Below are 288,358 nucleotides of genomic sequence, written 5' to 3'. Positions count from 1 at the left end.
ATGCCCAGGTCTCCACGGACATAGTGTGTTATAGACATTCCCAGGTCCCCACAGAGATAGTGTGTGATTATAGAGATGTTGAGGTCCCCACAGAGATGGTGTGTGACTATAATATTACTACAGTTGCCAAAGAGAATGTGTGTGATTACAGACATGCCCAGATCCCCACAGAGATAGTGAGTGATTATAGACCTGTCCAGGTTCCCACAGAGATAGTGTGTGAATAATAGGATCCATAGAGATATTATGCGATTATAGTGATGTTTAAGTGCCCACAGTGTAAATGTGTGATTACAGTCATATTCAAGTCTCCATCATGATGTTTGCAAGGATAGGTGTGCTGAAGAGCCCATAAAGAATGTATTAGTCTGATGGCTTATTAAATGAAGTAATCCACTTGAGGAAAATGTGTTTGACCACTCTCTCACATATCTGAATCCTGGTGCGACCACTCAGCCTTTATTCCTTCCAAGGTCTATACAATAAGTATTATTTACTTAGATAACTAAAAACATATGGTATTCAGCAACAAGTACTCTCAGGTGTGAATGTGCATTTTATATATGCTCATGAGATGAGATGATGTGATAATAGTGGGGCTCAAGCCACCACTAGAGATAGACTGTAAGTATCCCATATCTAAGAATCCCACTTCAAATGCAGCATTAACTGATTTAAACTGTATTCATCCAGGAAGGTTTACACTTCCTTAAAAATCCAAGTATCAGAGTTCTCATTTTCTTTTCTAACACCCATTTTATCAACTCTAGTAAACTTGTAAACTTGGGGATTTATAGAGCGCAGTTGTTGCCCGAAGGCGTCCAAGCGCTAGGATAATAGTGGCCTACAGAGAGCAGGGAAGGGGAAAGAAGACAACGGTTTAGCAAGCAGATGTGAAAAGGTGGGTCTTCAGTTGCTTGCGCAACATAGTAAGGTTCTGGGTGGCTCTAAGATGAAGTGGTAGAGCATTCCAGGCCTTAGCTGCGTTGTACATGAATGTCCTTCCGCCGGTTCTAGATCTTTTTATTCTTGGGACTACTGCTAAGAGAGTCTGGCTGGAACGAAGACTACGATTTGGGATGTAATGAGTGATCAGATCACGGGTAATGATAGGTCCCATGTCCCAGAAAGCTTGATGGGCTATACATAGCGCTTTGAACAGAACCCTCTGCCGGATCGGTAACCAATGGAGGCTAGTCAGTCCGGTCCTTACTGAGTGTCTGTGCAGGATTTTAAGTAGAAGGCGAGCTGCACTGTTCTGTACAGTTTGCAGCCTCCGAAGGGTGTATTCTGGTGCACCCAGATAAAGAGCGTTGTTAAAATCAAGACGGGAGTGAATGAGACCTTGAATGGCAGCCTGTTTGGCTTCCAGGGGGAGGAGAGGGAATATTTTATTTAGCACTCTCAGAATGCCAAAACATGTGGCTGACAGTTTTGTGGCTTGGACATTGAAGGATAGTGAGCTGTCCAGCCATACCCCAAGACTTTTGATGGTATCCATTAAGAAGATACAACTCTATTTCTGATTGCAATAAACTCCCCATACTGATTTGTTCTGATACTTTAGGATGATTACAATAGAAGAACTGTCACATTTATATAATGTTTGTCATTATAATTCAAGAATGAAATGGTCCTCTCCTCACAAAGCTCTTCTTTCTCTCAAAGTATTCCTTACACCTGCTCTTGGGGCACTTTCTAGGCTCCCTCTCGATAAAAATCTGTATAAACATATGTCCTCCCGAATGCTGCCTTTGAATTAAATTGGATAATTCCAGAGATTTGAGTGCTGGTCCATTCTACATGTGAGAAGTGAAATTTTTCGATTGTTAGAGGTGTAATGTGGCATCGCCTCAAACACGTACCACTGGCGATCAGGAAGTACTCAGGAAAAAAAAAAAATATATATACCAAACAATTCCCACCACTTCCGTTTCCCGGCGAAGAAGGAACTCAGACCACCACAGCGATTCAGGCAAGATGTTCGTTTATTTGCGTTTCCCACGCAGCCTGCAACGACGCGTTTCGGCCTTCAAGAGCCCTTGATCACATTCAGCATGAATTACGTCACTGTTACTTTTTATAAATTTTTTACCTCAATGTGCACACCCCCTTGTTTGCGTGGACTACAAGTCATGTGATGAATGAACAGGAACAAAAGACTACCGTGTATCTTGTGATCTCCCGGATTCATACAACGAAAATAACTGCTTAAATGCATATATAAATTCTATGATAAATCAACTGCTTGATTTAACAAAAGGCAAAATTGTACACATTAAATAAGCTGAATAACACATAACAGGATCAATCCTCATTTGATATATTTACACTAATATCCTTTCAGGATATATGCTATAATTCAGCCGTGAACAAATTTGCCAAAAACTATTTGTTATTTAAATGATGTCTATTATACATTTAAAAACCCCTTCATTAAGACATTCACCTGAAGCTCGCTTAAGTCCTACTTGACTGTGAATAGTGCAAAGTTATGAAAAAGTGCTAAATAATGTGCAAAGGTGCAAAGATAATAAATATAAAGTGTCCATTGTGCATCTTATATCAACATACTCAACAATATCAAAATTCATAGCAGATAAATAATATGTATAAAAAATGGTTTTGTCCAGTCGGATATCAAAACCTATATTACAAATGTCCATAAGACGTTTAAAATATGCCATGAAAGATATATCTTGTTAACATAGTCAATATAAAATGGTGTTAAAAACAATGAAGAGTCAAAAAAGTAAAAATGGCAGAACTACTTTGTAAATCCATGGGCAAAAGGTAAAGTGCAGATGCAGCATATCTATAATACACAACGGTACATATATGTATTAAATATCCAACAGAAACTAATACTGTTATGTGCTATTTACAAGTATGTATACATATCCTCCGAGTTCTTCAGACCCCTTGGCCATTTGCTATCTAGTTCTAAGATGAATTTAGTCTCCAGCTGACTGAGTTTCCTTTCTCTGTTGCCGCCTCTTTTACATTTTGGAACGGCAGCAATGACAAAATAAGAAAGGCAATTGATGTCTTTGTTGTGGCATTTAGAGAAGTACCTTGCCACGGGGTAGGCAGCATCATTATGGAGGATGGCCCTCAAGTGTTGTAATATCCTGACGTGTACCTGTAGCTTTGTGCTTCCCACATAATTTAAACCACAGGTACACGTCAGGATATAGACAGCAAAATCCGTTTTACAATTGAAGCTCCCCTTGATAGAAATCGGCGAAGTATCGAATGGGGTCTGATAGGTCGACTTATTGCAATCGAATTTACAAGCCCGACACACAGTGCATTTTTTGAAACCCCTTGCAGGTTGTAACCAAGGTGTCGGTTTTATCGTCTCGGGGGAATTTTTGTCCAAATCATTGCCCATGGATCTACCTTTTCTGAAAGTAACAACAGGGGGAGTGGTAAGCCGTTCACCCAGGACATTATCTGTGAGGACAATAGGCCAGTGTTTTTGAACTATAGCTCTAATTTTCCTTTCTTGTCGTGAATAGGTCAAGATTAATCTGGGGTTATCTGAATTAATATTAATATCTTCAGATGTAGATTGAATAGGCCCCTCTTTGAATAAACTGGTTCTTGGACGTTTGTCGGCTTTGTTGATAGCCTCATTAATGAGTTTATTGCTGTAGCCTCTTGATCTTAACCTAATACGCATGTCTTCAACACACTTACGAAAATCATCCTCATCACTACAAATGCGTTTGAGTCTAAGGACCTCACCATAAGGTATACTGGCGATGAGGTGCCTAGGATGTGAGCTGTTGGCGTGTAATGTAATATTACCAGCCGTGATTTTTCTATGTAAGGTGCTTTGTAGTCTGTTGTTGACAACTTTAAGTTTGACATCCAAGAACTCTATTGGAGTAGTGTGTATGTGGGAAGTAAAAGTTAGATTCAGGTCGTTGTTGTTAATGTTATCGACGAATTTCTGTGCGGATACCATGTCACCGCGCCAAATGATGAAAACATCGTCGATGTATCGGAGATACAACGCCATTTGTTGGTCATATACAGACCTGTATTGGCGCCTAAGGACCTGTTCCTCCCACCAGCCCACGTGTAAACACGCGTAGCTGGGGGAGAAACAGGCCCCCATAGCGACTCCCCTCAGTTGTTTGTACAGTGTGTTGTTGAAAAGGAAAAAATTATTGTGTAAACACCAGTAAATCAATTCAACAATCATTTTGATGTGTGCGTAGAGTTCAATGGGTCTAGTGGCTAAGAAATGTTTAATCGGCTCTAGTCCTTGTGTATGGTTGATACTTGTATACAAGGATTCTATGTCTGAAGTTATTAGACACAGATCATTAGACCACTCTACATCTTTTATTTTCGTCAAAAAGTCCCCTGTATATATATATATATATATATATTCACTGAAAAAAAATATAGGTTTCATACCAGTTATAGTTAGCTAAACATTTTACTCGTACAAAACCATTGAAATTCCCACGTTATAGTTAGTTGGACTCACTATAACTTGCGCGCCCGCAATCCACTGCTGATGATGTCACATATTACATCATTCATGACATGGTCAGTGACATCACTTATGACATCACTGATGATATCTCAAATGACATCACTGATGACATCACTGATGACATTATCCAGTGAATGTGTGTTTCTGTAAAGTTAAAATATGTTTTACATATTGAGGAATGAGTGTATGGATGAAGGATTTAGTAGATGTGTGACTGACTGTATGAGTGAGTGATTAAATGTGTCTTACTGAATGCATGGATTAGTGACTAAACTGTCTGAATGTGTGCATCATTATGTTTGTTGTTGTGTAAGCTGCTGCATGTGTTGATCAGTAGCTATATGAGTGACTATATGGATAATTGATTAGTTGCCCAAGTATTTGTATGTGAGGGTGAGTGTGTGTGGGGGTGGCTGGGAGGAGTGTGACTCTGTGCATAGATGTGTGAGCAGTTGATTCACTTGGTGTATGGGTTCAAGAGTGCAAGTGAAAACAGCTGCATGGGCAGTTGACTGTGTGCATGGATGTGTTGGTGAGTGAATGGATATCTCAGTGCTACATGTCCAAGTAAGTACATATGTAAAACACAGTGCATATGAGAGTTGGCATATATAAATAATTATACATAAGAGCCAGTGATTGTGCGAGTGGCTGTATGGATCAATGTGTACTTGTATCAGTGATTGTATAAGAGAGTATGTGTTAGTATATGTTTGAATAAGTAAGGTGTTGTGTGTATAACTGTATAGATGAGGAAATAGGAGTGTGATTGATTGTTTGCATGACTGACTAGGTGTGTGAGTAACTCCATGGAAGAGTGGCAACGTGTGAGTCTCTGTATAGGTGTATGAGTGCATATGATAGTGTTGTTTTGATGAATGACTGTATGTATGAGTAATTGTATGGGTGAAAGAGTGGATGTGTGTGTAGATCTAGGAATCAGTGAGTGCGTATGTAGTAACTGGTATTGGTGTGTCAATGGTTTCAAGAATGGTAGTCTGTATTTAACACTGGGTGTATCAAAGGTTATATTAGAGTGTGAGGATGTGTATCGTATTATCACGTGAATGATGTCATCAGTGATGAGATCAGTGATGTCAATTGAGAAGCCATCAGTGATGTAATCAGTGATGTCATTTGAGATATCATCAGTGATGTCATCAGTGATGTCACTGACCATGTCATGAATGATGTAATATGTGACATCATCAGCAGTGGATTGCGGGCGTGCAAGTTATAGTGAGTCCAACTAACTATAACGTGGGAATTTCAATGGTTTTGTATGAGTAAAATGTTTAGCTAACTATAACTGGTATGAAACCTATGGTTTTTTCAGTGAATTTCAAAGGTTTTTTAAATGCTAATTCCTAACTATAACGATTGTGAAACCTATGGTTTTTTCAGTGAATTTCAAAGGTTTTTTAAATGCTAATTCCTAACTATAACGATTGTGAAACCTATGGTTTTTTCAGTGAATTTCAAAGGTTTTTTAAATGCTAATTCCTAACTATAACGATTGTGAAACCTATGGTTTTTTCAGTGAATTTCAAAGGTTTTTTAAAAGTTAATTCCTTTGTATATCGAGTTTGTAACATACGATTCTTAAACTGATTTTTTTTTAATTACCTGTTTTTTATAACTATTAAATTTTTTTTTCACACAAATAATTTTTTCAATGTATTTTTCATGTAGGTTTTTTTTTAAATTATATTGTCTTGGGGCGCTCAGGGTGCGCGCACCGGTAAGCTCACCCGAGAGCGCAGCGAGAGCGCTATTACCGCGTGCTGAAAAAAAGGATGTATTTAACTAAATAATAATGCAAGACATTCAGTAGCATACTTATTAAAGTAGTATTTTTTATTGTAAATACCCTTATTATAACTTTAAGCGCCCCCGTAAGTGCCTACGTACGTGCCGCGTAAGCGCCCCCGGAAGCACCAACGTTCGCGCCGCGTAAGCGCCCCCGGTGCGCGCAGCGTGAGCGCGTCAAGTCATGTGACCTTAAAATAACTCTTTTCATTGGTTGTTAACAGTTTTTTTTACAACTAATGAAAACCCCACCCATTTCCTTCACTTCTTCTTTCACTTTGGAGACAGCAAGACCTGTTCTTTTCTGTTCTTCATTTTTGTGAAAACAATGGCTGCTAGACCACCCAGCAGCAGTGAGGACTCCAATGATTTCATTGAGGAGGTGCCTCCTGAGCCCAAGGTGAAGGAGCACTTTATTTGGAAGTTTTTCACCATACCGCCAGGTGAAAAAAAGGTGAATTCTCCAAAAGTGGAGTGCAAAATTTGCAAAACTGTGCTTTCACGGGGTGATCCTACAAGGAAGTACAGTTTTGGAAACTCGTCAATGATTCGGCACGTTCAGAGGAGGCACCCCCAGAACTATGCCCGGGAGAGTGTCAGGGTCCTGGCACGAAATCCCCCAAGGGATGGTGCTTCAACATCTACTGTAGGACCAACTACATCAAACGTGAGAGGGAGAACTGAGCTGTTGATTCCTAACATTCAGCCTGTTTTTCATGGCATCACTATAAAATGTAAAGACTGTGATGAAATGCTTTGTTACGGAGAGCAAAGTATCATGAACATAGTAAATACAAGGGAAAACCACCGTTGCCGTCCCCAGCCCTAATTTTTACTTTTTTTTTGCTCCTGTTGAGCAGTTTGACATTCCCTGTTTTTGTTTACAAAGAAAACCTAAAAAGAAGTAAAAACAGTTCTTTTTAGAACTGCCTCCAATTGTCCAAAAAGAGCTGTATTCTTTACAAATTCTTTACTCTATTTTTTTTCACTGTTTTTGTGCGCTCAGGGTGCACGTACCGGAGAGCGCACCTGGGAACGCACCCAGCGCTCACCCCGCGAAAATTTTAAAAAAATAATTATAGTTTTTTTGCCCCTCAGGGTCCTTCTAGGCCCCCTCAGAAAACCTATGGGGTCAGGGGGTGTCTACCGTGCCCCCTTTTAATCATTTCCCCCTTTTTATTTTCACCTCAGGTGTATCGATTTTACCGAGACACAAGATGGCGGACTCTCGGACTGTTTAGAACAGGGGTCTCCAAACCGGTCCTGGAGGGCCGGATCCATGCCAGATTTTTTAAATTACTGCATGTATCTCAATTGGGATATCCCAACAATCTGGCATGGATCCGGCCCTCCAGGACCGGTTTGGAGACCCCTGGTTTAGAATGTTGACAGACATCCGACAGCCAATCAGCTTTCCGCTCGCGCACTCCTGTAGCGCACCGAGTGCGCTCCCCGGTACGCGTACCAGTGAGCGCTCGGAGCACGCCTATAGATATATGTGTTTTAGAAGTTAATTTTCATAAAAACCACTGGAGCAATTTTCACCAAACATAGCAAAGGCACATCTGCGTACCAGTCCCTACAATTTTGCCAAGTTTGGTGTAATTCCGTTCAGCGGTTCGGGCTGTAGACTTGTCAGACCGTCCTATGGAAAGTAATATGGGGAAAACACGTTTTGGGACCCCCCTTTTTTCTCATCCCCCACTACACGAATCCCCCCGAAACTTTCAGGGAAAGAGCGGAGCGGAGCTGGCCAAAAGTTTCCTCAACCGGCGCCAGAGTTATTCCCAATAGAATGTTACGGATTTCCTATGGTAGCTAGGTCCTAACTATAACTACCTACTGGCGACCGCCAGTAGGATATATATATATATTTACTGAAAAAACCATAGGTTTTAGGCCTTATATAGTTAGGAATTAGCATTTAAAAAACCTTTAAAATTCACTCAAAAAACCATACTCATTTTAGGAATTGTGGTGTGTTCTAAGGTGATTTTACCATGTGAAAAAGCCTTCTGCTGGGATATCATGAATCATGTTTGAAAGAAAACTATTATCTCATGCTTTTCCCACAGTGGTTTGGAAGGGGATCTATAAGCTAAACTGAAAGCATATTTTCTGTAAATTCACATTATCTTTCTCAGTCATGTGAGAATGAAGTCTGACATTCTCAGTAAAACATGTACATCCAACAAGGACAGAGACTGTCAGTTGATTCTTTTGTGTTCTACTGCAGCCTCCTAGAGTGTTCTAAAGAACAACTAGAGCGCTAACAGTCCTACTTATTACAAAGGTATGGCTCACCTGAAGCCATCTTGATTGGAATAAAGTGGTAACTCTTAAACCATTTAATTTAAAAAGGAACAAAATGAGGGGGGTATATTTTGCCATAGAAAGTATGATTAGTGCTGCAAAAAGAAAAATTAGGGCACATTTTGAGTGACTTCTCAAATCCTCTTCTATTTCATTAAAAAATTCCGACATGCAGTCTCCCAAGATGGCCACCAGAGACAAAAGAGCCCAAATGTAGCACAAATATCACCCAGATGTAGCCCAAGTATAGCCCAATGACAGAATGGTTGAATGCTTGAAACCTATGTTTCTTTCAGTGAATTTGCAAGGTTTTTTAAATGCTAATTCCTAACTATATCAGGCGTGACACCTATATTTTTTTCAATAAATTTCAAAGGTTTTGTAAATGCTAATTCTATTAGCGAATAACGTTTATATATGTCATAATCCTTCTGGGACCACCTGAGGAGCCACCTTGTTTCTCAGGAGAAGTGAGGCCAAAGAGAGCACAAAACAAGAGTGGAAAACGCGAAAAGGGGGCAGGGTTGAGACCCCCCTGACCCCCTAGCCCTTCTCAGGGGGTCCCAGAAGGACCACCAAGTGAAAAAAAATAATTTTTTTTTAAATTGCGGGGTACGCGCACGGTACGCGTACCGTACACGTACAGTGTGCGTACCCCACGATTTTTTGAATTTTTTTTTTGTTGCCCTTGGGGGTCCTTTTGGGACCCCCTGAGAAGGGCCAGGCCTTCACACCTACTCGTTTCGAACTGCCCTAGTTCTTGATCACGGTAGTAACATTTACAGCAGAAAAACAAACATGTATACACAAGTATAAAAACATCAACTTTATGACTTAGATAAAATTGAAGTAAGAGCATTGATCCCTAAACACACTCTTTTTTTGGGAGAACAAACACTCCCCAGGAGTGTACATACTGAAATACAAAAACACATATGACCAGTGTGGAACATGATCCGCCATGTGGATAGCATGACACAGGGCAATTTGTGAATACACAAGAGTAAAAATGTAAACATTGCACTACCAAACCCACAATGCATCATAATTGCAAAAGTGGTGTTTATGGTATAAATTGGTGAAAGTAAGGAAGGACAAATGTAACTACCGTGATCAAGAACTAGGGCAGTTCGAAACGCGTGGGTGGAGATTTGGTGGAGGTCATTAAAAAGGGAGTGAAACTATCCAAGAAGAGTGCGGCGTCCGTTTTTTAAAAAAATTGCTTGGAATTAATTTACGAAGTTGTCCTTACTTCGCCGCCGGCACCAGCATATTAGCGATCCTCTCGCAAGGACAGTTGCTTGAATCATATTGTGGCACGGGAGGGAGCCCAGCACGAACAATCAGTTATATGAAAAGGCAGGACGCCATAAACATTGTGAAAACACTTTCCCGCTTGCCGTAATTGAAAGTGAACTTTAAACTGATTGAAGTCGGAGGCGTGCATTAACAAAGGAGAGAGTGTTTCCTGATAACAGTTTGTTATTCAACAAATGACAGCAAGGAAAGACGGACGGATCCCGGGTGAGTGTCATCGTGAGGCATTAGAGAACACCGCAACGTTAGAAACCTCCCCGGTGAGTGAACAAACGTTCTGTGTATTTCATTTCTGCATTCTGCATTCTGCATTCTGCATTCTGCATTCTGCATTCTGAAGTGCACTTCGCGTAGCTACGCGTAGCGCTACTTTGCGAACTACGCCCAGGGTTACTTCTGGCCACAGAGTCACTACTCAAGGTGGCTGACGCAGGGAAATCTGGGGCACTCATTATGCTAAATCTCAACGCAGCTTTCGATACAGTCTTGTATACTGTGTTACTGGATCAATTGTGGACACAGGGTATTAGGGGTCGAGTCTTTGATAGGATTGCAGACTTCCTTCATAAACGCTGGTTTCAGGTCATCCAGAAGCCATATACCTTGCACGTTATCCCGTTGCAGAGGGAGTGCCTCTTTTAAATCTTTACCTGCGCCCATTGGCCGATGTTATCCAGAGCAATATGGTGAAGATGGTATCTTACGCTGATAACACTCAACTTATGATTACATTACCTAATGACAATGAGAAAGAGTATGAATATATAGAGATCTTATTGTCCCCATAGAAATAGTGTATGATTATTGGATGTTCAAGTCCCTAGAAAGATGGTGGATGAAGATAATCTTATTCAAGTCCCGAGTGAAAAAGTGAGAAAAGACAGTGTTCAAGTCTCCACATAGATAGTGTGTGAAGATAATGAAGTTCAAGTTCCCACAGAGTGTGTGAAGATAATTATGATCATGGCCTACTGAAATAGTGTGTAAATATATTGTTCCCACATGAAGTGTGTGTGAAAATGTTGACTTTCAAGTTCAGGTGGAGATAGTATGTGATAATATGCATGTTCAAGTCTCTACCTAAATGGTGTGTGGCTGTAGGAATCTCATGCCCTTTGCTCGGATGCTATGTGTAGGTAATCATGTTAAAGTCCTGTAACGACCGGACTTCAGACCAGATATCACCAGCTCACCAAGACACCACCAATCCAGCCGAAACGTAACCATCTCCCTCCCCAGAGCCTACTTACCAAAGTACCTAGGTACCTTCCTGGGGATGGGGAATTAGCAATATACAAGCTCATATCATCAAAAACACCACTAAATCTATAGGGATTACTAGAAACAATCACTAATTGCTACGGAATTCCATATTCTACACCACACTCATACCTTATAGTCTCGCGGCAACTTAGGCCCAGACTATACTACCCTCCTACTCATAGTGAAGGGGGCAGTTCTGATTACTTACCATTACACACTGACCACAATCAGTGCTCACACAAGCCACAATCATGTGGGTATACACATTGATCACAATCAATGCTCTCACTAATGCCTCTCTCTCTAGCGGCAATCTCTGTCCTATGAATACCTTCAGCTCTCTCTCTCTCTCTCTCTGTTGGGAAGTTTCTCTATATATCTAATATCTACTGGGAATGTAATATTATATTTTATGTGGTAGATAGACAGTTCAATCCTCTCACACAAGAATGGCCAAATCACAATATGCAAAGGTTATTCTCTGATATAAGTGCTCCCTGCTCCCTTGCTCAGTTACCACTTACCCGGACGGGAAACGCATCCGTCCACATAACAGCATCTGACTAGAAGAAAGGTTAACTTTACCAAATAAATAACAGTTACACAATGGTTCACTAAGAACTGGGGTCCCTTTATTACACAATAGAAAATTATAACATCACAATAACTAGCAATCTAGGCATAGCCTGAAAAGTAAAGGAGAATAGACACATCTAAGGAATACATCAAGCTTTATTACTAACACATCCACATATAGCTGACAGGAACTGTAAGTAGCTAAAAAGGGAAATGGATTATAACAGGACTGCACACCGCTGAAAAAAAGGGATTAATCAGTGCAACAATACAGTAGGGAATATAGCCTAGGGAATACAAGAAAGTGAATGATTAAGTGTAAAGCAAACTAGTTTAGAATACCTCACCCTATAAGAAAGGAATGTTTCTCTCTCTCTGGTGGAACCAGGGCTCTCTCCCTCTGTCACCACGGCTTCACTCCACTGGCTCCAACTGCTCCAAAAGCTCTTCCATCTGACTGGCAACTGCTTCAATACATTCTGACAAACTGGCAGCTCCAGCTGACAGTTCAAGCTCCAAGGATCATCTCTGACTGCTCTCTTCAGCTCCAAAGACCAACTGCCTTCTACCATTCCAAGATTCATCTGACTGCTCCAAGATCCATCTGAACGCTCCAAGATCCATCTGAACACAACTGCTTCTGACAACTCCACCTCTCTGCACTTCGCTAATATGGAATGCTCTCCCCTAGTGGAAAGTTCCAGCCAGTAGCCTCCTCCCACCAAATCCATGTACCAGGCTCCCTGCTCCAGACGCTCTCACAGTGATCAGCTGCTTGTTTCGTCTAGAGACTTGAGCCCCAGGGACACTTCTTGATAAGATTCAGCTCCGGCCGGTTCTCTCTAGTTTGCAAAGAGCGAACAACACCTCATAGCTAAAACATCACACTTGACCTACAAACATCTGTCTGCAGAGGCAGAAAGCAAAATGGAGTCTCTCTGGTTCTGGGCCTTGTTGGCCCGAAAAGGATGAAATAGACACATAGCTCTATCAAAATACATTCACAAACCCTACCAATAGGTAATATAAAGTCAGAACTACAGGATCCACCCTCTACTACAGGTCTTCAGGCCTGAAAATGATGAAAGGAGACATAATTATGTCAAAGCCAATAGGCAATAGATGGATTAGAGTCAGGAATAAGGGATCTATCATCATATAAAGCGGCTATCCTCTAGTTTATGCTTCTAGGTCTGAAAAGAGGCCTCAAAAGGATCGAAACAAGCTAAGAATAGGGATCTAGGATGGTAGCAAGCTAAAGTCACCATCACTCAGAAATAGAACCAAAAACCCGGTCACTACAAGTCCCAACAAAGAGTGTGTGTTACTAAAGTGATTATCAAGTTCCGACAAAGATAGTGATTGATTACTGCAATGTTTAAGTTCACACAGAGACACAGCGCAAATATAATCTTGTTCATGTCCCCACTGAAAGAGTGTGTAAAGCCAATGTTCAGGTCTCCACATACATAGGTTGTAAAGATAAGGATGTTCACGTTCAAACAGAGATTTGTGTGTGAATATAGGAATGTTAAAGTGCCCACAGTGGTGGTGAGTGAAGGAAATCATATTCAAATCCCCACAATGATACTCAGTGACAAAGGTGATATCAAGTCCCCACCAAGCCGGTGTGTGGTTATAGGGATGTTTAAGACCCCAGAGCTAGAGTATAGATCTCCACTGATATCTGGTTTAAAGACAATGTTCAAGTCCCCATTCAACTAGTATGGGAAGATAATGATTTTCAAGTCACAACAGAGATAATGTGTGGTTATAGGGATGCTCAAGTCCCATTGTGTGTTATAAAGATGTTCAAGTGCCCACAGAGATAGTGTGTAAAGATAATCGTAAGCATGTCCCCACTGAAATAGTGTGTAAAGACAATGTTCAAGTTTCCACACAAACAGGTTGTGAAGATAATGATGTTTAACTCCAAAGAGATTGTGTGTTACAATCGGAAGATAATGCAGCAGTTATATAAATATGTAAAAAATGTTGCAGCCACATAATATCATAATCCTAGTGGCCCTGACAATACAGCATACATATACTTTCCCCGACATTAATTGGATCACAGATTTATGCAACCTTAAGTGTAGCAGTCCTATTTTAGTACAAAAGGGATACAAATATTTTTTACTATTTAGCCTTTCCAATCATAAAGCATGAGGAGGCATCGCCATCGCTCACAAGACCATTCTGCGGCTGAGCGCCTATTCTGATGGCCCACAGACCTAATGGAACACCTCCATTTCATGATCCAGACCAACCAGTCCTACACCCTCCAAGGCACCCTCATCTACCGATCCCATGGACACTGCGCTCCTTTCTCTGACTCCATCACAGACATCATCACGCCGCATGCCATCACCTCCAACAACTTCACTAGGATACCTCAACTTCCACCTCAATAACCGCTTGGACCCCAACTCCACAGCTGTCCTGGACAACCTCTACACCGTCGGACTCAAGCAGATCGTACCCGAACCAAAGCACTCAGCTGGGCACATCCTCAATCCCATTTTCACAGCCGGGAACTCCATCACCTTCAGCCACATCTCTGACCTCCCATGGACTTACCACCGCTGTGTTCACTTCACCCCCAAATCCAACATCTCCCGCAAACGCCCTCATCAGCTCCAACGCCGGAACAGGAACAAGATCTCCAATGACCAGCTTGCCGCCACCCTCAGCAGCTCTGCTCCCACCACCACAGACGATGACCCCATAACCGCCGACCACATGCTACACAACTGGACCACCAACTGTGCCAACACCATTGCGCCCCTCAAAACAACTATCCAGCCCCACGCCAAGAAAACCAGCTGTTTTTGCTCTGAACGACAAAGACTCTAGACGCACCTGCAGATGACTCAAAAAAACTGTGGAGGAACTCCAAAGCCATGACTGACCATGACAAATTCAAAATAGCTCCTGCGGCCCACCACAAGCTCATCAGACTCTCCAGGAAGGAAGCACTTCAGAACAGAATCACCACCAACGTTCACAATAGCATGGAACTCTTTGGCATCATCAAAGAGTTTGCTCAACCCAACAGCGAGTCCACAGTCATCACTCTCTCCCAGGACCTCAGCGACAGACTCATCACTTTCTTCCATCACAAAATCAAGATCATCTATGACAACTTCGATGTCAACAACCCCCATGAGGAACCCCCTCCCACTGCTCCCAGCAGCACGCAACCAACATTTAACAGCTGGACAGCCCTCAGCATCGAAAACACACTGAGGATAATGAAGACCACCCACTCCGGGGCCCCCACGGAACCCTACCCCCACATCATCTACTACAAAGTCGCAGACATCATCGCTTCCAAATTTCAACGCATCTCCAACCGCTCCTTTAAGACTGCCTCGTTCCCGATGACTGGAAACATGCCGAGATCAAACCTCTCCTGAAAAAATCTTCCACAGACCCCACCGACCTCGAGAATTTCAGGCCAATCTCCCTACTCCCTTACCTGGCCAAAGTCATGGAAAAAGCAGTCTCAACCACCTGCGGAGTCCCACGGGGATCCTCCATTAGCCCTACCCTGTTCAACATCCGCATGGCCATGCTTGCAGCCATCGTCAGAGCACACGGACTCAACATCACATCATATGCAGATGACACCCAACTCATTCTCTCCCTATCCAACGAACCCAACACCGCTAAACTCAACTTTCAAGATGTAATGGAAGCCGTCGCTAGATGGATGAAGAACAGCTGCCTTCAATTCAACACGAACATCACAGATACTCATCATGGGCCCACACCCTGACGCCTGGAACAACACATGGTGGCCCCCTGCGAGTGCCTAATTTGTGCCGGTGCTTGCCGGTGCTTAGCACCGGCACTTAATTATCAGGGCCAGGTCTACACGCATTTAGTGAACATCAGTAATTGACTTATAATTAGTGGCACAGAGTGTGTGCTGTGCTGCTGTACCATAAGTGCAGCTGTCAGTGATGGGTTACTAGTTAAGAGGTCCTGATTGTGTGATGACTGGTGATGTTGAAGAACTTGTTTCACTTTGTGACTCCGATTCTGTCTTCACGACGTTCAAGTTCTCAATCAGGCGCTGGCGGCCCAGGGGCAGCGGATCAGTGTTGCCGGCCCAGTGTGCGGGACACTGAGTTGGGCAGAGCTTTGCCTGGTCTTCTGCGAGGGTTGGGGCTGTACGCACATTCTCTCCTTTTTGCCACGCCCCCCAGCATATATCCGCATGGCCGCACCTAACCGCATCGAGTATTGTGGTTCAACGGCCGCCGCTGTTTAAAGTAGCGCGACCTGGATGATGTTGGCCGCGTTGAGTTGGAATCGGTGGAGTAGACTGGTCTAGACAGTACCTAGAGTTAAGCACCAGGTGAGGCAGGGCCTGGTAGGCCTAATCATCGATTCATGAGTTAAAAAAATAAAGCTGCGCAACAGCCTAAGCAGCACCAGGTGAGGCAGGGCCTGGCAGGTGCTGGGGCCTAATGAGTTAATGTCATGAAGCTGCGCGGGCCTCGGCAGCCTAATAGTGACAGAGGACCAAGTGGAGTGAGTCATGTTAAGCACAGCCACGTCTGACCTCGACGGCCATTGGAAAACTATAAAGTTGCAGCCAAAAAATGCCAGAACACGGATCAGCCTTAATCACTTTTACTAAGATCTTCAGTTCTGGTCATGACTAAATCAAAAATGCTGTGCAAACAAGCGTGTCAAACACACACAAAAATTCTGAGGGTTTTATGCATTCATTTGAAACGGATTGATTGCGGAGTGTACTGGCACCCGTATGTAGTTCTAGTGTGTTGGTGGAGACAACATTAGTGTGTTCACTGGTTAATGTAGGCAGACGTGCATTTCCTGCTGTATGCGGTAAGGATGCCACTGTGAGGGTGTTTGTGAAGGGGGTATGCCCATCAGGGGGTTGCCTGCATGGACCATTTCATTTTGCCATTCAGTGCAGAGCAGGATGCAGAAGGGGTCTTTGTGTTTTTCTTTAAATTGCCTTGTCTACAGTGCAAACATTAACTCTGAAAATCTGAGTTAATGTGTAAGCTGTAGACAGCACAGTGCTGCAACAAAAACGGGCAATTCCTGCTCTATCTTAAGCTGTGCAGTCGGAAGCAAATTCACTTACTAAGCGACGGGCAATTTTGGGAAAAAAAAGACACAGACCCCATATGTGCATGACCTACGTGCTGAACAGCATCTTGATATGTCGTGTGCTCAGGAGTGCAGCGGTGCCCAAAGTGTACACAGCTGTGTGGACCACTAGTATGTGCAGAGCTGTTCAACTGTTAGCATGTGCACAAGTGTGCGCTAGCAAATGAAGTATGGAGCGTGCACAAGGTACAGGCAGGCAGATTTGTTCTGTGGCGGGTAAATCCTGAGATGAACTAAAAGGTGTGTGGAGATGTGTGCCCCCGCTGTGCAAGGCAAGCAGCGTGCAACGATTTTTTCACATTCCAATGCATGCGCATTTGCTGCTTTCAGTGCTTTGCCAATTGCCACACCCCAGCATACCCGCGCACTGCCAGGCTCACTACCACCACCGTCCAACAGTCCGAGTCATCGTGGGGTGGAAGTGGGCGGAGCCAATGGAGGATGTGGGTGGAGACAGGAAAGTGGGTGGTGGACTCCTATGAAAACATTTGAGCACCGGCACTTCTATTTTACAAATTAAGCACTGCCCCCTGCCCTCGGGGACCAACCATGCACGCAAACTCAGAACCATCCTGGACTCGAACTCAAAATTGACCACCAGGTCATTGCCATCACCTCCTCCTGCTACCACACCATCTGCCTACTACACAAGACTTTCACGTGGATCCCCCCGAACACAGGAAAAAGATGACGCACGCCCTCATCAGCAGCAGACTGGACTATGGCAACGCACTCGATGTCGGGATCAACAAGAACCTCACCCGTAAACTCTAGAAGATCCAGAACACCGGCGCCAGACTAGTCCTCAACCTACCACACAGTTGCCATGGTAAACATCGGTCACCCGCGCATATGTCACTATGCGGTTGTTACAACGTCCGCGTTATAACAATGCAATACCATTACCCCGCAAGTCGTTACAACGACTTGTGGAGAGGGAGAAGGTGTTGGATTTAAAATCCAAAACCTTCCCTACTGTCTGCACAGACTAGAGTTGGAATAGAAAATTATACTATTCCAACATCCAGCGCCCCCCTCCGCAAGTCGTTGTAACAACTTGCGGGGTATTGGTATTGCATTGTTTCAATGCAGTTGTTGTAATGACTGCGTTGTAACAACATTCGGGTGAGGGAAAGTGGGAAAAGGAGGCATATTCCACTGCCACATCAGCCAATATCTACGGACCCTGTATTAGCTCCCCGTCGAGAAGAGAATGACGTTCAAGCTTCTCAGTCATGCACACAAGGCCCTACTCAACACCGCAACCGCCAACCTGAACCACTGCCTCATGTTCCACGCACCCCTGTGCTCTCTACACTCGGTCCAGCTCTCCCTCGCAACTGTACCTCGGATCAAGAAAAGCAGAACAGCAGGGGTGCTTCTTTTCCCTCCTCGTGGCCAAGGCATGGAACTCCCTCCCTCTCCACCTCCAACAGGCTACATCGCTCCCCAAGTTCCTAAAGGACCTCAAGACCTGGCTCTTCGATGATATGTAGTGAACTTGTAGGATCAGCGGAACTCCGCCCTGCCCTCCTCTCCCTTGGTGCCTCGAGACCCGTTCCGGGTGAGTAGCCTGCACTATACCAACCCCCAAATTGATTGATTAAGTGACATGACTGTCCACTAAAAGCCATTACTGGACTAGGGCAAAGAAATCGACCCGGCCACCAAAATAAAGTGGACCCCATTAGCAAATCAGGTAGCTAAAATGTGCAAATTTGGGCCATTTTGGAGATGTAAAGACACACTGCAAAAGTGTTTTGCAAGGTATGAGATTGCATGTATTTGTGCTTTCTGCATGCAAAGATTGTGGTAAAACCAGGGAAATTAACAGAAACAGGCCCACCAGACCATACCCTGGTGCACAAACAGCAAATAAACTGCCCGAACACTCACTTGTAACAGCAGCCCTTCTGGCACTACCAGATTGCCGTATCAGCCAGTGCGACCCTGTTCTTAGCAGAGACCATCATACTGCGCTCTGTGTGACATTCTCCTTCTGCTACTATTCTTGATATGTTAAGCAAATTATTGGCAGTGATTTCTTCCCTTAAAGTTGTCTAATTTAGGCCGGGCGCAATATACTTGTGAGACCTTCGCCCCCAAATAACATGGACGTTCAGCCTCAGCCTAAAATATAATTGGAGGTCAGTTTATGTGGATTTATGAGCGGTGTATTCCTTTCACTGAGTGCAAAATCGTGGTACAGCTTCAGCCAGAAATGGAGGAACACTCGTTTAGTTACAATGTTACCTCTGGATAGAAATGTTATATATGTGATATTTTAATATGAGATTCTAACGTCATACTTTTATTGTGCAACTGTAAAACTTCTATGCGAAGACAGACAGCGTTTCTGTTTGAAAGCAAAGCCTTAGTTAGCCCTTTCCGGACTGCTAATCCCAACCACAACCCATGCAGTTTCTCTCTAGAAAGGTGTGTGCATAGGAACAAGGGCCATCCCCAGTCTGCGACTAACCCACTTCAAGAGCTTCCAGAGCACTGGTCTCTGGGGAGGCTAATGGGCCTCTTGTTATGCATGAAAGTGGAATTTGCACATCGTTGATGGTCCATCCAGTAGCAATGTCTTGAGTTTCTTTCCAATGCAGATCATAGCAACATCCCCAATGAGTGAATTCAGGGAACAACTTTTATCTACGTAATGCAAGAAAAATCTTAAATACTTAAATGTGATTTAAGCCTGGTGGATTCAGTGAGGATCCTTTTTTATTATGTATTTATTTCGTTTTTATGTTTACAGCCATGCACTATTCTCAAAGTAATTCAAATAGCACTAACTTTGAGACCAGTGTTAATAATTTCCCAGAGCCTGGTCAAGGCATTCAGAATAAAAAAAAATCCAACACATGACCTCTTTTAAGGTCCATTGTATTGATTTGAAGGTATTCGTTCCATTAGTTATTCACACACATATTATAACATTTACAACATTCTTCAGGGGGGCTAATTTGTATACGATAGGCTGGCTTTCAGAGTACAAGTATTGTGAGAACTTGGTAAACCCGATTATGAAGACAAGTTTTAAAGCAACTAAAATTAACTGAATAAAAGCAGCACAAAGTGTACTACAGGTGTGTAAATGTATTTATTTATTCATTCACACTTTTTGTTTTCTGCCGTATGCAACAAAGCACTTGTATTGGGTAACCCATTTTAATTCGGAGGTATAAAGCAGCACATTTTTAAAGCAGTGTTCTTGATGCTTAAATCTTATGGTATTAAATGGATACTAAATTACCAGAAAGTTGTCAATAGTTCAGCAAATATGATATAATTAATGCATTTTCTTGCAGTTTAGCCAATCTCACCTTCAGGCACAGGGTCTTAACTGTTCACATAGTGCAGGAATAATTAAAAGGCTGGAGGTTAACTTAACTCTGCACCTCTTATAAATACGATATTAATTCTAAACAGTGTAAAGGCATCTTGGTGGTTATGTCCCTGTGAATGAATACACTTGCGAGACCCCTCTGTTTTCACCATTCACTTCCCAGGATTGAAAATTCTGAGTGATCACTGCGCCTTGAAGCCTTTCATTTGGGGAGAATGCCAGGAAACAGTGCTGCCGTGGGGGATGGGACGTCTGCCCGATCACTTTAGATATGCTAATGCCAGCCTTTGTCCAGGTGTGTGTGCGCGCGCCCTTGCAGGAGAAGGGCTTTCCAAAGCAGGGGCTGCCTGGTTACCAGCTCTGACTTTGGCTTTGTTATGGATAAGTGTTTCCTCCCGTGATAGAAGCACAGCCACACCTCGGCTACATGCTCTCAAACTCACTAACTAACATGAAGAGAAACAGAAGATTTCAAACAGAGCCTTGTGTGCGCTCACAAGACACCAGCAAAGAGTTCAGTTGTACTTTTTTTCACCCGTAAATCCGTCAATCTTATTAAATACATTTGCGCACTCTAGACACTTACAGAATGGCAATACACACATGTTTACTTATGCAATATATTTAAAAAATGTAATCTGAAGATTTGGTAAAAAGGCTTTCAACTCATGCAGTTTTACTCTGTTGCATATTATACCTCTACGACTTTAATAGTTTGCATCCTATCATTAAAAAATTGTATTTAAACTGGAATAGGGGTGAACGTCTGCTGTTTTTCGTAAAGTTCAGCAGATTCTCAAGTGCGCTTAAAATTGTTTCAACGAGGGTCAGCTGGTATCAATTTCGTATTTTTTAATTTTTCACCTTCAGTGTTTAATACTCGCTTACTGTTACAAACCGACTTTCATCTAAATAACTAATTCATAGAACTAAAACAAACGAAAAATGGTTTGTATTATATTCCGATTGCGTATAGTCAGGGAAATTTCAGATCTGGCAAACGAATATATTCTTAACAAGTGAGATACCCTGAATTATTAATGTGTTGAACAATATTAATTACAATTGAGTAATTTGCCACTTTCAGCTCTGTGTCGATGGTATTAAATCGTAAGTGGATTTATATCACGTTTACTACTTGAAAGAGGTGTTGAGGAACACATCTAGTAGATTCAATATCACTGTACAGGGGCATAACACAAGTACCAGCAACCACCATGGCACAGAGGAAACCATGCTCTTTTAGGGTCCCCATCAACGCTTCGGGGGTGGGTGCCCTTATTCTTAACAAGGTCAACAATATCAACAAGATTTGGGAGGCTTATGGGCCTCTCCTTACATTCTGCGGGGAGGGGGACATCATTGTGCTTTGCACAACTGTCAGCCTAGACTTTATTTTCAAGTACCCATTATCTGAAATAGTAATGAAAACCTTTCACACCCCTAACCAGCCCAAAATGAACTCGTGGTATGAAATATCAATGTATGTTGATTAGAACAAGGATCTGGTTCAGTTGGTATACAAAATATGATTCATATAAATTTAGCAAATATAAAAATATGTTAATAGGAGGTTTTCCAACAACAACCCCCTAGGCCTAGCTTTAATACAGGGTTGTGCTGGTGCTAGCGGTGTGCAAAGCAGCGGAAACTGTAGCAACAATCTAGCACTGTAACCTATTTTGCTCCAGAAGTTCAAACTCTCACAACACAATAATCCTTTTATGTCAACCCATAGGTAATATAGTCTAAGGGATATTAGAATATCAATATTAGATTATAGAATATTGCACAAATCATAGGTGTTGGTGCAGAGCCTAATCTGACTTTGCCCCCAAGAGACTCCAGACAACGGCAAAGGGTCAAAAAGTATATCATCTAATATACTTACGTGTAGTGTGTGTTTTATACTAAAGCACTAATATTACACAATTGGCCCTAATGCAGTTGTCTACACATTGGAAATTCCACTGAAGTCTTACCTTTGCACATTGCACAAGGCTGAGCGCCATCGTAATGTCCAATTTTAGCATTAGCACCTTCAAAGACATCGGTGGGCGACTGTTTCTAAATCTGGGATACGCTATTTTCTGTCATTTGGGCAGCACAGCACTCTGTTACATGAAGGGTAGGAAATGTGGATCTTATTGTGCCCAGTTTATATGTGTACTAATTAATGTCTGAAATTAAGGTAAATGTGCTGTAGTAGGGTTTCTGTGGGCTGGGACCTAGTCACAGACATGCTAAACACAAGGCACATTAAACTTTCGGTATAATGTGTTCAAATTCAGCCCCAATGGTATTAGACTTACTATTTGAGGCGTCCAAGATGGTGCAAGCATTACAATGTAACAATAGGCATTAATAACTATAGGTTATTTGCAAAAAAAAATCGATTTGTTTATATTGCATTGCAGTGCGATGTACCTCAGGGCAGATTTACAAGCCCCGTACACCACTTTTACGCCGTCATTGCGTCACTTCTGTGACGCAGCAGCGGCGTAAAGCCAGTGCCATGCTGCAGGGTATTTACAATGTGACACATCTAGGGAGATGCGTCACGTTGTAAAGCCCTGTGCCACATTAAACCTGCGTCAGGTTTCATGTGGGCGTTCTGGTGCGGGGGGCATTCCGGCACAGGAACGCCTCGGAAAAGTGGCTGAGTGAAATCTACAAGATTTCACTCAGTCACTTTTCCGACCCTGCTGTGTCAAAACCTTGCACCTGCTTGAAGTAGGTGTAAGGCTTGACGCGCCATGTTAGATAAGGGCAGGGTTGGCACAGTGCTGGAGTTGTTGTGCCCACGACACAACTCCTGCACTGTGCCAAAGTTACAGCAGCAGATGCAACATGCGCCGCAATGTAAATGCGGTGCATCCATGGTGGCGCAAGGATTGAGATGCGTGTCGCAAGTTTCCTGGCGCATCCCTGCGGATTTGCAGGGATGTGCCAGGAAACATAAATCTGCCCCCTTATTCTTAAACTGCAGATCAGGTCAAACAGAAATAGTGAAATATTCTGGGATTAGAAAGTGACCTAAATTGCTTTTAGAAATGTTTATAAAGCCACCAACAATTGCAGATACAAAAAGCCTTAATTCATTAGTTTCATGTAAATAAAAATTTTGTTTAATAAATAGAGTAAAACATTATTTGCATAAAAAATATTTGGATAAAGAGAAATTTATGCAGCTTTTCCTTCAAAATGTAGGTCTTTTCTGCTGCTAGTGTGTTTTCTGGTGAGCAAAGTGTGTTTAAATGCAAAGTGTGTTTAAGGCTGCAGTACCACCTCCTGTCTCTGGGGACAGAGGGAGCAAAAATATAAACACACTTGATGAAACACAGGTCCCCACAAGGCAATTTTTTAGAAAGTTGTAAAAATTGGCACAGATGTTCCTAAAGTCATTTTATATCATTTAGAAGACAGTGCCTTGTGGGGACCTGGGTTCAGGTCCCCACAGTGCAATCAAGTCCCCACAGCGTGAGTGTGTTATCACACCCAAGTCCCCACAAGGATAGTAACACAAACCCAGGGCCCCCCACACACACAGCCACACACACAGAACCCCCCCCCCCACGCACACAGAGGCACACACAGAGCCCCACACACAGAGCCCCCCACACACAGAGCTCCACACACAGAGCCACACACACACAGAGCCACACACATACATGAGCCACTCGCACACAGAGCCACACACACACACACACACACACAGCCACAGACACACACACACACACATACAGAGCCACACACACACACACAGAGCCACACACACACACCTGTAAGTGATATCTGCTCCATCTTAGGTACGATTTTAATCACACAAAATTAAAGCCAGTGTGGGCCTGATTACAGGAACTACAGACAACAAACACTCTGCATCCATGCCTGCAGAGATGAGCAAAGGCTACAGTTGCAGGAGACTGGATGACAATTTAAAACAGGAGAGCAGCCTATTAGTCCTGCTTCTGAGCAGATGAGAGGTAAAAAAAAAGACATCCTTGCTATGCTGACTAAAATCAGTATCTCTGCCACCACTGTCTATTCCTTGTAGCGTATTCAAAATAAGTGTGCCCTTCTGACCTCTGGCTTAACTCTGTGTCTCACTCAATGTTACAAAAGGCTGCTGTGCACATTCATGATTGTCGTCTGTGCTGAGGTAGGGGTCAGAAATACTACAGCTTGCTAGGGTTAACTTGACGCAGGGGTGCACGCTCTCCTGAGTCATGCAGTTGTCTTTTTGCTGAAGCATTGCCCCTGTTGGAGCCACAAGGGGCTCTAAACACAATATGCCATAACGGTGGAGCCACACAGGCTCTGGAATCAGATATGCCCTCCCTATAACAAATTAGTGTAGACACCACTGGCCGTTGGAGCCCCCACTCGGGCCCTTGAACAAAATGTGCCCCAACGTTGGCGCCATGGGAGCTCTAAAATGAAATATGCCCCCCAAAATGTGGCCCAAAACGAAGTTAGCACCAGCAGGAGGGGGTGGGGGGACGGGCACCGGCAATGTGCCCCGACACCCCCCCTAACAGTAATGAACTCCGGAGCCCCACTCACCGGACTCTCTTGGCTGCTCCTCCGGTGGGGGTCCACTCGCTATCGGGGGTCTTTGGCAGCTGCACCCGGGGCTCTCTTCTCCACACGGGAGCCCCGCCAGCCCCTGCAGCACTCCTCTGTGACTCCCTCTGCACCACGGGGCTCTCCCTCGCTCTCGGGGGCCCCAGGTGCAAACGCCGCTCCTCTTTACTTTTCAGGAGCGCGGGTAAGGCTCCCGTCCGCTTCCTGGTGCCGGAGCAGCGCGGGGCTCTCTCCAAGCATGGGTGCCCCGCCAGTCTCTTCAGAGGAGCGGCGTTTGCATCTACGCACGTAGCTGCGCCCCCAGGCACAAACACTTCCGGGTCGCCGTGGGCAGCGTGGCGGCACCTCTCCCTTGTACTCGGCATCAATGCAGCGTGGGCTCCTGCTTCCTTCTCGGCACACAGGGGGAACCCCACGCCGGGGGGTCTCCTCAAAGGCCACAACAGCGAGGTGGGCACCCGAGATTTAGATAATAAAAGCGGCAAGGTCCCTGGCAGGGTGGGCACCTGCTAGGGATATAAAATATGGCAAATATGCGGGGTAGGCACACACTACTTACGTATGATTAAGAACCGGCAAAGATGCGGGTGGGCACCCGCGGAGGGTGCGACAATAATTGTTTTTCTCAGACGATTTCCCTGGGCAAAGAATGAGAACTGGATTTAGACAGGGGACATACACATGCATACTTTTCTTTACTCCTATAGTCTGACGGCGCGTTTGAGAGATTTGTCTGTAAGCCTCGTCATTTTCAGACTGGGGGGCGTGTTTTTAACTTTTGTTTACATTCTTTGATGTTTTTAGGGCTTCTCCAGCTCGACTGCGCATGTGCGCAGTCTTTCGTAGGCGAAGACCTAAAAACATCAAAGAATGTAAAGTCAAAAACATGCCCCCCAGTCTGAAAAAGACGGGGCTTAGATAGAAAGAAGAACGTCACTAGGACCTCTTCTCCAATGGCTTGCCACCGTTTAAGAGGCCAGCCAATGGAGAAGAGGGGCGGGGCTTAATCTCGCAAGTGGTTATCCTCTATCTCATTAAATCTCACTAGCGAGACTGCGCAAGCACAGCCATCGCAGGCTGAGGCCTAAAAAGATTAACTTCTTTGTGCAAGTAATTTTTACAACTAAAACACTACCAACCCGTTGCCACTATTTCAATCTTTCCACTCATTCCATAAATGTGGATTGCAAACAAAAAAGGATTCCAACATCTAAACTTGAAAAATTTTCTATTTTAAATAATTCCCACCCTTTGCTCAAATCACTTTAAAATCTCATTCTAAAATAGAATGTAATCTCAAAAGAGATGACGTTCTATTTTTACGTACTTTTTAGAAACTAATGGGTAGATGCATCAACGTTGTCATTTGCGCTTCCTTATTTGCGAAAAATAAGGAATCGCAAATAAGGAATCGCAAATGGCAATGCATCATTTATTTCACAAGTTTATTGAGATTCGGTAAAAATCGAAATTTTTACCGAATCGCAATAAAATTGCGAGTTTCAAATAGCGAATTCGCAATTCCCATTCATTCCTATGGGCTAAAATGCCCATAGGAATGACTGGGAATTGCGAATTCGCAATTTGAAAATCGGAATTCAACAAAGCATTTCAAGGGTGGAGAGGGGGGTCCAAAGGACCCCCCCCTGCACCCATGAAATGCACTTTTACATGTAAGTTACATACACACATGTCCTAAGGACATGTGTGTCTGTAACTTAACAGTTTAAAAAATGCATTTTTGTGCTTTTTTAAACAATTGTGCAAATTACCACGAGGATCAAACTCGTGGTAATTTGCACGTGCAATTTTAAAATGCGCTAATTTTTATACAATGATGCATTCCATTTAAGGAATCGCACAATTGCGATTCCTTAAATGCAATCGCATTTAAGAAATTCGCAAAAATAGCGAATTTTAACAAAAAGTAATGATGCATACCAAAAAGCATTTTTGGAGTCGCAAACGGCCGATTTTAAGGAATCGCACCGTTTGCGACTCCAAAAATGCTTGATGCATCTGGGCATAAATTACATCCCACCCATTGCCCTTATATTACTTTTCTAAACGGGTTACTAAAATGAGGAACAGAAACCTGAAAGAATTTCAAATCTGGATTTTAAAATGCAGTTTATTTTAAATACTTCTCAAACTTTTGGCCAAAACTTTAGAGACCTGTTCGAAAAAAGAATAAATTTTGAAAGTAGATGAACTTCTATTTTAAATCAATTTTTACAAATTAAATTACTAAAAACCCTTTGCCCCATTTTACTCTTCAAACTCATTTAAAAAATGTGGATCGCAAACATGAAAGAATTCCAAATTTAAAGTTGAAAAATATTTTCTTTAAATCATTTCCAACCTTTACTCCTACAGCATGTTAAAACCTGTACTAAAATCAATGTAATCTGAATAAAGATGAAGTTATAGTTTTTGTACTTTCGACATGCTAAATTGCTTACCAGTCTTTGCCCTTATATTACATTCCTAACTCGTTCCTAAAATGAGAAACTCAAAAATGTCACTACATAGACTAAGAATTACAACACATTGCTAAAAATGCTATGTAATTGTAAGTCTGTGTAAATGACATGCAATAAAAAATGCATAACAGATGTAAGTCCATATAAATGATTCATTGTAAAGATAACATACTGAGTGATGTGGTAAAAGTTGTTTCTAAATATAACCAGTTGAAGCGGACAAGTTAGAGCTGGAGGTTGTGTGATTTGAAGGATACATTTATTCATGATAAGATGAATTTGTGCAAGTTACAACAAACTTTTATTTGTACAGCTCGGAGTGCCACTTCATACTATGCAAACAATTTTTAAAAAGCCCTATTGGGATGTATATCAGACCTTGCCTTGATTCCAAGCTGAGCAGTTTCTATGTCATATGGTTATTTGATTCCATATTTTGACTTTTCTGACACTCCTATCAAGCATGTCTCTATGACAGTTTGGACTCTGTATTTTTGGAGGTTGACTTTTGTTATCCTACTGCTGAGTTGAATTGCCTAAATTAATCTTTTTTTGCCTTCTGTAATGATTCTTAATTTCTAAATATTCCTTCTTGTTTTGGAATTTAGAATCTTGCCCTTTGAGGGTTTTCCTGTGTGGATTTCTGTGTATTTGCCTAGGCCCAGCTTCTCCTTTGGGACTCACTCATCCTGTTTAATCAGCTCTTTAATAAGTTGAACACACCACACCGAACTACAAAATAAAACCAATATCAAAATTCTTAAAAGTTGTACACCAACAATGATGAGCAAAATTCAAGAACACTAGTTTCAAAGAGTAACTTTTACCATTTCCCCAATAAAGACATGTCTGGTATTTTAATATTGGCGCCGGACGAGTATGGCAGCTTTAGGGTGAGCGCTCTGACGACGCCAGCGGGACCCGCGGTACGAGACACTATTTCACCTCAAGGACACCAGAACTTGTTGTCGGAAGGTGGCGGGCATGATTTGAGCACCATTCCGATGCTCGCTGAGGCGGCTCGACCCTCTATTTTGGCGGAGTAAGTTCTGTCGCAGCTCTTTGCCGGCCGCAACCGCCATTTTGTTTTTATCTTCTCCCTGTCGCCGCGATGCGCTCCACTTAACCCCTCGCCTCCTGGCTACTACGTTTCTAGTTTGCTGCTCATTATGGCCAAACAGTGACTCTTTTTTCTTTACTGGCCCATAAATTGCATTTTGTTTCCTTTCAACAATTGTTGTTTTCACATGACGTTTCCAGAGGACTACCTCCTTTCATATGTGGCGGGCATTTTTAGGTGCTTCACAGCCTTCTGTTCCTCACATCGATGCTCTGTCTCTGCATACTGAATATGTCATTCTCTCTCTTTTGGCTACTATAGGAGACCACATCTGTTATTTTTGGATTTACACTTACCTGCTTCTGCACTTAGATACTCTCCTCAACGTTTATATTCTATGGGCAGGAACAAGCAGCACTCAGATTCCATCACTCCAAAACGTACCCTGATTAAAAACTCCAAGTTATTTGCAGAATTTGCCAAGTTCAAAGCATCTCATATATCTTCCACTCAGAACACACATTCCACGATGGAGCAGCCTGTATCGGTCACAGGGAAAGTTACCTCCAAGAGACTGAAAAAAGACCCTCCCTCTCCACCCAAGCCTTTGTCATCGGTGTCTATGGAGATTTTATTGGAAGAAATTAGGGCCCTCCGTCCATTTATGGAGGAAACCAACGCTAAACTTCAAATACTAACGGATAACTGGTCGCAAATGGACGAAAGAGTCATCTCAGTGGAGCAAAATGTTTCTTCTTTTGAAGAATCCTCTGCCAAAGTTTCTCACTTAACCTTGCAGGTCTCCTCCCTTCAGCGTCAGGTGGAGGAACTTGAAAATCGCAATTGGCGCAACAATGTGCGCATTTATGGCCTGGTGGAAGGTTGCGAGGGGAATAATCCCATTGCATTTTTCAAGTCATTTATCCCAAAGCTCTTACACCTGCCAGAAGGTACACTGCTTAATATTCAACGCGCCCATAGACTTGGTCGACCTTCCTCTTCAACCTCAACTACTTCAAGACCAAGAGGAGTTATCATTTACTTCCTAGAATACACAGATCTTTTGAAGGTCTTAACAGCAGCTAGAACTTCTCCTCGGCTCACCTGGTCAGGATCATCTTTATTCTTCGCAAAGGATTACGCCAAGGCTTCTGCAAGTCGTCCCATAGCTTTCCTGGACATGCAAGCTGATCTTCCTTCCATCAGGGCCAGATATGGGCTCTTTCACCCGTGTCTTTTTAAAGTCACATATAACAACAAAACGACGACGTACGAAGATCCTGTACGCCTCAGAAGCTTCTTGAACTCTTGCAGAACGACTGACATGGATCTCTCTGGACCTTCCTCCTCCCTCCCTGCTTGAACATTTTGGTCCTCTTGCTCTATTATTGTGATCGGTTAAGTAAAGGGGGGTTCACCCAAGTAAGTCACTGGGACCTGGGTACATATGTTGCTGAGAGAGAGGGGTCCCAGTAAACAACCACAAAATTAAATGTAATTAACAAGAATCAATTAACAACAGTTTGCTAACATTGTTTTTATTTTCAATGTAGCTCAGCCATATTATTCAGGCAATAGACATAACACTTATAATTGCTATAAAGTGCCCTGGTAAAGGGGGGGAGGGGAAGTAGTGCAGTGAGTGTAGGAAGGGTAAGTGACATAAAAACACCGAGCCAAAGGCTACGAACAGTCAAAAAATTAAAGCTAGTTCACATTAGTAATGACTATTATTGTGATCATCCAATTTTCCATTCCCCTTTTCTGGTTGTTTCTTGATTCTCATGGTTATTGTTCATTTTATGTGCGTTTATGAGTATTCATGTGTTAACAATGTTGTAGTTGTGGTTTTTTCATACTTCCTCCCTCTTCTTTTTTTTTTTAACCAACTTTAACATTGTTGGTCTTACTTCCTCCTTCCCTGATATTTTCACTCTCCTTTTTTTCTCCTCATGTTCTCAGTAGATTTTACTTCCTGTTCAGTGGCGTTCTCCTCGTCGTGCGTTTTGCTGGCCCTGGAAGCTTAGCCTGCTCGATGTGGCTCCACCCCTCCCTCCTTCTCATCCTAGTTTTGTTCCTGGTTGTGCTCCCTAGCCTCCCTTTGTCTATAAGTATGTTTTCTCCTCCAATGTTTTGCCTCTCCTTTTTTTTGGTTCTTGCCCTTCTCCTCTTCCCCTATTCTGTCTCTTTTTTTCATCAGGTGTCATTGGAGAAGGAGTGGAGAAGTGTGGCTTACTGGTTAGAGCAGGCAGACCCTGAAGCAGAGGTCAGACCCGGGACCAGGGTTTAATTCCCGACGCGGCAGGGTGTTGAGCTCAAATGTCCACGGACTCGATAATTCTCGCTTCGGTGCCTGACCTAATCATGGGTTCACACTCTGCAACTCTGGGCATTAAGCTTGCTTAATCTTCACAACGCCCCCCCCACCCGCGGCGGGATGCCTGGCTTTCACCTTGGGGATGCCCTGTAGGGGCTATCTCACAGGAAAAAGCAGGACGGGTTCCCAAGGCAAGCGCGGAGATACCCCTTCGGGGGTCGATTCTGGCGCTATATAAGAAATATAATAATAATAATATTTCTCGTTTCATCTTCTTCTCTTCTTTATTGCTCTCTTTAATCTATCATTCTATCTTCACAATCTTGGTACGGCTCTCAACTCTTGCACTTTCTTCTCAGTCAAGTCATTTTTTTCCTTTTTCTCTATGCCTCTCGCACTCCTTCTCACTCCGTGATGCTCTCTATTGAATATTTTACTTTTTCTATACTATTTCTCTCTTGTTTTTCTTCACTAGCTTTGGATCTAATTTTTCTAGAGGTTCTTTTTTATGACTCTACTATCCTTAATTATCATATTAATTATCATATTTTTATTAACTTTAATGTCAGTAAAGATTGTTTCATGGAACGTTAAAGGTCTTAATTCTCCCATTAAGAGATAAAGAATTATAACTCATCTAGCCAAATTGTATGTAGACTTTGCCTTTTTTACAAGTAACCCATTTATCGGAGGCTGAATCTGTTAAACTTAGAAGAGGTTAGGTGGGTGAATTACGCTCCTGGTGATGGTAAGCGCAATGGTGTTGTGATTTTATGTCGCAAATCTATTTCTTACTCTTTATTGGTTACAGAGTCAGATACTGATGGTAGATGGTTATATGTCAAGCTCTCTTTAAGGGGTGTTCCACTCTCTCTTCTAAATGCTTATGCCCCTACAGGAGGTGATCCTACCTTTTGGCACACAATGGCTACTCTTATTACCAAATTCATAGATGACAATTTCATCATGGCAGGAGATTGTAATTAACCTCTTGATCCCTTTTTGGACAGGCAATCCAAAGCCTCTTTCATCCCTAACAAACCCCATAAACTCTTTGCTCAAGCAATTTCACAACATAAACTTACTGATGCTTGGTGTTTGTGCAATCCGACAACTAAAGAGTTTACTTTTTATTCTCTTTCTCATCACTCTCAATCACAGATTGATTATATTTTTGTTTCTCATCTCATTTCCCAGACTCTCACCCATGCTGAAATTGGCCCCGTTTTGTTATCTGATCACGCTCCCTTCTCGATTAATATCGATATCTTGCCTAAACTTACAGGACCTAAGAGGTGGCGTTTTAATAATACTCTACTTTTAGACACCAAATTTAACGCCTCTTTTACTGATTTTTCTAACAATTTTTTTCAAATAAATGATACCCCCTCTATTCCCAAACACACTATTTGGAATGCCTTTAAGGCTGCAGCGAGGGATTTCATAATTGGTTACGTCGCCAAGAAACAGAAGATTGCTCGTAAGTTTACTAGTGATCTTTTCCGAAAAAATTAAGAGATTGGAACACTCCTATTATACCTCACATTCACAGGATAGCTTGACAGCTCTCATTGATGCCAAGATGCAATTCAACAAGCAGTCCACAGAAGATGCTTCTTTATATTTGTTGAAATCCAGTTCGAAATTTTATGGAGGCAAGAACAAAGCGGGGAAAATTTTGGCTAATTATTTGAAAGTCAAACATAATAAGTTGAATATTAAATCTGTTTTTGATGATAATTCTGATCTTATACATAAGGACGTTGACATTTTAACAGGGTTTTCCCGTTTCTACACCACCCTTTACTCCTCTGAAACTCAAGCTACTCAACCTACTGCCCAATCTCTATCCAATTTTTTCTCTGGTATACAACAGCCTTGTCACTTTCCTCTTGATTTAATCTCTCCTACCTAAATTACACTCCCTTATAGATTCATTTGTTACCTTAGGTAGCTCTTCAGGTATCTTTTCTGATGCTCATATTTGTATTATACCTAAAGATGGGAAAGACACGAGATATTGTAAAAACTATAGGCCCATTTCATTAGTTAACATCGATTATAAAATATATGCTAAATCACTTGGTGTGAGGTTAGACCCCTTCTTGCCTGACTTACTGGGACCGGAACAATCTGGATTCATCAAAGGGCGCTTTATCACTGATAATACTAGACTTTTGTTTAATGTTATATCTAAATTTCCACGTTTTCAACACTCTCTGGCAGCGATTGCATTAGATGCAGAGAAAGCGTTCGACAAAGTTGAATGGACTTATCTTTTCTCCACCCTCAAATGGTTTGGTTTTGGCCCTAAATTCATCTCTCTAATTTCCTTTCTTTATTCCAATCCAAGAGCGGCGGTTTGTGCTAATAGTTTAGTCTCCTCCTTTTTTGATTTAGGAAGAGGAGGTCGACAGGGATGCCCCCTTTCCCCATTTCTATTTAACCTGGCTTTAGAACCCTTCCTTTCCGAACTCCGCCAAAATCCCAATATTCACGGTTTTCAGACACCGCATTCCCATATCAAACTTGCTGCATACGCAGATGACATTTTACTTTTTATGTCCAATCCTATTGATTCTATCCCCGCTTTCCTAGATGAGGTACGTGAATACTCACTGATTTCTGGATACAAATTGAATAATGATAAATGCGAAATTTTACCCTTAACAAAATTTACTTTTAAACCTGATTTTAGTGCTTCCAATTTCACTTGGAGCCCTTCCCATATTAAATGCCTAGGACTACACGTTACTCCCTCAATCTCAGATACAGTTTCGCTCTGTCTCAATAAATGCATTCAGAAACTCTCAGACCTCACAACTATGTGGCAACCTCTTTATCTATCATGGTGGGGACGCCTTGATACCATTAAGATGATGTTATCTCCCATCGTTCTTTATACAATTTCCAATATCCCAGTTCCTATCTCCACTAAATTTTTTAGGAAAATTAACACTATTCTCTCTACCTTTCTTTGGTATGGCAAGAAACCTCAAATGTCCATTTTAAGACTAACACACCCCAAATCGGAAGGCGGAGTCAATTTTCCGGACTTTCCAGCATATCACAAGGCTTTCCTTCTGCGGCAAGCTTCTTTTTGGCTACAATACCCTGTTGATACATGTCCTTTATGGGTAATGATTGAACGTCTCTCACTTTCCCCTTTTACCTTTACTGAATATCTTTCTTTTTCTCGCAAGCCACAAATGTTATCCACTCCCATAAACAGATTTACTGCTAAGTTTCTCTTATCTTCTGCCCCTGTTCCTCCCACCACAGCCGCTGACTTTCTAAATACCACCATTTGGCACAACAAAAGTCTACTTATTAACAATAAACCCTTCTATTGGAAATCTTGAAGGCAGAGAGTATTAATTTTGTTATCTCAACTTTTCTCCAAATCCACCTTCCTACCCTTTCCAACACTTAGTCACTCTTTTAATCTACCAACTTCTTTCGCCCGCAAATACCTTTTGCTTAAAGAGCCGGTATTATCCACTTACACTCACCTTTTATAATCACATGCTCACCCTACGTTTCCCAACCCTGCTTCACGGCTTCACTCTTTTTTACGTACCACATCTAAAGCCTCCACTATTTACAAATTTCTCCACACAATAGCTTCGCCCCGACCCAAATCTAAGGTTGAGGAACAATGGGAATGCGATTTTGCCACTTCCTGGCCCATACCCTTGTGGGATAAGTTATGGATCAAACTTCGTAAATCATCTAGAGCAGCGATTACAACGCAGACACTTTTCTTTATTTATAACAGACTTCTCTTTACACCACACGCTTTGAGTAAGAAGTTCTCCACAATTTCTGATCTTTGTCTTGCTCTTCCCCGCATGCAACTTTATTTCACATGTTATTTTCATGCAATGTCATTCATGCATTTTGGAAACAAATCTGGTCCCAAATTAATGTAATTTTCCACACTCAAATCCCCTTTTCTTTCACTCATATTTTTTGGGGAAGTTTATCTCCCTGTTGGGAAGACACTCTACTAAATGTTCAGATTATTGATTTATTGATAGCTGTTGCTTTTCAACAGATTACTGTTAACTGGATTTTTTTTTTCGAATTTCTTTTTTAGAGCATGGTGGTACAATGTTTGTCATAATCAGACTGGATACTGCTTTTGTTTTTTCTCTTCATATGGCAACGAAGCATAAGAATTTATGGCGTCCTATAACGTTATACCTTGATGAATGCTCTAAACATTCCTTTCATTTATGCCCTACTCAGCAAGAAGTCTCAAAACCCCCTTAACTGACCTTAACGCTCCTCCATATTTCATTTTTTATCATGCTTTTTTATTATTTACATTGTTTTATTTCTGATGTTATGCCTCATTTGTCTTTCTAGAGCCCATTCCAACTATTCATATTAATGCAATGCTTTATTTGACTATCATTACTTCTATTTTGTATTACTATTATTTATTGTACTGACACCTATTCTTGATCAATAAAATTCTTTTTTGAACTTAAAAAAGAATTAAAAAGAACATTTATCAAATTTAAAAAAACACTTCACTGTTTTTACCTTCTTTTAGAGAAAGAGTTAATCATGGCTATCTAATCATGACTAGCTGTGCAGTAGCCCTATTAATGAGAAATTATCCATTATAATGTAGCAGTCTGCTCCATTATCACAAAAGAAGGCTTATTGACAATTGGCCTCAGTTCATTTTTTTTTCACCATGTACTGAAGATCCCAAAAACATCCCTTGTGGCCTTTTTCACGTAGGTTTACTTTACAATTTTATGTGATTATTGATCTAGATAAAAGTATAACACTGCAGTCATCCGGAACCATGACTGCAGACTATCATAACCCTGGGCCCTATTCCTGACTAGTGGTATACCGCCCTATTGGTCATAATTTTTAAAAAGGGAGATAGGTCTCAACTGTCATGCTATCGCCCAATTTCACTGATCGACTCTAGCATAAAGATTTTGGAACAATTTCTTCCGGCCCGTCTAGAAGAATGGGCCTCAGCAAATAACATTCCGAGGCTTAATTTGGCTTTCGACCTTGTTTAGGGACAACTGAGCAACGCATAAATCTTTATCTAATCCTGGGAAAATATATAAAGGCCATAAACAAATCTGTGTATTTGGCCTTCATTGATTTACCAAGTGCGTTTGACCTTGTGAACCATGATAAGTTGTGGGACCTAATGGGCGGGATGGGTGTGGAACCAGAACTCCTAACACTCATACGCCAGATTCATCAAGATCTTACAGTATGGATGACCTTTGGTTCCTCAGACAAATGCTGCCCCCATATTTTGCGGTGTCAAGCAGGGATGCATCTTGGCCCCCTTTCTCTTCTTGATATAAATAAATGAGATACATTCCTTTTGATGGAGAACGGGAAGGGTGTGCACAGATGGGGAACAATTCAGTTCCCATTTTGAGGTACACGCACGATGCAGTACTGATCTCCGGTACAGCAAATGGGGTCCACATTCTATTAGATCTCCAAGTTAACTTTTCAAAGTCCTTCGTCATGACATGCGGTCAATCGAGCACCAAGTCAAAATCTTTTAGAATGGGTGACCTTTAGCGAAAGTAAAGAATTTTAACTATTTAGCAATTCAATTTAATCAAACACTTATGGCCTGATTCCGATCGGAAGGGCTCCAAATTGGATTCGGAATTGCCTAAACCAATCCGGAGCCCTCGTTTCCTACCAAATCGTTCAGCCTTTCTGCTGACCGAATCAGTTCTGAAAGACATTTGTAGAGGTAGAGCCTTCCGGAGCCGATTCATGCAGCTCTATGGACTAGGTTTTACGAGCAAGAACGTACGATGAACGATTCGGACAGCCTTTCCGATTCGGTTAGCCCAGATTGAAAAGACTTCCGGAATCGGTCTTTGGGGGCCTGTAGCAGGCCTCCCTTCACCGAGGCCCTCGGGATCGGGCCAGTGTGGGTACCCATGGGTCCCCTCTTCCCAACCATGCACAGTGTGGCGGGCACCATAGCGTGTCCGCCACAGGGTGCACGATTATCCCCAACCACCCTTTTTGTCAATGCGAGCCTGTGTACCCATTCGGTACACAGGCTCCCCTTGAAGTCAATGGGAGTCTGCCCGAATCGTATCCGGATGCATTCAAATGCATCATACTCGTTCGGTCAGACTCCTCTGATACGTGTCGTATGGAAAGCATTCCGGACTAGAGTTGTTCGGTATGCTTTCTGAACGAGATCGGAATTGGGCCCTTAGTTGGGTAGATCTTTTAACAGCAAGACTCCAGTTCTTCTATAGGAACTTGTAAGCTATTTTTAGATTTGCTCAAAACTGCAACATATGCTGATAAATGAAATGTTGAGCCTCTACAAAAGTAAATGCATCTCGGCTGGAACCTACGGCACCTAGCTGTCTGCTACAACAGAGCTGGGACCCTCCAAAGAGCAGAAAATAGTTTTACCCGTAGATTGCGGTCAGCCACGGTTAGCATAGCCACTTTCGTATGCCATGACATGGAGTTGACATACTTGGGAGACCTGATTGGCTTGACCCCACTATTGCTCAGGGTAAAAATCTGGGGCACACCAGAGACTGCAGTAACTTAAACCGGTATTGCCGACTGCTTGTTATTAGATAAGGCAAACCAGATTCCATGGTTGATCTACATAAATATAACTTTTAACACATTAGGTCTCATGGATCTGTATGATAATCCCTCTATTATTAGTCATGGACACAAATAGTGTGTTAGACTGCGCTACTTGGACGGTATTGCACATACTCATGCTTAGGATCTGCCCAGGCTAAAGTTTTTTGTCAGATATGCCTCTGTTTCTACAACATCTAGCACAGAGCAATATCTAGGGTAATTAGAGAATCCAACCCGATTGGTACTGGTATACAATCTTCAGACTGGAAACATTGCATTTTAAACTAATTTTTCCCACAGCAGGGGTTTGGGGTAGGGATCTACCACCTTGCAGGTGCGACAACACTTCAGAACAGAGTACCATTTTACCTTATTCTGCACTTTATACATGGAGCCGAGATGCTCCTTTTTGGCCCAAATTCTTTCGCAAATCGAACCGGAGATCCCAAAAAGAAGGGCCAATATATCTGCAGTCTCTAGGCTTGTGGGAATTGTTCTATCTTGTATAACCTTTTATAAAAAACGCTTTTTATATTCAGACTAGATATGAAAGCTAATGTATTGTTTACCAAGGTCGAACCTCGATTTTTCATGTATCTTTCTGACCTGTAGCCAGACGTTTCAAAAAATGGATTGTATGTAATTATCACTGTATTATGGTTTTATGGCCTCTGGCCGTATAAAGTTTTATTTGATTGACTGAAGCATGGGGAAGACATGCTTCAAAGCCCTTTAAAAAAAAGTATCACATACGTGATTTAAATAATGACTGTTGGGAAAATGAAGAAGGGCTGAAGTGGCCTAACGGAAGCCTTAAGCATGCCCCCAGCAAAGGCTTGCAAAGACATTATAATACAAATAATAAAAAGTCATCAGACAGGTTTGCCTCTTGTGAGGCAACTCGCTTCTCCTCAAGCCAGGTGATAAATTTAGCCCAGCAGCTTCAATATTCAGATTTGGTGAAAGGACAGAAGGTAGCATGATATATACAACTTCAGACTGAGACAGAACCAACAGAAAGATTTTGGCCTCTCTCTCCACACACTGAGGTTAAGACTGTGGAGGTGTGAGTGCAGAACTCTGCAATGCTCTGGGAAAGCATATCCTCCCGTAGAGGAAGCTGCAGTGGACGACATTTTCTTAGTCAGGAGTTGAGAGTACCAGACCAGGTAGCCAAGTCCTAGGCTATCAGAATGAGCTGTGATCGATCCCACTTGACTTTTTTCTTTTTAATCGCCCACGGGATCAAAGGCAATGGTAGGAAGTTGTATAGGAGGCCAACATTCCACTGAAGGTTGAACGCAACCTGTAGAGACCCTCAAGAGGGAAACTGACGAGCACACAATGTTGGGTACTGAGTGTTTTCAGAGGTGGAAAAAGGGGTCCACAGAGGACATGCTGCACTGTGCGAAGATGTCCTGCACCACCTTTCGGTGCAGATCCATTCGGGATTGCCAGGATGATGCCGTCTAAGTTAGTCTGCTCTGACATCAATAGATCCAGCTAGATCATTGACCATCAATGAGATTCAATGCCGGGGTCCTGAGCTGGCTCGACGGGTCTTGTCCAAAAGTCTTACCACATTTTGGGCCCAGTACAGGAATAGGTTCCGCCAAAGGGCCCAAATGTGCAAGCAGAGGACCAGGATCATGCAAGACACTAAAAACACTGGGAGCTTAAGAACCATCAAGGCTGGAACAGTAACTTTCACTCGAAACATCAGGATCATAGCCTGTATGTCACAGACCTACTGCAGAAATTGAAAGGTTCTCAAGGAGACCACATCCAAAATGATCCCGATAAAGGGCAGCCTCTGTGAAGTTTAAAGATGAAACTTGGAATCTTTGATTGAAAATCCCAGGTGGACAACAATGACATCGCTTGACTACAAAACTAGGTGCAGTGAGCCCGCCTTCAAAAGACAGTTATCGAGGTATGGGAATACATGCATCCCTACAAAGTAGATGGACTGTGACCTCTTATATGACTTTAGTAAAATTAGGAGTCTGAGCACACGTCATGCAGATCCTGGACATCCAATCCTTGTGGTCCATGGCCAGCAAAACTTCTGCTAGGGTGATTACCTTGAATTTCTCCTTCTTGAAGAACAAGTTCAGAACTCTGATGTCTAATATCAGTATCAAGCTACAAGCCTTCGCGCGGACCAGGAAGTAACATGAGCACCAGTCTACTTCCTGCTCTGCCTTCGGGATAGAGATCAAAATACCACTTAAAGAGCAACATCAACACACAGGAGCAGGTGTCTGTTACGGGCCCGCATTATGTCTGCCTGTGGTGCCTTGCCACTAAGCACGACTCCCAAGTCCTGTCACAAATGATTCACTGTATTTTGATGTACTGCTTCCCGATTGCTAATCTTGCACACCATATTAATAATTCTGTGTATATGTGATATGCTGTATATCTGCTACTGCAGAGTAATTGAATGCACTTTCCCCAAAATACAGACTGATCTCTTGAATGTATTTTTCAACTCTAATAGCCATTTACTACTTTATAAAATGCATTTCTTACATTATATACAGATCTCCTGGTTAGGCTTTTTGATCTTGTAAGTTCATTCACGTCGCCATCCAATTTCATTGACAATTCCTGTTCAAATACTTTAGCAGGTTATCTTTCAATGTATTACAGCCACTGTTGCTGGTTGGAAACCAATCCTTAAACTTCTGAAAGGTTCTTGAAGATGGGATTAATAACACATCTCCTAAAAAAGGAAGACTTGATCCGTTGGCATTTAATAACTGTAGACCCATTTTTTGATGACCTTTTCTGGAGAAGGACACTGAAAGGTTTGTCGTGCTGAGCAATAGGCAAATTCTTACTGCCACAACTAGCGGCAACTTCATTGGTCAGGGAACCACACCAAATATAGTACTGAAATTCATAAAGAGGTGGAGAGAAACTCTGGCCCCAGGCTGTGGGGCGCCTGTTTTCTGCTTATCAGGTTCTGATACTGCAAATCATGGTGTACAGTTGTCAATTCTTGCTAGCTGCATGGGTTGGAGTTGGAGGCACCTTGTCTGCTTTTCATCTTTTCTATATTGAGGGAAACAAATGTCAGAAGTGTTCTTCGAGATGCCCTCCATCCCCCATGCCTGTTTTGTACAGAGTGCCCAAGGTTTCAATATTCTCACCAAAAATCTGTTACATGTCTGTGGCCTTATTAGAGGTCTAGTTTCTGGCTTTGTTGTCTGCTTTCACCACCATGCTGAAGACCTAGGTATACTTGGAAAAAATCTTCAGAGCCTGATGTTCATAGTCTCATGATATGCCTGCCATAAATTGTGGGTTGGATGAAATGTGTATTCATTTAACGTGCTGGGGAAGCCCAATTCAAGGTACGCATCATGCGCATCCAGTCTAGAAAATGAAGACACAGAACCTATGACTGATGACTCAAAGAATTCCATCTCAAAGACTCAAACAAGTACATTAAGTCCATTCTTCAACCTCCTTTCTACTAGGAAGACTCTTTCTTAGGTGGCAGTAATGTGTTTCAGATTAATAAAAACACTACTAGATTCCAAAACTGTCTTCATTCCACAGCCTTACGTATAGCAGGTACAATGCTGTTACAAAGAATTACTCAATTATTCAATCCCAGCTTTATTATCTTTTAAGTTGAATTTGCAATAAAAATGATGCTGCTTTGGTTGTAACGATGCTGGCTAGCTAACGTGGGTAAAAAAAATAACTGCTTTCTGTAAGAGGGCCGTATATGATGCAAGTATTGGCACAGGCTAGAAAGAAAGCTTGAACATTTAGCACTTCTTTTCTTCTTAGGCTCCCTCAGTTGCTGTACCATAGTTTTGAAAATCCCCAGCCCTACCCCATGTCGCTTCACTACTGATCTTTGCTTTTTAGGTTTCGCACCTGCGACGCATCGCGAAGCGATGTCGCAGCGAGACATATTGTCGGTGAGTCTGCTTTCAAGGAGACAGGAGATGGGCACGCGCAGCATCTGGAATCGGATCAGGTCGCGCGTGCGTTCACTATCTTCTGTCTCCCTTGAAAGCCTCCAACACACACAGCCACACCCCCCTGCTTTCACGCACACACACACACACACACGCACACACACACACACGAGCGCACACAAAGACACACACGAGCACACATACACGCACGCACGCACACGAGCGCACACCCCCCCGCACACACACACTCACACACGAGCGCACACACACACGAGCGCACACATACAGAGACACCCCCCCCTACTCTGCCACCCCCTGTACAACTAAGCCCACTCACCGCATCAGCGCCACTCCGGACTTCTGCAATCTCCGCGGGACTCTCCCTCGGGCATGGGAGCCCTGCGTCACCACTGCTCCTCTGGGCCAGCCACTCCGTGGGCGCGGGCTTCAGAAGACAGAAGTCCCACCCCACTACAGGCGTGACGTTCCCCTAGACGTGATGTTGTGCGTATGTGCTGTTCCCCTTTCTTTAGAGGCGGCGAACATCCCTGGGGCTCAGGTAAGAAAGTCATTCCCCAGTATAATAGCTGTAGATAGGGGTAAAACGTGTGTGTGTTTAATTAGCACAATTGTTTTCAGCTGATCCTCGTTAATTGGTTCAACTTACGTGGATCGCCTGAAAACACAAGCACTTGTTTTCATTTGTCATTAAGTATTCTCGCGCCACTGCATCCACTTGTTTTTTTTAAATCAGCAATTGCTGTCCCCTTATACCTCACACTCGTCCCAGTGTCCCTTATCCCACTCTCCCACCTTCTTCCCTTGTGTTTCTTTTCTCTTGCCTGAATGCTGATTGGCACTTTGAGTGTATGTGTCAATTCATTGACCGTGATACGACGCATTCCAGAATTGGTGCTGGTCTGTACAGCACGTCCAGTGAGCTTCTTTTATCAACATCAGGTGGTCGATGAAAGGCATACCAATAATTTAGGGAAAGAAACACTCTGATGAATGCTTGCTCCCATGACCCTCTGGCCTCCTCTTAATTCACCTGTGTAATTAAAGTGCAGTATCGGGGAATCGCGAATTATATTTAAATGTGTACCACTGTAATTTCACTTTGTAGGATTCACAATAATCGGAGTAAACTGACTCATCCTTTCAGCATTCCGAGGCTGATTAAAGGAGCGCTACTGAGCAGGATAATAGTTTGTTAGCCACAAAAAGCCAAGAGAATTGGGTTCTACGCAAAACAAAACTTTACCTCGGTGTGGACTTACATTTGTTTCACATACCTTGGAATTGCCTGGTAGTGCAATAACACTTCAAGGTGAGCCCTGAAAAGTGTCTTAAAACAATAAAGACAATAATTTTTCTTAATGTTTTGTACACATAGTTTGTATTTTTTTGCACATTTTCAAATATTTTTTAGAGTTATAGTTTAATGGCTAAACACTAACCTGCAATTAAAAACACAAGTCACACGGAAATGTTTCTAAGTATTATTCAAGTAAAGATAGGAGTCGAAGGGCTTGGTGTTCTCTTTAGAATGATGTTATTGCTTGTACATAGGTTACAGGAAGAACTAGCCATGTCATTTCAGTCCTTTAAACTTAGACCGCCATGCTTATATATTGTATGTGTAGCCTGTGATTATTTTGTGTACAGATGACATGGAACACAGACATGCTGTAATCAGCTACAGCCCATTAGCATACAACTATGTGCTACCTGGAATTCACATGACTTAATTCGCTAATCATTTCTAAATCCTTTTTACTTGGGGGCATTGAAATACTCACAAGATAATGCAGGGTTAAAGTGATTGAAAGCGGGCGCCCGTGTTAAGGGGGAAGGCGTGCTGCTTCAAAAATACACAAGCGGTTTCAGCTGAAGCAGCGCATGTTCGGCCTGCAGTAAGAGAAATTCAATAAAGTAAATAGTGCTTACAGGTCCCGTTTGAAAACGGAAATAAAGGGCCAGTCACCATGGGAGGGTACAAATGAAGACAAGGCTGTACTAAGGAGGGACTAACAAGCCTATTAACGAATGTGAAAGCAGCATTTACGAAAGACAATGACACCAGCCAATGAAAAATATGGGAGGAGAGTGGGCGCTGCTTCTCTCCCATACTCTACTACAGCAGTCTTGCAGAGCGAGCAGCGCATGCGCAGTAGGCTCGACCTATTGTGTTTGTGGAGGGTATCTAAAGATTTATGAGCCACAGGGATAACATTTATTCTTTCCCTTACATACTACATGGTTTAGGGTATTTTTTTATCCATGAAGTAAGGTTTTGTTTATTAATTGACTTCACTATTAGTTTATATTTTTATGAATTGCCTTATAAATATTATTATAACATTGATATGTGAAGGGGAGGTGTGCATGAACTTAGAATTTGGAATCTTATAATTCTTATACTGTGAGGTAATCATAGGATATCAGACATGTCAAGGTAAACACATACAAAAAAATCAAGTACATCAAGTTATTTATTTATTTATTTTTTACAACGCTCACATTTACATCGACTTTTAATACATTTCAATGTATTTAACACTTATTATTTGTCAATGCTGGTAACATTCTATGTAATTTATTTTTTCCTTGCTTTCACATTCAGAAAGTTGACCAGTGCACAGATGTATTCAAGATTCAACGCTGCCATCTACTGGATTTTTAGGTAACTGCACAATTCTTTTTTAATTTATCTTTCTCCTACAGTTTAGAAATTTGAGTAAATTTAAAAATAGAAAGTATTTTGAAACAAGCATTTACAATGCAACGGTCTTCGCCTTTGCAAAAGTTAGAGCTATTGGCATTGTAAATGACAACATTTTTATTTAGGTGTTGCTTTTGAAAACAGATAAATAAATGGCATTGTCATTTACAATGACAATAGCTTAATCTCTCGCAAATGCCACACACAAACACACAGACCCACACACACAGAGGCCCACACACACACAGAGCCCCACACACAGACACAGAGACCCACACACAGACACAGCCCCCCACACACACACACACAGGGCCCCCCACACACACAGCCACACACACAGAACCCCCCCCCCCCACACACAGAGGCACACACAGAGCCCCACACACAGAGCCCCCCACACATAGAGCTCCACACACAGAGCCACACACACACAGAGCCACACACATACATGAGCCACTCGCACACAGAGCCACACACACACACACACACACACAGCCACAGACACACACACACACACATACAGAGCCACACACACACACACACAGAGCCACACACACACACCTGTAAGTGATATCTGCTCCATCTTAGGTACGATTTTAATCACACAAAATTAAAGCCAGTGTGGGCCTGATTACAGGAACTACAGACAACAAACACTCTGCATCCATGCCTGCAGAGATGAGCAAAGGCTACAGTTGCAGGAGACTGGATGACAATTTAAAACAGGAGAGCAGCCTATTAGTCCTGCTTCTGAGCAGATGAGAGGTAAAAAAAAAGACATCCTTGCTATGCTGACTAAAATCAGTATCTCTGCCACCACTGTCTATTCCTTGTAGCGTATTCAAAATAAGTGTGCCCTTCTGACCTCTGGCTTAACTCTGTGTCTCACTCAATGTTACAAAAGGCTGCTGTGCACATTCATGATTGTCGTCTGTGCTGAGGTAGGGGTCAGAAATACTACAGCTTGCTAGGGTTAACTTGACGCAGGGGTGCACGCTCTCCTGAGTCATGCAGTTGTCTTTTTGCTGAAGCATTGCCCCTGTTGGAGCCACAAGGGGCTCTAAACACAATATGCCATAACGGTGGAGCCACACAGGCTCTGGAATCAGATATGCCCTCCCTATAACAAATTAGTGTAGACACCACTGGCCGTTGGAGCCCCCACTCGGGCCCTTGAACAAAATGTGCCCCAACGTTGGCGCCATGGGAGCTCTAAAATGAAATATGCCCCCCAAAATGTGGCCCAAAACGAAGTTAGCACCAGCAGGAGGGGGTGGGGGGACGGGCACCGGCAATGTGCCCCGACACCCCCCCTAACAGTAATGAACTCCGGAGCCCCACTCACCGGACTCTCTTGGCTGCTCCTCCGGTGGGGGTCCACTCGCTATCGGGGGTCTTTGGCAGCTGCACCCGGGGCTCTCTTCTCCACACGGGAGCCCCGCCAGCCCCTGCAGCACTCCTCTGTGACTCCCTCTGCACCACGGGGCTCTCCCTCGCTCTCGGGGGCCCCAGGTGCAAACGCCGCTCCTCTTTACTTTTCAGGAGCGCGGGTAAGGCTCCCGTCCGCTTCCTGGTGCCGGAGCAGCGCGGGGCTCTCTCCAAGCATGGGTGCCCCGCCAGTCTCTTCAGAGGAGCGGCGTTTGCATCTACGCACGTAGCTGCGCCCCCAGGCACAAACACTTCCGGGTCGCCGTGGGCAGCGTGGCGGCACCTCTCCCTTGTACTCGGCATCAATGCAGCGTGGGCTCCTGCTTCCTTCTCGGCACACAGGGGGAACCCCACGCCGGGGGGTCTCCTCAAAGGCCACAACAGCGAGGTGGGCACCCGAGATTTAGATAATAAAAGCGGCAAGGTCCCTGGCAGGGTGGGCACCTGCTAGGGATATAAAATATGGCAAATATGCGGGGTAGGCACACACTACTTACGTATGATTAAGAACCGGCAAAGATGCGGGTGGGCACCCGCGGAGGGTGCGACAATAATTGTTTTTCTCAGACGATTTCCCTGGGCAAAGAATGAGAACTGGATTTAGACAGGGGACATACACATGCATACTTTTCTTTACTCCTATAGTCTGACGGCGCGTTTGAGAGATTTGTCTGTAAGCCTCGTCATTTTCAGACTGGGGGGCGTGTTTTTAACTTTTGTTTACATTCTTTGATGTTTTTAGGGCTTCTCCAGCTCGACTGCGCATGTGCGCAGTCTTTCGTAGGCGAAGACCTAAAAACATCAAAGAATGTAAAGTCAAAAACATGCCCCCCAGTCTGAAAAAGACGGGGCTTAGATAGAAAGAAGAACGTCACTAGGACCTCTTCTCCAATGGCTTGCCACCGTTTAAGAGGCCAGCCAATGGAGAAGAGGGGCGGGGCTTAATCTCGCAAGTGGTTATCCTCTATCTCATTAAATCTCACTAGCGAGACTGCGCAAGCACAGCCATCGCAGGCTGAGGCCTAAAAAGATTAACTTCTTTGTGCAAGTAATTTTTACAACTAAAACACTACCAACCCGTTGCCACTATTTCAATCTTTCCACTCATTCCATAAATGTGGATTGCAAACAAAAAAGGATTCCAACATCTAAACTTGAAAAATTTTCTATTTTAAATAATTCCCACCCTTTGCTCAAATCACTTTAAAATCTCATTCTAAAATAGAATGTAATCTCAAAAGAGATGACGTTCTATTTTTACGTACTTTTTAGAAACTAATGGGTAGATGCATCAACGTTGTCATTTGCGCTTCCTTATTTGCGAAAAATAAGGAATCGCAAATAAGGAATCGCAAATGGCAATGCATCATTTATTTCACAAGTTTATTGAGATTCGGTAAAAATCGAAATTTTTACCGAATCGCAATAAAATTGCGAGTTTCAAATAGCGAATTCGCAATTCCCATTCATTCCTATGGGCTAAAATGCCCATAGGAATGACTGGGAATTGCGAATTCGCAATATGAAAATCGGAATTCAACAAAGCATTTCAAGGGTGGAGAGGGGGGTCCAAAGGACCCCCCCCTGCACCCATGAAATGCACTTTTACATGTAAGTTACATACACACATGTCCTAAGGACATGTGTGTCTGTAACTTAACAGTTTAAAAAATGCATTTTTGTGCTTTTTTAAACAATTGTGCAAATTACCACGAGGATCAAACTCGTGGTAATTTGCACGTGCAATTTTAAAATGCGCTAATTTTTATACAATGATGCATTCCATTTAAGGAATCGCACAATTGCGATTCCTTAAATGCAATCGCATTTAAGAAATTCGCAAAAATAGCGAATTTTAACAAAAAGTAATGATGCATACCAAAAAGCATTTTTGGAGTCGCAAACGGCCGATTTTAAGGAATCGCACCGTTTGCGACTCCAAAAATGCTTGATGCATCTGGGCATAAATTACATCCCACCCATTGCCCTTATATTACTTTTCTAAACGGGTTACTAAAATGAGGAACAGAAACCTGAAAGAATTTCAAATCTGGATTTTAAAATGCAGTTTATTTTAAATACTTCTCAAACTTTTGGCCAAAACTTTAGAGACCTGTTCGAAAAAAGAATAAATTTTGAAAGTAGATGAACTTCTATTTTAAATCAATTTTTACAAATTAAATTAATAAAAACCCTTTGCCCCATTTTACTCTTCAAACTCATTTAAAAAATGTGGATCGCAAACATGAAAGAATTCCAAATTTAAAGTTGAAAAATATTTTCTTTAAATCATTTCCAACCTTTACTCCTACAGCATGTTAAAACCTGTACTAAAATCAATGTAATCTGAATAAAGATGAAGTTATAGTTTTTGTACTTTCGACATGCTAAATTGCTTACCAGTCTTTGCCCTTATATTACATTCCTAACTCGTTCCTAAAATGAGAAACTCAAACATGTCACTACATAGACTAAGAATTACAACACATTGCTAAAAATGCTATGTAATTGTAAGTCTGTGTAAATGACATGCAATAAAAAATGCATAACAGATGTAAGTCCATATAAATGATTCATTGTAAAGATAACATACTGAGTGATGTGGTAAAAGTTGTTTCTAAATATAACCAGTTGAAGCGGACAAGTTAGAGCTGGAGGTTGTGTGATTTGAAGGATACATTTATTCATGATAAGATGAATTTGTGCAAGTTACAACAAACTTTTATTTGTACAGCTCGGAGTGCCACTTCATACTATGCAAACAATTTTTAAAAAGCCCTATTGGGATGTATATCAGACCTTGCCTTGATTCCAAGCTGAGCAGTTTCTATGTCATATGGTTATTTGATTCCATATTTTGACTTTTCTGACACTCCTATCAAGCATGTCTCTATGACAGTTTGGACTCTGTATTTTTGGAGGTTGACTTTTGTTATCCTACTGCTGAGTTGAATTGCCTAAATTAATCTTTTTTTGCCTTCTGTAATGATTCTTAATTTCTAAATATTCCTTCTTGTTTTGGAATTTAGAATCTTGCCCTTTGAGGGTTTTCCTGTGTGGATTTCTGTGTATTTGCCTAGGCCCAGCTTCTCCTTTGGGACTCACTCATCCTGTTTAATCAGCTCTTTAATAAGTTGAACACACCACACCGAACTACAAAATAAAACCAATATCAAAATTCTTAAAAGTTGTACACCAACAATGATGAGCAAAATTCAAGAACACTAGTTTCAAAGAGTAACTTTTACCATTTCCCCAATAAAGACATGTCTGGTATTTTAATATTGGCGCCGGACGAGTATGGCAGCTTTAGGGTGAGCGCTCTGACGACGCCAGCGGGACCCGCGGTACGAGACACTATTTCACCTCAAGGACACCAGAACTTGTTGTCGGAAGGTGGCGGGCATGATTTGAGCACCATTCCGATGCTCGCTGAGGCGGCTCGACCCTCTATTTTGGCGGAGTAAGTTCTGTCGCAGCTCTTTGCCGGCCGCAACCGCCATTTTGTTTTTATCTTCTCCCTGTCGCCGCGATGCGCTCCACTTAACCCCTCGCCTCCTGGCTACTACGTTTCTAGTTTGCTGCTCATTATGGCCAAACAGTGACTCTTTTTTCTTTACTGGCCCATAAATTGCATTTTGTTTCCTTTCAACAATTGTTGTTTTCACATGACGTTTCCAGAGGACTACCTCCTTTCATATGTGTCGGACATTTTTAGGTGCTTCACAGCCTTCTGTTCCTCACATCGATGCCCTGTCTCTGCATACTGAATATGTCATTCTCTCTCTTTTGGCTACTATAGGAGACCACATCTGTTATTTTTGGATTTACACTTACCTGCTTCTGCACTTAGATACTCTCCTCAACGTTTATATTCTATGGGCAGGAACAAGCAGCACTCAGATTCCATCACTCCAAAACGTACCCTGATTAAAAACTCCAAGTTATTTGCAGAATTTGCCAAGTTCAAAGCATCTCATATATCTTCCACTCAGAACACACATTCCACGATGGAGCAGCCTGTATCGGTCACAGGGAAAGTTACCTCCAAGAGACTGAAAAAAGACCCTCCCTCTCCACCCAAGCCTTTGTCATCGGTGTCTATGGAGATTTTATTGGAAGAAATTAGGGCCCTCCGTCCATTTATGGAGGAAACCAACGCTAAACTTCAAATACTAACGGATAACTGGTCGCAAATGGACGAAAGAGTCATCTCAGTGGAGCAAAATGTTTCTTCTTTTGAAGAATCCTCTGCCAAAGTTTCTCACTTAACCTTGCAGGTCTCCTCCCTTCAGCGTCAGGTGGAGGAACTTGAAAATCGCAATTGGCGCAACAATGTGCGCATTTATGGCCTGGTGGAAGGTTGCGAGGGGAATAATCCCATTGCATTTTTCAAGTCATTTATCCCAAAGCTCTTACACCTGCCAGAAGGTACACTGCTTAATATTCAACGCGCCCATAGACTTGGTCGACCTTCCTCTTCAACCTCAACTACTTCAAGACCAAGAGGAGTTATCATTTACTTCCTAGAATACACAGATCTTTTGAAGGTCTTAACAGCAGCTAGAACTTCTCCTCGGCTCACCTGGTCAGGATCATCTTTATTCTTCGCAAAGGATTACGCCAAGGCTGCTGCAAGTCGTCCCATAGCTTTCCTGGACATGCAAGCTGATCTTCCTTCCATCAGGGCCAGATATGGGCTCTTTCACCCGTGTCTTTTTAAAGTCACATATAACAACAAAACGGCGACGTACGAAGATCCTGTACGCCTCAGAAGCTTCTTGAACTCTTGCAGAACGACTGACATGGATCTCTCTGGACCTTCCTCCTCCCTCCCTGCTTGAACATTTTGGTCCTCTTGCTCTATTATTGTGATCGGTTAAGTAAAGGGGGGTTCACCCAAGTAAGTCACTGGGACCTGGGTACATATGTTGCTGAGAGAGAGGGGTCCCAGTAAACAACCACAAAATTAAATGTAATTAACAAGAATCAATTAACAACAGTTTGCTAACATTGTTTTTATTTTCAATGTAGCTCAGCCATATTATTCAGGCAATAGACATAACACTTATAATTGCTATAAAGTGCCCTGGTAAAGGGGGGGAGGGGAAGTAGTGCAGTGAGTGTAGGAAGGGTAAGTGACATAAAAACACCGAGCCAAAGGCTACGAACAGTCAAAAAATTAAAGCTAGTTCACATTAGTAATGACTATTATTGTGATCATCCAATTTTCCATTCCCCTTTTCTGGTTGTTTCTTGATTCTCATGGTTATTGTTCATTTTATGTGCGTTTATGAGTATTCATGTGTTAACAATGTTGTAGTTGTGGTTTTTTCATACTTCCTCCCTCTTCTTTTTTTTTTTAACCAACTTTAACATTGTTGGTCTTACTTCCTCCTTCCCTGATATTTTCACTCTCCTTTTTTTCTCCTCATGTTCTCAGTAGATTTTACTTCCTGTTCAGTGGCGTTCTCCTCGTCGTGCGTTTTGCTGGCCCTGGAAGCTTAGCCTGCTCGATGTGGCTCCACCCCTCCCTCCTTCTCATCCTAGTTTTGTTCCTGGTTGTGCTCCCTAGCCTCCCTTTGTCTATAAGTATGTTTTCTCCTCCAATGTTTTGCCTCTCCTTTTTTTTGGTTCTTGCCCTTCTCCTCTTCCCCTATTCTGTCTCTTTTTTTCATCAGGTGTCATTGGAGAAGGAGTGGAGAAGTGTGGCTTACTGGTTAGAGCAGGCAGACCCTGAAGCAGAGGTCAGACCCGGGACCAGGGTTTAATTCCCGACGCGGCAGGGTGTTGAGCTCAAATGTCCACGGACTCGATAATTCTCGCTTCGGTGCCTGACCTAATCATGGGTTCACACTCTGCAACTCTGGGCATTAAGCTTGCTTAATCTTCACAACGCCCCCCCCACCCGCGGCGGGATGCCTGGCTTTCACCTTGGGGATGCCCTGTAGGGGCTATCTCACAGGAAAAAGCAGGACGGGTTCCCAAGGCAAGCGCGGAGATACCCCTTCGGGGGTCGATTCTGGCGCTATATAAGAAATATAATAATAATAATAATATTTCTCGTTTCATCTTCTTCTCTTCTTTATTGCTCTCTTTAATCTATCATTCTATCTTCACAATCTTGGTACGGCTCTCAACTCTTGCACTTTCTTCTCAGTCAAGTCATTTTTTTCCTTTTTCTCTATGCCTCTCGCACTCCTTCTCACTCCGTGATGCTCTCTATTGAATATTTTACTTTTTCTATACTATTTCTCTCTTGTTTTTCTTCACTAGCTTTGGATCTAATTTTTCTAGAGGTTCTTTTTTATGACTCTACTATCCTTAATTATCATATTAATTATCATATTTTTATTAACTTTAATGTCAGTAAAGATTGTTTCATGGAACGTTAAAGGTCTTAATTCTCCCATTAAGAGATAAAGAATTATAACTCATCTAGCCAAATTGTATGTAGACTTTGCCTTTTTTACAAGTAACCCATTTATCGGAGGCTGAATCTGTTAAACTTAGAAGAGGTTGGGTGGGTGAATTTTTTTACGCTCCTGGTGATGGTAAGCGCAATGGTGTTGTGATTTTATGTCGCAAATCTATTTCTTACTCTTTATTGGTTACAGAGTCAGATACTGATGGTAGATGGTTATATGTCAAGCTCTCTTTAAGGGGTGTTCCACTCTCTCTTCTAAATGCTTATGCCCCTACAGGAGGTGATCCTACCTTTTGGCACACAATGGCTACTCTTATTACCAAATTCATAGATGACAATTTCATCATGGCAGGAGATTGTAATTAACCTCTTGATCCCTTTTTGGACAGGCAATCCAAAGCCTCTTTCATCCCTAACAAACCCCATAAACTCTTTGCTCAAGCAATTTCACAACATAAACTTACTGATGCTTGGTATTTGTGCAATCCGACAACTAAAGAGTTTACTTTTTATTCTCTTTCTCATCACTCTCAATCACAGATTGATTATATTTTTGTTTCTCATCTCATTTCCCAGACTCTCACCCATGCTGAAATTGGCCCCGTTTTGTTATCTGATCACGCTCCCTTCTCGATTAATATCGATATCTTGCCTAAACTTACAGGACCTAAGAGGTGGCGTTTTAATAATACTCTACTTTTAGACACCAAATTTAACGCCTCTTTTACTGATTTTTCTAACAATTTTTTTCAAATAAATGATACCCCCTCTATTCCCAAACACACTATTTGGAATGCCTTTAAGGCTGCAGCGAGGGATTTCATAATTGGTTACGTGGCCAAGAAACAGAAGATTGCTCGTAAGTTTACTAGTGATCTTTTCCGAAAAAATTAAGAGATTGGAACACTCCTATTATACCTCACATTCACAGGATAGCTTGACAGCTCTCATTGATGCCAAGATGCAATTCAACAAGCAGTCCACAGAAGATGCTTCTTTATATTTGTTGAAATCCAGTTCGAAATTTTATGGAGGCAAGAACAAAGCGGGGAAAATTTTGGCTAATTATTTGAAAGTCAAACATAATAAGTTGAATATTAAATCTGTTTTTGATGATAATTCTGATCTTATACATAAGGACGTTGACATTTTAACAGGGTTTTCCCGTTTCTACACCACCCTTTACTCCTCTGAAACTCAAGCTACTCAACCTACTGCCCAATCTCTATCCAATTTTTTCTCTGGTATACAACAGCCTTGTCACTTTCCTCTTGATTTAACCTCTCCTACCTAAATTACACTCCCTTATAGATTCATTTGTTACCTTAGGTAGCTCTTCAGGTATCTTTTCTGATGCTCATATTTGTATTATACCTAAAGATGGGAAAGACACGAGATATTGTAAAAACTATAGGCCCATTTCATTAGTTAACATCGATTATAAAATATATGCTAAATCACTTGGTGTGAGGTTAGACCCCTTCTTGCCTGACTTACTGGGACCGGAACAATCTGGATTCATCAAAGGGCGCTTTATCACTGATAATACTAGACTTTTGTTTAATGTTATATCTAAATTTCCACGTTTTCAACACTCTCTGGCAGCGATTGCATTAGATGCAGAGAAAGCGTTCGACAAAGTTGAATGGACTTATCTTTTCTCCACCCTCAAATGGTTTGGTTTTGGCCCTAAGTTCATCTCTCTAATTTCCTTTCTTTATTCCAATCCAAGAGCGGCGGTTTGTGCTAATAGTTTAGTCTCCTCCTTTTTTGATTTAGGAAGAGGAGGTCGACAGGGATGCCCCCATTTCTATTTAACCTGGCTTTAGAACCCTTCCTTTCCGAACTCCGCCAAAATCCCAATATTCACGGTTTTCAGACACCGCATTCCCATATCAAACTTGCTGCATACGCAGATGACATTTTACTTTTTATGTCCAATCCTATTGATTCTATCCCCGCTTTCCTAGATGAGGTACGTGAATACTCACTGATTTCTGGATACAAATTGAATAATGATAAATGCGAAATTTTACCCTTAACAAAATTTACTTTTAAACCTGATTTTAGTGCTTCCAATTTCACTTGGAGCCCTTCCCATATTAAATGCCTAGGACTACACGTTACTCCCTCAATCTCAGATACAGTTTCGCTCTGTCTCAATAAATGCATTCAGAAACTCTCAGACCTCACAACTATGTGGCAACCTCTTTATCTATCATGGTGGGGACGCCTTGATACCATTAAGATGATGTTATCTCCCATCGTTCTTTATACAATTTCCAATATCCCAGTTCCTATCTCCACTAAATTTTTTAGGAAAATTAACACTATTCTCTCTACCTTTCTTTGGTATGGCAAGAAACCTCAAATGTCCATTTTAAGACTAACACACCCCAAATCGGAAGGCGGAGTCAATTTTCCGGACTTTCCAGCATATCACAAGGCTTTCCTTCTGCGGCAAGCTTCTTTTTGGCTACAATACCCTGTTGATACATGTCCTTTATGGGTAATGATTGAACGTCTCTCACTTTCCCCTTTTACCTTTACTGAATATCTTTCTTTTTCTCGCAAGCCACAAATGTTATCCACTCCCATAAACAGATTTACTGCTAAGTTTCTCTTATCTTCTGCCCCTGTTCCTCCCACCACAGCCGCTGACTTTCTAAATACCACCATTTGGCACAACAAAAGTCTACTTATTAACAATAAACCCTTCTATTGGAAATCTTGAAGGCAGAGAGTATTAATTTTGTTATCTCAACTTTTCTCCAAATCCACCTTCCTACCCTTTCCAACACTTAGTCACTCTTTTAATCTACCAACTTCTTTCGCCCGCAAATACCTTTTGCTTAAAGAGCCGGTATTATCCACTTACACTCACCTTTTATAATCACATGCTCACCCTACGTTTCCCAACCCTGCTTCACGGCTTCACTCTTTTTTACGTACCACATCTAAAGCCTCCACTATTTACAAATTTCTCCACACAATAGCTTCGCCCCGACCCAAATCTAAGGTTGAGGAACAATGGGAATGCGATTTTGCCACTTCCTGGCCCATACCCTTGTGGGATAAGTTATGGATCAAACTTCGTAAATCATCTAGAGCAGCGATTACAACGCAGACACTTTTCTTTATTTATAACAGACTTCTCTTTACACCACACGCTTTGAGTAAGAAGTTCTCCACAATTTCTGATCTTTGTCTTGCTCTTCCCCGCATGCAACTTTATTTCACATGTTATTTTCATGCAATGTCATTCATGCATTTTGGAAACAAATCTGGTCCCAAATTAATGTAATTTTCCACACTCAAATCCCCTTTTCTTTCACTCATATTTTTTGGGGAAGTTTATCTCCCTGTTGGGAAGACACTCTACTAAATGTTCAGATTATTGATTTATTGATAGCTGTTGCTTTTCAACAGATTACTGTTAACTGGAATTTTTTTTCGAATTTCTTTTTTAGAGCATGGTGGTACAATGTTTGTCATAATCAGACTGGATACTGCTTTTGTTTTTTCTCTTCATATGGCAACGAAGCATAAGAATTTATGGCGTCCTATAACGTTATACCTTGATGAATGCTCTAAACATTCCTTTCATTTATGCCCTACTCAGCAAGAAGTCTCAAAACCCCCTTAACTGACCTTAACGCTCCTCCATATTTCATTTTTTATCATGCTTTTTTATTATTTACATTGTTTTATTTCTGATGTTATGCCTCATTTGTCTTTCTAGAGCCCATTCCAACTATTCATATTAATGCAATGCTTTATTTGACTATCATTACTTCTATTTTGTATTACTATTATTTAATGTACTGACACCTATTCTTGATCAATAAAATTCTTTTTTGAACTTAAAAAAGAATTAAAAAGAACATTTATCAAATTTAAAAAAACACTTCACTGTTTTTACCTTCTTTTAGAGAAAGAGTTAATCATGGCTATCTAATCATGACTAGCTGTGCAGTAGCCCTATTAATGAGAAATTATCCATTATAATGTAGCAGTCTGCTCCATTATCACAAAAGAAGGCTTATTGACAATTGGCCTCAGTTCATTTTTTTTTCACCATGTACTGAAGATCCCAAAAACATCCCTTGTGGCCTTTTTCACTTAGGTTTACTTTACAATTTTATGTGATTATTGATCTAGATAAAAGTATAACACTGCAGTCATCCGGAACCATGACTGCAGACTATCATAACCCTGGGCCCTATTCCTGACTAGTGGTATACCGCCCTATTGGTCATAATTTTTAAAAAGGGAGATAGGTCTCAACTGTCATGCTATCGCCCAATTTCACTGATCGACTCTAGCATAAAGATTTTGGAACAATTTCTTCCGGCCCGTCTAGAAGAATGGGCCTCAGCAAATAACATTCTGAGGCTTAATTTGGCTTTCGACCTTGTTTAGGGACAACTGAGCAACGCTTAAATCTTTATCTAATCCTGGGAAAATATATAAAGGCCATAAACAAATCTGTGTATTTGGCCTTCATTGATTTACCAAGTGCGTTTGACCTTGTGAACCATGATAAGTTGTGGGACCTAATGGGCGGGATGGGTGTGGAACCAGAACTCCTAACACTCATACGCCAGATTCATCAAGATCTTACAGTATGGATGACCTTTGGTTCCTCAGACAAATGCTGCCCCCATATTTTGCGGTGTCAAGCAGGGATGCATCTTGGCCCCCTTTCTCTTCTTGATATAAATAAATGAGATACATTCCTTTTGATGGAGAACGGGAAGGGTGTGCACAGATGGGGAACAATTCAGTTCCCATTTTGAGGTACACGCACGATGCAGTACTGATCTCCGGTACAGCAAATGGGGTCCACATTCTATTAGATCTCCAAGTTAACTTTTCAAAGTCCTTCGTCATGACATGCGGTCAATCGAGCACCAAGTCAAAATCTTTTAGAATGGGTGACCTTTAGCGAAAGTAAAGAATTTTAACTATTTAGCAATTCAATTTAATCAAACACTTATGGCCTGATTCCGATCGGAAGGGCTCCAAATTGGATTCGGAATTGCCTAAACCAATCCGGAGCCCTCGTTTCCTACCAAATCGTTCAGCCTTTCTGCTGACCGAATCAGTTCTGAAAGACATTTGTAGAGGTAGAGCCTTCCGGAGCCGATTCATGCAGCTCTATGGACTAGGTTTTACGAGCAAGAACGTACGATGAACGATTCGGACAGCCTTTCCGATTCGGTTAGCCCAGATTGAAAAGACTTCCGGAATCGGTCTTTGGGGGCCTGTAGCAAGCCTCCCTTCACCGAGGCCCTCGGGATCGGGCCAGTGTGGGTACCCATGGGTCCCCTCTTCCCAACCATGCACAGTGTGGCGGGCACCATAGCGTGTCCGCCACAGGGTGCACGATTATCCCCAACCACCCTTTTTGTCAATGCGAGCCTGTGTACCCATTCGGTACACAGGCTCCCCTTGAAGTCAATGGGAGTCTGCCCGAATCGTATCCGGATGCATTCAAATGCATTATACTCGTTCGGTCAGACTCCTCTGATACGTGTCGTATGGAAAGCATTCCGGACTAGAGTTGTTCGGTATGCTTTCTGAACGAGATCGGAATTGGGCCCTTAGTTGGGTAGATCTTTTAACAGCAAGACTCCAGTTCTTCTATAGGAACTTGGAAGCTATTTTTAGATTTGCTCAAAACTGCAACATATGCTGATAAATGAAATGTTGAGCCTCTACAAAAGTAAATGCATCTCGGCTGGAACCTACGGCACCTAGCTGTCTGCTACAACAGAGCTGGGACCCTCCAAAGAGCAGAAAATAGTTTTACCCGTAGATTGCGGTCAGCCACGGTTAGCATAGCCACTTTCGTATGCCATGACATGGAGTTGACATACTTGGGAGACCTGATTGGCTTGACCCCACTATTGCTCAGGGTAAAAATCTGGGGCACACCAGCGACTGCAGTAACTTAAACCGGTATTGCCGACTGCTTGTTATTAGATAAGGCAAACCAGATTCCATGGTTGATCTACATAAATATAACTTTTAACACATTAGGTCTCATGGATCTGTATGATAATCCCTCTATTATTAGTCATGGACACAAATAGTGTGTTAGACTGCGCTACTTGGACGGTATTGCACATACTCATGCTTAGGATCTGCCCAGGCTAAAGTTTTTTGTCAGATATGCCTCTGTTTCTACAACATCTAGCACAGAGCAATATCTAGGGTAATTAGAGAATCCAACCCGATTGGTACTGGTATACAATCTTCAGACTGGAAACATTGCATTTTAAACTAATTTTTCCCACAGCAGGGGTTTGGGGTAGGGATCTACCACCTTGCAGGTGCGACAACACTTCAGAACAGAGTACCATTTTACCTTATTCTGCACTTTATACATGGAGCCGAGATGCTCCTTTTTGGCCCAAATTCTTTCGCAAATCGAACCGGAGATCCCAAAAAGAAGGGCCAATATATCTGCAGTCTCTAGGCTTGTGGGAATTGTTCTATCTTGTATAACCTTTTATAAAAAACGCTTTTTATATTCAGACTAGATATGAAAGCTAATGTATTGTTTACCAAGGTCGAACCTCGATTTTTCATGTATCTTTCTGACCTGCAGCCAGACGTTTCAAAAAATGGATTGTATGTAATTATCACTGTATTATGGTTTTATGGCCTCTGGCCGTATAAAGTTTTATTTGATTGACTGCAGCATGGGGAAGACATGCTTCAAAGCCCTTTAAAAAAAAGTATCACATACGTGATTTAAATAATGACTGTTGGGAAAATGAAGAAGGGCTGAAGTGGCCTAACGGAAGCCTTAAGCATGCCCCCAGCAAAGGCTTGCAAAGACATTATAATACAAATAATAAAAAGTCATCAGACAGGTTTGCCTCTTGTGAGGCAACTCGCTTCTCCTCAAGCCAGGTGATAAATTTAGCCCAGCAGCTTCAATATTCAGATTTGGTGAAAGGACAGAAGGTAGCATGATATATACAACTTCAGACTGAGACAGAACCAACAGAAAGATTTTGGCCTCTCTCTCCACACACTGAGGTTAAGACTGTGGAGGTGTGAGTGCAGAACTCTGCAATGCTCTGGGAAAGCATATCCTCCCGTAGAGGAAGCTGCAGTGGACGACATTTTCTTAGTCAGGAGTTGAGAGTACCAGACCAGGTAGCCAAGTCCTAGGCTATCAGAATGAGCTGTGATCGATCCCACTTGACTTTTTTCTTTTTAATCGCCCACGGGATCAAAGGCAATGGTAGGAAGTTGTATAGGAGGCCAACATTCCACTGAAGGTTGAACGCAACCTGTAGAGACCCTCAAGAGGGAAACTGACGAGCACACAATGTTGGGTACTGAGTGTTTTCAGAGGTGGAAAAAGGGGTCCACAGAGGACATGCTGCACTGTGCGAAGATGTCCTGCACCACCTTTCGGTGCAGATCCATTCGGGATTGCCAGGATGATGCCGTCTAAGTTAGTCTGCTCTGACATCAATAGATCCAGCTAGATCATTGACCATCAATGAGATTCAATGCCGGGGTCCTGAGCTGGCTCGACGGGTCTTGTCCAAAAGGCTTACCACATTTTGGGCCCAGTACAGGAATAGGTTCCGCCAAAGGGCCCAAATGTGCAAGCAGAGGACCAGGATCATGCAAGACACTAAAAACACTGGGAGCTTAAGAACCATCAAGGCTGGAACAGTAACTTTCACTCGAAACATCAGGATCATAGCCTGTATGTCACAGACCTACTGCAGAAATTGAAAGGTTCTCAAGGAGACCACATCCAAAATGATCCCGATAAAGGGCAGCCTCTGTGAAGTTTAAAGATGAAACTTGGAATCTTTGATTGAAAATCCCAGGTGGACAACAATGACATCGCTTGACTACAAAACTAGGTGCAGTGAGCCCACCTTCAAAAGACAGTTATCGAGGTATGGGAATACATGCATCCCTACAAAGTAGATGGACTGTGACCTCTTATATGACTTTAGTAAAATTAGGAGTCTGAGCACACGTCATGCAGATCCTGGACATCCAATCCTTGTGGTCCATGGCCAGCAAAACTTCTGCTAGGGTGATTACCTTGAATTTCTCCTTCTTGAAGAACAAGTTCAGAACTCTGATGTCTAATATCAGTATCAAGCTACAAGCCTTCGCGCGGACCAGGAAGTAACATGAGCACCAGTCTACTTCCTGCTCTGCCTTCGGGATAGAGATCAAAATACCACTTAAAGAGCAACATCAACAAACAGGAGCAGGTGTCTGTTACGGGCCCGCATTATGTCTGCCTGTGGTGCCTTGCCACTAAGCACGACTCCCAAGTCCTGTCACAAATGATTCACTGTATTTTGATGTACTGCTTCCCGATTGCTAATCTTGCACACCATATTAATAATTCTGTGTATATGTGATATGCTGTATATCTGCTACTGCAGAGTAATTGAATGCACTTTCCCCAAAATACAGACTGATCTCTTGAATGTATTTTTCAACTCTAATAGCCATTTACTACTTTATAAAATGCATTTCTTACATTATATACAGATCTCCTGGTTAGGCTTTTTGATCTTGTAAGTTCATTCACGTCGCCATCCAATTTCATTGACAATTCCTGTTCAAATACTTTAGCAGGTTATCTTTCAATGTATTACAGCCACTGTTGCTGGTTGGAAACCAATCCTTAAACTTCTGAAAGGTTCTTGAAGATGGGATTAATAACACATCTCCTAAAAAAGGAAGACTTGATCCGTTGGCATTTAATAACTGTAGACCCATTTTTTGATGACCTTTTCTGGAGAAGGACACTGAAAGGTTTGTCGTGCTGAGCAATAGGCAAATTCTTACTGCCACAACTAGCGGCAACTTCATTGGTCAGGGAACCACACCAAATATAGTACTGAAATTCATAAAGAGGTGGAGAGAAACTCTGGCCCCAGGCTGTGGGGCGCCTGTTTTCTGCTTATCAGGTTCTGATACTGCAAATCATGGTGTACAGTTGTCAATTCTTGCTAGCTGCATGGGTTGGAGTTGGAGGCACCTTGTCTGCTTTTCATCTTTTCTATATTGAGGGAAACAAATGTCAGAAGTGTTCTTCGAGATGCCCTCCATCCCCCATGCCTGTTTTGTACAGAGTGCCCAAGGTTTCAATATTCTCACCAAAAATCTGTTACATGTCTGTGGCCTTATTAGAGGTCTAGTTTCTGGCTTTGTTGTCTGCTTTCACCACCATGCTGAAGACCTAGGTATACTTGGAAAAAATCTTCAGAGCCTGATGTTCATAGTCTCATGATATGCCTGCCATAAATTGTGGGTTGGATGAAATGTGTATTCATTTAACGTGCTGGGGAAGCCCAATTCAAGGTACGCATCATGCGCATCCAGTCTAGAAAATGAAGACACAGAACCTATGACTGATGACTCAAAGAATTCCATCTCAAAGACTCAAACAAGTACATTAAGTCCATTCTTCAACCTCCTTTCTACTAGGAAGACTCTTTCTTAGGTGGCAGTAATGTGTTTCAGATTAATAAAAACACTACTAGATTCCAAAACTGTCTTCATTCCACAGCCTTACGTATAGCAGGTACAATGATGTTACAAAGAATTACTCAATTATTCAATCCCAGCTTTATTATCTTTTAAGTTGAATTTGCAATAAAAATGATGCTGCTTTGGTTGTAACGATGCTGGCTAGCTAACGTGGGTAAAAAAAATAACTGCTTTCTGTAAGAGGGCCGTATATGATGCAAGTATTGGCACAGGCTAGAAAGAAAGCTTGAACATCTAGCACTTCTTTTCTTCTTAGGCTCCCTCAGTTGCTGTACCATAGTTTTGAAAATCCCCAGCCCTACCCCATGTCGCTTCACTACTGATCTTTGCTTTTTAGGTTTCGCACCTGCGACGCATCGCGAAGCGATGTCGCAGCGAGACATATTGTCGGTGAGTCTGCTTTCAAGGAGACAGGAGATGGGCACGCGCAGCATCTGGAATCGGATCAGGTCGCGCGTGCGTTCACTATCTTCTGTCTCCCTTGAAAGCCTCCAACACACACAGCCACACCCCCCTGCTTTCACGCACACACACACACACACACGCACACACACACACACACGAGCGCACACAAAGACACACACGAGCACACATACACGCACGCACGCACACGAGCGCACACACCCCCGCACACACACACTCACACACGAGCGCACACACACACGACCGCACACATACAGAGACACCCCCCCCTACTCTGCCACCCCCTGTACAACTAAGCCCACTCACCGCATCAGCGCCACTCCGGACTTCTGCAATCTCCGCGGGACTCTCCCTCGGGCATGGGAGCCCTGCGTCACCACTGCTCCTCTGGGCCAGCCACTCCGTGGGCGCGGGCTTCAGAAGACAGAAGTCCCACCCCACTACAGGCGTGACGTTCCCCTAGACGTGATGTTGTGCTTATGTGCTGTTCCCCTTTCTTTAGAGGCGGCGAACATCCCTGGGGCTCAGGTAAGAAAGTCATTCCCCAGTATAATAGCTGTAGATAGGGGTAAAACGTGTGTGTGTTTAATTAGCACAATTGTTTTCAGCTGATCCTCGTTAATTGGTTCAACTTACGTGGATCGCCTGAAAACACAAGCACTTGTTTTCGTTTGTCATTAAGTATTCTCGCGCCACTGCATCCACTTGTTTTTTTTAAATCAGCAATTGCTGTCCCCTTATACCTCACACTCGTCCCAGTGTCCCTTATCCCACTCTCCCACCTTCTTCCCTTGTGTTTCTTTTCTCTTGCCTGAATGCTGATTGGCACTTTGAGTGTATGTGTCAATTCATTGACCGTGATACGACGCATTCCAGAATTGGTGCTGGTCTGTACAGCACGTCCAGTGAGCTTCTTTTATCAACATCAGGTGGTCGATGAAAGGCATACCAATAATTTAGGGAAAGAAACACTCTGATGAATGCTTGCTCCCATGACCCTCTGGCCTCCTCTTAATTCACCTGTGTAATTAAAGTGCAGTATCGGGGAATCGCGAATTATATTTAAATGTGTACCACTGTAATTTCACTTTGTAGGATTCACAATAATCGGAGTAAACTGACTCATCCTTTCAGCATTCCGAGGCTGATTAAAGGAGCGCTACTGAGCAGGATAATAGTTTGTTAGCCACAAAAAGCCAAGAGAATTGGGTTCTACGCAAAACAAAACTTTACCTCGGTGTGGACTTACATTTGTTTCACATACCTTGGAATTGCCTGGTAGTGCAATAACACTTCAAGGTGAGCCCTGAAAAGTGTCTTAAAACAATAAAGACAATAATTTTTCTTAATGTTTTGTACACATAGTTTGTATTTTTTGCACATTTTCAAATATTTTTTAGAGTTATAGTTTAATGGCTAAACACTAACCTGCAATTAAAAACACAAGTCACACGGAAATGTTTCTAAGTATTATTCAAGTAAAGATAGGAGTCGAAGGGCTTGGTGTTCTCTTTAGAATGATGTTATTGCTTGTACATAGGTTACAGGAAGAACAAGCCATGTCATTTCAGTCCTTTAAACTTAGACCGCCATGCTTATATATTGTATGTGTAGCCTGTGATTATTTTGTAAACCAACTCGTGAAAATTGCCCTTAAATAATTAACATTAATTTAATGTAAAAAAATTACACACACAGAAGTGTTGTATAAAACCTAGTCTGCATGTTATAAATATCTACGTAAGCTGTGTCAGACCGGACGTTGAAGCAGCGCATTAAGATTCCGTGTAAGCGCCTCTTGCCATTTCCCGCCCCTCCCCCTGTCGTTCTCTTTCAATTTAGCACCTAATGGCACCTGTCCTGACGTCTGACCCTATTCTTGTCACACGATCTAGCATTGGTTTAATCTAAACTTTTCTCTTCCTCTGAGGATTGAGCACACCTCGGACTGTGTACTGACTGAATGCATTTACCACCTACAATATGATGGATTTTGCATTTGGACTACTGACGTGGAGAAAAAGATTGTACTTTCCTTCTAAAGTCGACCATATGGCTTCTTTAGGCAGACTTAATTCGGTAAATGTACAGAGCGATGCAGAAACAGTAACAAATCTGCTTCTGCTTGACACCCCTCCCTTCCAAGGAGTTGGGCAGCTCTCAGAGGCAACATGCTGATTTTTGCTGATAAAATGGGACCTACAACATATACATGTCAATATTAGAACTTTGATAAGAGGGAGGTACGTATATTGCTGCAAATTCAGGAACATAGTGAGGGGGTAACTGGGAGAGATTGTCTTTACCATCCTCAAGATATAAATAGTGCTTTATAGAAAAAGGTCCGATGCACACCTGAAAGTAAAATGTAGCACACTCAATTCCAGGAACTGGGCAATTAGTTTTAATGTCACAGATGTATGACAAGTGAATCTGAAGGGCCGCCCTCTCTGCCCTCTCGGTCATGTCTTTCTCTTAGTCCTTCTCTCTGTCCCCTCTATCTCTGCCCCTTCTCTCTGGCCCCCAATCCTTCTCTCTGCCCTCTCTCTGACCCTAGTCCTCTCTGCCCCAATCCTTCTCTCTGCCCCCAGTCCTTCTCTCTGCCCCCAATCCTTCTCTGCCCCCAATCCTTCACTCTGCCCTCTCTCTGCCCCAGTCCGTTTCCCTGCCCCCAATCCTTCTCTCTGCCCCAGTCCTTTTCTCTGCCTCCAGTCCTTCTTTCTGCCCACTCTCTGCCTCACAGTACTTCACACTTCCCTCTCTCTGCCCCCCAGTCCTTCTCTCTGCCCTCTCTATGCCTCACTGTACTTCGCACTGCCCTCTTTGCCCCCATTCCTTCTCTCCGCCCTCTCTCTGCCCCATCCATCTCTGCCCATTCTCTCTGTCCCAAGTCCTTCTCTCTGCCCCTCTATCTCTGCCCATTCTCTCTGTCCCAATCCTTCTCTTTGCCCTCTCTCTGCCCCCAGTCCTTCTCTCTGCCCTCTCTCTGCCCCCAGTCCATCTTGGGAGGCGCTCTAGTCACTGTACTAAGGCACTGTCTGCCCCTAAATGTATGGACAATAAAGTGGCAGCATCTCAAAAACTCTGCGATGAAATCTCCACACATTTTCAGGATAAGATCGCTAAGATCGTGGATAGCCTCACTGTTAACACCAAGGCCGAACAACTTAATCCTGGACTGCTGGGAACGGAAGATCAACAACAACTGGCATCTCTGAGTAACTTCCAAACCCTTACTAAAGGCGCATTTGACAGTCTGATGGAGAGTGTCTCCTCAGGCTCCCCAAATGATCCCTTTCCTTCCAGAATTTGGAAGTCATCTAGCCGAGACACTCTTCCTTGGTTAAGGCAGATATGTTATCAGTCCCTGGAGGAAGGAGTGGTCCCAGAGGAATGGAAACTGGTGGTGGTGACTCCATTGATCAAAAAGCCTTCCCTGGATCTGTCAGTACCGGCTAATTTTAGGCCTATTTCCATACTACCCTACCCAGTGAAAATCTTAGAAAAAGCAGTCAGCAGGGATCTGTCGTGCTTTTTGGAGGTGAACTCTTTGCTTGACAAGGATCAGTTTGGCTTCCGTCCTGGCCATGGGACGGAGACGGCCCTGGTCACAATGTTGGATAGCCTGCGGATGCGTGCCGACAACGGAAATGCGACTGTGCTAGTGCTTCTCGATATGTCGGCCGCATTCGACACGGTGAACCATCTCATCCTACTGGGGAGACTACAGAAGCTAGGAGTGAACGGGGGGGCACTGCAATGGTTACAATCTTACCTAGCAGGATGGTACCAGGTGGTAACACTAGCTCCTTTCACTGCCAATAAATCACCAGTCATCCATGGGGTGCCGCAGGGCTCCGCGATCAGCCCCTGCTCCCCATCATAAAGTCTGCCGGAGTCTGCTTAGTCAACTATGCGGACGACACACAACTGGCATTCTTTCTGGAGGGTGATAACGCAGTATCTCTGGACTTGTTCCAGGAATGCATGCGGTAGACAGCCGATTGGCTTAGAAGGAATTCCCTACAATTCAACGCTGGAAAGACCTTGGTGCTGTACTGTTCCTCTGGTAGGCTACCTAGACAATTCCCTAGTAAGGTATGTAATCTGGGGGTGCTGGTTGACAATGATCTCCAGATGGAGTCACAGGCAAATAAGACCGCCAGTGTCTGTTTTGCTTTAATACGCATGCTGCGTAAAATACTCTCCTTGTTACCTAAAGAGGCGCGACCACTGGTCGTAAGTAGTATAGTAGGCAGCAGGCTGGATTACTGTAACTCCTTGTATCTGGGGGCCCCAGTATACACTCTACAGAGGCTCCAAAGAATTCAGTCTGCAGCTGCTAAACTAGCCCTTGGCTGGTAACGCTGCTCCTCGACTACATTTGCTCTGAGAGAACTGCACTGGTTGCCAGTGATGGAAAGTATTTGTTTCAAATTCCTATGCTTGGTCTTTAAAGCGATACATGAACTAGGCCCTGTTCCTATGCAGGAAAGGTTCTCCTGGTATCAACCTACAAGGCAGCTCCGCTCCTCCATTGCAGGGCTACTCACGGTGCCTAGATTCAAACGGTCCAGGCTAGGAGGAGGGGCATTCAGTGTGGCCGGCGTCCGACTGTGGAATGGACTTCCCCAGAGTCTTAGACAGATCAGCGCCTTGTTAGAGTTGCGCAGGAACCTGAAGACCTGGCTTTTTCATAAGGCTAAGTCTGAGTCCTCTCTCCCTGTTCTGCCAGTTGCGACCTATTTCATCGTGGTTCGGTTGTTAGTCTGAAGCACCAGGATACCCGTGGGATGACAGTACGTGCTATAGAAGTTTAAAATCAATCAATCAATCTTTGCCCTCTCTCTGCCCCAGTCCTCCTCTCTGCTCAATCCTGCTCTCTGCCCTATATCTGCCCCAGTTCTTCTCTCTGCCCCCATCCCTCTCTCTGCCCTCTGTCTGCCCGCTCTATCTCTGCCCATTCTCTCTGTCCCCAATCCTTCTCTCTGCCCTCTCTTTGCCCCATAGTACTTCGCACTGCCCTCTCTCTGCCCCCAAGTCCTTCTCTCTACCCCCTCTCTCTGCAGTCTTTTCTCAGATTTTTCGACAGCCTCTTTCTGAGTAAAGTTCCCATCAGTGTTTAACTTGTAAAAAAACATAAGTGCCAGGCCCTCGTGAGGAGGCCACCACAGCTCGCACCACACACTGCCACTGTACTTGCACAACTACTAACCCTCACACTGCTACACGTGTGACAATTCAAACAGTTCGAGGCCTCCAAAGTTTTAAGAATGGCTTGGGTGGCAGATATTAGTTGTTTTTAATGTATATTTTTCTGTTCTCTTTAAATTGCACAAACAGCGCCATCATGTGGCAGCTGTCATAAGTGCAGGTCCTGGCAATTAGGCACCGGTGCAGAGCACCGGAAACCACCAGCTCAAATTAAGCACAGCTTCTCATCTTTCAATGCTTTCTATTCTAGAGTACGGCCATTTGCAGCTTCAAATGGAATGGAAGGATAGTGGGCGTCTGGTGAAGAGGATATTGCAATGTAATTCATTTATTCAACAATCTGTTCTTTTGCACTTTTTGGCACGGTCAAGGCCAGTTGTCTGCCACCTTCCTATAAAATGTGCAGACACCTAGGCTGGTTTGTTATACAGTGCTGATATCCATGTTTGAGGTTTTGCCTCGAGTATCTCCCATTTGAGGCCAACCTAGGTAGATTTTGCATTCCACTTTTTAGGTCTCGACCTACAGCATTGCTTTAGCAATGCTTATTTTTTAACTGTCGCCTGCCCAAGATCAGGAAGCAGGCATACCGAACCTGCACCTCCTCACCACTTCTTGTCAGCCAATAGCAACCCCCATGCCCAGCATACACAGAGAACTACACTGCTATGGCACAGCACTACCAACTGCCTGCCTTCTTGCCCCTACACTGTTACCCCCCGGTGCAGCCACAGTACAGTGGCTACATTGCCCGTGTCTGCCCCGCAACAAGTTGTTCCTGCCACGGAGGTTTCCCACAGCCGGGTGCAGTTAATAAATACAGGGACCCGAAGATATGTGGCATCGCAGAATAAGAAAGGACGTGGTACAGGTAGACTTTTGTTTATTTATTTATTAGTTTTCACTTTTATATAGCGCAAACTTTACCCGAAGGTATCGGAGCGCTTTAAATCAGCATGCTTATAACAAGCAAGACTAGCACTTTATATTACTGCCAACTTTGCTTTGAATAAGCAACAGCTAACCATTCACAAACAATGTTTATATACCAATTGCAAATTATAATTTTTTTTTAATGCAAAGCATTGTCATTTACAATGCCAGTAACTCAAACTTTAATGCTGCGAGACCTATTGCATTGTAAATGCTTGTTATATATGCTTTTGATGTGTGTTCTTTATACATATGTGAGCTGCAGGTAAATATATTTAGTATAATTTTCTGAAGAATATCTTTGTTTTCATTTCGCATTGACTTTATTGTAATTAGGCTTTTATTTTTATTGTAATATTTTATTGCACTGAGTTTCTTGTTTCGTTCACCAAGACCCCTTATGATGCTGTTCACACAGAATAAAGATTACCATAAAGATTAATGAGGGGAGTTTGTAGGGCCCACTTACACCTCCCCTTTCTCTTCCATGATCTCTCTCGTAGTAACCACTGCCCTTCATGGTGGATTAGTGTTTCCAATTGAAGACACAAAATCATGTCTTTGTCCAAGCACATGGGACACAACTGAATGTGACTTGGATGTGCGTGCATCTCTGGAGCGCAAACTATTTATTAGGTGTGGCTACAGAATTTCGTTAATCCTTGAAAGCTGGATAAGTTTCCACAGTTTGTGTGTGATACGATATAAAAGAGAACTGTAGCTTTTATTAATAAAGCTGGGATTTTCCTCAATATAATGGGAGATACCAAACTTACTCAGTAGATTAAAGAACATCCCAGCTTCCGATCACAAATATAAAGAACACTAAAGAAAAGGGTCTCAGAATTGCAAAAACTTGTTTCTACACCCTTGTGTTATTTTTGTCAGATTCAGGTCCAGGATCTTAACCTCTGCCGTGCGGGGTCCGTCCGAACCGCGCACACGTGGAATTCTCCAGCACCGCAGGGGAATTCCGGCCGCAGCGAAGAGGTTAAAAATCCTAGCAGTTGTTCCTCCTTCAACTATTACTGTTTATTGCTCCATAGGCACTATGCCTTGTCCCTTAGGTTTTCAACTGTAACACTTTCTTCAGCTGGATGGCTGCTTGCAAATCCGGAGGTCAAAGGAACATCTTGAAAATGTTTCATTAGGACCAAAGAAGTTGCAAAGTCTAATTTGTTTCTGATTTTCTACAGTGCTAAATGCAAGCTCTAGTCGACAGTAAACAATTTACTGAGGATCAGTTAGGTTTCTCTTTATCATCTTGATATGGAAGAACAGGCCAAGAGCCATATACTACAGAAATAAAACACCTGCTACTGTGTTCACTCAGTTGAGTTCTAATGATTCATTTTTCACCGAGCGAACTGGCACAGACTTGGCCCCCATTTTTATCCCAATTGACAATCAAATCCAGCCACATCACAGAACTCATCTGGACGGACCACACCATTGTATACTTCACCATCACCGACACCCAGCACAACATCACCAGGCAGCTGATCTCCTCCCACCACATCTGGAGAAGACCCTCACCACCTCCCAAACAGAGGCCTCAACAAACATCAACCAGGCCGCTTCGAACTAAGCTGCCTGGATTACAGACCGCTCTGACAGAGCAGCCCCACTGAAACCTACAAAACCAACAAAAGCCCCAAACATGCAAGCTTCTTGACTGTGGAGAAATAATGGCCTCATCCTCCTCGACCTCTCTGCGGTGTTCAACACAGTCTCCCACAACACCCTCATCAACAGACTCTACAGTATAGGCATACCGCAAGACACCCTCAAGTGGATCGCGTCCTTCCTTCCAGGACACATGGAGCATTCGACTGCCTCCCTTCACCGCCGCACCCAAAAACATCATATGCGGCGTACCACAAGGATCATCCCTCAGCCCCATCCTATTCAACATCTACATGACCCCCCCTCACAGACGTTGTCAGATCCTACGGACTCAACATAATCTTCTACGCAGACGACACTCAACTGATCCTTGCACTCACTGAAGACCCCCACCAACACCAACTTCTGCAATGCCAAGACCAACATAGCCAAATGGATGAAAGGCAACTGCCTCCAACTCAACTCCCCCAAAACTAAAGTACTGATATTCGGGAAGAACACTTCTGCATGGGACCACAGCGGGTGGCCAGCTGAACTCAGACCCGCACTCAGACTGACTGACCAAGCATGCATCCTCTGTATCATCCTCGCCAGCCAACTTGCCATGAAACGACAAATTAACGTATACGCCTCTTCCTGCTTCCACACACTTTGCATGCTCCACTGAATCTTCAGATGGAACCCAACCAACACCAGAAAGAGTTACTCAGACCTTCATCACCAGCTGCCTTGACTACAGCAACACCCTCTATGCCGTAATCTCCATTCAGCTCCTCAGTCGACTCCAGACCATCCAGATTTCTACAGCCAGACTCATCCGGGACCTGGATTTTTCACTTTCGTCTAATCATTGTTGGTTTACTTCTGTCAATTCTATTCAGTGTTTATCTGAGACATATTTAAATCTTAACTGGGAACATTCAGGGTACCAACGCCTAAATCAGTCTATAGGCACTTAAGCTACTAATAACTGCCCTGCCAGTGTAGCACTTCTCTCTTTTATAATAGCCATGATAATAGCTGCACCCCGGGACACAGTCTGCTGAAGCTGCTGTTCAATCTTTGTAAAATTGATCACAAGCCCATAGACCCAAATATTTTTCTTCATTGCTTCATGGGAGAGATCTCCGATACCTGCAAGCTCTTGAGGTTTATTACACAAAGAAGAGCTTCCCGGTCCAACCAAGTGAACTGAAAACAGAAGCACAGGATATAAAATGGGAAGGCTGCTACTTCCAAGAAGATCAACTATCTTTTGTGAGTCTTCCAAACTGGACTCTTTTGTGTTTATATAAATAAAATTGTAGCAGGGTTTGTCCTTGAAGAGGGACTGCAGTTGAGAAACATTCTTACACATGGAGGGTGAGATGCCCTTCATCTGCTTTCCAAGAGTTTTCAGAGTTTCGTGAAGAAGAAAGCCAACTTGAACAACATCTTCCTTCATGTCTGTGATCAGGCAGACATTCTGTGAGAGCCCATCCTTGATCATAGACTCGGCTGCATACATGTCTCGGCTGTATGTTACTTTCCAGAGATCAGGAGGACCTTCCACCAACTTAGCGGGCTTGCTAGAGTACTTCAATGCTAAGTGCAGGCACTCTGTACCATAGTCCAAATCATAGTCACTACACTGAAGGTAGGCTTGGAAGATGACATCAAACTGGAAAGCTTGTGGCATCTCACTAGCCCTGTGTTTGGCACGTTCGAGTGAATAATCTAAAAAGCCATTCTCTGAAGACCCAATGACTGTGGAGATCAAAGGGCGAACTACTCCAGCGGCTCCATGCTCATCTGCTGCTGCAGTCACCTTGAGAAGAATATCTTCTTCCACAAAAGGCCGCACAGCATCATGAATAATGACCACATCTGGCTGCCAGAGTCGAGAAACAGGAGAATCACTCTGCACCAGCATCTTCAGTCCACTAAGTATTGACCGGTGTCGTGCTGTGCCACCTTCTGCCAGTGTGACCCGTTTGTGTCCATACTTGTGAATGATGGACTGCATCAAGTCAATTTTCTCTGCAGCCACGACCACCACAATCTCCTTTATCCATCGGACTCTCTCAAATGCCTGTATTGTATAACTGATGAGAGGCCTCCCCAGAATTGTACAGAACTGCTTTGGGGTGGAGACGCCCATCCTCTCGCCGCACCCTCCCGCTGGAAGGACAACTGCCACTTGTGGCTTCACCATTCCTGCCAGTTTTCCACTGCCAACGTGTTTGGGAGAGGACATTGGATGAGTGGAGAACGTGGCACTGTTTTGACACCTGCACGACAAAAACAACAGCAGAAATTCAGTTTATACAAAGGTACAATTAAACCCTCATTTCCAGACATTTCTCACATTGACAAGTATACAGTTGAAATGCAAGTACATAATAATAATAATAATAATAATAATAATAATAATAATAATGGAGGGACTTCTTTTAATGGACAGATAAATAGGGTTTCCAGGTCACCATCCGACTTTTCATTAATTAAGAATGGAGCAAATGAAGACATTATCTTACTCATGTTAAAGTACTGAGGTGATGGCTTTCCAGGGTCCATCACACACTTCTAATTGATCATGACATTTAAACAGTGGCAAAGATTTGGACTAGGAGCTTGGTGGAAAAAAAAGACATATATACGCATTATATATATTTTTGATTTATTTTTTCACTGAAAAAACTGAAGGTTTCAGGCACGTTATAGTTAGAAATTAGCATTTAAAAAACCTTAGAAATTCACTGAAAAAACCATAGGTTTCAGGGGCGTTATAGTTAGCTGGACATTTCTCTCGTACAAAACCATTAAAATTCCCCCGTGATAGTTAGTTCAGCTAACTAGAACTTGCGCACCCGCAATGCACTGCTGATGACGTCACATATTATTACATCACTCATGATATGGTTTTTTCAGTGAATTTCAAAGGTTTTTAAAAGCTAGTTTCTAACTATGCCTACAGAGGTAGGACATGTGAAGAAAGAAGAAAAAACGCCCAGAAAGAAGCAAAAGAAATGCAGAAAGAAGCAACAGAATTCCTCAAAGACGAAGAAAAGTGCATGAAGAAGCAAGACTTGCAGAAAGAACAAACAGAGGAGCAGAAAGAAGCCTTGTTGCATAATCATCCTGTACCCTCAACTTTTTCAGACAGGTACTGGTGGTAACTAACTCAGACTAACCAGTCCTAGAGCCAGTGCTATGTTAAAAGTTCTGTGGTGCTTACTGGAAGTACATAGCGGACTAGTTGGACCCAGGGACTCACAGGATTAAACAGGACTTAATTCCCCAACTTAAAATGCCCGCAGGGCGTGTTTAAACATGTCACCTCAGGCCCTTCCCCTCCCTTCACCACTGTGTAAACACGTTCTGTGGCCGTTTTCATTTGAGAGATTAAGTCCCCTTGAATCCTGAAGGTCCCTAGGATCAAACTAGTCCACTAGGTACCTCTAGTAAGCGCCACAGAGCTGCGTTGCAGAGAGGTTTAAAAAGGGGCACGACCTAGTCCACCTCTCTGCAACGCAGCGCAGTGTCGCTTACTGGAAGCACCTGGTGGGCTAGTTGGCCCCCAGGGGCCCTCATGATTGAAGGGGAATTATTTCTACAACTTAAAATGCGCCACAGGGCGTGTTTGCACACGTCACCTCAGGCCCCGTCCCCTCCCTTCACCACTGTGTAAACACGCCCTGTGGCAGTTTTAAGTTAGGAAATTAAGTCCTGTTGAATCCTGAGGGTCCCTAGGGTCAAACTAGCCCATTGGGTACCTCCAGTAAGCGCCACAGAGCTGCTTTCCATAGAGGTGTAAAAAGGGGCATGGCCTACTGGAGGTACCTGGTGGGCTAGTTGGCCCCCAGGGACCCTCAGAATTCAAGAGGCATTAATTCCCCAACTTACAACTTGCCAGGATGCGCATTTGCACAATGGCGAAGGAAGGGTGCGGGGCCTGAGGTGACATGTTTGTAAACACGCCCTGTGGCGCGTTTTAGTTGGGGAATTAATTCCTCTTCAATCCTGATGGTCTCTGGGGGGCCAAATAGCGCACCATGTACCTCCAGTATGCGCCAGAGATCTACATTGCAGAGAGGTGTTCAGAGGCCACAACACTCTGCAACGCAACTCCGTTGCGCTTATAGGAGGTACCTGTGGGCTAGGTGGCCCCCAGGGACCCTCAGGATTGAAGATGAATTAATTCACCAACTTAAAATGCACCACAGGGTGTGTTTGCACACGTGTCAACTCAGGCCCAGGCCCAGACCCCTCACATCACCACTGTGCAAACCCGCCCCGTGGCGCATTTTAAGTTGGGGGATTAGCTCCTCTTGAATCCTGAGGGTCCCTGGGGTGCAACTATCCCACCAGGTACCTCCATTATGCGCCACAGAGCTGCGTTGCAGAAAGGTGTAAAAAGGGGCGTGGCCTCAGAACACCTCTCTTCAACACAGCTCCCTGGCACATACTGGAGGTTCCTGGTGGGCTAGTTGGCCCCCAAGGACCCCCAGTATTCAAGCGGGCGCATTTGTATCGTGCTGCAAGTAGGGGACGTGGCCTCTGGCACGATGCTGGTCTTTTTATATTTATTTTTTAAGAAGAGGGGATGTGTAGCCCCCCTTCTTTTCCTAATATTATTGCCCATGGGGACCCCATCCCACAGGACCTGCCCCCTATCTAATAAAAAAAAATTGGAAGGTGGCCGTGTGACCCCCTCCAGAGGCCATAATCGGCCCCCGGGACCCCATCCCCTGGGACATGCCCATTTTTTTATTTTAACATTTATTTGGAGGGGGCTGCCTTGCCCCCCTCCTCAGGCCCGGCCTTTGCTTTTCTTTTTTGAAATTTTTGTGGAGGGGGCCACATTGCCCCCCCCCCCTCCTGGTCCACTAATAGCCCCGGGGACCCCATCCCCTGGGGCTGGCCCTCTCATTGGAGACCGTGGGGGGGGGGGGGGGGGGTCAGTCATTGCTTTTCCACATGGGGAGCTGCAAAGATGCAGCTCCCCGTGTGGAAATGCAAATGTCTTTGATTTTTGGAAGAGATAGCAGGTTTCCCTGCTCTCTCTTCCAAAAACCAAAGTAGTTTGCTATGGCAGGGCGGGAGCCGTGAGGCTCCTGCCTGGTCATAGCAAACATCAGTGTCCCGGGGGTAGGCACCCCCGGACACTACAGGAGCCGTGCCTGGGGGGTGGCGGTCCCCAGGGCCCTCGAGGGCTCCCCGGGGGTGGTGGTACCCCCCATTTCTAACAATTAGCCCCGGGACTTGGGGGGTGGGGGGGGGGGTGAGAGCCCCCGCACATATTTTTCTGTTTTCTTGTACCTTGGTTCTATTGAGGCACAAGATGGCTGCCAACACTTCCTGGTTTGGAGTGTTGACAGCCAATTAGCATACAGCTCATGATCAGGAGGGTCCGCGGATATATATGCGTTTTTACTTTTTATTTTCTCAGCAACTACCAAACGGATTTACACCATTTAACAAAAAGGCCTCTTTCTGAACCAAGGGCTACCTTTTTGCCAATTTTTTTTAAATTCCGTGCAGCAGTTCGGGCTGTAGCCGTGTCTAAAGTTTCCTATGGGAAATTGCATGGGGAAAACACGTTTTGGGACCCCTTTTTTCCTCGAGCCCTGCTTGACGAATCACCCCGAAACTTTCAGGATAGGAGAGGACCAGAACGCCCCACGAGTTTTAAAAATTTCACAATGACTCGTCAACCGGCGCCAAAATTATTGGAAATAGAATATTACGGATTTCATATATATATATATATATATATATATATATATATATATATATATATATATATATATATATATATTACCTACTGGCGGTTGCCAGTAGGTAGTTATAGTTAGGATTGGCTACCATAGGAAATTCCGAACATTCTATTGGGAATAACTTTGGCGCCGATTGAGGGATCTGCCTGTAATTTTCCTTAAAACGGTCTCGCTGCGCTCTGCTCCTTCCCTGAAAGTTTCGCGGGGATTCGTGAAGTGGGGGCTGAGAAAAAATGGGGGTCCCAAAAACGTGTTTTCTCCATGTTAATTTCCATAGGACGGTCTGACAAGTCTACAGCCCGAAAGGCTGAACGGAATTACGCCAAACTTGGCAAAATTGTAGGGACTGGTACGCGGATGTGCCTTTGCTATGTTTGGTGAAAATTGCTCCAGTGGTTTTTATGAAAATTAACTTCAAAAACACATTTATATCTATAGGCGCTCTCAGAGCGTTCACAGGTGCGCGTATCTGGGAGCGCACCCGGCGCTCTACGGGAGTGCGCGTGCGGAAAGCTGATTGGTTGTCGGGTGTCTGTCAACATTCTAAACAGTCCGGAGAGTCCGCCATTTTGTGTCTCAGTAGAATCGAGACACAAGAGGTGAAAAAAGATAGGGGGATATAATTAAAAGAGTAGACACCCCTTGACCCCCTAGGTTTTCTGAGGGGGGCCTAGAAGGACCTTGAAGGGCTAAAAAACATTACTATATATATTTATTTATTTTTCGCGGGCTAAGCGCTGGCGGCGCTCCCCGGTACGCGCACCCTGAGTGTACCACTGGGAAAAACAGTGTAAAAAAATAGAGTAAAAAAAATAATGTTGAGTGTTTAAGGAAAGTGATGCATTGCTGGAGTGTGTCACAAAAGTGACGCAACTCCAGCAATGCATCCTTTCACATGGGGGAAAGTCCCATGTGAAAAGGCCTGCGTCAGTCTTACAGCTGCTGTTAAGCAGGCGCAAGATTTGGACGCAACAGCGTCATAAAAGTGACGCTGTGATATCTTTTAGATTTCACTGCGTCACCTCTACAACCCTTTCTTGCGTCAATACACCCCTATTGCATACATTACAGCTGACGTAGGTATAATGTGGTGCAGGGGTTTACAACGTGATGCATCTATCTAGATGCGTCACTTTGTAAATATGACTCAAGAAGGTGCATTTCTTACACTACTGGTGCGTCACATAAAGTGACGCACTGGTGGCGTAAAAGTGACGCATGGCCTCATAAATGAGGCCTTCAGTCTTCTACTCATGCGTCATATTAAATATATGACGCATTATGTCGCAAGTACTTACAGATACGTCAGTATTTCAGACGTATCTGTAAGCGAAAAAGTGATGCATTGCTGGAGTGTGTCACAAAAATGATGCAACTCCAGCAATGCATCGTTTCTTACCCTTCCACACCTCTGTTCCTTTTCTAAATTTTCTTTGAATATTCACATTCCCCATGTTCACTCTCCTTCTCCTCACTCTCCTTCCCCACACTCACCTTCTTTCAGTCCCCCTACTTCACTTCCTTTCTCCTCTCATACCTTTATGTGCTTTCTTACTCATTTTCCTCTCCTTTATCAATGCACTCCACTTCACTTACTCTTTTTCATTTTTTTAAGAACAAAGCTCTTTGATGAGAATTGGAGGTAGCTCTGAAAAGAACTTTTTTTTCCTTTTTTTAGAACAAAAACAAAAACAGTTAGTTGGACTCACTATAACTCGCGCACCCGCAATCCACTGCTGATGATGTCACATATTACATCATTCATGACATGGTCAGTGACATCACTGATGACATCTCAAATTACATCACTGACGGCACTAGTTTGGGGGCGTGGAGTGGGGGTAAACTCTCGCCAACACTACTGTAAGCTTGCAGCTTGTCTTTCACTTTAGTATCATATCGTCGTCATTTTGTTTATTTAGCTCTCTTGCCTGTGCCCGTCGTTATACAAACTTGCTGCTCCTGCTTGCTAATGGAGCCTATCTGGGGTGGGGTGAAGCTGCTGACATAGGCCCAGCAGGAGCAGGGTTAGCCTGCCCATGGAGAACCAGATCCACGATGCCTGCCTTCTGCTGTCTGTCTGCATTGTGCTCTGATCCTGCCTGACCTTTGAGGCCGGAGTGGCAGCCTTGAAAGCACAATTGGCTCTGCAATGCATACCACAGCGTAGGAGATGCAGCACTTGCCACGCAGACTGGCATCAGGTTTGTAGCTAAGTGTAGTATGCTTGTATTTAGTAAATTGTACCTTTCCTAGTTATCTCCTTTGCTGCTCAGCCAGTGTGAGTGAGCTTGGAATGTTGGTATGTGTAGTGTGTGAATGGAATGCTGGTATGCCTGTGTGTGGAGTGGATGGGCTGAGCGGCAAGGAAGCTGTTCCTGGTGGGGCTCTCCCTTTGGGCTTACTTACCTATGATACTTATGCTTGTTACTTACATCCATCTAAGATAGTAACAATAAAGCACTCATCTTTAAAGTATACCTGTGGCTCATTGGACTTATTACACCAAGTAAGAGGACGTAATTATTAAAAAAAAAAAAATCCCAGTAAAATGCTTTTTTTGGGGCATCTGAAACCCGAGCAGTTTGCAATGCTCTTTAATCCTCAATGCCTGAAAAAATACGAGAGGTGTGATTGTATGATGTTCCGGTTCATATGGGTAGATTATGTACATGGAATTTAATCAATGACGACACTGATTACACTCGGTCAACTTATAGATGTGTGGCTCACTGGTTAGAGCAGGCAGACCCTGAAGCAGAGGTCAGACCCGGGACCAGGGTTCAATTCCCGACGCGGCAGGGTCTTGAGCTCAAATGTCCATGGACTCGATAATTCTCGCTTCGGTGCCTGACCTAATCATGGGTTCACACTCTGCAACTCTGGGCATTAAGCTTGCTTAATCTCCACAACGGCCCCCCGCGGCGGGATGCCTGGCTTTCACCTTGGGGATGCCCTGTAGGGGCTATCTCACAGGGAAAAGCCAGGACGGGTTCCCAAGGCAAGCGCAGAGATACCCCTTCGGGGGTCGATTCAGGCGCTATATAAGAAACATAATAATAATAATAATAATAATAATAGATGTGTTTGGAGACAAACCTGTCAATACCTGCAATTGCATCTGCTACAGTCTGTTTTAGATAAAGCCCTCTATGCTCGACATTCTTCCAAACGTGGCTATGACTAGGGGTAAGAAGACATAATTATGTTGAGTAATTGGGGAGTTTCTTTTTTGTTAGCCATAAGTGCTCGTGTGAAGTACACCTTGGATCATGGCTATGCATTGTGTGGTTTACAATGTGATTTGTGCTGTAATGTACTTGAGGGTGTTTAATGCAATGGTAACAATGCATTAATACAGTATTGAATTAAAACAGCATTTCTTACGCATCTTATTTTTAAAGAAATAATATGGCTAAAACACATTATTCCTAGCCACAAAACCAAACCAGAACATAATTGTATGTCTATTCACCACATTTTAATTAAATAATGAGAGTTATGTAAAATTAAGTTCCTGGCTCCAGTTTGTGCACAGGGAGAATTTCCAAGAGGTGCTTTATAAAAAAACAAAAAATACCTGTAAAACTGTGCTTTAATTTAATGACATAATAGGAGAAATTATTTAAAATGAAGTGTTAATTTCATTACACTATGAATATAAGGCTTAACTTTTCACTTTAAATGTATCCCATTAAAAAAGCACCCCACCACTGCAGTGGCCATATATTTCTGTTGTAAATAGGGCCAATAAAGAACGGAGAACTGAGCATAGGGCCAATAAAGAACGGAGAACTGAGCATAGGCCAAGTGTAGGTCTGTGGTCCATTCTTTCCATGAGCAAAGACTTGAAAATAATGCAAATAGTGAGACAAAATTCTTACAAAATATGATTGAGTCTTTTTAAAAAATCATTATGTTCATTTCTCCTACATGCAGAAGCATTTCATGTGAACATCAGATTACATCACTACATTGAGAGGCATTTTTAGAAGTAATAGCTTTGGAACATGAAAGGATGGACTTTCACCATCCATGAGAACAATGCTATATTAACCAACTAAGTGGCAAGTTGTACATCATACATGTGGCATAAATTATTATCACATGGAGCAAATGTATAGTCTGGCAGGAGAGATTTTTGTACAGGGTTTTGTACTGTGCGCACCTTGAACTCGGGTATTTCAGGGTCCCGGCATGTGATAATGTGGAAAAAGGAGACGATGTAATAAAATAATTGTATTGCTGCATTTTTATGGTGCTTACTACCCTTATGTGGGGCACTGAAACACTACATGGTCAGCAAGTTGATCCATGTAGGCTGCATGGTTCGAAAGGGGTTGTCTTTATTTTGTGATTCTATGTTGTTAGTGTTTCCATGTTGTGCGAGATGACCACTGAGGTGTGGTTACAGAGTTATGGAACATAGTAGTATGGTGGATGCGCAGGTGTGAGAGGCAAATGTGTAGCTTATGGTTTTTAGTATGCTGGCAGCCGTAAATAGCACTGCAGCACTGCAGCACTGCAGGTCTGTTTGATTTCTTATGATTGTAGTCTTCTGAGCTGGTTACTGCAGAGGTCAGGAGTACACAATGTGTTGAAGAGGGAAGCCGGGACTAATACCAAGCTCTCTGGTTTCATTTTGTGCATTGCAGGCATTAAATGGATATTTCCTTATCCCTAGTCAGTAAAGCTGGGTGTGGGTGGGAAATAATGCATACATTACTCCCCTTGACAGGAGCCCTTTGTTGCTTGCCCCACACCTCATTCAGTGAATCAGTGAGCATCAGTAGCCTGGCAACTCGTACCTTTTTAACCCCTAGACACAAGACAGAGGCTGATTATGAAACATGAAGGGTTTTACCAGATATCAAATGCCAAGGTTTGCTGCCTAACCGTGGAGCAGCTCCCTCCCCTGCTAGGGAATTGCTGCTATGAAAGCCTGGATTTTAGTGCGGGGATCCAAACAGCTGATTCAGCTAGGAGTAAGTGGTGGAAAAGAGTATCTGTCCAACTATATTTTTTAAAAGATAAATGAGTTTCTTGTTCCCATATCCTTAAAAACCCAAGAACATGGTCATGCGAGGAGCTCTTCTAGGGTAACATTCTTTGTCCAGGTCATTACTTTAAACCTACAAATGTCTGGTGTCAGGTGTCCTTGTCCAAGTAGTTCAGTGGAAGCATAAAATCACTAAAAATCCCAGACTGCATTAGGATGTTACAGAAAAATCCAGGCCTGGAAGCGGAGCCTGTAGTGGCCTGGAGTGAGCCAAACCATGGCAGGGACATGTTTTCAGCCCCTTAGTACAGGTAATTCAGAAGGTTAGGCCTCGATTATGAGCTTTGACCAAAATCTATGCAAACAGAAGTTCCTGACAGGACTGGGATTCTGATCTGTGAGATACATATTGCATCTCTGCTGTTTTCCCTTGACAGTTTTTGGCAGGTCAAACTTGTGGAAATGTATTTGGCGGAAAAATAGAAAACATGTTAAATTGGGCGAGTTAAATACTGATTCTGGACGTTATGCCTCCTTTCCAAGTGAAACGCTTTGAGTGTGTTCAATTTCTCACAACCACTATACACCTAATTTGGGGTAAGTAAGTGTGTCTACTGGATGCAGTAAATACAGCATTCTAATCTAAGTTAATCGGGATCATGCACTTAGTGGAACTAGAAGTAGAAAAATATGCAGCAGGATACAGGCATAGACAAACTCTCAGTGTACATCTCTCAACTCAAGATTGGATTTCTGTGGCCCCCAGCCTGACACCACACTTCTGAAGCCCAAGGGTGTGTCCGCACAATCATTTTCTCGTATGAACTGACCATACCTGACCAACAGGAATACCTTAGGTGCCTTCATTGGTCAATTTCATCTCTGGTACAATGCAACAGTAAATGCAATTGTTAGCTACCTCATGCAAGTGTCTGTGTTCTCTGTGTATCCTCTCTCATGACATATTACATTGACGAGGATATGTGCAGACCCTTGTGCCAAGTCCACTCTACAAATATTTATCTTGGTGTCTTAAACAAGTTAAGTCCATCCAACAAGAGGCACCTGGATAGAAAAGAGGAAGAGAGCTTGAGGTGCTTGAAAGGAAGAGATAAGAGTGAGGGGTCTGGGCATAATGTGCCTGTGAGTGCCAACTGCATCCCCTGCTTTCTTTGAAAAGTGAAAAACGCAGAGGGAGTTAGTAAAAGGTATAAAAGATGTGCCTTCCTACCTACTGTGTAGCCTTGGATCATGTCCTGTATGTGCATGTAACTTGCATGATCGAGGTAACTATTAGCGGCGATACTACGTGTCTCTCGGACCTTTGCTCGCCGTCCTTTTAACCCAGCCCCCCCACCCCCCACGCTACCTGCCATGAGCGGCACTCTGAGGGATAGCCCCGGGCACCAGAAGGTCTAGCTACGCCCCAGAGTAGTGAGGCTTAACTTAGAGGCAATGTGTAAAGTATTTATGCAGCACTTAAACAGCAATAAAGTGACAATATTACAGAAGAAAAATACCACAGCTATTTAGTAAAATAGAGCACATTTTTATAAATTATTTTTTAAATCATCGTTATTAGCATTTTCATGAATAGCATAAAACAGATTGCTAGCTGACATCAGCCGAATATGTGATACAACAAAGATACAATACCACTGCTCATTTACTGCTATTATATCACTTACTGTCTGCATTTATAGGAGTTATGGGCTTTTAGGTGGTAAAGAACAAAACCAGTAAAACAGAAAAGAAGAGAATAATTAGCCAAGCATGAGTCGCTATGTTCAGGGCTCCCCACTGTAATGGGAGCTGTTCAGTTAACATGAAGTAATAAAGCCCCCTTCCCACATTTCCCAACAACCCTACCCTTTAATACTTTGACAATATATTACACACTGCTGAATGTATCGGCACACACCAACACTGAATGTTCATCTATCTGAATAAAAAGTTCTACACCCTCGGTAAGTACTAGAGAGTCCGATCTTCTAAGACGTCTCTCTGCAGTTGCAAGCCTTTTAGCAATTCTTGCCAGTCTGCTGCTATAGGTTTTTTCGCAGGCTACAGGCTTCTTTTCTTCTCAGTGCTGTCACTTCTGCTTTACCCCTATGTGAACATAGCCGCAGTCCATCATTCTATCCTGGGTAACACTCTGGCTTTCCAGTGTTTAGAGATCATTCTACGAGTTATGAGCCACGCTAAGTTAATGGAACTTTGGTAGATTTTCTCACTTGAATAAATTATTTGACACCAAAATTACAAAAAACAAATCAATAGACAGGAGTTATAAATTTTAAAGCTTAAAGTGAAAAATAGCGCCTAAAAGATCAAAGTGCCAATGTGGACATCAAGTTACGCGAGACTGGGGCAAAGTCAAAAGTTTGGGCAACCGCGATGAAGCGCGTTTCGCATATATGATGTGGTCTCTGCTTAACTTGGATTTAGACGAAATTTTAAAGAATAATGTCTAAGAAGGCAAATTTCAGCAGACCAAGACAGCCAGCGAAATCTAAGGAGAAGGCGTTGTTAGGGAGCCGCTGGACGAAGTTGGGGTGAAGATTTCTTCATTAGGACTTTGTCTCTTTTATGGAAGTTGAAAATCTCCAGCAGACTGAAGTTGCGGGCTATAGCCATTTAGGGCTCCATGCCGCCAGATATCCCTTCTGCGAAGATTTGCTGCTCCAGAGAAGAATGTTTTGGGAGCTACCACAAAGGCAGGCTGACTGGTGATGGAATTGGCTGGATTGGCAAGCAGGTAGGTCTAGGTCTCCTCTTTTGAACCCAGAGCACTTTTTGGATAAAGTTTTCTGTGCCAGATGTTTTGAATTTGGGCTGTCTGGGCACCTTTAGCACCACTTTCAAGGGTCCAGGACTGGAGGGGCACCACTTGGAGGGTCAAGACTCACTCAGGCTGTCCTGGCATAGGTTTCAGATGGTTGCAGCCTTTTCTGACTCGAGGCTCTGATCAGGAGGCCAGCCAACTAGCCCTTGAGCCACTCAGGAAATCCTGGGTTCAAGCTGAAAAGCAGTTCTCAAGCAGCAAGGCAGTCCTCTGAGGGCACAGGGCAGGCTTCAGACAGTAGGGCAGTCCTCTTGGTGCCGCAGGGCAGTCCTCTGAAGCACACAGCAGGCCCCAGGCAGCAGGGCAGTCCTTTGAGAATCCTTCTGCAGGTCCAGAAGTAAACTGAAGAGTGGGTCTGAGGGTCCTAGTGTAATACATGGTGCCAATTTTGAAGGTAAAGAAACTTAGGGTGAAGTTCTTTTGAGTGGGTGCTGAGGCAGTGTCTTTGAAGTGAAAGTGGGGCTGTGCACAGCTTGCCCTCCCCCATTCTGCTAGGATGATCCATTCTGCCAATACCCAGTCACTCATTGTGTGGCTTTGTGGGAGGAATACACAAAGATTAACTGCCAACTACACCTAGTCATGTGACCCAGGAACAAGCTTCGGCCCGAACTGATTTTGCCTTAGCTACCTTAAGTATGGCTCTGGCTGTCGCATATTTGGCCAGTTGGAGCTTCCTAATTAGGTACTCGGGGGTACCCAAATAAAGTGAGTTTGCATAATTCAATTTAGAGATCACCACAGCCAATACAATTGGTTTTAGAGTCTGGAGTGGTAGAAGATTCAAGATTTTTATCAACAATTTCTACGTGCAAAATCAGGTCCCTATCATAGCACTAGTTTGGGTTTGAAGGAGAGTTCCTGATCACATTTTACTTAAAAAATTTTTAAACCCTTGACCAAAGCGGATGGCTCACCAAAGGAGGTCGGCCACCATCACAGCAGGTCAAAGGGGTGGCATTTCCCAAAACAATAATCTCAGATTTGCTGAAATCAAATTTCAGGCAGTTGTTTTGCATACATTTTGCCACCTTAGAGAGGCCAACCAGAAATTGCTGTGTCTGGGCAGTATAAATTAGCTCAAAGGAGAGCATAAATTGAGTGTTGTTCGCCTAGGACACCAAGTGCCTGATTTGGATGTCGGTCGGTAAGCCTCTGACCGCTGATTGGAGTCTTACCGACCGACATCCTTGGTTTGAACTCCAACCGCCGTATTTTAATGACGGCATTCAGAGTCCAAACCGGCCGGTCAAGCCAACTGGCTTCAAACGGGCTCAAGGAGCCAGTCGGCCAGTCAGAAACTGCAAATAATCCCTTTAGGATGGCGTTTCCGCAGTCGGGATTAATATGTTGGTTTCCGACAGCCTTCCCATGCCGGCCATTCCAACATGGAAAGCCTGACGGAAAGAGATTATGGCGCCCCTAGCAGCCTCCAGTTGTGGACCTGAGGGCCACCTGTGGTGCCTCCCCCCTGTAAGTTCCAGCACTGTGTTGCATGCACTGTGAGGTGCCTGCCACAAAGTGCAGGGATTTACAAAAACTCCCATTTCTCTATGGGAGCTTGTGCTGCGGACGGTTTCGGACCGCCAAACAAGCCCCAATAGAGAATAGGGAGTTTGCGACTGCACAATGCGCTGTCGCATCGTAATTGCATGTGTGGAACCTACGACTGGAGGTCGGTGGGACCGCAACTGCAAAGATGTTGGTCAGAAGCAACTTCAACCGACAGCATAATGTGACCCTAAGTTGATACTCCAATGCTCAGCGATGTTGGCCAGAGGAGCTTCTGCTTCTGTTCTTGCTGGTCAATTCAGCTTCCTATTCTTATGGTCAGGAAGCAAGAATTTCTCCACGGTTCCGGGCTTGTCCTGAAGAAGGACAGTCGTCAACAGTCATGCACCTAGAACACTTCTGCTCTACAGTGGCGGCCATAGTTAATTCAAAGTCTAGATTAATTAAGTCCTTGGGCTAGGAGGAAGTGTTTATTCAACCTAGAGGGCGCTTGAGGGAATCAAAAGCCAACCAAAATGTCAGTTTTCCCTACAATGTAAAACTGTCTTCTAATCCGTCATACGAGCTTGGCTGTTTGATCCACATCCTCCAGCTACCAGGTGGCGGGTGCCTTACCCCTCTCACCAGGCGGGCTGGCAAAGCCTTCAGTGGATTGCAGTCAAGAGTGGGTGATTACTTGCACCCCTTGTGGGAAAGATGCCCACAAGACTGAGGCAAGGTGTAACGGAAAGAGTCTTTGGAGAAAGTCATCATATTTGTCTGGGATAGAGAAGTGTATTTGAGGGCGGACGGTGAAGGAGTCAGTTTTCAGAAGCACCGCTGTGGTGTGAAAGGAAGGATCTGCAGGAGGAGCAAAGGAGGGAGTCTATAGCAAGTGCCAAGGTGGGATGGTGGGACACTAAGAGAGTTGTGGCAGGGAGGAGTCAGGACCCACTTGTACTCTACGGAGGGTTCAGCAGTTATCCTAAATTCTTGGGAGCAGAGGATGGAGCTTTTGACCTTTCCAGAGAAGGCAAGGTATGCGTGCCACATTTGGAAGTACTCAAAATGGAGGCTTTTTCTCAAACACAGAGTAATTTTTTGCCCATTAATAACACTGGAGAGTTGGTAATTACAGGGGATACAGGCCAATAATGCAACATCCACCACCTCGACCTGACAAATACTCCGACATGGCAGATTTACTCTTCCAACTTAAGTTCCAACTAATTTAGTCACAGCAGCTGATACTAGCCCGAGCATGCGCGTTAGTCACGGACACAGTCAAGTTCCCTTAGAGAGGGACTGAAGGGGCCGGGGGTGCTGCGTTAGCCGGGCCCCTGGGTTTGAAAGGCGCAAGGGCGAGTAGTCAGTGTGCCCCCCTATCCAATCCTGGTGCTGCATGCAGCGCCAGGATTGGCTGGGCCACCACGCAAAATCCATTATTGGATGCCGCGCGTGGGTGGTGGCACACTGCCTCAGCACTGCATCATGGCCAATCACTGTGTGACTTAAGCATGTGAAGCCATGCAGTGATTGGCCATTCGGGACGTGCGCACCATGACGTTTTCTAGTTAGTTTCTACATCTTTTAGTCTGTGTAGGCTCGTCGTCCCCACGTGAGCGTAGGCAGCAGCTGACATCCAACACGGAGGCGACACTTCGATACACACATAAGAGAAGCAAGCAGAACAATTGAAGATTATTAGGTAACTTCTCCGATTAACAAACATGTCATAGAGTACAAGGGTGATTCCTCTCGTACTTTCTGTTTAACATGTACATGCGGACCTTGGTTAATTCCTTTGCCAAACAAGGGTACGCTTTTTTTAAACGTATGCTGACTTTACTTTACTGAGTTTATATTTAATGTATCTAGACTGCAAGAGTCTGTCAATCAACAAATAAGACCTTTAACTAAGGCATGCGCCATCATCCTGGGATGGACTGGACTGATCCGAACCAAAACCGAGTTCTTAACAATCACTGCTTCACCTGTAGTGGACTGGATTGGGACGTGCTAAATTAAGTCTTACTTTCAGATCACAGCAGTGCATTACTTAAGTTAGGAGTTCTTCTGGACGGCACCATGTCCCCTCGTAGTAGCCCAATCTATAAATGTAGGCCGCACCTTTTTTACGCACCTTCGCCTTCTAAAAAAGATTCTCTTCTTTATTAGAATAATAATGAGGCTTCCTACCAGTGCCGCAACATAAAATGCTGCATACGAAAAATGAAACTGAAAGGTATTGCCACGTTTCGTTTGGCCTTTATTTCCTTTTTAGGTCGTGGCGTTAACTGCGGGAAAGCGCGGTCTCGCCAGATACTTATTGTTATTGATGCAGCTTTACAGGAGACAGGACATGGCCACGCGCATGGCAATTGGAGCGGGCCACGCGCGCGAACGCGCTCGCTGTGGCCGTTTCCTGGGAAGCTCCAACACACACGCATGCGCACACACAGAGACACACACATGAACTCCCATGCACGCACGTACGCACACATACATACATACAGAGACACACCTCCCCCGTCGCACGCGCGCGCACACACACACACACACACACACACACACACACACACACACACACACACACACACACCAGTGCACCGAGCCCCCCCCCACCGTCACACACATACACACACACACGCGCACACATACACACTCGAGTGCACCGACACCCCACCCCCTACAAGTAAGGGCCACTTACCGCCATCCCGGACATCTGCAGCCTCCGCGGGGCTCTTCCTCGCATGGGAGCCCCGCGTCACCACTGCTCCTCGGGCCAGGCACTCCGTGGGCGCGGGCTTCGCACACAAGACGAAAGTCCCGCCCCCACAATAGGTTTTGTTTTTAGGAGTGGGGGCGCCTCGTGGAATGCAGGGGGAGTTTGCAGAGGGGGGCGCGGCGCTGAGAAACAGGTTGGCGGAGACTGCCGGCCTTCGCTAGACTTCCTGTGCTCGAGTGAAAGTAAGCCTGTGCTCTTCCTGATATAAATCTTCATATCTGCCTTCTTCAGGCCTCCTGTCCCTTCCTGCCAGGGTTCGACTCCTGCTCCTGCATGCGAGTTTTTTAAATTTCTGCAGATTTCTGCCGAGAGGTCCTAGCGTATCGTCTCACTGCCACATTGCCATGCTTCCCTGAGCAATTAATTCCCTGACACTTATCGAGACGCTTACCGTAGCGTCCTCCTCCGTGTCAGCAACTCGGGGCTTCTCCCGTCTCGTTCCGCCATCCTCTCTGTCCAGATAGCAGCTCAGATACAAACTCAGAACAGCTTGTGGCCCCCTCGGAGCTCGGTGCCTTGCTGTGACACAATGGCGCTCATTACCGGCATCCACAGACACATCCTGCTCCACTCACAGATAAAAAACGGAATCGGGCGAAAATGACCATGGGCGGCTTGATTCCTCACAGCGAAAACTCTGTGACCGCAGTAAGAGCTCAGGGGCAGGCAGCTAATTACAGCAAGTTACTGGATGAAATCAGAGCCGAGAGAAGCGGCCATCACACAGCAGCGGCTTGGGGGCGTGGCTTGGACGCCGAGGGGAATGGCGGCGTGAGTTTGGAGCTCCGCGCCCGATCCCCCTAATTATCCTGATAAACGGCGAGGGGACACCCGCGACCACCCTCATCAGCACCCTGGAGACAAGGGGAAACATAGAGGCGCCCCTGAGAGAAAACACGAGGCCATCTAAGAGGGAATTAGTCGCGAACGGAGAATAAGTGCTGTCGCACGCAGGAGCCCAAGATGGCAGACACCGCCGGTACCAGGGAGAGCTGACGAGCGACCTCAGCAGTGAGACGCGCCCCTGAGGGGGCACGCCCTGGAGAACGCGGCGGACCAACTGAGGTGCACAGGCGCTGGTGCGGCGGGCCCTGGGGCCACAGCTCGCGGCATTGATCGGTACATGCGGCGAGCTGGGCTGGAGAAAGTCCCGCAAGATGGCGGCATGCACTGATGCATGGGATCGGGACGCCTCTGCCGCGGTCGATGCCGTGAGGAGACTTTAATCAGCCGAGAGACGGCCGGGCAACAAGGGCACTATTTGACATAGCAGTGCGCAGGCAGGCCTGTTGCAGCAATCGAGAGGCTGGCAGGAGCTGGGAAATCGACCCGGCATAACAGAGGAGGGGGGCGAGCCCCTTGCCCCTGCGGAGGGGGCTGCGGCTGCCGTGCAGAGGCCTGGAGAGAGGAGAGGGGGGCCGCCGGCAGGGGCCGACTCGAAGACGACCGAAGAAGCCCTGAGAGACTGAGGCGGACAGCGAGCTCCCAGGTGACGAAAGCGGAGAGGCGCTGCGCGGCGGGGACGGCGCAGTGGCAAGGCTGAGTAGAACGATGGCAAGGGGAGAAATAACGGAGTCGGGGCATGTGTGGCCGAACTGAGTGGCTGCAGAGGGACCGGCAGTGGGCGAGAAGAAACAGAGCGCTGGTGTGTAACGAGGAGCCCACCTGCGGCGAGAGCCCCAGTCCGCCCGCGGGGCGACGATAGACCCGCGAGTTCGAGAAAGGGGGGGGGACAGCTCGGCGGGGCCCCCGCTGATATTGGAGAAGCGCGCGACACTGATGCGGCTTCCCCCCCTGCGGACGTGAGATCCCAGAGTTGAAGCGGTCTGGGTGAAGGTGGCCGGTCGACGAGTGGAGGGGCACAACATCAGAGAAGCGGCCAGGCCCTCGTGAGACGCCTGGATTCGGGAGCGCCCGCGGATCACACCGGGAAAAGCGGAAATACACTGAGGCAGTGGTGGATAGGGCTGACGAGCGAAAACACTGACAAGACTGCCCGGAGGACGGAGTACAACAAGAGGAAGAATCCTGGCTTCGCAAAGGGCCTGAGAGGAGTGAGAGGCCCGCGACCCCTCATCACAGGCGAGCGCTGCGGGAGTGTCCCGAGCTCATGAACAACGGACCTGTGCCAAGCGGAGGCTGCCCGGGGGCTGAGGAGGCCGGGGATATACCCCGTGGCTGAGGTGGCGCGAAGGTGTGTGGGGGAGGCGGACAGGCTGATGGCGGATGGCACAAGATAGCCACTTGGTGGAGAGATCGAGCACGAGTGAAGTTGAGCCCTGCAAGTAGCTCAGCTTGGTGTATCGACAAGAGAACACGATTAGGACGTGGAGCACCCAAGGAGGACCGATCCGTCTGACACAGCACGGACCCGACCCTAGGGAACCCCAAGAAGCGCGAAATCTGAAGGCGCTGGGGATCCGCCAGCAGCAAAGCACCACGTAGACCCGGTTGTACTTGGCAGCAGAACCCGGGAGAGTGAAGGAAAACAATACAAACTGGGAATAGGGGGCCGAGCTTGACTGGGGCGGTTCCGTGCACTTGGAAATCAACTGATACTGCTACTGTCCATTGAGCACACAGTCGGGCAGCCGTGAAACCGACGGGGGCAGCCGCTGAGGGCCCACACACGGAAATAAACCGCGGAGGCGTCCTTAAGACTGCAAAGTACGTTGAGAGCACCAGGGCAACTTGAAATCATGGTGAAGAACAAGGGGAAGAGGGAGGGGGCTACAGCCTCCGAAATGCCGGAAAGGGGTCCTGCGGGGACCACGGACCTGCAACAACTACAAGACCGTATACTGGAGGCAATTGCGGCAACGAGATACACTCTGCAACAGGACATTGCGCAAGTAGCAACAGGCTTGGGCCTCCTCCGTGCTGATCACGATAAACTTAAAGACAGAGTAAAGGTCACGGAGGATACCTTGCATGAGCTGGCCCCTGCCCACAAATCTATGGAGGGGAAGCTAGCGGACGCCCTAGACCGCATACAAACACTGGAGAGGAGGGCTGAGGACGCCGAAAACAGGAGTAGACGCAGTAACGTCCGAATAGTGGGCATTCCGGAAAAAACAAAAGGGGACAATATGGTCGAATAACTGGACAACTGGCTTAAGACAACAGTGGCACCGGAAGGCCTCTCCCCTTTCTTCACACTTGAACGTGCCCATCTCGTCTCGACTAGACCGCTTAGACCAGGACAGCCACCAAGACCGATTATAGCTAAACTGCTGCACTATAAGGACAGAGACTTGCTGCTCCAGAGAGCCCGAGACGCGGGGCCATTCCAGGTAGCGAATAGCAAGGTGACACTATTCCCTGACTATACCTTTGAGACGCAGCGGATGCGAGCCTCCTTCTTGACCATTAAACGAGAACTATGAACTGAAGGCATTCCGTACTCTCTGCTCTTCCCGGCGAAACTCCGGGTGGTGATAGACGACAAGGCACTTTTCTTCCTTACATCAGCGGATGCATGGGCATGGTGGGACATGTACAAGGCGGGCACGGACGGAGCCAAATTCCGAGAGGAAAAAGAACGTGCGACAACGCAGGGACGGAAATCACAGAGGCTATGCAGAAGGCGACAAGGCTCTCGGAAACCTACTGCGTCTCAAACAGATAAGGAGAGAAATGCTGCGTTGAAGGCGGTAGAAACACTGTTAAGATCTGACGCTTCCCCTTCCAAGCAGGGTACGGAATCGGAGGACCACGTCTTGGGCTCGGAGACGGACCAGTCGGAAATACACAGCGCCAAAGGCCCTCTGGTAACGCCGCAGACGTCTGAAGAGATCCTGAGCCTTTGACACGGAGGAGTCAGGCGGCGGACACTATTTGCGTTGGGGGTATCTAAGAACTGAAAGGTAATGCAGATGGGGTTAACACCGGGATGTCATACAGCTGCTAACCACGGGGGATCAGAGGGTGCCGGGGCGGGGGGCTTACGTAGCTGTCTTTTGGCCTGAGCCACATTCCACTAGCCCTTAAGGCAACTCACAGTTACGACTGTGATATAGTTGGGGGGTTGAGAAGAGCAACTGAGTTTGGATGGGAACGGATAGCTTGATATTGGGGCCTATTCTGGGGAGGGTGGTTGGGGGTACTGTTGGGGTTTTTCTTCATTGGCAAATGTTTATTTCTGAGCAAAGAGGGAATGAGACACGTGAAGATTGGGAGAACTGTTGGGGGAACACCACCACTCACGTAGGGACAAGACTATGTATGATGCTGCAGAGGCTACTATGGGACAATGGCTAATGCGGGTATGTTAAGATGTATAACCTGGAATGTGCGGGGATTGCACACAATGACAAGAAGACGCAAGGTACACGCCTATCTGGTTCGCAGGGGGGTACATATTGCACTGCTGCAAGAGACACATCTCACAAAACAGGAAGGTATCGCTCTGCAGAGGAGGTGGAGGGGACAGGTATTTAACACTACCTACTCGGCATTTGCTAGGGGCGTGTTAATTTGGATAAGGGCGGGCACCCCTTTTCAAGCGACAAGACACATTATAGACCCTGAGGGCAGGTTTGTAGCAGTGGAGGGTAGACTCAGGGGCAGGGACATAGTGTTGTGTAGCATATATGCGCCAAATACAGCTGCCCTTCATGACGGGTCTTTCTGGGACACTTGCACATTATCTGGCGGGCCCTATTTTACTTGGAGGAGACTTTAACTCGGTAACAGACGCAACTTTAGATAGATCACACCCACCCCTTAGGGACTCCCCTGTGCACTGCCTCACGAAGGGTAGATTGGATTGGCAAAGGGGGTGGCGCCTGGCGCACACAGCACCCGATTGAGCGGGACTACTCATACTTCTCTAGCTTGCATGACCTACACGTTCGGATTGATGCAATATTGTGCTCTCCGCTCGTGATGTCAGCTGTAGCAAGAACTGAGTACCTTACAAGGACAATCTCGGATCATAACCAGATGCTGGCCGTTCTAGATTGGGTGACTGAGATCTCGCGCGTCCCTACTTGGAAGCTACGTCCTGAGACACTGGACGACCCGTTGTTTCACGCGACACTGGAGGAGGGGATAACTCAATACTTTGTTGAAAATGAGGGGTCCACTGCTTCTAGAGCGATGGAATGGAACGCGTTTAAGGTGGCAATAAGGGGGCAGTGCATAGGAAAACACGTAGGCATGCGCAGGGTGTTACAGGATGATCTGAACAAGGCAGATGCCAAATTGCGAGAGGCAGAAATCGCGCGACCAGGTCACCCTGAGCTCCAAGAAGAGATTAACCTAGCTAGAGAGGCAGTGGCGGTAGAGGTGGAGCGCCTACGTAGTTTCGATCACAGAGCCTACATGTTGAGAGCTCACGTAGAAGGGGATAAAGCTGGGACGCTGCTGGCATGGTTGGCTAACCCCACTAAACTGAGCTCCCCGATATTAGCCATGGAGGGAGAAGGGGGCCGCATAAGTTATTCCCAGACGGAGATACTGGACATCTTTCAGAGCTACTATGAGGTCCTTTATAGGAGCGCATTGGTGGGACAAGGGAATGACATTGACACGTTTCTTGAGGGCCTGCAACTACCGCAGCTGGGTCAGGAACAGGCAGATGACTTGAGTAGAGACATAGAATTAGGAGAGATCAGGGGGGCTATAAAGCGGATGGCCTGCAACAAAACGCCGGGGTTAGACGGGTTGCCTGTAGAATTCTATGGCAAATACTTGGCCCTGCTGGCACCGCGTCTCCAAACGGTATATAACGAGGCCAAAACTGCTGGCTGCCTGCCCCAATCCATGAGTGAGGCGCTTGTGATCCCTTTGTTGAAGCCGGGGAGGGAGAGCAACAGCCTGACTTCTTACAGGCCGCTTTCCATGCTGACCACGGACTACAAAATCTTGAGTGCCATACTGGCGACCAGACTTTTGCAGCACATGCCTGACTTGGTCCACACAGGCCAGTCCGGATTTATTCCTGCGCACAACACGACCATTAACATTAGGAGACTCACGCGACTGCTGGAGGACACATGTTCAGGAGCCCAGCGCCCCTAGTCCTATCGATAGATATTGAGAAAGTGTTCGACAGTTTGGAATGGGAGTAGCTGTACAAAGTCATGGAACGATTTGGCCTGGGGGAAGGTTATATGAGATGGACGCGAGTTTTATACACAGCGGCTGTGGCTAGAGTGCGAGTAGGTTCCCTTCTTTCACACCAATACCCGGTGGAGCGAGGTACCCGACAGGGGTGCTCCCTATCCCCTTTGTTATTCGCCCTAGCGATTGAGCCCCTTGTGGCTGAGGCAAGGACGGGGAAACATTTCAAGGGCATAGACAGTAGAGGGGGCCAACAGTTCATCTCCTTGTACGCGGATGACTTATTCTTATTCCTAGAGAACGCGACAGAAGCGTTGGACGGTGCGGAGAGGCTGCTCACCCGATTTGGAGAGCTTTCGGGCTTGAAAGTTAATTGGTCTAAGACATGCCCGTTTCCTCTGCGTCAGGACACAGCACGGCCCGCCCGCCGCCCCCTACTCAACTGAGAGCCCACCTGCCTGAAATACCTAGGAGTATACGTGTACCACACGGCAGCAGATATGCTGGAGGGCAACGTGGGCAGATGTCTGCGGGCATCGAAGGGAAACATGGCCTTTTGGGCCACACTTCCGCTCTCAGTAACTGGCCGCATTTCTCTACTGAAAATGATTGCCATGCCGCAACTTCTTTATTACTTTCGCGCCCTACCTGTATGGGTACCCAGCTCCGTATTTCGCAGATTGAGATCGCAACTGACCTCGTTTCTCTGGGGCTCGGGAAGATGTAGAGTAGCACTAACTACGCTCACCCGCCCGAAGGACGAAGGTGGCCTAGCGGTCCCGGACTTCGAGCTTTATTATCTTGCAGCTCAATTGCAACTCTTCACGCAGGAGGTGGCGAGGGTATTCCGAGGTCCGGAACACGAGAGAGACGGGGGTACACCGCGGCATGTCCTAGCTTATATAACCTTGCAACAGAGGATCGCCCTTAGAGATTTAACACTCGAAGAGCAAACATTCAGGCTATGTTGGACCCGATCCCAACGTCGCGCGGGCACACGACACCCATATGCTCCAGAGATCTAACTTGGGATGGTGACTGCACTCCCCCACTGGGGGATTGGTCGCAATTGCAGGTCTTGGAGGCAACGGGGATACAGGTGATTGGCGACCTCTATGAGGATGGAGCGCTCATCCCGTATCAGGACCTGCGGGAGCGATTTGACCTCCCGCGGGAAGGTTACCTTCTGCATGCTGTGGTGACGGGGGCCATGCAAGAGCATTGGAGAGGGGAACTCGCGGAACCAACGACGACCATGGCCTGCCAATACACTATGATGGCGGCCGAACTTACAAGGCGGAAAAATGCTTATACTCCAGAATGCTGCGGGAGAATCTGCCGCCACTCACGGCGCTAAAAGCCAAATGGGAGGTAGATCTAAACCGGGAGATCCCGGAAACGACTTGGGCTCGAATAGTGCGGCGAGCACGGAAGAGCACGAGAAATGCGCGTTTCCAACAAATTCACTTTTACGTCCTTCATAGAGCTTACATGACTCCGGGTAACATCAAGAAATATTTCAGAGAGACCGAGGCGGCGTGCCCGCGATGCACCTCGGAGGGAGCGGAGTTGGCCCATATGCTATGGTCCTGCCCTGACCTACAGGAGTACTGGCGAGCGATTGGTGATACGCTCAACGAGGTAACAGAAAGAACTCTACAATTTGATATGGCGGTCTGTATATTGCACTGGTTCCCGCACACGCCCAAAAACAAGACCACAAGTAAATTTATAGACATGGGTCTGATTCTGGCCAAAAGAGAAATTACAAGACTCAAAACCGAAAGTGGGCCCCATGCCCAGGCGATGGCTCAATGAGCTACTGAAGTGGGCTGCTTGTGAAAGCACACTTCGATACCAAACGGCTCGTAGGAAACCAGATGTTAGGGCACTAGATACGGCAGCGGCATGGGAAGCGTTGGTACAGGCCCTGAGAGATAGCACACTGCAGGAAGACGAGGAGCCCCGAACCCGGACAGAGACAACTCCCAAGACACACCGGGCACATCACACAACTAGATACACATTAACTCCTGAAAACACCCATAGATCCAGACTTAAAGAGTCCTCCTCTGGGTGGGATATGGCGGGGAGGAGGGGTTGGGGCATTGGGGATAGTTCAAGGGAATGAAGGAGGAGGACGTGGAAGAAAATAAAAAGCAGACATACACACTCCTAAGTGAAAAGGTGGTGAATGCTAATATATTCAAGCTTGTGACATTCTCCTAATTGATGCCGCCCGACCTCCGGGTTGTGGGCCAAAAGGCTGTGTACGGAACTGAAGAGCAATGTGGAACCAGGAATACAATGTATGTATGGAAATATTTGATGTTCTGCAAGTCTGCAATAAAAATTATTTTAAAAAAAAAACACACACACAGCAGCGGCTCCTCTCATGGCCATGGGCGGGGCTGATATGCATTATTTGCAGCTTATGAATGTACTTTTAGCGATGCCACGTTACATGACATTGCCTTTGCTTAGGCTGCAAGTAATATGGACTCATATAATGACTGTTCCATCACCAAAGTAATAATCAGTTAAAAAAAAAATTGTCGAAACAGATGAAACAACAAATTCCACTTGCGATACAATGGGCAATGTTTCTTCAAAAAAGTATTCTGTCTTTCAACCTTCTTGGTAGAAACAATGATTTGGAATAAACCATCCAGTAGCTCTCTTTCGTATCCTCCTTAGTGGCGTTTATTTCATGAATCCTGAAGAGCGCAGTGCCTTCTGTGTTATTCATCTGCAATCATCTGTCCCTTGGTCCATGTCTCTATGGTGATCGATCTGGCAAGCACCCCTCTTTGTTATTGCGTTGTTGACAGATCCTTCCTGATCACAATCTGAGACTTGCCTGCATTTAGCGGATACACTGATTGTGATGATTAATAAAGCCCTGAAGAGGCTAAATTTGGGACTGCACACAAAAGGGATTTATTAGAGCTGCAGACGAGAGAGCGCCGCTTGTGTAGCTGTTGGGTGTGACCCGGGCTGACCCTCCGAGAGCAGCCACGCCCACTGTGTAAACACCTTAATGTGTTTCACAAGATCCGCGCAGTCGCAAGAGGGCTTTTCTACCTAATGATCAAGAAACTCGGTCATGGTGATTGCCACAGGCCTCGTTTCAAAATACCGTGTTTTTCAAACGTAGTTTTAGGTAATGTGGGCAGCTGTAGGGAAGTGGCTCCTGTGAGGATAGGTCAAAGGTCATGAAAGAGGAGGCGTCGCCAAGGAATTCTCGACTGACAGACATTTCACTGGCACTTTAAGAAGGCTATTTCGAGCGCTTCCTTTGCAGAGAATGTTAGTTCCCTATTCGTTCCTGCTATTGATATTGCATTTGTAACAAATAGAATGGCTTCAGTTCCCCCAACTTGAACATTGCGTGGCACTTCAATGTTTAGGGCCTTTGCCTAATCTATTGTGAAAGGGAGTGGATTTAACTGCATGTATATAGTATATACTGGGGACTGAACCACTTACTGTAGTACGGGGACCGCTTTAAATTGGCAGGACATTTACTTCTTTAAATTGAAAGGTATTGTAATTGCATTTAGTGCCCCCCGCCGAGCACCTTCTGTGGAGAGGATGTTTTCCGCATCCTGCTTCAGTGCACCCTGTATCGTGTGTCTGACGGGAAAACTGCTTCGAAATGGGCTGATTTTGGAAAAGGCGTGCCATCTGATAGGTAGGTAGGGCTGGTGCACATTGATTCGTGGCAATATAAATCTGCAACTCCACATAAGTTTCATCAGATTCGACTAGCCTTGGAGGCACCGGCCTGTCGATTACTTTGTTAATTTCTCTATTTCCTGAATATGTTGTCACTGTGTGTGCTAATGTCTATTTCTGTCACGATGTCTTCAGGTCTGTGTCTCTGTTCTGCTATAGTCTGTCCTCTGCTGCTCCTGTGATTGTATTCCGTGTCCGACCCCTGGTGTGTCTCTATTCTGAGTGTCTACTCTCTGCCAGTCTGTATCCCAAGATGTCCCTGTCTCTTCTTCGTCACTTTTACCATGTGTGTCCCATGTCGCATTGTGTTCTCTTCTGCACCACGGTATGATCTCCCTCTCTCTGACCCCTTCTGTCTCTGTGCGTCTATTGTAGGTCTCCTGGTGTCGCTGTACTTTTGGACGCCCCACACACACACAGCCACACACACACACACACAACTACACACACCCACACAACTACACACACACACAACTACAACAACACACACAACCACAACAACACACATAACCACACACACAACCACACACACACACAACAACACATACAGCCACACACAGAACCACATCGTCAGTGCACACTTTCACCAACCACAGGCACCATCAGTGCACGCTTTCACCGGGCACAAACACCACCAGCGCACAATTTCACCAAGCACACACACATACCACCAGCCGTCAATGCACGCATTCATCAGACACACACCACCAGCCGCAAGTGCACGCTTTTACCACGCACACACACCACCAGCCGTCAGTGCACGCTTCCACCAGGCACACAGAACTTTACCAAGACTCAAGTTTAAACAGCTGACAAATTAATGAGGCCTTAGGCGATGTTCACAAATAATCCTCGCAACATACTTAACTAGGGGTATATTTGAAAAGAGTTCATGCAACGCAGCGCAGCAAGCGAAGATGCTGCACTGCCTTGGCACTGCGTCAGCCCCGTGCGTGAGGTGCATCATCAGAGCTGTGTGAGTAATAACAGCTGTGAGCCCATGCCTGAGGTGCATCATCCGAGCTGTGTGAATAATAACAGCAGTCAGCCCGTGCCTGAGGTGCATCATCAGAGCTGTATGAATAATAACTGCGTCAGCCCCGTGCGTGAGGTGCATCATCAGAGCTGTGTGAATAATAACTACCGGCAGCCCCGTGCTGTGGTGCATCATCAGAGCTGTGTGAATAATAACTGCGTCAGCCCCGTGCTGAGGTGCATCATCAGAGCTGTGTGAATAATAACTGCGTCAGCCCCGTGCGTAAGGTGCATCATCAGAGCTGTGTGAATAATAACTGCGTCAGCCCCGTGCCGGAGGTGCATCATCAGAGCTGTGTGAATAATAACTGTGTCTGCCCCGTGCGTGAGGTGCTTCATCAGAGCTGTGTGAATAATAACAGCTATGAGCCTGTGCGTGAGGTGCATCAGAGCTGTGTGAATAATAACAGTGCCAATACCTCAAACTTTAATGCTGCGAGACCTATTGCGAGACCTATTGCATTGTAAATACTTGTTCTTGTATGGTGGGATTTTGAGGCAAGGTGCCAATATCGAGCGGAGGTTTCTTTGTTGAATGCATTTGGTGATTTTATTCCTGATGAAGAGAGGCCCTGTGGGTGATTTATAGCAGCTTGAATGTAGATCTTCTAACAATTGGTAACCAATGTAGGCCCTTCAAGGTAGGGGTGATGTGAGCTTGTGGCTTTACATGTAGGAGCAGTCTGGAAGCAGAGTTCTGAATCAGCTGTTTTCTTTTCATAGTTGTTAAAGAGGATCCATGGTAGAGGCTATTGGTGTAGTCTAGTTTAGACAGTGCAAGAGAAATAGCAGCCTGGACCTTGAGTTAAAATCCCAGGTGGGGAAGATGAGTCGCAGAGATTTTACAGTGATGAAGTTTGAGCTTGCTAGTTTGTCCACCTGAGCATTCATGGATAGCTTGGAGGCCATGGCAATTCTGAAGTTTCTTACTTCCTTAAATACTTTATGCAGTGTTCCCAGGACGTCAGGGTAGGTGGCGAGTAGGTCATAATTTTTCCAATCACACATGTGAGTGTTCCTGCTTTGGAAGCATTCAATTTGATGTGGCTCCATGTCATCCACTGATCCACGGTTCTGAGGCAACTGAAAATTTGTGAGTTTCCAATGTCTTTGGGGCTTTCCAGTTAAAGGAGTATTTGTATGTAGATGGTAAAAGCATGGGTGAGATGACGGAGCCTTAAGCAACCCTTGCCTTTGTGAAGTATGGTTTGGATGAGAAAGGGGGGTACGGATGACATTTGTTCTGTTTTGAAGGTAGGATATGATCCAGGCGAGAGCAGTGCCCTCAATGCCGGCTTCGTAGATTCTTCGCATTAAACTGTCATGTTCAACTGTGTGAAAGGCAGCTGAGAGGTCCAAGAGAAGTAGTGCAGCAACCCCATTCGGGTCAACTGTCTTCCTATAATGGTGGGTGTGTTGGTGTATGATGTTGGTTGTGTAGATAAATGAGGATAGGTGTTTAACCCACCTTCCTGCAGTCTTGCTGTATGCTGCCTTCCCCTGCAGCTCCTGTGTAACTGCCTCTCCCAAGTCGGCCCGCTATGTGCCCCATTCCCAATGATCCCTTCTGACAGTTGCCTACCTCTCCTGAATGCACTTTTTAACCACCACTGCCTGCAATCTATATGTGTTCTGTATATCTTGCATCTCATTTGAGTTGATATGCTCCCCTATGAATTATGTACTTTCCAAAAGTACTTTGTGATGAATTACCATATTCTCTATTATGTTTGCTCCTAAATGTCTACTCTAATTATAGCAATTAGCCTAACCTGGGTAGAGAAAAAGAAAACCTTGTATGGGGCACAAGAGACCCCAGGGAGACACCATGGTTACAAGTTTGTCATTGTAACACTAACACATACTGCTAAAGTAGTATTTTGATTGTGCAATGCTTTTAGAATGGTAACCTATTGTACACAGAGTTAGGCTGCTAATGACACAGCCAGACATCAGCAGAATAAGGCTTCAAAAGCGTTTTGCTGCCAAACTTCACAAGTGTGAGGAGGCTGGACACAGCGATGTACTGCCTACACAAGGGGATTCAGTTCTACTGCCTTTGCATAAGCACCAATGCAAAGAAGAAAAAAACACAAACACAGGGCATACTTAAAAGCAAATTCTACGCCGGTCTAACTATGGACTCTGTGAAACTGATATAGAGGCGTTTGTTTTAAGTGGCAGAGGTATGTCTTTGGTTACACATAAGATATGATCAGGCTTCACATAACTGAGCTATCTCTTAGTCTACACATAGGTCAGGTGTCAGACTCCTGAGCTATTCTATCAACAAAGAGCCACAACCCATCATTTCTTCTAAAATTGCCACCGGCCCTGGGTTCAGTGCCTGAGCGCACCCAATGAATGCAATGAAAACATATGTGTGCAAGATAAGAGTTCAATTGAATTTCATTGTTACTGATTAATAAACACTCTAAGCCATCTACGGGCTGAACTGACTAACAGTGAATTTCAAGTCGAGTAATTAAAAAGAGAAGGAATACCACGCTCTGTCACTCATTCCTCCCTACCAACGAGCCTTTCTATATAGGGGAACTGATGGCAGGAGGGAGGAGCCAAAATGAAGGGATCAACTAGAATTAAAACAAACATATAGGCGACATGGGTCCCGTTTGTGGGCAAAGCAGAACACCTTATAATGAACCCTTCAAGAAAATGACAGCCCGTGCAGCTTAAAGCAAGCTTCTGCCCTCGGACTTCTGTAGAAGGGGGTGGATGACCCTTTCTTCCATCCACCAAGGACAGTGTCCGATGAAAAGAGGTGTTAGAGAGGAGGTAAAAGTTGGAGTAAAAAACACATATAAATATTTGAGAGTCTGGCTGGAAATACATGATCTTGTGAGCCCAACTTTATGGAGGTAAACAAAGAGGACATCTCTTGCTCTTCCTTAATCATAGGGTGAGCCCTCTAAAGATGACAAAAAAGGTCAAAGGATTGTAATAATGCTGGATGAGGCAGGAAGAAACTGAGTTTTTTTTTGTTTTTGTTTTTTTGTTCCTCATCTCAACCATGGCTGGCCCGTCAGTACCATGGATTGGGAGAAATGAGATAAGAAATAGACATGCTGTCACAGTGCAAGACTGGTTGGGGTGCAATCGTATTTCGGATCCGCCAAGACCCTACAGCCTTGTCAATCTCCCAGCTGATCTCTGACCCTTGTGTACAATTCGGACGGTAATTGCCATTAACCAGATTCCACCATTGCTGTTACCACAAATTCGCCTTAAAGAAAGGGCGACTATGATAGAGCGAAGAGAGTGCGTCATGGCTTCATAATCATTGGAACTGGGGGGGGGGGGAAACCCAGCTCAAGTTATTGAGACCAATCGAGTTTCAACCAAAAAGCACTTTTATCAGGTTTTCCAGCCCTGGAAAGATCCATTTTAGATACATGTAGCATGGAGGAACACCAGTCATGCAACGTCGGAGGAGAGGCCTCTTTCCACCACCTGCAGATCTCACGTCGAGCCACCAGCATGGAGTAGAACAAAAGGTTATTAGCACTTTGCTTTTTGTCCACTACTCCAAAAATTACTAGGCGGAGATCTATACTCACAATAGAGCCTATCGAATTTGTTAATTTATTGCCTATTGATTGCCAGTAAGATGTTAAATGTGGGCAATCATAAAACATATGCGCGTCCGAGGCTGCCACTTGACAGCAACGGGGACAAGCCACTGGTACACCTGTTGAAAATTTGGACAACCTCTGAGGAGAATAGTAAGCCCTATGAAGGTTAAAAAGATGGTTTCTGCAAAGCCAGGCAGGTTTGACAAATTCCAGAGAACGTTGCAGGATGTTAACCATAGTTCATTCACATCTATTGCAGGCAATAGGGAGCCCCACAGCTGGTCTGGAAGATGAAATTTCCCGTCAATCTCCTCTAAGATTAGATTGTAAAAGTAGGAGACCTCCTTAGACGTTGGAGCCTTGTCAACTAGAGAAGATTCCAGTTGACTACTTCATCCTAAAGGTGGTTGTTGGCGACGAGGGGGCCCTGTTCTTTGTGCTTGTGCCCAGCTTGAGATTTGTAAGAGAGCATTTCCCCTTCAAAGAACAGGTCTCCCCATGTTAAAATTCCAGCGTCTTTTAATGGGCTTATCAATGCATCTTTAGTCCAGCAAGGAAGAGCAGGAAGATCCCATATAGGAGATCCATTAGAATGGTAACCTATTTTGGTAGTGGTTCTAAGGTTATACCAGGTTCTTGCTAGGCCCTGCAGTACCTTCAGTTTGATTTTCTTAAAAAATGAGGGGTCTCCGAACTTAAATAGAAAACCCATCTGACTCAGACCTTCACACTGTAGTAATGTTGAAAACATTAACCCGGTGCCCTGATCTATTGGAGTTTTGAGTAGCATTCAGGCGTGTGTCAACTAAAAGGCCCAAGCGTAAATCTGAAGGTCAGGACCGGCCAAACCACCCTTCTCCCTACGACGCCTCAATTTGCTCCAAGCAATTCTTGCACTCTTGTTCCTCCAAACAAATGAGGTGATATCACTCTGCATCTTCGCTATCAGTGTTTTATCGAAATAAAGTGGTAAGCTGTTGAAAATAAAGGTCAACCTAGGTAAGATAGACATCTTAACTAAGTTTGACCGACCTAGGAGCGTTAATGGAAGATGTCCCCAAGAACTCATTAGTTTCCTACATTCTTTAGCCACCATAGTGAAGTTTGTAGGGGCGATCAGATTGATATCCTTTACAATTTTTATGCCAAGGTATCTCATGCTGTCAAAGGGTTGCACAGGAAGTCCCGCTGTTGTGCTATTCCACGCCATAACCTCGGTCTTTGTGGCATTTAATTCATAGCCAGAGAAGTTACAGAATTGTTGTGCTAGGTTTATGACTGACGGAAACGCAGTGCTGATATCTGAAGTTATGATCATAAGATCATCAGCATACAGGGATACTTTTTTTCCCAATCTCTATATCTGAATGGTATGATAATATCTTCCCGGATTATTTGAGCAAATGGCTCGATATAGAGATCGAAGAGCAGGGGCGAAAGCGGGTAACAGAAACAGGGAGCTTTACAATAAAATCATGACTGATTCAATGGTTTTGATCTTCTCATAGAAAAATAGACCCAACTGTCACAAACAACTTGGGAGAGGAGATAGTCATTTTCACACAGGGCAGATTGGAGACTGCCTGGAAAACAGCCCTTGAGGAGAAATATAATTTGAAATAAAAGAGGTCTTTGTAGCAGTAAGAGACAATTTGTAAAGCACGCGTTGTTGGCATTTGTGTGGTGCTTTCATATTCTGATGGTATACATACAAGTTTTCATTTTGCTAAAGGCAAAATTATATATTTTGTACAATCAAAGTTGAAGGGCTTGTGGCCTTATTTTACTTCCTATGACCATGACCCGATATCCCTAAACTACCTCTAGCCTGGCCTTCTCTCTAAAAATAAAAATGATGTTTTGCTGTTTATAAAGATCGTTTTGGGGCTTTCTTTAGCCCTATATAGTGCATGGTGGCAGCTTAAAGACATCAGAGCAAAGACAGAGGTGAAACTGAGGGCCTCATTTAGAGTTTGGTGGAGCGAGAGAACAACAACTCTGCAGTGCTACATTCACCATTCCCTCACTCCAAAGAGAGCTGACAGAAGGCCTGTGTTTACACTAATGGATCCACCATTGACCCTACTGAGGTAAACCTCTGACATGTGAGCCATCTGCCGAGGGGGCGCCAAGTTACATTGGTGGTCATTCCACCCTACTGAGGCAGAGCATGGTGGATAAAAGCAGGGGAAATTTAGAATGCTCCCCACAAACGGGTGAAAGCTCCCAGTCAGTCAGGCTATCTGTGTTTTGTATTGAGAAAACAAACTCCCAGTTTGAGTGGGTACTTTAAAAGTATGTCTACTCAACAGCAGGAGACTTGCTGGGATTGTGCTGTGAAGTGGGTGCCGCCACGGCCCTCACAGCACAATCCCAGCAAGGCAGTTGGGGGATCTCTAAATAGGGCAGATGGTCCTCTGCATTAGTGCGGAGGTAATGGGCTTATGCTGCCTGACAGATCTGCTAATTGTCCATCAGGTTCTAAATGACACCCTAAGCATGGTCCATAAGGGTACAGTAGGTGGGGCATTTGACATAACAGGAGATTCTGGTGGTATTTGTGCATCATCAATACTAGGCATGATTTTGATTATTTAGCTAGCCTCTGTATATGATGAAATCATAGTACAAAAGCCAAGACAGCTGGTGGCTGCGGGGAAATGTACACAATGAATGGATCCTCTCACTCCTCTGCACCCTCCCACACACCCCACATAAATCCCCCACCCGTCAATAATATTTATTTGTATTGTCAGGGCAAATACAGAGGTAGAAATTTATTACAGGCTATGAAGTTATAACAGGTAGAGAAATGGGCAAACTAGGTTGGGTGGGGAGACTAATATAATATAAAATGTACACACCTGTATGGAGATCATCATGATAGAAGCACCAAGACAGATTTGGAAACTAAGGCATAGTTCTAGGTTATGTAATATTTGGGTGTCAATTAGTGTTCATGGTAATGGTGTGGTGTAATAAATGGATGATATAATTAACTTCTTCTGAGTCCCCACCTCAGAAGGAAGCCTAACATGTGGAATAGGTTACAACACTAACTGTCGCATATATGTCTTAGCATTCTATCCAGATTCATTTGCTCAGGCTTTTTCTGGTGAAATCTCAGGAGAAAGTTGTAAAATCTGATAATCGATGCACAACTCAATTCCAATATGTGTGTACACCTCCATTAGCACACAGATATGAATGTAAAACACAAATTTGATTCAGTAAAGTCTGTACGTTTATAGATGGCAGGGATAGGCTATGTCAATAGAGATTTGTCTAGCTCTGTATTGCCATTGTTAAGGCCTTGCAGTTCTGTAGGGTTCACGTATGTTGTATTGAATTGTATTTCTACAGAGCTTCCTACTTCTAACGAGGTACCTTAGTGTGTTTGTTAATGGGTAGCACTTTACTACATAGAATGTCATAGATGTGCGTTTGTCCTATGTGGAGTATTTTATTGTCACACGTCAGAAAGAGAGTTATGCTCTTAATAAGTTTTGTTGCTAGGCCTCTTTGAATTTGAAGAGTATCATCAGTAAGAGATAATTTGCTCAAGCATTCAGTTCTACTTAATGTACAGAAGTGATCGAGTACAGTCTGGCCTATGGTTGTAGTGTTTTGGTGTGTGGGTACGGCTGAAACTATGTCATAGCCAAGAATGTAGCTGTGCCTACTCATATGTGTAGGAGAGAATTGTGATGATCGATGTGGACACACAAGCGAATACCTGCCATCTATGGAGCAGTCTTTGTGGATACAGATCTAACTGCAGAGAATACAGGGCTAAGGAAGTGCACAGAGATGATGGGATCTACCCTTAGAAGGTGCAAACTCGGAGATTCAGACAGTAACGTGGCCACAGAGTGCATCAAATGAACCTTGAAACAGCCTCTGTGGAAGGAAAAAGCCATACAATCTCAGTACAACAGGGCCTACAGCACCCACAATACACTTTGCTTAAGGCAACAAGTAACTGGGATTGTGAAAGCAGACATGCTTTTGTGAGATGGGCATTACTTAGAGTCATTGATAAAATATGTTGAAAATAGGGCCTGGTGTTATGAATGGGCTCAAAGCATAAAGAAAATCAAACAAGGCAAGGTTTTTGTCACATCTGCACAGTGGGCCTTTTAGGGTTAGGAAAGTGCTATACAAATGACAATACAATAACTGCAAGCTTCATGCTAGCCATGTAAAACACACAGATCATTTTAGCTATCTAGGGATAATCTTTAACCGTAGAGGTCCCTGGATTCCACAGTTAGAAGTTAGAAAGAACCAACTAGCAAGAAGTAATAATGCCCTTTTCCCCTTTACTACCAAACTGGGTAAAAGATAGTTTGCTCACATGCCGGCCATTTACAATGCAAAATATGTCAGTACGGCAATTTACATGGCAGGGGTTTGGGGAATACTGTGGCACCATCCTTACAGGTTACAGAAAATAAATGTACTCGGCGCTTACTGGCCCTCCCAACATCTACTGCCACCTTTGTTTGTCATAGGGAGCTAGGCTTTTGGATCTTGAAGATATGTTAAGGACACTCCCAATAAGGCTGCGGCATAGGGTCTGGACTAATGAGCCCTATCTTTAAATAGAATGACAATTAGGACTGTTTGTCCCTGTCCCAGGTCTTAGATATTTCCTGGCTTAGGGATATGGCCGTGCCTTGGGCAGGCAGGACTTGTTCGAAGATCAGTCGCAAACTCTTTCTAAGGTGGATTTTAAAAAATGTCATCGCTCACGGCCATGTGCTATACTTACTGGGAGGACAAGAGGTGCTCAAATGTAACTGAGTTCCCCTCTGTTGGCTCATATATGCAGCTCAAACCACTGAGGAACATTGAACCATTCTTGTTATATGATGCACAGCAAGCACCATCAGTACTTTATGATACACAGGTTTCGACTTAGCTTATTTCATAGAATGGTCACCTGGTGTAATAATTGGTCACAAGGTAAGGCTGTGTGCTGGCCCCCTTCCTTTTTAATCTATATATTAATGGACTGGGTGAAGCACTTCTTAAGTAGGGTCAAGACTATCTCCCAGTTCATGGGCGACCGATACCGGCTCTGCTTTACGCGGATGATGCCGTCCTGATGGCGCGTACACAGATTGGCTGGCAGCGAGTCCTAGACAGTTTTAATGACTTTATGAAGGACCTTGGTCTAAGTATAAACATCTCTAAGACATTTATCATGAGATGCGGCCATGGGACCCAGAGGATGAGAGATATGTTTGTGGATGACAGGAAATTATCCTTAACTAAGAGTTTTTCTTACCTTGGCATCCTATTCAGCCAAAACGATTCATGGCCCCAAACAATCACCATCAAAAAATAGGTGTATTCTAGGACAACTTCTGTCCTTGCCTCTTTTGCAAAGAAGTTAGGCAAGAAGCCACCAGGTGAGCTCCTGGAAATATATATGGCCAAGTGCATTTCCACCGCTATGTTTGGGGCTGGGGTGTCGTGTTTTGTTAATTCTACTGCACTCCAAAACAGTGGAAAACTTCTTTCTGAGGTAACCTAGTACTTCCTCTTACGTTTGTCATGAGGAGCTGGGTCTCCCTTTTATTTCTGACCTCATTAAATTGGAACCAATACATCTATGGTATAGGTTATGGTCCATGGATCAGACCAAGTTAAATAGGGAGATCCTGCAATATACTCTTAGAGCCCTGAAGATTCCTTGGGTTAGGTTTGTCCTGGATTTTATGAATGATCTGGGTCATCCAGACTATTTCACCAACCCGAGCTCCATGCTGGCGATTACTAGAAAGGCCTTAAAGAAAGAGGGTCTCCAATTATTGGGCTCTATAAGAATGGCAGAGGAACTTCTAAAGCCTAGCGTCATGCAACATCAACTAACGGTCACTACCTTGGGAATGGAGCAGTATTTATCATTTGTACCCCGTGGGTTTGACAGGCTGCTTTTAACAAGATTTAGACTGGGCAATGTTCACAGACTAGGGACATTCTCAACAAGCATTGGCATAGCCAATAGGTCTCACCTTTGGGACCTTATAAGTGTTTAGCCATTCAACATTTAATGTTGTTGCACCAAGGATATTGTGCTGGATAACTAAACACTTATAAGGTCCCAAATGCGAGACCTATTGGCTATGCCCATGCTTGTTCTGCATTGGTCCTGGGAAGGGTTTCCTTTGCACTCACCTGCGAGAGGAATGCTGGGAGAGCTTACCACAGACCAGACAGAGGGTTTACAGAAACATAAATCTCCCCCTTTCCATCCCTATGATGCACAAGTGAGTGATGGCCTTGTGCATCACAGATGTCCTCGAGGCAACTTAGCATTTTACTAATATTCACACGTATTTTCCTCTTTAGATTGGGTTACAAAACAGTTTACAGTATTTATTTGCAAGAACATGAATAGGTTGAAGCACGGACCACCACCCACAGCAGCAGGGGCAGTGCAGAAACGCTGGAAGCGTTGTTGCCTTGTAATACAGAGAAGCATGGGTTATCATCAAGCCCTCCTCGCCTGTTCTGCGTGAGGCTTTGTGGCTGCATTTCAATCCAGGAACACCAGCCAAGCATTGATCTCATATGGAACGCTCCCCGGTAGCAGGTTATTTTTCCAGGAACCATGATACTGCGCCTGGCGCTGCCAGCCTGATCTCGAGGTGTGAAAGCACGCGGGAGCCCAGTTGCCAGGAGAGACTCGCTCTTGTGCCCCCAGAAGCCACTGCGAGTTATACAACGTGCTCTGCCTGGCTTCATATGAATTATTGGCCATTGACGGCAGCAAGAACGAAAGGAGCAGATGACGACTTAAGATTCCCTCGTGGCTCTCTCCTTAAGAAGATTATGGGGTCAATAGGAGGGCAAAGGATTTCTTAGGAAATCCCATCCAAATGCCTGAGTGCTTTTCACCTTTTATCCGTTAAGCGCATAAAATAAATAGTAACATTTATCGTTTCTACGTGTTGCACCCGTTTAAAAATAATCGTATTTTAATGATTATTGGAGAAACACAATGCAAGTCTCCTGCTTTATTATAAAATTATATTGAAGATGTATTTATGAATGAATAGCCAGAGATTTACACAGCATCACGTTTATGCTTGACTTCAGCCATTTTGAGATTGTGTCAGAAGAACTAGCAAAACCGTTGGAAAAGTCAAAGATCAACAAGCATTGGCTACGCGGCCATGAAAGTTATGCGGCCATGAACGTGAAAGAGAGGAAAGCCAGATGACGCCGGTACGCATAACAGCGTTCGTAACCGCAAGCTTTAGGCCAAAAGAGTGTGGTGAGCTTTTTAAAGCCCCCTTACTAAAATGTCTCACCAAAGCAACGCATGCGCTGGCTCAGGCAAGACCTAAATATGAACGATTGGTCATGAAAACTGTTACTCTGCCCATGTGATAAACGATCTGAGCAATCTACCCTGCATTTAGTCCTTTTTTGTAAATTTTATGTAGAGTTGAGGAAAGTGTCTATAATAACACTTTTAAAATAAACAGGGGTTGAGGCAATGTTGCCCAGCTTTAATTCGACTGTAGTTACTGGAGCACGAACATGTAGCATGGAGGTTAGCTATGTTTCTGAAGAAGGTGCTTCAATTCAGGAAAAGTATGTTAACTGGTGAATTATAATTGCTGGGAGTTCCCCCTGTTTTTGGACGTGGTTTTTAACAGAATCGAGTTAATCTTATTTCTATTTTGTAAATATTGTTATTTGACCGTTGTATTAACTTGTGCAGTATTAAATGTAATTGTATCTGTATGTTTTATGTGCTTTTATAATTGCTAAATACAACCGTCGAATAAAGCTTTCCTTGACCACACTATCTTGTACCTTGTTAATGTGATTAGAAAGCAGCACAGAGCACTTTACATATAGCGTTATTTTGCACCTTTGATTCCAATTGTAAGTCCCATGTTCGAAATCCTTTAGTAATTAAGTACTCCGAGCGTCATTGCACAGAAGCATTTCACTTTTTGCAATCCCTGGCCTCAGAGGAAGTTGCGTTTACCATATATACTTTCCTGAGGCTGGCGATTAAGGCAAGAAATTTGCTAGGGTGGCTTTTCGTGAAGATGTTAGCTTTTTCTGCAGATCTCTCGGATTTTATTTTTGTCAGACAAATATCTTTTGTTTTACTGCTGTGATGTACTGTACTAATCGAATTGTAGCTTTAGGATGAAATATGTTTTCTATGTATCGATTGCAATGTTACCCCATCATAAAACATGTTGTTTATGGTAATTTCTCTGTGGCTTCTGACCCAGAATGTGGGGCAAAAAAGAAATAATTAAAAACACCTCTGGTCCAGAAGGAGCAACAATTACAAATTAATACACATGTTATAAGGACATCATGACAATACTGCGTTATGACATATATGGGTTATAAAAAAAGCCAAGAGGTAAATGTTGCTAGGGGAGTCAAGCGGTTAAATCGTTGCCCTTTAAAGACCCCGTCCATCAGTACTTGAGATTGGATGGTTGAGTAATATTCATGGATTGGCCTCAGTGGGGTCAGATACGGCCACGGTGAAGTGCTGCGAAGACAATCAAATCCAACTATATAGAGGAAGTAAAAGTTCTGAAAAGATTTGCTAAAGTGAATCAGAAAAGGTTTGTTAATGGAGGAGCCGCTGAAGCAGCAGTGCATGTCTATCCTTAGTTGCCTCCCAGTTACGACATGGAATTGGGCCTGGCTCTCCTTTTCTTTGTGGGTAACCGGCTGGTGGATTGGTCACGACTAGCAGGTTCTTGGCATTGGCACACAGGAATCTCCTGTCCAGGAAACCCAATCTGCACCAAACCCAAGAGTCAATAAAGGCCATAGCGAAGCTTGGCAAAGTGGTCCACCTACAGAGGTCCTCTGTAGGGATCCTGGGTGTGGAGTTTGGTTGAGGCATAGAGGGGCTAGTCACCTTTGTGGGAAAAAAGATCTTCCAAAATGCAGGCCATTTCTGAGAGAAATCCCAAAAGCCCTGGCACGTGGACCCTCTGCACCTGCTCCTAGTTCCCATCTAGGCAGTGATCTAGGGCTTATAAGAAACCACAGGTGGCAGGTCATTGCATATGGAAAGCTACAGGGCAACAAAGAACCTAGAGACACTGTGTGGCTCGAATCCCTCAGGTAATAAACCCATCAGTGGCTTTGAGGGATACCTCACTGCTTGAGCTTGCCCGGGAAAACCACAGCAATCATATCATGAATTCATTCAACAGGAGTACCTTTAATCTTGTGTGTCTATATTATTCATTTCTCATTTACCTTTTCTTGTTACACATAGTCACCTATATTTTCATATACATGACTGAATAAAAGAACTTATTAATACACATAATCAACAAATCACTGTTCCCTATGTCCACAAACAAGACAAGTGTGTTACATTTGCAAATCATTCACAGTGCAAACAATTCACATATCACCTAAAGTGTTACACAACAAAATCATCTTTTGCAAGTCCTTCTCCTTATTCAAAAAGAATATGAAAGAACTGTGAACTTAACCACTGGATTAACTGAGAAAGTTCATCACACGCCCAGTTCTTCCCTGAGGCCTAAAACAGATGTGTTATTTATGTCCGCATAATTAATACTATCGATCTAATTGTCCTTGAGTGCTGTTAGTCAATCCTTTTGACCAAACAAGCTGGGGCAGACATTGGTCCTCGTGTTATCCTTGCCAACGAGTTTCGACCTCCATGTTCTGGGCAAAACGTTAAATTATGAGGGCTATAAAAAGGCATCCGGCTTTAAAATGAATGTCACCAAGTTGGAGATTTTTAACATTTCTACCCCTAGAGCCATTGTGTGCCAGCTGCAGCAGATAATCCCAAAACGATGGGCGCAGACACATACTGAAAACCTGGGACTGCACCAGCTCCCTCCCGGACAAAATCCAAAGTCATTAACCTCCAACAGCTGGAAACAGAAAACAGTATCTCTTTTAGGCCGAATAGCAGAATATAAAAGATGACCAATCTTCCCCAAATATTATAGCTCTGTTAAAATGTTGTGCTCGAAATTCCAAAAGACTACATTACAGACCTCCAGTGGCTTTGCTACTCACATACTTTGCAAGGCAGAGAGAATAGCCAGATGCCAGTATTCCCTTAAGCCTGTAGTGAAGGGCTGGGTATCCCTGACTTGACCGACTACTATGCGGTCGGCACACTCGCACTTTCTAATTCAAAGGCGTGAGTCTGAGAAAGGGTGGTGTATGATAGATCATACCATGGCAGCGGGCCCTCTCTGGGAGACACCAAGGCTGCTTAAAGTGCAGAGAACACTTTATTTAAGTCCCCAGTGACGAAGGCTACCCTTTAGCGACGTGAAAGGGGCTTATGACTATCCCTTTGCCTTTCACACCACTATGGGGGAACGCAGACTTCACACCTGGACTTCAGTGAGTTCTTTGCTAGAAGAAGGATGCAAGATGCTAAGGGATGTATATTTGAGGAGTGTACTAATGAATCATTTGAGTAATTAATTATGGAATATGCTCTCCCGGAAAGAGTGTTTTTGCTACTTACAATTGCGCCATTGGGTTCTCCATACGGAGATCAATAGAGGGGCAACTAGATTTCTAACGCCCTTTGAACATGCACTGGATGTAGACATGCTACCTTCGAACTATACAACATTCTCACCTTTGTGCAAAAAGATGAAAACTTGGCTTTTCAGAATGCCTGTGAGAGAGAGCTGCAACTCAGTCTCGACACAGACCAGCGGGGTGGTATCTTACTCTGTGCAAAAAATGGTTGCCTCACACACAAGGGAGAGGGAAAAAAATAATTAAAAGACTATATGTCGAACTACACCCCAGGTCAGATGATCCAGATGGTAAGAGAAGACAGCTCACATTGCTGGGGTGGTGTGGGAACGATGGTTCACTAACGTATATCCTATGGTGCTGTCCCAAGGTACAATCCTTTTGGAACTCTGTCTTGACGACATTAGAACAAATGTCAAAGGTAGACCTGGCCAGATGCCAAGAGGTGATACTGCTAGGTAGCCCAGCATAGGATATCTACTTCTTGTTGGAGTGAGAGGAAAGGGATGCCATTGTCTCCCACCTTCTGTTGGCCACCAAACGAACAATTCTCTCACTTTGGGGTCAACACTTGGTCCCTATGGAACTCAAGTGGATTGAGAGGTGGTGACTTCTAGGGTAGTAAAATGTTTCCAAAAGGGCCAAAGTGGAAATAAACACCTTCATAAAACAATGGGGCTAATGTCTTGATTTCTTCAACAAGGACTACAAAGAGTAATCATGTTCAAAGAAACTTAGTATACTACTACTGTCACATACCTATTTTCAACACTATAGCAATACTCGCTTATATTACCACAGACATCGATGTAATATTGCTATTACTTTGTGGCAGATAATCCAAAACCGAGGCCTACTTCAAGACTAAATCGCCATATAATCCCACAAGCCTTGAAAAACCCCCAGGCCTGAAAGCCCTCTTGGGGCGAAACATGTTGGCTGAACCCATAATCAACCCACTATGGAGGATTTTTAATACAACGTGAACAAACCATCATAACTAAATGACATTTAAAGAACAGAAGTCATCTAATTGTTTGTTTGTCTGTATTCTTGGTTTTGGGTGTATCAACGTATATTTATATAATTATCAAAAAACTTGATGAATACATAACTTAGTTACTTGGCCTTATTTGGGTTCTATGGGTCTGAGGCATTAAAGATGCTCCCATTCATAAAGTAGCCGGTTATTTATTCTGACATCACTGCATAGGAAGGCACTGAAGTAAGAGTCACCTATTTGGCACCAAAAGTTGCTTGGCTCAGACAACAGGTGCTCCATTTAATAACATCAATATAAATATTTGTTAATCAAGTTCATTTTAATGAGAGAAAGGAGGGTTATTTATTGTATATAATTCCATAGGAATGCATTGGTTGGTGGGAGGCAGAGTCAGCACATGTTTTAGTGGAAAGTTGCTTCGCTCAGGCTAAATATAGATGAATCCTGTAGGGGGATGTGGCATGTTAAAAATATAAATATTTGTGATCCAATGTGATTTTCCTATAGGACAAGCAAGATTAGTTATTCAGACATAGTTGCATAGGAATGTCTTGAACTGAGTGACCCCTTTTGCTGCCAATGATTCCTACAAACTTTGCTCAGCTCAGATAATTTACGTACAGGTTGTGTTGAGAAGTGCTGCATTTATTAAGACATTAAGAGTAGCACAGTTGGCCCATGTTTTGGTGGAAAAGTATGCTTCACTCAGGTTAAATCCTGGTGAACCTTATAGGAGGATGTCATGTATTTGACCACCAACATACATACATAGTGTGAAAATGCTAAATCTGATGCAACGCAGCACTATGTAATATTTCATATTTAGTAAATGGGATGTGGTTCATCTATCTAAATGCTGACAGAGTAACATGCCGAGCCAATAAGATGCTAACATCAGCCTGTAAATAAGATGCTGTCTGAATAAGATGCCAGTTTCCGCCTGTGAAAAAGGTGCCAACCTCAGTATCATCTTTGCCACGCTGTCACTGCGTTGCCTTCTAGCAATCTAAGCTGCAACTGGACCCATGATGGAATGCTGTCCCTGATGGACCTTACAATTTACTGAGGAGCCTTCTCGTAGTCCAGAAGCTGCTGTAAAGAGGCATATTTTGCCCATGCCCTGTGCCAACAATGCATGGTACGCATCCAATACCTCAAGGAATCCCTTAGGCTGCTGCAGGGCTTTAAGTTCGCCGGGTCCTGCCGGTGTCCGGCCCAGCGGTTCTAAAAGGCAGGTGCTGAGACGGGTCCCTGTAGGGCTCTCCATTTTTGCCCTCAGCCCCAGGATGAAAAAACAAGCATTTACAATGCAATGGTTTCGCCTTTGGAAAAGTTAGAGCTATTGGCATTGTAAATGACAAAATTTGTATTTATGTGTTGGTTTTGAAAACAGATAAATAAATGGCATTGTCATTTACATTGCCATTAGCTTAATATCTAGCAGTCACTTTGCAGTCACTCTGCACTCCCTAGTCACTCTGCACTCCCTAGCACTCCCTAGTCACTCTGCACTCCCTAGCACTCCCTAGTCACTCTGCAGTCCCTAGCACTCCCTAGTCACTCTGCAGTCCCTAGCACTCCCTAGTCACTCTGCACTCTCTCTACTCTGCACTCCCTCTACTCTGCACTCCCTCTACTCTGCACTCCCTCTACTCTGCACTCCCTCTACTCTGCACTCCCTCTACTCTGCACTCCCTCTACTCTGCACTCCCTCTACTCTGCACTCCCTCTACTCTGCACTCCCTCTACTCTGCACTCCCTCTACTCTGCACTCCCTCTACTCTGCACTCTCTCTACTCTACCAATAGCACTTTCCCACCTCTCACAGACCAGCAACCCTACTCTACTAAAAGTCTAACAGAGTAGCAGTCACAATATCACAAGCACTCACAGACAAGCACGACACACTACCAGCAGCGCTAACAACCCTCCGAGAGTAGCAGTCACACCCCTCACAGACTAGCACCACACACTACCAGCAGTGCTAATAACCCTCCGAGAGTAGCAGTCACACTATCACAAGCACTCACACCCCTCACAGACTAGCACCACACAGTACCAGCAGCGCTAACCCTCCGAGAGTAGCAGTCACACTATCACAAGCACTCACACCCCTCACAGACTAGCACCACACACTACCAGAAGCGCAAACCACCCTTCGAGAGTAGCAGTCACACTATCACAAGCACTCACACCCCTCACAGACTAGCACCACACACTACCAGCAGCGCTAACAGCCCTCCGAGAGTAGCAGTCACACTATCACAAGCACTCACACCCCTCACAGACTAGCACCACACACTACCAGCAGCGCTAACAGCCCTCCGAGAGTAGCAGTCACACCCCTCACAGACTAGCACAACACACTACCCCACAAGCACCCAAACCCCTCTCCGCTATACCACCCTCAATTAAACCACAAAACCATCTCTCCTGTAGACCCCCTTCAGTTAAACCATAACCATCTCCTTTAAATCGCTCTCAATGAAAACATTCTCAGCCACACTCTAATACCTAAACTTTAATAATGTAAACAACTCTCAGCTAAACAAAAATCACCTAAAGCCCTCTCTTGTAAACCACCCTTGGTCAAACCACAGCCACCTCTCCTGTAAACCACTCCCAGCTGAACCTCAATAATCTCGTTTAAAGCACTCTCATTGAACCCGCTCTCAGCCATACCTCTGTCATGTAAACCACCCTTAGTTACTCGCCATTAACTAAACAGCACTCATGTAAACAACTCTCAGTCACACCTCAATCCCGTTCCTCCAAACCACTGCTCATCTAACCCAAACCGCACTCATCGAAGCCACTCTCGGCCATTCTCGGCCAAGTCACACTCATGTAAAGCACTCTCAGCTAAACCACAATCGCATTTATCCTTCTCCTGTAACCAGCACTTAATTAAATTACAAACATCTCCTTTGAATCGCTGCTACATTCTCAGCCATACCCCTGTCATCCATACCCCTCTCATTTGAGATACTTTTAATTCAGCCGCAGACCAGGCACTCGTCTAATCCAAACTGCACCAATCTAAATTACTGCCCATAAGGCCCCCTTGGATAGTCCTCAGCCAAGCCCCCTGAGTTGACCTGTGCTCAAGCAAATCACGTTTAGCTAACCCATACAAATCTAACCCGCTTTCAGGTAAATCATAGTAACCTAAACCTCCTTCAACCAAACCATTCTCATCTAAACCGTTCTCAGGTAATCCAAGGGCTGCTAAACCTTGCTAGTGAAACAGCACTTACCAAACGAGTTTCGGATAAGCCAATGTCAGCTCAGCCAAGCTCAGCTGAACCACACTCACACAAATTATTTAGCCAACCTGTACTCAGCTAAACGACTTTCAGGCTACATGTCGAGGCACACTAAACAGACCGCTATCCCATAAACCCAGCTCAGTTGAACCACTCAGCCAAAGCCCTCTCAGCTAACCCAGAACTAACTGGAGCACTCTCACACACACAACCCCACAGTCGGCGAAACCATGTCATAACAAGTCACTCTCAGCTCTCCAGTACTCAGTCGGACCACTTTCTTTTAAACCACATTCAGGTTAAATACGCCCCACCCCCTGACAAGCGCCTCTGGTTAAACCACCGTCAACTAAACTAACCTCTGCCATACGACTCCCAGCCGAACCGCATTTATGTGGCCCGCTCGTCTAAAGCACGTTCGGCTAGTCGACTCTGGTTAGCCACACCTTCCAAAATACACCAACGCGCACCCATGTAAGCTACACTGAGCAGTTTAGCAGAGCTTGTGCCCGTTTAAAGAGGTCTACAACCCTCGGCAGGTCCGTGCCAGGCTGAACCACTAGCAGCTGAAGCACGCCCAGCTAGAGGTAATCAACTAAATCAATCAATCAATCAATCAACCGATGACACTTGTAGAGCGCGCTACATACCCGTAGGGTCTCAAGGCGTTGGGGGGGGGGGGGGTACCGCTACTGCTCGAACAGCCAGGTCTTCAGCTTCTTCCTGAAGGAGAGGTGGTCTTGGGTCAGGCGCAGGTCGGGAGGGAGGGAGGGAGTTCCAGGTCTTGGCGGCCAGGTAGGAGAAGGACCTTCCTCCTGTGGTCGCTCTTCGGATGCGGGGGACGGCGGCGAGGGCGTGGTTGGCTGATCGGAGGTGGCGTTTGGGAGCGTAGAAGTTGATCCGGCTGTTGAGGTAGCTCGGGCCTTGGTCGTGTAGGGCTTTGTGTGCGTGGGTGAGGAGGCGGAAGGTGATTCTTTTGTTGACGGGGAGCCAGTGAAGGTCTCTCAGATGTCCGGAGATGTGGCTGGTTCGTGGGATGTCGAGGATGAGTCTGGCTGAGGCGTTCTGGATCCGCTGGAGTCTCTTCTGGAGCTTGGCGGTGGTACCGGCGTAGAGGGCGTTGCCGTAGTCCAGTCGGCTGGTGACGAGGGCCTGGGTGACGGTCTTCCTGGTCTCGGTGGGGATCCACCAGAAGATCTTCCGTAGCATGCGTAGGATGTTGAAGCACGCCGAGGAAACTACGATCTGCTGATGTGCAGCCGCTAAACTACACCCTGTCTAAGGCAAACTCAGCTAACCCACGCAGCAAAACCACACTCAACTGAACCACACTCCGATAAAGCACTCTCAACCATAACACATAACTCACACTGCCCTAAACGCCCCTGAGCCAAATATTTCCAAATGAATCACAATCAGCTAAGCCAAGCATTGATAAGTCCGTATTAACTCTCCGAAGAACAGCATGCGAGCACGAAGGAAAGTACAACAAAAGTGTATTTACATTGCTGGAATCAAAGTGCGACCACTGAGATATATATATATATATATATACACACATGCATACATCATGCCAGCACGAAGGTGAGCTCTAACTAAATACGCTGCTAGGATCAACATGTGATCAGAGGTAGATACACACTGCCAGGAAGGGCGTTTAGGCAGAACGGTGAGCACAAACATGGGTATGCACGGCAGATCAACATTTAAGCGCAAACATGTCAACACACTTTGAAGAACAGTGTGTGTGTACGAAGGTGTGATCAGCTAGTAACCAAGAGTGTGAGCACAGGATACTTTTATTAGTTGCTGGGATCATGTTAGTGTAGGGCGAGCACAAGCACACGTGGAGAGGTGTGGCTCACTGGTTAGAGGCGGCAGACCCGAGTGCAGAGAACGGCCCGGGACCAGGGTTCGATTCCCGACGCGGCAGGGTCTTGGACCAGGATCAGCGGACTGATAATTCTCGCATCGGTGCCTACTCCGACCAGGGAGCACACTCGGCAACTCTGGGCATTAGCTTGCCTCATCTCCACAACGGCCCCACACAAACGCCGGGGATGCCTGGTTTCACCTTGGAGACCCCCAGGAGGGACTATCTCACAGGGAAAGCCAGGACGGGTTCCCCAGCGGTCTATAGCGCTACGAGGCCTCCGGGTAGCAGTGCGCTTTACAAGACACAACAATTTACAACAATTTAACAATGTATGTGCTCCTGAGATCATCATGTGAGCGTGGGCTGAACACAAGCACATGTATATGCTGCTGAGATCATCATGGGAGCGTGGGGCGAGCAAAAGCATGTATAAGCTGTTGAGTTTATAGTGTGAGTGTGGGGCAAGCACAAGCATGTATATGCTGCTGAGGTCATTGTACACTGCCCAGGAGCAAGATAAAACCGTGAAAATAGACTGCCCTATACACTGCCCAAGAGAATGATGCAACCATGAATAAACACTGCCCAAGAGCAAGATGCAACCGTGAATATAGACTGCGAGGAAAGGAAGTGGGCAGGAAACGACACTACGCCGTGCTCCGAGGGACGCGCCAAAAGAAAAATACAGATTCAAAAAAGATTCCAAAGACAGGGCTGGGAACCGAGCAGGGAGCAGATGCTCACTGCGGGGATCGACATGTGAACACATGTCTAGAAATATACTGCTGGGGCGACGTATAGGAAATAACCGCGCACGTTTACATTGAGTGTTGACAAGGGCGACGCGGGACCAAAGAAATGGAAGTAATGGAGGGACTGCGTGTACATACCCGCAATAAGGGCCATAGGAAGGGAAGTACACACACGTGATACTATACACGGCTGGATAGATCATTACAGTGTGGTACGGGCGAAGGAATGTAGGCATATATATTATTAATATGCTTTACACGAGTTACGAGGAGGAATGGCACTAAGGATACAGTATGGGAAAAATGACATTTGCGGAAATACTGTTGAATGTATGGTGTGGATAAAACCTATACGGAGCTATAAGGATAAATGTTATAGGCACTTATAATAATAAACATCTCAGGGAATATGGCATTGAGAAATAACACAAGGACGTACAAATAATGAGCAGTGGGAAGGATGTGGATTAAGAAATAATAATATAGATATACATTTACAAATACTGTAAGCTACGAGAATGAAGAGAGATTAGTGTGCACTGGCTGAATTTAGTATGGGGGGGATACGGACACAGGTTGACATACACTGGAGAGTAAGGCATGGTGTATACACTACATGAGAATGGTATGGCGACGAGGACAATCATATATTAATACACACTGCAGGGATACTGTATGGCGACCAGATACGAACATATATTCATATATACTCCGCAGGGGGCTGATATATGAAGGCGGGCTATACCAGCACATATCCGTGTACACAGGATGTGACGTGCTGTGACGAAGGGGATTGGTGTACACTGAATAGGATATGGTGTGGAAAGGGGAAAATGCACATAAATTAATTTACACTGTGAGATATGGTATGGGCAGGAGCAATCCAGACATTTACAACGTGCAGCACATATCTGGATAGTGCAAAAGAGCAATTTAGCAATTTACACCACGTGTAGTAAGGAACAGAAAGGGCGAGGAAAAACAAATATGAACATGAAATTGACAGACAAAAAAAATCACATCGGTAAAAGGAAGGGAAGTTAATACAAATATCACTTAGGTGATCAAGTTATAAAATACAGGGGGTATGGCAGGAAGTGAATAGGACTTATGTTAGACGGACCGGGAGGGTCGGCCGAGTATAAGGGGAGAGGTCTCCAGGGAGAGCCGTCTCCAGCGATCGTACAGACAAGTAACTTCCCCCCCACAGACGGACACCACACAAGGATAAGGTTAAACGATATTTTATCAGCAAATCTTCAAGTACGGTCAAATGATACAAGGAGGTCTGGACTCAGGGGTCCCCTCGGTTCTGGTCTCTGGTTTGGGAAAGGGGTAGCGGGACAGTCTTGTTACCAGATGGGTGGATGAAATAGCTCTCAATCCTCGAGCTCGGCGTTCTCGGTGATCGGGCCGCGGCGGAGCCAGCAGGTCCCGAGATGGTTGACGGTAGCGACGGTCCGCGGCGGAGCCAGCAGGTCCCGATGAAGATGGAGGTACAAACGGTCCGCGGCCACGCCAGCAGGTCCCGACGACGATGAAGGTTTACGGAGGTTGCGGCAGAGCCAGCAGGCAGGACGATAGTTCACAAGGCAGGGCTACGGCAGCGCCAGTAGTCCGTCAAGGATGAGTTCTTCTCTGCGTCTCTCGACTCCAGGATACAACTGCCTTCCTGCTCTGGAGCGGCCCCAGTTATAGGGCTGGTGCCCTTTGATGTCCGGACCCTCGCACTTGGAGGTCGGTGGGTCCAGGATGAGGGAGTCCAGACACCCAGCAGGGGGGTGGAGCCAGCGCCCGGGGAGGCTGGGGGCGAGCGGTACCTGGCGGGGGAGAGCCATCGACACCTCTTTCTCCCATTGACCTGCCAAGTAGTCCGCTCACCTCCTGGGTGGATGGTGGTGCCGGGATGTCTGAGGCCTGGCCAGGCCCAGGGTTAGGGTCGATCGGAGGCCACGCGGCCTCGTGGTGCAGTGTCCAAGATGGCGCCCAGGTCGGACGCGAGGGCCAGTAGGGGATCGGGCCCAAGGGGTCGAGAGGTTCAGAGGCAGGGGTCCCGGAGGGGACGGAAACCGTGGAGTGGTGGTGTGTAACACTTGAGGGACCGGGCTCGGGCCTGGTCGGGCAGAGGGGGAGCGGGCCCTTCATGTGGCCTGTCCAACATGCGTCCCCCCCAGCTGAAGGCGGGGAGAGTCACCCATCCTCTTGGGGACTCTCCTCGTCGAGGCGGAAAAAGCGTGACAGGCCATCCGCGTTGGCGTGGTCTTGTCCAGGTCGATGTTCCACAGTGAAGTCCATCCCCTGTAGGGAGATGGACCAACGTAGTAGTTTTGGGTTCTCCCCCCGCATTTGCATCAGCCACTGCAGGGGTCGATGATCGGTCTGTACCCGAAAGTGTGTGCCAAAGAGATAGGGCCGGAGCTTTTTGAGGGCCCATACCACGGCGAAGGCCTCCCTCTCGATGGTGCTCCAGCGTTGTTCTCGGGGCAGGAGTCGCCTGCTGATGAAGGCCACTGGCTGATCAAGGCCTTCAGGGTTCAATTGAGACAGGACCGCCCCAATGCCATGGTCGGAGGCATCCGTCTGGACGACGAATTCCCGGCTGTAGTCGGGGGCCTGGAGCACAGGGGCGGAGCACATGGCGGCCTTCAGTTGTTCGAAGGCTGCTTGACAATCTGGGGTCCAGTTGACCTTCTTTGGTTGATTTTTGGATGTGAGTTCTGTGAGGGGCCCCACTATGCTACCATAGTCCTTCACGAACCGTCGGTAATAGCCCGTGAGTCCCAGAAAGGCGCGTACCTCGGTCTGGGTGATGGGGGGCTGCCAGGACTGGATGGCGGCGATCTTGAGCTGCAGAGGGGCCACCAGGCCGCTTCCCACCTGGTGTCCAAGGTAGGTCACGGATCCCTGACCAATCTGGCATTTGCTGGCCTTGATCGTGAGGCCAGCTCGCTGAAGGGCCTGTAGCACCTCTCGGAGGTGGTGGAGGTGGTCGGACCAGTGGTGGCTGTATACAGCGATGTCGTCTAGGTAGGCGGCACTGAATCCTTCGAGTCCTGCCAAGACCTGGTTAACGAGTCGCTGGAACGTTGCTGGGGCATTCTTCATGCCGAAGGGCATGACCTTGAAATGATAATGGCCGTCAGGAGTGGAAAACGCAGATCGTTCTTGGGCCCGGGGTGTGAGGCCGATCTGCCAGTAGCCCGCCGTCAGGTCGAAAATGCTGAGGTAGCGGGCAGCTCCCATGCGGTCGATTAGTTCATCTGCCCGGGGGATGGGATGTGCGTCTGTTCTGGTGACCGCATTCAAGCCCCGGTAGTCGACGCAGAACCGGAGTTCCGGTGTGGTGCGGGGGCGGCTGCTTTGGGGACCAGTACTACTGGGCTGGCCCAGGGGCTGTCTGAGGGCTCAATGACCCCGAGCGTGAGCATCTTGGTCACCTCTTCCTGGATGCAGGCCCGTACCCGATCTGGTACGCGGTAGGCTCGGTGGCGGATAGGGGGGCTGTCCCCCGTGTCCACGTCGTGCACACACCAGGAGGTGACACCTGGGGTGAGGGAGAACAGGCTGGCGAACTGCAGCAGAAGGTCTCGACATTCTTGGCGTTGTTCCAGGGTGAGGGCCTCCGAGAGTCGGACCCCGTCCACGGAGCCGTCTTTCTCCCGAGTCCGTAGGAGGTCAGGGAGGGGTTCGGAGTCTTCTTCGGCCCCATTGTCTGTGGCCATCAGGAGGCTGAGTTCTGAACGCACGAAATGGGGTTTCAGTCTATTAGCGTGGAGGACCCGGAGGGGGTTCCGTGAAGATTCCATATCGATGAGATAGGTGACAGGGCCCTTGCGCTCGACTACTTTGAAGGGCCCCGTCCACTTGTCTTGCAGGGCGCATGGTTCGGTGGGGGACATTACCCATACTTGTTGGCCGGGTTCAAACTCGATGGAGGAGGCATTTTGTAAATACCACTTTTTCATGTCCTCTTGACTGGCCTCCAAGTTTGCTTTCGCTATCTCCCTGAATCGTCGGGTCTGGTTGCGGAGGGTTAGGAGGTATTTGAAGACATCTGGAGGGTTCTTTAGAGGGGGCATTTCCCAGCCTTCTTTGACTAGGCTGAGCAGCCCCCGTACCGGGTGTCCATACAACAATTCAAACGGGCTGAAGCCGAGGGACTTCTGGGGGACTTCTCGATATACGAAGAGGAGGCATGGCAGTAGCACATCCCACTGGCGACGGAGGGGCTCTTCCAACCCCCCAATCATCCCTTTGAGCGTGCGGTTGAACCGCTCAACGAGTCCGTTTCCTTGAGGGTGATAGGGGGTCGTGAATCGGTAGGTGACCCCACACTGTTGCCAGAGGGACTTCATATATTTTGAAATAAAGTTCGTGCCTCTGTCGCTGACGACTTCTCGGGGGAAGCCCACACGGGAGAAGATCCCCATCAGGGCCCGGCCGACTACCGGGGCTGTCACAGTTCGCAGGGGAACAGCCTCGGGGTAGCGAGTGGCGTGGTCCACCAGTACCAGGATGAATCGATGTCCTTGTGCTGTACGGGGGTCCAGGGGCCCCACAATGTCTATCCCGACCCTCTCGAACGGGGTGGTGACCACTGGAAATGGTTGCAGGGGGGCTTTTAGTTTGCGGCCGCTCTTCCCACTGGCTTGGCACGTGGGGCAAGATCGGCAATGCTGGAGTACATCATTCCTCATTTTAGGCCAGAAGAAGTGGGTCACTAGGCGGCTGTAGGTTTTATCCTGACCCAGGTGTCCAGCCAGGGGGACATCGTGGGCCAGATTTAGCAAGAAGTCTCTAAAACGGAGGGGCACTACTAGCACTCGACTGGCCCCCAACTCCGCGATCCTTTGTTCACTGTATAGCAGATCATTGTCCCAATAGACCCAATGTGTTCCGGAGGTATCCCCTGCGCTCTGGGCGAGGGCTTGTTGGCGGAGTCCCTCGAGGGAGGGACAGGTCTTCTGCTCTTGGCGAAACTGCTCCTGGGTGGGCCCCCCCTCTTGATGCCACTGATCTAGGCCAGAGAGGTCCGGAGGTTGAGCTGGTTCTGGGGGGACGGCACGGTCGGCGTCTTCTGCTGGAGCGACCGGGGGAGGAGGTGCCGGCCATTCAGGTTCCTCGGGTCGGAGATTGGCACGGGCGGCCATGGACCGGGTGGTGACGCACGCCCAGTCCGGGATGCCTAACATCCCCAGGTGTTCTCTTCGTTCTACGGCTGCCCACGGAGAGCTTTCAAGGTCATTCCCCAGGAGGCAGTCTACGGGAGCATCATCTCGGACCGTCACCTTCAGCATGCCGGAGACTCCTCCCCATTCGAAAGGGACGCAGGCCATCCAACACAGACTTTCCGAGTTATCGGCTGAACGGACAGGGCAGAGAATATTTGGTAGGAACTGTTCTGGGGTCACCAGGTGACAGCGGACGGCTGTTACACTGGCCCCGGTGTCACGGAGGGCTTCGGCCCGGCGTCCATTGATGCTCACCCATTGACTGTACTTCCGGGTGTTAGCGGGTAGGGGGACCCGCGGGACCATGTCTTTCCCCCCTAAGCAGGCTAGAGCCATGGCGGCTGGCTCCCATTCTTGATGTTCTTGCTCATATTCTTCCTGTTCCTCGGAGATCTGTTCTTCCCCCAGGGCAGCAGCAGCCACCTGGCGGGGTCTCGGGCTCTGGTTCTGTGGGCAATTTGGGTCGTTTGCGTAGTGGCCGACTCGCTGGCATCGGTGACATGTGACATTGGCTCTATATCCCGGTCGTGCCGGGGTGCTGCCCCGGTTGGCCGGGGGGGTGGTGCTGGCAGCGGGGGCGGCCGGAGCATTGTCTCGTCCTTGGCCCCCTCCTCCTCCTCCTCGGGGACGGTGCTGACCGTGGTGGTTCCGGTTCTGTTCATAGGACCCATTTCGGCCCACTCTAGTGATTTCCCACCGGTCAGCCTCGGCTGCGAGCTGCCGTGGATCAGTCAATTTGCTGTCGAGGAGGTGCTGGCGGAGCTCGATGAAGCAATTGTTTGACAGATGCTCCCACACCATGAGATTGAAGAGCTGTTCGTAAGTTGTGACATTGCTTCCTTTGATCCAACCCTCGAAGGCTCGGCTGAAATAGTTCACGTACTCCACCCAAGTTGTACCCGGGATGCGGGTGCAGTCTCTAAACCTCTGGCGGTACATCTCGGGTGTGAGCCCATAGCGGGTGAGGAGGGCCGCTTTCATGTGGTCATAGGAGGTCATCAGATGGTCCGGGAGCTGTAGCAGGGCATCGCGGCCCTCATTGAGGAATCTCCCCCATAGACCGGCTCCCCAGTCGCTTCGATCGATCCGGTGGGAGGTCATAGCTATTTCGTAGGCCTTGAACCATTGTTGGATGTCGTCCTCTCGGAAGTATTCTCGAACGACATCCTTGGGGATGTGTACCTTCTTATCTGTTGCTCCCGGGGTGCGGGGTTGCTCGGTCACCCCTGATTCCTTGTTCTGCTTGCGTAAGTCTATCTCAGCTAATTTGCGCTCATGTTCATATGCCAGTCTTTTTTCCTCGAGCTCTCTTTGTCTCTGTTTTTCCTCTCTTTCTTCTCGGAGCCTCAGATGTTCTAAGTTCAGTTTCTGTTCGGCCAATTTGAGTTCACCATCCATTTTGAGCCGGGCCATTTCTAGTTCATGTAGTCTTGTTCTTTCTCGTTCCTGGATCTCGTCTTGTGAGAGACCCGTTCTTCGCTCCTCGGGAGCCGTGGTGTCTTTTTCTACTGCTGCGATATTTTGGTCCGGGGGTCTGACGGCCCCGGTTTCTGCCCAGGACTCCAGGGCATGCTTGAAATCGTCTTTGGTACTTAGTCCGGTGGTAGCGATACCTAGTTCGATGCAGAATTGTTTTAATTCACGATGGCTGTATTCTTCCAATTTCTCCATCTGAAATTTCTCGGTGGATCCGCTTTCTTTGGTTGTCATCGTGATTTCGTTGTGGGGTGAGCTACTCTCTGTACGATTATGCGGTGATTCGGATCGCGCCGCTGGCCACCAATGTTAGACGGACCGGGAGGGTCGGCCGAGTATAAGGGGAGAGGTCTCCAGGGAGAGCCGTCTCCAGCGATCGTACAGACAAGTAACTTCCCCCCCACAGACGGACACCACACAAGGATAAGGTTAAACGATATTTTATCAGCAAATCTTCAAGTACGGTCAAATGATACAAGGAGGTCTGGACTCAGGGGTCCCCTCGGTTCTGGTCTCTGGTTTGGGAAAGGGGTAGCGGGACAGTCCTGTTACCAGATGGGTGGATGAAATAGCTCTCAATCCTCGAGCTCGGCGTTCTCGGTGATCGGGCCGCGGCGGAGCCAGCAGGTCCCGAGATGGTTGACGGTAGCGACGGTCCGCGGCGGAGCCAGCAGGTCCCGATGAAGATGGAGGTACAAACGGTCCGCGGCCACGCCAGCAGGTCCCGACGACGATGAAGGTTTACGGAGGTTGCGGCAGAGCCAGCAGGCAGGACGATAGTTCACAAGGCAGGGCTACGGCAGCGCCAGTAGTCCGTCAAGGATGAGTTCTTCTCTGCGTCTCTCGACTCCAGGATACAACTGCCTTCCTGCTCTGGAGCGGCCCCAGTTATAGGGCTGGTGCCCTTTGATGTCCGGACCCTCGCACTTGGAGGTCGGGGGGTCCAGGATGAGGGAGTCCAGACAGCCAGCAGGGGGGTGGAGCCAGCGCCCGGGGAGGCTGGGGGCGAGCGGTACCTGGCGGGGGAGAGCCATCGACACCTCTTTCTCCCATTGACCTGCCAAGTAGTCCGCTCACCTCCTGGGTGGATGGTGGTGCCGGGATGTCTGAGGCCTGGCCAGGCCCAGGGTTAGGGTCGATCGGAGGCCACGCGGCCTCGTGGTGCAGTGTCCAAGATGGCGCCCAGGTCGGACGCGAGGGCCAGTAGGGGATCGGGCCCAAGGGGTCGAGAGGTTCAGAGGCAGGGGTCCCGGAGGGGACGGAAACCGTGGAGTGGTGGTGTGTAACACTTGAGGGACCGGGCTCGGGCCTGGTCGGGCAGAGGGGGAGCGGGCCCTTCATGTGGCCTGTCCAACAACTTACAAGACAAAGACATATACCAGAAAAAAGGTAGAATGTTGTAACCGCTATTTGGGTGAATTCATGGGCCTCATTTCACAACTTCGTAGGCTTTCATTACCAGGCTCCGGGAGGAAGGCAGGACCACACGGAGAGCGGGAGGGGGGAGAGCGGGAGGGGGGACGGCGGGAGGAGGGACACGGAGAACTTCAAAACTCACCGGACCGCTTAGGCTTTCATTACCAGGCTCCGGGAGGAAGGCAGGACCACACAGAGAGCGGGAGGGGGGAGAGCGGGAGGGGGGACGGCGGGAGGAGGGACACGGAGAACTTCAAAACTCACCGGACTGCTCCCAGGAGGCGGCGGGGGCGCTTGCGGTGTCCTTCCTCTGCCGGGGCCTGGGCTCTCTTCTCGGGTGCCGCGGGCGGGGCTCTCCTGCACCGGGGCCTCGCTGGCGGCCGCACTCCTTTCTCCCGGGCACTTTTCCCCTGGCATAGAAAGAGCGGACCCTGAGATTTACTAGGGGTCCGAAACGCCGTCGACTTTGTATGCACTGAAACCGAATTTTGATTACTATTGGATGCCAAGTGCATGGTTGAAATACTCTGTACATTTGTATTGTTAATAGAGTAACCTGATTTCGCCTTACAAAGCCCTTCTTTGCTGTCTATATCAACCCTTTGTACCTGCTCTGTTGGTACTGGACACAGGCTTGTGGTCCACACTGGTTGATTGTTGGAAGGTATTGTTATGTGATTTGAATACATGAATTCTGAGTAAAAACTCTGAAAGACCACTGTCCGGCTGGACATGCCTTTCTAAAAATATAGATTGACTCCGTCTATATTTTATTTTTTGCTGAAATTTCTCAATGTTGGGGACCAATGTTGTTTGATAAAAAGTATGCTCCCCGAGGTCCCTGCTGACTAATTTTGGGGTCCCTTGTTGTTGTTGAAATAGAAAGAGCGGCGGCGGGACTTCCGGCTTGCTTGCGGCCCGGCCGGACCAGATTCGGGGGCGTTCCCGGCTTTTGGCTGACGTAGCATGACGTAGCCAAAAGCCAAAAATTCTCGGGAACGCCCCCGAATCTGGTCCGGCCCTGACGGACGCCTCTCTGTTCCAATGGCTAGCCTCCATTTATGGAGCTAGCCAATGGAACAGAGGGCGTATTCTAGAGCAACATACTGTAACTCATTAGATTTCTCCTGCGCAAAAGCTGCTTGCGCAGCTTTTTTGCAGCCGAAACCTAAAAATGCTTACATCTGCAGCAGGAACACCCTTCACTGCCCTTAAGGTAACTTCAAAGAGACACCTTATAGTTCTTTCCCTCACTCATCATTTCAGAACGGAACCATTTTCAATATTCTATACAACAAAGCCGTGGTTGTTGCTTATTTTATGCAACTAACAACCATTGACAAAGTCATTAGTCCTGGCTTGCTGTAGGTGTAATGTTACTTGTTGCATTATATATTTTAATACAATGACAGAAGCAACAAAGTACAGGTGGGGCGGCACACTAAGCACAGGTTTTTAGCTTACGTGCTTTTCATTACATCGGCTACGCTCCTACCTCACTTAAAGCCCTGGGCTGTTTGGCCCATGCTGTGGCCTGTATTTCCGCCCCTAAGTCCGAGGCGAAGAGGCTGACATGCTACCACTCTTAATGACCTACACGCGTGGTGCGTCCATTGGGGCGTAGGGGCGTAGCACCACTAAGCCCCATGGACCTACTGTGTCGTCACTTAAAGCCCAATACAAATATTTTAAAAAATCGCGCTATCTGCCGGCCGGGAGACACCCGACTTTCCCGGAGTGCGCATTGGTGTCGAATAAATACATGTTTTAAAAACAATTAATATTAATTATGTATCATTGGTGCTGGAGTACAAGGTTCGAGACTGGTATTGAACACCGACAAGCTGTGTGCAAGTTATATGGTCATAAAAATACATGAATGATGGATGGATGCAGGATGGATGATGGGTGGGTGGATGGGTGGATGCATGAATGGATGCAGGATGAATGATGGGTGGATGGGTGGATGCATGAATGAATGATGGATGCAGGATGGATGGCTGGGTGGATGCATGAATGAATGATGGATGCAGGATGGATGGGTGGGTGGATGGATGGGTGGATGCATGAATGAATGATGGATGGATGAATGGATGCAGGATGGATGATGTATGGGTGGGTGGATGGGTGGATGGATGCATGGATGCATGATGGGTGCAGGATGGATGGATGGATGGGTGCCTTGAATGAATGATGGATGCAGGATGGATGGGTGGGTGGATGGATGGATGGGTGGATGCATGAATGAATGATGGATGCAGGATGGATGAATGGATGCAGGATGGATGAATGCATGAATGCATGATGGGTGCAGGATGGATGGATGGATAGGTGGGTGCATGAATGAATGATGGATGCAGGATGGATGGATGGGTGGATGAATGAATGAATGAATGAATGATGGATGCAGGATGGATGGGTGGATGCTTGAATGAATGATGGATGCAGGATGGATGTGTAGATGCATGAATGAATGATGGATGCAGGATGGATGCAGAATTGGTGGATGGATGGGTGGATGCATGAATGAATGAATGATGGATGCAGGATGGGTGGGTGGATGCATGAATGAATGATGGATGCAGGATGGATGGGTGGGTGGATGCATGAATGAATGATGGATGCAGGATGGATGGGTGGATGCATGAATGAATGATGGATGGATGCAGGATGGATGGGTGGATGCATGAATGAAGTATGGATGGATGCAAGGTGGCTCGGGCTCCCTCGCTCGCTGCGGTGCAATATGCAAATTAGTTTACGCCTCACCACTTTCAAATGTCACCAGCCGCCCCTGCCTACAACTACCACTATGGGCTGCTTGAAGGATGCTGCTGGAGATCCTGCTGTGCCCATGCCCTACCGCTGACACGGGTCAGACACCATAACAGTCTGTATCCCGGCCTCTTACTGTTTCCTTCACTAGATCACCCTCGGCTCCACGCATGGTCTCCGACGCCTCCTGGCAGCTCACACAGTCTGCACCCCCATTCGCAACCCACTCTCAGCCTTCCCCCACTCACCCGCACCTCCTTTTAGCGACCCAGACCGCTATGACACTGCAGATCTCGCTTCCTTCCAGCAGGTGGGCTTTCCCCGTCAGTAGTGGGGTCTAGACATCGCCGGGATCAGTGGGTCTAGGTTCCCCCTTCACACAGTCAGCTGCGTCTATCGTACGGTGCAACCAGACACACAGAGCATAAATCGCCCGGCACACGTGCGGCTGGCTGATCACTTCCGGGGCAGTCTTGCCCAGCGCCTCAGCAGAGGCACTTTCTTCTGGACAGGCGGGGCTGCTTTTCCGGGGAGGGGCATTTTTTTCTAACCAGTCGCGTGATCTATAGGGAAGTACTGGTATTAGGAACCTCCCAGCAATGCACATCAGCCTGTCAGCCGCTATATCACTGGCTTTCCGGTTACCTGCATTAGTGCTCACTTATTTTAAGTTGGATAAAGTCGAAAACAGAGGAGAGGCAGTCTCGGTTATTTAACATCTTCTGTCGGGAGGAGGAGGTAAGACTCACATTCGGAAAGCTCTGGTGGATTTTGGAGACTTCACTTGCAGAAGAGTGCGCGCAGGGGAATGGAGCCCCCAGATTGGGGGCAGAGTGGGAGATTACGGGGTCAGGCCGGGGTGCTGTCAGACGAGGCTGCTGGAGGGGGTGCGAGAGTGAGTGTGTTGGGCTGGGGGCAGTGGAGGGGGTCTGCAGCTTGATGGGGAGTGGAGGGGGTTAGCAGGCTGGGGACAGCAGCGGCAAATGATGGAGTTAGAGCTGAAAGTCTGCAGGCTTGGACAATCTACAGGGCGATTTGTTTTAGAGGATGAAGCCTACAGGCTGAGCGGTAGCGGATGGAGACGAGGTGGCGCAGAGAGACTACAAGCGTAGACGAGGCGGTGTGCAGTGCAGGCTGAAGGGCTAGAATCTAGAAAAGAAAGTCTGCAGGAGGAAGTACTAAGATGAGGCTTAGTAGGGAGACTATAGTCATGGGGGCCGAGGATGCAGACTGCAGGCCGTGGGTGGAGGGGCTTGGAGGGCAGCAGAGGGAGCTGCAGAGAGAGAGGCACGCGCGTGCTCGTGGTTAGAGGAAGGTGTGGACAAGCTTGGGGTGAGCAGAAGGTTGAGTTTGTACGCTGCAGATGTAGACGAGGGATGTGCATGTTTATTTATGTCCTACATTTTTTATTTGTTGTCCTGTAAAGTGTGAACTTTCCACAGTCGGGTTTCAGAATGCGATACAGAAGAAGGTGTAAGAGGGCATCAAACAGAAAGTCATCAGTCAACCGTGAAATGATCGGTAGTCTCAGTGTATTACAGTACAACCATGGTCATGATTCACGACAGTCTTGATATATGATGGCAGGCCTCAATAGTAATGCGTGGATAGGTAACAACGGGCAATAGTTAATGTACATCACGTTACTCACACAAACGGGAACCTAAAAAAACAATACAAGCGCTGAGTTACGAGAGCATCAAAAAGCCAAGTTTTACAATTATTGGACTAGTGACTGGTCCAGGGAATGTGTGAATCTCAGGAGATATGGAACTTTTGAGCAAAGGTAGCAGAGTTGAACTATTGCCATGAACAGAGCAGATTTCTTATAGGACAACAATGGTAATAAATTGCAATTGTACAAATTAGTGTGAAATACAACGTTTTCACCAAGGCAGTGGAGTATAGTTTCGGCACCCTCAATAAATATAGAAGTAGCAAAGTTGCAGTTAAAAATTGTTTTTATTTAATATTGTATATAGTACAGAAATAGCTAAAAGATGCCCTAGCACTAAACCCAACTGAATCCTACAGAGAGGCTAAAGACTAGAGGAAAGGTGGCCACTGGCTTGTGAGGAGCAGCGTCTTAGGGAGTTTTCTTAATGTCAATAACTGTCCAGAAGCTCTCAGACTAATGTTGGGTCGCGAAAACTGAGAAAGCTTACCTCCCAGCTGAACGCAACAATACAAGAACAGGCTGCTGTTACTGAATCTCCGCTACCGAGGAGAAGAATAAGGAATATAGTTGTGCTGTAAATAGACAGGTCTTACAAAAATGGTTAGCTTTGAATTTAGTACACATAGTCTTAAAAAGAATGATTTTGGAGATGGGCAACCAGTGTAGCATTTTCAAAGAGGGTGAAGTAGCGGCAAAACGTTCCTATATAGTAGTAACTTTAAGGAGTACCAGACCACAACAAAATACCACATACTAGGAGCTGAAGGATAAGAGGCTGGCATATGGAGGGTGAAGAGGGCAGGAGTTAAATTGTTTTTTGGGAGTTTATTTATTACTAGGAAGAAACTGTAGGGAAATAGATTAAACTGTCGGGTGTAGATGGTCCCAAAGGAGAAAGTTCTTAAGGAGGGATTTAAAATAGTGAAAGCAAAAGTTATTTTTGATGTGAGAAGGGAGGACATTCGAAGCTTTGCCATAAAAATATCAATGAGGAATGGACTTTTTCCCTGAAATGCGAATGTGGAGAGATTACTGTTCTTGCAATAGAGAGAGCAAAAGTCTCCAGAATTTTTTTTTTCAGGTGAGGTATTTTAGACCGTAGGTTTGAATGGTAGGCAGTTAAGATTTCTGTGACAGAGTAGATATCTACTTTCAGGACAAGGTTCTCAGGATCTTACAGGAGTTTAGGACTCCAGAAGGTGAGGAACCGGAACCTGATGTTGTGGAACCTGATGTTGAGGAGCTCACCCTGGACCCCAGTAAAGAGGCCTTGAGCTCCTTCCTGCTAATTACAGTCGAGCAAACTAAAGAACTCCTGCTGGGCCTTAAATCCAGCGCTCCGTCGGATCCCTGTGTGCCCTCCTTACTCAAACTGGCTCCTGACCCGGTAGCTAACTTCCTCTGTAAGGTGTTTAATAACATACTTTCCTCCGGTGGCTACTCGACCATCTGTAAGGAAGCCATAGTTTCACCACTCCTTAAAAACCTAACACTGACTCTTCAGAGTTTAAAATTTTTGGACTCATCTCCCTTCTTCCTGCCCCTACTAAGATCCTGGAAAAATTCATCAACATTGAAAATGCTTCTTTCTTCTACTTCGTCTGCCCAGCACCATGACACCTCCAGGTATTAGCGGGCTCTATAAACTATATCCTATCCTGTCCTATCATAGTACAGCCTGCCTCCGTTGGAAAACATTTAAGGGGAGCTTGTGCGAACATGCTGTGTTTTAGTTTTTGTGAGAAACCTGCCAGGTGGCTGTAGCACTGGTCTTAGTGGTGTGTGCCAGTGATGAGCCCTATTGAGATAGGAGAGTACCCTGGTCTTGACTGCCACATTCAAATCATGGATAGAGACATGTTTGAGCTCCTTAACGATTTGGAGGTGGAACCAGGTTGATTTAGTCATGGCTTGGATGTGATTTTTAAGATTAAGGTTACAGTCAAGCAGGAAGCACAGAGATTTGGCAGAGGTAACCAATTTAGTGGTTTAAGGAATGCAACCTATGATATGGTTGTTATCTGAGGCAGACTTGAAGGCGAGTAGAAAAATGTAGTCTTCCGTGCATTTAGGGGAGTCCAGTTTGACAAAGACATGGGACTCATTTGTGTATTGGTGGAAGGAGGTGCCGAGATCCTTAAGGAAGCCACCCAGGAAGACACCATAGATATTGAAGATGATGGGTGTGGTTAGGTGGAGACATGAGGCATGCTGCACCTGATGGGTGAAGGATCAAAGAAGGCGTTTGTCCAATTTTGACCGGTTCAGAGGCCACTCTGAGAGATATGAGGGAAACTACTGCAGGACAGTTCCATCAAGACCCTTGCTGTTAAGGAGAATTTGGCAGTCAACTGTATCAAAGGCGACAGTTTAATCCAGTAATATGAGGGGGTCGGGTTGGCCATTTGGAAAGTGCAGATTAGATAACTGGTCACAACATGTGTTGCAGGTGTAGTAGAGTGACCTGGCCTGAAGAATTCCCAACAAGTCTTTTTCTAAGATGTATTTAATCAGTTGTGAGTAACCCTATTTCTCAATAGTTTTGGCCAGATAGGGGAGACTTGAGAATGAATGGCAGTTTTGGACATTAAAGGGGGTCGGGGTTGAGTTTCTTAAGAAGGGTTTTTACATGCACAGCTTTAAAGCAGTTCAGTATCACACATGCAGAACACATGAGTTGGTGAGGGCACGCCATAGAGGAAGAAGGACCTGAATAAGGTATTTTACAATGAGGGTTGTGTTCGAGAGATTGACTCAACAGATTATAAGGAAGGTTTGCTGTCAGAGACAGCAGAGTGAAGGGGTCTTGTAGGAGGCGGGAGACACAAAGGGTAAGAAGAAACAGACTTTCACATCTATATAATCCAGCTTTTATTTCCAACAGCATCCACTTCCTATGTATATATATATATATATATATATATATATATATATATATATATATATATATATATATATATATATATATCCACCATAAAGTTAAGCCCAAAATGAGAGGCCAGCAGCTGCGTGATTTCTCGATGTTTTAATGATAACAGCTTACATGCAGAAAGGGCAATCACAATGCATCAAGTGTTAAAACCAGCCAGACGGGTTTCGGAAACAAAGTTCACTTCAATGGCAGAGTTCAAAAGCAACAAAACGCTTTCATTGCACAATTTTATTCCCAGGGTACCTCAGTGGGCGGGGCCAATTCCTTAGCCTTCTGGTCCTGGTAGTGCCTAAATAATATGACTGCCGCGAAACAAGGTCACGGTCCTTTCTGGCGCCAACCGACGCCAGCAACAAGGTGCAGGAGGTGCGTGCTGTAAGTCATAAGGTGCAATCTCTTTGCTTTGAAACCTACATCAACCCACTGGGGACTTAGTGTGTTATTGTTGACAGTGTACGGGCAATCCACAGAGATTTGATGCCGCAGGACTTCATTGACCAGAAGGCAGTGCGAGCTGCCTCCGCCTATTCTGGTGAGATTCACGTGTAGTTCAGGTGCTGCGGCCTGCTGACACTTTCACATCAGTCTGCCCATGAAGAAGTGCGCGCAGCGCACGAAACGTGTCGGCGAAAGGACTTTCATTGGTGATGTTTGATTTAACCAGGATGTTGCAGCTTCCTCCATTAAAATGCTGAATTTATACCTAACTGCTGTGCGGCTCATTCTAGATGAGATAGATACGAGCAACAACATAAGTGTCACGCTTGTGCCTGTCTCATAACAATAAAATAACACTAAATATAAACACAGGAACGTGGACACCAGGAAAGTGTGCGTGCACATATACCACACACCTCCCCACTTTTATATGGAATTAAATGTTTTTTATAACCAACGACATAGTCCTGGAACCTCTTTGGTGGATGACATGACCTCACTGTGAGAAGTTAGCCTGGCATATGATGTCCACTAGTTCTAGTGGGCACCTTGCACCAGTCTAATCGACCCTTATTGATGGTGGTTGTAAAGTCAACCTTATAGAATGCTATGCTAGGGGTAGCAATTGCCAGCAGTCATCCGGCTAAGACTTCAGTAGGCGAGTTAAGCAAGTTGTTTTACCAATTATAATCCCTTGAGTACCAAATGAAAGGACACCATACAAGGTATATATCAAATATATATGTATTTAATCTAAACACAACCCCTCTGCACTCTTTATAAGGTCAGAGGTAAAAATACAATACAAGTCACACGATTAATATACGATAAGTTGCACAGTATACATTATGCCCTAGGGGCCTCACAAACCATATACTAAGGAAGTGGTATAAGAACCACGAGAGAATTAGAAAGCAGGCCTGGGGCCTGTGAAATTGCTGGGGCTACTCTAATCGACCAAAGGTTAGGAAGTAGGAGGCCCACGGGAGCCACGTGCAGTGTCTAAACACAGGCACGGGTTACTATTGACTTTCGATGGAGATCGTAAAAGTTACAAATATACAATTTAAGGACACTTCCGGATGGACTAGGATGGAACCCTTTTAAACTAGGACACTTCGAGAGTCAAGACCCACGGGAGCACCAAAGTACTCGTGTTACCTCACCCAGGGAAGCTGGGTGCATAGGTGTCTTTTCGTCGTCGTTTTCTATGGAGAGCTGCAAAGAAGTGCTGCAGGCGACCACAGGAAAAGTGTCTGGGTGGATCCCAGGGTGGATTGAAGACCTGAAGAGCCTGAAAGCAGAAGGGACAGAGTCAAGGGTCACCAGCCAGTGGCCAGGAAGGAACCAGGAAAGAACCAGGCGATGTTTGAGTGATTTCAGGTGAAGTAGTCAAACTTGTCTCTTCAGCCACGAGTTCCAAGAGGCATCGACGATGACCAGGCACTGGATTTGAGCTGTCCCACGATGGATCTAGTTGACTGCGGTGTCGGTATCCGGATTGGACTCAACAAGCCTTGGCAACCGCAACCCACGCAGGATGTCAAGATTGGCTCTGTTGCAGACCAGCAAGGTCTGTGGCGCTTCTCCTTTGCAGGGAAGCTGGAGCAACCAGGAAAGCGAGGTAGTTTCAAAATGGAGTCTTAAGGGGGCTCACTAGCCAACGGTCTAGGAACCGGGAAGACGCGTCGAGCTCAAATGCAAAAGCGGGGCCCACAGAACACTCACGGAGTGTGGGGGCCTGGGTTTCGGTGCAAATGGTGCTCGAGGCTGGGGCTTCAAGTACCCCAAAGCACAACTTCGAGGTACCTCGTTGAAGGAGTGCAGTTTGCGAAATGCAGGATGTCCAGGAGTTCGGGTCCCATGTCTCTCGTGTCTGCCACGTGTCTCAGCTTTGCTGTGGATGTGGGTCGGAGTCCGAGATGTCTGGAAGTCCAGGTCCTGTGTCGCAGATTCTTCGGGATCAGGAGGGAGCCTCGAAAATACAGACCAAAGTTGCTGTTGGTGCCTGTTTGAACAGGGTAGTCACTCCTTGACCACAGGGGAGATATCTTCCGTCTTCCAGTCAGAATGGAACGTCGAAGGTCCAGGATATGTCTTTCAAACATTCGTCCATGGTAATCCAAAGTCCCAGGAACACAGCTCCTATACTTATACTAAGGATGGGGGCTGGACTACCTGGCTAGGTCCCTCCTATGCGTGGACCTGAGAAGGAGGTGGTTACACCCCTTTCCCTTTGACCAGTTTCGCGCCAGAACTGGGGCTGTGTGCCCCAGCTACCAGTTTGAACTGGGCTATGCATGGAGAACCTTGTGTGCCCCAGGCAGTGTCTGTAAAGCATTCACTGAATGCAGCCCTCCCTGCTCCAATACACAAAACCCTGTCTGAGGAGGTGCCAGCACCTCCCTGGACAGGAAACCTATTGTCCAGGCTCCCTCTGCCGGAGTTTCGTCCAGCAACAGGAGGTCAGACTCGTGTCTGTGGAAGCAGCATCGATTTTGTGATGCTGAGGCTTTGTTTAACTTTAAACGGGTAAAGCTACAACTACATGTCTTCTCCCTCTAGAAGGGTGGAATGCTACCCCCGCTGCCAGGACTGGCGCGGGAGGTAGTATTCCAAAGTGTTTGACACCTTACACGACATGTTTTGATAAAGCCAAACCAAAGTTGGCATTAACCGTGAGGATTATAATGCACTTAAGAGTATATGGTATTGCTATAGCATACAACAGCTATAAGGACATGGTTCTGAAAGCTGCAAAGGGGCTAAGCTCATGCCAGGGCACCCTCTCACATAAAACCAAGCATTTGCAATGCAATCGGTCTTGCAGCATTAAAGTTTGAGTTATTGACATTGTGTATGACAATGCATTGCATAAAATTTTTAGCAAACTTTGAATTGGTGAGCAGTGAGAGTGTGTGCAAGAGTATGCTGTTGCTCACAGCTGTTATTATTCACACAGCTCTAATGATGCACCTCACGCACGGGGCTGACGCAGTTATTATTCACAAAGCTCTGATGATGCACCTCAGGCACGGGCTCACAGCTGTTATTATTCACACAGCTCTAATGATGCACCTCACACACGGGGCTGATGCAGTTATTATTCACAAAGCTCTGATGATGCACCTCATGCACGGGCACACAGCTGTTATTATTCACACAGCTCTAATGATGCACCTTAGGCACGGGCTCACAGCTGTTATTATTCACACCGCTCTGATGATGCACCTCCGGCACGGGCTCACAGCTGTTATTATTCACACAGCTCTGATGATGCACTTTAGGCACGGGCTCACAGCTGTTATTATTTACACAGCTCTAAAGATGCACCTCACGCACAGGGCTGACCCAGTTATTATTCACACAGCTCTGATGATACACCTCCGCACGGGGCAGACGCGGTTATTATTCACACAGCTCTGATGATGCACCTCACGCATGGGGCTGACGCAGTTATTATTCATACAGCTCTGATGATACACCTCAGCCACGGGCTCACAGCTGTTATTATTCACACAGCTCTGATGATGCACCTCACGCATGGGGCTGACGCAGTTATTATTCATACAGCTCTGATGATACACCTCAGCCACGGGCTCACAGCTGTTATTATTCACACAGCTCTGATAATGCACCTCACGCACGGGGCTGACGCAGTCATTATTCACACAGCTCTGATGATGCATTCAGGCACAGGCTGACAGCTGTTATTATTCACACAGCTCTGATAATGCACCTCACGCACGGGGCTGACGCAGTTATTATTCACACTGCTCTGATGATGCACCTCCGGCACTGGCTCACAGCTGTTATTATTCACACAGCTCTGATGATGCACCTTAGGCACGGGCTCACTTTTATTATTCACACCGCTCTGATGATGCACCTCACGCACGGGGCTGACGCAGTTATTAGTCATACAGCTCTGATGATACACCTCAGCCACGGGCTCACAGCTGTTATTATTCACACAGCTCTGATGATGCACCTCCGGCACGGGCTCACAGCTGTTATTATTCACACAGCTCTGATGATGCACCTTAGGCACGGGCTCACAGCTGTTATTATTCACTCCGCTCTGATGATGCACCTCCGGCACGGGCTCACAGCTGTTATTATTCACACAGCTCTGATGATGCACCTTAGGCACGGGCTCACAGCTGTTATTATTCACACAGCTCTAATGATGCACCTCATGCACAGGGCTGACCCAGTTATTATTCACACAGCTCTGATGATGCACCTCACGCACAGGCTCATAGCTGTTATTATTCACACAGCTCTAATGATGCACTTTAGGCACGGGCTCACAGCTGTTATTATTCACACAGCTCTGATAATGCACCTCACGCACGGGGCTGACGCTGTTATTATTCACACAGCTTGATGATGCACCTCAGGCACAGGCTGACAGCTGTTATTATTCACACAGCTCTGATAATGCACCTCACGCACGGGGCTGACGCAGTTATTATTCACACAGCTTTGATGAGGCACCTCAGCAGGGGGCTGACTCAGTTATTATTCACACAGCTCTGATGATGCACCTCACGCACGGGGCTGACTCAGTTATTATTCACACAGCTCTGATGATGCACCTCCGCCACGGGCTCACAGCTGTTATTATTCACACAGCTCTGATGATGCACCTCAGCACAGGGCTGAGGCAGGTATTATTCACACAGTTCTGATGATGCACTTCAGCAAGGGGCTGCCGGCAGTTATTATTCACACAGCTCTGATGATGCACCTCAGGCACGGGTCTCACAGCTGTTATTATTCACACAGATCTGATAATGCCCCTCACGCACGGGCCTGACGCAGTTATTATTCACACAGCTGTGATGATGCATCGCACGCACGGGGCTGACGCAGTGCCAAGGCAGTGCAGCATCTTCGCTTGCTGCGCTGCATAAATTCTTTGCAAATATACCCCTAGTTAAGTATGTTGCGAGGATTATTTGCGAACATCGCCTAAGGCACCATTAATTTGTCAGCTGTTTAAACTTGAGTCTTGGTAATGTTCTGTGTGCCTGGTGGAAGCGTGCACTGACGGCTGGTGGTATGTGTGCGTGGTAAAAGCGTGCACTTGCGGCTGGTGGTGTGTGTCTGATGAATGCGTGCATTGACGGCTGGTGGGATGTGTGTGTGCTTGGTGAAATTGTGCGCCAGTGGTGTTTGTGCCTGGTGAAAGCGTGCACTGATGACTGATGGTGTCTGTGGTTGGTGAAAGTGTGCACTGACGATGTGGTTCTGTGTGTGGCTGTATGTGTTGTTGTGGTTGTGTGTGTGTAGTTGTGTGTGTGTGGCTGTGTGTGTCGTCCAAAAGTACAGCTACACTAGGAGACCTACAATAGACGCACAGAGGAAGAAAGGGGTCAGAGAGAGGGAGATCATACCGTGGTGCAGAAGAGAACACAATGCGACATGGGACACACATGGTAAAAGTGACGAAGAAGAGACGGGGACATCTTGGGATACAGACTGGCAGAGAGTAGACACTCAGAATAGAGACACACCAGGGGTCGGACACAGGGAATACAATCAGAGGACCAGCAGAGGACAGACTATAGCAGAACAGAGACACAAACCTGAAGACATCTTGAAATAGAGATTAGCACACACAGTGACAAAATATTCAGGAAATAGAGAAATTAACAAAGTAATCGACAGGCCGGTGCCTCCAAGGCTAGTCGAATCTGATGAAACTTATGTGGAGTTGCAGATTTATATTGCCACGAATCAATGTGCACCAGCCCTACCTACCTATCAGATGGCACGCCTTTTCCAAAATCAGCCCATTTCGAAGCAGTTTTCCCGTCAGACACACGATACAGGGTGCACTGAAGCAGGATGCGGAAAACATCCTCTCCACAGAAGGTGCTCGGCGGGGGGCACTAAATGCAATTACAATACCTTTCAATTTAAAGAAGTAAATGTCCTGCCAATTTAAAGCGGTGCCCGTACTACAGTAAGTGGTTCAGTCCCCAGTATATACTACATACATGCCGTTAGATCCACTCCCTTTCGCAATAGATTAGGCAAAGGCCCTAAACATTGAAGTGCCACGCAATGTTCAAGTTGGGGGAACTGAAACCATTCTATTTGTTACAAATGCAATATCAATAGCAGGAACGAATAGGGAACTAACATTCTCTGCAAAGGAAGCGCTCGAAATAGCCTTCTTAAAGTGCCAGTGAAATGTCTGTCAGTTCAGAATTCCTTGGCGACGCCTCCTCTTTCATGGCCTTTGACCTATCCTCACAGGAGCCACTTCCCTACAGCTGCCCACATTACCTAAAACTACGTTTGAAAAACACGGTATTTTGAAACGAGGCCTGTGGCAATCACCATGACCGAGTTTCCTGATCATTAGGTAGGAAAGCCCTCTTGCGACTCCGCGGATCTTGTGAAACACATTAAGGTGTTTACACAGTGGGCGTGGCTGCTCTCCTATGGGCAGCCCGGGTCACACCCAACAACCCAACAGCTACACTAGCGGCGCTCTCTCGTCTGCAGCTCTAATAAATCCCTTTTGTGCGCAGTCCCATATTTAGCCTCTTCAGGGCTTTATTAATCATCACAATCAGTGTATCCGCTAAATGCAGGCAAGTCTCAGATTGTGATCAGGAAGGATCTGTCAACAACGCAATAACAAAGAGGGGTGCTTGCCAGATCGATCACCATAGAGACATGGACCAAGGGACAGATGATTGCAGATGAATAACACAGAAGGCACTGCGCTCTTCAGGATTCATGAAATAAACGCCACTAAGGAGGGTACGAAAGAGAGCTACTGAATGGTTGTTCCAAATCATTGTTTCTGCCAATTTACATTCACAGGGATCGGTAGTCTGGACATGCAATCGACATGCACATTAATCTTCCCATGCACAAATTGTAATTGGTACTAGACATTTTGTAGCCTAATTGCTAATCTAGCCAACCACTCGTTCAGAAAACTCCCTCCACCAGGTGCCATCATGTAAAACAAAGGCCTGTGGTCCGTTTTAATGATGAATGAATTTAGTTCCCCATAAGAAGGTCCTGAAATGCTCAGTACCCAACACACTTGCCAGGAATTCTCTCTCTATTATAGAGTAATTCTTTTCTGCATCCGGCAAAGCCCTAGAGGCATAAGCAACTATCCATTCTTTGCCTCTATCTCTTTGCATAAGCACACCAACAAAACCGCAATTTCTGGCATCCAACATCACAACACACTGCTTTCCATTTTCAAATTGTTTCAAACAATAAACTCTTTCAAGGTTTTACATGCAGTGAACATGTACTCAGTCCTGACAAACTTTGCATTTTTTAAAATAAACATCCGGGATCTACTTTGGCCGCATAGTTTGGGGATACAATTTGAGTTGAGTTCAGTTAATCCAAGGAATGCCACTAATTGTTCCTTGGAAGTAGGTATGGGAGCATTGGTGATAAAATTTTCAACATGGTTCTGCCTGGGTTTAATACGAATGGCACTAATGCATGGGCTAAATACTCATCTTCCTTCTGCTTAAACCTTCGTTTGTCAGATCGTAATGTGAGGCCTTTCGCTTATAAAGGTGCCAAAACCATCTTGAAATTGTGATCTGCTCTTCCGCATCCTAACCATAAACCAATATGCCGTCTTGGAAAGCAACTGCTCCTTCCAGGCCATCAAGAGTTTCCTTTATTAACCTCTCAAAGACGGTATACAACGTTTAGCACGCATTTCTTACAACGCACTACCATTACAACGCAGGCATTACCACGCATACCATTACAACGCATTGCGCTGGGGGGCGCTCTAGGATAGGGAATAAGTTTAATTTTATATCCAACACCTTCCCTAGTGTCCACGGGGACTGGAGTTGGAATATAAAATTATACTTACCACTATCCAGCACCTCAAAGCGCTACGCGTTGTAAAGGTATTCGTTGTAAATACCGCGTTGTAAAGGTATGCGTGGTAATAGTATGCGTGCTAACGTCATACATCCCTCAAAGACAGATGCCACACTGGCGATGCCAAACGGCATACGACCAAACCTCAATAGCCCTTCTTGAGTTGTAAATGCCGCATGGTTCTTCGATTCCTCGTCCAAGACGACTTGGTGATATACACTTGCGACATCAAGGCATTGAGAACACTTGCGCTCCTGCTAAAGTGGTGACCATTGCGTGTAAATTAGGCAAAGAATGAGCATCCACCCCTTTAGCATTGTTAACACTGCGCAAATTAATGCAAAGCCTCACCTGAAGATTTGACAGAAATAACAATCAGAAAAACCCATGTTGAAGATTCAGCAGGTTCAATAATGTTCCTTTGACAGAGATCATGTAGGATATCCTTAAGTTTGCTTGTAAAGAACAATGGTATATTGCGCACTCTAGGGCAAATGGGAACAGAACCCTCATGTAGCCTAATGCGATGCTTGAATCCTCTGTACTCTCCTACCTGCTATTGAATACATTGGGGAACTGTGATTTAAGATCCTGAATTAGATCAGATATGTTCCCACCCCCAGTAACATTTGCTGCTACAGTGTCAAGAGGAGGAGAAGCTGTAGGATGTCATTTAATCCCCATTTCTTCTTGGTGTGGCCACCCCAACAAGGTTTGCTGTCCAGAAAATTCTATTTTGGCCCAGAAGAAACCCACCAAATCAATTTTATGAGCAGTGACCCTCTTGGTGTTACATCAGGAGGCAGAAGTTTTTTTATAAGGCCAATTTCCCTTAACAATAGCTTGTGAAATATTAGTGTACAATGCACAAAAGTCCACAAGTACACATAGTGCAACCCCATCAATATTACTACACACCAGTGGCTACGCACCTAGCTAGGGGCATATCGGATCATTCGCCACTCTGGGTCAGGTTCGATATGACTTCTGGATCGGGAGGTAGAATAGCCCCCATTAATCCCTGGTACATGCGCAATCCTAAAATTCGTAAGGACCTGCTAAAGGCGTTAGAACATTATTTTCAGAAGAATGAGGGATCGGTGTTGTCCCCGCTTTCGCTGTGGGAGGCTTTTAAGGCAGTCATAAGGGGCCAGGCTTTGTCGCTGATCGCAGAAGCAAAGAAGGATCGGAACAAAGAAATTGTAAAAATAGAATCTAATATTACTCGTATTGAGGTGGAATTGGAGCAGGAGGTGACCCGTGCTAGACTGCATGTTCTGAATCTCAAGCAGCTTGAGTATAGAGCGTTAGTCACTGACCGTGCCAGAGCCCTAAGTAGAGAGCAGCAGGGTCGATTATATGATGTCGGAGATAAGGCTGGAAAGCTTATTGCCTGGTTGGATAAGAAAGACCGGGCTGATCGGGTTGTTCCGGAACTTGAGACGGCAGAAGGATCGCGAATAACAGACCCCCAGGGGATAGTGGATAGTTTTGCAGAATAATTTCGTATAGTGTACACCTCGGTCGCGGGGCGGCCAGAGGAGGACTCTCACTTGTTATTGCGAGATATCCAACTCCCATGCTTGACTAAGGAAGACCGTGATTTTATGGACAGTGCCCTCACTGCCGATGAAATGGCCCTGGCAGTGCGCTCTTTGAACTCTGGTAAGGCACTAGGCCCTAACGGACTCCCGGTTGAGTTGTATAAGCTTAGGCCCGATAAGATCGCCCCTTATCTTAAAGGTATGTTTGTGGCAGCACGAGAACAGGGAATATTACTGTATGATCAGAGAGTGGCGTCTATTGTAGTTATCCATAAGGAAGGGAAAACGAAAACCAAATGTGCCTCTTATAGGCCCATTTCCTTATTGAATGCTGAACCTAAGATTCTTACTAAACTATTGTCCAATAGGCTTGTTAAGGTTATTAGCGGTCTCATGCATGCTGATCAGTCGGGTTTTATTCCCCATAGAAATACGGCTTTGAATCTTCGCAGGTTGCACGGAGTGTTGGCCAGAGCACATACCCTGAAGGAACAGGCTATAATGGCGTCGCTTGACGCAACGATGGCCTTTGACACGGTAGAAAGGCCGTATTTGTGGACAGTCTTGGCTAAGTTTGGATTTGGACCGGAGTTTATCAGTTGGGTGCGTCTGTTATATACTGAACCTCTTGCGCAGGTTGTAGTGACTAACCGAGTTTCGGCAACATTTTGTCTGGGGCGAGGCACTCGACAGGGGTGTCCACTCTCTCCCCTTTTATTCTCACTGGCTCTTGAACCTTTGGCGGCCTGGATCCGCTGGGAGCCTTGTATTCGATGGTCCCCTCAGGTAGAGGACCGGATCTCTTTATACGCAGACGACATTCTGCTCTATTTAACCTCACCCAGAAAGTCCTTAATTGTCGTCTGTGATGTTTTGGCCTCCTACGGTAGGAATTCGGGGCTCACTATAAATTGGGGGAAATCCTATTTGTATGTTCTGAGCGGTGACACCCCGACTCCCCCACGAAACTGCCCGATTCAAATCGCTACTGACGGGTTTAAGTATCTGGGGATCTTTATTTCAATGGATCCCACAGTTCGTTACGAGAGAAACATCCTTCCCCCTTTAGTTAGATTAAAAAGCGACGCAAGCAGTTGGAGGAAGCTGCCTCTCTCCCTGTTGGGAAGGGCGGCCCTCTTTAAGATGATGTCCCTACCTCGTTTTTTTTACGCCCTCCAGAATTCATTAGATTTAGTTCCGGCTAGTTATTTCCGAGAGGTGGAGGGGGTGCAGCGCAGTCTATTATGGGAGGGTAGACCTCGTATTGCTTTGGCTAAACTGACGTTACTGTGGTATGACGGTGGTATCACCCTCCCTGACATCAGAAGATACTATTGGGCTTCTCAATTCACAGCCATCAACCAGGGTACTTATGGACGTGGTTCGGATCCTGGTTATGCAATGGATAGGTGGCTTATAGTAGAGCTTTATATGCCAAGTCGGCGGGGAACAATTGACGGGACCGACGAAGGTAGTGGTCCGGATATGGCGCGACGCCACTAGCTCTATAGGGTGGAGAGGCCGCCTTACATTGGCCACTCCACTATTCAACTCGGACAGTCTGGGCAAGCTTTGGAACACTAAGGGCTTTGATAAATGGGACTTGATAGGGATTGCTAAGATTGGCGATATTTGGGTCAAGGGTAGGATTAAGACGTTTGCTGAATTGCAAACCGAATTTGAGTTGAATGGAGCGGAGTATTTCCGCTATGTGCAAGTTCGACATGCGCTACAAGCGGCGCTACCGGTGGAAGAGGAGATACCAGAGGCCTCGCCATTGGAGGATAGAATATTGGATGGGCGTTTGCCGGATAGAACTATTTCCCTTACTTATAGGAAGTTGATCAACCACAGAGCAGACCTCCTGGTAGAGTTGAGGGATAAATGGATGAGAGACGGTATTGAACTAGACGATGAAGACTGGCAATCGGCAGTGTCTTCCCCGAAAGAGGTTGCGATTCCAGCGAGATTGAGGCTAGTCCAGTTGAAAATACTACATAGGGTGTATGTTACAGGTCCACGCTTGGTCCGGATGGGGCTATCTGAAGAAGGTTTGTGCAGGCGAGGATGTGGGCAGGTGGGCACGTTCCTCCATATCCTCTGGGAATGTCACCATATGGTGGATTATTGGAGTTCGATACATGAAGTTATGCGAGAGGTATTGGGGTGACGGTGTTACCAGAGGCGAGAAGATGTCTCCTTAATATTTGGGAACCAACAGATTTAAACACAGCACAGACCAGGTGGGCCATTCTAGGGGCAATGATAGCGAAACGAAATATAGCACAGCAGTGGGGATCTAAGAGAGCGCCCACGCTTGAGGAATGAAAAGAGAGCATGGACTTGTGTATGTTTCGGGAGAAGACCGTCTATCTGGCCAGAAGCCGACCTCGTAAATGGGTGACTGTTTGGGGGTTGTGGAACCGATACAGGGGGGAGATTTGTGTACCACCGGCTGACTCTATATTGGATATACCTGCATCCCCTTGACCTTTGTATGTAAAAGTATTTCGGCCCCCTCTCCTTTCTTTTTACGTTCCCCCCAAGTATTATTGATATGTTGTAATGATGTATGGGAATTTTTAACCTCTGTTCTATGCACTCATTTGAATGCCTTGTATTAATAAAAAGAAATGTAAAAATAAAATATATTACTACACATGATGGAAATTTGGTCGAGTAAGAACCTACAACTATGCTTAACACTGCATTGAATTTGGGTTCACTACTGTCATTAGAACTGTCATATTCCTCATATCCCTGTACCATGTTTACTGACCTGCATACTCTGCCAAAATGCCCTTTAGTACCACGCCTTGAACACATTTATTCCACGGCAGGACATATTTTTACATTGCCGAGGTGCGCACTACTGCCACATCTATAACAAAGGGGAATGTTTCTCCTCCCATCATGTTTTTGCCAATTAGGTTTGAAATCGTTTTCCCTTTAGATTTATCCTTAGATACAATGTGGATGTCACTTTTCACAACACCCACACAAACTTTTTTAGAGTGCTCAATGGCTTTGGCGATGTCGAATGCAGCGTTGAGCAACATCTCAGTACTGGTCCATAATCATTACTGTATTTGTTTTAATTATTGGTTCTCATCAAAATGTGGTCTCTTAGCACTTGCTCATAAGAGATGTGCTTAAAATCGTACATGGCAGCTAGAGATGTAAGTACAGAAATCTAGTCTTAAATCGATTCTTCGGGATGCTGCTTTCTAGAATAGAAAATGAATCTGTCCATTATCACATTGGTTTTCTTCCCGTACCGTAAGCAGAACTGTTTGGAAGTAAAATGATAAACATTGAGATTTCCTGGATTAACCAAAACTGGTACATTCTTAAATTCCTTCAAACCAATACCCTTAAGACAAGGCTTCAATAACGCCAACTTTCCCCAGGTTCACATCCTTCACCTTCAAAAAATTCCACATACGCTTGAAAAACAGCCTCCCATGCTTCCCAGTCCCTGGGTGGCTCCCCAGTGGGACAACGCTCCTCCGCCCTAGCAGAGGATCCGCCTCTAAGCGCATCACCGTAGAGTTAATCAGCTCCTGGATTAAATGTGCATCATACACAACATGTTAAAATAATTAAAGGTAGTGACCGCTGTCCAGTAGGGCTGTGTGCATTACCGTAGGATTAAACATAGCTTGCATTAATTGTACGCCATACACATCCTGTTAAAATGATAAAGGTAGTCACTGCTGTCCGGAGTAGATTTGTACGATGTGGCATGGAGTACGATGGCAGCTCAATGGAGGCGAATGCAGCAGGAGAGGGTTAAACCGAATGTGGGGTTGTTCACGAAATGCAGGCCGTAAACTCTCACTGCCTTGAAATATTGCTGCAGAAGCACGGTACACCAAAATGACACTTGCAATTGGCTTCCGTGTGTGGGAGTGCACCAACATGAGCTGCGATGATACACTACGATCGGCTACCGTATGTGGGCATGGTGGCCAAAAGCAATCACCTCTCAAAATACGGGCCAATCGTGTTTTAGGGACATCCAGGCTCCTAGACCAATGGCAGATGGAGCAGAAATAATGCTCCAATGAAATCAAAGGGATGCCCAATGGCATTGGTGACATGCCGGTGAGATACAGGAAACTCTAATATCCAATAAAAACCCAAAGCAGTTGTAAATCCAGTGCATGATTTCGTGCCCACCTGTCTCCATTGTAGGAAGTTGGAGGCACACCGGTAAAAAGAAACCGATTTACAGATAATCTGTATAATCCAGCGTTTATTTCCAACAGCATCCAAATCATAAATATGTACAACTGTCCCTGCTCTAACCACTAACCCCCTTTCTATATGTCAATCCCCCCCCATTCAAAGACATACACAATGCCTTCACTAGCGAAAGCGCTCATTCACCACCGAAAGCAATAGATGAGATAGACACAGCGACAACATAAGTGTCATACTCATGCTTATCTCATGTCAATACAATAACATAAAAAATAAACACAGGAATGCGGACACCAAGAAAGTGAGCGTGTACCTATACCACTGAGCCTTTCAGTAGAACAGTGATGTGTGGGACAGAACAGGGAAATAGTAAGGAATCTGCAGTCTTGGGGACTCAGAAAGTATTTGAGGTCTGGGCCACTGAAGGGAGATTATAGTCTTCAATTCACGAGTGTGTATGCATACTAAGTACAGAGTGGGGGGTCTGCAGTGTGGTAACTATTAGAATGGGAGGTCTGCAGCCTGTGTGAGGTCTGCTTGCCAGAGGTCTAGAAGATGAAGTCTTATGCAGTAGAGGGATCCTGTGGGTGATGTAGTCTGCAGGCAGAAGAGGCAGTATACATGCGGGGACTAAGAAGATTTGGGGGTCTGCATAATTGCGCCAGAGTTTTGAGGTGAAATGGGACCAGATAAGGGAATCTACAGACTAAACATTGTGTGGACTACGTGATGGCAGATCCTCAGTTACATTAAAATACTCTTAATATGCTTCTCTATAAATCTCGTGCTCAGTTTAACTAGTATAATTAAGACTTCTCACATAGGTGCTAGGTATTTCTGGGGATGTGGAGTTCAAAGTGTCCATGGGGGGGGGGGGGAGACAAAAAAGGCAGGTAACATTGTTGGAATGGCTGCTGGCACCTTCTTCACTTCTAACACACTGCATGTTTGTTTTCCTCACAGCTGGAACTGAAACTGGAAAATGGCCGGAGGACCCTAAGCCTCCTTCCTGAGCCTTGCCATGCGCCAGCATGGAGTGGCTTGTGAACAAGGTGGAGAGTGACCTAAATATTGACCCACGCCAACTAGCCATTGCTGCTGAAGGAACTCATGTTGCCGCCTTTGTTCCTCTGAAATGGGTACTAAACCTAAAAGAGCGCAAAATCCTGCCCAGCGTCTGCCCAAGGCCAGAGGGGTTGAGCGATATAGAACTACAGACATTTTTAAATCGAACTGTGGCCAAGTTACCAGCAGGTTGGACAAGAGTGGACATTTATGGTTTACGAAAAGAACAGCTGACTTATCCTCTCACTGGCCATGAAGGCTGGCAAGACGAATCGACAGTTGGCTCAGGGACTTTTGTCGGATTCATGCAGAATGTGGCATCTCAGAACTACAAAAACCTGTGGGACAAAGCTCACAGGATATACGTTCAGCCATACCAGGGCACAGGTGTGAGATCAAAGGTCCAAGCCCTTGATGTACTCAGAAGGGCCCTTCAGAATGTTTACGGCCTCAATTTCATTCTGATAGACAAAGAAGCTCCCTGTCTCTCACCTGCCAAAGACACTATCCCTGTAGCACGGGGAGCTCCATCCTGTCCCAACATCCTCCGGGCGGATGCCTTGCTGGAGTCTACCCACGTGCTTTATATCATTCAGCCATACGTGCAATACTCCTTGTATGATATTGTTAGCTTCAGTCCTGCAAAGCTTGCCAACAGTTATGCCAAAATCCTTTTTATCATCTTTCACGTTCTACAAGCAATGAAAACCTTCCATGCAGCTGGGCTAGCCTGTGGCTCGTTGTCCCTGCGCAATGTGGCAGTTGATGAGAAGCTTTGTAGTCAGCTGCGGGTGAATCTAAATGAATTTGAGAGGCCATCAGTAGTTGAGGACATGACGCTAGAGAGAGAAGCTGCAAAAAACCATCTTCCAAGAAAGAAAAGGATGTGCACCACTTGTCAGGAAGAGTTGTGCCGCTTGGTGGTTGGCTGGGTGCATGGACAAGTCAGCAACTTTGACTATCTTATGGAACTGAATCGGTTGGCAGGACGCAGAATGGGTGATCCCAATTATCATCCAGTTTTGCCTTGGGTGGTGGACTTTACTACTAAACACGGCAGGTTCCGGGACCTACGCAAGTCTAAATTTCGACTCAACAAAGGAGACAAACAGCTAGAGTTTACCTATGAGATGACCGAACAAGCATTTGTTGCTGGTGGAACAGGTGGGGAGCAGCCCCATGTCCCCCATCACATCTCAGATGTCTTATCTGACATCACATATTATGTGTACAAGGCACGGAGGACCCCTAAGAGTGTTCTGTGCTGTCATGTGCGATCCCAGTGGGAACCTCATGAGTATCCTGCCAGCATGGAGCGCATGCAGAGCTGGACACCTGATGAGTGCATCCCTGAGTTCTACACCGATCCCACCATCTTTCGATCCATTCACCCTGACATGCCTGACCTTGACATCCCTGCCTGGTGTAGTTCTTATGAAGAATTTATCAATGTTCATCGGGCACTGCTGGAGAGCAAGGAGGTGTCTCGGGATCTTCACCACTGGATTGACCTCACCTTTGGGTACAAGTTGGCAGGAAAAGAAGCAATCAAGGAGAAAAATGTTTGCCTCCATCTAGTGGACAACCACACACATTTAGCCAGCTGTGGGGTAGTGCAGGTTTTTCAACAGCCCCATCCTAAGCGCTTGTTAGAACCTGGACAGATTCCTTCTGAAGCTCCCTCCATTACGCGGACTATCATTCAGAGCATGAGGGAGATGACTGTAAGGGAGGACCCTCGTGATCACCTTTCCAGCACTGTCAATGGGTTAGTTTTAGAGGCTACTGCTTGCGAAACGATCTGGGTCTCTGACAAAGTTAACATTACAGATGAAGAGCTGGAACAAGGAATGGAGGCTTTAGAGTCCATACCCTCAGCTGGCCGGACCGGAGACCAACTGGGTAGGCAAGTTTCTAGTCAAGGCAGCAGCGTTCCTTCCTTGACCGCAGATACTAGGGCTCTAGGTATTAGGTCAAATCACAAAAACAAAGCTGGGGTCTGGGACCAGTTGGAGTGGGGTGAGCAAAGGCTCCTGCTTCCTGAGGCCTTCAACCCGACCCAGGCACTGGAGGAGCTGGAGATGCTGAATAACTTCTTGGTTAAAGGTCTACATGGTGAAATCAAAGAGTTGAAAAGTCCTCAACTGGAACACCAGCAGAGCTTGTTGGATCACTTCCAGCGTGACATGCAGGCTCTAGGGGTAATGATTGCTGAGGTGATCTTCGCATCCAGGATGCGAACAATGCAGCCCCAGGCATTGCTGCTGCATCGTTTCCTGACTGCACGGAAGCTTTGCAGATATCATGTGAAGGAGATTCCGGCTCCTTTGCTGCATATCCTGGAGATTCTGTTGCAGTTGCGCATCCCAGAGAAAGTGCTGTTGAAGGACTTTCCCGTCAGCACCCGGGTTTCTCTTTTTGAATATAAATTAATTTCAAAGGGCCTCCCTCCACCTTGTCCTGCCCAACTTCTTAGTCCTTTTTGCTCTGTCATTCCCTTCCCTGCATATTTTCAGTCCCTGCATAAGTTCATTTCTATTTATCAGTCGAGGAGAGTAGAGGACGAGCGTCAAGGGCGTGAGCTTGTATTCCTGCTCTGGCAACAGCTGGTGGCCATCATTGATGAGGTCACCCCTGAGGGATTGGAGATCATTCTACCATTTATTCTCTCTTTGATGTCTGAAGAGAACACTGCAGTCTATGCCGCATGGTATCTTTTTGAACCCATAGCTAAAGCCTTGGGCCCAAGGAATGCCAACAAGTACCTGCTGAAGCCACTGATTGGCGCATATGAAAACCCCTGCTACGTACATGGGAGGTTTTACCTATACACAGACTGCTTTGTGGCACAGTTAATTGTGCGTCTAGGCATACAGCCTTTCCTCTCCAATCTACTCCCTCACATCCTTCAGATTTTGGTGGGCATAGAGAGCCTGACGGAGGAGACCACATCTCTTGCAGGAGGTGCTGAAGATGAAGAGAGTGGCGTGGGCACTCCGGTGACCTGTTCCTTTGGTGAGGAGAGAAGTGATGGGGATCTCAACTCATCAGGTTTAGAGCTTCTGGACTACACTTCTGGGGTCAGCTTTCATGACCAGGCAGACCTAACGGAGAATGAAGAGTTCCAGAATGGTCTCTACGTGGAGGAATCATTACAAGAGCAGGAGTCCATCAGCCTGGGAAGGCTGAGCGATCACAGCAGTGCCAGTGAGATCTCCTTTGGGGAGGAGAAGCCAGCTGATGGCGATTCCTTGAAAGAGAAGAGCAGTCTTAAGTCGGACAGCAGCCAAGACTTGAAGCAGAGCGAAGAGTCGGAGGAGGATGAGGAGGACATTGATGCTGCTGCTGCTGTCCCTCCAGGGCCCAGGCTTTCAATAAGCATGGACACCAACACAAAGGCCGTATTGATCAGTGAAGACGTAGAGTCTAAAGAACAGGTGGTGCCAGAGCTTAATGGCCAGTTGGATGAAAAAGATCATCGGATCCTATTGGGTAAGATGCATTTGTGTTATTTTTGCACAGAGGAATGACTGCTCTGTATGCTGCTTACAAATGATTGAATAATAGATGGTGAAAGCCTTTGACCTTTCTTGACCAATTCCTCAAACTAGCTTCGTGGTGTTAAAGTACAACCAAGAATCACAGGTTATCTGCCACACAACTGCAGCATTGATCTGTTATTTTTATTATTTCAAATAGTACTGTGCACTTAGTTAAAATTGTGATTTTATAGGTGTGCATGGTGAGTGTGTGCATATATACATATATTCCATAAAAGGACTGTTGAAGGGCTGGCGCCGGTGACCTCCCTGCTGTTTCATGAATGGTTTTTCATACACAGGATGGAGAACCCCTGGCATGATCTGTCTCTGTGTTCTTTTTACAGTCTGACCCAGGGCCTGCATTAACTTTCAGGGAAATAATAAATAGAGTGCATGGCCAGCGACCGAGCCTGACATGGTTTTTGAAATGCCCAGTTCTCACTACTAGGACACTGATCTACTAGATATGGTCTGAAACCGTGCCTTATATGCAACAGGCACAAATGCATATCGTTCACCAGGTTGGTGATGTCTAAAGTGGGGCATTCTCAGACAGGTAGAGTTAAGGCTGCAAAGTACAACTAATGAATTTCAGATGTTTTAGATAATAGCCTTAACATTGCTTTCTACTGAAAAATGCCAGCAAATGTTTTATGTGTTTTTGTAAAGTAGATTCAATTTTTATCTTAGCAAAGCGCAACACCATTGCTTTTACAAATATTTTTACTGTCAATGTCTTGAGTTTTGTTATATAATCCTTTGGTTAGTTCCCACCCCACCCACAGGGCATTATTAGTTAAATGGGTGAAAAATGTGGCTAGTGGCCTGCAGATCATAGTGTGCTGCCAGTGAACCTTTTACTTTCAAAAGCGTTCTCTACCCTTCTGAAGTGTGTTCTGAAGCTTGCTGAAGGGGGGTGGTGTCCTCCCCGCTTATACGTGTTCTAAAAATATGTTTTACAGTCCATAGTTGTGAAAATGGTTCCCATGGAAATCCAAATATCTGCTAGCTAGAAGTTCCAACTAGTAGCACATCTGTAATGCTTGTTGTGAGGGCTTTTTCAAGGAATGTTGTAATGTGTACTCCAAATTGAGGGGAAAAAGGAACCCCTCTCTCCACAAGTTCTGTATTTATACCGCGTGTTGTGTTGATCAATTGTGCTCTGTGATTTTTGTGTTCTTTGCTTGACAAAATCTTCCCTACATGATTTTCTATGGGAAATACAACCTGAGTTTGCTTCTGGCACCCATACATAAAGTTGCATTCACTTCACTAATCTGCAGAAAAGCTCCCTAGATTAAATTTAATATTGATGCATACTTTATCTGGAAAGGTTTCATGCTGATCCTCAAACGGGGACGATGTTTCAAAGTGACCAAATAAAGGCTTTTATTATAGATCACTGAATTGACTTATAATGTCAATTATTACGCCTAACAGCCTTATTTGGAGTTTGTCTGAGGGAATACTCCAATGCAAAAGTGGCTGATAGTCCATCTACCCTATTACAAGTGCATTATAGTCTGTTAAACTTTTAGTACATAATAATGGCCACGTTTGTACCGGCCACCACCAGCCTTTGTTGTAAGCCTGGAGAGAATCCTTTGTTATGCATGCTGCAGCGAAGGAGCTAATCAGAAGATACTATTACTCTGCTAGTGATCTGAAAGTGCAGGCCGGTGGGATCCGCAGAGGGCAGGAGGGGTGAAGGGCAGAGCTCAGGCTCTAAATGTAACAGGTCTGCACTGATAAGGCTACTGACAGACAACTTCTGCCAAGTATTACCAGCTTCTAGCCATTTCTTCAAGCCCACAATAAATAAAAGTAAGCTTTTTACAAGTTTACATATTTACCGTTTCTTATGAAGTGGTATAGTTTTTCACAATTCAATGAAAGAATTGAAGTATTTTCACTATAATTTACCACAAAGTCATTGTTGTTACTCATTCATCTTCTGCAGTTAACAGCCATTGATAAATCCAGTAGTCTGGGCTTGTTTTAAGTGCATGACAGTTCGATTTTATATCTGGATGCAATAACAGAAAGAGGCAGCAGAATACCAGTCAGTAGAGAGTTTTTAGGTCTCAACCTGCGCAAATGCGCAGTCGAGCTGGCGAGACTTAATGAGATAGAGGAAGTGACATTCTTCTTTCTCTCTAAGCCCCGTCCTTTTCAGACTGGCTTATTTGACTTCCTTCTGCTGTAAAAGAGTGGTTATCTTTATGGGGCCTGCCCCATAAAGATTAGAAACCTTTTACAGCAGAAGGAAGTCTGGGAAAGAGGCTACGTCAGACAACCGCTACGTGAGCGCTTGTTCTGGTTGGCTTTCCCCACCTCACTTCGACCTCTCCATTTCCTGCTTGTTGTTATTTCGACCTCTATAGCCATTCGCCAGCCGAGAGATTGTATCGGCGTTCTTGATCAACACAGTTCTGAAATGCTCAATAGGTCTTTCTTTTATGTCTATTATTCGACAATAAATTGTGGCGAAACTGTCAAGGAGAATATCAATCAAAGAACTCCAAGCCAATTAGTGCCCGGGCCTAATTCTTCTTCGCCTACGAAGGATTCCTTGTATTCTGTTCCATGAGGTACTTAATAACCTAAACTTTCGAGTTGAGGGCGAATCCCACGCTCAATCGGCGTTCACCCTGCCAACAGCAAAAAAAACAGAAACAAACAGTAAAAAAAAAAAAAACACCCAATCGTTGCCTATGTGGATTCTTACCGACTGTTCACGAAACACTTCCTGTTTTACTCTAGCGTGTGTTGGCGGCAGAGAAAATTTCTATTGGCTGGAATGGTAGCCCTCCCCTTACCCAGAGCGCACTCTTCACATCTGCCTTAGTCACAACCAATTGTGTAGTATTTTTGGTAGCTACAGGAAGTCTGAGCAAGAAGCTCAGTTCTTCTGGAGGCGAGTCTTGCGCGTAGTCAGCTGCCTCCAGCCTGCCTGCGGTGCTGAAGGGACACAAGTTGTTGTGTTTGTTTCAGTGTTCATTGAACCCGAGTGGGTCTACGAAAATAAAGAGAATTGCACTCGGGGTTCGCCCCCAACCTGCCTGGGTTGGCTATTGGTCCGCCGGGCGTGGCGGCGAAGCCGCAACCCGCGCCTAAGGCATTGATGAACAAAGTGAGACGCTGCAAGCGAGACCTGCTCTACTTTTTATGTATTGCATGACTTGGTGTGTTCTAATCTCAATGTATACTCCTTACTTCAAGTGGGCTATTCTTCAAATTTGGCTGCAGCCTGTTTTTTTCCAGTGACTTTCTTCCCAATTTTACTTACCTTCACCCCACAACCCAGATGTTTGCTTTCCGTTCTTTCAGCTCCACCCGAATCCAGTAAAGCTTGTGTTTGTAAATGCGGTAACCTAGACCCCCGCACTGCAGTTTCCATTACAGAGTTAAGGAGACCGTCTTTCGTGCACCTCTTGTGCTCCCTGTCACTGGGGCTGTTGTCTGCAGGGTTTGGGTGTCTTCATTGTGAGAACTGCGTCCACCAATCTACAGGGCTGTGGTCAGCGAGTTCTGTGAGTGCGTGCTGGCTTTTGTGAGTGACTTTCAGTTTTTGTATTTCCAAATATATAATGAGACGGGTATTGTGTTGGTTAATTACAGAAATTACTACAATAATAGGGTTGATACCACCAACAGTGCAGTGCTCCATTCACTTCGGGAAGAATTTGAGTTGTTTGTGGGAGGTATTACTATTATTTGGGCTGGGGAGTTTAATACCACGGAATGCCAATTGCCCTAGATAAGGCATGTGTATTTTAACAGAGCCCATTTCCCAGGACTTGTATGTTTACCCGACCACAAGCAATGGCAGCAGGTGGTACATCACAAGGCAGTATTGTGCAAACAGCATTTTAACTTTTGTGTTACCTTAAATAACAGATCTGTAACCGATGTCTAACATGAAAAACGCCACCTGAGGTTGTAGCACGGGGAACATGCCACGTCATATGAACAGCCACTCGCCGTGAGCATTCTCTTTCTTAGTGAGCACGGCTTCAGGAAGGGGCCCCCCTCTGTTCATCAAGCTCGCATTCTTTGTATTTTTCTGTAGCACGATCTGGGTGGTGTGAGCGACAGGTTTGTGGTGTGTGTGTGTGTGTGTGTTGTGCTGTGTGTGTGCAAATGCAGTAGGTCTTGCATTTGCGATAGATTAAGCTATTGGCATTGTAAATATTAATGCCATTTATTTATCGGTTTTCAAAACCAACACATAAATAAAAATGTTGTCATTTACAATGCCAATAGCTCTAACTTTTGCAAAAGCGAGACCGTTGCATTGTAAATGCTTATATCTTACATGTTTAAGTCACACCATTTGGTACATAGATTAAGCACCTTTGAGAGACTGGTATGTTCTACTGTTGCTATGTATATGGTCAAATGGAGTAGAATGTTCTATGTAGACCATTGAGCATTGGGAGGGCAGAACAGGCAGGGAGGACTTTCGGAGGAAGACGCGCCAGGCTTCCGGCTTCAGACCAAGTTGTGTACTTCTGGATTTGTCAACATGTATTTGTGCACCACTATACACAACAGAGATCAATGTCGACCCCCTCCCCCCCCCCCCCCCCCCCCCACACACACACACACACACACACGCACACACTTTTTTTCAGCGCGCTTAAAGCCCTGCCACTAGTGCACAGACTATCTTATCGGTTACGCTGGTGTGCCCACGTTACGTACGTTTACATTTTCGGGCTAGGGAAGCGTTTGTACTGGCTTGCCACAGGAGCCTACTTCGCTTACATGACGTCTCAATCAAAGTATCCTTTATCAAGACTTGTGACAACAACAGGAAAGGGCGGTCACCTGATGAGACTGAAGGGGCACGATGATCACGTGGATGGCATAACTGAAGAAGAGGGAAAGATTAGAGCATGAAGGCCCCAGAGAGAGAACTGAGCCCTTTGATCTCTACACGCACGTGCGAACAGCAGTGTACTCTGTCACAGGCTCACGGCACTCTGTCGCCAGCTTCGGCGAGTGGATAAGTCGCTTCAGGCTCCATGAGGGATATCGCCCGGGGGTCGACACGCGGCCATTTCGCGGAATGCAAGCTGCCCGAGGGCCGAGAGCTCCAGCCCGGATGGATCCCCCCCCCCCCCCCCCCCCCCCCATTGGGTGTTGCGCGCCTGTCTGGAAATTGAGTATGGACGGAGTAGACGCGGCTTTAGTTATCATGTTCGTGATATCGTTGGCCTCCTCCCGAGTCTCCCCACTGCAATATTGAAAGTTAAACAGCCATGCAGAGCGTTTACATACATTTCAGCTGCTTCTTAGCTACGTTTGCATTACACAAATTCACATGCACACGCACTAATGGCAATCCTGTCAGTCTTTTGCTTTTTGTTTCTCTTCAAAACAATGCAAAAGTCCATTGCTTTGAATCAAGAAACGAAGGAACAGTTTGGGTCTTAAACCTCATTACATTCACCCGGGAAGTTACTGCAATTGTTCAAGGTGGAAAATGGCTGGCAGTTCGCTCAGCGAAGTAAAACATAACCGGTATAGATGCTTTAATATAGTGTGATGTATAGAGTATTGTACCACAACAGTAGACTGGCTGGGCACCGTTCCACTGTAAACTATTAGACCTGGTTTGTGTACAACTGCAAGAGGCCAGGCCTGCTCCTTGGGGTAAACTTGAGATCTCTTCCACAGAGGGTGTTGCTGAGCACAATGACAACACATAGGCACTGGCAGGGTTACTGGAATTATCCGGCAAGGGAGGCCCAAATTAGGCGTTAGTGTTTACTGAATCATGCGGCCAGACAATGTAAATTATGTGGGACATTTTGTGATCCTATCAATTCATTATATTGTCATTGTTACACGTTAACACTGTACAACAGTTTAACCTTATTAGTACTAGTTTAACACCAAAATGCAGCAATATTCAACTGGAAGGTGTACAGTCTGCTTTTGCGCAGTGCCTTCCGCTTCACAGTAACAAGCATTGCTGCATTTTTGGTAACTATTGATTTAATTGAGCTAGGAATATTTTTGCTGTTAAAACCTACAAATTATGCAGCAGATGATGGATTGTGGCCAATGCGGCAAATTCTTCATTATGAGAAAAATGCCACAGCAGCAGAATCGTATAATTCCAGTGCCCCTAGGCATTGCAGTGGCATACCAACAAACAAGGTAAAGCCTAATAAGAGGAAATGTAAAGTGCACAAGGAAAGTTTTTTCCAGGGCTCCAGACCATCCTTTGTCCAAAGGAGACAGTACAAGCTAACTGGAAACTTGAGGACAGTTTAAAAATCTTAGGATTCATCACTTTGAAATAAAGTTGTTCATTCAAAGAATATGCAAAGTAAAAAAATAAATACAAAAAATGTAGTGAAGCCTGTGTGACTTATGTAAGTTGGTTGATGCAGTTTGTTTTTGATGAACCAAGTTTTATTAAAACACAAGATAAAAAGGTGATCATACATTTTCATCTCTTTATTACTCAACCATCAAGTAAGATCGCCATAACAAGTTTGATCATCCTACGACTGTAATAGTAGTATTATTGGAATTCTATTTTGTGCCATGTACATGGACTTACAAACTCGCACAATTTCCCATTAATACTCTACTGATCATTGTAAGAAAGTGACTCTGTATACACTGGACGAAAGTAAGGTACAGTGTGAACAGAGTCAACAGTTCCCAGAGGTTTGGCAGAGGCTTAAGTTAGATATACCCTTACTCTGTAAAGTGGTGCTTGGTCGAGCAGTAAGGCAGTATCAAAGGACAGTGTAAAGCCTTTGTTGTACACACTCAGTCAGCAAATGGTCTCACACACTCAAGAACTGAACTCTAGGCCAATCGATTTGTATCAAAATATATAGTTGTTTTATTTTAAAACAAGGTATCACAATATGCTTTCTCGGAATGAGTTACTTTAGTTATATACTTTTCAAATAGGCAATATACTTTTTGATTACAATAGTTACAGTTGTTGCAATAGGCAACACAATTTCAAACACCATGCAACATTGAGCTCAATGGGAATTTCTAGATAAATGCAATTAGTTACTTTATAGATCACTTTTCTAACCACAGGACTGGATCCTAGATTGTCCTGGGACATCTCCTGTAAACAGTTAATTTAAAGTGTTTTGGTTACAGTAGTGATTTTTAAGGAATATTATTTTATTAGGTCGAGCAGACCTAACCCTCAATGCGTGAGCATTGAGGTGTCTGCTTCAGACCTATTGTGGCCCATATTTAGGAATGTGGACAGCTACCAGACGCGCGCTTTGACGAGGTCAGATTTCACCTCGGGAGCGAGCGTCTGGTAGCTGCGCATGCGCGAAGCAAATCCCTTGCTCTCACACACACAGGCAGCCCCCACCCCTCTGCATGCACGCACACACACACACACACAGGCGTGCGCATGCACACGCAGGCATACGACACACTTACAGGCACACTATCCCCTACCTCGCATTCTCTCTCAATCACACACAGTCACGCATGCGCACACATATTCCATCGCGCACACACTCCCCCACCCCTCCCAGGCATACACACAGGCACGCACGCACTTCACTTCAGCCCCGGGCCCCACTCACCGATTGCGCTCTTCCGGCGGGCTCCTCACGGCGCGGCGCGTCTCGTCTCCTCTTCTCAATCGGGCTCGCGGACCTCGGGAGGCGGGACTTCCGGCCGGCCGCGACCGGATTCGCCGGCCGGCCAAGAGCTTCCGGGTCGCCGCGGCAGCGCGGTGGCACTCCTTAATGTGAACGTGTTCTTTTAAAGTAGCTATTTCCTTCCTTCCCCATTTGAAGTTGGACCTGGAAGCATTGAGTAGTATAGGTAGATGATGTTTCAATCGGTCTCGAATTCATCTGAGAGGGGTGTTATTGCACAGGAGTCCCTTTAAAATATTAGGTTGCTACTGCAGTGGACGACGCCAAGTCTGTACAGATAGCTCTTTCAGAGAACACGATGTTTCTTCATAGTTAACGTTATTGAAATAACGGAGAGTGACGCGCGTGGAATGCGATTAACTGAACTCGGTGGACACTCTTGTTGGTAAAGTTGGGAGCGCTCGGGAAGAAGACCCGGCTTCGTGCGCTGTGTATAAAACCGACTATTCTACGAAGTTTGAAAGTGCCTAAAGACAGTTCTTCATGTGTACAAATGAAGGAATGCCGGGTGCAGAAGGGTTCCGTGGAGCCCCCGCAGGCCGGGCCCAATGCCTGCGTTGCCGATCAACAGGCCGCTGCCTAGTGTTGATTCCACCTTGCATGACCTCACGCCCTGCCTTTCGATTTCACTTTTGTGGGTTCTTTTTCACCCCTTCTATCGTCTTGTGTCACTGCTTCCCTGCCTTTCCCTTTCTGCCTCTCTCTTGCTGTGGGTCCAAGTGTGGTGATGAATATGTCACAGGCTCTACAGTGAGTGCGGAGGCCCACCATCCGCAAACAAGATGCGCAAGTTTCCTAGATGGCATGCACTCGTTCTTCCGCAGTGTTTTGGGGCCCCTGTGCGGCGCTAGCAGGGAACAGGGTTTAGATGTGCCAGGAGTATCCCTTGTGCTACGACACGCGCTCCGCTGCCACCTACTGGTTCATCCATGATTGTTTAGGGCTTGTAATGCGTAACAAGTGCCCGGGGTCCAGGTTCTATGCGCAGCGCACCGCAAACGAGAGAAGACAAATAAAACAAGCATAAAAGGTCAGAGGCATACAGTAGACGAGCATAGGGGTGAAATGAGCGGTAACCACAGCCAAGTGGGGTGAGGGGGCAGCGCAGAGTCCTCACAAAAGGACATAGGGCAGTCTTGGCAAATGCGCAGTGGAAGGGGAAAACTGATCCATCACTGGACTTATTATTTTTGAAAAATGTCCATTCCCTAAATCTCATTTGAGCCCAACCCATTCCATTCGGGTATATCGAGGGATTATCAGTAAACTGCTGTCCCTCTGTCTACCAGTGACAGCAATTCGCCCTGAACATCCTCCTGGAGTGGACAAAGCATGTACAAACACTCCTCACGATTCAAGATCATTGAAAAGCACATGTATTCTTACAGTCTCCGTAGGGTATTCCTTTTGCATCTTGGAGCGCTAGTTTTCGAAATGCCATTAGATGTTCTTAATTGGTGTCAAATTATGTCTCCTGGTTTCAATAAATATTTTCATTTGACTAGTAACATTTCACAATTTTTGCTGGTTACTTTTACTTTAATGTCCAAAACAGCCCATTTGCAGCAGTTGGATTAAAAACAGTAATAATGGGTAAACTGAAATTTATTTCACTTCTGTTCCTGGATTTTTGTCACAAAAAATACACTGAACATAATCTTCACAAAAGTTATTTACCAACATTTAAGATATTGCCATTATAAATTACAATAACTTTTATTTACGTATTAATTATTTTAAAAAAGCCATTGTTATTTGTAATATCAATACATCTAAGTCACATAAATACAACACATATTGCATTACGAATGCTATCGGTGTCACATTTGCGAAAGTTAAAACTATTGGCATTGTAAATGACAAAGCTATTAATTTAGCTATTTTCAAAACCAACACATAAATACAAAATTTGTCATTTACAATACCAATAGCTCAAACTTTCCTAATGCGAGACCTATTGCATTGCAAATGCTGTTTTTAAAAGTTGACACAACAACTTTTTCACAAAGAATCACCAGTGTTATCCTATGGGAGGAAATTCACTTAGCAGGTAAGTAATGTTATCATTATTCTTATCTACACAGTGTTGGATCCTGGATCCAGCACTGGTGTATCTCCTGTAAACAATTGAAAGAAAGCGTTTAAGTCATACAGGCGATTTCTAAGGAATATTTGTCGTTTTTGAAAATCGACACTTAAAAACTTTTCTGGTGAAAACCAGACAATGGATTTCTATGGAAGGAAATTCAAGTTACTGGCAAGTACAGTTAAAATCACTTTTCAGGGTCAGTGCTGGGCTAATAGATGCAGCCCTGGGTTCTCTCCTGATAACAGGTGAGTAAATCGGAATTTGTTGTTCAACTGATTTTAGATGAATATTGTAAAGTTTCAAAACTCCACACTTAAAAGAATTTCCAAGTGAAACCAGTCAATGTTACCCTATGGAAGAAAAGTGATTTATCGGCTTTTGGTTAAGTATTCGACTGGCAGAGTAAAGGTTCTGGGCATAGACTCTGGGGCCTCCCAGGGTCCGGTAGGTACAGTCAGTACACCCTCAGCGGCACAGGGGCAGCCGGGTGCAGAGGTAGTTAGGCCCAATGTTATCCTATGGGAGGCAGGGGGCCTTCGGTTGGTGGCTGCTGGCAAGCAGGCCACGCGGCTGTGGGAGCTGGGCTCCTGGTCACTTACTCAGGGCAAACAGGGAAGTAGATTAGGACAAAGACTTCACTGCCAGGGGCACTTGGGCGGCTGGGTGCAGGGTGCTTTTGAGCCGTCGGGCGCTCGATGTTATTCAATAAAAAACTTGGAAGATGAAAAAAGGCTGCAGGCTCTGGGACAGAGATTTTTCTGGAGCGGCCAACACTTCGAGAGGTTAGTTGGGATCTTGGAGGGTAAGTAGGCATCCAGGAGTTGGGCACAGGGGGCCGTGTGGCGTCGGGTGCAGGGGTGTCTTCTGACGTCAGGAAATCTTACCCTCAGCTGGTCGCGTTTGGAGGGGTCCCTGGTTGTGAGGCTACAGGTGTTGTCTGGGTCGTCGAAAAGGGTTCTTGGGCACTGGATTGCAGGTCACACTCGCCGGGGGGATGTCCTCAGGTACTTTGTCCACTCGGGGCCAGGCTCGGCGGGTGCAGAGTGGACTGGATTCGTGGTTCCTGGCTGGCACCAGGGGTGTTGCTTTTTTAGCAGAACCACTGCTCATGGTAGTCCTAGTCTTTTAGTTGAGCAATGCAGGCAGGTCCTCCAGGATTTTCAAGGTTGCTGTGCGCAGGAGACACCGGGGTTTATCAGGAGCAGGTTCAAGGATCAACAGGCCGGTAGGGCTGGGGCCAAGTCAGTACGTGTTGTCCTCTTGTTAGCAGCTACTCGGCAGGTCGTACTTCTTCTTGTTCTTCTTTCTTCATTTCAAATCTGGATCTGCTGAAGGAAGGTTCAGGGTGCCCCTAAATACTAAATTTAGGGGTGTTACAGGTCGGTAAGGGCAGGGACCAATGGGTCCCTGTCCTGGGGGGGAGGGGGTACACCCCCTATCTTGCTCCTCTCCTGGGGGGGAGGAGGGGGCAGGAGTCTATCTCTGATTGGGGAGGGCTCCCCATCCTTAAGATGGCCGGAGCCCGGAGTTGTGCTTCACCTTGCCTCCCCCACCTGAGGGGTGGGGTTGGCAGAGGCTGGCATACCTTCTTTCCTCACTTAGGGTTTCCCGCCTGTCTTCCCGCCAGAGTGGGGTTCAGAACCTGTGGGGGCCAGTTGCTGAGTACAGCACGTGGCCTGGCGAAGCTCACAAAGGCTGCATGCCTTTGAAGCTTCCCCTGCCCATCCTGGGGGAGGAGACCTAGCACCTCACCCAGAATGTTCATTGTTGCAGGCCCAGGACAGCAGTGGGCTCTCTACAAAGGGGTCCAGCAACATGGCTGCTGTGTGGCAGCCTAGGCAGCCTCTCAGACCAGACTATGATTGTAGGTTAGGTTTCAGAGGACATCTCTAAAATGCCCTCTGTAGTGCATTTTACGTTAAATCCCACACTGGTATAAGTGTGGGTTTAATGTGCTGAGAAGTTATATATCACACTTGTCAGTCTTTAGTGTAGCCATTATGGTGCTGTGGAGTTCGTAATGACAACCTCCCAGCACCATATACACTTACAGTGCTGAGGAATGGCCCTGGGTTACTGTAGGAGCACAGGGCCCATGCACCTGTGCCCTCACCAATAGCATAGTGCACCTAGCTAGAGGGGTGACTGATGTATGCCAGGGAAGTGTGTTTGTGGACATGGCACACAGGTGCCATGTCGACTCTTTGTTTAGTTCTGCGCCAGGACACTCAGCCTGCAAAGGCAGTGTGTGAGTGTCAGGGTACAGGGCCCCTAAGGGTGGCTCAATGAGTGCTGCAGCCTTTAGGGGTCTTCTCTGGTCATAATGCCCTGGGTACCTAGGGTACCTTTTACCAGGGGCTGACATGTGGCCAGAGATGCCAATTGGTGTTTTAGTTCAACACAGTTTTAGGGAAGGAACACAGGCCCTGGGAACCTGATTGGCAGGAGCTCAGAGCACACTCAGTCACAGCACTTCAGCAATTCAGCAAAAAGTGGGTGCATACCATGCAAGAAAGAAGGCACTTTCTCACAATCATGATCATAGGTGCAGTTTTGTGATATCGATAGCATTCACACATCTCATTCATTTTCTTTCTTCAAATTCTTCGTACAAAAGTGTGGTCCCTCATGTTTATTTTTTCTCTTACACATTTTATTTATAGGTTAGAGGGTTGTATGTTTGGCTCATATCTGGATAGAAGTGATGGTACTGTAATGCAATCCCAAAGTCCGATTGTGCACTATTCAAGTGCTAAAAGTAAGCAACATACTTGGATCAAACAAGCATTAGCAAAGCAAATCTCTCCGAACTTTAGGAACTATTGGCTTTCCCAATGGATTTTAGTAAAATGAGAGGAAAAAAAGCCTATAATGTGGCAGGCCACGCAATTTTATCCGTGCGCGCACCACACATGCAAACACCTTTAAAATGATGCAGCCACTTTTGCTTCCTTTCCAACTACTGAGTTGGTTCTGTAACTTTTAAAAAGTAAAAAAAAATATGGGGTGGGTGAATTTGAGGGGTGGAGAGCAGAAGGGGTATAAGCATCACATGAGGCGGAAGCAGCGTGGTAAGTTAATACGTTTATTGCACATGATTAATAAAAACCTTTACAATGATAAAACAATATTAAAATTCATTTAAGCAATTTCCTAAAGATTACACAGTTCAAATTGTAATCGTCAGTAGATAATAAAGTTAAAATGCATGAAGGTTAAATAGACGATTAGAAGTTGTTCTTAATCGAGTGGACTGCTAAGTGCTTGTACTTCTGGAACAGTGACGAGTTTATAATTAACCTAGTATGGGCAGCAGCTTAACAGAATCGGAGTGAAATTTAGAGGCCTTCCTTAAACATTGTATAAGATTACACTGTTCAGTGTCGAGTTTGTTGACAGTTTATAAAGTGCTGGTGTCTCATGACCCAAGAAGTTAGACAGAGTTCCTTAGGGGAGCTAGTCTTTAAATTGCTTATACTTCTCAATCTAAATCCTAGTCGTGGATGTCCTAAGCTTCGCTCTCTGAACTTGTTTTCAATTGCACTAGTAAAGTAAAGAATGTAAAAAAAAAATTGGGAGTCTTCCCATGGTGAAGTTAGTGCTGACGTTGTTGATCTAAACGCAGGCTGTTCTTTTCCACGTTATGCCTTTACTAGCAGCCCGTCCCGACCTTGTCCGGGAGCAATCAGGCTTCCCCGACCCCCGCCTGCCCCGACATTGCCCAGCAGCCCGGGCCCCCGGGCCGCCCCGTCCCCCACCTGCCCTGACCGCCGCCTGCCCTGACCTTGTCCCCCAGAGGTTTATTCCTTTCTGCCCAGCACCTACTTTCAAATACCTTTCCAGCTTTAGTAAAGCGGACCGCTGGTTTCCGCCCGTTTATTTCCCCTCAGCGTGACCTGCCTCGTTACCATGCTGATGAGAGGAATCGTCTTTCTCCTCAAGTGCGCTTACTTCTGTGTGTCCGACAGCGTTCACTGGCGAATAGCCTTGCCCACAGCAGCCTGTAGCCCACCTTCAGTCACCTCCCGCTTCCAGTCTAACTCCAGTCCACCTTTGGCCCACCACCAGCCCTTCAAACATACCTCCAGGCTGCCTCTCTTTTCTAATACGTTTTACTCCTCAGTTCGAGACTTACTCCTCAGTTCGAGACTGCAGGGATACTCCCCGTCCCCCACCTGGCCAGACACCCGCCTGCCCCGACATTGTCCCCGGAGCCTTACCTCAGCCGCCGCTCCTCAGTTCACCGGTCCTCGCCACTCTGCTCCTCTGACGCCGCTCCTCCCCCGCGCCATGTCCGCCTCTCCGCTGCTCGCAACGCCGCTGGCCTGTCCGCTACTCCTCACGTCACCGCTCCTTCCCCGCGCCATGTCCTCTGCTCCTCGTACGCCGCTCTCCCCCGTGCTCCTGACGTGAGAACGCACATCGCGGCCGGCGCTACTTTGGAGGGACTACTTTAAAAAAATATATAAATATTGTAAATAACGTTTATTTTTTTAATTTTATAGCCTATAACCATTTACACACCCTGACGATTTCAACGGTGTATCGGGTGTGTAGATTGGCGCTGTGGTTCCCGAGTTTACTCGCCTCAAAGCCTGAAAGTTCTTACTTTATTATAGTAGTATAGATTACTTAGACACCGGAAGTCCATAAATGTGACCTCGGGTGTTTCAAGCTGCCGTCAGGCAATGCCCTACTCAGGCAATGTTTTGTTGGTCCGCGCACAGCATGCTCTTGTGCCTTTTTGTTACTAAGTGGAAGAACTTTGTGAGCCAGCAGTTTAATTCTGGTTCGACTGGATTAAAGCACAGTTTAACTGCCTGCCTGCAGGTTCGAATACCGTGCTGCTTAAAAGATGGGTGTAACAGGCTATGCCTGATATCCTTTAGGTTAGGGCAAATGCAGACAACCTGAATAATGTCTTCCTTGCCAACTCCACATAAGCGGCAGAACTGCGGGCTGTCTTTCCTTTCCCAAGCTGGCAGACGAGGAGTGATCGGGGTTACTCCAAGGCGTAGCTTTAAAAACTTTTATTTTGTCTATATTTTTACTCCGGTTTTAAGGTAAGATTGTGGGTGCAATATTCGGTAGTCTCTAAGCATTATCCAGCCGAGTACTCTTTTGGCGAGTGCCCCCATGTCCTCAATGGGGGATATAATTTGTTTTCATTTTTTTCATGATTTTTTTAAAAGACGAAAGGTCAGTAGGGAAGCAGCATGGGGGTGCAGGTGGAGAGCAGCAACACAGAGAGCAGGGGTGGCGGAAAGCAAATGAGACGGAGCACAGTGGAGTGTGGGGGAGCCCACTGAAAAAGCATCTTAGTAGTAGTGGGGAAGCACACTGGTGAGAGAGTGAAAAGAACATGGAATGATGGGTACAGGGAAGAGAAGCACAGGGAGATCGGTGAATAACACATACACTCTCATGGAGTGTTCAACAAAAAAAAAGAACAAAATAATGCTCAAAAAGCAGGCAGCAAAAGGAAGTAAGCAGTGGGCCCATGCTCAAAGGTAGGTATTCCTATGTTTTTGCCCTGATCTGCTCCATCAGGGCAGCAGTTTCTACAATTCAAAATTACTACTTTTCAACACTTCCTAAAATACTTTGCGAATTTATAACTCTCACCCGAATAGGGCTTGAGTTAAAATAGTAAATTTGAACTTCCGCTGTCAGCCAAGCCCACTTCCAGAGACGCAGGCCATGCTACAACTGTCCCTTTTTTTGTTTTATAGAAGTCCAATACATTGATGCCTTTTGGATGAAGGAGTAACAAATGTAACCGTTCTATTTATGGCTATAAATGGGTTTACTCTTATAAAAGTAGGAATAGCATTTTTTGTGGCAATAGAGTAAAACATTCAAGAGAAACAATAAACCATGCATCCCTGTTCTTGTTAAGCTTGCTTATAAGAGAAATTTAGTCTTAATTAGTTTTGGCCCTGAAATGTCTTGTACTCGGAAAACATTTCACAGAGCAGGTGAGCTAAGACGTATTTGTGTTTTGAGATTTGTAAAGTTCATCATACCCAAGGGTGTCCAAGCGCTAGCTAAGGAAGAGCCACTACCGGAGAGACAACCACAGCTAGCATCACGGAACAGAGAAGGGCCAGATTTTCAGCTACTTGCTGAAGGCGGCGTGGGAGGAAAGATTAACAATATGGGTGGGAAGAGTATACCATAACTTGTCAGAAACAACCCGGAAGGATCGCCCCCCATCTGGCTTTACCATATCTCGGTATCTCCACCTGCCTGAGAGAGGCGGACCTTGGTTGTCTATTAGGGCTGTGCCAGTAGAAAGCTGTTTGCACGTTCATCGTGCCCTGTTGGAAGAGAGCAGTATGAAATAGACACAGAGCTTTGAAAATCACACGCTTCCTGACCGATAGCCAATGCAGGGAGCTAATGCCCTATCTGACTGGCAAGCGTTTGAGAATGTCCAGGACAAGCTGAGCCGCCGCGTTCTGGATAGTCTGAAATTTACGCGTGGATAAGTTACTATTAAAGTTCAGAGAATTGTAGTAGTCAATGTCTGAAGTTATAAGCGCGATGACCACTGCAGCCCAGGAGGTGTGCACTTCGTGGCTAGGAGAGTCTTTTGTATACCCAGGGCTGTTTCTGCATTCCGAGACTGGTTCTGTTTTTGTGATCTGTCTCGCTATGCTAAGATAGTGATTCACCTCTAAACTGTGAGGAAAAAGGCCTATGGGTAGGGATAGCAAGAGCCTACGGTCAAGGATAAGCATGCTGTGTTAGTGTAATTTGAGAGATGGAAACCTTTCACCCAATGGGAGAATTAAGCCCTCCGCATATTAGCCCTATTACCTCAATGCAGACTCTCCCTATCTCTCTGTCCGATTGCAGCTGCTCTTAAGAGGGATAGTTTGAACTACTGCAGGGTGTGGCTCGCAGCCCTGCACTCCGCCAGTCATTGTACAGATGACTTGGAGCAGGGGACAGCCAGACTGTGGAAGGCAGTCCCACAAACAAAACTTGATTACCCAGCATTGCCAAAGCCAAGTCTTCCCTATGCACAAGCTATTGGTTTTACTTAATGTGTTTTAGCCATGTTGCCTACTATTATGGCTGCTGTTCAGTATGGCTAAAAGTTAGTTGCATGGAGGAGAGTGGCGTGGAGTATCGTAGAGTGAAATGTTGAAAAGTGGAGGGATATAGTGTCATGTGTTTTACTGGCATAGAGTGGAGTTACGTAGAGTGGCGTACAGTGGAGTGGTGTGAAGTGCATTGGCACAGAGTGTTGCAGAGCATAGTGATGTAGAATGCAGTGGCATAGAATTCAGCTGCATACATACAGCATCGTAGAAGACAGTGGCAGAGATTGTAGTGTTGCATAGTAGAGTGCAGTGGGGGGGGAGTACAGTAGCAAAGAGTGAAGAGGCGTAGAGTGGCATAGAGTGTTGCAGAGTATAGTGATGTAGAGTGCAGTGGCATAGAATTCAGCAGTGTACAATGCTCAGTCCATGGCGACCCACCGAAAGTGGGAGAAACACCCATAGTGAGTCTGCAATATGCGGATGATATAGTATCTCTTTCACAAACTCCACTTGGTTTACAACGGCTAATTTCTCAACTTGCACTGTACATCTCTAATGCACAATTAATAATAAACCTTAAAAAATCTAATGTCCTATGCTTCTCCAGCTCTCGTAAAAAATGACCAAAATTTGTTTGGAGGATAAATTCTTGTACCTTAACCCAGTTGGATGAATACAAATATTTGGGCATCCTACTAGACCACCAATTAAAGTACAAACATCAATTAGACCATGGGAACTCAAAAGCAAAACAACTTCAATTTGCCTTCAAAACCATAAAAAAAAACTGAGCGGAAGCTCAACTGGTCATTTGCTAAAGGTTGTAGCAGCAAAATTTCTGCCTTCAATCACATATGGCTCGGAAATGATGGCCACCAAGGACTCTACATTGCTAAACCTTGCCCAATCAAGATTGTTTAAAAAACTCTTCTCAATTCCGCGACATTTCCCAAGCACAAATACGCCTGGAATATGGATTAACAAATCCGATCCCGGCCAGATAAGGGGTCTTGGCCAAATATTACTGACGCATGAGGGACGCTGAAGATAACACGCTTGCCCATCTCTGTTGGGAAGAGGTCGAAAAACAGTCTAGGCAGACCAATTCCACGTGCAAGTCTATTAGGCAAGCGCTTCTGAAGAAGTTTGGCATTCACCAATGTCATATACTGCTTTAAAACGGATCACCAACAAAGTTATCAAACAATCATCGCTGCAAATAGACAAAGGATTAGTGGCTGGCAAAAGTCATGCCTGGATCGTGATGCCAACCTACAATCAACTGAAACAACAATCCTATTTACAATAATGTTTCAGGGACCACTACAAGAGGAAACTAAGTCTACTGAGGTTTGATCCGTTCCCGAGCAAAGACCTTAATCCTAAATGGTTACGGACCTGGTCAACTTCGGATTGTTGCCTCTGTAACATGGGAGCAGAGTCGTTATTGCATCTAATATGTATTTGCCCGGCCTTACAAAATCTAAAAAAGATCCTCCTGAAGCCACTCTTAAGAGAAACAAAAGTCAGGACCTGCAGGGCGGCTGTGATAAAATGCCTCAGCGGGTCCTCGATACAACTTTCCTGTAAAATCATAAAATTCCTGGCATTTGCTGCTTAAGAGATTGAAAAAAAGGCGGCAGCAAAAGAGGAACTGGGACTTATGAACTCCCTGTAGCTGGACACAGATCCTCCTTCATTCTCCTTACAGCCACTCTTCTCCCCCTCCCCTGCTCTGTTATTTTAATACACTGCAAGCATTTTATTTGAGACGAGGGGACAGTTGCATCTAATTAAATATAAGCCCCTATGTGTGTGCAGCACCCCCTGTTATAACAGTCATTTGTAGGCCCCTATATCTCAATGAGAGGGCCACTGCCTTACAATAGTGCTATCCCTGTTTCTTTTTATCTTTGTACATTTGAAAACTCTCTCCCTGTTTTTACTTATGTATATTTGTCCAAAGTCGCTTAGGACACGGAGGCTAGTGTTGTTTATGCTGATTTAAAGATGCTGATTCAAAGATGTTGATGTGTATCATATGGTGGTAAGTTCAACCCTTTTATGATTTTAACAAATCAAATAAAGTATTATTCTATTCTATTCAGTGTATAATGCAGCGTTGTAGAATGCAGTGTCCTAGATTGGAGTGTTGCATAGTGTCGTGGGTTGCAGTGTTGTAGAGTGCTGCGGGTGCAGTGGTGTAGAGTGGAGTGATGTTGAGTTTGGTAGTATAGAGTGGAGCAGAGTACAGTGGCATAGAGTGGTTCAGAATAGAGTTCAGTCGTGTGGAGTACAGTGGACTGGTGTGGAGTGTTACAGTATAGCGCCGTATTGTGCAACATCACAGAATTCAGCGGCGTACAATGCAGTGTCATAGAATGCAGAGTGTGAATTAGAGTGGTGTACACTAGAGTGCAATGGTGCAGAGTAGAGTGAAGTGATGTGGAGTGCCAAAGAGTACAACTTGTTTTTCTTATGAGACTTATTGTCTTTTGGAATTAGTTTTGCTAATTTATATATGGGATCTAGCTGCATTAAATATTCCCCTTTACTCTGCAAATGAGTGTTGAGCTTTGTTCATGTTGTATTTTGGTATTCTAAAGTGCTTAGAGTCCTATTTTGAAAAGTGTTCACGTTGTTTCCTAGTGTTTTGAAGTCTTGCCCAGGTGCTCTGGAGAGAAAGCAAGACACACCCCCTTCCGTGTCCATTGTCCGTTAGCGTCCCCATCCCTGAAAGTTGAAAGGCAAGGTCAGACAGATACAAGATGAAACCGTGCTCACAAATGTAATTACAGAAACATTAAGTCAATGGTCAACACATGATCTCACACTGCATTAATGCTTATAGCATTACAGGGTGTCCGGGGAGAAAGCATGAAATGCAGCCGAGGGAGGGCGACGGTAAGGAAAGAAGCACATGAGCGAGAAAGCGGAACAAAAGTATACAAGGGAAAAAAAAATGCTTTCTTGTGATGGTTGTGTAAGTGACAGTTTTATTTCCCATCAGAAGCCCTGCTTTAGCTAAGAATTTGAGTGGTATCCTGGATTGTACAAAGAGGCTAAGTAAGCATAGCATTAAGCTCATGAGCGGACATGGCATCTGACATGAATTCCTGTCAGTGATATTTGTAAGGTGGCACACTGTATAGGTATGATTTGAAGTAACAAAAGACCCAACGCATAGGTGACCTAGGAAGTGCACAGCTGTCACCAGCTTAAAACCCAAAAACTACCATGCAAGGCACTAGAAAACAAATGATGCCAAACTGCAATCTTCAATAGCATAAATCCATATAATGAGGTCACTTAGTTGATGGGCGGGGAAAAGCAGCAAAACAATATTTTAGTGTAAGTAATTGAAGGTCTTGCAAGCGGGCCATAAGAACTCCATGATGATTGCAACAATTATATGCAAATAAGAAAGCAAAAATGGGAGTAGCAGTATGCAGAATATTGAAATCCACCACTAAGCAACCATGGAAAACTAGTTCTAAGGCTGGATTGGAATGCGCCTATTCTGCCCACGGAACATGTTCCAAAAGCAGCTTAGCTGCACTCATCACTGAAACTCCTTAAGTTCCTGCAGTAAAATATCGGCTGAAACTAAACTAAAATCGTAACCTTGTCATAATACTAAGGTGGCAGATGAAATACAGAGCAAGTACATTTTTCATGGCCTGCTTACAGTGGATTAAGAGGTAGGTGCTGCAAGGCAGCCCATAGGTTATGACCTTCCCAGGTAATGTAACAAGTGTCTTCAGACAAATCAGTTTGTATTCAAGCACACATGCTTGCACAATTCAGCTTTTAGTCGGCGGATCAATTTTTTCTTGTCTTGTCATTGGGTCAAATTAACTAATGTTATGCCCTCTATGATCTCTGTTTATAAGCGGTTTCTCTCTACCGTTATCTGGCTTTCCAGCCTGCAGTCTTTAACCACTTACCTTTATTAAACCCTGAACAATGGTCCTTCCTCAGTCAGGAAACCTCACGACTTCTGATCAGCCTGGCAGTTGTAAATTCAGGTCTCAACTGCTTACAGAACAAATTGGGGTCCTTTATTTCTAAGAAGGATTTTAACAAGTACCTAACAACTCAACAGTTCAAGTATTCTGTGATTTGAGAATGTAGGGCAAGATGTACTAAGTTTTTTTGCATTCGCAAGTGGATTGATTCACAGAATTGTCCTGTTTGCGACCGCGAAAAAGTATTTGGAATGTATGAAACCCAAACTGTGATTCAGTAACAGGTTACCATTTGCAATTTTAGTTTGTGACCAAATACAGATTCAGGATTTGGAAGGGACGTATCTTCCAAATACAGAATCAGAATGTTATGTATTAATGTTTTCCACTGAATTCCGGTTGCAAAACATTAATAATTTACTGACTACAAATATGTAATGATAAATTCCCAAAAGGGAGCACCCCCCTCGGGACCCATTTCATTTGTGAATGTAAAAAAAAAACATTTAAGAGAAGCCACGCATCCATAGGACCACTGCTTTTTCTTAAACAAAATGAAAATATTCTTTTTAAAGGCTGTCCTGTTTCCTTTAAGGGAAACACAATAATTGACACTGGTCTGCTGACCCAAGTAAGCCACCATCCCTGGTGGTGCTTATTCCTAGTTGGTCGTTAATTGCGACCTACCTCTTTAATATTCATGAGGTTGATTGATTTACGACCCACTAGGAATCTGTAATTTCAAATTAAAGCTTTTATATATTAGGATTTGCAATTTGGGTAAGAATGTCAATTTGGAAACTAATTGCTATACTAATGGCCATTAGGAGCAAGTTACTTACCTTCGGTAAGGATGTATCTGGTAGTGACCTATACTAGTTGTAGATTCCTTTTCATCGAATTTCCCCAGGCATCAGTTTAGATCTGGAGATTTCTCAGTAGCAGTACCCCTGTGTGTCACTAGGTGGCATTGGTCAGCTCTGCGTCAGTCGTCGGCATTGTGCGTGCTGGAAATGACGATGGCGTCGCAGGACCTACGTAGACACCGCCTGGGTGCACTGACTTCAGTTCTTTACACGACTTTCTACTGATGCATCAAACGTAGGGCCCTTTAGGGGAATCCTATCCCTAAAAATCAGTTTACAGAGCGTGAAGGATGGGTGGGGTGGTAAGGAATCTACAACAAGAATATGTCTCTACCAGATACATCGTTACGAAAGGTAAGTAACTTGTTCATCTGATAGAGACTTATAGTTTTCGCTTCCCTACCTTAGAATAGATACCAAAGCAATACAAACCCTAGAAGCGGGTCTGCGAACAAAGATAACATGAGGAAGTCCTGTAGGACCAAACTGGCAAAGTACCCGTCCCTCAGGACTGGGACTCTGCATGTTAACGCAGTGGTTGCCGCAGTAGCTCGAGTAGAGTGAGCACGTAACCCCACAGGAAGTTCCTTCTTTACCAATGTGTAGCACTATTTAATGCAGAGGACAACCCATCGAGAGATGGCCCTCTTCTGTACTGCCCGACCTTTCTTCGCACCCACATAATAATACAGACACTTATAAAGCGCAACAGCTACCCCAAACAGAGGTGTCCCGGCGCTAAGCGAACAGTAGTACAGCAAAGGACAGTTCAAACCAGACCTACAGGCCCTCAGTCTGCCCTGAAGAGCCAGGTTTTGACCATTTTCCTAAAGAAGGACTCTGTTTCTATTGTTCGGAAATGACTCGGCAGAGAGTTACAGGTTTTGCTGCACCGATGGTAAAAAATCTGCCCCCCCATTCGCACCTTTGTGAAGCGGGGGATGCACAGTAAATTTTGCGAATTGAACATCAAAGGTCTGGCCTGTTGATAACCCCGTAATCTGTTTTTTAAGTATCTAGGGCAGTTGCCATACAAGGCGCGGTGTCCAACGTTAGGGCCTTAAATTTGATTCTTTTTGAGACTGGAAGCCAATGAAGCCCTTTTAGATGCGGAGAGACATGCTCGCGAAAGGGCATTCGCCTGATAAGTCTCGCAGCTGCATTTTTCACAGTCTGCAGGCGCTTAATCAAGTAACTAGGCTGACCCAGGTAAAGGCAATTGAAGAGTTGATTGTCCACCTGGAAGTCTTCGGTATGATCAAGATTGAAAAACAACGCACGTTTTGGGTTGAGGTGGTAGAGTCTCTCCTCTTCCTTGGAGGGTTGCGGGGCGTGTAAAATATGGGCAGGGTAATGGATTGGCCCACATGAAAGGGCGTGACCACTTAAGGGAGGAACAAAGCTTTAGTTTAAAGGACCACTTTATCTGGATGGACAGACAGATGGGGAGGCTTGGAAGACAGAGCCTGGAGTTTGCTAACTCTGCGAGCAGAGTTGATGGAAATTAGGAAAGCAGTCTTATGGATTAGAAAATTGAGAGGGCAATTGTGGAGAGGCTCAAAGGGAGCACACATATGAAAAGTCAAGATCATATTTAAATCCCATTAAGGCATTATGAAAGGAGATGTAGGAAACATGTGAGTAAGGCCCTTAAAAAACCGATTGATAATGGGAGATTTGAACAAATAGGGCTGATCTGGAAGTCTCAGAAAGGCAGACATAGCGAAAGATAACCCTTCAGGGTGCTCTAAGCAGAGACCTGCTGGGCCAAAGAAAGTATGTTCACCAGAACCTCTGACTCTGAAAGAGGGGCAGAAAGGGGATCAACAGCCTTTGCTGTGCACCATGCCACAAATTTGGTACATCTACAGGTGTATACCATTTTAGTGGAGGGACACCTGGCTGCCAAGATGACATCACAGACTTCGGGTGGAAGGTTGAAAGCTGTCTACTCTGCCGCTCCATCTCCACACAAGCAGGTGGACACCGGACCGGTTCAGGTGAAGAACCGCCCCCCCCTGCTGCTGCAACAGAAGATCCTACCGAAAGGGCAGATGGATCAGAGGATTGATGGCCATATTCAGAAGGTCGGAATACCAGACTCCTCGTGCCCAATCCTGAGCCACAAGAATGACTTGAACCCGGTCGTGCATGATCTTCTTGAGCACTCTGGGCAGAAGTGGTATAGGTGGAAATACGTTGAGGAGCCCAAAGCTCCACTCACCATGAAAAGCATTGCAGAGTGAGCGCTGCCTTTGAAACTCTAATGTGCAAATCTGCTAACATTGCACGTTCTCTTCGGAGGTGAACAGATCTAACAAGACTGAAAGAGATCCTGCGCCAATTTCGGACGGAGAAGACATTCATGATGACCAGACACTGATGGCTGAGTTCGTACTTTCTGACGTTCAGAGAACCCGTCAGGTGGTGAACCACCAGGGATATGCCCTGATGTTCCATCCATGACTAGAGGTGGAGAGGAGAGCCTCCTTACAAAGGGTCCACGACCCCACCCGCCCTGTTTATTGCAGTACCACAAGGCGGTGGTGCTGTCTGTGAGCACCTGTACTACTTTCCCTTTAAAAGAGGGAAGGAATGCCTTCAGTGCCAGTCTGATCGCCCTGAGCTCCAAAAGGTTGATATGGAGACCGAACTCCCCCGGAGACCAGACGCCTCTGATCATCTCCTTTTCAAGGTGGCTGCCCCATCCTAGGAACGCTGAATCAGTCACCACTGTTGGAACTGGTTAGGGAAGGGAGAGGGATCTGCCTCTGATCCAATCTTCGTTCGTTAGCCACCACTGCAGCTGCTGCGCAGTTCCCTCCAAGATCTGGATGTAGTCAGAAAGATTCCGCTGATGCTGCGCCCACTGGGATTTCAGGTTCCACCGCAGAGCCCGCATATGCCATCTGGCATGAGCCACTAGCAGGATGCCTCAGCAGCCTTGGAGTCATTCTCACTGAAATCCAGGATAGAGGCTGAAACATCAGCATTCTAGCTTGAATATCCCAGACTCGTTGCTCAGGAGGATAAGCCAGAAACTGCACTGTGTCTAGAATCGCTCCAATGAAAGGGAGCCATCACTTTTGTGAACACCTATGGGGCACTTGTAAGGCCAAAGGGGAGGACGGTGAACCGTAAGTAATGTCTAGGGGCAGGCAGGAATGGGGGTAAGGAAATAAGAGTACTGCAAGTCCAACGCTACCATTCAGTCTTCTGGGTCTAGGGCAGAAAGGACCTGGGCCAAAGAGAAGATTTTGAACTTCTCCTTCCAAAGGAAGAAGCTGAGGGTCCAAAGGTCTAAGATAGGACACATGCGTTTGTCCTTTTTTGGGAAGCAGAAAGTATTGGTAACCACAACCACGTCCTACTTCTGGAAAATAGGCCCTCTCTATGTCCCCCTTGGCAAAGAGAGTCATAACTTTCTCGCTGAGAAGTGTGAAATGATCCTCTGAGATACAGTCCTAGGAGGGTAGCACCGAGGGAGGTGTAGTCTCCAAGGGGAGGGAGTAGCCCCTTCAGACTATCTACAGAACCCACCTGTCCTACGTGATGGACTGCCATCGGAGGAGGTGATGGTGAATCCTACCACCGACTAGCCGATGATAGGCCTGAAATGTCGGACTAGGAGGGGAAGAGTGGACTGGCTCTAGCGCTAGCTCCCTGACCCACGAGGATGCTGGGTCCCACGTCCGTGGCCATGCAAAGGCAGGACAGCTTGTGCTACTCTGTGGCTGGGTGCCCCTTCCGTAACCATAAAAGGCAGATTGGAGGGGAAGGATTGGAGCTGTGAGGCCCAAGGATCTGTCTGTAGCCTGAGATTCCTTGAAGCGATTAAGCGCAGAATCTACCTTCTCACCGAAAAGGCAAGTGCCATCAAAGGGCATGTCCATCAGAGTAGATTGTTCATCCCCTGAAAAGCCAGAAGTCTTCTTCCTGGCATAGTGTCGTAATGCTACTGACGAGGCGACTGTTCTACCGATTGAGTCATTGGTGTCCAGGCCACAACAAACGGTGAATTTTGCTGAATCTCTCCTGTCCGCAACTGCCTGGGAGAAAACAGCCCGGGGCTACTCCGGGCACTGAGGCAGCACCTGTGCAACCATATCCCAGATAGTACGGGAGTAGCGGCCGAAGCGGCAAGCAGTGTTCACCAACCGGAATGCTAAGCTGGAGGAAGAAAATATCCTCCTCCCAAGATGGTCCAGCAACTTAGATTTAGTACTGAGGAGAGCGGAAGGGAATGCGCCTTTGGAAGAAGAGACTTGGACAACCACAGACTCAGTTGAAGGATGTTGCGTAAGGAATGCTCGGTTGCCTGTAGTGGAACGATGACATTGGACAATTGTCCTGTCCACAGGAGCCCTTGTGCAGGGCTTTGACCAAGTACCCAGAAGGACATCAGTTAGGGCTTCATTAAATGGCAAAAGAGGTTAGGAGGTAGAAGCTGCAGGCTAAAGCACCTGTCAGGAGGGTAGTCCTGACTGCCACCAAAGGGAGATCGAGGTCAAGGACCTCGGCTGCCCTCCTCACCACCATTGTGTAGGATGCCCCCTCCTTTGTAGCCAAGGAGCTCCATGTGAGCTGGACTGCCTAAAGATGAGGTGCAAGGCCTCATAAAACTGTTGCAATTGGGCAGGAGATGCTCCGGTTATCATAAAAGTGGGGAGGCGCGGAGTTGTCTCTGAAAGAGGGTCCGGAGATAGAGGCCTAGAGCGACAATGCTGTGTGTCCCGCGTAGTGTTGGCCGACCGACAGGGTGAAGTTGAAGAACTCCTGTGCATCGTCAACTTTTTCTAATGCTTACCTGTTCGTCCTGAAGATTTTGAATGGGAAGAGGAGTGTGGGCTCTGCGACCGTTCTTGAGACCTTTCTCTCGACCGAGAATGGGAGCGAGGCGGAGCCGAGCGCCGGGCCTCCAACAGCTTTCGGGACCGCTCCTGCAAAGCTTTTGCATTCATTGCCCGGCACTCGGAGCATGACTTGGGGTTGTGGCTGCGCTCCAAGCACCAGAGGCACACCAGGTGCGGATCTGTCACAAACATCATCCGAAAGCAGGACTCGCAGGGATTGAATCTGGGCCTACGTTGGGACATCTCAACCCCACCAGGAGTCCAAGAATCAGAAAAAACGTTGTTAAAAGTTGAAAAAAGGTAGCTTTCTCTAGATCTGCGCTTTTGCTGGCGTGGAAAAAGAAAGAACTGACGTCTGCAGGCCCGGGTGAGGTCTACGTAGGTCCCGCAACGTAATTTCCCATGTGCACGATGCCGACAACAGACGTTAGCTGACCGATGCCACCTAACTGCGCGCAGGAGTGCTGCTAATGAAAAATATGTGGAACTAAACTGACGCCTGGGGGAAATTCTAAGGTAAGATAGTTTCTATTAGATTCTTCTGTTATCTGTGTTCTTCAACATCTCAGCTAACGTCTGCTGTTCTTCCTGCCCCATTTGCTATGTCTTCACTGAATTGTATCTACCACTTGAGTCCAAACAAAAGGACTTTGCTTCTGTTTCTGCTCTCCTGTGGTCCCTTTCTCTCTTGATTAACCACCATCCTCTCTCTCATTTTTAGACACTGCCTGTAAAATGGTGAGGTGGTTGTCTGCCAAGCTTGGTCCGACAGTAACATCCAGGTCAATCTCAAGGAACCTCCTTCGACTACACACATCCTGCTATGCTGGTAACGTTCTCAGTCCAATTCACCTACATAAAATCTATGCTTAGTGCTATTTCCCAGGGGTCATAGGAATAACAGACAGGGAAGTACCAGCAGGAAGGGCAACTGTCTTGGGGTTGCCAGATGCAATGATTGTGAGTGTTCCACTTCTGCCTGTTTCCGTCTCTTGGTTTCTCACAAATCCCATGCCTTGATTCTCTCATCCGGTCCGTTTGTACATATTTTACTCCCTTCTTAATCCTAATGCTCTTACCTCTTTCTGCTCCATGGCTTCTTGTGCTGTCACCTTGTGCTTCATCGTTTCTACATCTCCAGCATTCTCTCTCTTTCTCATCTATGTCCCTCGTGTCACCTTATCTTCTCCCCTCGTCTCCTTGTTACTGCCTCTCATCCTTTGGATTTATCACCAGAGAGGCACCAGTGTATATCTCATATATAGCATAAAGACATAGCATTCTTCTGAAACTCTCAAATTGGCTTGTGATCACGAGAAAGCACTGGAGTTGTATTAGTTATTTATTTATAGGTTTATGTAGCGACAAAAAATCCATTATGGTTGATTGTTTCCATAGAAGGTGCTTCCAACTCTCTGTGGATGTTACAGAGTTGTGGGGAAAGATGGATCTTGAGTTGTTATCAAAAGGCTTATAGATTGGCTAATACTGTCTATTACGTTCTGGTTAATGATGAATAGTGCTCTGTCTCCTCTTTTTCCGACTGCTAAAGCACTGTTTCTTTTCCAGGCCCGCTCAGGCAGCAGTTTGTCGCCAAAGGGGATGAAAGTGACTCTTTTAACAGTGGTAATATCTACCAGCAGTGGCCGGTATATGGGGATCAAGTGTCTAAACCTGTGCTGGACTGTCTCATGTACATGGCACACCTGTATGGAGAGCCAGTCTTGACCTACCAGTTCCTGCCATACATCAGTTACCTGGTTAGTAGTCATTCTTTTTGTTGGATGGTTGTGGGAGTCACCGGAGGGGAATCTACAGCAGTGCTCAACTGGTGATACAATATGGAACCATGTGAGTTGTTCTTATAATGGCTGTGACTGTTAGTGCACGATATGCTTGGGGATAAGATATAAGGAACAGAGTGCAAGTCCTTACACAAGATGCAAGAGGCAGGATCAATACAGCTGAGAATTATGGATGAAAATCAAGCAAGAATGGACAATCAAACCGGGCAGAATAGTCGGTGTGAAACACAGCACCACATACATCCCAAGTCCAGGTGGTGCCCGTCAATAGACATTAGTGGGGAGCGAGTTTCTGTCTAGGTTCTTCGACTACATTCTACAGTTTGCCTGAGCCAGAGTGTGTTGTGTGAATGTGGTCTTGGGAAGTAAATTATTGTTAGTTGAACTGAGGGGCTATTTCATTTTATAGTTTCATTGCTGAGGTATAACCACACTCTACCACTCCCAAGAAAATACACTGGTAAAGAGACACTAAGGTTTAATGAACATTCGTCAGGAAGTGTCTTTAGGGTAACAAGCAATCTGTCCCCAGGTTTCTTTCCAGCTGCTTGTCTAGCTGCAGTATTCTGAACCTCTTGGTGGAAGACTTTGCATTTTGTTCAGGATGCAATAGAGAGGGTTTGCATTATCGTGCCAAGTATTTATGTTGGCTCTTTCTAATACGGGTTATCTTCCTAAGAATAAAGGTGGTCTGGTACCTAAGGTGCCGTCATGCTGGTGCTTTCAGTAAGTCTGTTGGATGCCATGCATTTAAATCAAACCTATCCAAACCTAAGATAGGTCATTTTGAATTACTTTTGTAAATGTAAGCAGAAAACTGGATCAACTGGAGTTAAAGCAGGAGAGGCCTTATGTCTTTATCAGCATTACATCTGGTGTAGATAAGAATTGTATTATGCATTTTAGGTTGGTGATAAATCTTGCCCAGGCGAGGACTAGAAAGTCTGTCAAATGTTTTGAAGTTGACTGCTGGAGAAATGTTAGAAAATATCTAGCTAAGACTCATGAAATGACTATTTGTAGTGATATTTGTAGAGGGATCATAATGTCTGGTACCATAAAGCTGCCATGAAGGAATTAAGATTTAACCAAACCTCACTTTTACCCACCCATTTTAAAGGTTATATTCTGGACTGATAACTGTAATTGAGAATTGGTATTGATTCAATCACGTCTGTAAAGGCATCCGTAAGCCTTGCAAGGCATTTTCTTCTATATACTATGATCTTAAAACCTTATCTCTTGGCTAACTAACCCCCAAAAACCTAACTGGCCACAGGCTGGAATCACACTTCAAATGGTTCAATGGTATAATTCTACATATTCTGCCATTGTGAATGAGTACATTTCTTTAAAGTCATCCATGGTCAATCATCCTAATTAAATCAAATGGTTTAATGAGTACTAAATAAATGGAGATCACAGCCTAATGATTTACAATTACTATATCATGTATTTATAAATCCAAAATATTTCTTTCTAGAGGTGATGGTCATAAAAATGTCCACATTCAATCCCTCAACAACTTTAAAAAAAGCCATTCAAGACAGAAGTGTTTTCCAATCCTTTAATTCTTCCTTCTTTTGAATTGCGATCATATAAGATGTTAGGCTGCTAACGAGTTTCGTCCCTAACATGGGACTTCCTCTGGGCTGTAAAAATATACACACACAAATATATTTACAATAAAACATTAATAAAACCCATCTCCACAAAACAACCATCCCTTATATGTAAATATTGAGTGATCAATATCGCCAAATGAGTTGAAGGAGTGTAATATACTCAAAACCATCACTTGTATAATAGTAAAAATGTATAAAAACCTGTTATCCTAACGTTTCTAAATATCATTGATTAACACATGTCCACTACATTCACATACATAATACAAGGAAAGTCCCTTATCTACATCACCATAGGTCCTACATTTCCCCTACTTTTAGAATATTACTAGCTTACTCGTCGCGCATTGCTGCGATCTCAGAAGAAAGGAAATTCAAGGAAACTCGTTATCATAATATTAAATTTACATTGTGTCATTGTTATTGAAACGTATTCATTGCGTCCCCGATTGGCTTCCAATCTTGATTCTGGTTGCCCGTTCGTTTGAGAACGGGCTTGAGCAGTGCATACTCGATCGGCTTCCAATCTTGATTCTCATTGCTCGTTCGTTTGAGAATTACGGGCTTGAGCAGTTTGTATTCGAACCGCTTCTATTCTTGCTTTCTGTTGCTGAAGCTCGTAAAGCCTTTTTCTTTCGTGCTTCTGATGTAGGATGACCAATCGATTTTCGTTTGGGGGTCATAACTGTCAACGATGCTCGCAAATTCGCTGTCTATTTCAGTATTCAAAAGATTGAGGGCCCTGGGGGGCCGATTTTTAAAATTTCTTTTTGACTGAAACCTTCGCAGGAGTGTACTCAACAACTTCTCAAAGTTTCATGGCGATCGGATGAATGGTGTAGTAATGCATAAAGGACAAACAGACAGACAGACATACTTTCGTTTCTATATATATAGATTATATCTTGTATACTGAATCTGTAATTAAAAATACATTTTTGCAACTTCCAATAATTCATTGAAATATTTCAATTTAACCAGCCAATATCATTCCAGCAATACATTTTATAGATTGATTTCTGAAAATGAAGGGAAACGAAAAAAGAAAAGAAAATATGTACTTTATAATTCCATTTAGGAATGATTCTTGTACCAAAGATATCTTATTACCATCAAAAAGTAATGGCCATCTCAAAAACCTCACTTAAAATATAAAACAACCAATGTTTGTCAACAATGACCTCATCAGTGGATCCAAAATAATATTCTTGGCTTCCTGTTGGCTCCCCTTTCAAGTGTGCCCCAAGTGTTACTTGCGGTCCTATCAGACCTGTAAAGCAGAATTCCATCATGTCTTGTCAAAAAGGATGCCCATGGCCCCCACCCTGCATATTCTGTTGAGTTCATCGAAGGCATCTCTTCCCATTCAGGTCACCCTGTGGTTTGCTGTGGGGAGGCATTTCACACCTATTAACACCTGTTCATGGTTAATTACTGGCTGGAGTGCCAATGCAGATTAGCCTCCTGGAACACCAGGCAGGGAAAAAATAACTTTCTAAAAGCTACGCTTCGCTAATATTTATTTAAAATCCCATTTCACAAGTGAAAAAGATTTTTAATAACTATTAAAATAGTTGTTTATTTTTCTAGCTGGTTCCATTCTTGAAATCCAGTATTAATGTTTTAATGTGTACTCTAGTTTTCAACAAGGGACAGCTAGGCCTGCCACAGTGAACAAAGCTGTAGGGTTTAGGCACTGGAAGGACATATTAACCTTAGATTGTTACCTCTCCTACTTTTACCTGTGGGCTACAAGACCTATATTGGGGTGACTTTTTAATATTTAAAAAGGGAGGTATTTACCTTTCAAAAAGGGTTTAATTTGACTGGCCATGGTGTGTGTTTTGCACAGTTAAGGTACGGTTTCAGGGGTAGGCCTGGAAGCCATGTTTGTACTGCCACTGTAGTGGATGGCACAGTACGTGTGCAGTCCCCTAGTTGCATTTTTAGGTCTCGCCTAGCGATGTAGGGCATGCGCTGCCCACCTAGGCGAGACCTATTGTCATTGGTTTTCCGTTGGAAGGGGGACAGGAGATGCGCACTCTTTACGCGTGCACATCTCCTGTCCCATGGCTCGAAACGTTTTCCAGGACAACCCGCGCGTGGCATGCTTTCACTTTCCCTGCCTCTCCCCCCGTGACCACCTCTCCTTCACAGTCACGGCATGTAACATGTAACAAGTATTATATTTCACAGGAAACGTTCACTTTTAACGTCCACTCACACACCTACGCTTATGAATTTCCAGTGGCTCTAACTTTGCTTCACCGGTGGCATTGAAAGGTGACAAGAGTGCGACCCTTCGATCTTGTTAAAATGGCTGTGTCTCTTCCTGCTTCACCCGTAGCCACTCACTCGCCGCATCATGTAAGGACAGTGACACAGCACATCAAAAGCGCTCTTTCCCCCCAGTAGGCTGTTCTTCTCCACTTGTGGCGGGGCAGTTCAAGTCGCTGCTGTGTTGTGCTGTGTGTGTGCGGAGGAAGGTGCAGAGTGACACCTGGTTTTCCGCAGCCCTTGGAGCACTTGCAGCTCAGCTCCCTGCAGCATACAACAGCCAGGAACGAGAAGAGCTGCAAAAAGCTCCGGGACTTTCTGGCCACGAAGGTCAGTACCACTCTACCCTCTTGTTCATGCAGACACACCTGCATCCTGCCAACCCGAAGTATGGCGGGCTCCAACATCTGGTACCCTGCGCTTTTGTATGCGGCAGCCATTGAAATATTTTCTACACAGCAGCTACAATATTTGCAATTGGCATTCACTCACACAGAGATCAGGCTGCACATCTCTGTTCATATTACAGCTATTTTTTATTTGTATGCAAACCCGAACCCTTTTAAAGAGAGCCTTTAAAGAAGTGTTAATGTCATGTTAATTTTGTATCTCATTTTACATTGTCTTTCCAATGCTGGAAAGCCGTTATGTAAAAACTTTTCTTATGCCAGGTCCTCGTTATGTTACTTATTGGTAGTGAGATCACTTCAGTTGAAAAAATAAAAAGACAAATATGTGAACTTCAAACACCAAGTGTTCCATTCTGTACTGCAGCATCAAAGCCCCCCTTTTCTTTAAACAGGGACCTTTATTTGGTATTCCCCTTTAGACAGTAGTCCTGCCGTACACTACTCGAGATATTGGATGAACGAAGTTTATTTATCTGGAAAAGTAGGAAACCTGCATAATCTTCCCCAATAACTTTGTAGTCTATTGCTTTTCTAAACAATTGTCTAGAGCAAGTCTCAGATATTCTGCATGTTACTGTAGTTGGCAATATTCAGTGTCAGTAGAACACTATTGTATTTTATAGCTTTGGCTTATAATGCCTCCAATTTGTCCCCATGCAAGCATGTATTCCTGAATCACATAGCATGGACCAGTGTGTAGAAACTGTATATAGCTTTAATCCCTGTTTTTTTTTTGGTAGGCACTGGGAGATTAAGTAATTTGCCCAGAATCACAAGATGTATTTCTCTCTTCAATCTACCACACAATTATCTCTCCAACTTTAACAACCTACCTCTAAACTCTCTCACTCTACCTTTCTCTATCTCTCTTCTCTTCACTCTACCTCTCAATTAAATATGCAAAGAACTCTATTTCTCCAACTTTAACAACCTACCTCTAAACTCTCTCTTTCTCTATCTCTCTCTCACTCTACCTTTCGCTAACTCTCAATTTCATTCGCTCTCTCTTCACTCTACCTCTCACTTTAATATGTAAAGAACTCTATCTCTTTATACCATCACTCTCTCACTTTCTATCACTTTTGCAGTGGCGCTCTCGCTCACATGAGTAAAAAACAATTCCATTACAACGCTTATAGCTCTAACTAAAAAAAAAAAAAATTGCGAGACCTATTGCATTGCAAATGCTTGTTTACTTCAAGCTCCTGGATACACTTTTTACCATATATTAGGGACTTATAGGGAAGTTAAATGTGCCAATTAGGAATATGCCAATTCGACAATGTTTAAAGCGGGCAGTGCAGGCACTTTACGACTGGTTAAGAAGGGTAAAGTTCACAGAGTTTTATAACTAGCAAAACTATAGGGTCAAGCAAAAGGTGAATAATCCAGGATGACCTAATAAAAATTGTGTATTTCCTACAGATCACTTTTGATGTATTGTGTTATTAAACAAAATGCAGATTAATTTATAAAATCTATATTGAAAACTTAAAGTAATCATTTATTTCAGCTATCACAATGTAATCATACAGATAGAGAAAGACTATCCAACATTGTGATTTTGTCATTAAGAGTCTTGACAGAGGGGAATTAACCTTGAGGCTTTTGTACTTTTACTTTCATAATGACTTCTACCAGGACGGGAAGTGCATTGATGGGTTGTGTAGTATACCGTGGCTTTATTTTCAAGTTTGGGAAAGCTTGAGGTCATCTGTACGTCAATTAATTGTGGCTTTTTGTTGGTGATGTTGTTGGCAATTAACATTGTTGGTGAATGAGTGGTATAGGAGGCAGCGTGTGTCCATGATTGTATGTAGATGGCATAGGTTCAAACACAATAAGATATTTAAGGTTCTTCAAATATTTATCAGGCTGAGGCCAGATAGGAAGAGTCCAGTTTAGAGTTGTTGTGAGTGTTTAGTTAGGAATGTGCCATACCAGGGAAGGGATCTGACATTCTGGTTCCTTCCAAGTGAGAATGAAGCAGTATTTTAAAATCTACTTGGATCTGTACCTTGAGACATACATATCCTTCATCAGTTCCTTCAAAGGTGAATGTACCACGGCCATGGTGGAAGCCTGATTGCCGTTGATCCTAGAGGTTATGTGGTTGCTGTGGACATTCAGTTTGTAGTTTGTTGATTATAGTTTTCGTTAGGATTTTTTAAAATTATAATTGGTTAGGTGGCAGTGGGATAAAAGTGGCCTCTAAAGAAGGGTTGTGCCAATGTCTTGATTGAAGGGTGTTAAAAAACTTCCCTCCTTTAAATGGCTATTGTTTATAATGTCTGATTGTTGGTCTTAAAACGAGGATGTGCTCGTTACCAAAGAATATGGTGCAGTAGTAGGATGCTAAGGCAGAAGGTGCAGCGCACCATAGCTAAGGCAGCAGGTGTAGATATAGCAGGGAGTAGAGTCAAAGGCAAGAGTTACAGTGGGCAGACGCTACGGCAACTGATGCAGCGGGTGGAGAGGAGACAGTGAAGGGGACAGAAGTTACAGCATTTGATGCAAGAACTGAATGCGGGTCAAGGTGACCTTTCTCATATTAAGTGTTTATTCGTCTGTATTGGTACACCTCCCCTGCATAAGGTGTATGCTTAGCTGTATACCCCAGTTCTACACCATATGTGGCATCTCATTCTCGCAGTAGCTGGAGGTGTCCAATGTACACGCTGTTGATTCCACTCTGTTCCGCAGGTAAATACATCTCTTGACATCCCTAGTTCTATGTTTTTGTGGTGAATAAATTTCTCAGCATCTATTGTAAGATTGATATACATCTCTCTGAGCCTAGCCCATGTGAGCAGCATGCTTCAGTTTCCGAGGTCGAGGTCGCTGTTGAGTTACACTTCTCTCTGTTGGCCCAGGAGTCTTGGGAGTTCCCTCTATATGTGGTATGCACTTCTCCGGACACATGAACACTCTACATAAATTGTGTACTTTACTGTTCCCACAGGTCTCTCCCACCAGCGGCAGTCGGTTGAACAGCCGCAAAGAAGCTGGACTTCTTGCTGCTGTGATTCTAACACGAAAGATTATCATCTATCTGTCAGACTCTACACTCATGGATATTCTCCCCAAAATCAACCAGGATGTCCTGATTCCTGTACTGAATTTTCTGACCTCCCCGGTCATAGGGTAAGGTATCTTATGCCTCTGTTTGAGCTACAGATCTGCTTTCAAGAAACAGCCTAATCACCCAATATGAAAGCTCTACTCAGAGTAAGCACTTAACGAATGGACAACCTTGAGCAATCACACACAGCTCAAGTGTGCCACAATTCACACACAGCAGCCCTGAGAGGAAGAAAACCATGCTGGCAGCTCCAGAACACACACCACAGTACCAGGCGCTCCAGTGTTCATGTGCAGGGTTGCCGGGAATATCAGAACAAATATATAGCATACTGGGACAGTTCTCGCACTACTGTGGGCTTCGTAGCACTGGCCAGGCATGGCTGGAGACAAGCGTTCCTGGTCACTGTTTTCCCTTAAGTCTGACCTTTTAGACAAAGGCTGGGTACCAGATTCAGGCAGTGTGAGTATTTTTTCGGGCAGTGGGCCAATGGCATTGAGGGTTTTCTGGGCCTCAAGTTTCAGGTTTATTTCAAGTTTATTTATTGTATTTGTTTTGGATCTCCACTGAGAACCACAAATATTAAATACACAATATTCAAATTTACACACTTTTGTTAAAAAATTTCATTCTAATATAAGTTTAAAAATGGTTTTAAAAATTTGTAAAAACTGTGACATACAAATTCGTTTGGCGGAACTTTACATAAAATAATCAATTCCTGTACTGAGTTAATTCTACATTGTGAATAAACTGGTCGTAAAAATCTTTTCCTTGCTTCTACCACTAACGCATTTGTGCAAATAGATAATAGATGTTCCAAGTCCTGCTCCTCGCTATTACATAAATTACAAATAGGGTTTTCTTTTGAATACCACCTAGATGTGATAGTTTTTACAGGAAGTATTCCGAATCGAAGTAAAACAATCGATCTCCTGACCCCGTGGTACAGGTTAAAGTTTATATATTGTTGAGGTTTCTTATACTCTATAATTTCAGAGATATTTTTATATAATGACAGTTTAAGACAATGTTGAGAATCAAGGTCAAAACTTAGTCTTGTAGTAAAGTGCTTTAGAAAGAGTTTCAACTGGGCAGGAGACCAAGACAGTAACAGCTCGATGTTAACCTCTGATAGCTTAAAAGCAGATAGGACATTTTTAGAAAATACATAGTTCGATGGTTCACGTTCGAATGTCTCAGTTTTTAACAGGTATCGAAGCGTTCCTTCTTCAGCATGTAGGTGATTATATGCCCACCTGATGATATTTGCGATTCCTCGGGCATAGGAGCTAGTCAGTGACAGCTCGAGGCGGAGCGCTTGCACTGGAACCGATTGAGATAACTTCATAATTTTTCGCAGGATCTTCCCTTCTTTTAAGTCTAGAAAGGACCATTGGCTAATTGGTATGTGCTCGAGTGCGTACAACAGTACTGGTGGAATTTTGGCACTGTATACCTTAAGCATTGCAGAGAGATGTCTTTGTCCAGGTGCAGCGTATAGCCGTAACAGTGCTCCCACATGGACATCGGATTTCCGGGTTAAATGCAAAGTATGGGACTTATTTTGTAAGGACTTGGTAAATATTCTTCCTAAGTAAGTGTATTCTTTTACCACTTCCACCGTTTTTCCCCCTAGTGACCAGATAAATGTAGTACTTTTTTCTTCCAGAGAACGGTACTATTTTAGTTTTTGAGATGTTTGGTTTTAAATAATTTTCCTCTGTATAATTGTAGAGGGCCTCAAGGCTTCTTTGCAAACCGAATGGAGTTTGATCTAAAATAATGACATCATCCGCATATAATAAAGTATGTATTTTATGAGAAGCAATTTTTGGTGGAAAATTACATATCTGTTGAAAACGTTGAGGCAAGTCACTGAGATAAAGGGAAAAGAGTAAAGGAGCGAGAAGACATCCTTGTCTAAGGCCATATGGGGTTGGGATTGCACTAGTAAGTCCTTTTTCCATCCCCATTTGGACTTGGCACCAGGTATCTGTATGTAATACTGTTAGTATATGTAGTAGATTGTCCGGGATACCCATATTATAGAGTTTTATCCATAGTGTTGCTCTGTCTACTCTATCGAATGCAGTGGTAAAGTCGATAAAAGCATCATATATAACCAGAGATTTTATTGTAACATATTTATCTAAGATGGTTTGCAGAACTGCGATATTGTCGGTGACTGAATGCTTTGATCTAAATCCAGCCTGATATAAAGGGATCCGTCCCGATGAAAAGGCCCAATCTTTTAGATGGTCTAATACGGTAGCTGTAAAAATCTTTCCTGTTGCGTCCAAAAGGGCTATCTGTCTATAATTACCAGAATATAACCTTGTGCCCTTTTTATGTATGGGTATTATAATGCTCCCCTTCCAAGATTTGGGAATATCTCCAGTTCTGAAAATGTAGTTGAAAAGGGGAAATAGCATCTTACTCCATTCTTTGGGATTGCATTGGAGGACCTTGATCGGTATTTGATCTGGACCTGTTGCTCCGGTCGATCTTGCCTTTCTTATATGTAGCTCAATAGAGAGTGGACTAGTAACTTCACAGTCTGAGGATTTTATTTCCGAGTTCCTAGCAGGATGATAACTCTTTTCTACAGTAGTGTTTAATTTATATAAGTTGGCCAGATATATTTCCCATTCTGATGGAGGCACCGGGATAGATTGTAATATACTTTTTTCGTGCTTATTTCTTTCGCAATTATGTTCCAATATGCACGTTGGTTATTTTGTTTCGCTGCTATTTGCAGATCTACCCAATTTTTATCTTGGATAATTCTCTTGTTTTTTTCTCTTTCTCTCCTGCGTTGATTTTTCAGTTTGTTGATTTCTATCTGTCTATCTGGTGACTTTTCTAAAAATTGTGCTCGTACCAGTTTGTTTAGGTAAGTTGTATTAGTAGCTAAATTTTGTTTTTTGTTTTGTTTCTTTGGAGGTTGGATCAGCTTTTCCTGTAATTTTTGTGTTAATGTTTTTATCACAGTTTCAAAGTTTATCGGATTTGCTGAGTGTATTCTTTGTAAGAGTTGTGTTGAGTCAATTATATTAAGATTAGTTTGATGAGAGTGGCAGAGTTCCAGTGGATCCGTCTTTGAGTTGGGTTTACCAGGACAGTACTACAGCTATACATAATTTGATTTGACTGGGACTGTTGTGCTCTCCACTCTGTAGTTAGCTGTAGTATCGCATGATCACTACCATCGGCAGTGATTGTGTAGATCATAGCTACAGATCATGTAGTACAGTAGTGAAGGATTACAGTTTTCCTGTCTTGTATTTGAGGCAGGTATGTCTCCTTCTACATTGCCATTTAGTATTGTTCCGTTTAAAATAGGTAGCGATGCTATTAGGATCTTCCCTCTTTTATCCGCCTTGTTTTCTTTTGGAAATAGTGGAATAGAGATTCTCAGGGCCTCATCTGTGAGCCAATTTGCCCATTTCGATATTCACTCATTAGAGATTTTCCCATTACGATCTCCCATGATGAAAAGCGAAGGATAATCCTGATTTTCTATTGTTTGTTCTATGTCTTTTAAGATTTCTATAGTAAGTGCGTCCATTTTTGCTCCGGGGGGGGGGGATATATATGTTATAAATTAATATTTCTTTTAAAGTTTCAGGAGGACTTGTCTCGCACTTGATTTTGATACATTGATGGTTCTTTGAGTTAGTTGGAATTACTTCTTGTGCCCATTTGTAATCTTCATTTAATAAGATTGCTATCCCGCCTTTCGCGTGCCCCCGGTCAACCTGTTCTGCAGGAATGTCATATATGAAATATTTCTCTAGATTGAGGTTTTGTGTAGACCAAGTTTCTTGGAGGGCCACTATTGCTGGAGAATCTTTTGTTATTTCAGCCAGTTTTTCTTTAGTTATGCCCGCAAGATTCCAAGAGGAGATCTTCAAACCTGTGCTAAACAGAGGGCTTGTTATCCTTAGTTTGTTTGTTGCTGTTCAGTGTTTCCGAGATCCAGGACCAGGAATAATCTCTCTTTGCAGTTTCAACACTGGGAGCTTTCTTACTCCAGATTTCTCTATTGCCGTTCTTTATGGATATAAATATATTTTCTGTGGCATGATCTAGCGAATTGGTGGTGATGTTAAGTGAATGGTTGATTCCAAGCCTTTTGAGAGCCTCATCTGGTATAGGTCTTTTTTGAGATTCATATTTTAATACTGGGGCCAGGTCATAGCCGTATTTGTGTAAAGTGTCACTCTCCTGCAGTATGATTCCCGGGATTACTGGAGACCAAAATTCAACAATCGCAATAGACATTTTTGATTCTTCTGGAAACATGACTAGTTTTATTTCATTACGTGCTAGAGATTGTAACGGCCGAATTTTTTGTAGCAAACTGATAATTCGGCCGCGGTTGAGTGGTGTTTCGTCAGACGGGAATAGGTCTATGATTTTCAGAAAATTAGACCTGGTCTCCACTGTTTGCAGATCCTTTTTCTGTGTGGAGAGAGTTCCTTTTGGGGTCTCTCTTACCTCTGGGCTTCTTAGACCATGTCCTGTTGGTAAAAAATGTTTTGCCTTAGGATTTAATTTACTCGGTTGGTCAGAGTTGTCTCCTTGAGTTTTTTCCGGCAAATTCTGCTCCTTTGTCTTCTTGGTCTGTGGTATTTCTGAGCTTTCCTCTGTTTCCAGTAAAGGGGGAGAGTTGGTCGGTATTCTTATTTGATGGGCTTTCTTTTTCTTAATTCTTCTTTGCGCCTTTCTCCTTTTTGATTTAATCAGCTTTTGATTTCTTTTGTTGGTAGTGCTTTTTAAGGATTGGGAATCGTTATTTGACAGCGCAATCTCAGCGGTTGATTTGAGGTTGGATGTTACAGGGCTGTTCAAGGTGAAGTCCAATTTTCTTTTTGTGAAGATTGGATAATAAACTACGGGCTGTTGGGGAGACACTGGTTTGGTTTCCTCCTTAAAAAGGTTTCTAAGAGAGTAAATAGGGTTAGAATCCTGTTTACCCTTGGGATCCGTAATTGAACTCTTTCCGGCTTGGGTTGCAATTTCCTTTGTTTGAGAAGGAGATGTTTTTGTTGTTTTAACTTTTAAGTTATAAGAGTATTCCCGTTTACATTTGCCACAGACTCCTGTTGTTGCTGCTGACTTTGATTGCTCTTCCTTCATTTTCTCCACTAGGAATGTTAGTATTCCTATTTGGGTATCAAGTGTTTGGTCAGAATTTTCCAATATGTTACCTAGATGAGTTAGAACTACTTCCAGAATACTTTGCAATGTAAACAAGGATTTGGATATTGGGGTATGATCTTTATGGAGATCTATACTTTTGAAGAAAGAGAGGTCTGGTGATTTTTCGAGGAATCCCTCTAGGACTGATGATTTTTGCGGGGTACTATTCTGTATGTTCTGGTTTTCCTTTTGTGTTCCCGTGTGGTATATTAAGTCTTTGATGTTAATATCTGGACATGTAATGTTATATTCTTGGGATTGTTGTAATTTGGATGATTCCGGTTTTATTGAATCCACTGTAATAGAAATTGCATTTAGCTCTTGCGATATGATAAAAATACTTTTCAGAGGAACTTCAGGTGTCCTTTGGTTTTGGATTTGAAATAGATGTATTTCATCCTTTCCTACCTCTTTATTCCCTTTTTTTCTTTAGCTATCTGATCTTTTTGGACTTGTCCCTGCTCATCTGAGGTTAGTTTAGTAAAGTACTTTTGAATTCCAGGAGTTACTGTAGACTTTCCGGTTCTTGCCATCTTGCCAGAGCTCTTTCTATTGGCTTCTTCCGTTCCCATCCTTTTCATAAAAATGGTTCTCGACCTTAGTTTTTTATAGGCCATGGCAGTGTAGTATTACTAAGTTGTTTTAGTTGTAATTTTAGCTGTACTATTTGTTCTGGCCGAATAATATTTGAGAGATCTTAGCCACCTATATGGTTGATATGGTCTCCTGTTGTCTACTACTTTTAGAGCCAGAATTAAGATAGAGACTCTTGCCGAGTTCAGATTGACACAGTGAAAGAGGTAAGGATCCAAGGTGCTAGCACACAGGTGCGCCGCTCATGCAACACCAGGAAATAGCTCCCCGTTCCTGCTCCCTGGCTCTCTGGCTCGGTTTCTTAAAGCAAAATTTTCACGCACATTAATTGGCTCTCTTTCATTAATTAGTTTTTAAAATTTTGGTACCTCTGTTGTTGCATCCAGGGTAGTTTTATGGTTCCAGCTTCACACAGCTTTCTGGGCCTCAACTGTGTCAGTTGAGGTTGTGTACCAGTGACGTCTTAGAGTACCACAGTTGAAAACAAAGCATACCCGTTTGGAACTTGACTCCTAAAGTAGCAACGTAATCCAAGACTCAGGCAGGTGAGATGGCTCGTAAACCCGGAACACAGTAACGCACACAACCCTTACTAAATCAATGTCCAGTCAGTGCTTTTACTTTTAAAAATGAAAAGTATTTCGAATACACGCAAAGTTAAATACTATGCATAGAATCATCTTGGCGGAATAGCACAAAAAACAGTAATGACAGCGGGAACAATAATTTTAATAGCCCTTCTAAAGAGGGCTTTGCCGATAACCAATAAAAAGTTAGGCCTACAGAATTTGTCAGTTAAGTAGACGAAGGTCTGTTGCCTATTGCAACAGATGAGATATGCTAGACATAAGCCAATCGGCTTTACCATAACCCTATTTGCCATCCATTACCGCATTAGAACACTTTTCATAATTATATTAAACAATGAACATTTCAGCCAAAATGAACAGTTGACCTTATGTGCACTTTTAAAAAAAAATGAATGTGTATACTTCATCGAAATACACATTTCAACACGAAAATCTAGAAGATATAGTTCTGGCTTACACACATAGGCCCTTGGAGCTCACAAAACAGACCAGGGTCTCCCGAATTCCTTAATTCTACCTCTTGGGACAATCAGAGTGGCTGCTTTTTCTGCTGCTCACGGGGAAGCTTGTGGTGTCTCTTATCAGAAGCCCCATTCTCTCCAGGGCCTCCTGAGCTGCAGAATTAGGTCGATTGAGCTATTTGCCCTTCCTGCATAGCTAGGCGCCTCTGTTCGAGACTGCGTCTTACTGCAGGGTGTACTGACCGCACCCTTTAGTCGCAGCAAGCTGGGCCTCTTCCATCACAGCAGTTTCATCTTCTCCAGCAGTTATAAGACCCAAGTTCATTGCACAGCTTCTTGGTCACTAGGCAGCTGGGCCCGTGGTCAGCTTTCTTCTGTGGAATGCAGTCTAGCAATCCCATTTCTGCAGCAGGCAGGTCCCTACATTTTCTTCAGGCAGCTTACAGCTCTCTTAGCATGGGCTTGCCCAGGTTGGCCCAACCTGCAAGAAAGACAGCAATTGGGTATCGTGGCTCTGGCACTTGAATAATTCCCCCTCACCCTGTGCGGTGAGTCCTGTCACTGATCCTTGAAAACAAAGGCACCCTGCACTGGGATTCTATTCAGCACTTATCTGACTTTAGTTTTAAAGAACACAATGTGTATTCAGTTGATCCACCACGGGGACCAGTTTCAAGTAGCTCTGACATCTTGTGTATCGCTCCCAGAGTGGTAAAATGCCGTCTTTGTCTTCTAGTGTCTCCAGGAAGGAAGGTTTGGGTTGGGAATACCCTGTCAGGGTAACCCAAAATAATGGACAAAGAGGTTAACCCACGTAACCAGTAGGGGTGGGGGGAGCCTTTCTAGGGAACAATGAAGAAGGAAATGTCGGAGAATTTCCTACCCCTTATCTTGTATCCCCCACACCCTAGAGCCTGATCCAGTACAAAAAAACGTATGAATGTTCCTACAGTGTATACCACTGTCTGGGAGGCTCACTTCGTCTCTATTTTGTGTACCTTACACCCATAGGCGATCCAGAATGATTCCTGTTCCAACAGACTAACCCACTGCTGATATAATCCACGCTCACCATACTCCGCACACATAATCTCCATACATGTCCCTTGCAATCTCCATACATGTCCAGAGGCAGCTGACTCCAATTAAGAGTTGGCCCACCCATAATTACCCATTACACATACCTCATACCTTGCAGACCTGTTACCCCATGCACCACACCTGAATGTACTTTGCCGAAACCCCAAGGGTCCCCAATCCCTCCTCTCTCCTTTTTTTTTTTTTTTTTTTTTTTTTTCTTTTCTCTGAGCTCTTGCACACTCTATTATCCCCCACCCCGCCACATCGGACCTTGACCTCTCACCTGCACCCGCACTATACTCTTGCTTAGTAACCTATACTCTTACTAACCCCTAATAACTCACTGCTCCAATCATAGGTAATTGAATGAACCCCTCAACTTAGATCTTCAACTTTAGTCTCGCCTACAATGCAAGTATTCCAGAGCTCCTCTGATATAACTAAAACACAATCCTACTCTTAACGAGTACCTCGGTTTACTGATTTGTAATGTACTGTTAACTTCACTACGACATACTGTATCTTGAGCCATGTTCACTACCCGACTTCTTTCACAGAATTTTTGTAACTCAAATCCTTATCCTATTATCTGCAAGTGTCCTGCCTCTCCTATCTGCATTTTCTTAAACCTTGACTTCAAAACAATAAAAAAAAGTGTGAAATAAAAAAAAAAGTGCAGAGGCTATAGATTGCTGTTCAGAATCCAAATTAAACAGCTTACATTGTGGGAAACCATTTAGGAGGTTCACACATAGCAAAGGTCCAAATACTAATGTCAAAAAGTAATGTCAAGTGTTGGAACTCATTTCCTAATAGCCCGACTCTCCCTTAGCCCTCACTGCTTCTAACTCTTTCTCCAGCTCTGGGTTCTGAAGGTGTCTGAATTAATGAGAGGAAGCAGACTCTGCAGAAATGTATCTGCTCAGGAAATAGCAACGCAAGGAAGTGGAAACTGTGGACTTCAACAAAACAAACCGGCCAGAAGAGAGAAGATCTATACAAAGTACAAGAAACAAGGAAAGCAAGAACTAGGGGTGGTGTCAGGTCTTTTAGAATATAGCTCCGAAGCAATACACCCCAGACAGAAACAGAATACACAAAAGCACTGTACTAGGATGCACCTTGACATAAACACACTGTTATAAAGGCCAGAAGATCAGTCGCATATACATAACAAGGTTATTTGGGTGACTGTAAAATCCATATGGATACTTCTTGGACTAATTTTCACGTGGATTAGATTGAAAGGTTGCAAAATATGCCTGCGCTCACGGGAAAGGTGCCCCCTCTCCCTTGTAGAGAGAGACCTGACCTCTGGTAAACCGACAATCGCCAAACTCAGCCTGCCTCAAGGAACTGAAATACCCAACAAAGAAAAGAATTAGAGAGCACTGTACAAATCAAAAGCTGCATTGCTTATAGTGAAAAATAGCACTTCTGAGAGGAAGCACAGGTTGGTGGAGTCTTATAGAAAGGTAATGTCACTGCTGGAGGGATCTCAGTTTTTTATTTTAACAAAGATGCCTTATTAATTTCCATACAAAGACCGAAGAGTAAATAGTGTGTGTGTATGTGTGATATACGCACACATCGTTTTTCTGTACGTCTCATGTTGTATACACCAATGATGGCACTTAATCCTTTTCATGCCGGGGTACCTGTTATTATTCAAGCCTATGGTTAGTATGTTTTGTGTATCTGCTTATATTCACAGGCCTCTGGTTATAAAATGTTCATAGCATAATCATATTCTTCTGTACAGATAAAAATGTAAGACTGGTATGTTCATATATCAACTGTGCCACCACGTTACTTACATCAATCAAGAGGGTCCAGCGTTGTGTGTCCATAAATTGCTGCACGGTACTCGCTATCCATTTTATCATGTTATAGCCCTTCATATTTACAGAGCTCACAAAAATGGTTTCAGATTTGGTCGACCAATAATGAGATAAAATGCATACTGCCGAAGTCCCATTGCTAGCAACAAGGCGGCTTCTGGAGGAGGCAGTGCTGGAGTACTACAATATTAACACTGGTTTCAGAGAGTTCAAGTTAGTGGGAGGGGAACTGCTGCAAGAAGCTCACATTTCCAAAGGTTCCATTACATTACTGCTGGAGGTAGCTTGCACAGTTAGTCATATAGCTTAGCCAGAGTGGTCCCTGCTGGGGTCTTCTAGTGCTGACCTGACACTGCTGGGAGGAAACTTGTATCGCTGAAGTCTAATAGAAATAACATTGCGCTCCTCCGGTACGTTCACCCAGTAGATATATACTAATACTGACTTAGCACTACTAGAAGGGAGTTCACATTACAGATATACTGACAGGACACTGGCCACTGCAGGGATGAGACTCACACTTCTGGGCTCCTGTATTAATGACATGGGATTACCGGGGCATGTGGTAGGAGTTCAAACTGTAGGCATTTTACAATACTGCCTGGGCTCTACCATGAGGAGCTCACGCCATTGACTCTGCATAACAGGGCGAAGAACTGCTGAACTGTTTTATTGCACTGGTCTCTTATGGTATCCTTGTAACTTCTAAAATGTGCAGGGGTAACTTTCAAGAGTGATTTGTAATGGTTTTCTTTCAGATTTCCTAGTGGAGCTCAGGCCAGGATTGCCCTGTGTGTGAAAAGCCGAACCCTCATCGCCCTGATTTGTCTTCGTATCGGTGGTGAGATGGTCCAGCTACACCTCAGTGAGACATTAAGGACTTTCTTCAGCAGCTTCACACTACTTCAACAGGTCCAGGATCAGGTTAGTGACCTTCCGCAGCAGGTCTCAAAAAGAATGAGATACTTCTCCATTCCAGGATGTCTTAAATGTTGTAATTTGGGTGTATGTTTGATAAAATTCAATCTTACGTAGCTTAGACTAAACCCATGGTAGCTAGTGAAGTTTACTTAAATAGCATAAGGGGTCATAAGGGAGCAGGCACCAAATCAAAAACGTAATGCTCCTTAATATTATCAATTCACATACAGAGTATGCCTAAAATAAAAACAGGACTAACTGGAGAAAGGGACAAAGACTGTGAGAGACAAAAGCGTGTAGTTTTAACTCCTTAACCGGGGCGCAAATTCCACCGCGGTGCGGGAGTTCTATTGAGTGGGCGGGCCCCGTCAGCCAACGGACGTGCGCAGTATGACCGAGGTAGTGCTCGAGACAGCTGTTGGCCGACGCGCGCACACAACGGGTTAAAGACGAGAACCGTCACTCACCCGAGGGTTACATGCGTCATCATTAGGTTCCCTCATCACAGCAGGACTGCAAGTTGGCTGCTATGGGCTACGACTCCCCAGCCGGGGAGAAGAGGAGGTGTTTTGTCAAGGATGAGCAATATCGGGGATCTGAGTGAGGGGCATAGTGAAAAGGACAGTTTAAAACGATCTCTCCGGTGGGCAAAAATCGGAATTTATTCTGGGGCCCCCAGTGGATAGGATTAAAAATAGAGCAAAGGACTGTGCAACAATTGCGCGGTTCACTTATTACAAGGTCGACATGTTTCTGCCCATATATAACGCTGAATTCCGCATCAAATCCTATAATAATAAAATACTGGGCTTGAATCAGTAAGCCAGGTATAGAATTAGGCGGCCCACCATGGGTGTCTTGGTCCACCTATCAAAAGAATAGAAGAACACAACATAACACTCTATTATTCAAACCCATTATCAATCCTAAGTTCTAAAAGTAAAGTAAATTACACAGGACTAAGTTTTAAATCCATGTCATAAAGTGTTACCTATATTCCCTAACCATCACCCTTCACACTGGTACTCTGTGAAGAAATGTGTTAAAAAAACATTATGGGTAATCTTACTCTTAGAATGTATCTATGTATCGTTCTCAATCCTCTGATCTCCGCCCGGGTCGTATCGCTGCGATTAAAAAAAAATAAGAACCTAAAAGTTCCATGTGCCAGGGTAAAATTTTGGTCACATTTTGTGTCAAAAAGCAATAGCTCACTCCTTGATTGATAGCGGAGATACACAGATATCCGGATATCCTTTTTATGGCAGAAACATGGATGAGAGATGAGCTCATAAGCATTGCCAATCTTGCACTACTCCCGGGCTACTCTATTAAGCTGGTAAACCGAGCCACTAGAGGCGGAGGCATTGCCGTGGTGGTAAGATCAAGCTTTACCTGTCTATTTGAGGAAAGGGACATGAAAGGGGAGGAATGTGCTTATTTTAGTATCACCATCAACACCCACTTCACCTTTGCAGGACTATTAGTATACAGGCCCCCTGGACCCATGCTTGGCTTCAACATCTCCCTTTTGGAGCTGGTGGAGGCATACGCTGTAGGGTCATCAAATTTAAGTACCTTAGGGGATCTTAATCTCCATTTTGACTTACAGCAGGATCTGAATATCCGCACCCTGACCTCTGACCTAGCCGCCTTCCAGCTCCTTCAATTAGTTAAAAGCCACCACACACACACAGGAGGCCATGTCCTGGACCCCATTTTTCTAATATAGAAGACTCCAGAACCACCACCCCTACGCCAATTGCTTGGTCAGATCATTTTCTAGTGGAGTTGACTGTTTGTATCCCTACCTCTACAGCTTGTAAAACCCAAAGAGCCACGTGTAAAAGACCTTGCCGCAAACTCCGGTTAGAGGAGTTTCATGCATTGTTGGACGCTGATCCACTGGGCCCTTTCTCGGATGTGGAGACAGGATATGAAGCATTTTGTACCTGGCTCACCAGGGCACTTGACACTCTTATACCTGCTAGGTGGGTCAAAGGACGCATGCGAGATGCTAATCCTTGGTATAACGAAACCCTGGCTAGTCAGAAGAAAAAGTGTAAAAACTAGGACTACTCCTCAGAGAGTAAGATCAGATACGTAAAGGAGCACAAGACTTACCATAAAGCCATTTGTAGGGTGCGAGCGGAATTTTATGCCTCCGAAATAGAGGCTAGTGCTAATCCGACTAAAGTTATCTTTAAGATCCTTAAGGAACTTAGCTCTAAAAAACCTGTCAGCATTGTCACCACTTCAGCTGTCCAATGTGAAGAACTGGCTTCCTTTTTCGTCGATAAAATTCGGGGTATCTACCAAGCATTTAACCCAGGTCCACAACCTAGTTACTCTCCGGTCTCTCGGCCTATCTCTATGGCTAAGATATCGGTCATCCCTGAAATTTCAAGGGAAGAGTTTGACAAGCTTACAAGGCAGATTAAATCTGGCTCGCCGGCAGACCCTTTGAAGCCGGCCCAATTTAGAGTCTTCTCTACTCTGCCTGACCCAGCTATATAGTCTTGTCAATGCCTCATTCTCTACTGCTACCGTTCCAGCCAGTTGGAAGCAGGCATGGGTGTCACCCATACTTAAAAAACCCACTCTAGACCCGTCTAAGCCAGAAAACTTTAGGCCTATATCCCTGCTGCCCTGGGCGGCAAAAATTGCAGAGTCTCATGTGAATCTAGTTCTTACCAGCATTCTCAAAACCAACGACACTCTGGACGAAACCCAGCATGGGTTCTGTGCCGGCCACAGCACGGAGACGGCGCTTCTGGCTATGATAGAGCATCTCCGCTCCACATTGGACCATGGTCAAGCGGCGGCACTGATCCTTTTGGATCTCAGTGCCGCTTTTGACACCGTACCCACCAGATCCTTCTACATCGACTTGAGGAGGCAGGGATCACTGATATGGCCCTCGCTTGGTTTCGATCCTTCCTGACTGATAGAATGTTTCGTGTCTGCACTCCTCCTTTCCTCTCTGGGACGCGTTCCATTGAGCAGGGTGTTCCGCAGGGATCGGCTTTGAGCCCCACCTTGTTCAATCTGTACGTCCAACCACTGGCTGCGGTCGCTAAAGCGTAGGTTCTTAACATTGTCTCTCATGCTGACGATACGCAGCTAGTGGTTGCCCTCACGGAAGGCTCTACCATCGACCATACTAGATTCAAAGTGGGTCTGACTGCCGTAGCAGCCTGGATGACAGCTAACTAACTGTCTCCAATTGAATGCTGCCAAGACGGAGGTACTACTGGTGGGAAGAAACGCAGATCTACGGGGTGACCACTGGTGGCCACCTACTTTGGGGGCAGCCCCTACACCTAAGACTGAAGTGAAGGATCTGGGAGTCTGGTTGGACTTGGAGCTTAAGTTTGATGTCCAAACAACAAAGGTCGCCGCTACCTGCTTTGGAATCTTACGCAGCCTTAAACCAGTCTTGAAATTTTTCGATCCAGTTTCCAGGCAGTTAATTGTTCAGTCTATGGTACTATCCAGACTGGAATATGCCAGCTCCTTACTTCTAGGCGCTAATAAGGTGGAAATTGCCCGTCTTCAACGTATTCAAAATGCAGCCGCCAGGGCCTTAATAGGCCTGCCACGCTTTAGTCCCACTTCTGCCTCCATCCGGAAACTTCACTGGCTTCCTGTAGCTCAAAGGATACAGTTTAAGACCCTGTGTATATATTTTTAAATCCTTAGACTGTCTACCCCTAACATGTTGGGATCACTGGTGAACCTGTATGTGCCTGCGCGTTCTCTGCGTTCGGCAAAGCAGAATCTGGTGGTAGTTCCCCGGTTCAACCATAGCAGAGCAGGTGGCCGCTCCTTCCGTTTTCTAGCAGCTAAGTTATGGAATTCCCTTCCTGCCCAGATACGGGAGTTGACGGACATGTTGCAATTTAGGAAAGCTGTCAAAACACTTTTATTTCCTGGAAAATAATTTTCCCTACCGGTTTTTTCTGCCCTCAGTTCTGTTTTTCACTTGGGATTAGCGCCGGGACGCCTCTTCGCTGGGGCAGCTGTGCGCTCTATAACCCATATAACATAATAGATGTTCTTATATAGCTAGAGATACAGCCAGCATCCATAGAGTGCCCGGCCTTTCCTAAATGAGTTACAGCTATGATACCTCCCAAATTATCATAATTCAATAGTGTTTGGAAATATAATCAGTGTGTTCTGTAACTATAAACCTAATTATCTCTGATTTTAGACATGTAAGATTACAATATTGTGCTGGCCATTACCCAGTCTCCGTCTTGTGTGTTTGTAGGACAGCCGGTAAGTCATCTAAATAAACACCAACCCCATCAAAGCAAGTGCTCGGGTGTACGAGCTCACAAACATAACTACTGTATTAATTTGAAATGAAGAGGAGCCGAAAATAAGGCTCTTATTTGTATCACGATTACAACCATCAACTCGGCGGGTTCCGCGAGATACAAATATTGCACATGTGGAGTCATAATAAACTGGCCGAGGATTGGGCATGCACCACGTCAAGTCATCAGAAGCATACGTCGGACTAATTCCTTGAAGGGGCCTTGTTGACGCGTAACTCCAAAGCGCTCTGTGTTTATACCAATAGAGTGTCCTGTATTTCACACTCTTATATGTCAGCCATTCTCAGGATGTACTATAAATATGAATATGGAATTGAGTTAAGGTGTTATCGAGGCATGCCAACCCCCTGGTAACGTCCTATTACCCAAAATACAGGCGCTGTGTACTAACTTATTGCATTATGGGAAATGTAGTTGCTAATGTTTATTATAGGTTATTTGATGAACAGTTGTGACTGAAGTAATGAGGCAAATCTGTACTACATGTCAGCTCAGGCGTCTTTAGTGTAAAGATAGATTTATTCTCAACATAAATAGTCAATCAAAATTGTCAATGGAGTATCATAGTAAAGATAGAGTAAGTACTGAATCTTTCATAAGAGGCCTCGCGTGTATATTGAACCTCTTCTTTCTTAGCAGATACATATCTAAAAAGGGTAGAGGGATGTGTCTCTTATAACAGAGTCCAAGGAATATCATCATTCAAGCCCAAGCCTTTGTGATGACACATTAATCTAAAAATCCAACGTTGTTCCCTCCAGAACAATATTTACTGTAGATTGCCCGTTTGTGTGGTATAACTGGGTTTATCAAGTACAATCCAGGTGAAGTCATCTTAATTGTGACCAAGTTGAAGGAAAAGTTTGTGAGCTTAGTGTTGGATTTATGACACTTTATTGAACTCCCCTGTTAAATCATCTTGATTCTCACCTTACGTGAGGTCATCCCTACCGTCATCAATTTACACAGGCAAGTGGTTAGATAAATTATCCCTCCTGTGTTGCAGTCAGTGTGATTGTGAAACATCCAAGGAGTCTTTAGACTCAAGTCAGTCTTTGTAGTTGGTTGAGTTAGATGGCATAAAGAACAAAACCCACAAAGGAAACGCCCGCAAACCAGAGGGATGGACCACAATGTGTAAGAAGTCTCTCTATGAACCCTATTTCGTGTCTCGTGTGGACTAGGATGTCTCAAATGTTCTTACTGCATTTTAGAGCAAGTGTACTATCACCTGTATTTATAATGTGCCGGACGGAGGTCGGAGGCTTGAGAAGGATACATAGATCCATTCTAGGGGTAAGATTACTCTAAATGTTCTAAAACACATTTCTTCCCAGAGCACCAGTGTGAATGGTGATGTTTATGTAATATAGGTGTCACTTTGTGAAACAGATGTAAAACTTAGTCCTGTGTAACTAACTTTACTTTTGCAATTTAGAATTGATAATGGGTTTGAATATTAGCGTGTTGTGTTGTTGTGTTTTTTCTTTTTATTTATTTTGGTAGGTGGACCTAGACGAGACTAGAATAATCCAAGTTGTAGCCAATAAGCTTAATCTGGTTAAGAATTGTGTAGATGCTCAAGCAGCACCAGACACCCTGTTCCCACATTTTTTAGAATTACTTGAGGAAATCAAACGTCCCTGAATCGGCCGATCCTCACCAAGGAAAGACAGGAAATCGGCTGGTTTGATGAGGCTAGCAATCCGGCTTTAAAATCGATTTGCAGGGTCCTAAAAGCATCCCCCAGAGACCACTACCTGATTAATGATTTACGAAAAATCTATTTAAATTGGATAATCATATGGATGAAGACACATGGGTAGATCATTTTGAAGGTATCTTTGGGAGTAAGACTGTTTCATGGGCCGACTATACCGACCCCACGGAATCCTCGAGCAGCTCCCAACTTTTTAACTTGGATGAGGTGAGAATTGCACTGGCCAACTGTAGTCGTGCTAAAGCTCTGGGCCCAGATGGGGTCCCTACTGACCTTTTTCTTGAACATCAAGAGTTGTGGCCCCCACTGTTAAACATTATATTTAATGAAATCTCTAAAAAGGGAACACTCCCATCATGGAAACTAAGTATCATTGTCCCCATACACAAAGAGGGTGACAAATCAAACCCCCAAAATTGCCCAATTTCCCTTCTGGACTGCACCGGTAAACTGTTGGGTCATGTCCTATTAAATAGGCTAGAGGACTGGGCGAGGGGAAAAAAACATATTGATGCCAACCCCGTACGTTTTTCAGAGGGGTAGAGGCACTATCGTGCAATGTCTGAATTTAATCTTATGATTTACAAAAAAGGGGTGACCCGGTGTCCCTCAGAACCTGGGTATTTAATAGTTAAACAAGAAATTGGTTCTGTTGGGTAAGACAGATTATTTGAACTATGCTCCTAGATGCAAAGGAAAACAAATCAGCTCTCTGATACAGGGAGAAATCAATGCTCAAAACACAGAACAGCAAAGTCATGAGGTCAAAGTATTGTATTATACATATTAATACATGGTTGCTTCTATATAAATCCGAATTACTTCATTCGTGGATTGATTGAGTACATAACAAGACCGTCATATAAATTTGTGACTTTTTGTGAGGAAGTGCTCAGTGAACGTGATGATATATACAGTGTGGGGAAATGAATCTATACAGGTGTATATACAAGTACAGTTCAAGTTTGGTCACAAGATGGTTTGATCTCAACCAAGGAGTCCTATAATTTCTTTGAGAATCCTGGTGATTCTGAACCTATGGATTCGTCGACGTTTCGACCCTAGTGTGCCCCTGTAGGTGGCCACGGCGGGTCTTTCTCAAGACAGGAGGGGAAGGACAGTTTCAAGATCAAAGCAGGGGTTCCTCAGGTTGATCTTGTATGGCTCAATGGCCTGTCGCAGCTATCGTGTTGAACCAGCGGTTGGAGGCTCTCACTCGCTCTCAGCGGCTGTGTGGAATTTAAGTTTAACCTTTGCCAAGTACACTGTAGTGATAGAAGGGCATCATTACATGGCTTTTATGAATTTAACTGCAGCTTTCGACTGCATAAGCCATGTGAAGTAATGGGCCATAATGCTGGAGATAGGCATTGACCTTTGTTAATCAACTTACTTTGTGAAATAAACTCACAGGCAACGGCGTGTGTCTGTTATGGGAGGAATGGCGAATGTACGAGACCCTTTAAAAACCTCAGAGGAGTCAGAGGAGGCTGCGTCCTTGCCACATTTCTGTTCTCATTATACACTAACGGAGTGGAGGCTGCCTTAACAGAGTCAGTGGCAGATGTTCTATCCAGCCAACTCTAGTTCCTATGCTGGCATACTCGGACAATGCAGTTCTAATAGCCAGGACAGGAGTAGCGCTTTAACTTCTAATAAATGCCTATGTGGGTTACATGTCATCACTGGACCTAGGTAGTGGAGACTTACTCCTATGTGGGAGTTTTATTCGATAGAAAACAAACCTTGCTCCCCGGTGGTGATGAACAGAGTGTCTGAATTAAGCAGACCACTCTTACCCAGTCCAAAGATCAGGGCTAGATCCATCACCATTATTTATCTCACTGCACCATCCCAGTTCAGAACCTGGCTATATGCAAATCAGTCTGTCCCTGGCCCAGTGCATCATGGGAACAGGGCAGACTAAATACCAAGCCAATTCTTCACCAGAAAGGAGACAAGCTACCGGGGACCGGTTTCTGGCATTTCAGCCGTCTTCGGCCCGGCTTGCTTGAATCCTGATGGTGCAGTGAGAAAGGGACTCATGTCTGAGTATACCCTGCCACACCTATAGTGGCCAAAAACGATTCAGAAATGGGGGTGGTGATGAACAGAGTGTCTGAATTAAGCAGACCACTCTTACCCAGTCCAAAGATCAGGGCTAGATCCATCACCATTATTTATCTCATTGCACCATCCCAGTTCAGAACCTGGCTATATGCAAATCAGTCTGTCCCTGGCCCAGTGCATCATGGGAACAGGGCAGACTAAACTACCAAGCCAATTCTTCACCAGAAAGGAGACAAGCTAGCGGGGACTGGTTTCTGGCATTTCAGCCGTCTTCGGCCCGGCTTGCTTGAATCCCGATGGTGCCCTAACTCCGGGCAGATGCATATCAAATGCATAAAGTCCTGTTCTGCTGCTCCACATAGATCGCAGTCTTTTCGACCATGGGTCCTCCAAATCGGTTGATCAGCATTGGACGGCAGTTTCCCCATGAGCAGCTCCATATACTTAGTTTTCAGATGCCGCCTCATGAAGGTGAGGGCCAGATATGCTGCTGGCCCAGACCTCGTATATGCTTGTAAGACCATCCATGCATGCGCATGTCGGCTTAAAATTGCTTTATCTTCAATTAATGAGTGAGCTTTTGCCTCTTTTTTGATAATCATCTGAAAAGATGTTCAGGGTAGTTTCCGTTGCCAGAGATCCTCCATCTTAGTTATTTTCAATGAAGAATTAAAATACTTTGTGTAGTGTGACTTTGGATCATTTTGCAGAGCTTCCCAGAGTGCAGAGTTGATATCTAGATCCCGATTCAGCCATGTTTTGTACCAGAATGTGATTGTCTCATAAAAAATTCTTAAAACTAAAACAACTTACTCCCTAAATAAGTTGACTCCATGTCCATGCGATAATCAATCTATAATATGCGATCTCCACCTCCTTTTTATTTTATAATTTTTTATAAAATACAGAGATCTAGATATCTTTGATAACTTTTAAGGCAGCACAATTCTAACCAGTGTCGTATTGCCATGTTGTTCCTCAAGAAGCTCCATGACCCCTATGTCCTTTTCTGCTTAGCCTCCTTTTTGTGGGCTTGTCTGCGCAGGTGGCGTCTTTTATAAGGGAGAAATCTGTGGAACTTAGCCTCTTGTTTACCTGTGCTTGTAATGGTATTGATGAAAATTCTTGTGATTAAGTTGTATCTTGCCAAATTAATTTAAAAAGCCAACTTGTTTTGCAGTGTAGACTTATTATTTTCAACTATTACCTAATTAATAATTTTTAGCTGGGTGGATGATTATTGTTGCATGATTAATTATTGCATCTGCGGCATTTAGCATTAAGACCAAATTATTGTGTAATGTATAAATTGCAGGTTATTGTTCAAGGGCTGCTTCGGGTCTTTTAAAATGTTGATTTTTTTTTTAATTCTCTTTTTAAAGCAAGATTATTTTGTATGGGTATACTTTTATGATCTATGTTTACTAATTAGATCGAAAAAAGTTGATTGGATTGAATTGGATAGATGGCCCAAGACCCCAATGGCGGGCCACCCAATTCTGTATCTGGCTTACTGATTGAAGGCCAGTATTTTATTATCATACAGTTTGATGCAGAATGACACTTACTATCTTTGGTCCTGAGGAATGCCAAAGAATTCAGAGTTATATTTGGGTAAAAACATGGCAACCTTGTAATAAGTGACCTGTGCAGTTGATGCACAGTCGTATTCGTATTCAAAAACTTTATTCGATACATAAAATGAATCATAAAAGTATTGAACAAACAATCATATCACATTTCAGATCATTTCTACTAGCCATTTAAAACCAATTGGTAAACACAATTTGATTATAAAAGACATAATAATAACAGTAATAGAATTAAAAAATTACAGTTTAAAAGTTTTACAATATTCTTAACCTATAAAGCTACCCATATTTCTTTCTGATCTTTAGAGAGATTCTGATAAAATTTAACATTGCGCAACAGATTTCCACAGAGGATAAGGATAACAAATGTTCATAGCCTTCCCTGTAGGTACAGGGTTGCCTACCCTTCAAAATAGGTTTAATAAACCGGAGTCTTGACTCTTTATACAGGGAACAGAAGAGAACCAAGTGTAAGGTACTCTGCCTGTCCTTGTTACTACATGGACAAGGGAGCAGTCTCTCAACCCAGCCCCCTTGTTTGGGGAAAGCAAATAAATAGTGAAGAGTCTCCAGCCTAAACCGTGTTAACAGAAATCGCCATTGCGCATTAAGAGTAAATGTTAAATAGAACTGCGGGTATGGTTTACAAACATGCATGATTTCAGTGCCAGTTTTATCCATAAAAGGCTGGATACCCGACGTCCTAAACTTTAATTTTATTTCATTTTTATAATTCCCCTTGATTTTCTCAGGGCTATTGAAATAGAAACCGAGTTCAATTTTATTCAGCGTGTTACAAACATACGATAACCAGGGGATCTGTTTAGAATTGTCTAAAGCCATACAATCAGTTATAATTTCTTTAGTTAGTTGCAAGTCCTCTGATTGCCAAATTTTACCCCATAAAAATAAAGGGGACATACTGATTATATCAGATACACTGACCATACCAATTTCATCATGACAAAACGTGTTTGAGGTACTTTTGGGAACTGCCAAGACCCTTTTTATGAAGTTATTTTCTACCACCTGTATTACAGCAGGCATTTCAGTCCCCCACACCCCTGCCCCATAGGTGGCAACGGATAGGCACTTTGAGGTGTAAAGGGTTCTGAGGTGCATAATGTGTTTTTGCCCCAGTTTACTATAGAAGCGGAAGATCCCCTCAATAGCCCTTGTCATGTTCTGGGCTCGGACCTTCATTACCGGTGTCCAACTTAGTTTACTGTCAAACAGGTTACCAAGATAATTAAAGTTATCGACTTTCCCTATTGTGCGGCTGTTTACCTCGAACTTCCTAGTCGACGGCCCCTTTGGGCCACAGGACATTATAAAGGATTTCTCAAAGTTTACCTTTAAATCTAAATCAAGCATGAATTTGTTAAAAGCATTTAAGCACGTTTGCATGCTGTTGCCTGTTAGTGTCATTAGGACAGTATCGTCCGCATATGAAAGCATTGGAATGCTTTTACCATTAATTTTTGGAAAATCACAACCCTGGTTTAATAGGTATTGTTCTAAACCATTTGTGTAAACCAAGAAAAGGAAAGGCGCCAAGATACATCCTTGACGTACTCCTTCCGTCGAGGGTATTGGCTTCGTTAATTCCCCTCCCGGGCCAAATCTAATGGACACATTTGTTGCTTCATGCAATCTACGGAGCAAGGTCACCAGGGGTTCCTCAAAGCCCATATCAGTCATCATCTTCCACAACTTACTCCTGCAGACTGTGTCGAAAGCACTTGTCAGGTCCATGAAGGCCAAATGAATAACAGATTTTTTGGCCTTCATATACTTGCCAAGGATCAGGGCCAAATTAAGACACTGCTCGTTTGTCCCCTTTCCGTGCCTAAAACCATATTGGGAGTCGACTAATAGGCCAACCGAATCTGCCCAACTTTCCAGTCTCGCCAGAATGACTCTGCCAAGAATTTTACAAGCAGAGTCTATCAAAGAAATTGGGCGGTAACAGCAGGGATCAGATCTGTTACCCTTCTTAAAAATTGGCACAACGGTTGCCTCTTTCCATGTGCCGGGGATGCGACCAACCACCACAGCTTTAAATACATTTAATAAGATGGGTGCCCACAGGCTAGTGTTAGATTTAAAAAGATCAAGGGGAACAGCATCGGGGCCTGGCGCTTTTAAAGATGCTCCTTTCCCTAAGGCTTCCTCAATCTCGATCAAGGTAATTGATGAGCTGAGGGTCAAAGCCGAGGGAGATGGTTCCACCACGCCCCCTATCTCCTCCACCCCCGAAATAAATGAATATGATTTAGGGTTAAAAATCTTGCTATAGTGTTGGACCCATTGTTCGGCCGTGACCTGCATAGCTATAGCTTCATTGTTATCACTCTTAAAAAGGGGACGATTTATAACCTCCCAGAATAGCCTGCTATCTTTAAGTTCTGCTGCCTTTTCAAGGTCATCCCAGGCCATATCTCTCAGATCTTGCTTTCTTTTTGTAATGGCATCTCTATAAGCTTTCCTACTGGTTTTTACAAGCTCCTTATTTCTTGGCTTTTGGGACAAAGCTGATTTTAATGACCTATGCGTCGCAGAGCACACAGAATCAAACCATCTAAAGGCCCTTTGGCCACCTTTCCCTTTAGGCTTTTTTAGACTCTGTCCTATGTGACAACACAACTTCTCAAAACTTCCTATGACCTTTTGAGAATCAGATCCTGCTAAACATGTATCTATTTCGGCTTTACAGTTTGCAGTAATGTCATCCTGCAACTGGGACACATTTATCTTCTTCCATTTCAGAGTGACACCCTGATTTTTCTTGTACTCAATAGGTTGTTCACAAGACCTTAGCGATTCATGTGTCGGAACCCAGATTGATAATATTAGAGGGTTATGATCACTGGCTGGGTTTGCTACCACCTCCAACTTATCTACATACTTTAAAAAGGTGCCTGATACCAAAACAAAATCAATTGTACTCATTTCACCCCTCAAGCCCTGAAAGCTTGGTAAATGCAAGGTGTCTGGGGGTGACCAGGGATCTACTATACACAGATCGTTTGTTAAGATAATATTATTCAGGGCGTCCCCCTGCGGTGTGTGCCTAAAGTGGTTTAGAGGCTGAGCATTCAGATCCTCCAGACCACATACATTCGACCCTGCATGAATACAAAGTGTACAGTTAAAATCACCCACCCAGATAAGTGGGGAAGAAGGGTGCCTACCACGGACTTTAACCAAGACATACTCCAAATCCTGAATTATTGAGGTGTCATGCCCATTAAAGATGTTATAGTACCAATTAATTAATAACACAGGTTCAGGGAGAAGGTGCTCCAACAACAATACTTGGTACCAGTTTGTTTTTGCCAGTGATGAGATTTTGGAATCCTGAAGTTTTATGGATAAAGCAGTTAATATTCCACCTTTGGCCCTTCCCGATGTGGATGGAACAGCCGGGACACCCAATGATTGAAAACCCTCAATGTCACAGGTAGTCTTAGACCATGTCTCTTGTAGACACAAGATTTCATGAGTTTTCACAAAGTCTATCCAAATGTCATCCTCTAGCTTATTTGTTATTCCGAAAATGTTCCAGCACAATAAGGAGATTAATGAAGATGAGGATGAAGGTGAAGACCCCTGCGTTTCATCTCTATTTCCCAAAACATCTCCTACAACAGTGGTATCTGGGTTAAGCAATGATAACATATTCTGGTCATATCCCTTATCTGTGTTGGCCATCGGCACGGCAACAGTCCCCTTCTGTAGGTGTCCAGTGGTCACATTTTCGCCTTCAAGAGTATCCCATACTGAATTACCATCCTGAATACATATCCCTTGGTCTACTTTTATACCCTCAATTTTTGATATTTCTATGACCTTAACTCTGGGCGACAGTCAATCTACCTCATCCAGGTTCATCAAAGGGTCAAAACGATTCCTCAATTGGATGTTGTTGTTATAATTATTATTGTTATTTGGGAACCAGCCAGAATATTCTGCTCCCATGAACCTGGATCTTCGCGGGTTATAAGGGACTTGCATGAAATTTCCCATACTTTGCAGCCCCATAAGATTCGCTGTCTCATGCCAAGGAGTATAAAGGTGATGCGGGCCATAATTCATATTTGGGTTATGTGCCCACCCCGTTTGGTGTCTACTATTTATACCATATCCTTGGCAAGAGGAGTTTGGGTCAGGGAAAGACTGATGGAGATTGGGATAAAAATATTCTAGACCAATGCACTGGATATCCCCCATCCGCCCAAACCTAGCCTTACTGCAGATGATATCCTTGACCCAGTTATCTCTAAAGTTTATCAATATACAGTCACCCTCCAGGTCTTTTTTACTAGGTCCAACCCAGGGAACCCTCCGTACACTTAGGATTTTTGTGATAGTATCCTCAGTTAATGGCCTATTTGTGTTTAGCCAATATTTTGTTTTGTTCAGGAGGTCCTCATTTTTCTCGTATTTATTCTCTGGGATTAATGGTACACCCGTCAAGATAGCCATGTATGGAGCAGACTCCGGTGGTATATTTACATAGATTTGTCTACCTTGTAGTGGAGTTTTACTAGGGACCTGAGGTTTACTCAATGGGGTTTCTTTCACTTTATCTTTATCTTTATCTTTTTCTTTATTATCAATCTGGCCAGGCCCAGATGTAACAACTGGCGTAGTTACCACCAGCGAGTTACTTGGCTTTTGTCCCACTGTGTTCCCCTGGTGATTTTTTATTAAGGGAGTTAGTACCGGACAGGGGGTAATACAGGGAGTAGTACCGCTAGGTGGAGGTTGAGGTATCTGATTAGGCTTAGGGCCCTTTTTTCCTACACTGATATTATCACTTTTAGTTTTACCGTCTATGGGAGCTGGTTGTTTTTTATTTCCAACCAGGCTTTCCAATAGAGCGGTGTTCTTAGATGTTAAGAACTCCAGTTGATCTAATTTTAGATTTATTATTTGAGTTTTCTCTATCAGGGGATTCAATAGGCTTTTTACAAGTTTCTCAACACCAATCATTAGGTCCTTGTCTTCCTTAGAGGAGGGCTTTTTCCCTGGCTGTAAAAAATTCTTTTCCATATTGGAAATTTGGGCACCTATCTGTGCTAATCTGTCCTCAAGGGGATTTAAAAGCTTTTTGAGAGTTTCCCATACTACATTCAAGAATTCAAAGTCTTCCCCATTTATAACACAAAGAGGAGTTTCATTGTTTTCCTTCATTATTATCAATTTGTCCCTGTCCTGGGTTATCTCTAACGCATCCATATTGACCACGGGAGTGGAGTCAGCAGGTTGTGTAGTTGTCACCGGGGGCGGGGTGGGCAGTTTAGTAGATAATTGGGATTTTGCAACCTTTACCTTTTTCCTAGCATATGATGTTTGATTACCACGCTTCCTTTTGGTATATGGCCCTTGTTGTTTATTTTCAGAAAATCCCCCAGCCTGCCCTATAGATGTAAATTTTGGACCCAACACCGGCACATCTTTCTTACACTCATTCATTTCCTCTATTACCTCCACTCCCTCAGACATGGATACTTTTGGGAAAGTAGTAGGGGATACTAGAGGCAATGGTAAGGTCTCCTTTGGTGTGGGTGTAGCGGAAACAATTGACTGATGGATATCTGCAATGGTTTCAATCAATTTCGGTGGCTGGGCGGTAGAGCGGTCAGGGGTTTTGGCAAAAGCGAAGGCACCTAAGGAGGATTTTTTTTTTGCCGCGGCTATCTCCACTGATAGCCTCCTTGCAGCGTCCAATTCAGATGAGACTCGACGCTGCATTTTGGCAATCTCACTGTCTATGGCGGAATGGGTTTTGGAAATGAAATCATCTAATGTTCCATTTTTTAATTTGGATTTTGCCGCCCTCACCTTATACTCCCTAGATGACATGGTTTCTGGTGGTGACAATGAAGCCCGTATCGAGAGGCTTAGAGGGATGGCCCAGTCCAGTCCGCTCAGACCTCGAACGGCCTCAAACGGTCCCGCCCTTGTCCCGGGCTTCTCCCGGCGCCCTCCCGCGCGCTCCCGCGCAGCGGGGATACAAGGCGCTCAATATAGAGTGAGGTCGCCAATAGGTGAAGGGGGGGGAGTGGTCGGGGAGAGCGGCCCAGGTGGAACAGATCAGGCAGGCAGCGGGCGCTCCTGGGATATGTAGTCCCAGTTGAGCGCGCACACTCGCACTCGCTCGCAGCCCCGGCAAATAGTCTTCCCTCAGCGTCCCCTTTCAACTGACAGCAGGCAAGCCTCCCAACGCAGCGGGACCCGCGAAGCGGGTTCCGCAAGAAGTAGATAAGTGGCAGCAATCCTCAGGAGGTCAAGAACACAGGTACAGCGAGGCGTCCCACTCGCCAGGTCCAAAAGGTGCAGATGATAAGTGCTCCGTGTAGGGGGGAGGGGTCGGGGAGAGCGGCCCAGGTGGAACAGATCAGGCAGGCAGCGGGCGCTCCTGGGATATGTAGTCCCAGTTGAGCGCGCACACTCGCACTCGCTCGCAGCCCCGGCAAATAGTCTTCCCTCAGCGTCCCCTTTCAACTGACAGCAGGCAAGCCTCCCAACGCAGCGGGACCCGCGAAGCGGGTTCCGCAAGAAGTAGATAAGTGGCAGCAATCCTCAGGAGGTCAAGAACACAGGTACAGCGAGGCGTCCCACTCGCCAGGTCCAAAAGGTGCAGATGATAAGTGCTCCGTGTAGGGGGGAGGGGTCGGGGAGAGCGGCCCAGGTGGAACAGATCAGGCAGGCAGCGGGCGCTCCTGGGATATGTAGTCCCAGTTGAGCGCGCACACTCGCACTCGCTCGCAGCCCCGGCAAATAGTCTTCCCTCAGCGTCCCCTTTCAACTGACAGCAGGCAAGCCTCCCAACGCAGCGGGACCCGCGAAGCGGGTTCCGCAAGAAGTAGATAAGTGGCAGCAATCCTCAGGAGGTCAAGAACACAGGTACAGCGATGCACAGTCCTTTACTCGGTTTTTAATCCTATCCAATGGGGGGCCCAGAATAAATTACGAGTTGTGCCCACCAGAGAGATAGTTTTAAACTGTGCTTTGCACTCCGCCCCTCACTCAGATCCCTGCTATTGCTCATACTTGATAAAACACCTCAGATCCTTCCCAGCAGGGGAGTCATAGCCCACAGCAGGCACCGTGCAGTCCTGCTGTGAGGAGGAACCCATTGATGAGGCATGTCACCTTTGGGTGAGTGATGTCTCCTCAAAACTACACACTTTTGTCTCTCACTGTCTTCGTCCCTTTCTCCATTTAGGACTATTTTTATACCAGACGTACTCTGTGGGGGAATAGCTTGTGAACTTTCACATAAGTGGAGTCCATTTGTGCTGACCAAGTTAGTGATTCTGACCCAACCGCAAGGCTGTATAGCGGGGTAGCTGGGTTGGTTCAGTTACACACCATATCTCCCCTAACTCTCTCCACACCTTTTTATCAGAAATTTCGAGTAAATAGTGTTAGATAATGCATTTTGCAGACCAAATTTCTAAATAAACAGTTTAAAAGGTCACTTATGAATTATGTCAAAACTTCATGGTCTGCAGGGTGAACGTTTTTATTACAAGCATTGGCAAAGCTGGAAGAGCTACTGGCTTTCCCTGTTTGTTTTAGCCATGCTTTACTCCTGAGTGGCTGCTGTTTAGCATGGCTAAAAGTTAGTACCCTGGCGTAGAATGGAGTGTCCTGGAGTGGGGTAAAGTGTACTGGAGTGTCGTGGAGGTAGTAGAGTAGTGTTGAGGGGAGTGGAAGGACGTAAAGTGAAGTAGAGTGTCATACAGTAGAATGGAGTAGAGTATAGTAGAGTGGAGTAAATTGTTGTGGAATGGAATAGAGTGAAGTGTTGTAGAATGGAGTGTTGTAGCGTAGACGCTCATGGCAGAGTGCAGGGGTGTGGCCTAGAGTGGAGTAGAGTGGAGTAGAGTGGCCTAGAGTGGAGCAGAGTGGCATAGAGTGGAGTGTTGTAGAGTAAAGTGTTCAAGAATGGAGTAACATAGATTGGAGTGGAATAACATACATTGGGGTGTCATGTCGTAGAGGGGAGTGGAGTGGCATGGAGTGAAGTAGCATGTTGTAGAGTAGAGTGACATGTTGTACAGTGGAGGGGCATAAAGTGGAGTGGAGTAGAGGAAAGTGGAGTGATGTAGTGTGGAGTATGCATGTAGTATGCATGGTGTGGTTGCGCACCGCCATTACAGATAGCATTTTCAATTGAAATGACCATTACATTTGCAGAGCATACAGTTTTACTGATAAAAGTATATAGCGCACATACAGTAATGTGTGGAAATGTCAGCACCTAGTGTATTATTTTGTTTTGATCATATTAAAGTATTTTTTTCTACTACACTTCAGAAATACAAAAAAGAGCTTCATTTGTGCTTTTTTATTTTATATATTCTGAAATATCTGCACAGTTTATTTGCAGACATTTAACTTTTTTTGTAATGTGCTAGAAAAAAGCCTTTGCTATCACAGCAAGATTGTCATTTAAATCTTCTCACTTTGAAGTCAGAGAAAGAAAAGTAAACACCAAGCTCCCTCGGAAGACAGAGCCTGACACTGACCTCTGTCTTTGACTGCACAGCAAATGTGACAAGATAAGAACAAGATTTAAAGTCCTGTTTACAGAAAGCAAGCACAGTGGAAATATACAGTAGATCGACCGTGCTCCACGGGAGGGATTAACTCAAGCTGGACTGCCTAAAACAAATCAAGCATGCAAATAGAAAAAGAAGCCAATGTACGTTACAAAACCAATGGTAAGCAGTGGGCGGAATGCATTCCTAGGGAAGCTTTGAGAACGTCCCCAAGATGTTCGCAAACCATACAGCTGCGCTGTCCGGTAGACTTTGACTGGAAAATTAGAGGTATATTACAGCACAATATCCCAAGAAATTGTTTAAAAAGACATAGATTTTACAGGTGGGACGAGTAATCTGGCTGTACAATACGAAATATTGTATCATTTCGAGAAAATAACCTGTAAGATGGCTCAGCGAGTTAAGTCCTTACAGGTAAAATGTGGTGTGATTATACGGGAATCCTTCCACGGTTCATAAATTGAGAGCTGTTAAATTGGATACTAGTTGTACTATAAAACTATAAACTGCACTATTAAATTGGTCCTGTAATAAAAAAAAGTTATTATTCAATCATCTTCATTCACTTCTACCGCCTTTTATTTTCTCATTTTGCCTATGGATTATCTATCATAACATGAAAAGAGTCTATTTGAAAGGCTACGCAGCTCTCACTTTCTCAAGCCTTAGACCTCCGAGCTAGTGGCTCAGACAGAACACACAGGCTTAGACAACAGAGCTAGACCACACCAATTTTACAGGTACAGCAGTCTTGTATTGGGATAATTACGTTCTAAAAGTATAGTTTATATAATGTCACCACATCAATTGTCAAAAGCCTACTACCATGGCAGCAGGAAACTGCCTTTTTTCAAATAAATAACTGCCCTTACAGTTCCGAGAAATGTTTTCACATCAGCTAGAATTATCATTTATTTATCAGTTTGCAGTATTTTGGAGAGGTAAAAAATTATATTTAGAAAATAAACGACTGCGCCCCCATCCCAATTAACCGCTCATCATTTTCTAAAAAATATATCCATTCTCGTGACTTTTCTTTTTTTAGTAAGTAAGCTTAGTTTTTATAGTACACAGGAGCTTATCGTTTCCATAAGCTACACAAACATTACCCAGAATGCTAGTATTCTTTATTTAATGAGCCTAAATAGCCGTGTTAGTTTAAACAGAAATCTATATATTTTATCTACAAATTACACTTCATTTTTATAACCTAAAATTGATGTGAGTCCTTGTCGTCGTGTTACAAGATATTCTAATACTAGGGCTGTTATACGTCTGTCATTTTCATCATGTGTCCAAGTATTCTCAGTTCATTTGCCAGCAACCAGGTGTTCAGGTATTCCCTGTCATGTGCCAGTCAGCGCCATCATGTGCCCAGGTATCCATCATCCTGCGCATTTATGTCAATGCCATAGTGTACCCATAAACCATGCAATGCTAGCCATTCCCATGTGGGAAGCAATCAGGTGTGTGGAGAGGTGTGGTGCAGCGGCCAGGGCAGCTGACTTCGGAGCACAGGGTTCACGATTCGATCCCCGGCTCTGACGGCAACTCAGCTCAGCACCATATGACTCTGGGCAATAGCTCACTTAATTTCCACGACGGCCCCCAGCGCCTTGAGACCCGTAAGGGTGAGTAGTTTGCTCTTTACAAATACGGATTTACATTTACAGATGCTAGTCAGTACGATTACAGGTATCAGTATCTTTCCATATCCTATATGAGTTAAGGCCGCTGGGTTCCAGTAAGATTCCATGACGTACCTTCAATAAACACACAGGCATATAAGCAATACTCCTTAACTTACAGAGGTCAGAGTGAGCCGAACGCCTTCCGCACACGATGTTTTAAAGATCCCGAAGGAAAAAGAGATAGAAAGAATGAAGCCTATACATGGATGCTGCATGGCATATTAAGAAGCAGTCGGCAGAGTGTGGAGTGGTAATGTGACCATTCGATAAGGCATTTGTTTCTTGATGGAGCACGGGACAGAAGCATCTTGATTACCTGATAAACTGCTTTGAGTCAAACCTTGCTTTTATTATTGTCCTTAAAGAAAGTCTGGTGAGAAACTTTTGAAATAAGTATTGTCCTTTGAAATAAGCTTAAGAAAGGTAAGAACAGTGGATTGATGTATTTATTTATAAAGTTTTATATGGGATTTGAGTTCTCTGATGGTTCTCCTGAAGGTGTTTACCTCCTGGGAGTACTAAGGAGAAGGTGTAATGACCTTGTTGGATTTCAGTTTGCGGAGACGTAATTACTGACAATAGACTGGTATTGTTGCGAGGGAGATACACTTCATTAAGGAAGATATTGAGAGGGTGTGTGGTCATCATTAGTGTATTATGTTGAGTGATGTTGCGGTGCTGGGTTTGAAGAAGGGGACAGAATGTTTTTTAGTGACTGTGGAAGTGAGTTCGTTGGTGGTGTACGCCCAAGAGCACTTGCGTATAACAATGGTATTGCTACCACATTTCTGTGGCAATCCAAATGATGTACAGCATAGCCATGAAATATAAGGAATTCAAAGGACGAGAGCGAATTAACGGGTGAAACATGTATCTGTGACGTGGAATGTGGAAAGTATTGTTTAATTAAATCAGTGTTGTCTTAGTGTGTAGAACAAGGAGAGCTGTGGTTCACTGGCCGTTGATAGGCCTCAATAGGAAGTAAGGTAACTGCTGAAGTTGAGTCTCCAACGGGGAGGGGTGAGGTGAGGCCCAATAACTACTGCACCACAACCCTCCAGACACTGTGATTGATCACCTCTAAGGTTGAGCGACAGTGGCATTGCCAACATGATCTTTGATCTGTGAGGGAGTGATGAGTTTAGTGTCTGCATGGTTTTTGTTCTGGGATAAAAGTGTATGTGTGTCTGTCTGTCTGACCCCGTCCATCCGTCCATGTACATGCAATTATGAGTGTCAACTTTAACTCAAAGATGGGACAGTACATTTTAGTGTCTCTGAGCTTCGACCTGAACGTGAATGGTAATTGTAGGTTAGCTGCTGGATTAGGTTCACTCTTCTAGTTCATTCCTTGGCTCCTGTCTCACACTCTTTTCTTTGATTGACAGGGCTTAAAGGCAAGGGCCACTGGCTGTACTGAACCGACGCTGGTGGAAGTGAAGTCTGTGGATGAAGGTGTCCTGCTTGTTGACCTGGCCGTGCTGGAAGAGCTGGAGAAAGTGTACACTATAGAAATGGCCCATGATACCTACATCCCCTTCAGCTTTCTCATAGGTACAAAAATATACTCTACCTGTGCAGCAGTGCTAGATGTGAAGTATGGCCATAAAACAGACAAGGGTGTTGGAGGATCTATGATTAATTTAGAAAAGATGGACAGGGACCCAAGTTAGTTAAAAAGGTGGCATTTATATTGGGTCTAGTAGGAGGAGTGCAATAAAGTGATATGCCAATTAGGTTTTAATGGTTTAGCTTCTTATTAAAAAGGGCCCGAAACTCTCACCCTTCTAAGTGGAATGCCTCATCTGGTTTTTACACCTCACTCCAGGGTGTAGGACTGTCCTTTGATGGGCGGCACCTTGTTGGGAGATTTTTTTCTTTGTGTTTTTGTGTCTCTAGTTCTTTCTGACAGCGATACTTCTCATCAAGAGGCTGTTTGGTAATATCTAATTATCATTTTTTTGCCCTCAACTAGTTCAAAGAAAACTAGCAAGCTAAAACGGCTTGAGGTAGATAAGTATTTTACTTTATTTGGTGTTTCCCTTTAGCAAATTAAAATAAAAAGGGTTGTTTGGGACCCTTCATGTCTTAAGTGTTGACGTGCTTCTTGCCTGTCAAGTGCCCTGCATGAGTCAGTTGCAGTTCTTCAGGACAGGACAGTCTCTTTCTCCTACTATCCCTCTGACTACCTATCTCGGGTGGTGTCTAAGTCCATATAGTCAAAATGCAATGTGTGATAACATGTGTTTAGTTTGTACTTGTCTCTCCTGTGTAGAAGTAATAGACTCTGTTCTTACAGGACCTGCTCTAGAACTTGTAGAAAGTTAATGAGCAGAAGATTAGATCCTTTAAGTTGTGGAATAATAACCAGGTGATTGCAGATAGATTCATGGGGAAAACTGTGCAACTTTGATTTGCTATAAGCACTGTGACCCACTACTCTAGTGAGTATGAAGGCAGCACAGGGCTTCAGGTGGGTTAAACTGGTTCCATTATTACACATACTGAAAACATTTTTGTGTGTACACTTCCACAACATGAGTTGTTAGCAAGATTTCTTCATGTGTGTTTGGCAGTTTATTGGCCACACAAGGATGGTGTTCAACTGACAGTTATCCCATCCTGAGAAAATGGCTGTTTAATAGAGGACCTACTAGGGCACTTGCATTGCTTCGGCTATAAAAATGAGTAAAAGCCCAAGCATTGGCAAAGCCAATCGGTTGTGCCTTTGCAGGACCCATTAGCTTTGCCAATGTATTTGACCCAGATTGTACAGCAGTACAGCTTCTATACAACATGGCTAAACATTTGAAAGATATGAGCGCTATGATGCGCCCAGCACTTGCTGCATCATAGTGCTATTTGTTTGTGGCAGGAGGGAGGGGTGGGGCAAGCAACAACTGCAGGAGAAGGGAGGCAGGGACACCGCTAGCACTGTAGGACATGGTGTATTGCCTCCTCCTCCCTGTTGCTTAGCCACAAATGAGTAATGAGCGTGTGACGTCAAGACTGTCAAAAGAGTGTGGAGCCATGTTGGAAGTAGCCTTTTTGCTAAGTGACTGCTGAGGATTTTCTTATGCTGGTTCGCCATGACCTTGGGGCGCCATATTGTAAACGTTACTTTTACATAGCCTGGGTCTTTATTTTTGTTACCAACAGCTTCATAATAGAGCATCGTATACAGGAAATGCAGAAGGCCATTCCTAGGGTCAGTGTTGTAATACTACATGTGTGTATGTATATGTTTTTGTGTGTGTGTGTGTGTGTGTGTATATATATATATATATATGTATATATATATATATATATATATATATGATTATTATTATTATTTTTTTAAGTGATGGTGTGTGGCTGTAGATACACATGCTTAGCATAAGCCCGCCATCTAGTGTTGGGTCGGAAGTGTGCAAGTTGGCTTTCTTCAAAAAAGTCTTTCGAGTCACGAGGTATAGCGGCGACTCCTGTTGCTTGTATTTCACATGATCACCAACTCTATTGTTAGATTATTTTTTTCCATTGGCTGGTTCAGTCGTGTGCTCCTCTGCTCAGGTTGACACCGTTATTAGGATCCTATTCTAACATTGTCAGTATTGATTTGGATCGAAAATAAATCTCTACTTACACTAAACTATATTAAGGTCAAATTAGTCTGGGGGAACGCAATTCCACTGCGCCCTTCAAGGCATTCTACAAATGTAAAGGAGCGTCATTGTATCTGCTATAGTATCTAATTAATTATTGTTTTTCGAGAATCAAATCCATAGACAAACTTGTTACATATGTGTTTTCCATGTATTAATTAAAGGCAAATCATAGCTCCAAAATATAACAGTATCCAATCGTCAGCCAAATATAACAATATCCAATCGCCCGCCTACGCGTTTTATACTCACTTGGATGGCATCAGGGCTCCAATGTATCTCCTAAGCGTTTATCCTTACAGTTCTTCAGCTCTTCATTAGCTCAACCCATACAGGTGGAAAAGATTGTCCTCTTACCAGAGTGTCTTATTCTCTGGTCTTCCTTCCACGGCCTGGCCTGATAAATTCCGCAGTACGGCTTGTAGAATTCATTTTTGAGGACTGGGTCTTTGGCGGCGGGACCTGGGAGAGTGAAGCATCATTCATATAGGGCTTCGAGATTTGCAAAATAAGACTTTGAATTGCTCACCAGTGCGCTTGGTTGTTGTGCATCCATCGCCTACAGGAAAGAGACCCCGTTGAAATGTTGTCCTTCATGTCATTCTAAATTTCCGCTTACAGACTTACACAAGCTGTGCAATTCCTGCCTATCGTCAGGAACAAACCCATGAGACCTGCAGATCATTCAGGTCAAAGAAAACTCTACAAAATCGTAAAGCTGGAAGACTGCATGTATCGACGCAGCATCGTCGAAACACCAGACATTTTTGGTTCGGAGGAAACGGAAATGAAGGCACATCCATCGGCTGCAGATGAGAGTAATTTCTCTTCAAAGCTGAGCCCCAACTCAGACGCAGAACAACATACCCTCTCATCAGGGCAACAAATCGTGAGTAAATTGCCACATCCAGTTCAACCCAAACAACAAGCATTACAAAAGTGTGCTGTTGGCCCTCCACTGCCTTCCAGCCATGGGAAGCACCGACCGTCTGATTCCGGAAAGTCTGGCCTCGACTCAGCTCTGAAAAAACAACCTAAACTCCTCGGTCTTAAACAGTCCACCTCGGAATCCACAGTTTTGGCACCAAAACAATTTCAAGCAGGTGCATCAACATCTTCGGAACCGAAACCATCAGTCCAAAAAAACTATCGGACTCCGCATCCAAATCCAAAGCTTCAGAACCGAACTAATCCACATCGAATCCTGGGGGAGAAAAACTGAGGCCGGAGCCCAAAATGCAAACCGTTGTGCATTCTCCAGACTGTACTGCCAGTACTTGAGAAATTTACATCAGGAACTGGATTCTCTACAGAAACTCTTAATTATCCATCCTGATACAGGAAGAATTATCACTACGCCTCCTCAGGAACATGCACAACCTGCAAAGAGACAACTCTATTTCAAGAGACATTCCTGTAACAAACAGGAAGAAAGAGGATAAAGTCACCAGTACACTTTGCTTCAGCTCTCCGCTCAGTAGCGGCTGCTATAGCAGCGGTGGTGGGGCGGAGGGAATGGGAGACGGAGTCAGGGGTGGGAAATACATTTTTTTTAAAAGCACTTACCTTTATACCGCCTGCCACTGGCTCTTCTTCGTCCATCCTCCTGTCTGCACTCGGCCTGAAGCACACAGCCTCCCAGTATCCCCTGACCAATCACAACGCTGCCTTACAGCAGGGTTGTGATTGGTCTGAGCATAGCGGTTCGGCGCTAAGGCAGGGGCTGTCAGGCTGTGCATGTTCTCTACCCTGGGTGAAGAACATGCAGAGTGTGCATGACGGTTTGGCCTGCCTCAGACGGCCGGCCTAACCATCATGCGCACTCTAGGTGTTGCCACCACTCCTCCCACTGTGATGCAGGGATCAAAGCCCCGCCCCCTGGCTTCAGCTGCAAGCTGAATACAAAAAACAAAATGATAACAAGAAACATTATTATTTTATGTTTTGTAATCCGCTTGCAGTTGAAGCAGTGGAGAAAAGCTCCTCTGCCTTAGCAGGGGCGCCACCACTGATTCCTCAACTACAACATATACAAACTGCATCCCCACAAAAGTCTCCAGTTCATGAACACATACATTCACCACAGGAATCATTATATTCTTCTATAGGGGATGGGAAGGACAATGATCAGCAGTCAATACCCCCACAGGATGACTGGGATACATTTGACACAGATCCACCAGATAACACTTTTCTTTATCAATGTAAACCCTCCCCACCTGATGATACCACTACCTATCATGACCTTATCAGTAGGGCAGCTAATTTTCATAAGGTACCATTACATACTGAGGAAACAGAGGATTACTTTTTATTTAGGACTCTTTCCTCTACACAAAAATCCACACAATATACTTCCCATACTAAAAGGAATGCTCAGACATACCACTGATATTTTCAATGATCCTGTCAGGTCTGGAATTATCACTCCTAGAGTTGATAAAAAATATATGCCTTCCCCAGCAGACCCTACTTCCATTATCAGTCACCTTACACCGGAAACTTTAGTAGTGGCTACTGCTCGCAAAAGAGCAAACTCCCAGACAACTGGTGAAGCTCCCCCACCAGACAAAGAAAGCTAACGTATAGATGCGGCAGGAAAAAGGGTGGCAGCACAATTATCCGATCATTGGAGAATTGTCATTTACAATGTCAATTGATCATACTCTTGTAAATGCAAGACTTATTGCATTGTAAATGCTTGCCTTTCTATTTATATGAAGCAATCTGACACTGCAACTGAAGGTCATGATGACAAAAATAAATATATAACAGTTAATATTTTAAAAAACAATCAGTACACAGCTTAGATAACATGCAAAGTACCCTCACACAAATCTTTCAAACACAGCGTAAGCAAAACCAGTAATGCATCACTGATATAGGCTAGCACACCATTTCGGAAGAAATTTTACACAAATATAACTTACACACATGCACACAACAAAAGAAAATGCAAATACAGATATAAAATACGGAACTTTCAATGACTGTTCAAGCATAATGGAAGAGCTACCGTGGAACGGATGGTACTTTGAAATGCTACAGCTCTGCAGTGACTGATTTAATGTTTATAGTGTTGGTCCTGCTTTATCATCAAATACCTCTTGATTTTTAAGGACCCACATTCCGTGAAGTAGCATTTATCTCACTTCCATACTACTGAATGGTAGACTTCAAGACACCATGTTTGCCCAACTAGAAGCTAGTTTTGCACGTGAAGATACTGAACATCCCTGCTTCCTACAGGGGTGAAAACATCTGCAACTGATGAAGGGTAACCTCGAGACTTGGAGCATATCTCCGCTACATACACCCGGTACAAAAGCCGAAGTGGTGATGTTTATCTGTTGCTCTGGTTGCTTCTATGGAGTTGTTGGGGGGGGGGGGCTGATGCTGGGCAACAGAATGAAGGAAATACTTTCCTTGCTAGCACCTCCGAATGTAGCATGCATGTTCCCCAGCAGCCCGCTGCATACGACTTACTGCTGTATGCATGATCTGACATTATTACCAACGGAAAGTCATTGATCAAGAACCAAGCAAGACTGACAAGAAAGCCAGGCGATAGAAGCAACAGGCTCACTCAGGTAAATAATGGTACGGTCCACAGCAGGTCTACGACCGCTAAACCCCATCTGCAGACACAACCTGAAAACATGCTGAAATAGGACATATGGGTGGTACAGAGCTTATCCTTCCAACAACGAAGAAAAATCCTGCACAGCTGTACACAAACAGGCAACTCCTATTGGGACAGATGGAGAATGTGCACCAACCACCCGGAGGAGAGAGACAGATGCAGAGCCTGCGGTGAAACAAGTGTTCTCGTTTAGTCAATGGCATTGAGCTAACCTGCTTCGCTCTGTGCCCACCCGGCATGCAGGCGGGACTTGTCCTGCGCACTCTGCAGCGTCTCGCCGTGCCAGCATGCGCTACAAGCACGGCACCGCATCCCCAGCAGGTGCATTACCAGTCACGCAAGCAGCGTGGCCTACTTCCGAGCAGGCGGCTCCTGACCCCAGTCTGACGAGGCAGAGCAAAGGCGTGCCAGTGCCCACGGGGGAAATAAATACGAGTTTCATCAGCCGCCTCCTGGCGCTTTGTTGCTGGTACAAATCTCATTTACAAGTTCATGGGCGCTGCCTGCTGAACCCCGTCACTGGCTAGACGGCAGCGGAGACGGGGTGTTTTAGTGCCCAGAGAGGCCTCTGGCAGAGATAGACTGCAGCACACTGCGCACACACACAGACCCACCAGCAAGATGCATGGTACTAACACACCAACGCACACAGAACATCACAAAGAGTCGGGGGCAGGCATGCGCAACGCCTAAGAACACACAAAGCCTGGTTCTAAAACTCGCTGGGAAAAACACCCAAGACCCAGAGACAAAAAAGCCAAAGCGTTCCCTCTATTGAGGCCAGAGAAACAGCCCTGAGTATCCTAAAACTAGAAATTATGCCATAATGATAGAAATAATGTCATACACTCTGGAACACTTACATAAAGGGTGATTGTGCTGAACGCGGGAGCCATACGCGTGCACATCGCCTGTCCTCTGCACGCGTGTGCACATATCCTGCAACCTCTGGGAGAAAGACTGAGCGCGTGCACAACCTCACTTCCAGAATGATGGGCGAGGGAAAGTGAAAGCGCGCCAATGACGCGTTGTGCTGAACGCGCGAGCCATATGAGTGGACATCGCCAGTCCTCTGTACCCGTGTGTATATATCCTGTCCCCCTTTGGCCAAAAAACCGACAACAATAGATCTCGCCAAGTTGACAGCGCATGCGCTGTGTCACTAGGCGAGACCTAAAAACAGCGTACCAAATTGCATCAGAGGGCAAACTCATCTAAAAATACAAACTTAAGATGTGCTCTTGATGCAGCTTTTACAGCAGCTAGGGGGATAAACACCATCCTTCTACTAGGAGACATGCCTGATTAAACCAGAAGTCCAACATAATTTACTAGGCCTTCCTGTTGATGGAGAGCATATTTTTGGGCCACAGGAGGATACTCTCCTAAAAATAATAAAAAAAGACAATGAAACTGCTAAATCGATGGGAGCCCTACAAATGCAATATCACAGGGGCACTTTTCGTTGCTCCTCATTTCGCAGAGGATCAAAAACAACCTCCACTGACACATCCAACGCATACAATAAAACACAAAATCAAACAACCTCTCCTAAAGAATACTATAGTGGCTCCTATATAGAAAACAATAATAGAGGCAGAGGTAAATTAGATTTTAACAAAAACACTACCTTCACCAACACAAGGCTTCATTTGCCTACCATTCCCCTCTGATAACACAACACCTGTTGGGAGAAGACTACAACAGTTCCTTCCCGCATGGATAAATATCAGATCCAATCCATGGGTCTAAGATATTATCCAACATGGTTAATGTCTAGAGTTCACTTCAACACCTCCAAACATCTCACCCCGCATTTACAGGTTATTAACACACCATCAAACAATATTATCAGAAGAAATTCAAGATCTACTAAACAAAGGAGCATTGCAACAACAAGGCACAGGGATCTATTCCCTTTACTTTCTTATACCCAAATAGCATGTGGTCACTCTCCAGGACATCATACCACTTCTCCAACAGGGAAACTTCATGACTGCATTAGACCTAAAATATGCATACTTTCACATTCCAATTCAACCAGCACACAGGCAAAACCTCATGTTTGCTTTCAATGGACAGCACTTTCCGTTCAAAGTGCTGCCATTCGTGGTCACCACAGTCCCCGGGTTTTTACAAAATGTTTTGCAGTACAAGCAGCCCACTTGCGAAGACAAAACATACACGTTTTTCCATATCTAGACGACTGGCTTATCAAAAGCAACACATTTCACACGTTTGCAAAACATACACACAACAGTAAATGTACTGCATAAACTAGGTTTTACAATAAATGCACTAAAATCACACCTCTGTCCTCTTACTTAGGGGCCATCCTAAATTGTCAAATAGGAATGACTTACTCAAAAGCAGCCAGAATACAAACTTTCAAAACCTTGGTGCAGCTGTTTCAACCTCAAAAACAAATAATCGTTATAACAGTTATACTGCTCCTAGGGACCATGACATCATGCATAGCCATAGTACCTCATGCCAGACTCTATATACGTGCTCTACAACAATGCTTAACGCGACCATGGTCTCAAGCGGAGGGTCACTTAGAGGATTTAGTGTTGATAATCTGTCAAGTTTGCCAATCTCTGCAATGGCGGAACTCCAAGAAACTGTTACAAGGGCGGCCTTTTATAGACCCAATTCCGCAAACAACAGAAGCATCTATGACTGGCTGGGGAGCACACTCACAGGAAGTAACTGTACAAGGACACTGAACACACAGTCAATCCCTTCTACATATCCGTCACCTAGCTCTGCTAGCTCTTGATCTAACGATAAAAGAATTCCTTCCTCACTTCAAAGGCAAAGTAGTACTAATCAAAACAGACAACATGACTACCATGTATTATCTGCAAAAACAGGGGGGACCAAATCTCAACAACTGTCTCTCCTAGCACAAAAAAACTGGAGGTTTGCTTAACAGCGCAACATTCAGTTGTTGGCACAGTACATATATAAAATGAGTAGAAAAACACTTAGCAGATCTTCTCAGCCAGACACACCAACAAGTGGGAACTCAGTATACAGGTCCTACACCCATTCTTCCAGCAAAGGGGAAAACCGGACATATACCTATTTGCAACACCACAGAATGCAAAATAACAAAACTTTGCCTCAAGGTTACAACACACACTCCAAGGGCAATATGCTATGGATCAACTGGTCAGGGATATTTGCATATGCTTTTCCACCTCTCCTTCTACTTCCATTTGACATTCACAAACTGAGGCAGACATCCCTCAAACTCATCCTGGTTGCTCCCACATGGGCCTGACAACCATGGTACACAACACTACTTGAGTTGTCAGTAGTCCCACATCAACTATTACCCAACACACAAGACCTCCTCACTCAAAACCAAGGAGCACTAATACACACAAATCCCAGATCTTTCTAGCTGTCTCTGAGGTCATAGAATTTGGATATCTAAATTTATCACAAAAATGTATGGATATCTTAAAAGAAGCAAGAAGACCCACAACGCAAAGTGGAAACGCATTGTTTATTATTGTCACTTATACAACATTAATCCCCTAAACGCATCGCCACAAAACCTTACATGTTACCTGCTTTATCTACAAGCTACGGAGTTAGCTTTCACTTTTATGAAAATACATCTTTCAGCATTAGCTGCATATCATCAAAATAGGAAGCAAACTTCTATATTTAGAATTCCTGTAATTAAAGCTTTTTTACAAGGACTTAAAAGAGTTATTCCACCTAGAGCTCCCCCTACACCAATGTGGAATCTCAATATTGTGCTAACAGGGTTTATGGGTCTACCATTTGAACAATTGGGCACTACGTAGCTACAATTCTTGTCATGGAAACTCGCTTTTCTCATTGCAATTACTTTACTCAGAAGAGTAGGAGAAATTCAAGCATTAACTTTGAAGGAACCATTATTCCAAATACATAAGGACAAAGTGGATTTAAGAACGAACCCTACATTTCTACCTAAAATAGTATCACACTTTAGCATTAATCCATTGAATTCCCTCTCTTTTTCCCTCAACCAGACTCCGTGGCAGAAAGAGCTTTACATACATTAGATGTTAAAGGAGCACAAATGTACTATATAGATAAAACACATTCTTTCAGAAAAACTCAACAACGGTTTGTGGTATTCTCAAAACCACATAAAGGTAGAGCAGTTTCTAAATCAGGTATTGCAAGTTGGCGTTGGATAGTAAAGTATACCCAAACATGGTATGTTAAAGCCAAAAGAACACTCACTATCCCACCAAAAGCTCACTCTACACGCAAAAAAGGGGCATTTATAGGGAATATTCCAATGGCTGACATATGTATGGAAGCTACATGGACTACACCACATGCATTTACAAAACATTACTGCGTACATGGTATGGCATGACAACAAGCAAATTGGGGTCAAGCAGTACTACATACACTATTTCAAACTAATGCAATTAGCACAAGTTAATCACCGCTTACAGTGAGAACTGCATTTTAGTCTATGCCAAGCATATGTATTTACAGCCACAAATGCCTTCAAGCGGTGAATATTACTTACCCACTTAGCATCTGTTTGTTCCATTTAGTGCTGTAGATTCATATGTGCTCAGCCTCCTCCCCGGTGACTAGTGCTCCTTGAATGTATACATGTCATACTTTACTACATGGTCACCGGCCAAATGGAAATCAATCTAATAATGGAGTCGTTGACCATGCACAATACAAGCAGGACAACTTGCACAGTTCCGAGATATATATATATATATATTCCATGACCAAGAATTGTATTTGCCTAGTGCGCAATTGTTCAAATAGTGGACCCATAAACCCTGTTGGCACAATAGAGATTCCACATTGGTGTAGAGGGAGCTCTTGGTGGATGTGTGTGTGTATATGTATATACATACATATATATATAATATATGTATGTATATATATATATGTGTGTGTGTGTGTATATGTATGTTTATGTATGTATGCACATATGTGTATATGTGTATGTATGCATATATGTGTATATGTGTATGTTTGAGAGGGTATGTATGTTTGAAAGGATGGACGTTCTAAGACTTAAGGCTTATGGTTTCTCCGCTTCAGACTTGTTGCGAAGAGATCTCGTCGTTCAGACAGTGATGTTCTTATGTAATTTCTAAATCGATTGCTGTTTCTTCTGAAACAGAACCTTTGCTTATACTGGGGCTTTGGGGTTGGGTGGACCTTTTCTGTTGTAGTCCATGTATGTCTTTTTCTAAGTGGCCTTTCCAAATGCTGTGTGTTGCCATATTTCTAGTGCTACATTTGCCTTGGATATTGTTTCAGTGTGCTAAAATCCATATTTTGACTTTTTTAGTCACCCATATAAGATTTCAGTTGCAAGGGCCTTGATTTAAGTAAATGGCATGCTCACTGTTGCAGTTTGTGTGTGATTGTAATTCCCAATCCCAGATCTAGTTCTTTGGTACTTTTGGTGAGTGCACAACTGCTGCAGATACCGCATAGACAGTGCCTTGTTTTTCCGGATGGGTCTCAAAGTCTTCCTTGTTTTATTCACCAGACTGCAATGGGTCTGGTTTTCTCCAACATGTCCATTACACTTCTCGCTTGAAAGCAAGCATGGGGTCTCAAGAGGCTTCTGTTGCATATGTTTAGGATTTTCTAATGTTTATGAAAAGTCTATTCCAGATGATTTTAAACTGGGGAGCTGGTATTCACATAAATAATTCAGTAAATCTCTGGCTTAGCATGTGATTCCAAAATGGCATCTATTTTACCGATTTTAACACGTTTCCTGGCATGCTATAAAATCTTTTTGAGCATTTTTGGTTAGTGCTTCTGCCTGATCATTGTATATTGTTCAGCATGGAGTAGTTTGTTCTCTTGCACAAATACTTGCCGAAAGGTAGACTGTCTCTTAGTACTTTGGGATGTTAGAGTAATAAATATGAAACTGTATGTTTATGGAACACTTATGTCTATCCGCTGGGTAGGCGGTGTGTCGGTTCAGGGTGGACAAACCTTTCAAATGAGGATTGCGGTTGTTGATCCATTGTACGAATAGTTCACCTTCTGCCTCCTCTCCCTCCAAGTACACAATATTATTAACCTATCAACACCAAATCTGAATTCCATCCCTGAAAAGGTTCTTTGTGCGCTTAATCCACTGAATCTGAAATTAGTTAACTTGGAGATTGGCTAATCTTGGTTTTGGCACAAAATACAACAATTCGCTTTGGCTGGTCAGTTTCCAGAATGGAAGCTGGCATTAGTTGGATCATAGCAGGCATGGAGAAACAGTCTGAGCCCAGGAACAGGCAGCAAGAAGCCTGATGGCAGGGAACACGAGCACCGGAGGCAAGAATATGGAGAAAAAGCGCCTGTAGCAAGGATATGCAATAGGAGATCAGGAGAAAAGGAGATTCTGAAGGGGCACAGGAGCAGGGAGGGCATTGCTTCAAAACCACAAGGAAAAATGAGTTGTAAGAGCGGTACTGCAGGTGAAAATAATCTTTCTCCTTCCCTCCGAGTCTTGAAAACAGGAAGGTACGCAGACTCTCAGGGTTTCTTGGCATTGTTGTTTTCAGAATATTATATATTCACCATTCCATCTTTTAAGAATCACAACCAAGTGCACTGTGAGAGCTGTAGAACTTTCCAAGACTTTTTAGAAAGGTTTCAAACCTTTTGTAGAGGAGATCCTCTTTTTTTATTAGATAGTTGATTTCCCAGTCAAAGTTGACATGCAAGATGGTCTCTAACTTGCTCTGAGAACCTTCTGTACCCAAGTGATCAACGTACATTTGTGTCTTATCATTGACCTCTGGAAGTCCCTGAAATCTCAATGACTATGAATCAGTGTCAGTTCAGCTATGGAGTGCATTATCAAGCATCTTACCCACAACTGTTCGAAAAGCCCTTTACCTATTTTTTTTTATTTTATATTCTTCTATAGCGCCTGAATAGACCCCCGAAGGGGTATCTCCGCGCTTTGCCAGTAAGAATATCCTCAGATGATTATAGATAGATGAAATGGTACATATTAACAGAGGGGGGTCAGTTACTGGGGAATAGGTGTGTTTTTAAGACCTTTCGGAAGGTCAGATGACTGGTGAGTGATCTCATCTCGAGAGGTAAGGAATTCCAAAGCTTTGGTCCTAGATGGGCTAGAGCTCGCCCTCCTTGTCTGGACTTTTTTATTCTAGGCACCTGCAGAAGCTGCTGGTTGCCTGAGCGCAGGGTTCGTCCAGGGGCATATGGCTGGAAGATTTTGGCTAGATATTTTGGACCTTTGCCTATCACACTTTTGTGAATAGTGCACAAGGTCTTAAACTGCACTCGCTTCCTCACTGGTAACCAGTGGAGCCTAATCAGCAGCGGGAGGGAGGGAGTCCTGGGGGGAGCATTGAGGACTACCCTTGCTGCCGTGTTTTGGATCACCTGTAACTTTTTAAACTGCCCTTCATTTGCTCCTAATAGAAGGCCGTTACAGTAATCCACTCTGCTGATGACTAATGCCTGCACAAGTGTTTTCCTGTGGCAGTCTGGCAGATAGGGAAACACTCTTCTTAGCGTTCCGATGGCTCAAACAGGTACTAGCGACCTGATTTACGTGGTCCTTGAAAGTGAGTGTCTGATCTAATAGCACTCCAAGGTTTTTCACCGTGTTTTTAGGGCTAGGAACAGGACCTAATTCCAGGGGCCACCATTCAGGTGTCCAGTGTGCTGCTGCTTGTCCAAACAACATGACCTCCGTTTTTCCTATGTTGCATTGAAGACAGTTTGATGACATCCATGCAGATATTGCTCTCATTCCCTCTGCAAAAGATCTTTTTATTGCAGGTGTCAGGTCTTTAAAGGGAAAGAGGAGTTGGGTGTCGTCGGCGTACGACACCGGAGTAAACCCAAATGATCTTGCTAGGTTGGCCAAGGGAAAAAGGGGAAACAAGGGAACCCTACTCACAGCGGAACCAGGGCAAACTGTATATCCAAAGAACAATGGTTCCTGTGGCATACGAATTTAAAGAATACAATACTTGACAGCTTAAATAAGCAATATTCACTTGTAGCAGAGAAGGGTTTGGCAGAAAAAGAAACACACACATATGCAAAATTTTGCATATGTGTGTGTTTCTTTTTCTGCCAAACCCTTCTCTGCTACAAGTGAATATCAAGTATTGTATTCTTTAAATTCGTATGCCAAAGGTTGGCCAAGGGAGCCACATACACGTTGAAAAGTGTCGGGCTTAAGCAAGAACCCTGTGGCACTCCCTTATTGAGCTCCCTATAGATGGATTTGTGGGAGCCCAGCCTAACCTCTTGAGAACGGCCTGACAGAAAGCTTTCCATCCATGCCAGAGCCACACCTTCCAGTCCTACGTCCTTTAATCGCTCAAGAAGCACTTTGTGAGACACCGTATCAAAAGCGGCGGAGAGGTCCAACAGCACCAGAATCATAGAGCTGCCTTCATCCAGTGCCATTCTGATGTTATTGGTCACTGTTTGAAGGGCTGATTCGGTGCTGTGGTTCGGCCTGAAACCAGATTGAGAGTAGTCGAGGCCCTCCGTCGCTTCGAGATGTTGTGACAGATAGGTGTTCACATGCTTCTCAGCTATCTTGCTACATCGTCTTAGGCCTCAAATTCCAGTGTGGAAGTGGGTCACATAAACCTACCAATATAAATCTGGGACTGGTCACTCAAGACTATTTTTGTTATAGTTTTGTTCCCTTTATAGGGGAAGCCGAATATGAAAGCAGACACTCTAAATAGACTCTGGTGCCCCACACTAGTATGAGTTCAGTCTTGTAGTGCCGATGCGCTTGTGGCGGTTTTCAAGAACTTAGTTTTTCCACAAATAGATTGTTTTTCTACAGAGCCCTTCCCCTGCCTGAAATTTGCCTCATGATTAGTCCAGCAAGGGAAAAGGTGATTATTCACTCCTACCTCTCTTTGCTGATATTGAAATCTTGGTTGTGGAAAATATAAACCTATTGGCATGTTGTACTTTTAGGAAATAATCCACTAGGAGGAAATTTGAAAACAAGTGCACACATATCTTGAAAGCAATTGGGCCCTGTGTGTTGTGCAGACAAGGGAAAACATTAAGATCAGGATCATACGCTCTCGGGAGTGATTTCTCTTACAGTTAGGCTAATGTGCCATGAAGATTCTTGTTCAATGTTGAATGACGCACATCTTGAAAAGATGAGTTTTCAGCTCCTTGCGTACATAAAGAAGTTGAGGGGTGAGATACCTCTGTTTATAAAATCTGTGTATAATATGTAAAGGCTTGTTTTGGAGGTTTCTTATTTTTTTCACTTCTTAATTCCAGTCTGCCGATGTAATAGGTTTGTATGTTTAAGGTGGGGAGTTTTATGGTTGTGTTTTACTGCCTTCTGAGAGTTGCAGCATATTTTGGAGATGATGTTAGCTTCTAGTGGCAGTCTGTGATATTTTGGATAATTGGATGACAGTGTGCAAGATAATCTTCACTGGAAGATATGATAGGTCGATAGTTTATTAGGTCACTGGAATCAAGATTATTTCATTTTCAATAGTAGAAGGATTAGTTTTGAGTGCTTTACATTTCATTCTTTCTGTAAGGGAGGTATTAGTTGCGCTGAGCAGTGACACGTGCCGCTCATGATACTGAGTGAGAGGCGGTCCCCGTGAAATCTGTTAGCTTTGAGGGAGGAATGTGGCAGCATTTTGAAGGAGATTTCAATATTAAGATCTTGTCTATTTCGTGATCCAGAAGAGATTCATGGTGTCGTACATGTCCTGGGAAGGAAGTTTTGACTGCATAGGAAAAGGTTATCTAAATTTTGGATTAATTTGAAGCTACATTTGCTTCCTTTGTGGAGGAGTTACAATGGGTGGCTCTGGCTGTGCTGCTCTCTTGTGTGGCATGGAGCGCTTCAGGCCCGCAAGGTTAGCTTGGACTTTGGTTTTGCACTATTTCTTTACTTGCAGAAGAGTAGCATTTGAACCTTCACATAGTTGCTATGAATGATCCCTTTTATTAACACACATCGTGACAGGCTTTTGCAATTCAGATTATTCAGCAAATGCAGCTTACTTGAATAACCTGAATGGCACATTTTGTCTGGTTCGTGAGAGCGAGGCATAATTTTTTGGGACAATTTCATCTTTATCCTCCCTCAAGGGATCTGACTTCTTTGTGGTAACTGAATTGTATCCTGGCTTCTCTCATGCAGAAAGCCTAAGGCTTCTTGTGTCATCTATTTGTTAACTTGGAAAACATAGCTTTGGTAACTATCATGTTTGTTAGAGGTAAAATTCAAGCCCTTCAATACAAAGATAATAATTTTATCTTCGTAAGGAAAATATTATCCTGTGGACTGTTTCTCTTTTTAGGTCAGAAGACCCAACAAACGATTGTTTAAGTAAGGAAATAATTCTTCCTAGTTCTCACCCTAAACACGATGCCTTCTCAACTGAACAACCCCCTAACAATCTAATTGTCTCAAATATGCAAAAATAATATAGTGAAAAAGCAAACATACCAGCTTATAATTTATTTAGCAATTTTTAAATTTGGAGTGAAGGTACGTTTGATATTTCATTTTCATTCTACTAGACTTAAGACCTTATTGGGAGCATTCAAATGACATCATTGCAATTCGGGCCACTGCATGTTTTATTGTTTCAAGAAAATACTCACTCCTTGGAGGCATTTTATATCCATTAACAACTATTCAAATGCTAACTACTAGCAGGCAGAAATGGAAGATCAAAATGCAGATTAGTCTCCACAAACTTCAGGCAGAGAAGATGTAACTTTTTAAAAAGGCATGTTTCCTCGATATTTAGTCAAAATTCAACTTCACCATTGAATTGGCTTTTTAATAACTAATGAAACCACAATTTTTAATATTTTTCTATCCAGTCCCATTACTGAGACACAGTATTAGTATTTAATATTGCATCCTAATGTTTTCCTATGGAATAGACATCCTTGCTCAAGTGAAAGTAGCTTTTGGGCCTTTTACTGTTGGGACATGTGTAACATTAAACTTTTACATGTCTTACTTTTAAATAACATGCACCTTGCCCTATGGGCAATAAGGCCTGCTTAGGCGTGACAGAAATATTTAAACAAAGTTAAAATGGGTGATTTTGACAGGTCAAATTTGCAGGTTAATAGTGCAACAGACAGGCTACTAATGGTAGGTCTGCAGTCCTGTTTAGAACTGTCACTGTAGTTAGTGGATGGCACAACGGGTGCTGCAGTCTGCTAATGACATGAGTACGCTTTGCACAATGTACTAGGGACCTTCATAGGTAAGTTACATTTGCCATTTAAGAGGAGCACTAGCACTTTATCACTGGTTAGCAGAGGTAAAGTACACATAAATCTACAGCCAGTTCAAATATAGTGGCCAGCTAAGGACAAAAAATCCAGAATGACCACGCAGAAAGGCAGATTTCCTGTCTGACATGTAGACTCTTCATATCCAGACTTCCATACAATGACCCTCAAGGCAAGTCCTTTCATTGATTGATAAGGGATATTTGCATCTGGCATGTATTCGATGTCTACAGCTCCAACCCAGCTACTTAGAAGTGAAGCGATGTTCAAGGGATGGCTCTACAGTGCAGCGAGGTAGGAGGGCAGCACGTTTCAGAAGGGTGGGAGAGTGGATGGCCACTGGATGACATGGATTTGGGGAACTGAGGAAGAATGTATTTGCAGGGACTTCATTGCTCATATACTAGCCTGTCAGTACGGTTTCTCGACCTGATGCAAGTGTTATTGCGCTCATCCAAGAAGCTGCTGCAAACATTGTTGTTCATTAGGAGTTACATGGATACTTATTTACATGCTTGTTCAGACTCACAGATTGCAGCTGGCGTGACTCACAAAGTACATTATTTTCTAGTATTATATGTGTATGAACCACTCGCAGTGCCTCAGCCATGTTTTCTGCCTAACGTTTCCGGTGTACAGTAGCACATTTTCCGTATATGAAAAGGCAGTGAATGCTTCACATTTTGTCACTATTCATAGAGTCAAAAACTACAGAGCTACACCGTTGATTTCTACGAGCACCTTTTCCGAAAGCCATAGCTTGAAATGCTATGGATACCAAAATGGCTAAGTGTGTGTCGTATAGCTTTTCCCGTGGGCAAATTTATCTATAATCTGCCTTATGTATGTTATGCTGCGTGGAGTTTACTTCTCTGTAAACTTTCTTTTGCAGCTTTGTATCTGGTAGGCCTTAATCAGTGTCCCATTGAGCCTTTGCTCAACCAATAGATGGCACTCGGAATAAATTGGTCTGCAAATGTGACTGCCCTACAAAATAACTCAAGAGTGGCTTTACGTGTGTGTGTGGTTCCTGGATCCTCTTATGATCACACACATTTCCTCTGTTGTAGCCCACAGGTTAAGTTTCAAAATGTGTTCTGGATTCAGCCACCAGGTGGCAGGAATACGCAAATATTGTAATATGTACAAGCTAATTGTTACAAAACTAAAGTTAAAAATAAGATTGTTTTCTATGTTTTATCACTTTACAGGCGAGCTGGGCATCAGGCGAATTGTTCCAAACCATGAATTGGTGAAGCGTTTGTCTGACATGTATGAGGGCACTGTTTGTCCACAGAGCAGGGACTCGATTAAACAAGACCAGATGCTGCAGTCTGGTGTGCTGGACCAAGAGGTGAAAAGTAACATCCCTACACTGGGCCTTGAAGACGAGAGGCAGTCGGGCACATTCGGTAGTGTCCTCGTGGGCAACAGGATCCAGGTACCCAAGGATGTGCCGCCTCCGGGTACCAGGTCTCGACGGGCTGAAGCGGATGACTTTAGCCCCCATTTCTCTGCCAGTGATGAGAACACCCTGAAGGAGGACCTTCCCCGCGGGGCGCACATGCTGTGTGGCAACTGGCTGGCGTACTGGCAGTACGAGATTGGAGTCAGCCAGCAAGAGTCCCACTTCTGCTTCCACCAGATCAAGTTACAGAGCTTCCTGGGCCACTCCGGGGCCATCAAGTGTGTGGCTCCTTTGGGCGGGGAAGACTTCTTCCTGAGTGGCAGCAAGGACAGGACTGTCCGTCTCTGGCCCCTATACAACTATGGAGACGGCACGAGTGAGATGGAGCCGCGGCTCACCTACGCAGAGCACAAGAAGTCCGTCTTCTTCGTGGGCCAGCTGGAAGCCGTTCAGCAGGTGGTTAGCTGCGATGGAGTGGTGCACACCTGGGACCAAGCGACAGGTAAGAGAGGGAACTTCTGATCATTTAAAGGAATATGCACAGAAAGAGATAGGGGAGATGGGATCTTGCACTCTTGGGGCATGTGTCCTGTAGGGGCCAGTGCTTTAAATGGGCCAGCGCTGTCCTGTACGGAGTACCAGCTCTTTTTTATTTTGAGACGGAGAGTACCGGCACTTATGAAGAGAAATGCTATACTTTTAAATTGGAGAGTACAGGCACTTCTCAAAAACAAGCAGGTACTCACTTTTATTTTTCCATTTCAAGCACTGGTAGGAGCGAAGGAATTCTGCCCAATGCAAAAGATGAAAACTGTGTGGAAAAGAAGTGTGATATATTTGATGTGCATACCTAGGGAGGAGTGGCGAGTAGGAAGAACCCACACAATTATGATTATTCTTTTCACAAAATACTTGACAGAGGCACAGTGCACTGAATCTCTTTTAAATCCTCAGTGGTTCTGGGGAAGCAAAGAATTGTATATTGGATCCCTCTAGAACCTTAGGAGGGAGAGGTCTTTCTACCCAAAGCTGCCATTAACAATTTATTGAAAGTGCCAAAAAGCGCTTTACAAAGCTCATAAGTAAAGAACTAAATACAATTATGTTAAATTATGTCAATTATGTTAAAAAAAAATAACCTCCATTGACTAGTTTCCTTAGGCACTATCAATGTTATTTCCATTGTAGACTTTGGTGTGAAAAGTTGAATTGTGCCACCATCTAGTGGGCATATGTGAGACTTCTTGATTCCTGCATTACTTTCCCTCCTTCCCATTTCTTTTCAGTGTGAATCTCGCTATCTTTTTTTGCTGTCCCTAACCCCTTTGTGACCGCTGACCATGCAATTCGATGACTATGATAAGCTCTTCCAACTTCTTTACTTCCACTTCTACACTGGTCCGGATGCCACTGTCATACCCCCATTCTTCTGCAACGTTCCATAACCAACCAGTGACCGCTAATTCTCCCTCATGGCCTTACTCTTCACTGACCCCACGCACTGTCCATGGCCTCTCAGTATTGGTTTATGTGCCTCAGCTTTTCTCTTCATTTACTTGAACCCCTGTTGGTGACCTCGTTCTCTAGTCATCCCAGGGGTGTGGAATTCAATTAAATATCAACTTGTCCATGGGGGCAGGTTGCTTCATAAATCTACTTGTCCTGTAACAAAATCCACTTGCCCCTTTGGTGCCATGTAGTGCAGCGACAAATTATGGCAGCAATCTCATTATATAAGAGCTCTTATAGTCTCTCTTATAGTCTCTCAGATTATGCCAGGGCTCATAACATAGTAGTGTTTGAATACTTGCAATCCCCTTATTTTGGCACGTTTCCGCAGATCTACATACTGGGCTGAAGGTAGTGGTACGCAATAGTTTCAGGGTTAGAATGCCCTTTTAAGTCAAACCTACTAACTTGCATGTTTTAAGGGCCTTCAACAACTCTCCTCTAATCTTTTCCCATACTGAGAAATGTTGGAAATTTACTCCTGACAATGACAGACATAAACCTTCTTCCAGAGTTGGATTGGAGGAAAAGTGAACTTGCAAACACTCGGATTATCACATTAGCACATCTACACATACATATTTGCTCATGCTAAAATTCAGTTCACAAATATTTTCTAGGAGTACTAGTTTCTTGTCCTACTTCTGTAAATTCTTGGGAATTCACGAAAGCTGTGTAGCTGCACTTAATGCAAGGACATATACAATGGGTCCACTTTTGAGACTTTCTTTAATAATTGGGCCTCTAATTTGGCGTTGACAGTGACCTTTTGTGTTTATTAAAATTCTTTCTCTCCCTCTCTGTGTATTGGCTGGCTTCACTGTGAGTGACAACATTCTGCTCTTTCACATGGAGCATATCTGCAAACAAAGTAGTTTTGTTTAGTGCCAGGAACTACTGTGGCAGTGTATGCTTTTTGTGACCTCCCACATTTTTTTTTTTGCTTCTGCCAATGTTTGTTATAATGGTGAGGGCCCGGCAGCTCCCACACCAATAAGGTTTTACAAAAACAATGACAAAACAAGTCCCAAATTAACAAAACTAAAAAGCTGACCACCAATTTCAGACCTACTGGCTTTGCCAATGCTTGTATGTTTTAGGTTCTCCTAATCCTGTTGAAACTGGTTACACTGATTTTCCATTAAGAATATTTTTGGAAAATACTAGCATGCATCAACACATGTTGCTAAATGATGGAGCAAAGAAATGGCACCTGAAATTTAATTTTTTATGAACTTTTCTTTAAAGCAAAAAATCATCAATCTTGCTTTCAAGCTTCTGCAAATATTGCATCAAATCAGAGAGCATTCTGGGAGCATTATTCATGGCCTAATCTTGCTAAACTTTAAAAACGTGTGTACATAGTTTTATACTGGAACCATTGTCAGTAGTGCAGTTGGAGCTTACATTTACTTAAAGCGTTCACCCTAATAATAAAGACTTTCAATTAGTGAACCATAAATACAAGTTTGAGAATGCGCCATGAGGACAGAATCATGTACCTGTAAGCAATATTTTGTTCATAATGGTCTGTCCATGACACACTGTAATATGTATAAGATGGGTACATGATGGGTATGCAATGTGATTCCTGTGCAATGATATCAATAAAGACAAGTTTAAAAAAATATACAAGTTTGAACAGCATTAACATATGGGGCAAAAATATTACCTTAACTGTGGTACTGCAACCTGGCAGCCAAAAGGTGTGTGCTGAAGGGGGTTGGGCCTACTTGTCCCAAGTACAAAATACACATGAAAACTTGTTGGCCTTCACCCCAAACAATATGTCCTGGGCGCTGGGCTATAGGAATTCCACATCCCGGTCAGCCCTCTCCCTTTCTTTGGCTTCACTGATTCGTCTCTTTCTTGTGGTCATTGATCCTAATCGAGTTTCCTCTTTCTTCATTGTCCCATGCTAGGCACTGGTAACTTCTGTCTATGTGGTTTACTAGTCCACCATGGTCACTCCCACCAGGTTTCCTTTTCACCCTCTATCACGTTGTCTGTTGTCAGCTCTGTTTCTCTTTTCTTTCTGAAAGGTAAAACTCTGCGCACAGATGAAGCAGTGGACAGTCGTCACCCAATCACAGCTGTGGCCACCATGCCACCTCCGCACTGTAGCATGGCCGTGGCAGGAACAGACTCGGTCATTCGTTTTATAGACCACAGAAAGCCAGGGCTTCAGGTAGGGACGCCTCACTCTGTCATCTCTAGTTTAATTTGTCTTACCTTACTGTCACTGTGATGATTATTAATGTACCACAGGTCATGTGCTATAGTAAGGACAGACTAGCAGCTCTGCAGTCCAATTAAAATGTTGCCTTTTATTCCCCAGGCCAGTGCCTTCTCGCCACACCTACTGTTCACTGCCTTACTCTTAGCAGGTGACCTGTTTGACTTCCCTGCCAGGGTGTGGAATACCCTACTCCTGAGTTGGATGCTCATTAAGTATCATATTTGTAAATTATATAGACGTGTCCGCTCAGCACTATCAAACACTTTTAAGCACTGTGATGATTTGAGCCATAACCATTTATTTGGGGTCCGTATCTTAATAAAACAAGCATTTGCAATGCAATAGTTCTCGCATTATTTAAGGTTTGAGCTATTGGCATTGCTAAATAATGCAACACCAATAGCTCAAACTTTATCAATGCGAGACCTATTGCATTGCAAAGGCTTGTAATGGTCTGGCTTGACAGCTTAGCTGTGGCCAGACAATTATGTAAGAATTATCAGGAGAAGGGCGTTGGCTCCTCCTACGTGTTATGAGCTGGCAGTTGTTATAGGTGTCTCTTGTGGTGCTGAGGAGATTTTTATATCCATTCGACTTGGATTTTCCTATGGTGATGCTGTCAGCACTCTTAATGAGTTTGACATACGATTTTGCTTAAACTTGTTTAATTGGGGTTAAGTTTTATGACTATTTTTCTGTAATGCCCCTTCATGTTAGTCCATGCATTTTATTCAATAATGCCTTTACTAATAAGTTAGTAATACATCTGTTTAAATTTTGACCTAGAACTCGGTTATTAGCACTTTCTTGTTTATTCTGTTTTACTGCTGAAATGTATATTTTTCATGAGAAGTGTAGTCTCTAACTGCATGATCTATTGGAGATTCTGGAGCAAAGTTAATTAGGTAATAGTTGGGGTGTTAAAAATATTCGGGTTCAGGTGATTATTAGGGTTTGGCTCCCACACCCAGACCATTAAACAGCAGGAGGAACGCATTAGCGAACCACAGATAAGGGCTGGTTCTTCCTCAACCCACCAAACTACTGCAAGGACAAAGGAAGGGCATGAGGGAGCAGGGCTGCCCACCAGAACATATACAAGCCTGGTTTACATAAAACACAAGGACGCACCAACCCATCCTCACCTTGTAAACGCACATATCCCCAACACAACAGTGCCCAAATGAATCCAGGTAAGAGACTACACAAAACTTAAACATGAGGGGAGTTGGATGGCAACTCCTCACAAGAGGTGCAGGTACATCTTGACTATAGATTAATGCTACCACTACTTAGTCAACTACAACATGGGTAAACAGTGCAGAAACCCTTTCTATTAAAACAAGCATGAGAGGCGTGTTCCGTGAACATTTGAGAATCCGTGAACATTTGATCTGCCATTTTGTTTTGTTATGTTATGTTATTAAAATATTTCTAAAGCGCGCTATCACCGAGTGGTTGCTTGGCGCTGTAATCAGCAGTAACATGAACATAGAGGGGGATGTGTTTATGGAAATGCTTGTCTGAAGAGCCAGGTCTTCAAGGCTTTCCGGAAGGAGAGGAGGTCTTGACAATTCCGGGTCTCCACAGGGAGAGAGTTCCACATGCAGGAAGCGAGGGTAGCAAACCTAATTTTAGGATGTCATGTGGGAAAGAGAATCTGGCAGATGACAGACGTCTAAAATTTCAACTGCAAATAACTCTGGGCAAATGTGCTGAGAGGAAAGTATGTAAAATATCCAGAAAATGATACAAAATGACAGCTTATCATCAAAAATGGTCTTTATGACCTCATGTCTAAAAATGATGTGAGGACGCCTCCTTTCAATGCTGAAACCATAGTGCAAAAGGATTTATATTTCAGAACCCACACACTCACAATGTTCTCCCTCGATAGGGTTCAAACCGCATTAAGGAACCTGTATTCAGACGAGCTGCTGGGGGCACACAGGTAAAAACTCACCTGTCAGATTTCAAATGCGCATTCCATGTGGACCCCTGGCATGGCATGGCATGGCATGACTGGAAGGACTGACCTATTTCATGGGCTGCAGTCCCCACAGAGGCATCTCAAACTAGAGGAGTTTGAAGCTGTGCGATAAATCCATTGCAGTTCAAACAGGCCCGCGAGTGGTGCGCGCGCCACTGCGAGGCATATGTTTTCACTTATCGTGCCTGTGTCTGGGCACGATAATTGAAAACCTATGGGCTTTGGTGCGCGTAACAAACACCAATAGTACATGGGCAGAGCAATGCGCCCGCATTTGGCCTATTGTGTGCTCTGTTACAAAAAACACATACGCAAAGCCCAATAGCGGAACCCAACAGGAAAAGCTCACACACAAGCGTATGCGATTCCAGGGTCCGTTTTCAAACCCCGGACAAAAGGGCTCCTGCCTGCACGAGCTCTGCTACGCATGGCACGAGCCCTAAAAAATGTATAATAGATGCTTGACTTACAGAGGACTGAGCTGATGGGAGCAGATAGAGAAGTGTTAAGAGGAAAGAAAGAGCAATGGGGCTCCTTTCTAGATGAGTATGAGTCTAGGAAGATGGAACTAAGAAGCTGAGAGGTTCATAAGGTGTTTTGGGACTGTAGGAGATGGGCCAGGACAACAGACCAGATAGAAACAAGATGGTACTTTGGCAAAGAATGTTCCAAGACTATAGCGTTCCCATGGAGAATTGTACAAGATAGGAAGCCAGACTTGCAAGATAGGCGCTGACCTGAAAACTGTAGTTTATCGGAGAGATCTCCCTATTAGATATGAAGTTTCCATTTAGACCCTGTCTGTGCCCACTGCACAGCACATATAGAATCAAAGCCACAAGATGGTGCACAGTGTGGCAGTAAGGTTGGGAGGAGTCTTGTGTAAGGAAGTAAACAGAAGCAATATGTTCTTCTACCTTGCTTTGTGTTAATTGCCCAAAAATGCTACCCTTACATTTCTATGACTGAGACCGTCATGCCCATAGCAAGGCACAATTATGCTTTTATTGGAAAATGGAAGCTTTTCCAAGAGACATTTGGATCCCCTCTCGCGAATATGGCCTGCTTCAGAAGCAACTTGTTCAAAGAAGCCTGAGTGTTGAGTCGAATCGAGCCTGCCTGTAGGTAGCTTATCTGCTGGGTTGAACATGCATCGAGAATTCTGAGTGACATGGGCTGAGAAGAGCCTGAGACTAGTGGGCCCTGCTTCTCAGTAAGGCTAGAGCACTTGGTACAGAGGATGTAGACCTGAAAGATCTACAGCCTGCATTGGGTGTGTGCACATCTTACTCCTTCATATAACCAAGACATTTTGCATTAAGTTGGCCAATGATTTGTGCCATAATTGTTGTACCTGCATTGAGCCGCAAGCATCACTTTTGAGTAGTACCTCAACCAAAACACTGTCTGGTTTGACTCGCAGTGTGACAGCTCACGTTTGTTCAAAACAGCCCTCTGGGATTCAGCACCTCTTCTACGGGATTCAGCACCGCTTCTACGGGTCTGATCTACTAACTTAATTTGCACTGATAACAGTAGTGACTTGATAACTTTTGGAGCAGATTATTTCTCTAGTGACTTCTAGCATTTTCGACCTGTTTACCACTGAGTTATCCCATGGAATGTTTAAAAAAAATCTTTTACCTATTTTTTTTAAGACCTTTCAGTTTGTTTATATGTTACCTGTGAGGTAATTTGATCAACTGATGTAAACGTGCAACATGCACTACTATATCCGAGGGCGCCTTGCTACTTTGGCCAGGCTGCCAAGGGCAAGACAGGAATTCTATTCTCCTAGTCATGCTGAGTGTGCCTGGCTGGAGTCCAATCACATTAACTCCTTTGCTGCGGCGGCTATTCCGCCGCAGCGCTAACGGTCGCGGGCGGGCGTGCAGCTCACCCGCGCTGGTGACAGAACCGTTCCGTCACGGCTCGCGGGTGAGCTGTGCTTGTGACGGAACGGTTCCGTCATGGCCCCGCCCGCTTAATTAAGCGCGAAATCAGTGCCGCGCAGGCGCGGCGGCCGGGCCGTGACGGAACCGTTCCGTCACCAGCACAGCCCACCCAAGGGGCGTGACGGAACGGTTCCGTCAGCAGCATCGAAGGAGTTAAGACTCCTTCCTCTCACCACCTTTCCACGTCACGTAACATTTTAGTTGCCTGCTGAGTGCCTTAGGAGGAGTGGTTTCCGTAAAAAACAAAGACGGCTACTGTAAATTATTTTTACACCCCTTCCCCTCACCCCAAAAGTTCTATAAAGGATAATGTGGGGGGGGTGGGAGGGGGTGGGAGTAATCAGTAGTCATGTTTAGTCTGACATCGGCATACATTGGTAAAGATTAACTAGTTACATACTAGTATTTTCTTAACTAGTACATCGAAGAAGGGAGAAACCAGTTTAAAAAATATATTTATATAATAAATACTTAGAAGGGAGTGAGTGGTTCCTTTTGCTGCAGGCACATAATAATGTGCTTTGCTTTTTACCTAAAGTTTATAAATTTGGAAACACTATATGGCTTTTCTGGTGTTCAATAAAATAAGTATTGCTTGTGCTAGTTGAAATTTCCTTTTTCTTAAAGAATTTGCTTATTTTTATAGCAATTCCTTTTGTGTTTCAAACTGAGCGATAAACATGAAAACAAGGTGGTAACAAACATAAACAGATTTTTTGTTACTTATTTTCTGTCACAGATGAGATGGCTTTAATTTAATTTCTGGAAGAGTTGAAAATATGTTTATCCCATACAAGGTATGTGTGTATTGTGAAATGAGTATGCCCTTCCATTTTCTTTTTTAAGTTCTAAAACTCTTTCCAAATATCACAACTTTCTTAGCAGCAGTAAGCTTGCCACAAATCACCTGTGTGACATAGATCACATCCTTACAAGCAGGGAGGAAAATCATCATCATTATTATTATCGTTAAATGCAACTTTAATCTCCATATATTACCTTCCTTATGCATATATACCTTCCATGTACTTATGTATCTTTATATTTATTACTTTGCTTTCAATTCAGCATATCCAATGCACTACAATAAATCTCTTGTATATCCTCTACCTACACTGACTCATCTCAAACCTCATTCCACTACTCTCTCTCTAATGCACTACCTTATTTCTCACCCTATACTGCTCTCAATATATCCTCTATCTCAACTCAGACTCATCTCAAACCTCATTCTTTCCAATGCACTACCCTATATCTCAACCTATACCTTTCTCAATATGTCCTCTACCTCAACTCTCCCATTCATCCCATACCCAATACCACTACCATGATCCCCAAAATAGCCCTATCTGAAACTATTAGTTATAGATCCTGTGCCTCAGAATTACCCCCAGGCGTCGGTCTGGATTTTCTTAGCAGTACCCATGCGCTCCTTTCTTTTTCAGCACCAGCCAGCGCAGATCCGGAGAGAGCTTGCCCTTTAGTCGCTTTTTGACTAACCTTTTTCTGACTTTTTGTCGACTTCTTTTTAGTCTGACGACTCCTGGTGCATGAGGGATGTCCAGCCGTTGGCCCAGTTTCAAGCCTTGTGACTCCTGTCACAAGTTGTTGTTGGTCACCGATACGCACCTCATGTGTCTTTAGTGCAGGGAGCGTGATTTCAACCCGAAGTTGTGCTCAGACTGCCGGGCCCCAAACCCGTAATCATTGTGGGAGCAGTCCTGAAAGCTTTTGGAGGCCCCAGCAGTCTATTCCGCGCGCTCGATGTCCCGGTTGAGGGGAAGGTCGCAGAGCCATCACCACTCGTAATCGAAGTTTTCACACTCCTCGGGTAAATCAAAGCACAATAAGTAGAAGTATCTTTTCTCTTCCCCATCACCACGTCTGTCGTCCAACGCGACGCGAGACCCGGAGTGTTGCCGCTCTCCGGCCCCTTCCTCAAAGCCCGCTGGGACGGCTCTGTGCTTCCTTCCCTTTCCCGGAGCGTCCCCTGCCCAGCTTCATAAATTTTACGAAGCGATGCGCAGCATCTTTGGGCAGCCGGACTCTGCAGGTGCGCCTTCGGGTCCAACGGACGTGGCTGGGGGCTCTGGGCCTTCGATGCCAGCAGCTACGGAGGAGGGAGCTTCCTACGCTGTGGTATTGCTTAGGGCGGCTGAGGCCTTCTGCCTCGAGCTTCCTACGGTTGCTGTCAGGACTAACCTCCTGACTGAGGTGCTTCAGCCAGCAGCAGCCAGCAGCAGCTCCTGCTGCCTTTTTAATGAGGCCCTCACTGACATTCATCTGGGCACTTGGTCCAAGCCCATCACAAGGCCCCCTGTGGACAGGATGATTGCCCGATGCCACCACCCAGCCCGGGCGACCCAGTTTTCCTCTCCCAAAACCCTACCCCTGAGAGCTTGGTGATCCAAGCCTCCTCCTCAATAGGTGCATTCCCTACTCCTCCCCTAGATAGGGAATCCAAAAAGCTGGACCATCTTGGAAGGAAGATGTTTTCTTTCGCCAGATAGGACTGCGGTCGGTGAACACTGCATGGCTCTAGAGCCGTTACACACACACACACGGTGTAGGAAACGGTTGCACAAGTGCTGCCACAGTGCCCGGAGGAGGCCTGGACCTTGCTCACCTGCACAATGGCTGAGGGTCGAGATGCAGCAAAGTTCACCATCCGGTGTGGGCTGGATAACGCCGACTCGCTGGGTAGAACTGTTTCCACGTCGGTAGACCTGAGGCACTACGTCTAGCTGAGAACGTCTGGCTTCTGTGAGGATGTCCAATCTACCCTTTTGGACATGTACTTTGATGGCCGTCACCTGTTTAGTGACATGGGGTACAACGCACTCAAGCGTTCCAAGTACTCTAGGGCTACAGCCAGATCCTTGGGCCTCGCAGCAACTTCTCCCCCCATGCAGTCTGCCTTTCGTACCTTTTGTGGCTACGGAAGGAGTGCCCCACCACGTTCCACCCAGAGCTACAGGGCAGTGCAAGCTACCCAGCCTCTGCCTGGCTGGGGACGTGGGAGCCAGTGTCGTGGGTCTGGGGGCCAGCGGGCGGGCTGGTCCACAATGACCCCCGTAGCAGCCTCCAAACCTTCCTAGTCCAACCTTTCAGGGCCACCAGTGGCCAACTTTTGGACGATTTTGGAAACGTCATAAATCGAATAAAGGCCCTTCCCCAGGGAAATGATCCTTGGTTGCTCACAATTGTCTGACTGTCGAAAGGAAGCATCTTGGGCGCACATAGTGGACTTACTTGTTACAGATCCACTAATATTTCAAGGACGAAGTTGCAAGAATCCGCTTTCTCTTTCCTATGGTTGATATAGCTACTGCTCTAGTCCTCTATGAACGCAGTTACATGCAAATTTACGAACTATAGTTATCATGTTAAGTGGCCTACTCGGGGTGTTGCTGCCCCCAGGAGATCTCCTATTCTTTGTAATTTTCTCTTTTTTTATTTTAGGGATGCGTTGGAATTCACCGGATCCAGGTTCAGTGGTAATCCGATGTGAGAGGGGGGTGGTGGTCTCAGGTTGTGTGAGTTTAAATGTGTTTGTATGTTACAGGTCACTATTACCTTCACTAGCGAGCTGTTTATATTTAATTGCAGTAAAGCGTCAGTCCACATACTCTTATATTTACTGTGAGGGGTGCTGGACAGGGCTAGAGAGATTGGAGCTTAAATGTATAACATGGAATGTGAGGGGTCTGTCGAACCCCAGCAAGGGCCGACAGTTATTGACCTATTTGGCAAGACTCAAAATACACATTGCTTTGCTGCAAGAGACCCATTATGGCCCTAACTCGGTCAACCAAGATGGAGCTAGAGGCGGGACTAAGGGTGGGTCTAATGAAAAACATTTGAAGGGCTCAAGGATTTTTTTTCAGCTGCGAATGATGACAATTTGCTTCCCTCTGCAATTTATTTTTGATCCCCTTGCATGTATTAAGGTGTACTCTACATTTTCTCTTTTTTCAGGTGGTCACGCCACCTTTCATTTTAAATGTCCCCTCTTTCATCTATTCAAATTCCTTCCCTTGCTTTTCTGGGATACCCCTCCCCCACTTAAAATACCAGTCTCTGCCACTGCAGCTGTCGCTCTGTCTTCATTCAACAGGCCCTTCCTCCGACCTGTGTCATTCTCGAAAGCCTTGGCTCTTTCTTGGGACACCTACCCACCCCCCGACTCTCATCAGATGATCCTCATCTCATCCATCACATACTTTATTTTAAACCAACTGTCCCGCCCGCGCCCGAAGTGTATTCTCTGTCGTTTGCTTGCCCCTTTCTTCTTCTTCAGATAAGCCCTCGATTTAATCAGCTGACTGTGCTTATACCCCTTTACTTCTGAACGCTCTACTCAGTTGTCCCTTTTCTCACCCGCCAGCTGCTGTGCTATCCTCTCCGTCTTTTTCGCATAGGATGGATGCCCTCGCTTTCCTTACCCGTGGTGGCTCAAATAACCTCAATATCCCCCAGTGGAAGCCTGGAAGGTAGGAAACCATGGTGAAGTGCTGCAGCCGCTTAGTGCACACAGACACATTAATGTTTTTAGGCACAAGGAGATTGGGGCTGCGCACAGGGCACTCACCTACAGACTGGCAGAAGATTCCTTGTCACTGGGTCCACAATTGGACTGGCACTGGTTAGAAACCTGGTTCTTGCTCCTCGTCGAATTTTGTGGCTGTTTCCCTTCCTGCTGTGCTGGCAAATAAGAAAGGAAAAGCCAGAGCAAATTGTGCTTTTTAAAGAGCTTCCCTTTTTCCGCGCCACACAGCTTCCTGGCGGGTGAGGTCTCACGTTGCCAAGGCGTCACTGCCCTCCATGTGAAATCACCAATAAGTGCGCATGCACCGCAGTGTAGAACTGCGGTGCATGCTCACATGACTATGTGTGACAGTGAGTACCCATTTAAACCACTGCTAATCAGTAATTGTAGATCCTGGGGCACGATATTTGTTGGTAGGCGGAGATTTGGTCACTAAACGAATACTTCACATTAATGTTTATGCCCTCAATGTAGACGCGCTTGGCTTCTTTGCTAGTATCGCCACACATATTTCTGCAATCCCGATCAACTCTATCAAATTTGGGGGGGGATTTCAACCTCCCGCTGCAGCCAAGTCTTGGCACTACAGGTACAGGCCACATTACAAAACAGTACTCTACGGTAGTACTTGAGGCTTTACTACATACACACTTACTGGCTGATGCATGGCGACATTTGCAACGTGTAGACCAGGGATTCTCTTTTTATTTGGCACTACATAGCACCTAGTCCCATATAGATGGATGGTACAAACCCCGGACCGCTTGATCACGTTGCAGGAGGTTGATTACTTGCCTCGAACCCTGTTGGATAATTCGCCAGTACTGCTATCAGTGACTTTGCCCACAATTGCGCATCCCTTTAGAGCCTGGCGCTTCCCTACTGATGCTTTATTGGACATCGTTTTTAAGAGCGAAGTGCAGGATGCGGTTGTAGAATATTTCCATACTAACACGGGTCCTGTACAACGTTACACCTCCCTATGGGAGGCCTTGAAAGTCTACATCAAGGGTGTTTGCATAGCTAAACAGGCCAGAGTTTTGCTCACAATTCTCTGGGACCTCGACGCCACTGCGCGGGCGCTGCGGGATCTGGATGCCCAGACGCTGGCTAGGGCGACCCACAACCCCCTCCACTGCATCAGCGTGCGAGGCTCTTGGGTGATTTCCAGGATCTTCCATTACGAGGAAATATGCAAGCGCTCGAGTATATGGGGAAGGGGAGAGACCGGGACTCACGTTAGCCTGCCTGTTCACCCATAGACAGCACACCACGTACATTACTCAACTCCAGACCGTGGACTGTGCCTGTGTCACGTGACGCTGTTATTCTCTTTACCTTTCTGTCCTACTACACTCGACTGTATACCACTCCCCGCCGACCTGCACAGCCCTCCCTGATTATTTAACCGAGATGGCGATGGTGAGACTTGAAAAACGCCAACAGCACTTTTTGTCTTCGCCCATTGGCACGGATGAAATTGTGGCGGCCATTGACGGACTGGATTACTCCTGTGCCCCCGGCACAGATGGCCTTACTGGCATGTTCTATAAAACGTCTAAGACACTATTGGTCCCAAAACTTTTGGAGGTCTATGCGGAGGTGCTGGAGTCGGGCGAACTACCTCATACCGTGTGAGAGGCAATTGTAACTCTACTATGGCCGAGATACCCGCCACCCCCTCTCAACACAATCCCCAATGATGGGAAACTGGAAACGTTCTGGACTTTTTGGAAGACGGGAGGGAGTGACCCTCCCGGCCGTATTTATTAAAATATGAAACAAAATTAAAACGTTAAAATAACAGTTTCATATTAATGTACAATTTCATTTCCACATTTGCGATGTTTGGCTAACCTTAACATATTCTCTAATACAAAGGTTCTCCTAGCCGATCTAACATCCTACAAACTTTAAATTGAAATTGTACATCCTAACGTTTAAGGGCCAACGGCAAGGTCATAACCGGTGTCAAGATCCCTAAACCAGACATACCCCCCTCACTTGTGAGGGGCGACCGCACAGAGGCATACCTCAAGTGCATTTACTAATTTCCCTTGACTTGACGGGGGCCCCAATAAACTCGACGCCATTTAAAGGTCGTCCGAGGACTCGTGTGAGGTATCTAGAAGGTAGCGTAGACCCCCTCCCAAACCCCACACAACTTACCACATCTGCCGTCGCAGATGACCTGGCCCCAGGAAATTCCCAAGCAGGGGGCTGTAGCCCCTCCTACCCAGGAAGGGGCCTTGACCGCCTTTCCTTACCTTTCGGCGGCCCATCCTTAGACGGGACCGCCCCCCGTTGAGGGGCCAATGGCCACCTCCCTCGAGCGCTCCCATCCGTAATGGGTGACGCCCACCCCTAGGGATCTTCCAATTACTGCTCACCGATCATGACCTTACCGCCTACCAAAATAAATACGACAATTCTAACTAAATTACTAAATGACTAAATTACTAAAAGACAGTAACAATTACGACTTAGTACCAGGCATGATTACTGATCAACACTAGTGCATCATTACTTTATTTGCAAAACATACTACAATTAGACCATTCTTTATTGCATATTCAAAGTTATCACGACACTTATCACAACCTGCAAAAAATCAGCGTTACCACATCAAACTTTATTCAAAACCACTTGCTGTCCTCAGGGGCTGGTGGGTGGGTCAAAATTGGCTCTTCGTTCCGTCTCGAGCTCACGTGCAGCGAGGAGGTGCAGCTTCAGAGCACAGGAACAAGAGGATGCTTTCTTGGCTTGTTGCTCCTTTTATCCGTCTTCAGGGCGGGAGTAAACCCGCCCCTGCCTGCCCCAAAGGGCGTGGCCGGCCGCGTCAGTGTCTAGGCCAGCCCACTCCAGGGCGGGAAAAGGCGCGCCCCGGCTACGCCGCTTCGGGCATACCAGCCGAGACTCGCCTCCCGCCCAAGATGGCTTCCCGGGGGGATCGTGGTACTCCGCCATACGTTCGGGGGGACCGAATGGTCGCCCCTTTCCATATGGCAGAGATACCCGCCACCCCCTCTCAACACAATCCCCAATGATGGGAAACTGGAAACGTTCTGGACTTTTTGGAAGACGGGAGGGAGTGACCCTCCCGGCCGTATTTATTAAAATATGAAACAAAATTAAAACGTTAAAATAACAGTTTCATATTAATGTACAATTTCATTTCCACATTTGCGATGTTTGGCTAATCTTAACATATTCTCTAATACAAAGGTTCTCCTAGCCGATCTAACATCCTACAAACTTTAAATTGAAATTGTACATCCTAACGTTTAAGGGCCAACGGCAAGGTCATAACCGGTGTCAAGATCCCTAAACCAGACATATCCCCCTCACTTGTGAGGGGCGACCGCACAGAGGCATACCTCAAGTGCATTTACCAATTTCCCTTGACTTGACGGGGGCCCCAATAAACTCGACGCCATTTAAAGGTCGTCCGAGGACTCGTGTGAGGTATCTAGAAGGTAGCGTAGACCCCCTCCCAAACCCCACACAACTTACCACATCTGCCGTCGCAGATGACCTGGCCCCAGGAAATTCCCAAGGAGGGGGCTGTAGCCCCTCCTACCCAGGAAGGGGCCTTGACCGCCTTTCCTTACCTTTCGGCGGCCCATCCTTAGACGGGACCGCCCCCCGTTGAGGGGCCAATGGCCATCTCCCTCGAGCGCTCCCATCCGTAATGGGTGACGCCCACCCCTAGGGATCTTCCAATTACTGCTCACCGATCATGACCTTACCGCCACAGGCCGGATAGTTGACCGGCTATCCGGACCCCCCACAACACTCCTGCCTAAAGGTCATGTCATAAAGTCCTTAGCCAAGCTATCAGGTCTCCTATGAGTAACTCGTTCCCCACCCGGGACAAATGAACACCATCCCCCAAATCCATACCGTCCCCTTTAATACAACCATGCGAAATAGAATGCAGTGTATTTGAACGGAACAATCTACTCACTTTATTATTAATTTTCCTTACTGAATGATTCAGAGCAGAAACCGAAAGAGCCCCCCGCCACACTTTCCGTGGGATCATATGGGACCATGCAATTGTGCACCCTGGAACTCTTCTCGCTAACCAACTTACAGTGGAAAGCATCGCCTCAAGAAGAAGTCGTCTACCAGTGGTCACCAAATCGTTGCCCCCAAGATGTACTATGACTATAGACGGCGGTGACCTCGTCTGCCCTAACAAACCCTCGAAAAATGATCGAAACTGGTCAATACAGAGCCCGCCCTTTCCGTAGAAGGACACACTGTACCCGTATTCCCCAGCCACGTGAATCATGTCACCTGCTTTGAATACGTCCGTGGCACGCCTCACGTATGAGTGGCCCACGACCCACACCTCCTTTTTCACAGCCGGTGATGTCTGACCGCTGGCCCAGTGTTGGGTCGACTGCACAGTCCGCCCCGCCTCGTAGGCTTGCGCAACTGAAAACCAAAGAAAAACAAGAAGCGTGAGTACATCATTACAGCTTCACAACATGTGCAACCGCACATACCTTTTATAACAGTTCGAGGACCAACGTCCCACACGTTTAATTTGTTCGACATTCAGACCCCTGGCTGTAGCCTCTGTAGCAGCCCCTATCCGAAAGGAATGGGTCCCAAACTCGCCGGGGTTTAAGCCCGCGGCAGAAATCGACATCGCAAGCACCCGCTGGAACTGAAACCTCGTCAGTGGGGTGGCGTCAGCGTGTCTCAACAAGGTCCCCCCCCCATGATGCCACCCTTTGCGCTAAATATTCCTCAACGCACCTCACCGGGCACATGGATGACCCGGGAATCCTTTGTATCAGTATGCAGTCCCCCATCGAACCCTGATCGGTCTTGGACTTGACAAATGAGACAGTTATTGTCTCCCCCCTGACCTGAACGTGCTCTCGGCACAATCCCCCCAGGGTATCCTGTTTGTTTCTTGCCACTAGCTCGCTTACCCGCATAGCCCCATAGAATGCTAGCATAAAAGCGGCCCGGAATAACACTGTTTCATACAGGGATGAACATGTTGCAGGCAGTACAGATAACAACAAAGCCAACCTATCCAAACCTATCGGGCGCCTTTCATCTACTCTGCGACCCTCAAGGCGTTGCCACCCACGTAGCGCCTTTTGCACAATGAAAGACGTAGTCGGGTCCTGGATCCCATGAGCCCTTGCCATAAAGGAAATGGCGGCCCGATGCCTCTGGGCCGTAGCCACTGATTTGCCTGCCTGATGTAAGGACAGCAGAAAATCAACTACTAATTCTTCCTGGCCCCAAAGTTCCCTCCTAGCATCCCCCACAAAGGCCCAATAGGATCGGAACGCCCCTTGGTATGCCTTCCTCGTCCTGGGTGCTAAACTCTCTCCCACGAGGTGCTGTAATTCAGGGCACCGAGAGACCAGAGAGCTTCGGGAAAGGGTGCCGCCACCGGGTCCGCCGTGGGCAGAAAACCCCAGAAGGCCTGCATACGAAAACGAGAAAGTGCATCAGCCGCCTTGTTCATTACCCATGGCACATGTCTCGCTTTGAATAGGCCGTTCAACTGCATACACAATAATACAATTTCCTTAAGCAATCTCAGAATCCATTTGCATCGTGCTGCCTGGCTGTTGATACACTCAACCACGGTCATGTTGTCAGACCAAAACACCACAGAGTGATCTCTAAACCCCTCGGGCCAAGTTTTCAGGGCCACAAGAATGGGAAACAGTTCCAAAAAGGCAATGTTACTCGTCAATCCACACTCATGCCACCATAACGGCCATTTCTGAGCCGACCATCGTGTGCCAAATATGGCACCAAACCCAGTGCTCCCTGCCGAATCTGTCCACAGCCCCAGCTCCTCGGAGGACACCGCCGGTTTGTTCCAGACAATTCGACCATTGAAATCCGCCAGAAATGCCAACCAAATGCGCATGTCCTGACGAACCTCTGCCGATAACCGTGTGCGATGATGACCCTCCTTCAGGCCGACCATGGCTTGAGAGATCGAGCGGGAAAAGGGGCGGGCCATCGGCATGACTCTCAGGGCAAAATTCAGCTGTCCCACCAATTGTTGCAACTGATGCAGTCTGACCTTGGACTCCCTAATACATGCTTCTAAGGCTACCCTGAATTTTACCACCTTCTCTCTAGGCAACCTAAAACAACCTTCCACGGAGTCGAGCTCGATCCCCAGGAACTCGAGGCAAGTCGAGGGTCCCACAGTCTTACCTGGTGCCAATGGCACACCGAAATGCGTCATTAAGGTACAGAAGTCATTCAAAGCCTGTCCACATTCCGGAACCCCGGCCGCCCCCAGAAACAAAAAGTCATCGAGGTAATGCATGACATGTTGGAAACCCGTCTTCTTTGTGAAGACCCATTGCAGAAAACAACTGAACTTTTCAAAATAGGCACAAGAAATAGAGCAACCCATTGGCATACATCTATCCATGTAATAGTGACCCTGAAACATGAAACCAAGGAGACGCTGATCGTCTGGGTGTACCGGGAGCAACCGGAACGCTGACTCGATATCTGACTTCGCCATCAGCGCCCCGGGCCCTAGGCGATTCAACATGGCGACGGCCTCATCGAAAGATGCGTACCGCACCGAACATACATCCTGGTCTATTGCATCATTCACAGACCGACCATGTGGGGCTGATAAATTATGTATCAGTCGGAACTCACCCGGGTCCTTTTTAGGGACCACCCCCAAAGGAGAACAAACAAAGTTAGCACATGGTGGCTCGACAAATGGACCGGCCACCCGACCTCGAGCAACCTCCTTCCCAATCTTTTCCTGTACCACGGTCGTATGTTTCAAGACCGATATTTGATTTTTACATTGTCTTACACCCTGGAACTCCCCCACTGGGATGCGGAAACCATATGAAAACCCGTTCCGCAGCACCCCAGCGGAAGCATGATCCGGGTATTCGCTGAGCCAAGGAATCATTGCCATGGTATCAACCGGAGTAGGTAAAGGCGCCCCTCGGACTATTTCAGACCTGTTTGGCGCCTCCTTTACCCCCGTTATCACCCGTTTTGGCTCTGCACATGGACTCCGGATGGGATGGTTGCCCACACCCTCCACATTCGTGGCGGAATTTGCATGACCCCTGGGGCCTCGTACATTTTCCCCTGTTGAAGTTCCAACAAACCCCCCTTTTACCTGTGTTGCCGTTCGGCCTCGAGTGGTACTCGTTACCTGAACCTGATCGAAAGGGCGTCCCGGCATTTTGGCGGGAGGATTCCCCCCCGCTGCTCCCTACTAGTGGCACCTTTAACATACCAGTACTCTCCATTTTTGACCATGAAACAGAATCGTAACAATCCCAAGTTAAGTTTTTATCGTGCTCTTTTGCTTTCCTAAAAATATTATCGTAACAGAACCACTGACTGCCCCCATACGCTACGGAATATTCCATGATCCGTGTCTGGTAAATCGGCAATTCGGACAGCAACTCGGGTCTACGTTCGCCCACGATGGATGTAAAAATTCCCCACGCCTTGCCCCAATTGCCAATGTGTTCATCAACCTTAAAGGCGGCCATCTTTGCGCGCCACACACTCGGATGCATGAGATCCTTTTGGCCTTTTGGCTCCTAACATGCTCCATCTCGTAATGATCAGTAAGCAATGAAAAAATGTTTACATACTCATCTGCCCATATCTTTTCCTTAATAGCCCGAGGGACATGTTGACCCAACCTTTCCCTTCGTGAAGGTGCAGACTCATCCCTCGCAATCGGCAATGGCCGCTTACCTGAACCAGAAGCTGTATCTGCGGTTGAACCTGTTCCTGGTGGTTTTTCTACTGCCGCAGCCGGCGTGATAACTGGCGATGATGCCTTCGCCGCCTCCTTCGTTTCACGCAATTGCTTAATCAACGCCCGTGCGTCGTCAGCCGTGGTGCCCTCGCCATCTTTTCCCAACCACGCTGCTAATTGAGCTGCCAGCTCAGGCGGCATATCCTCCGCGGGCACGGGGGTGACCACTACGGGAATCGGATTCCCTTCTGCCGGCACCGAAGTTGGCTCCTCGAGTGGAGCACAGGGAACCGGGATGTCCCCCCCCCAGCTGCTCCCCTTCTGGGCCTCTTGCCTTTCCCTCCCGGAGCTGCTCCTGACAAAGGCCGTTTCGGTCCCTCTTCCCCATCTCGATCCGCCATCCGCTTCTTCAGATCGGTCACTTCCTTCATGAGTACCCGCAGCATCTGATCGGTAGTCATTCGCTTTCCGGCTTTCTTAGGCATTCTCCGACAGAGTTTCTGTAAGACAAAGAGAAAGATTACCACGCTCAAAATTGGCTCTTCGTTCCGTCTCGAGCTCACGTGCAGCGAGGAGGTGCAGCTTCAGAGCACAGGAACAAGAGGATGCTTTCTTGGCTTGTTGCTCCTTTTATCCGTCTTCAGGGCGGGAGTAAACCCGCCCCTGCCTGCCCCAAAGGGCGTGGCCGGCCGCGTCAGTGTCTAGGCCAGCCCACTCCAGGGCGGGAAAAGGCGTGCCCCGGCTACGCCGCTTCGGGCATACCAGCCGAGACTCGCCTCCCGCCCAAGATGGCTTCCCGGGGGGATCGTGGTACTCCGCCATACGTTCGGGGGGACCGAATGGTCGCCCCTTTCCATTCTCAAACAGGGCAAGCCGCCCAATAAGTGTGCCTCTTATAGGCCTCTATCTCTACTAAATCAAGAGTACAAAATATTGGCAAAGGTCTTCCCAATGCGAATATCACTTATAATAGGCCAGATAATCTCTCCCCTTCAGTCAGGCTTTGTTCCGGGCTGCTCAACTACGGTACACTTACACACGCTGTCCTCTGTTATTAATCAGATAACTCCTTGACGCTTAAAAAGCGTTTGCCTCCTTGGAGTGGGAATTCCTCCAGGCAGCACTCACTAAGCTTGGTTTCCCACAGAATTTCCGCTCCTTAGTCCGTTTATTATACACTAACCCTGTCGCACAGCTTGGAGTTAATGGGGGCCATCTGACAAATTCTCGCTATCGCGCGGCACCAGGCAGGGATGCCCACTCTCGCCCCTAATGTTCATCATAGCGATGGACCCCTGATGCGACATCTCTAAGAGTGTCACCTCCAAGGAGGGTTTGGGTTCCACCGAGGCCCCCTTCTGGCTTCTTTATATAGGACGATATCCTCCTATTCGTTCGAGAGCCTGCCACAAATCTCTCCCCGATTATACGTTCGCTTTGGTGTATGTTCTGGACTAGTCATTAACTGGACCAGGTCTGAAATTTTTCCTTTAACAGATGCCACCCTCCCCTTCGCATTGGACTTCCCCCTGCGAAGGTGTGACGACCCCTCCAGATATCTTGGTGTGGTTTTGCACCACACAGCTTCGGAGGTCATCCATCTCAATTACAGCCCGGCGGTCGACACCTTGTGGTACAGATAGATCACTGGAAAGCACGTCCATTGTCTATGGCTGTCCGGATTGCGATCATTAAGATGGTGGTCCAGACACAATATGCCTATTTTTGCTATCACCCAATGCACAATTGCAGTTTCTAAAACCTGAATACACTCGGCCCGTCCTTTTTTGTCAAATATTTTTATTAGCATTTTCATATTTTCATCATATCACACATTAGCACACGCATATTCAATTTGTTTCATACAATTCTTACATTCTTCCTATAAATAGTTTTTAATTACAATGATTCGCCTGGAATGGCATCTACATTGTACACGATATAATTGTACATATGTATATAGTCGCGATGCACTCAGGCCCATCCTTATCCTCTTTCCACTATTCTCCCACTTGTGCTCACTAGGACTCCAGCTGAAATTCATACATTGCAAACCACAAGCTAGGCTTGGGGGTGTCTCCGCAAATATTTAAGGTCTGAGTATTTGTATTCTCTGCACCTTCCACTTCTAGTAACCCTGCGACTGTCTCCTACCACTGAGGCCTTAAAACAGCACGCGCTCACTTGTTGTCAGCTCCAAACGAAAGGTGACCTGTTTAAAGACGGAAAAATGTGCTCAGTAACGGAGCTGGCAGAGGACTGTGATATATCCACATTAGACCGCTAACTGGTGCACAGAAAACACGGACCTCGCTGGTCGCGGCACTGCGCCCCTTGACGACGGAACCCCCGAGTTTCCACCCCTCACCACCGTAAATACATCACCCGACAGTACATATCTAGTTTCTAGACTGTGTCATCTTGCGTAGACACTCTGACCTGCGGTGGGTGGGGAGGGGGTGCGGGTGGCCTGGGAGGGGGACCTGGCAAACCTTTTGACAGACCAGATGTGGACCTATTGCTGTGAGCAGGCTCGTTATGTGCCCAATAATTACAAGCACAAGCTGTTACATTTTTAGTATTTACATAGTTTGTCACCCCTGTGCTGCTTGCAAAGATGGATCGCACTAAGCCAGATATATGCCAGAGGTGTGCGATGGCGCACAATGATATTATTCATTTAGCGTGGAATTGCCCTGCCGTCCTGGCAGTCTGAGAAGCGTTTTTGAACATTTTTTGGGACATTTAGGACAAATGGTCGAGGCCGAACTCACGCCCTCACCGCTCCTGGCGCATGTTCTCCCTCTGCGTGTTGGGATCAGACGCTTTACTGCAATTGCGCCATTTGTGGCCAAGAGACAGTTCTTGTTGCATTGGGGAGGAGTAGCACCGCCAATGGTGAAAGCCTGGTAGAAAGACTTGATGTATTGTGACATCACCAGCGATATATATACGTCCTTACTACCACCCACCTCAAGACCCAAAAATATTTGGCAACCACTACGCTTCTACTTGCTGCTTCACCCTGAACTCATTGACTGTTGTGTCTCCCATTGATAAAATAATTGCTGCGACAACTAGCAATTTGTGTTAACCTGATTCATTAAGATTCACTATTCTATGTACCTTCACTGTGATGTTTTTTGTTTTCTTTTTCTCTTTTCTTATTATTCTCGATGTCATATGTATCATTGTCATTCGTCATGCTTTTCTGCATGTCAATTTTGTATCAACATACTCTGTGCGCATTATGGCTTCTTTTCTTCTTTGGAAAACTGAAATAAAAAACAAGTTTTTAAAAAAAGTACACTGTGCAAAAACGACTAGCAGTGACGCTGACTCTGGAACTTCTCAGACCACCATGTTGAGGAGACCCCATAGACTCATTCCTCATACCAGGACTATTCATCACTCCCACACGGTCTGGACACAGCCTCACTTTAACAATTCTTTCAAAATTTCACCAATGCCCTCAATTACCAGCACAACGTTTCCCTTGATCTTCAACACTTTAACAGGCTCACCAATCGTTCCTATCACTGTTCAAAAATCAAATATTCACAATGACTTTCTCCATATTGTTTTTCCCTCCTCATTTAGTCTATATTCCATATCCTAAGTCCACACAAAGATTAAAACACTTCTTTCCAACACATGTTTTGTTCCTGAAAATTATTTCCATCGAACTTCTTCATGGCTAGAAGTAACTGAAAACCTTCATAAATATCTACTCTACATCAGATCCCCGTGACATGATTAATAGTGTTCACCAGCCATATCCGTGATAGTGATGTCATCTGGAACACTTAAAAGTTAAATATGTGGGTTCGGCAGGAGGCGGAGGTAAGGGGATTTGGGATATCGTCTATGGATTCCCAGGAAGAGAAAATCTCGCTATACGCGGATGATATACTAATTTATATCACCCGGCCAGACACTACAGTCCCCGCTCTGTTTAGACTTTTGGACCGATATAGCTCTTTTTCGGGGTATACAATAAACTGGCACAAGTCAATTCTGTATAGTCCGCGAAAGGAAGTATTGTGGCCACCCCTGCCTAGCGCCCTCCAGGTAACTCAAGCAGGGTTTACATATCTGGGTATCTACCTGACAATTGTCCTATCAAAAGAACATCTCGCGGGTACTGGCAAACTTTGTGGAGGATGCTCTTAAATGGAAAGCTCTACCTGTCACGATACTAGGCAGAGCCACAATGTTTAAAATGATCACGCTGCCCGCTTCCTGTATGCCCTACAAAATGAATATTTCCCGCTCCCTCGACAGACATTCACAGAATTCCGCTCCCTGCTGTGGCTGGGAAAACAACCCAGAAAGCTCTTGCCACGCTCCAGAGGAACCAGTATAATGGAGGGATCTTGCTACCGGATATGGAGGCTGAGCATCTAGCGCCGATTAATGACTGGCTTCATGCATCAGCTGACCACCCCACATATCGTTTGGAAAGGGACACTATGGCCAGACGTTCCAGTTTGCACTACTTGTATGGGGGAACGGGTAGGAGACGACTACTACCGGCCACACAAATAACCATAGGGGTCTGGGATAGGGCGACAAAGATGATGGGGTGGGTGCACAAATCCACGAAACAGACACCGAAATGGTCCTGCTCTTGGCTGAATGAGTTCCACAAACTCAGAGGGTTTAAGGGGTGGGATGACATTGGGATTTCCACTCTGGGGGACCTGGTGACGCGAGGGGACCTTCAATCTTACCAAACACTGCAGGCGGAGTTTGGCCTTCGTCCCTCACAGTTCCTTAAATATGCACAACTATGCCATGCATGGAAGGCTGAACCGGCGCTCGCTTCCCCCTTGCCGGATTATGCCCCGTTAGAGGGGAGTTTGCTGCAGGAACAGGTACCCAACAAACTGGTCTCCCTGACATACAAGACTCTGAATAATAATACACCGGATGGCCTGGGGAAACTTAGGGCAGCTTGGGAACAGGACGTGGATGAGATGGACACAGTGGACTGGAAAGCAGCCCTAATGCACAACAGGGAGGTGGCAATAAAGTTGCGACTACGACTCATCCAATACGAAATACTACATAGGGCTTACTACGATAGTCAGGCTACATCGTATGGGACGGGACAGTTACTCTTGCTGTCTTAGATGTAGACACCCATAAGGGTATTTTTATCATATTCTATGGGATTGCCCTGTTATCCGTACTTACTGGACATGGATACTAGGAGAACTGGGGGAGGTTCTGGAGACTGAGCTTACCATGGAACCTAAGTTTGTCCTGTTAGGAATTACTAATAATGTGGACCTGAGCCGCACGCACCTGATTTTTGTTATGCTGGCCCTGGTGGTGGAGAAGAGAGATGTGGCGAGGGGGTGGGGAGCGCAGTCACCGCCACAGGTGGAGGAATGGAGGCGGGGTATGGATCTGTATATGGCGGCGGAAAGGGTCACCTAAGTGGCACGGGCTGTCCTAAAAAATTCCGAGTATGGGGGAAGTGGAGAAGTTACCATGGCCTAGATGGGAGGCTGGGCTCTGATTGATTTACTATGGGTCCTGCTGGAGCGGGCCAGGTTCTGGGGTATAGAGAGGTGGCCCGGAACCCTGGACTCACAAGGGGTCAAAGACTGTGTAATGAATCATATGAACAGATGTACAGGGGGAGGAGGCGGGTCCTGAGATGCTGTGGATTCTGGTATTGTTATTATGGTGGGGGGGTGGGGGGATGGGGGAGCGCAGTGGAATGTGGTTCTTCGCTGGTGACGTGCCAAATGTGTTTATGTTGGTTAAAAATGCAAATAAATTTTTTTTTTTTAAATATATACATTAAATATGTATACACCACAATATATATTAAACTATGATAGAATCAACTAGAACCAGCACTGTACGTAAATACCAGAAGACAATGTCACTCTGCTCGGATCATGCATTTTTAATAGTCCCTCAGGATAGAATATTATATTCTAATCAAAACTTTGAATAAAACAACAGATCTTACCCTTCAATTATTCCGGTCAACGAACAAAAGACACTTTTGGTATTCATGAATGGTGCCGGTGCTAGGTGAATATATCATAGTATTTTGTTTATATGTTTGGCACAATATATGTTGTAGTGAACACATTTTTAGAGGTTATGGGTGGCATCACCACCAGTGAAGAGGTATGTCAGGTGAACTCCATTCATTGATATAAAATAAATACTAACAGAAGTGGCAAAAAAAGAAGAAATCACGAAGAAAGAGGTGACCTTAATTCTGAATTGTGATAGGAGCAAACTGTTACTTAACCAGAGTAATAATCTTCAATACTTGTGGATGTGCTGATAGATTGTGTTTTTGGATATTGATATTCGAGACAACTGGATATTGAACAAACGTCTGTCTTCTATTTCAGCACCCAATAAATACTGCATGTGTTGTTGTAGTGTGAACCAGTATGCTTTGTAGTATGCAGTTACCACGCTTGGTGTTGGAAAAACTCAGGGATGGGGTCTGTGAGTAGTGATGGTTATGGGCGCTGGAAGCAGTGACTGCCACTTTTGGTCACTAGGGGTAGAGAACATATCTGAGCTAGAGTTCGTAATGGATATTGGAGGTTCGTGAAAGTGAGGGTCATTATTAGGGGGCTCTGGCCAAGAGATAGATAGCACCTGATTGTTCTTGTGACTGATATCTTCTGCCTTGAAGATCTTCTGTTGGAAGAGGCGCGTGGTTCCCCTTTTAATCCGCACATGTTCCTCTTTTCTTGCAGCATGAGTTCAAGCTGGCCAGTAACCCCAGTGCTGGCCTCATCCGGTACCTGGCGGTGAGCCCCAATGGGCGCAGCATGGTGGCTGGATACTCCTCTGGCTTCATTGTGATTCTGGATGTCCGGACAGGCTTGATCTTGCGGGGGTGGCCAGCTCACGAAGGCGACATACTGCAGATGAAGGTGAGATGAGAGGCAGTACAACCACACCAGAGCCAATCACAAGCCTGCTCATGACGTGCACTTGAGAGTGGCACTAAATCTGTATGGCTGGCAGCACCCATGAGCCCTTCTGGTTGGTGACCTCACCCAGGCACTGGTCTGACATGCACTGGTCTGACAGATGACATCACGTAGGAGCTGGTCTGGTAGCTCACAGCTTCTCTTAGCTTGTCTAACTACTGACAGCACTGAGAACTAATGTAATGGCGACAGAATCTTGGGTGGAAATAGAGAGCCCTTACTACTGACCTTACCCTGACATGGGAGCTCGAGTGCTGCCTCCGCCATGCTACTCTGACTGTTGGTGATGCTGTAAGGCTGGATTCTGAGAGGTGGCACTGTACGGTGGAAGCCTGATGGCGCCATGGGGCGGGAGCTTGATTGCTAAAGCCAGAATGTTAACAGAAGTGTGGGACGAGAGCCTGGTAGAACTCTGGGGTTGTGTGGTGGTGGCTCATTTCTGTGTGGGGTGGACCATGACTACTAACACCTATAACTGGATTGAGAGCCTGACCTGGGGGTGTGAGTCTGGCTACTGCAGGCACGTTATATGAAACTGTTGTAAATCTTGCCGTCTGGACCATTTGAGGAGCGCCTTCAAGCTGGCACAGTAAAGTGTGAGACTGAAATCTACCTCTGTGAAGTGAGAGCTGATGGCTAACAACGTGGGATGGAACTGGGTGGCTGACACCCTTTTGTGGTTATATGGCTTCTGGCTCTGTGGTATGAAAGCCCAATGGACACTGTGAGACGAGACAATGGTATTTTGATGTATTAGCATAACTACTGCACGTTGGAGTGCAAGGTTAAAGGTTAGCCGTGTGAAGTGGAGGCCCAATGCAAAACAAAACACACTAGAGTTGGTGGATGTTGGATAGCACTATGGTCTTGGTGCCTGACATTCCTGTGGAGCAAAGGCCTGATGGCGGAAATCATGGGATTGAAGTATAATAAATTAAACCAATAGAATAGACGCGGACACTGTGAAGAGGGAGTCCGCAGCCAGCATTGTGACGTCGGCACCTCACATCCACCTACACAGTGAGGCTGGAGTCCGATGACTGCACCCCAGAACTACAGGTCCCCTCTCGTCCGGTCCCCATGCCTGTGGGACTTCTCCCCAATACTACTGTCTCCTCGGAGTCTCCCCCCGCCCTCACACCTTCCTACATTTGCTCCTAATACCACTGTGCTGCCACTCCCTCTGTGCCAATGACTGCACCTATGTACCTCTACTGTTCACTTCCTTTACCCCCTGCCCCTCTACCAGTGTTCCCGTGCCCTCCCCACCCTCCCCTGTGGTGCGTCTTCCTCCGCCCCATGACGTGCCCTCTGTGAACCTGCTCTCTGGGACGTCCTGCTCGTCCTACCTGCTTCCTGTACCCTCTTTCCCCAGTCAGCGACAGCCCCTACTGCTGCCTCTACTCCTAATCCCAGTGTGATGGCGTGCCTGTGCTGCCCGTACGTTGCCCTATCTTTCCTCAATGTATCACTGTCCCGGTACTGCCAGTCCCCTGTGAGCCTTGCTTCTTGGCGCCCCCGTGGTCCTTTACCACTGTACACCCCGCAGCCACTCCTGTGCGTTCCAGCCTGCTCTGTGGCCCCCTGCTTCCCCCTGTGCCCCCAGATACCTCCTCGCTGTGTCCCCTTCCCTGCTCCTTCCTTTCGGACCCGACCCGTGTGTGGGCAGTGATCAAACAGTCCTGTCACAAATCTGCCGTTCGTAGGTATAATGAGTAACCGTTGTCCATATTTACCCCCGGCCTCTGCTGCCACAGCTCCGCTCTCCTTGACACAGAAGAGGTTAAACAAAGTTTATCCCCCGTGGGTCTGTTTACCGGGGGAGGCGCTGACCTTGTCGGCCTCGGGGCTGCTGCTGCTGCTTGCTAAAGACGGGTTTCATATTGGGAAATGGCGTGTGTTGCTGGGAAGTATGCGTGCTCACGACGTGCGTGATGTATTGCCGTCAAGCGCCTGACGTTTGTCTGACGTGTGTCACTGGTCACATCCTGCCTCACTGTCACCCCACCATGTGGAAAGTGGCGTAGATAAAATTGCATGGATCACCTAGCCTTGGCACTGCCATCTTATACCAGGAGAAGCTTCTATATGGAACCTGGTAAGAGGATGGTAGCTCCTGGGGAGGCTACAAATCCTGCGTATTCAGAAGGCCATGCAGAGGATGGTGCGATGAAACGCTCCGACCACAGGCCTTTACTTTAATTAGTAAACAGTCGCCCCTCACCCTGGCCTGTATGCCATTGCTTTCTTAAACATGATATTATGTGTGAATTGTAGATGCAGGTGTTGTAAGGTTAATTCCTCTCTTCGTTCTTTACATCTATGCTCTCCCTTCTGTTCTTGACCATTCTTCATTCTTGTTTCTGTTCTCTAGGCTGCTGACGGAAACATCCTGGTTAGTTCCTCCACCGATCACTCGTTGACTGTCTGGAAGGATCCGGAGCAGAAACCAAAGCCGTTGCATCTCTATAAGTGCGCCTCGGACCCCATCCACGCCTTCGACCTGTATGGCAGCGAGATTGTTACTGGCACAGTGGCCAACAAGATTGGCATTTACTCTCTGCTCAATCCCTCAGTGCTGCCCTCCAGTACCACCAAGCTCAGCTCGGAGAACTTCCGGGGGACGCTAACCACTCTTTCTGTGCTTCCTACCAAGCGTCTTCTTCTCCTGGGCTCTGATAATGGAATTGTTCGCCTTCTTGCTTAGACCATTGTGGAGATGCAACAGTGGAGATGTTTTAGTACACCAACTCTTCCCTTATTGCTCAAGTGTGTGACCACTTACGCAGCCAGTGCACCAGTCCCACAGCTGAAGTATGGGGCCTCTTGCCACACCCCTAAACCACTCCGACGGCCTGGAATCCTCTTTACAGGACTATACACAACTCCCATAACTTAAATGTTGGACTCTTCACTATAGACCAGCTATGCCCAATAAAGGTTTAAGAAGGGTTCACTATAGACCAGCTATGCCCAATAAAGGTACAAGAAGGGGATACATGCCTGATTTTCAGTATAGCCACAGACTATGTAAATGAGTTCTATTTAAATTAATTATAGGCAAACTTATTTTATGTGGATATGCTGAAAATGTGGCATGGATCATGCCCTTTTCGACTTATATTGGGCATCCCAGCTACAGACTGGTGCCCAAATCCCACAGCTCTGACAATGCAGTCTGTAAGGAGGGTTCACATACCAAACTTAAAAGTTCAAGTAAGCCAGTCCTGCTCTGAGCGCACAGGATCATATTGAGTCCTTGCTGAAGATGTATGCGCCATACTGTACTTCCTGTAGTATCCACTCATGAAAAACACGTATTTAAATCTATGAAATGATAGGTCAGAAATATACCTGCACAGCTCTTCTTCTTCTCTACTGACGTAGAGGTCCAAGTCCCATTTACAATAGAAATAGTTCCTACAGGGTTTTATAGGGCAGGATGGCCGTGACGCTGTGCATGTGAGCTATCTTGTAATATGGGCTTGCATTGCTCCATGTCACATTGATGGCTAACAAAGTGTGCATGGGTGACCCTCACCATGAGCTGTACCTGGGTAGGTCTGGGTCGGTTTTCCTGGCATTTTTGCACTGATAGAGTTGGTATATTAATAATTATTGATTATGTCTAGTGGGGATTGGGTGTATCCCATATCTCTGTATGTGTGTAGCTGAATGGGTTTGAGTTTAAGTTGGTCCTATGTTCCTTTGTCTGTTTTGATGCTTGGATGCAACTGACAAGTTTTTTTGTACAGTTTTTGATTGAAACTGACATCCCCATCTCTTTGCTGGAGTTTGGGTGTAGTGAATGATGATTGCTTCGGTGCTGACTGCAGTTCGTGGTCTCTATTATCTGGTTTAGTTGTAGCTACGGTGCTTGTGACCAGTAAAGTTTGGATGGATTTGATGGCTCTTTGCACTGTGCGAAAATGGAGTTTGGGAGTAGTCAAAGAGTTGCCAGCGTCCGATGGATGTTCGAGTTCATCTAATGGCTTTTAATACCTAGCCTAGCAGAGAGCCCTTTGTGCACTGACAGGCTGCAGACGCAACTAACCGCTGTTTGTGGTCCGTGGGATTTGAATGTGGTTTAATGCTCTTTGTGCATTGCCAACAGTGTTTACATGTAGCTGACAACCCTGTCCATGGATGGATTTGGGCTGTACTTGATGTTTATGTGGGCATCATAGGGTTTAGTTGTCACTGACTTCTCTTCGTGTCTAATAGACCGAGTGTGAGTGGCTGCATTTTCTGCTGTGCAGTTCCGGTGTAGCTGATAGTTCTTTGTGATCAGTGACATTCAAGTGTAGTTGATGGCTCTTTATGCAATAATAATGTATGGGTTCGCAGTCTTTCGGGTTGTACAAAGCAGACAGTAGAGGAAACATTTAAAGCTAGATGGGTTAGCGTTGCCTCCCTTTGCACAAACTTGATAACCTACTCACTTTTTTAGGCAAAGACTTATAGGAAGCTATATATTACTTGGGTGTGAAAAACAGTTTATAGATCCCAAGAACGCTAGAAATACAGACTGTCTGCAATCTCCAACCAGTTCTTGCTCTTAAATGTCTTCTCTGCGGGCCTAGGGTAGTGCACACGTTGCTCCTCATTCTGTGCCTCTGAGCTCTTATATTACCAAATTGTGTTGTAGCCTGTTGCAGTTCACTTCATGTCATTCTAGGGAGATATCTTCTAATCCAGCCATCCTCTGTGAGTTGATTGGCCATGGGTTGTGGAAGCTGGGAAGCTGTGGACAACAAGCTGGCGTGGATGCAGTGATCTTCATACAAAGAGCTGGTGGTCGGCTTTGGCTGTGGCAGTGAAAGGAAAGCCTGTTGCCTGTCATAACTGTGGCAAATCGTGTGGTGCACACAAACTTGCAGACACTGACCATGCATTCTGAAGATCAGTGCGAGTAAACCAGACTTTTGTGGAACAAAGAAAGCTCCTATGAAGCTAGAACTATATTTGCAAGAGCCGGTGGCATGGGGAAGCCACTCCATTCACTGATACACTGTCCTGAAGCCATCACAATTCTCCTGTATGGGCACGACTGAGCGGACAGGGGAAACTTGCATCATTCCATATATATCTGAGATGGACATAGCTCTTAATAGAAAAAAGATAACGCTTGACTAGGGTGGTTCTTCCGCTATTTAATGTCCATCTTAATGCACTGCTGCCTATTAACAGCCAGTATTAGTTGTATATAATCCTTGTATATTAAAAAAAGTCGTCCAGTCTTTGTATGTATTTGTGATGTCCAGCTCAATGACCATGTAATTTTGAACCAGTCCCTGTTCATTGCAGTATTTTCCACCTCATTTGGCCTTCATGATACAAAGGGTAATGGGTGGAAGGTGAAGTTTTCCTCGCTATGGCGGGATGGCATTGGATATATGGGTTGCAGTGGCAATTGGGGTGTCAAATGATCCGCGTAGCAAAAGATGAAAGCTACCGGGTATGGAGGTGGTGGAGGTTAATGAGGCAGAAGATGAGGTGGTGGTGGAAGTAAAGGATGAAGCTGTGGAGGGGCGGTAGAGGAGGTGATCATGGCACAACATAAGGACATTCAAGAACTTTGGAAAGGATGGGGTAGAAGGACATAAGAACAACAGCCAGGGATGTTGGGAAAGGATAAAGGGAGACCGTGGAGGGGTGGTGGCAAAGACATGGTGGGCAGAAGTAGAGGGGCAACCGAGGAAAGAAAGTGTGAAGATGTAGTTCACAAGTAGCAAAGATGAGTCCGACTGCAAATTACCAAGCAACTGCAACACGACAAAGAGTGTTGAGCAGAGCGATGAGAACGTAGGGATAACTTACAGATGAACGCTTAGGAGGTATATACAGAAATTGGATCGGACCAACAACGTATCACTAGACACTGCTTTTTTCAAGGACAAGCGGTGGAGCAGCCAGCATACTGATATCCTTGGGCCACAATTACTGACAGGGGAGTCTTCTCCACTGAGGAAGAGGAGCATCGTCCCACTGGTTTTCAGCGCTGCAAAAAAAGAAAAAATTAAATGATAATAACTTGCTGTTATCATGTTATTTTTCCGTGCTGAAGCAGTTCGGGGGGCTGGGCTATTCACAGAGCAGTGGGAAAAGTGGTTCGGGCACTTTGTAAGTGCATGTGATGGTTTAGCCTGCCGTTTTGGACCAGCCAAACAGTCATGCGCACTTAGCATGTTCTCCACCTGGATGTAATGCACAGCCTGAGTGGGGAGCATGCACAGCCTCCCAGTCCCTTCCTGAGCGCCAAACAACGGCACACAGACCAATCATGACACTGTTGTCATGGTGACAGCAGCTGTGTGATTGGCTTAGGGGAGTCTGGGAGCCTGTATGCTTCTGGTTCACACAGAAGCAGAGGACGGAGAAGAGAAGACGGCCAGCCAGCAGTTAAGTGATCTTTAAAAAAAAAAAATGTAACCCCCACCCCAGGTTCGTCCCTTTGGGCTCTTCATCCCTCTCAACCCTCAAGGGTTTCAAGGCACTGGGGGCCGTCGGGAAGATTAAGTGAGCTTTTGCACGGAGTCACATGATACTGAGCTGAGCTGACGGTGCCGGGGATCGAACCGCGGGCCCCACGCTCCGGAGTCAGGTGCTCTGGCCGCTGCGCCACACCTCTCCCACTCAGACAAACTCGGAAACATCATATCGCCCTGTATACCCAATACATTTACTGTCTGTGAAGAATTACCACTTTGTCATAGGCAAATAAAATAATGCAGTTAAAATTCCATAAAATACCAGAACATGATTGCACCTTATGTGGCCAATATGCACTCCCACAAACATGTTTATAACATCTAGGTTCTATGCATTTGATTTTTTCCTAATCTATGGCTCCCTGGCCAGTATTATCCTGGTACTAAACTTTAGTGTTCTCTTACAGGCTTTGCAAGTCGTACAGATTTTTGAATATAATGTCTGCCCAAGTTTCTTGGTAACCCTGAGTGCATTTGGGGAAAGGTAATCTCTGTCGATAAATTCAAAAGACTCAAGATCCATTAACCTAAGTCCCAAAATAATTCAGTTATATAGGAAAAACAGTGGTTCCTGTGGAATGAGGTTATGACACATTAGCACAATCGTAATATAGAGGGTTAGATAATGGCATAGCGCGAAGGAACCACTAACACACCGATTCCGGGGTAGTATATTTTATGGATTTTTTAACCAATAAAGTTAGGAGTAAACATTCTACATCAAAACAACATTTGTGCATAGTGTCCCAAGTGACAAAGGGAACCTAAACCTAAGTGACAATGTGAATATTCTATACACAGTATCCACAATTTGTACAAGTCGACCATTATCAAAATAATTCCATGTGAACAGCAGCCATATACAATGATATGTGCTGGGAAAATGGTTTGCTTCTTCTGTTTGTCGACGGCGTTTCGACCCTCAAAACAATGTGGGGTCTCTTCAGGACTATTGAAGAAGGGACATCTGAATTTATGATTGCGCAGCCTTGTGAAAATGATATGCCACACATGAAGAATAGAGGAAAAGGGTTTACTCACACGAGTATCCGTCCGGCTACTCAATGTGAGGACAGGCTGTCAATCTAATGGGGTATGTAGGTATGCCAGAGGGGCATACCTACATACATGAGGAATTTTGTTGCTTCCAGTTTGAAAGCAATCTTGGAAGAGATCCTCCGAATTTCCGGTGGAAGAGAGTTCCAAATTTTAGGAGCGGCACCAGAGAAGGCTTGTTGGCATGTTCTCTTTTTGCGGAAGATCTGTGGTTTCAAGAGAAGGGAATTAACACTCCTTTGCAATGTACCCACCCCCTGGATAGTTCTAGTTTTTGTGCAAGGTAGATGGGGGTTTTTAAGTGGAGGGCTTTGTGTGATAGGCAGGCAATCTTCAGTTGAATTGTAGCTTCGTAGGGTAGCAATTTTAAAACCGGGAAGATGTGTGCATTTCGCTTGGAGCCCGTCATCAATCTGGCCGCAGCGTTCAGAGAAGCCTTTAGGGGGGCCAAAGAGTATTTGGGTAGGCCAATTAGTGTAGCACTGCCATAGTCAAGTCTCGGCAGAACAAGCGCTTGGACCATTTGCTTGAAATCTGCTTGAGGTAGGAAAGGTTTGAGATTCCGGAGTGTAAGGCTCCCTTGCAAACGTTGCTAATGTGAGTCTTCATATTCAGATGCTTGCCAGGGTAATTCCTAGAGATTTAGCAGAGTCGATAATGCGGGGGGAGCAGTTGAAGGCTGTGAGTTGGTTCAGCCATAGGTCGATGTTAGGAGTGTGTTTTGGGGGGAAATGAGGAGGAATTCTGTTTTGGAGGTGTTTAGCAGGAGATGGTTTACAGTTAACCAGTTTTGGGTGGTTAGTAGGGCGGAGTTGAGTGAAGTGATGTCTTCCGGGGAGGAGATTTTCAGATAGAGTTGGGTGTCGTCTGCATACATATGGAAGCGAATGTCCAAGGATTTTAGAACGTTAGCTAATGGTTCTGGGAGCAAATTGAAGAGAATGGGAGATAAGGAGGACCCTTCGGGAACCCCCATGCTGACTGGGGATGGCTGGGAGAGTGAGTGGTTTGCTTTAACTCTTTGGGTTCTGTGCTACAAAAAGGACAAGAGCCAATGCAGTACCTGACCAGAAAGGCCCATCCAATGCTCTAGAATGAATAAGAGATTGTCATGATTGACAGTGTCAAATGTGGAGGAAATGTCAAGTAGGATAAGGAGGCATGATTCATTTTGATCAAGCATTATTAGGATGTCATCCATCACGTTGGTGAGAGCCAATTCAGTGCTGTGCCCACTACGAAAGCAAGATTGGTGTTCGTCCAGGAGATAGACATTTTCGATGTGCGCACATAGTTATGACTGGATGCATTTTTCCAGGAGTTTGGCTAGAGTGGGTGTGCTGGAGATAGGTCGGACGTTGTTAAGATCTATACTATCATCTGTGGTTTTATTAATATAGGTGTTACCTGAGCTTATTTTAGGCATTCTGGGATTGTGCCTTGTGACAGAGACGCATTGATGATCTTTGTCCAGAAGGGGGAGTTTTCATCCTTAATTACTTTGAAGATGGTAGGTGGTGATCACTGAAGTGATTAGATGGGTTGATACTCTGAAGGACCTTTTTGATATCATTTACATTGAGGGGGTGAAGGTGTCCCAGGAAGTGTTGTTCTTGATACCCCAGCTAATTGATGCTGTCTTGTCTAGTACGGCCAGTGGGGGTGCAGGTTCATTAGGTCGCAATAGAGCCCGCCTGGCTTCCAGATCAGTGTTAATAAGTCTTGTTTTCTCGGTGAAAAAGGCAGACAGATCATCACATGCGAGAGGTCTGACTTCCGAGGCTGATTGGTTAGGGGCTACCACCCATTGTTGTTTAACTAATTCAAACAGTTTCTTAGGTCGATTTGCGCGCTTGGTTAGGTTGGGATCTGAAATACTCCGCCATAGCGGACTTTATTTGTTTGTTATACACACTTCTTGCTGCTCTAAAGTTTTTTAGATGATCCGCAGATGGAGTGGTTCTCCAGGAATGTTCTGTGACCCTTAGATTGCAACGTTCCAAATTTAGGTTGCCATTGAACCAAGGTTCAGACATTTTTGCAGGAGCATTTTTTTGTTGTAGTGGGGCCAAAGAGTCCATGATGTTGGAAATAGAAGAGTTGCAGAAGTCTGTGAGAGCATGGACTTAAAGTATATCCAATTGGAGGGAGAGAGGTCCTGACTACAGCGGGTTGCTAGGTCAACTGTATTGATATCTCCGAGGTCCCTTCTCCAAATCTTTGGTTTGCTTTTTTGTGCCTTATTCTGATGAACCTCAGAGTTGATATGGAAGGAAATGATGTGATGGTCCGACCAATCGCATGGTATGATGGAATCCAATGAGATGCTATGAACTTTGGAGATGATGAGGTCTAAAGTTTCCCCTTCAATGTGAGTGGGCTGGTCACAATGTTGAATCAATTTGTGGTTACGCAAGAAGGAATTGAGGCATGAGACTGCTTGATCATTAGTGTTAGACCAGTGAAGGTTAAAGTCCCCAAGGTAGATGTGGGACTGGACTGAGTCCACATTGCCAGAGATGATTTTCATTAATTGTTCAATGAAGGGGAGATTGTCGCCTGGGGGTGATAGAATGTGTGTAGTTTGTAAACCAGCTGACTGTTACTAGAGATGTTGAGACAAAGGTATTTGCAAGTTACTGGCAGAGATGACTCTGAAAGGGAAACCGCAAGCATACCCCGATGTATACAAGCTAGGCCTCCACCCAGCTTCTTAACTCTGTCAAGACGAATTATGTCTTGGGCGGCGGGCACCAAGAAATCCTTTTCATGGAATTCCTGGGATAGCTTGCAGAGCCAGAGTACGTTCCATCTGCTCAAGCTGATTGTGGATTGTCTCCACACATTCTCTGCCAAGTTCTGCTTGGCTAACACAGCACAGGAAAGCAGGACGTGTGAGTCTTTGCTACTGTGGAGGAAAACAGTTATTTCAGTCTGGAAGACGCGCCCTCAACCCACTTATGGTTTTGAGCCAGGGAAACTGGGGACAAAATGACGTAAAATTCATCATGTCAACAGTGCGCCTGAACAGCCTACAGGAAACCACCATCTTGTGTATGTCAACATTGATTGTTCACTGTGGGCACCATTCACCCTGCAGGTTCCTTCCACTCTCTTAATAAGGTATGCAAAGCCTTACATACCACACATACCTGGAGAAACGAATGACTAGTTATGGGAGAATTAGTGGATTTTATATTTCGAGGGCAGTAAGTCCCTCAATACAAGGAATGTGGGTACAAATGCCTACACACCTAAACTACAATTCTGCTACACCCAACCACAGGTAGATAAATCGAGCTGGGTACGGTGGCACAGCTTTCTTGAGCCATGTAATGACTTTTAGTGGCTTGCAGAGAATAATAAAGGTACTTCAGGCAGAGTAAAGAGCCTACCTATGCACCATCTCTTGTACAGAACCCAGTGACTGATAGTGTAGGCAAATCCTTACTAAACCAAGAATGCTGAGAATTCCTAACATTTCCTGAACTCTTTCGGTGGACTTGCTCATGCCCGTGGCATACCCATTGCACCTAGGAGCAGAATACTGACAATTAACCTTGAAACTTGGGGCTCAATTAATAGACGGATACAAGACTGCGCATCCGCAGTGTGTGTACTCTGTGCACACTGGGGGTCTGCACTCCTTTTGTCAGAAGGAAAGCTATATCTGCGGCACATGCTGGAGAGTGCAAAGCAGAGAAACTGAGTTTGGGGGAACCATTGCTATGTGTGTCTGTGTAGGTGGCCCTGGCTCTCTTGAGGAACTTGGAGTTCTCTGGGAAGGCGGGTTCAGTGAAAGACTCTTGGGCAACACTACTGGATGTCTCTGCATAGATATAGCATGCACCCGTCCACACTGACAAGGGTCTGTGGAGTGCCACTCCACTATATTATATGATGGGGTCCATGGGTCTGCCTGGCATGGGGGAAGCAATGTGTGACTGCATCTTTTACAGGGAGTGCAATTCCTTAAGAGTTCCCAACTGTTCTTTGTGACACTGACCTCCTAAAGTGCTCTTGTGAGGGGCAAGATGAATGTACATCACCTACTCGAATAGTGAGCATATAGTGTGTCTCGTAAGGGGCTTTTTGCCAGTGTGAATGCTTGAGTAATGTGTATCCCATTATGTAATAAACAAAGAAAAAAGTACAAAGTTCCTAAGTGATGTGGTAATCACAATTAAAGTGCCATAGCTAGTGAGGTCTGGCAGTGTATTACAGGAGGGGAATTCCTCCTTTCGGAACTAGGGCTCTCACACACCCAGCGAGCTAAGTGTCATGCTTCATCATTTGAGCCTACTCCTCGTCGGGCCGGCGCTGCTATGCCCGACTGGCACCCTTGAAGGGGCTCTTTTTCTGAGATCTTTTATTCCTTGCCGTAAGGGTGCAGTGGGTGTGAGGGACCTAGTTGGGTGTAGACGTGTATTGTGATGTTAAAACAGGTGAGGGAATCCTCTTTAAGGCTTTATTCTGTGAGGGAACCTGCCTGAATAAAATAGGGGAGGGGAAGTGTATTTTGTTATTTGTGTGACAAATTGCATACGCTACTCCCAGATGTTCGGCATGTTTCTCATCCTAACAATGTCATGCAATGATCAGCGGCGCTTCTTCAGGACAGTGAAAAAATTATATTTAAATAAAGAAAACTATCCTATTATGTAATACCTTAACACCCCTAGAGTGCATACATGGGTTCAGAAGCTCAGTTCTATGGCAGAGTTTCTAAGGAAGACGCTCATGCATCATGGTTGGCACAGTCATGACTAGCTACCAACTTTCAGGAGACATGGACACCCTTGCACCTACAAGCACATGTTAAGGAAACCCCTGTTCTCTGGCCTAACATGCCAGCTCCATGCCATTTCTTTGCATGTCAGAAGCACCCTCTCCCTCAAACTATGCACTAATCCTTCTCCCGCCCATCTCTCTCCTCCTCTGCCATACTACATTGCCTTCTACTCTACCATCTCCCACCAACACTCCACAGCCTTCAACTCCAACCTCACACAAACCTAAACTCCCCCTCCCTGTTTACCGCCAATCCTATATCCACATCCATGCTGAACCCCTTCATTCTTTTTCTACTCACTTCACTCCATGTAAACCCCTCTGCTATCTTTCCTTCTTTCATTCTACTGGCTCGCTTAGTTTGTCGCCTCCATCAGACTCTTTAGCCTCCTCCCTTTCCCACACCTGAAGAGCTGTGCCATGCCCAAGGACATGTAAAACACAAACTGCCAAATATGCACGCTGAAGAAACTGCCCATACATCAACTAAACTGCGTTAACCCAACTGCACGCAGCCTCGCCTCCTTCGCATCCACCACGGTATCTAAAGCAAATTGTCCAGCTGTAACTGTTACTCAGCAGTTCACATTCATATCTCTGCATGAATTGTGCTGCTCACACCCACACCCCAAGATATGTTTATTGAAATCTGCTTGTGCACTAACTGTACAGTGTCACATATAAGGTAGCTGCATATGTTACATGCCTGCAGTACTTTATTAATGGATTTATTTTAATGCTTTGAAGTAAACCTCAATGCAACTGGCTACGTCCCCCTTCTAGCCCACTGGAATTCACTGACAACATACAATCAATACACCCAAACCATATCAGGCACACATTCATGGCACTCATTCAATCCACACTATTCCACGAGCATTGCCAGCGATTATGTTTTTCTCTACAACACCATTATTACAATTCAAGCACTAGACACACCATCACAATAGTCTCATGCATCCAACACAGCACCAGAGTTCATGTGTATGATGACCAGCTGCTCTCCACCAGCAATAACCATCACAGCCATAACCAGAACGTAGTGTAACTGCCTTTGTACTTTGCTGCTTACACTCTGCATAAAGAAATAGTTGTCTGCCAGATAGCTAAATCGCCATGTCTGCTTACTTCCCATGCCCACTTACTAAGCCTTCGCTCGTCACAGTAGGTCTTGTGATTTCCAACACCCTCCCTGTGCCACTCACTGGTAGAAACCAGGCACACTATCAAGCTCATCCATCCAACACTGGGCTAAGGGCAATATATAGGGCAATAGTTACACACACCTGTTACTCTTAGTAGCACTCTTTGATCTCTGTAGGTCATACGTCGTCTATAGCGAGCTAGCAGGCGCTATTCATTTAGTTCTACGTATGGCCAATCTCCTACAGAAAATGAAGACATATGCCACAGTCACTCTTTCTCTACATTACACCCAGCAAGCACAACAGAGGCCCGTTCGTGCAGCACTACCACATGTTCATTCAACAATCAGTACAGTACGTCAAGTTGATGGCAAATTGAAAGAGTAGCACAAAAATGCACCCTGAATGCCTTTCCACCTAGACTACCACTTGAGATGTATGTAATGTAACAATAGGCACACTTGAGTCCTGCAAGCCAATAAACATTTCAAGGCCAAACACTTGCAATGCAGGTGACATTAGATGCACAAACAATATATTCTCTGGGATCCAAAACTGTGACAAAGCATCTAGAGATGCCAATATGTCACTCTTTTATCCCCCCCTAACTACAATCAATATCACCTAAACCTAGAACACACCTCGAACAGCACAAAACATAAGAATGATCGAGCATCTACATATTACTTTAATACATGTTAATGCCGGATTTGAGCAGCTGGCTACTTCTATATGCATGTAATCATATATGCATCTGTACCTAGTCTAAACAGCCAACAACACCAGTACAACAGAGTCTAAAAGACACATCAGCACCATGCTCTTGTGCAACCAACACAGTGCCAAGGGGCATACAAACGACAACGGTGTTGCACTGAAGCCAACCATAATGCTTCCTGACCTGTAGAACACATAGAAAACAGAAAGGAAAACAATTAATATTTGTCTCTGTATACAATACAATACCAACACCCCACTGTTTCGCAACAAAATAAAATCAGAGGCCATACACATATGTCTCTATTCAAGAGCACTAAAGACAAATGGAACACAATACTTTCATAATTAAAACTATTCTCATCCTACCATCTCTAAATGTACTAATTCCACATTTTCCTTAGTGAGGACGTGTTCAAGAGTCAGGTAAAAAGATAATGGCAAGTTTTTTATTATTATTGATTCTTTTTCTTTTTTTAGAATAACTTTTTTACCCCTGAATTAAGCATGTATTATATAGCCAACTGGTGTTTACACTGTTATAAGCTATTACTTTAGAATACAGAAGGAGGAAAAAGAACAAAACTAATTGGTAATTAAGGAGAGGCATGCAAGTGAAATAGAAAGTTTAATTCTGTTCTAAAGATTTTAACAACCCATTATGTTGCTCAATCAATGTTCAACATTTTTATGATAGTGGGGTTATATATTTTATCATAGAGAACAAGTTATCTATTGTTAATTTGAATACAAACATAGGCAATGTTTCAGCCTACTCGAAAAGGTGTCACAGCCTTCGGAAGGTAAGAGGCATGAGTTCTAAGAACCAGCTTGTCTCGGTAAAATGATGTATAAGGAGGGTGCAAAGAGAGTGCCTGCAGTTCGATGACACTCCTGACTGATATTATGGCCACTAGAAAAGCTATCTTGATGGTAAGCAAAGAAAATGCGCAGTTGTGTAGCAGCTTGAAATGGGCGCACATAAGAAAATTCAGGACCAGGTTAGGATCCCATTGTAGCATGATGAATGAGCTGGGAGGAAACATGCTGAAGACCTTTGAGGAACCTCTCGCAACCAGTCAGCCAGAGAAAGAACAAACCATAGACCTTTGAATACAGGTGCAGAAAGACGGTCAATAACCTAGGATATCCGCCATGCCACAAACTTGTCCCAAAGGCAGGCATATATCATCTTGGTGGAAGGATGCTTGGCTACCAGAATAACATCACAGGCTTGGGGTGGAAGGTCAAAGGCTGTCAACTGTCACCACTCAATTTCCAAGAATGAAGTTGAAGCATGCACAGGTTCGGGTGCAGTACCCTGTCCTGTTGCTGTGAAAAAATATCCTTGGAAGTGGCATCCTGATCAGAGGACCAATGCTCAGAAGTTCAGGATTCCAGACTCTCTGTGCCCAATCCGAAGCCACAAGAATGATTTGGGTCCAGATGTTCCTGATCGTCTTGAGAATGCTGGGCAGGAGTGGGATTGGTGGAAAGGTGAGTGTACTAGAGGTCAGAACTCCACTCAAGGCTAAAAGCATGTCCGAGCAAGAGCTGCCTTGGAAACTCCGATAGTCAAACAATTAACTTGGCAATAAAATCACTTGAGTGAATACAAAGACAATTATAACAACATTGTTTTTAATCACAACGTGTATCGTAAAAAATCATTCATAAAATAAATACATAGTAAATTGCATATAATGCCCCTAAAAGATGGAATAGGGAAGGGTAGTGTTGGGATAGTGAAGGTATGGGAATTGCAACAAGGGTCACTGAGACCTGAATAACTAGAAATAATGGTAAGTTAACACAATGGAAACAATAACTCATCAGTTAATTCAGTAATCATGCCTCAAATAAAGTAAAATCACAAATGATAAGTCCAGGAGGAGGCTGAACACAGGAGAAAGTGTCGACGTTTCGACCCAAGTAGATGCAGGCGTAGTGTAAACCTTGCTAGAGGGTCTTCATCAGGACAGGGGAAAATGAGGCAATGAATCTGATATGTTCGTACCAGTTTGCTATAGATAGCGTCTCTCGGTGACGGATTGTCAACCGGAATACCGCGTCTTTCGCCGGTGCTGTGGGTGGTATTGAAATGACGGAGCTTTACGTGTTAAGGAAATCTGTTGGGGAGTGAAACACCGCAAAATGTGGGGGTTCCGATGGAATTGTTAGCAGCACACAACAATCGCCGTGGTGTTGACAGGAAAAAGGTTGTTCAGGGGTCGTAGTATCCAGAGAGCGGGGTCTTAAACAGGGTGCGATTACAGGCTTGTGATACAATTCTGAGGAGCAATAGTCATCCTATTGCTCCTCCGAATTGCATCACAAGCCTGTGATCGCACCCTGTTTAAGACCCCGCTCTCTTGGAAACTCCAGCACGCAGAACTGCTGACATTGCACATTCTCAGAAGTGTCTAATAGATCTAAACAAAGCTCTCCCCACCTTTGAAAGAGACCTCTAGATGGAGACGCCATTTGTGATCCTATAGGCATCAATGGATGAGTTCCTCTGCCCTGGTGGTCAGAGAACCCTCCAGGTGTTGAATCACCAGGGAAATGCTTGATGTTCTAACCCTGTCCAGAGATGCAGGGCCTCTTGACAAAGGGTTCATGACCACGCCCCTATTTGTTGCAGTAACACATGGCGGTGGTGTTGCCCATGAACACTTGCACCAGCCTTACCCCTCACCAAAGGAAGAAAGGCTTTCATTGCCAATCGGGTCACCTGCAGCTCAAACAGCTTGATATGGAGCCCAGACTCTGCTGAAGAATAGAGTCTTCTGATTTTCACCTTCCCAGATGGCCACCCCATCCCAGGAGAGATGCATCTGTTACTACAGTCAGCACCAGTTGAGAAGGAGACGGGGGGTCTGCTGCTGACCTAAACATGGTGCATAAGCCACCACTGCAGGTCTTATGTAGTTCTTTCTGAGATCAGAACCAGGTTGGAGAGATTTCCCCGACACTGCACACACTAGCACTTCAGGTCCCACTGCAGAGACCACATATGCCAATTGGCATTGAACACTAGAGACTGAAATATCAGAATCAGAGCCTAATTATCCTGGACTCGCAACTTGGGAGGATTGGCCTGAAACTGTACTGCGTCCAAAATAGCAAAGATGAAAGGGAGCTTCTGAGAGGGAGTCGGGTGTGACTTTGGCACATTGATAGTGAACCCCAACAAAAGCAGGAGGTCCACTGTAGTTTGGAGATGGGAGATGGTTGCTTGGGGAGAACCTGACTTCCAAAGCAGCAGATGTGCTGCAACCACCGTCATCACCTATTTGAAAACCTGAGGCATGCTGGGAAGGCCAAAAGGGAGCACAGCGTACTCCAACTGCTCGTGGCCCACCATGAACCGCAGCTAATGTTTGTGGCAGGCAGGGACGGATGTGGAAATAGGCACCCTGCAAGTCCAATGCCATCATCCAGTCTCCAGGGCGGACAGGACCTGCGCTAATGTAAGCATTCTGAATGTTTTCTTCTTCAGTAAGGTGTTGAGAAGGCACAGGTCTCGAATGGGGCGTATGCCTCCATCTTCATTTTTTTTCACCATAAAGTAGTGGGAATTGCAACCACAACCCACTTCTGTTGAAGGCACTCTCCCAATGGCTTCTTTGGCAAAAAGAGCCAACGCTGGCTGATGAAGCAAGGATAGATGGTCCTCCGTCAGCTGGTCGTAAGTGGATTAAATGGGTGGGTGGAGTCCAGACAATGGCTGGAGTAGCCCTTCTGGACAATTTGTAGAACCCACTTGTCTGATGTTATATAATGCCAGCGAGGCAGGTGATGGCACCTCCTGCCCCCCACAGGGTGCCTGTATTGGTATTAGAGCAAGCAAATGAGGTTTTGAGGCTGTGGCTGCTGGAGGGAGGGGGTGGACTGACCCGACCACTGGCTGGTGCTCCTAAGTGGCTTCCAGGAACCTTATCCATGGCCACGAAAAAGCTGGGAAAACTATTGGCCTTGGTTACTGGGCAGGAAAGGACGCGGTTGGTAGGCTCTCCCATAGCCACAGAAGGGGCAAAAGGCAGGTTGGGGTTGGCAGAGGGCCATGGACCGTCCCAAAGCCCTGGTTGTAACTCTGCTGTCTTTAAAGCACTCCAGCACAGAGTCTGCCATTTCACCAAAAAGGCGAGAGCCATCTGAGGTAATATGAATTTTTATGGTCAATTGTGTCCCCTAACGTAGACCCCAACGGCTCCATGTACGTGCTTCAAGTACATGTATGTTCCCTCCACAACCAGCTATGAAGACGCAAATACATTTGCGTCCAACGTTAACATGTCCTCTTTCAGATCCACCATGAATGGGTCGGATATTCAGTTCCTAAGTATGCCTTGCCACCGTCTTTACATGGTGCACTTTCATGTTTTTCTGGCTCTAGCGAATTAGGCCCTGATTCATGCCATCGAGCCCTTTCTGCCTTCTGTCTCTGAAAGCTGCAGCCTGCCGCTTCCATGACCCTTGACTTACTCCCTGCGCGGCGAGCGGTGCCTGGCTCGACCTGCTTGCCTGCCAAGACTGTATTCAGCCTTCAAGTTATCTGCTCCGCTCCTCGAAAATACATTCCTGTCTAGTAGTTTAGGAAAACATCTCCCCAGCTGCAGAGCAAAGGGCCCGGCCTTCCTGTCTCCGTGCAAGTAATTCATAGCTCCTGTTAACATGGTAGGCCCATGGCCCCCTTGCTTTACACGTAGACACGTAGTCACATATGCACGCACTAGCAGTCAGTATAGAATAGCCTCTGCCCGAGAGACCTTTCCTTCTAGATAATACAGTTCCTCAAACACAAGATATTAGATATGATTTGGGATTAGGTTGTTCTGACACCCCAGACTTCTGTCTCCTCATGTAGGGCTAAATGTCAAGTCCCCTTCACCCTCCAGTTCCACGTCAATCACACGTCATGCTGCTGCGCGCGCATCTCTGCCACATATTTCTGCTGACTCTGCAGGATTCCTCTATGGATCCACCCATCTGTGATACGTTTCATATGACGTTGTCCAGCACACACCTCCGTGTACGCCCTCATGCACGCCTTCTGTTACGCACATGTGTTCTTATCTCGTTTCTCTCAGCTGTTACGCCTTCTGCATTCATCATCACTGTATGCATGTACTATATATATGATATTCTGTTAATAAAGCATTGTACATGTCCATGTCCATTCCCTTCCTGAACCCTTGTGGTGATGGAACATGATACCTGGTTCGAACCAATTCCTTTTTAAGGAATAAAAACCCCTTCAAACTCAGATGCCACGGACTCTGCCTCTTATTTTTTGACTGAGTTATTCTTATTGAACTTTACCGCATAAATTAGGCATGTCTATATGGGCATGTCTATATGGGAAAACTCAGTATCCCCAGAAAAGCCAGTGGTTTTCACTCGGGCATGGTATCAAAGGACCAGTCACTCTGCCCAGTGAGTCAGTTGTGTCCAGTCCACATCTGATGGTGAACTTTGCTGTATCTCGACTATCTATGACTGAGGGTGAGCGTTACTCGGACCTCATCTGAGACCATAGGCAGCACTTGCGCAACCAAGACCTACACAGTGTGTGTGTCAGCACAAAAGGCACATGGTGTTCACCAGCCAAAGGTACCAAGCCTTTTGGATTCCTATCTGGTGGAGTGGTACAGAATGCTTTGGGGTTGATCCTGGAGGTGGAGGCTTGGACCATCAAGCTCTCCAGGGTGGGGTGCTGGGTGAGGAAACTGGGGTTCCCTGAAGTGTGGCAATGCGACGGGCAATTGTCCTGTGCACAGGAGCATCTGTGCAGGGCTTGGATCAGGCCCCAAGCAGGATGGCTGTACAGGCTTCATTAGATGGGAGGAGAGTTTCTGATGAGGTAACTCCTGGCTGAAGCACCTCTGTCAAGACATCTTGCTGGTGGGAATGAAGCAGTGGTCCCCCCTGAGCTCACAAGGCCTTTAGGATCTCCAGGGGGTTCAACCAGCCCAAATATAAGGTGCATAACCTTCCAAAACTTCTTGAGTTAGATGGGGTGGCTCCTTGAAACTCTGGTAGACGCAGGGTAAACCAAGGCATGAGGTTTCTGCCCACAAACACGCAGGGCCCAAAAGTGTTCCAGATGGGTCGGACCGCACGAATAAGAGGTGCATGCCCACATATAACTCCTTAAAGTGGGTTGGGTGGCCCCAGGAAACTTTGGAAGGCCTGGAGTGGACCAAGGCACAGGTTCCACACAGGAGCGTGGTCTCAAACAATGTTGTTACCGCACTGAGCTCAGTGACTTGAACCGGTGTGGAGAAGTTGAAAATGTGAAGTCAAAGAGCGTTTTGGCTCTTTGCGCTTGTGAGACTTAACTGACGATTTTGACTGTGAAGACTATCATCGTGAGCTGCTCCGTGAATGATTCCAGGACCTTCTGCTCGACCAGGATCATAAGCATCACAGGGTCATCGGGCACGAGGAGCTTCAACCAACTTTCCCTCGGCACCTTTGAATTCATGGCACAGTAGTACTTGCCTGTTTTGGAGTCGTGGTCCTGCTCCAAGCAACACAAACAAACCATTGGTTTCCTTGGGGACATCCCTAACACACCAGGGGAAAGAATTATCAAAATTGCTATGACAAAATGTCCAAAAAAACTCAGCAAAAAGTGGTTGTGTTAGCTTTAACAGATCTGCGCTGACTCCTATGGAAAGAAAAGAACTGGCGTCAGTGCTGGGGTGGCGCCTATATAAGCATCGCACAAGTCAGATCGGGCATGGCCAACACGTAGCCGAAGAATGCACCTAGAGGCACGCAGGGGTACTACTCGAAAGTTTACAGATTCAATCTGACACCTGTGGAACTTTCTAAGGTGAGGAATCTGCAGCTAGAAGTCTCTATCAGATTGTTTAATTCAGTGGTAGAAAAAAAAATAATAGTTTTGGTGAATGATCCCCTTGTTTGCATTACCTTTGTTTTTGCGTTCAATAGCCCGACACTAGAAAGTCCTGCCTATCTGGGTATAAAACAATTTGCTATAATGAAGCTATTCTACTACAGTGTAATTTGTTTGTTCATGTAAAAGTACTACAGGTACGATAAAAAGGCAACTGTGGTAAGTGACTGATACCCCATTCATGAACCAATTTTTTATGCACAAAAAGGAAAGAAAATGAGGCAAGTGAACAGCA

At 45.1% G+C, this 288,358-nt stretch overlaps 2 protein-coding genes across 2 annotated transcripts; one reads left to right on the top strand and one right to left on the bottom strand.

Moving 5' to 3' along the window:
• Positions 1–67,964: 67,964 nt before the first annotated feature.
• On the bottom strand, positions 67,965–130,762 carry CRPPA (CDP-L-ribitol pyrophosphorylase A). Its single transcript, XM_086955204.1, has 2 exons — positions 130,561–130,762; positions 67,965–71,919 (listed from the first exon to the last, which is right to left on the bottom strand). Exon 2 carries the CDS (start codon positions 71,883–71,885, stop codon positions 70,605–70,607), a length of 1,281 nt encoding a protein of 426 aa, XP_086811330.1. The 5' UTR covers positions 71,886–71,919; positions 130,561–130,762; the 3' UTR covers positions 67,965–70,604.
• Positions 130,763–130,898: 136 nt separating this feature from the next.
• WDR81 (WD repeat domain 81) lies at positions 130,899–272,235 on the top strand. Its single transcript, XM_086955203.1, has 11 exons — positions 130,899–131,050; positions 149,967–153,560; positions 180,830–180,937; positions 181,678–181,868; positions 189,188–189,369; positions 199,840–200,005; positions 221,392–221,557; positions 239,821–240,519; positions 243,569–243,714; positions 266,756–266,935; positions 269,370–272,235. The coding sequence occupies exons 2-11, from the start codon at positions 150,035–150,037 to the stop codon at positions 269,700–269,702; spliced, it is 5,697 nt and encodes a 1,898-aa protein (XP_086811329.1). The 5' UTR covers positions 130,899–131,050; positions 149,967–150,034; the 3' UTR covers positions 269,703–272,235.
• Positions 272,236–288,358: the final 16,123 nt, after the last annotated feature.

The sequence above is a fragment of the Lissotriton vulgaris genome, chromosome 2_1 (assembly GCF_964263255.1).
Source record: "Lissotriton vulgaris chromosome 2_1, aLisVul1.2, whole genome shotgun sequence".
Lineage (NCBI taxonomy): Eukaryota > Metazoa > Chordata > Amphibia > Caudata > Salamandridae > Lissotriton > Lissotriton vulgaris.
This window is presented reverse-complemented; position numbering and strand designations above follow the sequence as displayed.

Bases quoted from the DNA above. Each gene is read 5' to 3' on its own strand.
- CRPPA (XM_086955204.1), bottom strand. From the start codon at position 71,885: ATGTCCTCTCCCAAACACGTTGGCAGTGGAAAACTGGCAGGAATGGTG.
- WDR81 (XM_086955203.1), top strand. From the start codon at position 150,035: ATGGAGTGGCTTGTGAACAAGGTGGAGAGTGACCTAAATATTGACCCA. The intron at 181,869-189,187 runs GTTAGTAGTCAT...CTGTTCCCACAG, and splicing joins TGCCATACATCAGTTACCTG to GTCTCTCCCACCAGCGGCAG. The intron at 266,936-269,369 runs GTGAGATGAGAG...TCTGTTCTCTAG, and splicing joins GCGACATACTGCAGATGAAG to GCTGCTGACGGAAACATCCT.